We start from the raw sequence: 288,358 nt of genomic DNA, 5'->3' as shown, positions 1-288,358 counted from the left end.
AGAGAACAGAGCGTTTCTGACATAAAGAAATGTACATTGTTTTCTCAGTGAACCTGAGATCCTTCAGCTCCTTCCAAAATAAACTACGAACTCAACTCTAACAACAATGGCTGAAGATTAGCAAAATCCCCGGCCGCTCAGCGCTGGTTATACCTTTATTATTAGGAGCAGTCATTCTCTGGCGGGCGTTATGTATACAAATTATATAAAAAGAATTACATTACGGTTTGACGGATACATTATGTTTTCATGTGGCCGACACAAAACTCTGTATACACATGGGAACCATATTCATGCTTCTCATTTTAATAGCTCCCTGCTGGCAGTGCCCAGGTTATATACATATGGCATGTTTAAAATAATGTCCTAATGAATGACAGGTTCCCCGCAAACATATAGGTAGCATGTCTATTGTTTTTATTTTTTCCACATATCATGTCTGTTATTATGTCAATTAGACCAAAGCCTGATAATTGTATAATTAAAAGTTTTGCAACTTTCTAATATACTTTGTGTTTCAATACCTCAACATTATCAAGAACTCTGCTTGCTGTCACTCAAAGAGAATCCGTCTGTTTTGTCAAGGGCAGTAACTCCCAACCTTATTGCCATTACTGTGACAAAAAAAAAATGCAGCCCTATAATTACCCTATCCATACTGTAAAAGTGACATATCTGGCTGTTGCTGCCTTTTAGGGAAGCCATAACTAGGAACACATGGGTTTTTTACTGAACCCTGCTTGGGAAACACTGATTTAGAGAATCTACTATGAGCTAAATCAATCTCTGCCCTGATTTCTACAATGTATCAGTCTGGATTCTCTAGACTAGACACAATTATTTCCACTTGTCTGTGAGGAATAATATTAGTTCTGTGGTTCTTCATACTTTTTTTTTTTAGCCTTTGGAGAAAAACATTTTTTACATGTTATAAATGATCAAACAGTCATTAAATTTTATTTGCAATGAAACCATTTTAAAGATAGATCCAATTCTGAGCTCTTTCAACCATTAGGAACGAGAATATGTTACTTATAATGCTGTTTGCCTATACTTTGAATTACTATGCAATCACTATTATGCACAGAAAGCAATGATGCAATATAGCACATTAAATCAAACAATTAGGAGTCTTATTTCTACAACAGCTGTAATACTGCAGACTGGACATTACAGCGTATCGAAAGGATAGAAAATGAATTATTGCTTGTATTTTATGCTGCTGCATCTGATATTATGGTCTACGCGAGACCATAATATCAGATGCAGCAGCATAAAATACAAGCATTGCTTACTGGTTATTTGATGATGATAGATGGTATGAAGTGATTTTATGTAGTTTAAAAAAAAATATATTCAATTTGTTCAGTTGCTATGTAGATCAAAAAGATGTGGCAAACTATAAATGGGAGTCATTCTGTTCTCAAGTATTATAGTAATGAGATGTTAAAGATGTATTAATTGGAAAAAGCAGATAATAATAATAATAATAATAATAATAATAATAATAATAGAAAAACATAGCAGTAAATAATAATAATTCAATACGGATAACAAAACTGTATTTGTAATAAAATAATAGTTGTGTAATAATCTAAATAATATAGCACTGTAAAATATAACAATATGATGATAATAATAGTAGAATATATTATGTAATATATAACTATAATAACAATGGGCACAAAGGGGATTACACAGGAGTAATTTGTTTTACACAGACAAGAAGTGTCAGAAATGTTATGGGCACAGATGTAAACAAAGAAGTACAACACATATATACTGTGTGTGTGTATATATATATATATAAATATATATATATTACAGCTTACGTTTAACATCACAGAAGCATATATCTGATATTTCGTTACTTCTACAACGGTATTTGCATGATTTATTAAGCAATCTGATTGATTCGGTTCAGATTACACCACATTCCTAGCATCGAAAATCAGCAAGTGTGCATCACCACCACCACTCTCATCATCAGCACCACCACACTTATCATCAGCACCACCACCACTCTCATCATCAGCACCACCACCACTCTCATCATCAGCACCACCACCACCACTCTTATCATCAGCCCCACCACCACTCTCATCATCAGCACCACCACCACTCTCATCATCAGCACCACCACCACTCTCATCATCAGCACCACCACCACCACTCATCATCAGCACCACCATCACTCTCATCATCAGCACCACCACCACTCTCATCATCAGCACCACCACCACTCTCATCATCAGCACCACCACTCTCATCATCAGCACCACCACCACTCTCATCATCAGCACCAACACCACCACTCTTATCATCAGCACCACCACCACTCTCATCATCAGCACCACTACCATCACTCTCATCATCAGCACACCACCACTCTCATCATCAGCACCAACACCACCACTCTTATCATCAGCACCACCACCACTCTCATCATCAGCACCACTACCACCACTCTCATCATCAGCACCACCACCACTCTCATCATCAGCACCACCACCACTCTCATCATCAGCACCACTCTCATCATCATCAGCACCACCACCTCTCTCAGCACCACCACCACCACTCTTATCATCAGCACCACCACCACTCTCAGCACCACCACCACCTCTCTCATCATCAGCACCACCACCACCTCTCTCATCATCAGCACCACCACCACTCTCATCATCAGCACCACCACCACCTCTCTCATCATCAGCACCACCACCACTCTCATCATCAGCACCACCACCACCACTCATCATCAGCACCACCACCACTCATCATCAGCACCACCACCTCCACTCTCATCATCAGCACCACCACCACTCTCATCATCAGCACCACCACCACCACTCTCATCATCAGCACCACCACCACTCTCATTATCAGCACCACCACCACCACTCTCATCATCAGCACCACCACCACTCTCATTATCAGCACCACCACCACCACCACTCTCATCATCAGCACCACCACCACTCTCATCATCAGCACCACCACCACTCTTATCATCAGCACCACCACCACTCTTATCATCAGCACCACCACCACTCTCAGCACCACCACCACCTCTCTCATCATCAGCACCACCACCACTCTCATCATCAGCACCACCACCACTCTCATCATCAGCACCACCACCACTCTCATCATCAGCACCACCACTCTCATCATCAGCACCACCATCACTCTCCTAATAGAATTTCCTTCATTTCAGCTTTCAGAGATTGCAGTGAATACATTCGATGAGATCTGTGCAAACGTTTCACTTCCAGAACTGATCAGATAAATGTATAAATTGCAGATAAAAATAAAAATCATTCCAGCTGACTAGATCTGTAGGACTGCAGTGATGGACAGCAGACATTCACACCACTCCTTTCTCAGTATCGCCACACCTCGTGTGAGTGTCTGCTGTCCATCACTACAGTCCTACAGATCTAGATTAATGCCGTCGCTGTGCGACACGGGATAACAGCGATTAAACGGGGTGAGTTGTACATGATCATTGCTTGGCTTCAGGAGGGAGGACTGATAATAATAGTGATCGTCAAGGGTCAGATCCAGGGGCCACTCACCCGGGATGAGGCGGGCGCTGCACACATCGGGCTCTCCTGCGCTGACTGCGCCTCCGCTGCTCCACACTGCGCCCTGCTAGAGGCAGAGCCAGGCTCAAGTGCAGGAATCCTGAGACTGCAGCCCCAGATGAGGAGAAGAAGAGCGCTCCCCTGTGCACATCTGTGTACGGTGTGTGTGTCTGCAGTGTGTGTGGAGTTTAGATCAGGTGTCAGCTACATCTGTATTATGCTACTGTGTATGTATCATAGACACATGGAATATGTACTGTATTCTGAGTGAGTGGTGTATACCTAGTATGTGTGTAAGGAGTATGTGCTATGTGTGTAGTATATATGTGTGTATAGTGTTGAGTGTGCATATACAGTATGTGTCATGTGCACATGGAATATGTACTGTCTGGTTGCATAGCATCTATGTATTATGAGTGTATGGAATATGTAGTGTGTCAGTGTAATGTAGGTGTTATGGGTGTTAGTATTCTTTTATGGTTGTGTTTGTAAACTGTTTCACCATGCAGAATATGTTTCACATGCACAGTATAAACAGGTGTCTGTTATGAGAATGAGGATGATGACGATGATTATTATTATAGGAGTGAATGGGTGTAGATAAAGAAATGATTAGACATTCCCAGACAAAGTTATTTTTGCTTTATTGGTATAACTTACAAAAAATTTAGATGAATACTGTATATTTTGTCTTCTTAAAGTAATATTCCAACTATAACTTTTGTTCATCCTATCAGCTTACTTGTTGTAAAACACTAAAATCAGCTGTAACTCACTCTCCCCAAATCCGGAGCTGCATCTTTGCTGCTGCTCTGATCTATGTTGACAGGCTGCAGCAGTAATGTCATAAATACATCACTTGGATCCAAGGGGTAACTTTTCTCCTTGCGGAGAGTGACGTGTCAAATGTGCCAAGGTGAGGAGACTTTAAAGCCTCAATGCTCCTTTGGGAAATATGCAAATTATCTCTTCAGAGAGGAAGAGGACTAGAACTCTAGTGCCACCTAGAGGAAATAGGATTGCTATAGGTGACACTAGAGTTCTAGGCCTCTTCCTATGTGAATAGACAATTTGCAACTGCAGAACTTGTGACTGCTGCAATCAATCACTTGACTCATTGGTTTTGCTGTTGAAGACTTTATGAGAAAACTGAGCTCAGTGATTAGCTGCAGTAGTCAAAAGTTCTGTATTCCTAAAAGTCTCAGCCTCTCAAACTGTCAAAAATGACCAGAGAAGTGGCTGAGACAAAGTACTGGACCTGGGGAGGGTGAGTAACAGGTGATTTTGTTTCTAACACTGATAAATTGTTATGGGGAAAATAAGTTATAGCTAGACAACTGTTTTAACACTATGGCAGCAGTCAACTTGCCTTTACATGGCTAGGTGCTGTTGCTGTGAACTTTATGGATAGCACAGTGTTAAAATTCTCTTAGGCTAAATTCACATCTGCATTGGAGCATTTGATCAGAAGGCTTCCATGCAGTTTCCATCATTTTTACTAGATTACATTTTTTTTCCAAAAAATGATAGGTACCAAAATGGGTACCTCACAGACCCCTTTTTAAGGCAAAGGGGTATTTCTGGCACCAATGATCTTCTCCACATGAAAGACATATTTCAAAACACTAATATGATACTAGCTTTAAATGGTAGTATGTAATGTACATGCACTACTAGTTGATTTATCCCCTTAAAAAAATGTAACAATGTATATATATTCAAATTTGAAGCTAGTGTTGTCAAGTATATTAACCATTGTTTATCTCCCTCAGCAACAGTGTTTGTTTTCATTCCCAATTTGTTCTCACCTCTTGATTTCGGGCAACAGTTCTTTTGACTTTAACTCTTTTAACTTTAACCAGGTATCAATGTTAAAGGGAATCTGTAACCCCATTTTCGGCCTATAAGCTGCAGCCACCGCCATCGATGTAACCTGAAAGATAAGAAAAACAAGTCAGATTATACTCACCAGGGGGCAGGTGCAGTGGGTGTCGCAGTCTGGCCCGGCGCCTCCCATCTTCTAGAAATTATGTCTTCCTTCTTACTTCTGCTGCGGCTCTGGCACAGGTGTACTTTATCTGCCCTGTTGAGGGCAGAGCAGAGTACTGCAGTGCGCAGGCGCCGGGAGAGGTCAGAGAGGTCCTGTGCACTGCAATACTTTACTCTGCCCTCAACAGGGCAGAGAAAGTACACCTGTGCTGGAGCCACGGCTGAAGTAAGAAGGAGGACGTCATCTGTAGAAGGTGGGAGGAGCCGGACAGCGACACCCATCGGACCGGACCCCCGGGTGAGTATAATCTAACTTATTTATCTTTCAGGTTACATCGGGGGCTTATCTACAGCATTACAGAATGCTGTAGATAAACCCCTGATGGCGGTGGCTGCATCTTATAGGCCAAAAATGAGGTGACAGATTCGCTGTAAAGGCCTCATTCACACATACAGTAAGTATTTTTGATCAGTATTTGTATGCCAAAAACAGGAGGGTCTCCAAAACATAGAACATGTGTCAATCTTTCAATTATAGATTTTCTCTGTTTCTTCCACTCCTGGCTTTGATTTTGAGCGAGGAAAGTGGGTCACCCTCCCAGGGCCGTGGGGTACTCGGTACCGGGCCGGTGTCAGGGGAATGTGTCACAGCGGCGGTGACCCGGTCCGTGGCCCTGGGCGCCCAAATCAATGGTGGTTTGTAGTTAATGGTATGGATTACTTCGTGACGCCACCTGTGGTGTTTGGCAAGCAAGATGTTAAGCCAACGCTGTGTGCAGATCCTCTGGGGCTGATGGTGTGTTGCAGTATAGATGGTGTAGCTCCCCACAGGTGAAGCTGTAACCCCAGGGCAGTGTAATTGCAATAGATGAGGATAGGCGCAGGCGGTGTGAGGAATGCTGGTACCCAGATGTAGCGGTGCTGACGTTGTTGGCGCACAAATGAATGGAAGACACCAGGGCTTGCAGTTCCAAAGCTTTACTCACAGTTCGTGGTACAGACTGGTGCCTGCCTCCGTGCCGTGTCCTCCGGGGCAGAGACTCAATCAACCTCCCGGGCAAGTCAGGATTCTCGTCTCCAACACTCCGCCAACATGTACCTCTCCTGAACAACTCCTCCATTGCGTCTTTTAGTGGGAAGAGCTCCAGTACCATGGTACTCTGAAGTTCCTCCTGTCAGATGTTCCTAACAACTCTACTTGTATGACAGACAGCTGTAGCCTCTCTCGGGGACTCCCTTCTCCAGAGTCCTGGCTCTCTATTCAGTTGCTGTTGTGCCCCAAGTCTTAGATGGGAGTAGTGCATTTACAGCCAACTACTCCACCGGTGTCTGCTGCAGAACCATAAGTGTCCATACAACCTTGGGAACCGGGCCCCAGCCTTGCGCTGAGAACCTATAGGCAGGGTTCCTCTTCCAACCCACGTCTCCTCTCTGTTCTCTCTATTCCTCTTTCCTATGGAAGCTTAGGTTGCAGTTCTACGTCCTTCTCCTTCTGTTCCTTTCCCGTGCCAGCTGGCTCAGATCACTGAGGCAGCTGCAGCACTCCTTCCTCCATCCCTTCCTCCAGGGATCCCCACTCCTCCCGAGTGGCCTCCTTCCTCCCTGACCTTCCGTCAGACTGACTGCCAGACTGAACTGTAATTCTAAACCTTCCAAACCTTTTAAATGGATCTCCACTCCACCCACCTCCCAGCACATCAGTGTTCCATGCAGGGAACCACCAAGGCACTCCTAATGTCTAGGAGGAGAGAGACACCTCACGGTGGATGTGCTGAACTACCCTGCTGTGTGGGATGTGAGTGTTGGAGTGTGGAAAGGAGTTCCCAACTTACCTAGTTGGTGGGGCACTACACCTTAGGAGAAGGTGCAGTACCTCTGTGGCGACTGAGCCTCAGGGGCGCCACAAAGGCCTTCCAGCTGCCGACCTTCTCTATATCCTTTTTAGTCAGTGAACCGTTTTCCTCTCTCTCTAGATACAGGTCTTGGATCAGTTGCTGTTTCATTAGTCTCTCAACCATATATGAGGACAAACTAATATCATAAGTGCTGGAAGGCTGACGAGATGTGGTTCTGCTTTGTAAAGTGACATGGGCTCCATCCATCTCATATATGCCTGAATCTTCTACATTCCAATCCGACACAAGGACCTTCTGCATTTTTTCGCCGTCCCCTACAATGCCAGGCACATGTGTGAATTCAGAAATTAAATTATGCATTTTTTTCCCAAATGTTTTCAACCGCGAAGATGAGACCTTCATATCATAAGCGTGAAACAACTCATTTCTGCACTTTATTACCTCTCTGACCCTCAATATGTTTGATACTCTGAAATGATCACAATTATTTATCAAGTTGAGTAGAGCTGCTGCATCACACTCCTGGGGTCCATTGAAGTGGGCTTGTCCGCGTGGCATATAGACCTTAGCTACTTCCCAGTAATGCGTAGACCACAATGACGGATCGCTGTTTCCCCAGTGTATTTCTCCAGTTTTGTTGTTATGATGTGCTAGGATGATTTTTTTCCACTGAGCACAAACAGGACAAATTGGTACAAACTGCTTGCCTTTTGCCCTGCACTGGCACCTCCTTTGCTTTGATGCAGTGACTCTGTTGGCCAGCTGCTGGTGAAATGCCTGCATCTCCTTATCTATGTATCCCTGCAGGCGGCTCTGCAGCAGCAGCAGGCAGTGCCCGGCCTTCATCCAGTTCTTGTACTCCCTGCAGTTCAGCCTGGCATAAAAACATCAAGTGAATGTTCATTTGCAGAATGATAGTTACAGTGATGCAATGGTTCTCATTCTTGTCCATGTTGGTTACTACAGTTGTACAGTGGCTTATAAATGTTTGGGCACCCCTGGTCAAAATTACTGTTCCTGTGAACAGTTAATCAAGTTGAAGATTAAATGATCTCTGAAAGGCCTGAAGTTAAAGAGGACACATTCCCTTTGTATTTTAGGAAAAAAGTATAGGTATTGTAATTTTTTACATTTTAAAAATTGCAAAAAGGAAAATGGTCAGATACAAAAGTTTAGGCTCCCTTTCAGATTTCTGTGCTCAGATAACTTTGACCATGGTTTCAGACTTTAATTAGCCTGTTAGGGTTATGGCTTGTTCACTGTCATCATTTGGTAAGACCAGATGATGCAAAATTCCCAAGTTTATAAAAACCTAGCCTCCTCTAACCTTGTGCCAAAAAAAACAGCAGCCATGGGTTCTTCTAAGCAGCTGCTTAGCACTCTGAAAATGAAAATGGGGGAGGCCCACAAAGCAGGAGACGGCTATAAGAAGATAGCAAAGAGTTTTCAAGTTGCCTTTTCCTCCATTCAAAATATAATTAAGAAATGACAGTTAACAGGAACAGTGGAGGTCAAGATAAGGTCTGGAAGACCAAGCAAAATTTCAGTGAGAGCTGCTTGTAGGATTGCTAGAGAGGCAAATAAGAACCCCTGCTTGACTGCAAAAGACTTTCAGAAAGATTTAGCAGACTCTGGAGTTGTGGCACATTGTTCTATTCTTCAGAGACACCTGCACAAATATGGCTTTCATGGAAAAGTCATCAGAAGAAAACCTCTCCTGCATCCTCGCCATCCTGCAACATCTCAACAACCAGTAAGCATGGGGGTGGATCAATCATGCTTTGGGTTTGTGTTGCAGCCAATAGCATGGGGAAAATTTCACGGGTAAAGGAAAGAATAGATTCATTGAAATTTCAAGAATTTCTTGATGCAAACATAACACCACCTGTAAAAGCTGATGTTGAAAAGAGGATGGCTTCTACAAATGGATAATGATCCGAAACACACATCAAAATCCACAATAGAGGACCTCAAAAGGTGCAAGCTGAAGGTTTTACAATGGCCCTCACAGTTCCCTGATCTGAACACCATTGAAAATTTGTGGCTAGACCTCAAAATATCAGTGCATGCAAGACGACCCAGGAATCTCACAGAACTGGGAAAATTTTCCAAGGATGAAAATCTCTCAAATAAGAATTGAAAGACTCTTGTCTGGCTACAAAAAGCATTTACAAGCTGTGATACTTTCAAAGGGGGTGCTACTGAGTAATAACCATACAGGGTGACCAAACTTTTGCATTGGTCCATTATCATTTTAGTAATATTTAAAATGTAAAAGATGAAAATATGTACTTTTTTTTGCCTAAGAAAGCAAAGAAAATGTGTCATATTTAACTTTAGGCTGTTTAGAGATCATTTCATCTTCAACTTGTTTAACTGTACACAATAACAGTAATTTTGATGAGTGGTGCCCAAACTTTTACCTGCTACTGTATATGGCCATAAACGTTCAATAAAACTAGTGCAAATGGTGAAGATCAACACTAAATATGAATGCAAGTTTATACTCCTTTCATGAATGATCAATTCTGTAATAGCAAAGTTGACCTCTTTCTAGATGATAACCGTCTGCTATTCGTTGGCTAAAACCATTCCTTGTGAAATTGCACCCGATGATCATCCTTTATGGTTGCCCATTTTCATTAACGTGTGGTCACCTTTAATGCCTGCGGTAAGACTTCCCTTCTTGTTCAAGAGTCACAGTTTGAGAAACCTGGCAATAAAGTTCAGTATGTTGTATTGCTAAGACATTTAATACATGACCCCCATAAGTTAATACATGGAATAATTAGTTGATATAAATGACTTTGATCTTTAATCCAAAAAAAAAGGGGTGACATAAGCTTCTTGGTGGGTGGTAAAAAAAATCTTGTTAATGAGTAATGAGAAATAGGGTAAGAATAAATGTGGGGGCATTAATGGAATAGATCTGTGATATTCATGTCAAGTGACGCCGGGGCCTCTTCCATGCAGGGAGCTTAGTGAATTGTATTTTCTTATTAATGAAGTTCCTAACAAAGTCAAAATAGAGAAGGAGAGATTTCTAGCTCACCGTTATAGGTTCCTATTGAGTCTGAAGCAAGGAGGGCGGCTCTGCAACAGGGCCGGAGATGAGTACAAAAAAGGAAGCTACAGCCCGACGGTGCTACGCCACCTGACCTGCGTACATACTATAGCTAACACTGGCATGGAGGCCTCGGTTTACCATTTGTCCTCAGTTTTATACTTACCTAAATAAAGAAGATTGCTAGTCCATCAGGCTGGAGCATCCTTTCTTGTTCCTAAAACAGCACCAGTGGCTCATTCAGACCTGCATTTATTCCTAATTTAGGCTGTGTGCCCACGATGCGATTTTTAAGCGTTTTTGCCGCGATTTTCAGCGCGAAAACGCTGCGAAAACGTTTAAAAATCTTGTAAATGACGCCCCCCATGCATTCCTATGGCATTCTGCACATGCTGTGCTAATGCTGCGCTTTTTTCCGCGGCGGAATCGCATCGCGGAAAAAATCGCAGCATGCTCATTCTTTTGTGCGGAATCGCAAAGAATTGCCGCGATTCCGCACCCATAGGAATGCATGAGAATCGCTTACTTCCCGCATTTGGCTATGCCCACCATGCGCAAAGTTAAGCGTCTCATGTGCGGTTGGTACCCACGGTGTGGAGGAGAGGAGACTGTCCTCCAGGCCCTGGGTACCATACCCCTGTAAAAAAAAGAATAAAAAATAAAAAATCGGGGTATATTTACCTTCCGACGTCCCGCGCTGCATTCCTGGCCTAAGCGTTCCCAGTAATGCCTTGCGGCAAGGTCCTGTGATGACGTAGTCTCGCGTGACTCTAGCGGTCTTGTGAGATCGCTATAGCAACGCGAGACCAACGTCATCACAGGTCTCGCAAGGCATCGCTGGGAACGCTGAGGCCCGGGATGGCAGCGCGGGACGTCGGAAGGTAAATATACCCCGATTTTTTATTTTTTTATCATTTTTCCATTTTATCTTTTACTATTGATGCCGCATAGGCGGCTTCAATAGTAAAAAGCTGCTCACACTTGTCAAACACTATGTTTGACGAGTGTGACCAACCTGTCAATCACTTTCCAAGCGATGCTTCAAATCGCTTGGAAAGTGCTTGAGAAAATCGAGGCAAAATCGCGAACAGAATCGCGGTGAAATCGCGCTGAAAAAACGCGCGATTTCTGTGAAGGAGTCCGGTTTTCAGTGTGCGTTTTAACACGCAACATGGGCACATAGCCTTACTCCTTCACTGTTCTGATGCTGCAGAAACACAATTATTAATTCTTCATGGTTCTGATCTCTGTTTCTTTTTAGCCCTAATGATTTTCTGATTGAAGCTTGCTATTTAAAGAAGTTGTCCAGAATTAGAAAAACATGTCTGTTTTTTTTTTCCAGAAACAGCGCCACACCTGTCCAGGGGTTGTATTTGGTATTACAACTCAATCCTATTCACTTCAATATCAGACATAACCTATAGACAGCTATGGCAAAACGGGTCTGGAAAAAAAAAAGTAACCATGTTTTTCTGAACAACCCCTTTAGAGCCAGATTGTAATAAATATTTTTTTTTTTCTAATTTGGTTTTGTAATTGTGCATTTTTATTATATTTTTTTCTACATTTAGAGCAAAGCTTTATAGCTTCTAGACAGACCATAAAATAGTGCAGGTTCCAGGTATGTTTATTGACTGATTGTGGAAGATTGTTGTGGACATGCTCTTTGAATCGTGCAGGGATGATGAAGAGGAGAAGACCTGCATCCATTACCTATTGTAAATAGTGGATCCTGTGTTATCTCTCGTTATCTATATTCATTTGCTATAAAAACATATTTTACTCAGTAGAACTTTTTTTTTATTAAAGAGAACCTGTCAGCAGGATTTTGCTAAGTAAGCTACATGCATTGTAAGGTTGGCAGTAATAAACTGATTAAAATCATCAAAGGGGTGAAGAAATCCATCTTGTGGTTCTTGTGTAATCAGTGCTAGAAGTTTGCAGTTAATGATATGCCTGTTTTATGGGACGGGACTGTAGGCAGAGTCTTATCTTCCTGCTCTAGGCCAGAGAAACCAAGGAAGGACCTGCCCACAGGTCACCCCAAAACACAAACATGTTCCTCATCAGAGAGATAGACTGTGCTTCGGGGCAGCCTGTGGGCAGGTCTCTCCTTGGTCTTTCTTGGTTTCTCTACCTTGGAGCAGGAAAATACGACTCTGCCTACAGTCCCACCCTGGAGAACGGGCATCTCATTAACTGAAAATGTCTAACACTGATTACACAAGAACCACAAGACGGATTTCTACACCTCAGGTATCATTTTAATCAGTATAACAGGCCAACATGACAATGTCTGTAGTTTACTTAGCAAAATTCTGCTGAAAGGTTTCCTTTAAGTTGCCCAGTAGCCCTTTAAACCCAGCTAGGTCCATCAAGCATTTCCTAAGTGTCAGTGTGCAATTCACAGAGCAGATCTTGATACAGTTCCATACTATCTTGATTGTGAATGCTGCCTCATGCTGACTTGTTCTCTTTTTTTAAACTTCTGGTACTTGTAGTGCTTCATGCAGACCTTGACTTTTGGCTATTCTTTACAACATTTCTGCCTAGATATTACACCATGAACTGACTTCTTGGTTCTGATCTAGCTCTGTCTTATCCCATTTCTGTTCTGGCTCCAGGTTCCAGTCCTGTCACCACATTCCAGTCTGGTACCCTAGGCTCCATTTCTGATACTTTTTCTGTCTTCTCCTGGTTTGTTTGACACAGTCTGTCTCATCTTGTCCTATCATGCTCTGTCCAGTTGCCAGCTGGTAATTTCTATCTTGGGATCATCCTGAAGCACAGACCGCAGGGAGAAAAACAGTGTATTAAAAATTGCACCAAATAAATATTTTCTGCTTGTCTTTAAATCCTTTTAGAGTTTGCAACAAGAAATATTTAATGTTTTTGATAAACAATGTAGCCACTAGGGGCAGTGTTCTCCTGTGATTTTTATGCTGTGCTGGCCAGACAGGCAATATAGCATCTTTGGTAGAAGTTGTAATAAATCCCGGTCTGGGAATAAATAAACCTCTCTCTGTGCAGAACACATTAAGCCAAAATGTTTTACAGAATGTTTATAGAAAACTAAAAGTGAAAATAACCCTGTATAAATAGGAGCCATTTCCATGTAGCAACAATCCGGACACAGTTCCTTGAAAAGTGTTTGACTGTGACTCATTCTGAGGAAAGAACCAAAAATGTAAGAAGTAAATAAATAAACTCATGTTGATGCTGAGCACCTTCTTTTTCTAGAAAATCTTTTCCGAATCATTTTGTTTGTTGGTTTTATACATAGGGGCTTCTTATTTACTCGCTCCTTGGATCACATCCATATCTGCATGTAGCTGATACTATTGGTATATGTGAGACTCTTGGATTCTTACTTCTAAAAATATAGCGTTGTGTCCATGTACATAGCGGGTCCCCAGGTTTGAGCACACAATCCTGTCTGTTCTTGACATGGATGATACCTTTCAGCTAGTATTACTGTAATGTCACAGTGTAACCTTTGGCGAACCTACTTTAATTCTTTGGGAAGTTGCACAAGCAGTGATATCTAATATCCCCCTTGTAAGAAAAAGTTCAGAATAAACCCTGGGTTTAACAAACAACACGATGAAATACTCTTTCTGTGAATTCTGAGACCCTTTTCTACAAGTTATTAGAAAGAGCAGCTACAGTCAAGATCTTCTATTCTGGAGGACAAGGAGGATTGATTTGAAATGGGTATTATGTAAAGCTTCATTTTTCCTATAGGGGCACTGTTGCAAAATTAGACACTAGATGTTGGTTTCCCCACAAATTGCAGTTGAAACTCTTTGATTAGCATATACTTTGGGGCTCAATGTAGCAAAATAGGATTGATCAAAGTGGACAGCGGTTATTTGAACACCAAGGGGCATAACTTTTGTTTGGTGCAGGTGTTGCAGCTGCGCCTGGGCTCTGGAGCCTCGGAAGGGCCCATAAGTTACCTTTGGCCCATATGAGGATGTAAGGGAGGGACAGGACTGTAGTCGTAACCCGAATAGCAGCAATATCTAAGTCCAATCCTTCCCCTACAGAAAACTGTACTCTTCTTTCTGGCATACCTGCATCTCCAGATTCAGCTTCCTCTGGGCACTTCCAAGGCAACGACGGTCCCTCTTTCAGGCAACCCCCAGCACTGGAGACACAGTCCAAGTTAACTTTAACACTTTCTTTACTGAGTACTTCACACGTTACATCCACAGTTGGTACATTGTGACATTTACTTGTTTCCTCATCTTTCCCTTTCTGGCTGTCGCTACTGGCTGTCACTTCTGTGCAGTACCCGCCCAGACTGGATCGCCCTAGACTGCTCCCCAGTTCCTTCCTGGCCGACCTCACCATGATGACAATTCCTTCTGCCTGTTTCATCCCAGACTCGAAATCATCAGTCACCAGGTTTGGTTGCCTCTGGTAAAGCATCCGGCCCATCTGTACCGAACTCGTCGAAGCTCCAACTTCCTTCACCTCAGCTGTCCAGCCGACTCCTGCCCTAAAAACATTGCACAGGCGATAAGTTGCAACATCTTTCCGTTTCTGTACTTACCCACTGCTATGACACACAGTGGCCGTGGGTAACGTGGGCTGCAGCACTTGAATGTTGCGTGGCTGCCAAGCTGTCTGGGCCTATAGCCAATGTGGACACTAGGGCAACCTGTTAACTTCCTATGAGGTCCCCCTTAATACTCGGTAGCCCCTCCTACAATTAACCCTCTATGTACATCCTATCTGCTATACCTATAAGGCCCACTAGTATGCCCCCCCATTTAGTGGCCCACAACAGAACTAAACTGACCCATAGCTGTACATGCACAACAGGCACACTTTATTATGCAATAATATAATACAGAAACACAAGACAATATATGACAGCTTTCTACAAAATGGTAACACATACATGTGGCAATACCATTAAAGATGAGCGATGGCAATACCATTAAAGATGAGCGATAATACATATTTCTATGTAGCAGTACCTCAGACATTTATCAAAAACATTATAACATACGAAAGGGCAATCTGAGGAAGGGAAGCAAGAAAGACATTATATCTCACCCCCTTACAAGGAGACCAATGCTATTAAAGATCCATGATAGTTGATGGCCTTATTGGAGATTTTGCATTAGGGCTCGCAACCTTTTGAGTTACACCACTAATAAAATATCCTTTTATCTGAGAAAGGGCTGCCATCAAATGTTCTTAGAATGCTTCACCTTTGGGAAATAGATATGAAGGGCTTGTCTATTTTTAACAAAATTTTTTGGTTAATAGGACCATCTAAAAATCAGCTGAGAACAGGGATACCTGTAGCTAGGACCGCTAGCAAGTGTTAAACTCTCCAATAGCGCTATCGTAGGGGAAATTTAGCATTACATAGTATTCATTAAAGCAATAGGCCGCTGGGTCCTCCAGAGAAAGTGATAGTGTGTAGACATTGTCTGCCTGAGGCTGTTGTCTCAAAAAAGCAGTCTCAGACAGACTTGGTACTAGTCATCTAGAAGGACCCTGACATTCACACTTTAACTCTTATACAGATATCTGGACTTAAAATGGAGCCCCTTAGGATGTGTCCACAGAGTGGCTGCTGGGTAGAGAAGTGAGCCTGCGGCAAGGGAAGTTAAAATATTGGGGTCAGTAACTGGAGGGACAGCATCAGAAGACAAAACCATAGTCTGGGAAATAGCCAAAGTCAAGTAAGAGGAAGTCAATTAAAACAGGGTCAAACTACTCGATGATTGGGAAAAGAAAGCTACAAAAAGCGCACCAGCAGTATAGGGAACAAAATACAATAACTGTCAACTCCAGACTGCAAGGAGTTTAAATAGAATGTGGGGCTGCCTCATGGGCCACAGCAAGGGGCTGATTACACCTGCTAAGCAGATGGACAGCACACACCCATCCTCCATGGCTTTGCGGCATCGCAAATCCAAGCCACTCCAGTATTCCTGGTTGTATAGTCCCCTACACTGCCCAGAGGTAGCAGCAATGTTGCATGTTCCATCACCAGCGAAGAGGGAATGCATCAGCTATGGAGACAGAGATAGCTGTCACTGGATCAGCTGCAGATAGGGATATAACAGCCACGTGCAGGTCTTGTTGAGGGTCTTGATTAGGGTCAGCCCTAGATTGGCTCAGAATTTCCTACTGGAGTATTCAGAAATGTATAGCTTATGTCAGATGATCCCTTTATTGTACAGCCACTGTTAATACTGTACCTTTGCTAGCAGGTTTTATTCTATGCCACTACAACTGTATTTTAGATCATATTAACATACAAACAGAAAAGCAGAGACTCCATGTGCAGCCTGATTTACTGTATATTCTGCGGGGATTTGGCAATTATGTTTAGTGAACACATTGTGGTGAAGTGAGAACCAGTGTCCTTCTTATGACCTTAAAAAGGGAAATAGGTTGTTAGAGTCCTGCTTATACTCTATTTGCCAGCTGCTAAAAACAATATTTGTCCACCACTAACCACAAGAAAGTCACTGGCCATGCTCTTCGTACCGTATGTTGCTGAAATATATTAGAAATGTATAGTTATGTGATATACTGCCAGTTGTGGGTTACTTCACTCCCAAGGTTACTTGGATGGATATTTTATATCTTATTGATTTTACAGTTATTATCCAGGGCTCCATAATTTGTGGTCTGTTCTTTTGGTCACTCACGGCCTGATATTGGTGGCCTTTCCTAAGGAGGCCAATACTTGGCAATCAGAGCAAGAGTAAAGTTGGACATAGAGAATCAAGGGGAAGACTTCCCTAAATAGGACTGTGACCATTTAGTAGGCACTAAATACCAAGTATGCTGTCCAATTGCATAGCTATAATTCTATGAGGGCCATAGCAAAATCAAGAATGTGACTCAAACATCTTGTTTACTGCACCTGGGTTGTCATATTGAAGGTACTCTACACAAAGGAGAACCTACATGAAAGTCCAAGGTATTTACATTTTGTTTGTGCCTCAAAAAAGTACAATAGTGCAAATTTACGAATCCTGTCCAATATTCACATATGTGAAAATGCAACAAATTTATTCAATTGACTCATGCTGGATAATACATTTGGTGCATCTTTAGACACTTGTCAGGCTTTAACTACTTCTTGGTTGGCTTATTAGAATGAGCAATTAGATTTGTGCTGCCTTGGTTTGGCATTTAGTCCTCGCCTCCATGGCATTTAGTATCCTTGGCCAGGCATCCTGGACGCTCTTTGTGCTTATTAGGCCTTGCAACCACATGAGGCCTAGTGACTAGGTAACAGAGCCAGGTAAGCACTGAGAGTGCCAAGGATGCCTGGTGTGCCATGAAGGACCAGATTGGAAGTTGGACAAAGGTTGTGTGAATCAAATAGCTCATCTGTTGGCAGCAGATTATTCAGGATACTCTCCAATCGTGTGACAACAGAGCTTCTTTATTCAGGAACAATCCGGAACAATATATGATAAGCTTAATAGATCAGGAATAAATCATTTGTGTGTTTCTATCTGTGCAGCTTCTACAGCAGGCTGCTTCTCTCATACACAGACACAACAAAACAGGAAATACAGTCACATGCTCTCCCTGTGTGAGCCTCTGGGAGTTGTTTTTTTTTAACTTGATAAGCAGCATACAAATCTAGCAACTAAACACTCATAGACAGGAATGGAGTTGTTGCACCAAACATATTCCAACACCCGCACTCAACAACAAGTTATCCTGTTAGTCCCATTGTGGTTCTGAAGTCCACAAACTTGGCTCTTGATAATGGCTTTGTCATACCATCAGCTATCATCTTGCCAGACTGGAAATAAACAAACTCGAGTACACCACGTTCCACTAAGTCACGTAAATGCTGATGTTTTACATCAGTGTGCTCAGTCTTTGCACTAATCTTCTCAATGCTGGCAAGTTTAATGCATCCTACGTTGTCCTCATAGATAACTGTTGGTTGAGCTAATGTTTTGCCGAAATCTTCCAAAAGTTGTTTCAACCAAATTACTACTTGACTTGCATAAGCAGCAGACATATATTCTGCTTCTGTAGAAGATAATGTGACCGACACTTGTTTTCTGCTGGACCAAGAAATTGAATTTTCTTCTAACTTGAACAAGTAACCACTTGTTGATTTCTGATCACTTGAATCTCCAACCCAATCTGCATTCACATAACCTCTGAGAGTGAGATCTCCTGATGCAGATATCTTACGATTTAGCCTTTGAGTTTATTTAACCCCTTAAGCCCCAAGGGTGGTTTGCACCTTAATGACCAGGCCAATTTTTACAATTCTGACCACTGTCCCTAAATGAGGTAATAACTCTGAAACGCTTCCATGGATCCCGGTGATTCTGACATTGTTTTCTCGTGACATATTGTTAGTGGTAAAATTTCATTCAAATAACTTGCGTTTATTTGTGAAAAAAATGGAAATTTGGCGAAAATTTTGAAAATTTTGCAATTTTCCAACTTTGAATTTTTATGCCCTTAAATCACAGAGATACGGCACACAAAAAACTTGATAAGTAACATTTCCCACATGTTTACTTTACATCAGCACAATTTTGGAACCAAAATTTTTTTTTGGTAGGAAGTTATAAGGGTTAAAAACTGACCAGCGATTTCTCATTTTTGCAACACCATTTTATTTTTACGGACCACATCACATTTGAAGCCACTTTGAGGGGTCTATATGATAGAAAATACCCAAAAGTGACACCATTCTAAAAACTGCACCCCTTAAGGTGCTCAAAACCACATTCAAGAAGTTTATTAACCCTTTAGGAATTTTTTGAATATTTAAAAAAAAAAAATGAACATTTAACTTTTTTTCACTAAAAAAATACTTCAGGTTCAATTTTTTTTATTTTACCAAGGGTAACAGGAGAAATTGGACTGCAAAAGTTATTGTGCAGTTTGTCCTGAGTACGCTGATACCTGATATTTGGGGGGAACCACTGTTTCGGCGCATGGCAGAGCTCAGAAGGGAAGGAGCGCCGTTTGACTTTTACAATGCAAAATTGGCTGGAATTCAGATCGGACACCATGTCGCGTTTGGAGAGCCCCTGATGTACCTAAACAGTGGAAACCCCCCCAAGTGACCCCATTTTGGAAACTAGACCCCCCAAGGAACTTATCTAGATATGTGGTGAGAACTTTGAACTCACAAGGGCTTCACAGAAGTTTATAACGTACAGCGGTACAATTAAAAAAATCATATTTTTTCCACAAAAATGATCTTTTCACCCCCAATTTTTATTTTTCCAAGGGTAACAGGACCCTAAAAGTTATTGTGCAATTTGTCCTGAGTACGCTGATACCCCATATGTGGGTGTAAATGACTATTTGGGCGCATGGCAGAGCTCGGAAGGCAAGCAGCACGATTTGACGTTTTTGGCTGGAATTGAGATCGGACACCATGTCGCGATTGGAAAACCCCTGATGTACCAAAACAGTGGAAACCCCCCACAAATGACACCATTTTGGAAACTAGACCCCCCAAAGAACTTATCTAGATGTGTGGTGAGAACTTTGAACCCCCAAGGGCTTCACAGAAGTTTATAACATACAGCCGTACAATTAAAAAATCATATTTTTTCCACAAAAATGATCTTTTCACCCTCAATTCTTATTTTTCCAAGGGTAACAGGACCCTAAAAATTATTGTGCAATTTGTCCTGAGTGCGCTGACACCCCACATGTGGGGGTAAACCACTATTTGGGCACATGGCAGAGCTCGGAAGGCAAGCAGCGCCATTTGACGTTTTTGGCTGGAATTGAGATCGGACACCATGTCGCGTTTAGAAAGCCCCTGATGTACCAAAACAGTAGAAACCCCCCACAAATGACACCGTTTTGGAAACTAGACCCCCCCAAGGAACTTATCTAGATGTGTGTTGAGCGCTTTGAACCCCCCAGTGCTTCACAGAAGTTTATAACATACAGCCGTACAATTAAAAAATTGTATTTTTTCCACAAACATGATCTTTTAGTCACCAATTTTTTCATTTTCCCAAGGGTACAAGGAGAAATTGGACCCCAAAAGTTGTTGTCCAATTTGTCCTGAGTACGCTGATACCTCATATGTGGGAGAAAACTACTGTATGGGCACACATCGGGGCTTGGAAGGGAAGTAGTGACGTTTTGGAATGCAGACTTTGATGGATTGGTCTGCGGGTGTCATGTTGCCTTTGGAGAGCCCCTAATGTACCTAAACAGTGGAAACCCCCCCACAAATGACCCCATTTTGGAAACTAGACCCCCTAAGGAACTTATCTAGATGTGTGATGAGCACTTTGAACCCCCAAGGGCTTCACAGAAGTTTATAATGCCCAGGCATGAAAATAAAAAAATTGTATTTTTTCCACAAACATGATCAATTAGTCTCCATTTTTTTATTTTCCCAAGGGTAACAGGAGAAATTGGACCCCAAAAGTTGTTGTCCAATTTGTCCTGAGTACGCTGATACCTCATATTTGGGAGAAAACTACTGTATGGGCACACGTCGGTGCTCGGAAGGGAAGTAGTGACGTTTTGGAATGCAGACTTTGATGGATTGGTCTGCGGGTGTCATGTTGCCTTTGGAGAGCCCCTAATGTACCTAAACAGTGGAAACCCCCCCACACATGATGTACCTACACTATTGAAACACCACAAGTGACCCCATTTTGGAAACTAGACCCCCCACGGAACTTATCTAGATGTGTGGTGAACACTTTGAACCCCCAAGTGCTTCACAGAAGTTTATAACGCCTGGACGTGAAAATAAAAAAATCATTTTTTTCCACAAAAATGATATTTTTGCCCCAAATTTTTTATTTTCCTAAGGGTAGCAGGAGAAATTGGACCCCAAAAGTTGTTTTGCAATTTGTCCTGAGTATGCTGATACCCTATATGTGGGGGTAAAACACTGTTTGGGCGCATGGCAGAGCTTGGAAGGGAAGGAGCACTATTTGACTTTTTCAGCGCAGAATTGGCTGGAATTAAGATCGCCATGTTGCATTTGGAGAGCACCTGATGTGCCCAAACAGTGTAAACCCCCCAATTATAACTCCAACCCTAACCCCAACACACCCCTAACCCTAACCCTAGCCCTAACCCTAGCCCTAACCCTAACCCTAACCCTAGCCCTAATCCTAACCCTAGCCCTAACCCTAATGGGAAAATGGAAATAAATACATTTTTTTAATTTTATTATTTTTCCCTAACTAAGGGGGTGATAACGGGGGGTTTGATTTACTATTTATGGCGGTTTTTATGTTTGGCGGCTGTCGCACGCTAAAAGACGCTTTTTATTGTAAAAATAGTTTTTGCATCATCACATAATGAGAGCTATAATTTTTCCGTATTTTGACCCACCGAGTCATGTGAGATCTTATTCTTTGCGGGACGAGTTGACGTTTTTATTGGTACCATTTTCGGGCATGTGACATTTTTGGATCGCTTTTTATTCTGATTTTTGGGACGCAGAATGAACAAAAACCAGCGTTTCATGAATTTCTTTTGGGGTGGTGCGTTTACACCGTTCCGCGTGCGGTAAAATTGATAAAGTGGTTTTATTCTTCCGGTCGGTACGGTTACAGCGATACCTCATTTAGGTCGTTTTTTTATGTTTTGTCGGTTTTTTGCAATGAAAACAATTTTATATAAAAAATAATTATTTTTGCATCGCTTTATTCTGCGAGCTATAACTTTTTAATTTTTTTGTGGATGACGCTGTATGGTGGCTCATTTTTTGCGGGACAAGATGACGTTTTCAGCGGTACCATGGATATTTATATGCGTCTTTTTGATCGCGCGTTATTGCACTTTTTGTTCGGTGGTATGATAATAAATCATTATTTTTTGCTTCGTTTTTTATTTTTACTTTTTAAGGGGTTCGCTAAAGGGGTTAACTAATGGGACAGTTTTATAGGGCGGGTCGCTATGGACGCGGCGATACCAAATATGTGTACTTTTATTTATTTATTTATTTTCAAAAAATGAATTTATTGGGGAATATTTTTTTTTTTTTACTAATTTATTTAGCGATTTTTTTAAAATTATTTTTACACTTTTTTTTTTAACTTTATTACATAGTCCCAGGTGGGACATCACTGTCCTGTGACAGATCGCTGATCTGTCACATCACAGATCACTGTGACAGATCAGCAATCTGTCACAGGCAGTTCTGCAGACTTCCTCATGCCTGCGCTTTGCAGGCAGTGAGGAAGTCAGCTTCCTACAGGCCCCCGAAGGCCCCCTGTCACCATCTTGGATCAGAGATGCTGCACATTGCGCTGCCGTGGGGGACTCAGGGAAGCACGAAGGGAGCCCCCTCCCTGCCGATGCTTCCATTTAATCCCCAGTACACCGCGATCGTGTTTGATCACGGTGTACAAGGGGTTAACGTGTCGGGGTGGTCCGTGACCGCCCCTGACACATTGTGCCGGGTGTCAGCTGTGATAATCAGCTGACACCCGGCCGCGATCAGCGGCGCTCACCACGTGGGCGCTGCTGATCGCATTAGACGTACTATCCCGTCCTTGGGGATTAAGTCCCAGGGCACATGGACGGGATAGTACGTCTAATGGCAGAAAGGGGTTAAGATATTGAAGAATTCTATTAATTGCATTCCAGTCTCTTTGGCGTGGCTTGCTTACACGTCGGCAGAGAATTCCAACTGTGGCTGTGATACAAATTTTTCTTTATTGTGTACCTGTCTATTATCATGAAGTGTCAGGTGATTTAGTGGTAGTTCTCTTGTCGAGACATGACTGCTTTTTTATTTCCTTCACTGTGTTTTTAAAGATTATCAATAAATATTGAATTTTATTATGGATCTCTTCTTCTAGTCTGTTGATTATTATCATCAGATTACTCTATTTTGAAGATAGCAAGCTGTCATGATGGCTTCTCCCCAATACGTTGTAGGTAGATTCGCATCAAACAATATACTTCTTTCACTTTCACAGAGAGTACAGTTCTTTCTCTCTGAAATGCCATTTTGCTCTGGGTTTTATGGAATGGTAGTGTTATACCGTGATGACTCCGGACTGGACCCTCTGGGTCGTGGCATTCACCTTCCCTGGGCTAGCTGGCCTAGTGAGGACCACCCCCTATACAGAGAGTGTCAGGGGCAAGCCCAAGGGGGTAAGATACCACGACTGCTGGAACCAGGTGGCCGGCTCACAGGAGACAAGGATGAGTATGTTTGCAGGATGCAACGGAGAGTGCAAAGCATGGCCTCAGGAGTTCGCAGAGGATAGAACCGTACAGCGTGTGTACACGGGAGTGCACTAGATACTGAACCGTGCAAGGCGGGTGTACGAGAGCACGTGTGGTGCGTATGGGAGGGCACGCCCGAGAGGGGGCACAGCAGGATGCGTGCAAGGAAGCACACCAAAGTAAGGGACAGACAGAGCACAGAGCATAGCGTAAGTACGGAGCATGTGCCAGGAGGCATGGCAGGGCAAAGCACAGAGACAGGGCAAAACACAGAGATAGGGCAAAATGCAGAGGACCCGAGTACAGTGCGCAGCCAAGCAAGGACCGAACTGACCAAGCCAGGAAGCACAACAATAATCAGGCACCTCCCACAGGGGGAGTTAGCCTGATATAGCACATGATCAATGGGACTTGCGGGTCAGGTCCTCCAGGACATAGAGAGGACAAGATCAAAGACAGAGCAGAGAAGAGCGGGTGTGCATACAGGAGCGCAGCGCAACCATGGGACTAAGTGCAAGAGGTGCGCGTGTGCACCCAACGAGACCTCCGGAGTGGGTGCAGCCCTGGAAGAGGTGATGACAATATAGAATCACTGCACACGTACAAAATATACGGTTCCCTTTCACTAGCACCGTATATTCATCTTACTAGTCGAGTGCTAGCCATCTTCTATATCTACTGGAAGAGGTGATGTCAGACCCGAGGCCCCGCCCCTAGGTGAGAGCTGTGTGGCAGGTAGTCTGGAACACAAGTCCATCCTTTTTCAAAATGGCTTGCACCTTACCACTTGTATATTCGGTTCCATTACCTGCACACAGGGCTTTTGGCATTCTTCCAAATTTGTTAAACACTACAGCAAGATATTCTTCAAGTTTCTGTGGAACGTCATCCTTACAGTGAAGCAGGTAGATGACTGTATATCTGGAGTAGTCATCAATAAATGTGAGAGAATATCTCTTCTTGCTTGGAGTTTGAACACTCATTGGACCACATACATCTGTATGTATCAAATCCAGTGGCTGTGCAGATCTAGTGGTGCTTATTTTAAGAAAGGATTTTCTGGACATTTCCCTTTAAGACTGCTTGTACTTCATCATTTGACTACACTGGTTTATTTCAATACCATTTGCAAGTTGAGCTTCCTTCCTTTCTGCTTCTGGGTCTGTGTGGCCAAGACGTCTGTGCCATACATGGATACAGTTCTTGTGCACATCTTGTCTAGCACTGTTCACTGTTTCTTTGCATTTTAGCTGATAAAGTTCATCTTGGATTTTTCCTTCTGCAAGAGTGTGACCCTTCTTTGAGATGATGCAGCTGTTATCTCTTAAAGTAACTACATTCCCCTTTTGCATGAGCTTCTTTACTGACAGAAGATTGCTTTCAAGGCTGGGAACATAGAGAACTTCCTTTATTGGGATCTTTCTGCTTTGTGCTGAGGAAACTGGACAGTGGAGGTAGCCATCTCCTACTCCTTCTGAAGTCATATAGTGACCATTAGCTAAGATGACCTTTTCTGACTTGCTTTCATTAAGGTCAGTGAAGAAATCTTTGTTTTTTGTCTGCACCAGAATCTATACACCATATATGCTTTGCAGATGGGCCTCTACTGCCATTAAATGCAGCTTCAACACATTCAGAATCTTCCTTTACAGCTGATTTAACCCTTTGTTGACTGTTCTGCTTTTTAAGCTAACTCATTCTTGCTTTCCAAATTCTGCAGTCTGCTTTAAGGTGGCCAGGCTTTTTACAGACAAAACATTCACGAGTTTCTCTTAGATTGCTCTTGTATTTAAGGAAATCCTGTGTCTTCAATGCTGTTTCTGCCCTGGATTCATTACTGCTGTGTACATGCTGCGTTTTTCTCTTGAATTCATCCATAAGTTTGCCTTTAATATACTCTAGTGTCAGCTCATCATCTGGCCATGCATCTAGTGCAGACCACTTAATAGAAGTTTAGCAACATGTTAATCTTTAATTTCTTCTCCAATACCCCTGAGACGCTCCACAATCTCTAGGGTGTTTCTTATATAGTCTTGCATATTCTGTCCATCACTTAGCTTAGACTGATACAGCTTTCTCATGAGATAAAGCTTATTGCTGAGATTTGATCTTTCATGCACTTTCTGTAACTCATCCCACATCTCCTTTGCAGTTGCATACTTGCATATATGCACAATCTGATTATCATCTACACTGAGGGAGATTATGCTTTGTGCTTTCTGATCCTTCTCTAGCCAATCATCTGGTAATGGATGAGGCACTTATTCCTGAGTATATTTCCACGTACCTTCTCTTATGAGCAGCATCTTCACCTTGAATTTCCAGGACTGGTAGTTCTGGTTAGTGAGGCTTGGCACTGAGAACTTGACATGATTGCTGCTAGTGGACATCTTCTCTGTTGCTCTGTGCTGCTTTTGCTCTGGGCTTCTGTTGCTGTGTTACTCTGGGGTTCTGTGTCACTCTGGGCCCATAACCTGTTGGCAGCGGATTATTCAGGATACTCTCCAAGCGTGTAACAACAAAGCTTTATTCAGGAACAATCAGGAACAATATATGATAAGCTTAATAGATCAGGAATAAATCATTTGTGTGTCTCTATCTGTGCAGCATCTACAGCAAGCTGCTTCTCTCATACACAGACACAGGAAAAAAAGGAACCAGAGTCACATGCTCTCCCTGTGTGAGCCTCTGGGAGTTTTTTTTAACTTTATAAACAGCATACAAATCTAGCAACTAAACACTCATAGACAGGAATGGAGATGATGCACCAAACATTCTCCAACATCATCTCTTCTGACTTTTCCCTACTTGGCTTGCAATCTAGGCATGTAGGGAAAAGTCTGCTGCACAATTCCCTCTGGCTTCTACATACAGGGATTGCCTTTGTTGACAGTTCTCAATTTACTTGTATATATAGAGGAGGGGAAAAGCCAGAGGGAGCCACCCAGCAGAGGCTTGTCCTCTCACCTGGCACGTTGTTCAAACAACATACCATGGTTTTTTCTAAGAGAGGGTCCTGTCTGTATTTCATGATGCCCATGGTTCAGAAGAAACTAGTGATTGAGAAGGCAATATACTGTATTATGAGCAAGTATGGGATCAGTGAACTTCTACATGTTTGGAAGTTCTTCCAGCTGTGAACCTCCATCAATGTGCAAAATAAACAATGACTGAACTTGTGTTCTGTGGGCTTTGATAGTTTAATGTTGTATTTAAGCAAAGTCTGAGCTTTGTAATATGAATATTGCTCTGACACCTGCATTTTAGTGTTCTCATGGTAATAGAATTTGTACGTAACGACAGGTCAGACTTACATAATATCCTATACAGCTCACATTTGCATATTTCCTACCAAGGCTGTGAAATACTTCCCTTTAAGTCATCGGGAACATGTGCACTATAAAGATGTTCTGTAATTTACCAGGATTTAGAAGACCTTGAAAAAATAGCCTGCTGTTGGGTCGATATGACAGATTTGTGAGGCCTTCATGTAGTTCTTGAGCTGCTAAATGAATTTTTTTTTTCAATGGATGAAAACAATCTAGACCCAAGGTGGCTATAAACTTGCCAACTACAACATGAAAAACAGGGTTTCACCATGAATGAGTCAGCAACCGATATACCTACAGCAGCTCCACACACAAAACACGTATTCATACTCTAAGTTCATTATTCTAGAATATTGAGAAGGCTCCTTGTTTTATTAAAATATCTACATGCACATTAAAGTTTTACAGTATGTATTAGTATGGGAATAGTGATACTTTCAATCCCTACTGAATATATAATGTATAGCGAGTCTGTATGCAGCAGTCGCAGTGTCTCCTACATGATGTATGCAATAGTCACAGTGTCTCCTATGTGATGTATGCAGTAGTCACAGTGTCTCCCATGGGATGCATGCAACAGTCACAGTGTCTGCTACATGATGTATGAAATAGTCAGTGTCTCCTACATGATGCATGCAGCCATCACAGTGTCTCATACAGTATGTGATGTATATACAGTAGTCTCAGTGTATCCTATGTGATGTATACACAGCAGTCGCACTGTCTCATTTGTAGTTATACAGCAGCCTTAGTGTCTCCTAAGTGATGTATACAACAGTCTCTGTAACTTGTATGTTATGTAGACAGTGGTTACAGTGTAGCAGTGTAATTTAGCACTGCAATGTAGCGGTGTTAGTGAATCCTATGTGATGTATGTACAGCAGAGTCTCAGTGTCTCCTATGTGATGTATATAGCAGTCTTAATGTCTCCTTTGTGATATATACAGTGGTCTTAGTGTCTCCTATATGATATATACAGCAGTCTCAGTGTATCCTATGTCATGTATACAGCATAGTCTCAGTGTGTCATATGTGATATATGCAGCATAGTTTCAGTGTCTCCTATGTGATATATACAGCAGTCTCATTGTTTCCTATATGATGTATACAGCAGAGTCTCAGTGTGTCCTATGTGATGTATGCAGCAGAGTCTCAGTGTGTCCTATGTGAAATGTACACCAAAGTCTCAGTGTATCCTATGTGATGTATACAGCAGTCTTGATGTCTATTATGTGATATATTAAGCTGAGTCTCAAAGTATCCCATGTGATGTATACAACAGTCTCAGTGTATCCTATGTGATGTATACAGCAGTCTTGGTGTCTACCATGTGATATATACTGCAAACCTCCCATTGCTTGAGTTCTATAAACATTACATAAGCAATCATGAATTTCCCACTTTGAGGAGACATTCATTGAAATATGCATCTTTATTTGGAACAACTTACTGCTCTGAATAGCAGTTCTTCTTTGTTTGATGGCTTGTGACTATCCATCATCCTCTTGATTACATTCCAGAGGTTTTCAATGGTGTTCAGGTCTGGAGAATGGGCTGCCCATTACAGGGTTTTCATGTGGTGGTCTCTTAGTTTTTGCCAGAACTGTATGTTTAAATATATATATATATATATATATATATACTACCTGAACAGCCCGGCGCTGCCCAGGCATAGTAACTAACTGTGGTTAGTTATAACAAATTATAATGATCCTCCATCCCATAGTACCGTGCCCATATACCCATCATACATATCCACCATCCCATAGGCCCGTGCCCATATACCCATCATGCATATCCTCCATCCCATAGTCGAGTGCCCATATACCCATCACACATCCTCCATCCCATAGTCTCGTGCCCATATACCCGGCTTACATATCCTCCATCCCATAGTTCAGTGCCCATATACGCATCACACATCTTCTATCCCATAGTCAACCATTATGACATCATAATGAGCGGCGGGGCTTGCAACCTATGATGACATCAGCGTCGCCATGGCAACCATTATGACATCATAATGAGGGGCAGGGCTTGATACAAACACTTTTTCCCCATTATGTAGATAGGGGCAAAATTTCGCCTCACAACATAGCCTAGGACACTCTCGGGGTCCAGACGTGTGACTGTGCCAAATTTTGTGGCTGTAGCTGCGACGGTGCAGATGCCAATCCCGGACATACACACATACACACACACACATACATACATACATACATACATACATACACACACACACACACACACACACATACATACTGTACATACACACCCACACTGAGCTTTATATATTAGATATATCATGGTCTTCCCTCATTATGTTTGCTACTGTCCCTTAATACACAGTGCCCTCTCTTATTATGTCCAGCTCCGTACCTTACGTATCGGATTCTCGTTATTTTTGTTATTTATAGAGCCCTGTTCTTTATTACGTACCATCCGCTCTTGTTAGATATATAATACAATGACTGCTGATGGAGCATGGGAAAGCTTATATTCTAATGGAAGAGCTGATGGATTGGTCTTCTGGTCAGATGCTACTTCATTAGCAGTAATTTTATATCTAACAAGAGACGACTCTATATAATGAAGAGAGTGCGCTGTGATTAACAAAATAACAAGAATACACCATTGTAACGAACAGTACTCTATATAAGAAGACATAATACTATGTAATAATGGATCAGCACTGTAAATAACAACAGAGAATGCTATGTACTTAACTAAAGAGGATGGTAAGTAAAAAGGGAGGCCCTTTCCAGTTATATTGCCCCCTATACTGGGCCCATTCCTGGTATAATGTCACCTTTCTGGTATAATGTTCTCCCCCATCCTGATATAATACCCCTTTTGTGGTATAATGGTCCCCTTCCTGGTATAATGCCCACATCCTGGTATAATGGTCCACTTCCTGGTATAATGTGCTTCATCCTGGGGTCCTCTTCCTGGTATAATAACCCTTTCCTGATATAATGTGTCCCATCCTGGTCCCCTTCCTGGTATAACATCACCTTCCTGGTATGATGTGCCCTCATCCAGGGTCCCTTCTTATGATAATGTGCCCTGCTTTGTTCTCCAATAAATTAAAAAAAAGATACTACTCACCTTCCCCCCACACTCCTACGCTGCACAGAGTCCTCTCCTAAATCCATCGCAGGAGCCACCAATTGACTTCGGCATCCCTGCCTTGGCGCATAATGTCACTGCCATGCTCCACAGGTCACAAGCCCGCCAACATCAGGTACTGACCTCCGATTGGCCAACGGTGTATATTGCAGTGCAGGAACCCTCAGGGTCCCTGCTCTGCAATATATTTCAGCTGAATGTGAGGCAGAGGACACACATCCAGCTGAAACAGTCGCTGGTGTTGGCAGGGCTCCCTCCATTTCCCAGTGCAGGTGCACTGGCGATATGTTCACCCCAGGACTGGTCCACAGTCATCTTCTGCTGTGACTCCAGGGCACAGAAGACATTTACATATCATTACCTATCAGCCAATCACAGATGAACCTATAAAGCAAAGTCTATGGTTGGCTGACAGGATGTACAAATGTCACTGTGTGCAATTCTTATAACTTTTTAAGACTGTACCAGGGGGCACTGTGCAGATCCCCTCCCCCTATACTGTGCCAATTATGACTTCATTTCCCCCTGACTCTCAGCACCTCCCCCCTTCTCATACCTTCCCGCAGATCTAAAAAAAAATAGGCACAGGCAGCAATAGAGGGAATCACATGCTGAAGTTCGGCATGAGTCACTCCCTTTTCGCAATCCAGTGTGTCTCCATAACTTTGATCAGCGGTATCATCAATATTAGCAGGTGACGAAAGGGGCCTGTTTGAGCGTAATAAATTGCGTGCAGCAAAGTGGGCTCCTGTTACTACTGATGCTGCTGCTGGCACTGTGTTTCATCATGCCGATTTATTAGTTTCTCAGGGCAGCCTCCCCCTTTAGGCCCCGATACAGCTGCACTGGCTGCACCGGCAGTATGTCCACCCCTGCATCCATCCATCTAATCTGTCTATCTCTCTCTATCTCGAAATAAACAAAAAAAACCTGAAAATAGATTTTCATATACAGCTTGTAGATATAGGAGTGCATACAAGTCATGGTCTGTACAGCTTGTCCTGGGAGCCACATACACACATCCAAAATCCTCTCCTTTCAGCAAAGCAGAAAATCACTGATTTTGAGGCTGAACTCTTGTAATTATAATTAAAATAATAAACATAAAACATAAAATACCTTTTTTTCTGTAAGAGGCTAAGGAAACCAGTAATGAACTAGATTAAACTTACAAATTTTCTGTCTGGGAGAATCAGATGTAAAGTCATCTCTGAAGTTTTCAAAACTTAATTTCTCCATCTCATTCAGATGTCAAAATTAATTTACTTTAAAAAAGGAAAAAAAAAGGTTAAAACAACAGAGAACTGGTTTTCATGATCCGACCATGAACAGGGAAAATACCAAAGAAGATTACATCAGAAATGGTGCCGCTACGGACCCAGACTGTGCAGGTGTTGTCAATGTAAGATTTGTATAATTTCATGTAGAAATGTTATTATTGTTTTTCTAATGGAGGTTTGTTGTCAATATGACTTTTTATCAGCTCACTAATCTAGGTGAGAGGCAAAATATGGAGAGGGGAGGTAGGAGCATTGCCTCTAAGGTCTCCCTCCTTCCCTTTACATAAAATCTTACCAGTAGTACCAGTACCAGTAATAATGAAAAATCTGTCTCCGATTTTACCCAGGAATTGAAGTCTAAGGGGTAACGTTTCTCCTTGAGGAAAGTGACAAGCCAAGTATTGCATGCCATAGTGAAGAGACTTATAAGCCTTGCATGCTCCTCTGGGAAATTAAATATGCAAATTGTATCTCCAGCGAGGAAGAGGACTAGAACTCTAGTGCCACCTATTGGAAGCAGTGTTCCTTGGAATTGAGAATTTTGAGAATGAAACATCAGTCCAGGAGGAGAAAGAAGTAGATTTCTCTGATAAGATATATTACCATTTCCTTATTTTCATGTGTACTATTGATTTATGAAATAAAAATTTAAATGACGGTTACTCCTACACTTACTTAATTACTAGGCAAATTCCATTGATACTGACTAAAGTTTAGAATTGCTGTAAAAATTGATTTGCCATGTGGCAACTTCATAGCATGAACATTTTTTACAGCTATAATATCTTTCAGAAACTTTAGTGGGCCATGTTGAAAGCTGCAAGAAAAAACAAACAATATTGTTCTGACTTTAAACTGATGGCATAAAATTCACCTTAAAAGCTTTGTCTCACCTTCTTCAATGGGTAAAACTGCAAAGTTCAAAACGACTTTGCAATTTACCTTTTATTAAAAATCTTCTCCGTTCTCAAGAACGAAGGGATTTGTAATACTATACTTTACTGATATACATTTGCCATTCATCAGTAGTGGCTGCTTTCCTAAGAAAACAGTGCAGCACTTTCAAGCTCTTTGCTATAGAGCTTGCGAGCGCATCTCTGAAACTGGCTGCATCATTGGATCCACCCAGCTTCAGTGAATCCATTATTCTCCAATGCTGCAGAGACAAAGGTGCTTCTTGCAACATTAGGGTGTGCATATTTCAGACAAGCAGCACCCATTCATTTTAAAGAGGTTGTGCATTACAAGTTTTGGTAAAAAAAAAAAATGGGGCCATTTTCCAAGATCTCTAGGGTCTCCATTTTTCAGAATCTGAGGCTGGGTCAGGGCTTATTTACTGCATGACGAGCTTACGTTTTTATTGGTAACATTTTGGTGTAGATGCAATGTTTTGATCGCCTGTTATTGCATTTTATAGCAATGTTGCGGTGACCAAAAAAACATAATTCTGGCGTTTTGATTTTTTCTTCTTGTTACAGTGTTTACTGATCGGATTAATTCTTTTTTATATTTTGATAGATCGGGTGCTTCTGAATGCCATGATACCAAATATGTGTACTTTTTATTGTTTTATTGTGAATAGGGCAAAAAGGGGGTAATTTGAACTTTTATATATATTTTTTATATTTAAAAATATATTTTTTTTCTGCTTTTTACTTGCTTTAAATCAGGGGTGGGGAATCTTTTTTCTGTCAAGGGCCATTTGGATATTTATACCATCCATCGGGGGCCGTAAAGACTCCGCCCACAAAGTACATCTTGACTCTGGCACTGGTTTCATGACTTAATCTTTCATTGCATACCCTTCAGTGTTCAGTAGTGAACACTGCATGTGTGTGCTAACAGAGCAAGAAGAAATTAATGAGCTTGTGGCAATAAAAATACAGCTCCCTGCCCAAGAATGCGGTCCCTGAGAATCTTCTCGGGGGCCTGATAAAGGTCATCAAGGGCCGTAAATGGCCCTGGGGCCTGAGGTTCCCCACCCCTGCTTTAAATAGTATTCTTAGCAGACTTGAAATTGTGATCTTCTGATCGCTGCTGCTACACAAAGGAAAAATCATCATCTGCTATGAATGCCGACCACGGGCCGACGTCCACAGGAGATCAGCAATGGCAAGCACGTGGGTCTTCTGCCGACCCTTGGTTGTCTGCGCCCCGTGATCATGTTGCAGAGGCGCCGATGGGCAGGGTTTGTGACGCGCTTCCGGCATGATCATGGTTAATGCTGCTGTCAGAAATTGATCAAATCAGCTGTCATGTCCTGGAAAAGATCCATGCTCAGCATCATCAAAGGGGGATACACAGCCTATTATGTTCCAATACATGATAGGTCGTGAAGGGATAAGTGATCCGTGGCTTAGGCCATCCCAGATGCTTCTAATGACTCAATATTCAGATTTAAGCATTATCTCCAATTGCTTATATAATACTTTAGACCAAATGTAGGTAAAGAATGAACATATTTTGCTCATATTATGCAACAGCCAAACATTCCATAACTAGTCTGGAGCAAAATCTCATACTATTATTTCTATTCCAAATTGGAGAACCTGTAATTAAGTCATTTACTTGAAAAAATGTGGCAGTTAATGTTAAGCATGTGACACGTCTCTTTGAAAATACTGCCAAGTAAAACATGTATGGGAATACATACTTATTTATATAAAAACAGGTGATAAATCATATAAGCATTGCCCTTTGAGGAACTGATCACAAAAATATTGTGATTTCTGTACGTGATATGTATTTCTGCAGAGCGGGAACCTCGGATTTCACTTTATGAAGTGTAGTGTTTTCTACCATACTGACAATGTGGCTATAAATGTCATCCAAACAATAGCAAAAAAAGAGCTGCTCACCATATAGCTGGAGGGCAAGCCCAGTACGGGTTCCTTCATTCTTTTCTGTAATAGGTGGTAAGAACCTGTTTAGGGTTTCCATCTCCTTAGGCCTTACAGTGTTCTCAAGCAATGGTGGAAAAAGCCCAAGGATCATGCAAAGGAGATGGAAGCCAAGAAGCTCTGTGTCCTCCTGCTCCAGGTGGTTCGAAGTGTGACTGTGTTAATTTTTATTTATTTATTTTACTTATTTATATGGCGCCATTAATTCCACAAGGCTTTACAGGCATTATTGGCACTGTCCCCGATGGGGCTCACAATCTAAATTCCCTGTCAGTATGTCTTTGTTAATTATACTTGACGACTCACCTAGAACATTTGGGAGAGTCATGGAAAAAGGGAAGACCTTCTGGTCTCCCGCAAGACTTGGCAAGTCTCCCAGACACTGCACTCTCAGAAGGGAGCACTTTGCCGTGACACCGAAACATTGCATCCAGGCGGAAACATTCAGGGGACAGGAACTGGGCGTGGATTAACCCCTCTCTGACATTAGACGTACTCTTTCGTCCATGTGACCTGGGACTAAATGCACATGGATGGAATAGTACGTCATACGCGATCAGCCACGCTCATGGGGGAAACGCGGATGATCGCGGCCAGGTGTCAGCTGATTCTCACAGCTGACATTTGGCACTAAGTGCCAGGAGCAGTCACGGACCATTTCCTGCCCTTTTGTCCCCTGAAACACTGCGATCAAATATGATCGCAGCATTCTGGGAGCAGGCAGAGGGGCTGTAAGCTCTGACAGCCCCTCTGCCTTTGGATCAGAGACCCCGCGGCATGATGCGGGGTCCCGATCGCTCCCATGGTAACCCTATGTCTTCAAGATCTGCATGCCATATAAGCGATCAGCCTGCACAAAATGAGTGTCCCATAGTGGGACAGTGTAAAAGTAAGAATGAAATTGAAAAAATTTTTTTTTAAATAATTGCAAAAATATTAAAAAAGTCAAAAATCAATATTTCTTCTATCATTAAATCAATATTTTAATTAAAAAATCTAAACAATAAAAGTACACATACTTAGTATCGCGGCGTCCGTAACGACCCGACCTATAAAACTGTCCCACTAGTTAAACCTTTTAGTGAACACCATTAAAAAAAAAAAAAACAAGGCACAAAAAACAATGCTTTATCATACCCCCAAACAAAAAGTGGAATAACACGCGATCAAAAAGACAGATATAAATAAACATGGTACCGCTGAAAACGTCATCTTGTCCCGCAAATAAACAAGCCCCCATATAGCTCCATCACTGGAAAAATAAAAAAGTAAGAGCACTCAGAATAAAGCGATGCAAAAATAATTATTTTTCCATAAAATAGTTTTTATTGTATAAAAGTGCCAAAACGTAAAAAATGATAAAAATGAGGTTATGCTGTCATCGTACTGACCCGAAGAATAAAACTGCTTTATCACTTTTACCACACACGGAACGGTATAAACGCCCCCCCCAAAAGAAATTCATGAATTACTAGTTTTTGTTCATTCTGCCTCCCAAAAATCGGAATAAAAAGCAATAAAAAAAGTAATGTGCCTGAAAATGGTACCAATAAAAATGTCAACTCGTCCCGCAAAAAACAAGATTTTACATGACTCTGTGGGTCAAAATATGAAAAAAATTATAGCTCTCAAAATATGGTGATGCAAAAACTATTTTTTGCCATAAAAAACGTCTTTTAGTGTGTGACAGATGGTAAACATAAAAACCCGCTATAAATAGTAAATCAAACCCACCTTTATCACCCCCTTAGTTAGGAAAAAATAAAATAAAAAAATGTACCTGTTAGGGTAAGGGTTGGGGATAAAGTTAGTTAGGGTAGGGGCTAAAGTTAAGGTTAGGGTTGAGGCCAAACTTAGGTTTAGGGTTGGGGCTAAAGTTAGGGTTAGGGTTGGGGCTAAAAGTTGGGATTATGGTTGGGATTATGGTTATGAATGGGCACCGAGGAGGATAGCAGGCCCAAGCTAAGCCACAGAAAACCAGAGAGGTTGGTAACTAAGCAGATGCAGACCCCTGATCCTGTACACACAACTAGCAGTAGTCGTGGAGCATGCCTACAATGATCCTAGATGCCTCGGCACAGCTGGAGAACTAATTAAACCTAAAGCAAGAAAGGGGAAATCTAAACTGCCCCGGAGCAGACCCCAAAGGAGTAGATAGCCCCCAAACATATATTGTCGGTGAGACAAGATGAAAACACAAACGCAGGCAGAAAAATAGACTGAGCAAATGATGGGGCCCAAACTGACTAGACAGGACAGGAAAGGAAAGACACTGTCTGCAATCACGCAAAAAACCCTGCAAAAAGTCCAACACGTCTGATGCACAAAAACACTGAAGTCACACGACTTCACCCCCACTATATCAGCACTCTGGTATGTTCTGAAAGCAAAGCAAAAAGAGACCAATATAAAAGGGGACAAAACAAGCTGGCACATGCAGTAACATATGGGCGGTGATTCAGTACAGCCCCAGCCGGAGCTGGCTGACCCGCACAAAGCAGAGATAAACAAAACCAGATCAAATGCAAACAGAATAACAAATGAACCACTTAGCTGAACCATGCAGGGAAAGAGCAGGAGACATCAGACCTAGAAGGCAAAGGAAGAAAATGACCAGCAGGGATAGAGGGAGTCAGCTGTCTTAGATCCCAATCAGAAACCCCTGATCTCCAATCCTCTTCCTCATTATCAGGTGGCAAGCCACTGTCAATCAGATCAGCTCCACTACCTCCAGTAAACACCAGAGGGAGTCCAGAAAGAGAACTCGCAACCTCTCTGTCAATCTGACCAGCTCCATTACCTTCAGTAATCACCAGAGGGAAGCCAGAGAGAGTTCACAAGTTAGGGTTGGGATTAGAGTTAGAGGTGTGTTAGGGTTAAGTTTGTGGTTAGGGTTATGGTTAGGGTTGGGATTAGGGTTAGGGGTGTGTTGGGATAGGGTTGGAGTTAGAATTGGGGGGTTTCCACTGTTTAGGCACATCAGTAGCTCTCCAAATGTGACATGTGTCTGATCTCATTTCCAGCCAATTCTCTGTTGAAAAATTCAAACGCTGCTCATTCCTTTCTGAGCTCTGCCATGCGCTCAAACAGTGGTTGCACAACAACTTTTGGGGTCCAAATTTCTTCTGTTACCCTTGGGAAAATAAAAAATTGGGAGCAAAAAGATAATTTTTGGAAAAAAATAGGATTTTTTATTTTTACAGCTCTACATTATAAACTTCTGTGAAGCAATTGGGAGTTCAAAGTGCTCACACTAGCAACTGTAGTGTGCTATCAGCAACACCAAAAAGCACCCTCAGGGATATGTCTGGAGTATAGCTGTGAGAGTCTCCCAATGTCTAAATCTTACCTTTTAATCATGAAATTAAAATGGACAAAACATGACACAAATTAACATACATAAAGTGCTCATGCAATACCAGTGCTCAAATATAAAAATGGGTTTGGTCTCACCAATGGAAACGGACGAACGTCCACAACAGGTTACTCTTATGTTTTCACCCAGGCAGTGACATAACTAGTCACATTCATTAAGAGGGACCCTACCACTGCAAGGCTCCATGATGCATATTAATATATATTTTTACTTTTTGCCTTATTGGCTCTATACAACTCCAATGATGAATTCCCAAGACTGGGAAGGAAACGCGTAGGAAAATTTACTATCTCATTTACCTTGGTTGGTGGTAGTCCATAGCAGGGTTCACTTGGGGCCTGTCCATGTGAGGATGGAAGCACTGAAAGGGGCACGACAGGGAGCTTAGTAGGGAATTCATACCTCCTTCCGCTCTCCTGTTTTGTGGACCCAAGATTCTTGAGAAAACATAAGAGTAACCTGCTGTGGATGTTCGTCTGTTTCCATTGGTGAGACCAAACCAATTTTTATATTTGAGCGCTGGTATTGCATGAGCACTTTATGAATCTTAATTTGTGTCATGTTTTGTCCATTTTAATTTTATGATTAAAAGTTAAGTTTTATATATTGGGAGACTCTCACAGCTATACTTCAAAGTGCTCACCACACATCTAGATAAGTTCCTTAGGGGGTCTACTTTCCAAAATGGTGTCACTTGTGGGGGGTTGCCACTGTTTAGGTACATCAGGGGCTCTCCAAACGCGACATGGCATCGAAACTCAATTCCGGCCAATTTTGCATTGAAAAGTCAAACGGCGCTCCTTCCCTTCCGAGCTTTGCCATGCGCCCAAACAGTGGTTTACCTGCATATATGGGGTATCAGTGTACTCAGAACAAATTGTACAACAACTTTTGGGGTCCAAATTTCTCCTGTTACGCTTGGTAAAATAAAACAAATTGGATCTGAAGTAAATTTTTTGTGAATAAAGTTAGATGTTAATTTTTTTAATCATTCCAAAAATTCGTGTGAAGCACCTGAAGGGTTAATAAACATCTTAAATGTGGTTTTGAGCACCTTCAGGGGTGAAGTTTTTAGAATGTTGTCACTTTTGGGTATTTTCTATAATATAGACCCCTCAAAGTGACTTCAAATGTGAGGTGGTCCATAAAAGAAATATGGTGTTGTACAAATGAGAAATCACTGGTCAAATTTTAACCCTTATAGCTTCCTACAAAAAAAAATTTTGGTTCCAAAATTGTGCTGATGTAAAGTAGACATGTGGGAAATGTTATTTATTAACTATTTTGTGTGAAATATTACTCTGTTTTAAGGGCATGAAATTTCAAAGTTGGAAAATTGCAAAATTTTCAAAATTTTCGCCAAATTTTCATTTTTTTCACAAATAAATGCAAGTCATATCAAAGAAATTTTACCACTATCATTAAGTACAATATGACGCAAGAAAACATTGTCAGAATCACCGAGATCCATGGAAGCGTTCCAGAGTTATGACCTCATAAAGGGACAGTGGTCAGAATTTGAAAAAAATTTGCCTGGTCATTAACATGCAAACCACTCTTGGGGGTAAAGGGGTTAAAGGGGGTAAAGTCTTAAAGCAAGGCATATTTGTGCCCAAAAATATGGCAAACCTGATTTTTTTAGTGGATAATAACAATAATAATAACAAAAATATTACATTGAATTGGAAGAATTACCCAAAAGTAGCCACTAAAAAGTTTCATAGGATGCAGGAGATTAAATTACAATGCAAACTACTCCTGATGATCCATGTTGTATATGATGTATAAGTTAGAGCAGACTATGAAAACTAGTGGCATAAAACTAACTAATTTAAAAAACAAACGAACAAAACAGCTTAATGCTCTATAAAGGAGTAAGCTCCCTCTACCAGGTACCAAATAGTGAACATAAGTCATCTAGCACCGGAGATAAGGATCATTCTAGCAAAACACTCAAAGATGTAAAATAGTCGTCAGAATATCCATACACACTTTGCGGAGGTGGAATTATGCTGAATTTGATTATTTGCTAGTGTAGCACTCCCCATACAACTTAGATGGCTCTTTGCCGAGCAAACATTTCGACCGGCAGCTTTCTCGCCTGTCTCTGCCATACACAAGAACACTCGCCCGCTTGAACATTTCTGTGTTCTGTATGAGAGAGCTATTGTCAGACATCTCTCTTGGCAGCATATCTAAAAAAAAAGAGAGAAAACAAGGAGCAGCCATCTGAATTTGGACATGCTAGATACTTATCTCCTCCACAACATCTCCTTGCATGGGATGTTAGTTTAGGTGAAAGGCCATGTCTTTGCAGCTTTACGCCTTCCATTTTTGAATGATGGATTGAACAGTGATCTGAGAGATGTTTAAAGCTTGGGCTATTTTTTTTCCTAGCCTAAACCCTGCTTTACTCTTCTTCAAATCTTTATCCCTCACCTGTCTGGTGTGTTCCTTGGTTTTCATCATGCTGTTTGATCCTTAATGTTCTCACACAAGCCTCTGAGGCCTTCACAGAACAGTTGTAGTGATACTGAAAAGAAACTACACACAGGTGGACTCAATTTACTAATGGTATGACTTCTGGAGGCAATTGGTCACTCAGTATTTTATTTAGGGGTATATGACTACAAGGAGCAGAATACAAACACATGTCACAATTTCAGATTTATATTTTTAAAGTTATAGAAAACCATGTATCATTTTCATTAGACTTCACAAATACTTTCTACTTTTTATTAGTATATCACATAAAGTCCCAATTGTAGGGGTAAGGTGAAAAACTGTGGAAAAGTTCACGGGGTATGTATACTTTTTCAAGGTACTGTAAGTCCACGAGACAACTACAGATATTTTGTTAATGGCAAAAAAATAAAATAAAACTTTGTCATGACCTTATTGAGGAATGAAGTTTGGACTTAAATACAGTTCTTCAGCATGACATCTTATGCAAAGTTACTGTCATACTAGAAAATAGTTGTCTCTCTTATGCTTCTGATACATACCTGGTAAGAAACCACCTGTACCCAAACACAATTTCAGGTGGTGGGAAATGAGACTATGAGGTATATGTAATAAAAGGGGGCATGGTTACAGGGGGAAATTTTTTTAAATACCGTATATACTCGAATATAAGCCGAGATTTTCAGCCCGCTTTTTTGGGCTGAAAGCCCCCCTCTCGGCTTATATTCGAGTCATATACACCGGGGGGTCAGAGGGGGAGGGGGGTGGGGATGTCAGGTCATACTTACCCGTCCTGACGCTGTCTCTTGAGCCCCCAGCTTCTCCCCGTGCTCTCTCTTCCTGCCTTCAGCGGTCACGTGGTGCCGCTCATTAAAACTCATGAATATGCGCATATTCATGAGTTTTAATGAGCGGTATCACCTGACCACTGAATGCAGGAAGAGAGAGCGCGGAGAAGCTGGGGGCTCAAGACACAGCGTCAGGACAGGTAAGTATAGCGATACTCACCTGTCCTGCGTCCATGGCTGCTTGCTGCTGTCTGTCATTGGTCAGTGACTTCAGACAGCAGAGGACGCGGTGACGTGATTAGTGCGTGCCGCGCCCCCTGCAGTCTGAACGTCACTGACTGATGACGTGGCAGATAGCGGTGCGCAGCCATGGACGCAGGACAGGTGAGTATCTGACACCCAGCGACGGAGAGGTGAGTATGTAATTTTTTTTATTTTTACATGTTGCAGCAGCGGCAGCATATGGGGGAATAATCTTAAGGAGCTTCTAATGGGGGCAGCACATGGGGGAATAATCTATGGAGCTTCTAATGGGGGCAGTATATGGGGGAACAATATGGAGCTTCTTCTGGGGTCAGCATATGGGGGAACAATATGGAGCTTCTTATGGGGGCAGTATATGGGGGAACAATATGGAGCTTCTAATGGGGGCAGTATATGGGGGAACAATATGGAGCTTCTTATGGGGGCAGCATATGGGGGAACAATATGGAGCTTCTAATGGGGGCAGCATATAGGGGAACAATATGGAGCTTCTTATGGGGGCAGCATATGGGGCAACAATATGGAGCTTCTAATGGTGTCAGCATATGGGGGAACAATCTATGGAGCTTCTTATGGGGCAGTATATGGGGGAACAATATGGACCTTCTAATGGGGGCAGCATATGGGGGAACAATATGGAGCTTCTTATGGGGGGCAGCATATGGGGGAACAATATGGAGCTTCTAATGGTGTCAGCATATGGGGGAACAATCTATGGAGCTTCTTATGGGGGCAGTATATGGGGGAGTAATCTATGGAGCTTCTTATGGGGGCAGCATATGGGGGAATAATCTATGGAGCATTTCCCACCCTAGGCTTATACTCGAGTCAATAAGTTTTCCCAGTTTTTTGTGGCAAAATTAAGGGGGTCGGCTTATACTCGGGTCAGCTTATACTCGAGTATATACAGTACTCTTGGAAGATCAGCAGTAAAAGTTGTCAAGATTGTTATGATACTGTGCTGGGATTTCATTGTACAGAATGACCTTAGTGTCTTGTAGTGCTACAAGGTATTCTTATTCTTGTTGTACGCCGCTCCATTTCATGTCACTAATTTCATGAGGAGAACTGTACCTGAAATATATAGGTATAATTATTTTATTCGCTCTGTGTAGCATGTGGTAGAACTTATGTAAAAGTAAATCAGCACTTTTTTGTGGATGGAACTGCTTGGTTTGTGTAATGATCTCATAAACCTGCTCTTTTCAAGAATGGTAATAAAACATAGACTTTAGGAAAATAAAAATGTGTGGGACTCCAGTGGATGTATTCTGAGGGAATTCTGGTTTTCAAAGAGTAAGCATTTTTGTATATCATTTATTATAGTCTTGCGTTTGGGTATTTTACTTGGATTACTTTTTACGTGATATGGAAATTGTCTTTATTCACTGGTAAATCAAGAACTTGATGTCATAATTAATTTTAGGGAGTTTTGAAAATGGTGCAGTTTTATGGATCTGCAAAGTTTCAAAGTGAAACTATGGAGGATATACTGTAGTTCCTAACCCAGTAGCCCTCATTATGGCCTTTCTACAGTTAGACATATTTTGGCCAGATTTTGACCAGATTCAGATGTTGACTAAATTACTTTATCTCAAGCCATCTCGTTTGTCATGCAGATCTGGTGTTAAATCTGATTTGTGTTTAAAATCTATTGAATGTCATTGAATGGCATTGATCACTCTGCCCATAGTCACCAATTTACTATTGAAATTTATATACAGCGCCTTCAAAATGTATTCATACCCCGTGAAGTTTTCCAGTTTTTTCCATGTTATACCCACAAACTTAAATGTATTTTATTGGCATTTTATATGAAATACCAACACAAAGTAGCAAGTGTTTGTGAAGTGTAAAGGAAATGATACATGGTTTTCTAAATATTTTAAAAATCTAAATCAGAAAATTGTGACATGCATAGATATTCAGCCCCCCCCCCGGTAGTCTGACACCCCTAAATGTAAATCTTGAGTGACCAATTACCTCCAGAAGTCATATAATTAGTAAATTGAGTCCACCTGGGTGTAATTTATTCTCAGTATGCAGTATTGAGTAGAAGCACCCTTTTGAGCTAGTACAGCCATGAGTCTTCTTGGGAATGATGCAACAAGTTTTTCACACCTGGATTTGGGGGATCCTCTGCCATTCTTCCTTGCAGATCCTCTCACGTTCTGTCAGGTTGGATGGTGAACGTTGGTGGACAGCCATCTTCAGGTCTCTCCAGAGATGCTCAGTTGGGTTTAGGTCAGAGCTCTGGCTGGGCCAGTCAAGAATGGTCACAGAGTTGTTCTGAAGCCACGCCTTTGTTATTTTAGCTGTGTGCTTAGGGTCATTGTCTTGATGGAAGGTGAACCTTCGGCCAAGTCTGAGGTCCAGAGCACTCTGGAAGAGGTTTTCTTCCAGAATATCTCTGTACTTGGCCACATTCATGTTTCCTTCAATTGAAGCCAGTCGTCCTGTCCCTGCAGCTGAAAAACACCCCATAGTATGATGCTGCCACCACCATGTTTCATTGTTGGGATTGTATTGGGCAGGTGATGAGCAGTGCCTGGTTTTCTACACACATACCGCTTAAAATTATCACCAAAAAGTTCTATTTTTGTCTCATCATACCAGAGAATCTTATTTCTCATAGTCTAGGAGTCCTTCATGTGTTTTTTAGCAAACTCTTTGCGGGCTTTCATATGTCTGGCACTGAGGAGAGGCTTCTGTCAGGCCAGTCTGCCATAAAGGCCTGACTGGTGGAGGTCTTCATTGATAGTTGACTTTGTGGAACTTTCTCCCATCTCCCTACTGCATCTGTGGAGCTAAGCCACAGTGATCTTGGGGTTCTTCTTTACCTCTCTCACCAAGACTCTTCTCCCACGATTGCTCAGTTTGGCTGGATGGCCAGGTCGAGAAAGACTTCTGGTGGTGCCAAGCTTCTTCCATTTAAGGATTATGGAGGCCACTGTGCTGTTAGGAACCTTGAGTCCTGCAGAAATTCTTTTGTAACCTTGGCTAGATCTGTGCCTTGCCACAATTCTATCTCTGAACTCCTTGGCCAGTTCCTTTGACCTCATGATTCTCATTTGGTCTGACAAGCACTGTGAGCTGTGAGGTCTTATATAGACAGGTGTGCGCCTTTACAAATCAAGTCCTATCAGTTTAATTAAACACAGCTGGTCTCCAATGAAGGATTAGAACCATCTCAAGGAGGATTACAAGGAAATGGACAGCATGTGACTTAAAAATGATTGTCTGAGCAAAGGGTCTGAATACTTATGACCATGTGATATTTCAGTTTTTCTTTAATAAATTTGCAAAAATTTCTACATTTCTGGGGTTTTTTTTCAGTAAAGATGGGGTGCATAGTGTACATTAATGACAAAAAAATGAACTTTTTTGAATTTACCATATGGCTGCAAAGAAACAAAGTGAAAAATTTAAAGGGGTCGGAATACTTTCCATACCCACTGTACCTACAGCTGTTCTGTGAAGGCCTTAACCCCTTAATGTCCAATGACGGATATATCCGTCATAGGGTTCATATCACGTACGAGATAAAATCCCAATAAAAAAACCAATTTACTTTGTGGGTGTAATGTTTGAAAATGTGGAAAAGTTCACAAGGTATGAATACTTTTTCAAGGCTGTCTAGAATAACAACCCCCAGAAACTAAGAAACTGTCTTAAATTTCTGGAGTATGACCAGTTACAACCTTATTTCAATAAATTTTATGTAAATGACAACACTAGTGTGTGGCTCTCCAAGTCCAACGTACAAAAAGGGCTGTAGTTATAGTTGAAGCAGATACCCAGGAAAGGGGCAGGTGAGGGGGTCCAAAAGACTCTCAGGATTATGAATACGACATGATAGGTGAGGGGTCCAAAATCAGAGAATTTTCGCTGGTTACGCAGCTGCTGAGTCCATAACTAGTGAGATCTATATTCATAGACAAGGGGGGACTGGGTTGTTCCCTGAAAGGTCGCCTGGCTGTACAGGGCTCTAACCATGCAAATCTATGAAAAGAGGAGAGCAAGGGACCATAAATGTTTGAAATGGGAAAATCCATTATTTTAAAAATGTAGCTATCATTAGAAATTGATTAAACTATTGTGGAAATCATTTTTTCAGATGCACGCTCCTGCTCCCCATCAGTGCCCCTCTGCTGGAACCTCTAGTGCTGAGTCGCTGACTCCTGCTCTTCCAGACAAAAATCTTAGACAAAATACTGACAATCCATTATTCCTAAAGGATCACTTTCCCCAATGCTCAATGGCTGAGCAAAAAGGTTGTAAAGATCCTGTATTAGAAAAGGTTTATGTGTTGATTTGTTTTCATTGGTTATGACCTGGGTACATTTCTGACCACAATTCCTTGTCTTCAGCCTGACCTAAACAATCACCTGTTAGACTTCAAACTGGAAATAAGTTACGGTAGTTGTGAATTATTCCAAAGGAAATAGAGCCAGATGATGAGCCCAAAGCCAACTTCAAATGGGGCTGATGTTTACTGGTCTGACTATTGCATACATTGGTACCCTGGTGGGCTGTTTACTGGGCTGAATCCTGGATACATTGGTAACCTGGTGGGCTGTTTACTGGTCTGACTATTGCATATATTGGTACCTTGGTGGGCTGATGTTTACTGGTCTGACTACTGGATACATTGGTACCCTGGTGGGCTGTTTACTGGTCTGACTATTGGATACATTGGTACCTTTGTGGGCTGATGTTTACTGGTCTGACTACTGGATACATTGGTACCCTGGTGGGCTGATGTTTACTGGTCTGACTACTGTATACATTGGTACCCTGGTGGGCTGATGTTTACTGGTCTGACTACTGGATACATTGGTACTCTGGTGGGCTGATTTTTACTGGTGTATTGGATACATTGGTACCCTGGTGGGCTGATGTTTACTGGTCTGACTACTGGATACATTGGTACTCTGGTGGGCTGATTTTTACTGGTCTGACTATTGGATACATTGGTACCCTGGTGAGCTGATGTTTACTGGGCTGAATACTGGATACATTGGTACCCTTGTGGGCTGTTTACTGGTCTGACTACTGGATACATTGGTACCCTGGTGGGCTGTTTATTGGTCTGACTTTTGGATACATTGGTACCTTTGTGGGCTGATGTTTACTGGTCTGGCTATTGGATACATTGGTACCCTGGTGGACTGTTTACTGATCTGACTATTGGATACATTGGTACCCTGGTGGGCTGAGGTTTACTGGTCTGACTATTGGATACATTGGTACCCTGGTTGGCTGAGGTTTACTTGTCTGACTATTGGATACATTGGTACCCTGGTGGGCTGTTTACTGGTCTGACTATTGGATACATTGGTACCCTGGTGGGCTGAGGTTTACTTGTCTGACTATTGGTTACATTGGTACCCTGGTGGGCTGTTTACTGGTCTGACTATTGGATACATTGGTACCCTGGTGGGCTGAGGTTTACTTGTCTGACTATTGGTTACATTGGTACCCTGGTGGGCTGTTTACTGGTCTGACTATTGGATACATTGGTACCCTGGTGGGCTGTTTACTGGTCTGACTATTGGATACATTGGTAGCCTGGTGGGCTGAGGTTTACTTGTCTGACTATTGGATACATTGGTACCCTGATTGGCTGATGTTTACTGGTCTGACTATTGGATACATTGGTACCCTAGTGGGCAGAGGTTTACTTGTCTGACTATTGGATACATTGGTACCCTGGTGGGCTGTTTACTGGTCTGACTATTGGATACATTGGTACCCTGTTGGGCTGTTTACTTGTCTGACTATTGGATACATTGGTACCCTGTTGGGCTGTTTACTGGTCTGACTATTGGATACATTGGTACCCTGTTGGGCTGTTTACTGGTCTGACTATTGGATACATTGGTACCCTGTTGGGCTGTTTACTGGTCTGACTATTGGATACATTGGTACCCTGTTGGGCTGTTTACTGGTCTGACTATTGGATACATTGGTAGCCTGGTGGGCTGAGGTTTACTTGTCTGACTATTGGATATATTGGTACCCTGGTGGGCTGTTTAATGGTGTGACTATTAGATACATTGGTACCCTGGTGGGCTAGCCTTATCCTCGTCACATAACATACATTTCTGCAGCTTAAGGGTTCGTTTACACAAGCAGATAATCATTTAAATGATGAACAACACAAAACATAACTCACGACTAGCAAACAATAATTGAAACTGCAAGGAAAAAAAGCGCAATAGGGTCTTATCTGAGAAAACCAAGATATCAAATAGTAATTTATACTCACCGTATATAGGAGAGTAACAAGCATAAAGAAATGCGGTCAGCTTGCTGCACATCCAAATGACCACGCTGTGGCCATAAATCTTCAGATTCACTAGTAGGACTTTTATGGATTAAAACGTGCGCTGCCAGACCATCAATCCTCACAAGTTGTGTACTTAATATATTTATTTACCAACGCGTTTCGAGGTCATAAAACCTCTTCCTCAGGGGATGACATGTACATGTCATCCCCTGAGGAAGAGGTTTTATGACCTCGAAACGCGTTGGGAAATAAATATATTAAGTACACAACTTGTGAGGATTGATGGTCTGGCAGCGCACGTTTTAATCCATAAAAGTCCTACTAGTGAATCTGACTAGCAAACAATGTCAGACACGTGTTTATACAGGACAAAAATCATGGGTGAATTGGTTGAATAGCAAGATTGTTCCGCTCCTTCTTTTTGCCAGTCTAATCATTGAACGAGCAAACAATCTCCATTTACAAGTTTACCTAAATGTTTTTCGATTACCTAAATGTTTTTATTCACGATATGTAAGCATTTTCAAACACATTGTTTAGTCACTCAATCCATTTACATTAGACCAATATTGTGAACAATGGGTCTTTTTACTATTAAAATCTAAGGGACTAATAGCTGGTGTAAATAACCCTTAAAACTCTTTGGGGCCCTCATAACTTGGTGATCTCCAATACTCCTTCATTTTTAATGATTGAGTGTGAAAAATATGTCTTCAATGCAAACGTAAAAGACTAAAATGATGGCAAATTCAGTTTTCTGGTCTTTGAAACTTTGCCAAACTTTAACTAATTGTGATTGAAATTAAAATGCTGATGATTGTGGTCATCCATGAGTATAAAGCCAGGCTTGCAAATGTAAAGACGCAGAGGGAAAAATCCTGGATGGGAGGTATGTGTCATCAAGGTGGCTAGCCTTGGTGATGTAGGACCTGGAGACAAAGGTACCAGCAGCAGTAGGTTCCTGAGAGTTTTTTTCTGAGCCTGGATTTTGGGTCCAGGTTTAAGAAGTGGCCAGAAGAGCTGGGTGGGACTGGCCAATCTCAAACCTTCATTCCAGGTTTTGATAGGACTATTTGAGGCAGCTGAGCTGCCTCAGTGTTGTCTGTGAGTGGAGGTAGAAAGACCTCTGGTATGCTGGTTAGTCTGCCAGAAGCTGAGTAAGCGTGGAACTAGTGTGCAAACAGGTGAGCTTGTTTTTGTTTTGTTTATTTTATGCTATTTCAGTTTTTGTGCTATGATCATTTGTAGACTTTTTAATAAACTGTGCACTGTTTGACACCAGAACTAGATCCCTGTGTGTAAGCTACCGGCTGCCAAAGAGCCCGAACCCCTCACATAAGGTATAACATTTTAGATAGGTATACAGGACTGCTATACGTGTCCAGAAGGCATAACAAAGTTCTGCTCTGCAGCATATTTGTGGATTGTAATGGACGGACCAGGAGGAGTATATATTCGCTTATATTAGCTATCTTACCACAATTACATGTTATGTTGCTGCGGGAGGATGGTAACATTGTAAGACATGACAACACGATATTGGAATGATGTGGACATTCCAGCTGGTCACTTCTACTTTCTCAATGCCGCCAGCCATCAGTTCTAATCTATAGTTACTTTATTTTGTTTTTGTGCATCTCAGAATATGAGACGGAGCCCAATGACAGGTTTATAAGATCCAGGTTTGGAACACGCTGTGAAGCAGTCAACACTTTTTGACATAAGGACACGTAAGACTTCCAGAGTTGTACGAATTTTACTGGTGATTTCAGAATAATATCTACATGTTTTGCATAGTCAACATTTCAGACCAGACTTTCAACCAAATGTGTTATAAAAGTGGCATCGGCCTAAACCGAGGACAGAAAGCCAATTTGTCCACTGATCAGAATGAATATCCTTATTATAACAATTATTGAGTGACATTACTGAGAAGGCTGCAGTGATATCAGCTGGGTGTCAGACCACAAAATGTCCGTCTGCGCGGTGAGCACAGCCCCAGTGTAATCCAGGTAGTGATTTGTTTCTTTGTCCTAGGTTAGCCATATCTTGCTTTTTCATTGGCCAGAGCAAGTCGACGTATATTGGCTATACACCCGGCGGCAGCCTCCTGGAGAACAGCATCTGCGGAGCCAACCATGACTATGAGAAGCTAAAAACAAGAAAAAAAAGTGCGCAAACCATTAGTATAATAGATATTACATAAACGATACTGTCCTGAGCAACCTAAAGTCACCAGAATTCACAAATGAAACTGTATACATTACCAAATAATCATTTAAAACACGAACTGAACACAGCAATAGATATATATCCAATTATGCAAGGTGATCTATACAGTAGGGTCTATAGCGTGAATGATATACATCTGCTGGGTGCATGAATGGTGGACCATTCGGAAAAATTGTGAAAACCAAAGAAGAAAAGCCAAACATGTGATCAACAAGGAAAATTGGGGCAATTTTGGGGTATTTTATGTTTACACCAATTGTCCCAATTTTCCTTGTTGATCACATGTTCGGCTTTTCTTGTTTGGTTATTGCTAAATAATCGAAGTCCTGATGAGCCTGATGTACTTATTTTTAAAATTCATGTCAGAAAGGCTGTGTAATCCTTTGTGAAAGTTTAATCTCTCAATCTCTGCCCGTCCAGTTTGATTATATACAGTGCTAGTACTAGAGTACATAGTGCCATGCCAGGACTAGAGGACAATGATACAGTATATACAGCACAAGGTATACTAGTACTGGCACTGCACCATGTACACTAATACAGCACAAGGTATACTAGTACAGGCACAGTGTAAAGCACACCAGTACTAGCACAGCACAATACACACTAGTACTGGCACTGCACAATACAGTGGCATGTAAAAGTTTGGGCACCCCTGGTCAAAATTCCTGTTACTGTGAACAGTTAAGCAAGTTGAAGATGAAATGATCTCTAAAAGGGCTAAAATTAACTATGACGCATTTCCTTTGTATTTTAGACAAAATATATATTCATCTTTTACATTTTAAAAAGTACAAAAAGGAAAATTTTCATCAAGGGTGCCCAAACTTTTACATGCCACTGTATATACCAATACTAGAATAGAACAAGATATACTAGTAATACAATGTGCATTTAGTAACAGTTTTAACTGCATTATATGAAACTTTATTTACTAGAGTCCGGGCACAGAGCTATGAAATGGCGAATAATGATGTATCTGGCTCTGAGAATATTGTGCTGCTCTACCTTCTGTAGCTCCTCCACGGGCAATAATACTACAATAGTTCCTTTATGAATAGAAGCAGCCATAAGTACGGCTTAATGGTCTGTTTTAGCTCGCCGGCTATGTTATCATGTAAATATGCACTATGCACGCTTTTCTACCACAAAATTACTGAGCGCAGAGACTGTAAAAAAGCAACTAAAATGTAACTCAAGGCAAAGTGGTCTAATGAGATTAAGTATATGGGAGCGGAATTACTACTGGCATACTTCATCTCAGTATATGAAATCCATCTTCTTATATTTACAGCTTACACAATGATACTGTTATTGCTCATTGCATGCACTGCTTAATAAAATATCCTGTTTCTAGGATGTTATAATGATATTAAGGCACTACTAGAAAATCAGCATAACGCATATTCATCAGCATTCATCTATCTATCTATCTATCTATCTATCTATCTATCTATCTATCTATCTATTATCTATTATCTATCCCATATCTATCCATCTATCTATCTTGCATTAAAATATAAGAAATGCCTCTGTCCAGCACCAGAGAAGTTAGTTTGCCCCTTGGGCTGTGCCTACGTTTCCCCCTGGACAGTGCCAGTGATATTCCCTTAGGTCAAATTTTTCAGTTTTTCTCGTTTGTGAAAAAAAAAAAATGTTTTTCCACCTATCAATTTGTGAAAAACTGACAGCACTCAGATGGCATCTAATTTTTTCATGGACCCATAGACTTTCATTGCCGAGTTTGTTTGGATACTCAGATCAATATCGGAAAAAGTCACAACAGACCCATAGATCATAGCTATGAGGACTATCGATGAAAAACACGGCTCATACTCGTATGTGAAAAACTGATGCGTGAATGAGCCCTAACTGTGAAAGCTATACCCCTTTACCTTTACAGTACCAGCAATATCCTCTATTTATTGTCACAGCTGCCCCTTTACATTTCCAGAAAGGCTCTCATACAGGGCCAGGCTTGTGCCAGTGCAGAACCAGAGATGCTTCATTGCAGTGCCAGAGATTCTGCAATGCAGTGACACTCGCCCCTCCATGGCAGTGACTCTCGCCCTCTTTGACAGCGACTCCCACCCTCTGTCGCAGTGACTCTCACCCTCTGTGGCAATGACTCTCAACCTCTATGGCAGTGACTCTCATCCTCTATGGCAGAGACTCTCGCCCTCTGTGATAGCGACTCTCACACTCTGTGGCACTGACTCACCCTCTGTGGCAGTGACTCTCACCTTCTGTCGCAGTGACTCTCACCCTCTGCGGCAGTGACTCTCGCCCTCTGTGATAGCGACTCTCACCCTCTGTGGCAGTGACTCTCACCTTCTGTCGCAGTGACTCTAGCTCTCTCTCGCAGTGACTTTCGCCCTCTGTTACAGTGACTCCCACCCTCTGTCGCAGTGACTCTCGTCCTCTGCGACAGTGACTCTCACCCTCTGCGGCAGTGACTCTCACCCTCTGTGATAGCAACTCTCACCCTCTGTGGCAGTGACTCTCACCTTCTGTCGCAGTGACTCTCGCTCTCTCTCGCAGTGACTTTCGCCCTCTGTTACAGTGACTCCCACCCTCTGTCGCAGTGACTCTCGTCCTCTGCGACAGTGACTCTCACCCTCTGTGGCTGTGACTCTCACCCTCTGTCGCAGTGACTCTCACCCTCTGTGACAATGACTCTCAACCTCTATGGCAGTGACTCTCATCCTCTATGGCAGTGACTCTTATCCTCTGTGGCAGTGACTCTCGCCCTCTGTGACAGCGACTCTCACGCTCTGTGGCACTGACTCACCCTCTGTCACAGTGACTCTCACCCTCTGTGGCAGTGAATCTCACCCTCTGTGGCAGTGACTCTCACCCTCTGTGGCAGTGAATCTCACCCTCTGTGGCAGTGACTCTCACCCTCTGTGGCAGTGAATCTCACCCTCTGTGACAGCGACTCCCACCCTCTGTCGCAGTGACTCTCACCCTCTGTGGCAATGACTCTCAACCTCTATGGCAGTGACTCTCATCCTCTATGGCAGTGACTCTCATCCTCTGTGGCAGTGACTCTCGTCCTCTGTGATAGCGACTCTCACGCTCTGTGGCACTGACTCACCCTCTGTGGCAGTGACTCTCACCTTCTGCGGCAGTGACTCTCGCCCTCTGTGATAGCGACTCTCACCCTCTGTGGCAGTGACTCACCTTCTGTGGCAGTGACTCTCACCCTCTGTGGCAGTGAATCTCACCCTCTGTGAGAGCGACACTCTCACCCTCTGTCGCAGTGACTCTCACCCTCTGTGGCAATGACTCTCAACCTCTATGGTAGTGACTCTCATCCTCTATGACAGTGACTCTCGCCCTCTGTGATAGCGACTCTCACGCTCTGTGGCACTGACACCCTCTGTGGCAGTGACTCTCACCTTCTGTCACAGTGACTCTCACCCTCTGCGGCAGTGACTCTCGCCCTCTGTGATAGCGACTCTCACCCTCTGTGGCAGCGACTCACCTTCTGGGGCAGTGACTCTCGCCCTCTGTCGCAGTGACTTTTGCCCTCTGTCGCAGTGACTCCCACCCTCTGAGACAGTGACTCTCGCCCTCTGCGACAGTGACTCTCACCCTCTGCGACAGTGACTTTCACCCTCTTCGGCAGTGACTCTTGCTCTCTGTGGCAGTGAATTTCACTCTCTGTGGCAGTGACTCTCACCCTTTGTGCCAGTGACTCTCACCCTCTGTGCCAGTGACTCTCACCCTCTGTGGCAGTGACTCTCACCCTCTGTGGCAGTGACTCAAACCCTCTGTGGCAGTGAATCTCACCCCCTTTATCAGTGACTCTCACCCTCTGTGGCAGTGACTCTCACCCTCTGTGGGAGTGACTCTCACCCTCTGTGGCAATGACTCTCGCCCTCTGCGGCAGTGAATCTCACCCTCTGTGGCAGTGACTCTCACCCTTTGTGGCAGAGACTCTCACCCTCTGCGGCAGAGACTCTCACCCTCTGCGGCAGTGACTCTCGCCCTCTGCGGCAGTGACTCTCGCCCTCTGCGGCAGTGAATCTCACCCCCTGTATCAGTGACTCTCACCCTCTGTGGCAATGACTCTTGCCCTCTGCGGCAGTGACTCACCCTCTGTGGCAGTGACTCTCACCCTCTGCGGCAGTGACTCTCACCCTCTGCGGCAGTGACTCTCACCCTCTGTGCCAGTGACTCTCATCCTCTGTGGCAGTGACTCTCACCCTCTGTGGTAGAGACTCTCACCCTCTGTGGCAGTGACTCTCACCGTCTGTGGCAGGAACTCTCATCCTCCACGGCAGTGACTCTCACCCTCTGTGGTAGTGACTCACCGTCTGTGGCAGTGACTCTCATCCTCTGCGGCAGTGACTCTCACCCTCTGTGGCAGTGACTCTCACTCTCTGTGGTAGTGACTCTCACCCTCTGTGGCAGTGACTCACCTTCTGTCGCAGTGACTCTCGCCCTCTGTCGCAGTGACTCTCACCCTCTGTGACAGTGAATCTCACCCTCTGTGGCAGTGACTCTCACCCTCTGTGGTAGTGACTCACCTTCTGGGGCAGTGACTCTCGCCCTCTGTCGCAGTGACTTTTGCCCTCTGTCGCAGTGACTCCCACCCTCTGCGACAGTGACTCTCGCCCTCTGCGACAGTGACTCTCACCCTCTGCGACAGTGACTTTCACCCTCTTCGGCAGTGACTCTTGCTCTCTGTGGCAGTGAATTTCACTCTCTGTGGCAGTGACTCTCACCCTCTGTGCCAGTGACTCTCACCCTCTGTGCCAGTGACTCTCACCCTCTGTGGCAGTGACTCAAACCCTCTGTGGCAGTGAATCTCACCCCCTTTATCAGTGACTCTCACCCTCTGTGGCAGTGACTCTCACCCTCTGTGGGAGTGACTCTCACCCCCTGTATCAGTGACTCTCACCCTCTGTGGCAATGACTCTCGCCCTCTGCAGCAGTGAATCTCACCCTCTGTGGCAGTGACTCTCACCCTTTGTGGCAGAGACTCTCACCCTCTGCGGCAGAGACTCTCACCCTCTGCGGCAGTGACTCTCGCCCTCTGCGGCAGTGACTCTCGCCCTCTGCGGCAGTGACTCTCGCCCTCTGCGGCAGTGAATCTCACCCCCTGTATCAGTGACTCTCACCCTCTGTTGCAATGACTCTTGCCCTCTGCGGCAGTGACTCACCCCCTGTGGCAGTGACTCTCACCCTTTGCGGCAGTGACTCTCACCCTCTGCGGCAGTGACTCTCACCCTCTGTGCCAGTGACTCTCATCCTCTGTGGCAGTGACTCTCACCCTCTGTGGTAGAGACTCTCACCCTCTGTGGCAGTGACTCTCACCGTCTGTGGCAGGAACTCTCATCCTCCACGGCAGTGACTCTCACCCTCTGTGGTAGTGACTCACCGTCTGTGGCAGTGACTCTCATCCTCTGCGGCAGTGACTCTCACCCTCTGTGGCAGTGACTCTCACTCTCTGTGGTAGTGACTCTCACCCTCTGTGGCAGTGACTCACCTTCTGTCGCAGTGACTCTCGCCCTCTGTCGCAGTGACTCTCACCCTCTGTGACAGTGAATCTCACCCTCTGTGGCAGTGACTCTCACCCTCTGTGGTAGTGACTCTCACCCTCTGTGGCAGTGAATCTCACCCTCTGTAGCAGTGAATCTCACCCTCTGTGACAGCGACTCCCACCCTCTGTCGCAGTGACTCTCACCCTCTGTGGCAATGACTCTCAACCTCTATGGCAGTGACACTCATCCTCTATGGCAGTGACTCTTATCCTCTGTTGCAGTGACTCTCACCCTCTGTGATAGCGACTCTCGCGCTCTGTGGCACTGACTCACCCTCTGTCGCAGTGACTTTCTCCCTCTGTCGCAGTGACTCCCACCCTCTGCGACAGTGACTCTCGCCCTCTGCGACAGTGACTCTCACCCTCTGCGACAGTGACTCTCACCCTCTGCGACAGTGACTCTCACCCTCTGCGGCAGTGACTCTTACCCTCTGCGGCAGTGACTCTCACCCTCTGTGGCAGTGACTCTCGCCCTCTGAGGCAGTGACTCTCGCCCTCTGAGGCAGTGACTCTCGCCCTCTGTGGCAGTGACTCTCATCCTCTGTGGCAGTGACTCTCACCCTCTGTGGCAGTGACTCTCACTCTCTGTGGTAGTGACTCTCACCCTCTGTGGCAGTGACTTACCTTCTGTCGCAGTGACTCTCGCCCTCTGTCGCAGTGACTCTCGCCCTCTGTCGCAGTGACTCTCACCCTCTGTGACAGTGAATCTCACCCTCTGTGGCAGTGACTCTCACCCTCTGTGGTAGTGACTCTCACCCTCTGTGGCAGTGAATCTCACCCTCTGTAGCAGTGAATCTCACCCTCTGTGACAGCGACTCCCACCCTCTGTCGCAGTGAATCTCACCCTCTGTGGCAGTGACTCTCACCCTCTGTGGTAGTGACTCTCACCCTCTGTGGCAGTGAATCTCACCCTCTGTAGCAGTGAATCTCACCCTCTGTGACAGCGACTCCCACCCTCTGTCGCAGTGACTCTCACCCTCTGTCGCAGTGACTCTCACCCTCTGTGGCAATGACTCTCAACCTCTATGGCAGTGACTCTCATCCTCTATGGCAGTGACTCTTATCCTCTGTGGCAGTGACTCTCACCCTCTGTGATAGCGACTCTCGCGCTCTGTGGCAGTGACTCTCACCCTCTGTGGCAGTGACTCTCACCCTCTGCGGCAGTGACTCTCGCCCTGTGATAGCGACTCTCACCCTCTGTGGCAGTGACTCACCTTCTGTGGCAGTGACTCTCGCCCTCTGTCGCAGTGACTTTCTCCCTCTGTCGCAGTGACTCCCACCCTCTGCGACAGTGACTCTCGCCCTCTGCGACAGTGACTCTCACCCTCTGCGACAGTGACTCTCACCCTCTGCGACAGTGACTCTCACCCTCTGCGGCAGTGACTCTTACCCTCTGTGGCAGTGACTCTCGCCCTCTGAGGCAGTGACTCTCGCCCTCTGTGGCAGTGACTCTCGCCCTCTGTGGCAGTGACTCTCACCCTCTGTGGCAGTGACTCTCACCCTCTGTGGTAGTGACTCACCATCTGTGGCAGGCGACTCTCACCCTCTGTGGCAGTGACTCTCACAAACCACCCACACATACAAAACTTCACCATGCCTCTCAGCATCTGACATGTGGTGTTCACAAATTATACTGAAGTTGACTGACTGAGAAAAAAGTGAAATGGCACCACAAATTATGTCACCCTAGTCAATTAGGGTGCTTTATAAAAAAAACTTTACTATTGGAGGCTATGATAATCCCTGCCATATTTCTCACCAATTGTGGCGCAGTTCACAGTAGGGAGTCACATTTCAGTAAAGGTTATAATAATATACTGGAATATTCCATAAATATTTATATAAAAATATGGTAATGATTTGGCTATGGAAACTAATGGTATTACTGTATGTCCTAGTAAAATACTAAAAATAATATTGGTGTTCCATTAATCCGATGTGCTTGCTCTGAGAAATCAGGCTTTTAATCCACATGCAAATTAAGTGCATTGGAAGTGCATTGGGGCGTGTCGATGCATTCTGAGGACTTCAACATGTCCCCAATGCACTGGAAGGCTAATTTTTCATGTAGGTTCAAAGCTTGATTTCTTCGCAGTCGTACATTGCTGCAAAACGGGAATTAAACATTTGTATTGTTGTATAAGGATCTATACGGCAATAACTAGAGTTTCAGTAAGAAAATTGTCCTGACTTGTTTCTCTTTAATAGCTCGGCATAGACCTTTCTGGAATGGGTGGAAATTAGACAGCAAAATAATTACTACAAGCAACGGGAGGATAGTAGACTATGAGGATCTGGTTTGTACTTGGTACTCGGACAGCTGCTCTTCATCTTCCAGTACAACTCATGGCACAGAATCGCAGATAGTGGTTAGTCTTCTCACAAAGGCAGGATCCATTTGATTAGATCCCAGGTGGCACTCAGCACAGTAGGCAACCATAAAGTCAAGTCAGGAGATAAAAAAGTAATCTAGATAGTTCTCTATTGAGGGATTTAATGGAATGTTCTGAGACGGTCCAAAAAGGTAATATTTGGCCCGTGTCTGACAATGACAGCTCTGCTGAATGGTGCAGTAAACATTCTTTCATGTTAAGTGCTCCACTGAAATCCATCCCCTCCGATAAAATATAGCAGATCTTATACTCATACTGACAATGTGGCTGATAACCACAAGGAAATCTGTTATCACTCATCCCAGCTGCATAGTTTCCTTATGGCTAAAACGCAGCTCAAGGTTCTGAATTGCTGAATATAGGCATAAATTGAAGGCAGATGCTGACATCCAGTAACTTGTGAAGTGTAAGAGCAAACTGTAGTCGTCATTAACTAGTGAAGGCTCTACAGATAAGAGAGGCAGATCCATCATTTGTACATAATGACGTATTTATGGTATAGGCAGTAGGTGCTTGATGTTTAACAAGATATAAGAGATGAAGTCTGGTTGCTGTGGGTTGATACAGAAGAAAGAACAAGTCCATTTCAATGGGATCTGCTCATTTTCTAATGTACATGGAGGTCTCCTAACTCTCACCAGACAGCAGATGTCAAGGAAAAGAGGTGTCAGTGTCACAACTCTTGTCGGAATACTCAGGGTCAGGGGCTCCTTCGCTGCCCCTAACCCTAGGGGCAGCTTAGCTATCCCTGCTGCCCGGATTACTTCTGATGGTGAAGACGCCTGGGCCACCTGCCTTGCTGAACTCCTGAATCAGCCCTATATCTGTCCCCCTACCATGCCCAGGGAACTAGGGAGTAATAGTGTATGTATATACACAAACAAGGCTAACAAGGGAGGACGTACAAGGAATAAAAATAACAAATATGCACACGCAGACAACAAAGAGGAACACCAGGGAGAAAAGAGAGAAAAACGCAATAGGTGAGGATGAGGAATTGCACACAACCAAAACACCAAGCAACAGTCACAGATCAACACTCCAAATGCCTCTACCAACAACTGACATCTCCACACAACACCAGGCAGTACACAACAAACATTGGCAATCCAGATTGCCAGAGGTGAGTACAGTATATATAGGAGAGGGGAGTGACCAATATTGAAGAGCTGAGATAATCCAAGCAGGAAGGCTTCAGAGACTCTAAACTGAACAGTCCCTGCGCTCCTAACAAAAACCTACACTCTAATATGAAGGAGAAATGCTTGTAATCAGTGCAGGAGAACGTGAAATCAGATGGTGCGGTCTTCTAGCCCATCTCTGTCGCAGTAAACCCATGACAGTTGGCATGTTGAAATGCCATGGGATTGTGTTCAGGGTGATAAGGACTTCAAAGTAGAGTCTGACAGTGACATATTCTCCTCTTCCCATGATGCTCGGCAAAGCCACCAGACACAAAGTCTACTGAAGATGATGTGAGCCTTCCAGTGCTAATAGACTTCAACTAGAGTTGAACTGGGTAGTGAAAATTGAGATCTGTGGATTCTCTATTTATCCGCCAATTAAGTAGTTTAAGTCAGCAACGACTGGCATGTGGTTAGACTGGTGTCATCGAAATATGGTACCAAGGAAGTGGATAGAAATCGTTATCAGATAGGAATCGGTCAGAGTTGGAATTTTTTCGATAGATGAGGTCAGGAGACAAGCTGGGTCAATGCTAAAATATACAGAAATAACAGATTTGCACAATACAGGAACCAAATATACAGGTTTAGAGCAATAAGGGATGTCCCCTTCCTAAAATCCAGGGCACCTGGGCCCTGGCAGATACAAAATGAAAATTGATTGTGAGGAGGAGCAATGTAGCATACCAGGAGAAGGACAGTATTGGCCAGGAAGAGGAGAGCAGCAGCCAGGAATGGAATGGAGCCATGTGCAAAGAGAGCAGAAGTGGGATTGGGTTATATGCCCATTTTGTCCAAGCGTAAAAAAAAGTGTTCAAAATGTGAACAGTGTTTCTTCAACCTTGACAAAATGTGAACACTGCAGAGGATCAATGGCAGAGGATCAGATGTCCAATTTCATCTATCTTTTGCCCTCAGGCTAGTAAATCTTGACTAGTTTTATTTACCCTACCTGGGTCCAGCATTGACTTTATGCTGGCTCTGGTCTCTGGTAATGGGCTACATTGGTTAAGTAATGTCAATGGAGGTGCAATCACTGAAATTATCCAAAGTAGAGCTGAAAAACTCTGTGATTGACTGCAGCACTGCTGATGTGACATGACCACTGCAGTCGATCAGCCGAGACCAGGGCAGCAATGGAGAGTGAGCACTTTATCTGGGCAGGGTGCGTAAATCTCAGATAGTTTTACATATCACTACACCTCTGGACAAAAAAAAAATAGGTAAAAATAAAAAACACTTTTAAGATTAAATTGACTAAAGGAAAGGAACTGATGTAATGTAAAAAGAGGAATCCAAGATAGCGCGATGGACCTGATTTTCCTTATATGACCTTCATCCCAAAGACTGACAATAAAAAAGTAGAAAGAGAAGATAAAGTGAAGCTACCAAGCACAATCGCTTTCATAGTGCAGGAGACGGGAACATCGTGAGCACAGAAATAGGGTGGAACCACCACTGAGGATAACGGGTGAACCACACTACATTTCCCAGTTCCAGATGCTTTCTATATTTCACAGATAAGTACAGGCAGAATTACATGTGTCTGACCTCTAACCGAGAAATCCTGTCTGACATACGAAGGCAATCTGTATACATTGCTCATATATAGTTATTTACATGTCATATACATAAAAAAAGGAATATTTTCAATAAAGGCAGAATTAAAGTCTCCCTGTCAAAATCCACTTCTGGCTCCCGTATTTAGCCAGATATTGAGATATTGCAATGCTAAAGGCTATGATAATGTTTTTATTAACATAAGAAAAACTGAAAATCATCTGGATCCGAGCCCGAGAGTGAGGTCACCCAGAGTATGTGGATTTAAAACGGGGCAAAAGGAAAACATATATGTAAAGTCGGAGGTTTACCGTGATTTTATGGTATACAAGAACGAGTCTTAAGTAGCGCTTTATCTTTTATTTTATTGCTGTCAAATTAAATATACATTTGTTATTTAGCAGAGCCCGGGACATGTACTGTACACAGAGCTGAACAATTGCAAGACGTTGCTCCGAGTATTTCTGTGGTTTACGGCGAGAGCCAAGTCGGAAGGAAAAGACATTCTCGGAATTTTCTTGAAGCAAGATAAATACAGAAGAGAAATACAGATGAAAGATGGAGTTGCTAACCGAGGACAGTGCCAGATTCCTCTTTTCTGGCTCGCCGTCTAACTGGCAGACCTAGTCAAGTAGCAATCTTTTCCATTAAATTGAGCGGCATATACTTAACTTTGCTTGTTTAAACATTTTAAAATTTTTAATCTCGATTTGTCGATTTCAAAAAGATTTTCTTTTTTTTACAAAATGATCCATTGAAAGAAAATAATGCGGAATGGTTCACGTGCCCGTAAAAGAGGATACAAAGGAGCAACCTATTCTAGAAACAAGGCGAAGGTACAAACTTCTGCTTGTAAGCCTAAGCATCATCCTTGACCTTGACGTTTGCCAAGTGAACCATAGAGAATTCAAGCGATACTAGATTCACTGGGTTTGCGCAGTTAGGCAAAAGATAAGCCAGTCTCCTTTGCCGAATCTTTCCTCCAAGATGAGATCACACAGGCTATAAAGCAGCACTTGTTGTATAGCCCAAAAGTCAAGTAACGTGATAGCCTTACTCCAGGTTTAGTAAAAAAAAAAATAACTCCAGTCACATGGATTCTAAGCCTCCCTGACCTCAAAAGAAAAAAAAACAAAGCCTTAGAAAAACTTTTCTGGCTTTATAAAATAAGCTACTGCCACATGAAGGTAACCCTCAATCCAAACAGCGTGACGACAACAAACTGTGTAGATGCAGCGTTTTGCCATTTCAGGCAGCTTTTTAGAGATTTTCGGCACCTGACGACCCTTTTAAACACACTTAAAGGTTTTTTTTCAATGTGCGGCAGCCCCTTTCCTAAAATAAATAACGACTGATGGAGTCTAATGTGTTCGCCCGTCATTTTGAACCCTTTCTCGGAGTGATATGATTGATGCGGTTGTAGACTCCGGTGGCGTGAAAAGTTGGATTTCCATGTTTTTTCTGGAGATGATGGATTTGCCAGTGAGCTTGTTTTTGGCAGAGTAAAGACTAATTATTTTCAAGTGACAGGCATCACCTTAATCTGTGCCGTCTTTGCCACTGTGCCGTGGATGTCATCAACTTCAGAAATAGTAAAAAAATAAATAAATAAATTGCAGCTACTTAATTGGGTGCAATTACTCCATTTCTGGAAGACAAGACACAAATTCTTTCTCATTTCTAGGTCAATGGATGTTTTTTTTTCTGCAGCTTCTTCAGCATCTGGTAAATGGTCTATTCTACATCAGCGCCCTTACTACTGAATAGGGCTTTTATGGTATGCAATTAAGCTGTCCCTTTTTCATAAGACTGTACTTCCAATGAAAACAAATATTAATATTAAAAGGAACAGGAAAATAATATGTGCGCGACCAGGAAATAACGAAGCACTGAATTCGATACATGAAGAGGGTTCTTTGATGAAAAGAATGTGGGGTTTATAGATAGAGACTCATTTGCCAGATCCTCCTGAGGAGGATACATGACGGGAGCATGGGGCCATCTTTTAAGGAGAAGAGGATATATTTCTATAGGAACCCAGTGTAGTGAAACCTCCACCAGGGGGAGCTGGTGAGGGAAGAGAGGTTACACACTAAGAGCAGCAACCCTGAGCAACAGCACAGGTGCCACAGGTAACGAGAGAGAATAGTCAGACGAACCGAGTCAGAAACTAGCAGGAGCAGACGTACCAGAAGGAGCAGCAATACACGTAGTCAAAATACCAAGCCGAGAGTCAGAAAGCCAGAACATGAGCACGGGGTCCAAAACGTGAGACGAAATACGTGGTCGGGGTACAAGCCGGGGAGTCAGATGCCAGAGTGGGAACGTAACAGCAGAGACGAATACCAAGAGACGGGGTCAGAAATCAGTCCGGGTCATATACGTGAATATCAGTCAAAGGCAGGAGGATCACCAAGGTACAAGGGTCAGAGGCTCTAAACTGGAAGCTTGAGCTATCACTAACACTGGTCAGCAGGCTGTGAGAGACTGAAATAGCCCAGCTAGCTCCAGAACGAGGCTGAGGAGATTAACTCCCGCATGACCAGTCCGGAGTGAAGACAGCAGAAAATAAACTCCAGACTGGACCATGACACCCAGGTTCACATCTTTTTAAAAAAATCTGGGTTCACATCACAATAAAGGAGACCTGATTTGAGCATGCAAATATTAATAAAGAAGCATTCGGACAACATGATATTATTATAGTACGTAGTTAGGATAGGCAGTAACTTATCGATGGGGGGTTTAACCATTGGGAAGCATGTGATTCCTAACCTAAAGTGGTTTAAGCCCTTTGTTCGGTGCTGCTATAGAAAATAACCTGTTCTGCCCTATACAAGTAAATGGGGTGTTTTACAGCACCAGCATTCCAGAAATCTCTGCCCTACTAATCCCATTAAACAGCGATGGCAATAATAAATTGTTAGGAAAAAAAACTTTAAAAAGGACCCGATCAACTCTCCTGGCATGTCAGTTTTAGCAATTATGATCCCATGAAAAAGCAATTCTGTACTGTGTCACTTCCTCCAGGAAATGTATGAATAAATGAACAACTGGGTGTTACTCTTTCCCCTTGTCAAAGGGGTGTGTCACTGCATTGTCTGGCACTGCCAGCACTGATTGGACAGTATCAGACAGTGGCGGAGGGACACTCGCCCCAACTGGTAACACCAAGCTGTTATTTATTCATAAATTATCAGGGGGAATAATAGAGTGACGCCACAAAGAAAATGTATTTGACAGATGCGGAGGCCACCAGTTTCTTTCTTATTTGGATTTAGCACTGCGTATTACTCTGGATACATGAAGAATTAGAAATAATTGTGCTATCGAAAAATTTGATAAAATCTGGAGCCCCTGGCTTAACACCCCTGGTTTGCCATTCCAAATTTTACTGCTGGAGAATCTGTTCCCAATTGTCATGATCCATGCTGGATCAGGACTGATAAAAAGCACAGGTAACCTTTTTTTTTCTTAAGCTGTGCTTAAGTTTGGTTTTTGCCCCCGTTGGCCATTAGGATTATTGCACTGTGGTGTCATTTGTTCTAAGTTTGCCCCCGGTGGTGGTGAGCGTCACTGCACTCTGGTTTCTTTAGTTAAGTGCACATGATTATAATGCAGGGGTGATTGCGCTGGCTCTGCTATAAAAGAGTCACAGGTGTTGCAATCAGCATTGGTGATAGTGTTCATTTCAACCATCCTTGGTGGAGGAAGGAGCTGGAGAGCGTTCCTTGCAGCACTGTCTTAGGTGTGGAAGGAGTCATAAAGGATTTCCTTGTAGCTCTGACAGAGCTTGGTGGCAGCGAATCAGGAGGAGAGCTGCATTCTGGTGGTGGACTCTGTTGCCAGGAGCAAGTGCAACAGAGTAAAGCTAAGTGGTGTTTCCCTGTTTGTGTTTTTCCTTGGTGTGTATTAGTACAGCGGTGGGGCCTGTGCCTGCGCCACCCAGCTCCCTAGCAAGGGATCGGTGTAGGGTGTGCTAGGGCGACAGGTTCCTGATCAGCGCCTGGTGCGGAACCGGCATAGGGAATGTTAGGAGCGTTATGGACACTGACTCAGGGGAGTGCAGGAGGTCTCCACATCCCCTTTCCCTATCGCAGAGCCCATCGTTGTAACTGTTTCCCCTTTCCCCGTGTCTTGTTGTTTTAGTTACCGGCCTGCGGGCCGTGTCACACAGGACGGGTCATCGTGACATCATCACCAACCAATAACTTTTTTTTCTGCTGAGCCATGGACCCAGTTCAGACCTTTGCCCAAATGCTGCAGACCCTTACTGAGGAGGTTAGGGGGCTGCGCGGTGAGTTGGTGCAGCAACTGCAGCAGTTGGTGGGCTTTGGGGGCTTGGTTCAGAGACAGGCTCAGCCAGAACCCAAGATATCCCTCCCTGACAGATTTTCTGGAAGGAGAGATCAATTCTTGGTGTTTCAACAAGCCTGTAAATTATATTTCAGGCTGCGCCCTCGTTCATCAGGGAGTTAAGAGCAATGGGTGGGAATCATTATGTCCCTTCTTAAAGGGGATCCCCAATCCTGGGCCTTCTCCCTACTGGACGATTCTCCATCACTGGTGTCCGTGGATGAGTTTTTTGCGGCTCTGGCGCTTGTGTATGGGGATCCTGATGGCGTCGCCCTGGCGGAATCCCGGAGCTCGGGTTGCTGAGGAGTACAGCTCAGAGTTTAGGAGATGGGCCACTAACACTCAATGGAATGACCCTGCGCTTAGAAGTTAATTTGTGCAGGGTTTGTCTCCAAAGTTGCAGAATACTCTGGTGTAGTACGCTGCCCCCAGGTCGCTGGAGGCCGCCATGTCCCTTGCCATCCAGGTGGATAGACGCCTTAGGGAAAGACATATACAAAAAGTGACCCCTGATGTCCTCGCTAGGGAGGAGGACCCACCAGTGCGGACGGAGGAACCCAGACAGACCGGTATTGTTGATACAAAAAAGGGGGTGTCTGCGGCTCGTCGTGGTGGGGGTATGCTTTTCCTGTGGGAAGCCTGGCCATTTTATGAGAGCCTGCCCAGTTCATGCCAAGTCTACTGACGAACCTATGCAAGTAGGAGGAGCTAGTTTGGATTCGAAGCTGCCTACGGTTCGGGGAGTGGTGTCGGCATGTTTGTACTGTGGGCAGACTGGTCATGTCCTGAAGGCTTGCCCATTGCGTGGCAAATTATCTGTGCCATCTGAGAAGCTGCATTCCTCTGGTCGCTTGGAGGGAGGCAACCAGGGAGTATACATTTCCTCCATTTTGCCCTCCCATGATACCATGTCAGCAGAGGTCTTGGCTGGCAGGGTACCGGAGGTGATACCGGTGCTTGTGGACAGCGGAGCAGGAGTCAGTCTGGTGGATGCTCGCTTTGGACAGACTCATGGTCTGAGGTGTAGGACGCTAGCCCAGCCTATAAGCGTCCAGGCCATAAACTCTGTTCCACTGAGCCAGGGGAGCTTGACCCAAGTCGTAGAGAGTATCCATCTGCGTATAGGACATCATGAGGAGTCCTTGTCATGCTAAGTCTTGGAGGGAATGCCAATACCTATTGTTTTAGGCCTCCCTTGGCTGAAAAGACACAACCCGGTAATAGATTGGCGGGCGAGGGAAGTGGTCAATTGGGGGCACTCGTGTGAGGGCTGCTGCCTAGGAACTACTGTCTCTGCCGTCTCTCTTCAACAGACCCCTTCCTCTCCGGTGAGAGCAGCAGATGTGCTGCAGGAGAGTAGGGGCAAGTCTCAACCCTCGCTATTGGCCAACCCTGGGAGGCGCAGACCTCGTGGTGGAAGGGGTTAGAGGGTGGTGTACCCCTTGGTGAAGTGCGGGGGTGTGAGTGTGGTGACACAGGGGGACGCCTCTGTTGTCAATCCCAGAAAGAGTTCTCCAAATGGTGACAAACGAACGAGTGGCAATAAACGTTCAGGTCCGGACCTGTGTGTGAACGAGCGTGTATGGGTGGCCACCAAAAAACATCTAGTGGAAGTGTGTTGTGGTGTGTTACCAGCTCATACCAAACATACACATACACAACTCATTCCCCAGGTCAGCGCTTCGGAGATGTGTGGTACCTCCAGAAACGTTGCCAATACCAGCGGGCTCGTTTGTCATCAACCTGACTTGCAGGTAGTTGCTGGGGTGAACTTGGGTCTGGGCGTCCCCGCTGTAGGTGGTTCCCTGATGAGGAGCGGTCTTGAGGGTCCAGAGGCCCCTCATTAAGGGAAGGGTACTGTCATGATCCATGCTGGATCAGGACTGATAAAAAGCACAGGTAACCTTTTTTTTCTTAAGCTGTGCTTAAGTTTGGTTTTTGCCCCCGGTGGCCATTAGGATTATTGCACTGTGGTGTCGTTTGTTCTAAGTTTGCCCCCGATGGTGGTGGTGAGCCTCATTGTACTCTGGTTTCTTTAGTTAAGTGCACATGATTATAATGCAGGGGTGATTGCGCTGGCTCTGCTATAAAAGAGTCACAGGTATTGCAATCAGTGTTGGTGATAATGTTCATTTCAACCATCCTTGGTGGAGGAAGGAGTTGGAGAGAGTTCCTTGCAGCACTGTCTTAGCCCTGGTGTGGAAGGAGTCATACGGGATTTCCTTGTAGCTCTGACAGAGCTTGGTGGCAGCGATTCAGGAGGAGAGCTGCATTCTGGTGGTGGACTCTGTTGCCAGGAGCAAGTGAAGCTAAGTGGTGTTTCCCTGTTTGTGTTTTTCCTTGGTGTGTATTAGTACAGCGGTGGGCCCAGTGCCTGCGCCACCCAGCTCCCTAGCAAGGGATAGGTGTAGGGTGTGCTAGGGCGACAGGTTCCTCATCGGCGCCCGGTGCGGAACCGGCATAGGGAACGTTAAGAGCGTTATGGACACTGACTCAGGGGAGTGCAGGAGGTCTCCATGTCCCCTTTCCCTATCGCAGGGACCACCGTTGTAACTGTTTCCCCTTTCCCCGTGTCTTGTTGTTTTAGTTACCGGCCTGCGGGCCGTGTCACACAGGACAGTATCACGTGCCGCGTCTTGTTTTAGTCACCGGCCTGCGGGTCGCGTCACACAGGACGGGTCATCGTGACACCTATGCTTTGTTAATTATGGCACCCCTTATTCCCTCTTGGTTCCATATGATCTCTTGCTTTATGAATAGGTTTCATGAATATGTCTATTGCTCATTTTGTACTATGTGCCTGACTGTTCATAGTTCTATGCTGTACAAGTCTTATCTTGTTTCATATTGTCCCCCTTAAAACAGGGATTTTTGTGATAAACTCACAGTAAAATCATTTTCTCCGAGACGCTCATTGAGGGACACAGGTACTGTGGGTGTATGCTACTGCCGCCTGGAGGCCGACACTAAGTGACAAAAAGAGGTTAGCTCCTCCTCCGCCGTATACACCCTCGCCCCGATTGTGGGCGGAAACCAGTTTAGTGCAAAAGCAGTAGGAGAACAAAATCAGCCTTAATACAGGTAACAAAATGTCTAGAAAAGAACCACCCCAATATCAACGATAATGCACATTAATTAAATAAACAAGAGCCAACTGGCTATCAGGGTGGGTGCTGTGTCCCCCCAATGAGCGTCTCGGAGAAAAGGATTTTACGGTGAGTTTATCACAAAAATCCCTGTTTCTCCTTCGCCTCATTGGGTACACAGGTACTGTGGGATGCCCTAAAGCAGTCCCTGGGTGGGAAGTTGACTCACCGATCCAAGCTACATGCACCTCCTGTCTAAAGGTGCGCCACCGCTGCTTGGAGAATCCTACCTAGGCTCGCATCCGCTGAAGCCCTTACAAACGTGTGCAGGCTGGACCTGGTTGCTGCCTTGCAAACCTGTTCCGTCGAAGCCTGGTGCCGAAGCGCCCGAGAGGCTCCCACTGCCCGAGTAGAGTGTGCTCTGATCCCTGCTGGAACCAGCGCACCTCTGATGCGGTAGGACTCCTGAATAGTCAAACGAATCCATCTGGCTATGGTCGATTTTGAGGCAGCGAGTCCCTTCCTGCGCCCCTCGGGGAGCACGAACAGCGTGTCTGTCTGCTGAAAAGGTGCCATCCGTGACACGTACCTCCTGAAGGCTCTTACCAGGTCCAATGTGTGAAGAGCCTTTTCTACGCAGTGTACCAGTACTGGACAAAATGGAGGCAAGACAATATCCCTATTAATGTGAAAAGAGGAACCGACCTTCGGCAGAAAGGGGGGAGCTGGTCTGAGAACCACCTTATCCTTGTGGAAAGTGAGAAATGGGGCTCGGCAGGATAGAGCTGCCAGCTCCGAGACCCGACTGATTGATGCTATCGCCACAAGAAACACTACCATCCAGGAAAGGTATGACAAGGAGACATCCTGTAGCGGTTCAAATGAAGCTTCCTGACGAACACTTAGGACCAGGTTAAGGTCCCAGGCGTCCAGGGGCGCCCTATAGGGACGTACCAAGTGAGAGACTCCCTGGATGAAAGTCTTTACCTGTAAATTGGCAGTAATTCTACGCTGGAACAGGATGGATAAAGCAGATATCTGTCTCCTGAGAGTGCTCGGGGCCAACCCTGAGTCTAGGCCAGACTGTAGAAAGGCCAAGATGTTAGGAATAGAGAATCTCAGCGGAGGATAACCGCGGTCTCGGCACCAAGAAAAGAACACCTTCCAGGTGTGATGGTAAATTCGCGCCAAGGTAGGCTTCTGGACGCTAACCATTGTAGCCACGACCTCGCACCCAGACCCGTGGGTCAGAATCCAAGATTCAATGGCCATGCCGTCAAACACAGGGCTGTTGTGAATTCTCTCTCTGGCTTCTCTCTGATTACTGAAGGTAGTGGAGCTGGTCAGATTGACAGAGGGGTTGCGAGTTCTCTTTCTGGACTACCTCTGGTGGTTACTGGAGGTAGTGGAGCTGATCTGATTGACAGAGGCATGACACCTGATAATGAGGAAGACGATTGGAGATCAGGGGTTTCTGATTGGGATTTAAGACAGCTGACTACCTCTATCCCTGCTGGCGATTTTCTTCCTGTTCCTGCTGAGGTCTGATGTCTCCTGCTCTTTTCCTGCATGGTTCAGCTAAGTGGTTCATTTGTTATTCTGTTTGCATTTGATCTGGTTTTGTTTTCTCTGCTTTGTGCGGGTCAGCCAGCTCCGGCTGGGGCTGTGCTGAATCACCGCCCATATGTTACGGCATGTGCCAGTTTCTTTTGTCCCCTGTTATATTGGTCTCTTTTTGCTTTGCTTTCAGAATATACCAGAGTGCTGATATAGTGGGGGCGAAGTCGTGCGAATTCAGGGTTTTTGTGCATCAGACGTGTTGGACTTTTTGCAGGGTTTTTTGCGTGATTGCAGACAGTGTCTTTCCTTTCCTGTCTAGGCAGTGTGGGCCCCATCATTTGCTCAGTCTATTTTTCTGCCTGCGTTTGTGTTTTCATCTTGTCTCACCGACAATGTATGTTTGGGGGCTATCTATTCCTTTGGGGTCTGCTCCAGGGCAGTTTAGATTTCCCTTTTCTTGTTTTAGGCTTAGTTAGCTCTCCGGCTGTGCCGAGGTGTCTAGGTGTCCGGATGTGTCGAGGATCATCGTAGGCACGCTCCACGGCTACTGCTAGTTGTGTGGACAGGATCAGGGGTCTGCATCCGCTTAGTTACCAACCTCTCTGGTTTTCTGTGGCTTAGCTTGGGCCTCCTATCCTCCTCGGTGCCCATTCATAACAGAATCACCAGCCTAACTGTAGACTCTAGGGTACTCTAAAGAAGGAAAGAATTTAAAACAAAAAAAAGTGTCAGAATTTTTTTATATATATTTTTTCCTCTTTTTTTCTGGGGCTGTAGGAGGATATTTTTTGTATAAATGGAGACTAAGCAATTGTCTGATTGTGTTGAGCAGCTCGCTGCTGAAGTGCGGGGAATTTCTGCCTATCTCACTCAATCATCTGCTGTTGAACCAAAAATCCCTACTCCTGATGTGTTTTCTGGGGATTAGTCTAAATTTTTGAATTTTAAGAATAATTGTAAACTATTTTTTGCTTTGAAACCTAACTCATCGGGGAGCTCTGTGCAGGAGGTTAAAATTGTCATCTCCCTGCTACGCGGCGATCCCCAGGATTGGGCCTTTTCTTTGACACCCGGAGATCCTATTCTGGCTAATGTGGTCGCGTTTTTTCAAGCCTTGGGGTTGTTGTATGATGAACCTAATGCTATTGATCAAGCTGAGAAAACTTTATTGACATTGAATCAGGGTCAGGATTCTGCAGAGTTATATAGTCAAAAATTCCAAAAGTGGGCGGTCCTTACTAAATGGAATGAAGATGCCCTAGCAGCTCTCTTTTGGAAGGGTTTGGCAGAAAACGTAAAAGATGTTATGGTGGGATTTCCTGTTCCCTCTGGTCTTGACGACTCTATGTCATTGGCCATTCAAATTGATCAGCGTTTACGTAAATGTAAAACTACACAAGAGGCGTTGCCGCCTTTCGAACGAACTTCTGAAGCCATGCAATGTGATAGAGTTTTGTCTAGGGCGCAACATCAGGAGTTTAGAAGGTGTAATAAGCTGTGTTTTTTCTGCGGGGACGCCTCTCATACTATTGCTGTCTGTCCTAAACGAGAAAAGCGTTTTGCTCACAAATTTGCGGTGGGCAGTGTACAGCCTAAGTTCCTTTTGGCTTTTGTTGATTCAGGAGCAGCTTTGAATCTGATGGATTTGGACTTTGCTAAACGTTGTGGGTTTCCCATGATATCCCTGCGGACTCCTATCCCTTTGTGGGGTATTGATGCTACTCCTTTGGCAGAGAATAAACCCCAGTTTTGGACCCAGGTGATAATGCGAGTCGCCCCGGACCACCAAGAAAATTGTAAATTTTTGGTGTTGCACAATTTGCATGATACTATCGTTCTGGGTTTCCCTTGGTTGCAAACTCATAATCCTGTTTTGGATTGGAAATCTGTGTCTGTGGTGAGTTGGGGTTGTCAATGTGTTCTTAGTGACACTCCTGTTTTCTCCACCTCTCCCCAGTCTCATGATATTCTTGACTATTTGGCTGATTTTTCTGATGTATTCAGTGAGTAAGTCTGCGTCTTTGCCTCCTCATAGGAGTTATGATTGTGCAATTGAATTAATGCCCGGGTGTAAATTTCCCAAGGGTCGGCTTTTCAACTTATCGGTACCCGAACATGATGCTATGCGATCTTATATCAAGGAGTCGTTGGAGAAGGGTCATATCAGACCATCCTCTTCACCTTTAGGTGCTGGGGGTTTTTTTGTGGCCAAGAAAGATGGTTCATTAAGGCCATGTATTGACTATCGTTCCCTTAACAAAATCACTGTTAAATATCAGTACCCATTACCCCTGATTTCTGATTTATTTTCCAGAGTTAAAAGTGCCTGTTGGGTTACCAAGCTTGACCTCAGGGGGGGGGCGTATATTCTTATTCGCATCAAGCATGAGGATGAATGGAAGACGGCGTTTAATACTCCGGAGGGACATTTTGAGTACCTGGTGATGTCTTTTGGGCTCACTAATGCCCCTTCTGTCTTCCAGTCTTTTATGAACGATATTTTCCGGGACTTTGTGGATAAGTTTTTGATCATTTATCTGGATGATATTTTGATCTTTTCCAGTGATTGGGATTCTCATGTGGAACATGTCCGGACTGTGTTCCGGATTTTGAGGGAAAATTCTCTGTATGTTAAGGGATCGACGTGCCTCTTTGGTGTAAAGAGGATTTCATTTTTGGGATTCATTTTGTCCCCGTCTGCTATTGAAATGGACCCGGCCAAGATACAGGCCATTTATGATTGGGTTCAACCCACTTCTTTGAAGGCTCTCCAGAAGTTTTTGGGTTTTGCTAATTTCTACCGTAAATTTATAAGTAATTTTTCTGGTATTGTTAAACCACTGACTGATTTGACCAAAAAGGGCGCTGATGTGGTGAATTGGTCTCCAGAGGCAGTTTCGGCATTTCTGGAGCTTAAGCGGAGATTCACTTCTGCTCCGGTTCTACGGAAACCTGATGCCTCACTCCCATTTCAGGTGGAGGTAGATGTTTCTGAGATTGGTGCAGGAGCTGTATTGTCCAAAAGAGATCTGGTGACTTCTAAGATGAATCTCTGTGCCTTCTTTTCTCGAAAATTCTCCCCATCTGAACGTAACTATGACGTGGGGAATCGGGAATTGTTGGCCATGAAATGGGCATTTGAAGAGTGGAGACATTGGTTGGAGGGAGATAGACATCAAGTTGTAGTCCTCACCGACCACAAGAATTTGATTTATCTTGAATCAGCCAAACGCTTGAATCCTAGACAGGCTAGGTGGGCTATGTTTTTCACGCGTTTTAATTTTGTGCTCTCTTTTCTTCCGGGCACTAAGAATGTTAATGCGGACGCCCTTTCTAGGAGTTTCTTTGCGAATTCTCTTGATGTGACCGAGCCTACTACAATTCTAAATGAGGGTGTAGTTCTTTCTGCCATCTCACCCGATTTGAGACGTGCCCTGGAGGAATTTCAGGAGGACAAACCTGAACGTTGCCCTATGGGAAAATTGTATGTCCCTGACCAGTGGAGGAAAAGAGTAATGTCTGAAATTCATTGCTCCGCGTTGGCTGGTCATCCAGGTATTTTTGGTACCAGAGATTTGGTGAGTCGGTCTTTTTGGTGGCATGCCTTATCTCGTGATGTCAGGAATTTTTTTCAGTCCTGTGGGACTTGTTCTCAGTCAAAGCCCTGTTCTCGTTCTAGTGGGTTGTTGATGCTCCTGCCGGTGCCCAGGAGGCCATGGACTCATGTTGTGAGTTCATTTTCCCCCCCGTCACTGAGGCCTGGTGAACTCCCTATTCTAGTGACGGAAGGTAGTGAGCCTGATTATCAGTCACCTGGGACTAATGAAGACGATTGGCTGAGTGGAGTCACTGACTGGATTTAAGGCAGCCTACGCCCTTTCTGCCCTGCGGGTGATTTCTCTGTGGACTCTTGGACACCAGTCTGATTCCTGCTCTCCTAAAGCTAAGTTTTCTGTTTTGCCTTTTTGCATCTAAGATTTGTTTTTGTTTTTCTTGCTTTTTGGATTCTGCCACTCCCTGCTGCAGTGTGCAGTGTTCCTTGAGCTCTGTCTTCTGAAAGTACCTGAGTGCTGATTTAGTTTTTGAAGCTTAGTTACTTCAGGGCCATTTTTATATCAGCTTGTTGGTTTTTGTCTCTGATAGGGTTTTGGCAGATTGCAGACAGCAGCCTTCCTATCCGTTCCTATCTAGGTAGTTTTTGGGCCCCGTCTTTGCTCAGCCTGTCTTTCTGTCTGTGTAAGTGTTTTCATCTTGCTTCACCGTCATTATATGTGGGGGGCTGCCTATTGCTTTGGGGTCTGCTCTGGGGCAGTTAGATTTCCCCTTTCCTTCTTTAGGCCTATGTATCTCTCCGGCTGTGATCGAGGGGTCTAGGTCATCGTAGGAACCCCCCACGGCTACTGCTAGTTGTGTTGATAGGTTCAGGGGTCTGCAATCTGATAGTTGCCAACTTCTCTGGTTTTCAGGACTTAGCTAGCATTTCTGTTTTTGCCTCCTACGGTGACTCAATCATAACAGAATCACCCGCCCAAACCGCAGATCCTGGGGTACTCAATAGCAGGAAAGAATTGTGTTTAAAAAAAAAAAAAAAAAAGTGTGTATATTCTTTCCTCTTTATCTCTGAGGCCGTAGGGGGAATTTTTTTTCCTCTCAATGGAGATAAAGCAAGTGTCTGATCGTGTGGAGCAGCTCGCTGCTGAAGTGCGAGGAATTTTCGCCTATCTTGCTCATTCACATGCTGTTGAACCAAAGATCCCCACACCTGATGTATTTTTTGGGGATCGATCTAAATTTTTGAGCTTCAAAAATAATTGTAAATTATTTTTTGCTTTGAAGCCTAACTCGTCAGGGAGCCCCGCGCAGCAGGTTATAATTGTCATCTCTTTGCTGCGCGGCGATCCCCAGGATTGGGCGTTTTCTTTGAAACCAGATGACCCTATTCTGACTAATGTGAACGCATTTTTTCAAGCCTTGGGGTTGCTGTACGACGAACCTAATGCTATTGATCAGGCTGAAAAGACCCTGTTGGCATTGAACCAGGGTCGAGAATCTGCAGAGTTGTACTGTCAAAAGTTCCGAAAGTGGGCGGTCCTTACTACCTGGAATGATAGTGCCTTGGCTGCTCTCTTTCGGAAGGGTTTGTCAGAAGCCGTAAAAGATACTATGGTGGGATTTCCTGTTCCCTCTGGTCTGGGCGATTCTATGTCTTTAGCCATTCAGGTTGATCGGCGTTTACGTGAACGCAGGATTACACGAGAGGTGTTGCCACCGGTTGAACAGACGTCTGAACCTATGCAATGTGATAGAGTTTTGTCTAAGGCGCAACGTCAGGAATTCAGAAGGCATAATAAGCTGTGTTTTTTCTGTGGAGATGCCTCACATGTTATTTCTGTTTGTCCTAAACGTGAGAAACGCTTTGCACACAAGTTTTCTGTTGGTGGGGTTCAGCCTAAGTTTCTTTTGGCGATTACTCTGATCTGCTCCCTGTCCACATTTTCCGCCAAGGCTTTTGTGGATTCGGGAGCAGCGCTAAACCTAATGGACTTGGATTTTGCTAAACGTTGTGGATTTCCGTTGACACCTCTGCAGTCGCCTATCCCTTTGAGGGGGGATTGATGCTACCCCTCTGGCTAAAAATAAACCTCAGTTTTGGACCCAGTTGGTCATGCGGGTTGCCCCAGACCACCAAGAAAATTGCAGATTTTTGGTGTTGCATGGTCTGCATGATGCTGTTGTTCTGGGGTTTCCCTGGTTGCAGATTCATAATCCAGTTTTGGATTGGAAGTCTGTGTCTGTGGTGAGTTGGGGTTGCCGGTGTACCTTTAGTGAGGCTCCGTTTTTTTCCACTCAGTCGCATGAGGTTCCTGACTATTTGGCGGACTACTATGATGTATTTAGTGAGAATGAGTCTGCGTCCTTGCCTCCTCATAGGAGTTATGACTGTGCAATTGAACTAAACCCGGGGTGTAAATTTCCTAAGGGTCGGCTCTTCAATTTATCTGTACCCGAGCACGAGGCTATGCGGTCCTATATTAAGGAGGCGTTGGAGAAGGGTCATATTAGACCATCCTCTTCACCCTTAGGTGCCAGGTTTTTTTTTGTGGCCAAGAAGGATGGTTCTTTAAGGCCTTGTATTGATTATCGTGCCCTCAATAAAATTACTATTAAATATCAGTATCCGTTACCCCTGATTTCGGATCTATTCTCTAGAGTCAGAGGTGCTTGCTGGTTTACCAAGCTTGACCTCAGGGGGGCGTATAATCTTATCTGCACTAAGCATGGGGATGAATGGAAGACGGCATTTAATACTCCGGAGGGACATTTTGAGTACCTGGTGATGCCCCTTCTGTCTTCCAGTCTTTTATGAACGATATTTTCCGGGACTTTGTGGATAAGTTTTTGATCATTTATCTGGATGATATTTTGATCTTTTCCAGTGATTGGGATTCTCATGTGGAACATGTCCAGACTGTGTTCCGGATTTTGAGGGAAAATTCTCTGTATGTTAAGGGATCGACGTGCCTCTTTGGTGTAAAGAGGATTTCATTTTTGGGATTCATTTTGTCCCCGTCTGCTATTGAAATGGACCCGGCCAAGATACAGGCCATTTATGATTGGGTTCAACCCACTTCTTTGAAGGCTCTCCAGAAGTTTTTGGGTTTTGCTAATTTCTACCGTAAATTTATAAGTAATTTTTCTGGTATTGTTAAACCACTGACTGATTTGACCAAAAAGGGCGCTGATGTGGTGAATTGGTCTCCAGAGGCAGTTTCGGCATTTCTGGAGCTTAAGCGGAGATTCACTTCTGCTCCGGTTCTACGGAAACCTGATGCCTCACTCCCATTTCAGGTGGAGGTAGATGTTTCTGAGATTGGTGCAGGAGCTGTATTGTCCAAAAGAGATCTGGTGACTTCTAAGATGAATCTCTGTGCCTTCTTTTCTCGAAAATTCTCCCCATCTGAACGTAACTATGACGTGGGGAATCGGGAATTGTTGGCCATGAAATGGGCATTTGAAGAGTGGAGACATTGGTTGGAGGGAGATAGACATCAAGTTGTAGTCCTCACCGACCACAAAAATTTGATTTATCTTGAATCAGCCAAACGCTTGAATCCTAGACAGGCTAGGTGGGCATTGTTTTTCACGCGTTTTAATTTTGTGGTCTCTTTTCTTCCGGGCACTAAGAATGTTAATGCAGACGCCCTTTCTAGGAGTTTCTTTGCGGATTCTCTTGATGTGACCGAGCCTACTACAATTCTAAATGAGGGTGTAGTTCTTTCTGCCATCTCACCCGATTTGAAACGTGCCCTGGAGGAATTTCAGGAGGACAAACCTGAACGTTGCCCTATGGGAAAATTGTATGTCCCTGACCAGTGGAGGAAAAGAGTAATGTCTGAAATTCATTGCTCCGCGTTGGCTGGTCATCCAGGTATTTTTGGTACCAGAGATTTGGTGAGTCGGTCTTTTTGGTGGCATGCCTTATCTCGTGATGTCAGGAATTTTTTTCAGTCCTGTGGGACTTGTTCTCGGTCCAAGCCCTGTTCTCGTTCTAGTGGGTTGATGATGCTCCTGCCGGTGCCCAGGAGGCCATGGACTCATGTTGTGAGTTCATTTTCCCCTCCGTCACTGAGGCCTGGTGAACTCCCTATTCTAGTGAAGGAAGGTAGTGAGCCTGATTATCAGGCACCTGGGACTAATGAAGACGATTGGCTGAGTGGAGTCACTGACTGGATTTAAGGCAGCCTATGCCCTTTCTGCCCTGCGGGTGATTTCTTTGTGGACTCTTGGACACCAGTCTGATTCCTGCTCTCCTAAAGCTAAGTTTTCTGTTTTGCCTTTTTGCATCTAAGATTTGTTTTTGTTTTTCTTGCTTTTTGGATTCTGCCACTCCCTGCTGGAGTGTGCAGTGTTCCGTGAGCTCTGTCTTCTGAAAGTACCTGAGTGCTGATTTAGTTTTTGAAGCTTAGTTGCTTCAGGGCCATTTTTATATCAGCTTGTTGGTTTTTGTCTCTGATAGGGTTTTGGCAGATTGCAGACAGCAGCCTTCCTATCCGTTCCTATCTAGGTAGTTTTTGGGCCCCGTCTTTGCTCAGCCTGTCTTTCTGTCTGTGTAAGTGTTTTCATCTTGCTTCACCGTCATTATATGTGGGGGGCTGCCTATTGCTTTGGGGTCTGCTCTGGGGCAGTTGGATTTCCCCTTTCCTTCTTTAGGCCTATGTATCTCTCCGGCTGTGATCGAGGGGTCTAGGTCATCGTAGGAACCCCCCACGGCTACTGCTAGTTGTGTTGATAGGTTCAGGGGTCTGCAATCTGATAGTTGCCAACTTCTCTGGTTTTCAGGACTTAGCTAGCATTTCTGTTTTTGCCTCCTACGGTGACTCAATCATAACAGAATCACCCGCCCAAACCGCAGATCCTGGGGTACTCAATAGCAGGAAAGAATTGTGTTTAAAAAAAAAAAAAAAAAGTGTGTATATTCTTTCCTCTTTATCTCTGAGGCCGTAGGGGGAATTTTTTTTTCTCTCAATGGAGATAAAGCAAGTGTCTGATCGTGTGGAGCAGCTCGCTGCTGAAGTGCGAGGAGTTTTCGCCTATCTTGCTCATTCACATGCTGTTGAACCAAAGATCCCCACACCTGATGTATTTTTTGGGGATCGATCTAAATTTTTGAGCTTCAAAAATAATTGTAAATTATCTTTTGCTTTGAAGCCTAACTTGTCAGGGAGCCCCGCGCAGCAGGTTAAAATTGTCACCTCTTTGCTGCACGGCGATCCCCAGGAATGGGCGTTTTCTTTGAAACCAGATGACCCTATTCTGACTAATGTGAACGCATTTTTTCAAGCCTTGGGGTTGCTGTACGACGAACCTAATGCTATTGATCAGGCTGAAAAGACCCTGTTGGCATTGAACCAGGGTCGAGAATCTGCAGAGTTGTACTGTCAAAAGTTCCAAAAGTGGGCGGTCCTTACTACCTGGAATGATAGTGCCTTGGCTGCTCTCTTTCGGAAGGGTTTGTCAGAAGCCATAAAAGATACTATGGTGGGATTTCTTGTTCCCTCTGGTCTGGGTGATTCTATGTCTTTAGCCATTCAGGTTGATCGGCGTTTACGTGAACGCAGGATTACACGAGAGGTGTTGCCACCGGTTGAACAGACGTCTGAACCTATGCAATGTGATAGAGTTTTGTCTAAGGCGCAACGTCAAGAATTCAGAAGGCGTAATAAGCTGTGTTTTTTCTGTGGAGATGCCTCACATGTTATTTCTGTTTGTCCTAAACGTGAGAAACGCTTTGCACACAAGTTTTCTGTTGGTGGGGTTCAGCCTAAGTTTCTTTTGGCGATTACTCTGATCTGCTCCCTGTCCACATTTTCCGCCAAGGCTTTTATGGATTCGGGAGTAGCGCTAAACCTAATGGACTTGGATTTTGCTAAACGTTGTGGATTTCCATTGACACCTCTGCAGACGCCTATCCCTTTGAGGGGGATTGATGCTACCCCTCTGGCTAAAAATAAACCTCAGTTTTGGACCCAGTTGGTCATGCGGGTCGCCCCAGACCACCAAGAAAATTGCAGATTTTTGGTGTTGCATGGTCTGCATGATGCTGTTGTTCTGGGGTTTCCCTGGTTGCAGATTCATAATCCAGTTTTGGATTGGAAGTCTGTGTCTGTGGTGAGTTGGGGTTGCCGGTGTACCTTTAGTGAGGCTCCGGTTTTTTCCACCTCTCCTCAGTCGCATGAGGTTCCTGACTATTTGGCGGACTACTATGATGTATTTAGTGAGAATGAGTCTGCGTCCTTGCCTCCTCATAGGAGTTATGACTGTGCAATTGAACTAAACCCGGGGTGTAAATTTCCTAAGGGTCGGCTCTTCAATTTATCTGTACCCGAGCACGAGGCTATGCGGTCCTATATTAAGGAGGCGTTGGAGAAGGGTCATATTAGACCATCCTCTTCACCCTTAGGTGCCGGGGGGTTTTTTGTGGCCAAGAAGGATGGTTCTTTAAGGCCTTGTATTGATTATCGTGCCCTCAGTAAAATTACTATTAAATATCAGTATCCGTTACCCCTGATTTCGGATCTATTCTCTAGAGTCAGAGGTGCTTGCTGGTTTACCAAGCTTGACCTCAGGGGGGCGTATAATCTTATCCGCATTAAGCAGGGGGATGAATGGAAGACGGCGTTTAATACTCCGGAGGGACATTTTGAGTACCTGGTGATGCCTTTTGGGCTGACTAATGCCCCTTCTGTCTTCCAGTGCTTCATGAACGATATTTTCTGAGACTTTGTCGATACATTTTTGATTATCTATCTGGATGATATTTTGATCTTCTCCAAGGATTGGGATTCTCATGTGGAACATATTCGGACTGTGTTCCGGACCTTGAGAGAGAATTCTCTGTATGTCAAAGGATCAAAATGCCTTTTTGGAGTACAGAGAATTTCTTTTTTGGGATTTATTTTGTCTCCGTCAACTATTGAAATGGACCCGGCCAAGGTACAGGCCATTTATGATTTGAAGGCCCTCCAGAAGTTTTTGGGTTTTGATAATTTTTATCGGAAATTTATAGCAAAATTTTCTAGTATTGCCAAACCATTGACTGACCTGACCAGGAAGGGTGCGGATGTGTTGAATTGGTCTCCGGAGGCGGTTACTTCCTTTCAGGAGCTGAAGCGTAGATTTACCTCCGCCCCGGTTCTGCGGCAACCTGATGTCTCACTCCCGTTCCAGGTAGAGGTGGATGCTTCTGAGATTGGTGCAGGAGCGGTGTTGTCCCAAAAGGATCCAGTAACATCTAAAATGAATCCCTGTGCTTTCTTTTCCCGTAAGTTCTCTTCATCTGAACGTAACTATGATGTGGGGAATCGGGAACTGTTGGCCATGAAATGGGCATTTGAGGAGTGGAGACATTGGTTGGAGGGAGCCAAACATCAAGTTGTGGTCCTCACTGACCACAAAAATTTGATTTACCTAGAGTCGGCTAAATGCTTGAACCCTAGACAGGCTAGGTGGGCCTTGTTTTTTACACGTTTTGATTTTGTGGTCTCTTTCCTTCCTGGAACTAAGAATGTCAAGGCAGACGCCCTCTCTAGGAGTTTCTTTGCTGATTCTCCTGTGGTGACCAAGCCTGCCACCATCTTAGGTGAAGGGGTAGTTCTTTCTGCCATCTCGCCCGATTTGAGACTTGCTCTGCAAGAGTTCCAGGAGGACAAACCTGAGCGTTGCCCCAGTGGAAAGTTGTATGTTCCTGACCAGTGGAAGAAGAGAGTGATGTCTGAAGTTCATTGCTCTGCATTGGCTGGTCATCCAGGTATTTTTGGTACTAGAGATCTGGTGAGTCGCTCTTTTTGGTGGCCCACCTTGTCTCATGATGTCAGGAATTTTGTGCAGTCCTGTGGGACTTGCTCCCGGTCTAAATCTTGTTCTCGCTCTAGTGGGTTGTTGATGCCTTTGCCGGTCCCCAGGAGGCCATGGACCCATATTTCAATGGATTTCATCTCTGATATGCCGGTCTCTCAAAGAATGACTGTTATTTGGGTGATTTGTGATAGGTTCTCTAAGATGGTTCATCTTGTACCACTCCCTAAGTTGCCATCTTCCTCTGAGTTGGTGCCTCTGTTTTTGCAACAGGTAGTTCGCTTGCACGGGATTCCTGAGAACATTGTATCTGACAGAGGAGTTCAATTTGTGTCTAAATTTTGGAGGACGTTCTGTTCCAAGTTGGGAATTCAGTTGTCCTTCTCCTCTGCTTTTCACCCTCAGACCAATGGGCAGACAGAGAGAACAAACCAGACCTTGGAGTCGTATTTGAGATGTTTTATTTCCGCTGATCAGGATGATTGGGTTTCATTTTTGCCCTTGGCCGAATTTGCTTTAAATAATAGAGCTAGTTCTGCCACTTTGATGTCACCTTTTTTTTGTAACTTTGGTTTTCACCCTCGATTTTCTTCAGGGCAGGTGGAGCCTTCTGCCTGCCCAGGTGTTGACACTGTGGTGGAGAGAATGCACCAGATCTGGGACCAAGTGGTGGATAAGTTATCTCTCTCCCAGGAAAAGGCCCAGCGGTTTTCCAATCGACATAGGACCATTGGTCCCCAGTTTAAGATTGGTGACATGGTGTGGTTATCATCAAAAAATATTGCTATGAAGGTGGCTTCTCCTAAGTTTAAGCCTAGATTTATTGGACCTTACAAGATTTTGGAGATTATTAATCCGGTCTCTTTTCGTTTGGCTCTCCCTGTCACATTTAAGATCCATAATGTGTTCCATAAGTCCTTGTTGAAGAGGTTTGTTGAGCCAGTTGTGCCTGAGGTTGCACCTCCGGACCCTGTATTGGTTGAAGGTAACTTGGAATATGAGGTAGAGAAAATTCTGGATTCCCGTCTGGCTAGACGGAGACTCCAGTATTTGGTTAAGTGGAAGAGTTATGGTCAGGAGGATAATTCCTGGGTCTCTGCCTCTGATATTCATGCCAAAAGATTGGTGCGTGCCTTTCATCGGGCTCACCCTGATCGCCCTGGTATCGTTGTTGAGGGTTCGGTGACCCCTCCTCAAGGGGGGGGTACTGTTGTGAGTTCATTTTCCCCTCCGTCACTGAGGCCTGGTGAACTCCCTATTCTAGCGAAGGAAGGTAGTGAGCCTGATTATCAGTCACCTGGGACTAATGAAGACGATTGGCTGAGTGGAGTCACTGACTGGATTTAAGGCAGCCTACGCCCTTTCTGCCCTGCGGGTGATTTCTCTGTGGACTCTTGGACACCAGTCTGATTCCTGCTCTCCTAAAGATAAGTTTTCTGTTTTGCCTTTTTGCATCTAAGATTTGTTTTTGTTTTTCTTGCTTTTTGGATTCTGCCACTCCCTGCTGGAGTGTGCAGTGTTCCTTGAGCTCTGTCTTCTGAAAGTACCTGAGTGCTGATTTAGTTTTTGAAGCTTAGTTGCTTCAGGGCCATTTTTATATCAGCTTGTTGGTTTTTGTCTCTGATAGGGTTTTGGCAGATTGCAGACAGCAGCCTTCCTATCCGTTCCTATCTAGGTAGTTTTTGGGCCCCGTCTTTGCTCAGCCTGTCTTTCTGTCTGTGTAAGTGTTTTCATCTTGCTTCACCGTCATTATATGTGGGGGGCTGCCTATTGCTTTGGGGTCTGCTCTGGGGCAGTTAGATTTCCCCTTTCCTTCTTTAGGCCTATGTATCTCTCCGGCTGTGATCGAGGGGTCTAGGTCATCGTAGGAACCCCCCACGGCTACTGCTAGTTGTGTTGATAGGTTCAGGGGTCTGCAATCTGATAGTTGCCAACTTCTCTGGTTTTCAGGACTTAGCTAGCATTTCTGTTTTTGCCTCCTATGGTGACTCAATCATAACAGACTCATATCTCATTGGATTTTATTTCTGATCTTCCTGTCTCTCAGAGAATGACTGTTATCTGGGTGATCTGTGATAGATTTTCTAAGATGGTCCATCTTGTACCACTCCCAAAGTTGCCATCTTCTTCTGAGTTGGTGCCCTTGTTTTTTTTTTTAAATCCTTTTTATTGAGTTTTCAAAGAAAGACACATATAAGTACAAAAGTCAAACATAAGTAGTACATCTCAAAAGTGCCTTTACAAATACCCGTTTAATATGAAAAATCCAGAATTGCTGATAGAAATTGCCAAATAACACAACAGTGTAACCCCCCCTCTTCCCCCCTACCCTCCAATGTACTCATGTGATGCTTTCATAATCATAAATGAACTTTACACCTCTCCACCTGGTTCTCCCTCTACTTTCCTGCCACCTGTTTCATGACCGTGGGTCTACCCCTAATCTCAAGCCACCCCACGTGCCCTGCAAGTCTTCTAGGTTGTACCAGGATGCATTCCGGAAGGGTGAGACCAGAGCAATGATGTCCTCTCTGGAAAACTGTTGCAAAATAAAATCCTTCCATTTTGAGAAAAATTTTGTCATCTTACTGTCTTTGTCGCTTTCTGCTTCTATTTTCTCTAGTCATCACCCTCTTTAGTTCCACCAGCAGCTGGCGGAGACCCTGTATACTCCCATCCAACCATTGTCTTAAAATAAGTCTTCTGTACAGGAATGCAATTGTGTTCAATAGCTGAGTGTTTGACTTGGTCAGCCTTAAATCAGTGCTCTTATGAAAAATCCATAGCATTTTGTCTAGTGGGAAGTGTATGTTCATCAGGCCTCCCGCCCAATTTTTAATTTCCTCCCACTGAGTGTGTACGAGACCACATTCCCATATACCGTGGAACATGTCTGTCTTGGAGGTGTCACATTTTGGGCAAGCCTGCCGCGTCTCCTTGTGAGTTTGTGTGACCGGTAAATTGAAGCCTAGTATGGCTCTATGTATCATTTGGAAGTGAGTATCCCTCCATCTTTCATTACCTACATGCTTGTGCAGCTCATTCCACCCAGACAGAATCAATTCCCCTACCCCCGTTTCTTGCAGTCTAGTTTCCCAGCCCTTGAACAGCTCTTGTGGACCCGAAGGCAATAGGGTTCCCCCCATGGTCCATTAAATAGTTGAGATATTCACTTCAGATGTGAGTCTTGAAAGAAGATTGTCGAGTTCAGAAGAATAACACTCTTTATGTATGTCTCGTAATTTGGAGAATAAATGGTGTCGCAGCTGAGCATATTGCAAGATATGAGAAGGGTCAAGTCCCCACCTGAGAAAAATCTCATCTGCCGTCATCCATCTATTTTCTTAAATCTGCATCAGGTCACCCATAGTTCTAACTCCTTTTTCCCTCCAGATTTGAAACAGAGCATTATCTTTTCCCTGACTAAAGTCGGGGTGTCCCCAAGGTGTCAAATATTTAGATATCCTCCATGACATGCCTAGTTTGCATCTTATGGCCTTCCAAGCCACCCTAGTGTCCCGAAAGATCACTGAGTTTCTCACCTTCGGGTCTAATGTCGTGCTTGAGGACTGCAAGATTGCTGTGAGGTCCCAGGGCTTACACCAGTCCGACTCCAATGTGTAGTCTGAGTGTCTGCTAGTGTGTCTTAGCCAGTCAAGAATGTCTGGCAATGCAGGCCATATTGTACCCTCTGATGCTGGGCAGTGCTATCCCCCCTCACCCCTTGATAGCATCAATATACGTTTGCTGATTCTACTTTTTCTTTCTCTCCATAGAAAATCAGAAAAGGCTTTGTGAAGCTTATTTATATCTACATGTCTTAAAAGGAGGGGCAATGTTTGCAGGGGATACAGTAGACGGGAAAAGTTGATCATCTTGATTAGATAGTTCCTTCCCAAGAGCAACAGTGGCAGGTCTTTCCACCTTTTTAGTTCCTGTATTATTTTATTTATAATGGGGGCATAGTTAAGTCTATAGATATCTCTTGAGTCTTTCCCCAAAAAGATCCCCAAACATTTTATCGCCTTGCTTGCTATTGGTATGCCATGTATGGAAGCCTGTCCCCGTTCTAATTGGTCAATTCCTTGAGGCCTATGAGTAAGAAACATAGCCTCGCACTTAGTTTCATTAAGTCTAAACCCCGATATCTCTCCGAAGGTATCCAACTCCCTCATTAAGCCAGGAAGGTCTCTACTTGGGTCTGCCATATAAAGAATATCGTCCGCAAAGAAACTAGATTTTATCTCTCTTTCGCCCACTTTAATCCCTTGGAAGCTTGGGCCCGCATTGATAAACCTGGCAAGCGGCTCAATGGCTAGATTAAACAATAGCGGCGAAAGGGGGCAGCCCTGTCTCGTACCTCTCCCTATTGATATTATGTCTGACAAAAACCCCGGTGTATGAACTCTGGCTTTGGGATTAGAATATATCGAGGACAGGAGGTTTCTGAATCCTCCCTGCACACCAAACTTATCCAGCACCTGCTCCAGCCATGGCCACCCCACACTATCAAACGTTTTTTCTGCATCTAGCATGACCATGGCTGGAGCTCCTCCCCGATGGTCTCCCAGCCTGCCTCTAGAACCATCATTGAACGTCTTATGTTTCCTACCGCCGATTTCCCCCTCTCAAATCCCGCTTGTTCAGGTCCCAATAGTTTAGGAAGAATCCCTGCCAGTCTGCCATAATTTTTGCCACAATTTTTAAATCCTGGTTGATCAAAGAGATAGGACGAAAGTTGGCTGGGTTATCAGTGGGTTTATCGCCCTTTGGGATGAGTTTAACATAGGCTGTGTTCATGTGATCAGAAATGGCTTGGCCTCTCAGGAAATGATTGTATAGATTTTTCAAATGCGGGGCGATCTGGTCCTTCAAAATTATATAGATGCTGGCGTCAAACCCGTCCGGCCCAGGGGCTTTATGAATATTTAGATCCCCAATAACTCTAGAAATCTCTTCCTACGTTATTTCCCTGTTTAACTCTAATAAATCAGTTTCAGAGATCAACGGGAGTTCTACACCCTCCAGCCATCTCCTTCCCTGCGCCTTATAAGACCGTCGGGGTTCGTATAGAGAAGCGTAGAACCTCCCCAAAATGCTGTTTATTTCTCGCGGGTCAGTCGTTATGGAGCTTTCTTGTCTTTTGAGTGCTGCTATTTGAGTCCCTGGACGTCTACCTTTGGCTAGGTTAGCCATCATGCATCCAGCTTTGTCACCAAACCTGTGGAGCTCGGCATCCCTCAATGACTTCCAACATCTCCTTCTTTCTGGCCCACGTGTCAAATTCTGACTTCACTTCCAAACAAGCTCTTTTATTGACCACAACGGGGTGCCCTTGAAACTTATTGTACGCTTGTCTAACAGAGTTACTTGTCTTTAAATATTTGTCGGTCACTCTCCTCTTTATCACTAAAGTGTGTGCTATTATTTTACCTCTGAGAACGGCTTTAGCCGGGTGCCCTTGTTTTTACAACAGGTGGTTCGGTTGCACGGGATTCCTGAGAATATTGTGTCTGACAGAGGAGTCCAGTTTGTTTCCAGATTTTGGAGAGCTTTTGGTTCAAAACTGGGAATTCAGTTATTTTTCTCCTCTGCATTTCATCCTCAGACCAATGGGCAGACTGAGAGAACAAACCAGACTTTGGAATCCTATTTGAGATGTTTCATATCTGCTGATCAGGATGTCTGGGTCTCATATTTGCCCTTGGCCGAATTTGCGCTAAACAATAGGGCTAGTTCAGCCACTTTGATTGTCGTCCTCTTTCTGTCACTTTGGGTTTCATCCTCGATTTTCTTCAGGGCAGGTGGAATCTTTGGCCTGCCCAAGTGTGGATTCTGTGGTAGAGAGAATGCAGCAGATTTGGGACCAAGTGGTGGATAAGTTGTCCCACTCTCAGGAAAAAGCCCAACGGTTTTCCAACCGGCATAGGACCATTGGTCCCCGGTTTAAAGTGGGTGATATGGTTTGGTTGTCTTCAAAGAATATTCCTATGAAGCATCTCCAAAATTCAAGCCAAGATTCATTGGACCTTATAAGATTTTGGAAATCCTTAATCCCGTTTCTTTCCATTTGGCTCTTCCAGTTACGTTTAAGATTCATAACGTGTTCCATAAATCCTTGTTGAAGAGGTTTGTAGAGCCAGTAGTTCCCATGGCCGCGCCTCCCGACCCTGTATTGGTTAAAGGTAATTTGGAGTATGAGGTAGAGAAAATATTGGATTCTCGTTTGGCTAGACGGAGACTCCAGTACTTGGTCAAATGGAAGGGTTATGGCCAGGAGGATAATTCTTGGGTCTCTGCTTCTGACATTCATGCCGAAAGATTGGTTTGTGCTTTTCACCAGGCCCATCCTGACCGGTCTGGTGGCGTGGATGAGTGTTCGGTGACCCCTCCTAAAGGGGGGGTACTGCTGTGAATTCTTTCTCTGGCTTCCCTCTGGTGATTACTGAAGGTAGTGGAGCTGGTTAGATTGACAGAGGGGTTGCAAGTTCTCTTTCTGGACTCCCTCTGGTAGTTACTGGAGGTAGTGGAGCTGATCTGATTGACAGAGGCATGCCACCTGATAATGAGGAAGACCACTGGAGATCTGCGGTGTCTGATTGGGATTTAAGACAGCTGACTCCCTCTATCCCTGCTGATTTTCTTCCTGTTCCTGCTGAGGTCTGATGTCTCCTGCTCTTTCCCTGCATGTTCAGCTAAGTGGTTCATTTGTTATTCTGTTTGCATTTGATCTGGTTTTGTTTATCTCTGCTTTGTGTGGGTCAGCCAGCTCCGGCTGGGGCTGTGCTGAATCACCGCCCATATGTTACTGCATGTGCCAGTTTGTTTTGTCCCCTGTTATACTGGTCTGTTGTGAGTTCATTTTCCCCTTCATTACTGAGGCCCGAGGAACTCCCTCTTCTGGTAAAGAAAGGTAGTGAGCCTGATTGTCAAACACCTGAGGCTGATGATTGTGACTGGCTGAGTGGAGTTACGGACTGGATATAATGCTGCCGACGCCCTTCTGCCCTGCGGGTGATTTCTCTGTGGGATCCTTGGAGACCAGTCTGAATTCCTGCTCCTCCAAAGCTAAGTTTTCTGCTCGGCCTTTTGCTTTTGTGCTTTGACTTTGTTTTTGCTTTGTTTTTCTGGATTTCTGCCATTCCCTGCTGGGGTGTGCTGAATTCATTTAGCTCTGTCTTCTGAAAATACCTGAGTGCTGATTCAGTTTTTGAAGCCTAGCTGCTTCAGGGCCTTTTTCATATCAGCTGGTTGGCTTATGTCTTTGATAGGGTTTTGGCAGATTGCAGACAGCAGCCTTAATGTCCTTGCCTATCTAGGTAGTTTCGGGGCCCCGTCTTTGCTCAGTCTATCTTTCTGTCTGTGTTAGTATTTTCATCTTGCTTCACCGTCATTATATGTTGGGGGCTGCCTATTGCTTTGGGGTCTGCTCTGGGGCAGTTTAGATTTCCCCTTTCTTTCTTTAGGCCTATGTATTTCTCCAGCTGTGATCGAGGGGTCTAGGGCATCGTAGGAACCCCCCACGGCTACTGCTAGTTGTGTTGATAGGTTCAGGGGTCTGCAATCTGATAGTTGCCAACTTCTCTGGTTTTCTGGACTTAGCTTGTATTTCTGCTTTTACCTCCTACGGTGACTCATTCATAACACTGGTCTCTTTTTGCTTTGCTTTCAGAATATACCAGAGTGCTGATATAGTGGGGGCGAAGTCGTGCGACTTCAGGGTTTTTGTGCATCAGACGTGTTGGACTTTTTGCAGGGTTTTTTGCGTGAGCGACAAACATGGGCACCTTGGCATTCACCCTGGAGGCCATCAGGTCCACATCCGGTGTTCTCCACCTTTGGCAAATCTGCTGGAAGACCTCGGGGTGCAGTGACCATTCCCCGGATGTAAGACCCTGCCGGCTGAGGAAGTCCGCCGCCCAGTTCTCCATGTCCGGCATGTTGACCGCCGATATCACCAAGTGGTTCCTCTCGGCCCAGTGAAGAATGTGCCCTACCTTGCGCATGGTTGCTCTGCTGCGGGTGCCCCTTGATGATTTATGTAAGCCACTGCCGTGGCGTTGTCCGATGGAATCTGGACGGGGCGGCCTGCTAGAAGGTGCTGAAAATGTTGCCGAGCCAGCCACATTGTCCGTATTTCCAACAAGTTGATCGGGAGGTGTGCCTCCTGTGGCGACCACTGTCCCTGGGTCGTGTGGTGGTGAAAAATCGCTCCACAGCCGAGGAGGCTGGCATCTGTTGTGACTACCAACCAATGGTCTGGAGGAAAAGGTTTCCCCTAAAGCAGTGAGGAACTGACTGTCCACCACTCGAGTGACTGTCTGACCTGAGAGGACAACCGGCACTGGTGATCGAGCGTGAATGGGTTCTTGTCCCAAGATGACAAGAGGGCGTGCTGCAGGGGGCGAAGATGAAACTGGGCGAATGGGATCGCTTCCATCGCTGCCACCATTTTTCCTAGTATCCTCATCCCGAAACGGATGGTGTGAGGGACCAGTTGGCGAAGCGTCCGGACTCCCTGCCGGAGTGCTAGGGCTTTGTCTCAAGGGAGAATTACCAACCCTCGGAAGGTGTCGAAGATCATCCCTAAAAAGGAAATCCTCTGACCTGGGACAAGGGATGATTTCTTCATGTTGACCAATCATCCTAAGCGGGAAAGAGCATCTAGTGTGATGTTGACACTTTCCTCGCATGCCCGAATCGAAGGGCCCTTGACCAACAGGTCGTCTAAGTAAGGCAAGACGACTATACCCCGAGAGTGCTGGATGGCCATGACGACTGCCATGATCTTTGTGAACACTCTGGGGGTGGTGGCTAGCCCGAAGGGCAACGCTGTGAACTGGAAATGTAAACCGTTGATGGCGAAGCGTAGAAATCTTTGATGCGGAGGGAAACTGGGGATGTGCAGATAGGCGTCCTGGATGTCGATAGAGGCCAAGTATTCTCCCTGCCCCATGGCCGATATAACTGAATGGAGAGACTCCATCCGGAAATGACTGATCCTGATAAAATTGTTCAGGAGCTTTAGGTCCACAACAGGCCTGACCATCCCATCCTTCTTGCGGACCGCAAATAGGTTGGAATAGAAGCCCTGAGCTTTCTCGTGCTCTGGCACAGGAATAATGACTCCGTTGTGCTGGAGTGGATCGATGGCTCCTAGCAAAGCCCTTGCCCGGGTCTCCCCTTTGGGAAGACGGGAAAGAAAGAACCATTTTGGGGGGGTACCTGACAAACTATCTTGTACCCTGAGAACACCAGCTCTCTCACCCATGAGTCGTGTGCAACGGTGACCCAGACGTGGCGAAACCAGAATAGGCAGCCGCCTGCTTTGCTGATGTCACCCTAAAAAAATGCCTCGAGTCATTTGGCTGAGGATCTTTGGGACCTGGTTCCCCTCGACCTGTGCTGGCGAGCACACATTCTCCCCAACGGGTTGGCTCTATATGAGACTTGTCGATCTCTATCCTGGTTGGGGGCGACCTGAAACGGCAGAATTGGCCGCTGTAGTCCACACGGGGTTGCGAAAGGCCCGAAACCGTGCCTGAAACTGGTGGCAAAAACGGCGGTTTGACCTTTTGTTGAGGGAGAAAACTGCTCTTCCCTCCTGTGGCGTCAGAGATAAGCTGGTCTAACTTCTTTCCAAATAGGCGGCCGCACTGATAAGGTAGAGAAGTCAAGGACTTCTTGGAGGCTGAATCAGCCTGCCATGTCCTTAACTATAAAGCTGTCCTAATGGAAATTGCGTTTGCGGCAGCAAGTGCTGGGCAATTGGCCGCATCCAAAGAAGCATTGATTAAGTAGTCCCCAGCCATAGCGATCTGACTCGCAATCTCTGATACCTCTGCAGGTAGGTCCCTATCCTGCAAGGCTCTGTTCAAGGATTCTGACCAAGAAATCATGGCCTTGGCTACCCACGAGGGAGAGAGTGCTGTTCCTGATGCTTCAAAAACTGAGCGAGCCAAGCTCTCTATGAGACGATCAGTGGGATCCTTAATAGAAGAACCACTAGGTAAAGATAACAGGGTTTTAGAGGCCAAGCGTGATACGGGTGGATCCACCGTTGGGGATTCCGTCCATTCTTTACAGAGATCCGGGGCAAACGGATACCTTGCTTCCAGCACCTTCTGGCCTGAGAAACGCCTGTCTGGCCGTTCCCTGTGTCATTGCACAGGGAACGGCCAGACATTGTGACATTGTCATTGTCCTGTATCTGCCAGGCATCAGTACTGCAGCCTGCTGGGGGGGAGGAGCACTCCTCGTTTACCCGTAGCGTGGCCTCTCGGGTTGGGGTGCAGCACTACCCCAGTCCTGTACCCCCCACGTGTCCTGGAAGTGCTGGGCGTTGCTCCACTCAAAGAAGCATGTGCCTCAGTTGCGGGCGGGCCGTCGGAAGAAGAGTCGTCCTGGGCGGTACTTCCGGTTGAGGCCTAGCGCTGGTCCGAAGCCGGGGCCTCAATTTCTTCAGCGCCCACCCAGGTCACGGGGGGTGGGCCGCCAGAAGTGACGCGAAGAAGGGAGGCGGGACTTCTGCCCACGGCCTAGCACCGGCCGAAGCCGCGGGATGGATTTTCAGTGTCTGCCCATGACGGGGGCGCCACCGACCGCCAGCCGAGGATACGTGGCCGGACGTCAGGACATGCCGCCGTGAGTGACGGGGGGGGAAATTACCTTCGCCTGACAAGACAAGGCTAAGGGCTCCAGCCCTGTGGACGCTGCTGCGGAAGCCCTCCCAGGCCATCCCCTCCATGACGATGCTCTTCCAGCTCAGGTAGAGGGGAGGGGGCCACACATAGGACGGTGCAGGCACCCTAGCTCCATCTAACCCAAAAGTGAGGAGAGGGAACGTCCACCGCCTTGCAGCACCGCAGTCTAGCATTGGTGGAGCAGTGGGGGCCGCACGGACTATGCTTGTGCCTCTGTACAGCCTAGGGTTTCAATACCTTAGGGTAGTCAGGGCTAAGTCCGGCATCATGTCCCACACTGCGGGAGAGGATACGTGGATGCGACACTCGCACGTGCTTGCCCATTGTTGGTTTGGGGAAATCGGACCCTTTCAACAGGGTCTGTTGCCCCTATCTCATCTTCATGGAAAGTAAAAAGAAAAAAGTCTGGGAAAAATGACCAGACGTGTGTCCCACTTAGCGGGAGAGGATACGTGGAGGCGACACTCGCACGTGCTCCCCCGTTGTTGGTTTGGGGAGATCGGACCCTTTCAATAGGGTCTGTCGCCCCTGTCTCATCTTCATAGAAAAAGGGGAAAAAAAAGAAGACTGGAGGAAAAAACAGACGTGCGCCTCCAATGGACACTAAGCATGAACTGGTTTCCGCCCGCAATCGGGGCAAGGGTGTATAGGGCGGAGGAGGAGTTAACCTCTTTTTTTCACTTAGTGTCAGCCTCCAGGCGGCAGTAGCATACACCCACAGTACCTGTGTCCCCCAATGAGGCGAAGGAGAAAATTGTTCGTTTGTTGTTTTTTTTGTGTGTTTCTCCCTTTTTTCTACTATACATTTATAGGTCACATTCTAAGGGACCCACGGTTATATTAGTCATAATTTGATAATGGGGGGTTGGGTTGTGTATAAGAGGTATGTCTCAAATCTGTATGTTAAAGCTGTGTGTGCCTTGTCTCGATTTTGTAAGTTAAAACTGTTTAATAAAAAATAATCTGATTTAAAAAAAAGAAATAATTGAGGATGTAAGCAGAGTTTTCCGTTTATAGCTGGTTGACCTATTAGGCACATGCCCCGATCCGTTTGATTTTCTTGTGCTCCACGTCAGGCTTTGTGAGTAGCCTCGCCAACAAAATGGAAGAATTAGAATTAATTTTGTTGGAACATAACTATGACATGGTGGGGATATCTGAGACATGTCTGGACGAGAGCCATGACTGGGCAGTTAATTTACAGGGCTATAAGTCTGTTCAGAAATGACCGTACAAATAAGTGAGGGGGAGGTGTGTGTGTATATGTAAAATCATCCTTAAATCCCATCCTGCATGATAATATATGTGAAACTAATGAAAATGTAGAGTCTCTATGGGTGGAGATAAGGGTAGGGGAAAAATAATAAATTACTGATAGGGGTTTGTTATAAGTGTCCAAAAATAATGGAAGCAACAGAGAATATCCTCATCAAGCAAATAGATGAAGCAGCAACTCAAGGAGAAGTCATTATTATGGGGGACTTCAACTACCCTGAAATACATTGGGGAACCGAAACCTGCAGTTCCGGCAAAAGTAATAGGTTTTTGACAACTATGAGAGACAATTACCTTTCACAACTAGTTCAGGACCCAACAAGAGGGGGGGCACTGCTAGACCGAATATTAACCAACAGGCCAGACCGCATATCAAATGTAAGGGTTGGGGGTCACTTGGGTAATAGTGATCACAAGATAATAAGTTTTCATGTATACTTTAATAAGATGTGTAGTAGAGGGGTTACAAGGACAGTAAACTTCAGGAAAGCAAATTTCCAACGGATGAGAGATGATCTTGGTGCAATTAACTGGGACGATATCCTGAGACATAAAAATACACAAAGAAAATGGGAGACGTTTATTAGCATCCTGTATAGGACCTGTGCACAATATATACCATATGGGAATAAACATGCTAAAAATAGGAGGAGACCACTATGGCTAAATAGAGCTGTAAGGGGTGCAATAAGTGACAAAAATAAAGCATTTAGAGAATTAAAGGAAGTAGGTAGTGATGAGACATTAAAAAAATACAGAAGACTAAATAAATTCTGTGAAAAGCAAATCAAGAAAGCAAAGATTGAGACAGAGAGACTCATTGCCAGAGAGAGTAAAAATAATCCCAAAATATTCTTTAACTACATAAATAGTAAGAAACTAAAAAATGATAGTGTTGGTCCCCTTATAAATAGTCTGGGTGAAATGGTGGATGAGGATGAGGAAAAAGCCAATATGCTTAATGACTTTTTTTCTACAGTATTCACACAAGAAAATCCCATGACGGATAACATGATCAGTGATAACAAAAATTCACCATTAAATGTCACCTGCTTAACCCAGCAGGAAGTACGTCGGCATCTAAAACTCACTAAAATTGACAAATCCCCGGGCCCGGATGGGATACACCCTCGAGTACTGCAGGAATTAAGTACAGTCATTGATAGACCATTATTTTTTATCTTTAAAGATTCCATAATAACAGGGTCTGTACCACAGGACTGGCGTATGGCAAATGTGGTGCCAATATTCAAAAATGGGACAAAAATTGAATGTGGAAATTATAGGCCAGTAAGTTTAACCTCAACTGTGGGTAAAATCCTGGAGGGTTTTCTAAGAGATGCTATACTGGAGTATCTGAAGAAGAATAACCTCATGACCCAATATCGACATGGGTTTACGAGGGACCGTTCCTGTCAGACTAGTCTGATAAGCTTCTATGAAGACGTAAGTTCCAGACTGGACTAAGGGAATGCAGTGGACATGGTGAATATGGACTTTTCAAAAGCTTTTGATACGGCGCCACACAAAAGGTTGATGCATAAAATGAGAACAATGGGAATAGGGGAAAATATGTGTAAGTGGGTTAAGAGCTGGCTCAGGGATAGGAAACAAAGGGTGGTTATTAATGGAGCACACTCGGACTGGGTCACGGTTAGCAGTGGGGTACCACAGGGGTCAGTATTGGGCCCGCTTCTTTTTAACATATTTATTAATAACCTTGTAGGGGGCATAGAGAGTAGAATTTCAATATTTGCAGATGACACTGAACTCTGTAGGGTAATCAATACAGAGGAGGACAATTTTATATTACAGGAGGATTTATGTAAACTAGAAGTTTGGGCTGATAAATGGCAAATGAGCTTTAATGGGGATAAATGTAAGGTCATGCACTTGGGTAGAACAAACAAGATGTATAATTATGTGCTTAATTGTAAAACACTGGGCGAAACTGTCACTGAAAAAGACCTGGGTGTATGGGTGGACGACAAACTCACATTTAGTGGCCAGAGTCAGGCAGCTGCTGCAAAGGCAAATAAAATAATGGGATACATTAAAAGAGGCATAGATGCTCATGAGGAGAACATAATTTTACCCCTATATAAGTCACTAGTGCGACGACACTTAGAATACTGCATACAGTTCTAGTCTCCGGTGTATAAGAAAGACATAGCTGAACTGGAGCGGGTACAGAGAAGAGCGACCAAGGTTATTAGAGTACTGGGGGGTCTGCAATACCAAGACAGGTTATTACACTTGGGGTTATTTAGTTTGGAAAAACGAAGGCTTAGGGGTGATCTTATTACAATGTATAAATATATGCGGGGACAATACAAAGACCTTTCTAATGATCTTTTTACTCTTAGACCTGTGACGGGGACAAGGGGGCATCCTCTACGTCTGGAGAAAAGAAGGTTTAAGCATACTTACTTACAGACGCGGATTCTTTACTGTAAGAGCAGTGAGACTATGGAACTCTCTGCCATATGATGTTGTAATGAGTGATTCCCTACTAAAATTTAAGAAGGGACTGGATGCCTTTCTTGAAAAGTATAATATTACAGGGTATATGCACTAGTTTCCTTAATATTGCGTTGATCAAGGGAGCTAGTCTGATTGCCGTATATGGAGTCGGGAAGGAATTTTTTTTCCTAATGTGAAGCTTACTGTTTGTCTCATGGGTTTTTTTTGCCTTCCTCTGGATCAACATGTTAGGGCAAGTTAGGAAAGGATATGGGTTGAACTAGATGGACTTAAAGTCTTCCTTCAACCTTAATAACTATGTTACTATGTTACTATGTAAAGACATACTGATAGGGAATTTAAATTGTGATCCCCATCGAGGACATCGATGATAATGTGTGCAAAACTGTACAGCGCTGCGGAATATGTTAGCGCTATATAAAAATAAAGAAAAAAAAGAATAAAGAATGTCCACTTGCGGTTTTCATGACGTCTTCCTGGCTGTGTTTGGCTTCCATTGTATTATGTCTTGTTACTCCTGAGTTTTGTCGCCTACCTGTCTGTGATCTCCTAGACGTTCCCTGCTTGCCGGCGGGTTCCAGCATCCCACCTGCATGCTTTTGGTCTCCTGGACGTATCCTGCCTGCCAGCGTTTTTCAACATCCCACCTGCTTACTTGTGGCTTCCTGGATGTCTCGCGCTTGTCAGTATTTTCCGCATCCCGCCTGCCTGCCTTCCTGTAGTCTCCAGGATGTCTCCCACCTGCCAGCGGTCTCCAGCATCCCACCTGTTTGCCTGCAGTCTCCTGGATGTTTCTTGCATGCCTGCAGTTTACAGTTTTTCTGTGGTTTCCAGGACTTTATTGAAACTTTTAGTTTGCCTGTATATGTCTGCCAGTGGCTTCTAGTGGTTCTGCTTTTTGTTTCCATGTGGTAGACCCGTCTGCTGCACCGACCCCAGTGACCCGTGTGCCCATCCGGACCTTAAGCTTAAAGTATCCACCCCCCACGTCTGCGTCAGCTATATTTAACATGAACAATATACAGTAATAAGATATGTAGTCATAATAATTATCTGGATATTATATCTGCTGGAATCTGTCGAGTGTCACTTACTTTAACAACTCCATTTTCATGCATTGTTATGCAGTTGTTAGCGTCCTCCGAGAGCTGATACAGAGCTTGGGCCGTAGCACGGTGCACAGCAGGGTCGATTGATTTCAGGTACTGTACCAGAGGAGCCACAGCGTTAGCCTCTCCGAATGCCACCCTATTATGCCCCCACGTACAGCACTGTGAGATGGCATCGGCCAAGTGGCGCCGCAATTTATCATCCGTCTAAAGAAAACAATGAAGATAATGTATTTTTTTTTGTTAGCAAGGTTTGAAACTATACAAGTCATTTTTTAAATTTCACATTCAAAAGTCATAATTTTCTTAAAAGGTCCCTTGTTGGAGTAGGATAATGTGTAAAAAACATGGAGAGGTTTTCGCGCTGTAGTAAAGAAGGTATTCCCGTTATTGGCTTTCCATGACTAAGAAGAGAGGTTGTCAAAGGCTTAGGTGCCATCAAAATCTTATGAGTGAAACGTTATCTCAGGTTTTATTGCTGCTTTTCCGCACAGAGAGGGAGACATTGACTTGCTAAAAAAATGTTAACAGCCAGGTGTCATGGGAGCGATAGGAGAGAGACATGGGGCTAGCAGCTTGTGGCCGCCGTCTTACAAGCAGATCCTTTTTCAATTATAGACTCGCATATTAACTTTTCATATTATGTAACAGCCTACTAAAATATGATACAAACTCAGGACATTTTAGGAATTCATTTCTGCATTGTAATGTGCCAAAAATGACAATGGTGTACCAAGTCAGGAATGACTGGTAGATTAGACACAATGAAATGGTTAATAATTGAATGGGAGTGGGAGGAAGTAGATTTTCCATAGCAAGTTTCCAAAAATTCATATATGGGAACAGCATTTTTTAATTATTAAAAATCATGCTAATATACTATATAATATAGAATACAAAAAAATCTAAAGGGAATCTGTCACCATGTTGTTGTCGCCTAATCTGAGAGCAGTATACTGTAGAGACGGAGACCCTGATTCCAGCGATGTGTCACTTACTGGGCTCCTTGCTGCAATTTTGATCGTTTTATCAGTAGGAGATTGGAATCTCGCTTTAATTTAAACTGAGTAAAAGTGCACAAAAATATTATATTATGAAATTATATAAAATTCACTTGGTGAAATTAATTGAAATCAATTGGGTACAGTACTCCAAAATTCAATAGCTGAAAAAATGCTGAAACGAATCATGTGAATCCATGGAGCTAATGTCAATACATGGACATTATAGAAGCACTCCTCCTCCCATCAAAGTTTTTATCCTATTAATATATTTCAATCATCATATAACAGTTGAAACCACAAGTTTCCATACACTATATAAAAATACATATCTGCATGTTTTTCTCAATATCTGACATGAAATCAGAAAAATCCTTTCCCGTTTTAGGTCAATTAGGATTACCATAATTAGTAATATTTGACAAATGCCAGAATAATGAGAGAGAGAATGTTTTAAGGCATTTTTATAACCTACTGCAAAGTCGAAAGTTTACATACACTAAGATTACTATGCCATTAAACAATTCTGGACTGCCCATATGATGATATCAGGTGTTTGGAAGCTTCTGTCTGATAGGTTTTTTTCAACATCTGAGTTAATTAGAGACACACCTGTGGATGTATTTTAATGCACACATGAAACACACTGCTTCTTTGTGTAGCATTATGGGAAAATCTAAAGAAATCAGTCAAGATATCAGGAAGTGAATTGTGGACTTACACTAGTCTGGCTCATTCTTGGGTACAACTTCAAGATACCTGAAGGTGCCTCGTTCATCTGTACAAACAATTATACATAAGTACAAACAAGATGCGAATGTCCAGCCATCATACTGCTCAGGAAGGTGACGGGTTCTGTATCCCAGAGATGAACGTGCTTTGGTTATGATGGCAGAAGTTGGTAAGATTGTGTCAATATCCAAAGTGAAACGAGTACTGTATCAACATGGGCTGAAAGGCCACCCTGCCAGGAAGAAGCCATTATTCCAAAAGAAACATAAAAAGCCAGATTGATGTTTGCAAACTAAAATTGAGCTTTTTGGGCATAATGACCATCGCTACAGTTAGAGAAAACAGGGAGAAGATTGGAAGCCTAAGAACATCATCCCAACTGTGAAACATGGTAGGAGCATCATGTTGTGGGATTGTTTTCCTGCAGGATGGACTCGTGTACTTCACAAAATAGATAATCTTCTTTTCTCATTGTGCTATGTGGTAATACTGAAGCAACATCTCAAGACATCAGCCAAGAAGTTAAAGCTTGGGCATAAATGGGTCTTCCAAATGGACAATGACCCAAAGAATACTGCCAAAATGGTAATAAAGTGGCCTAAGGGTAACAAAGTCAATGTTTTTGAGTGGCTACCACAAAGCCCTGATTTTAATCCTATTGAAAATGTATGGGCAAAGCTGAAAAGTCAGGTGCGAGCAAACGTGGATCAGATACACCAGTATTGTCAGGAGGAATGGACCTAAATTCCAACCAACTAATATGAGAAGCTTGTGGAAGGATATCCCAAACGTGTGACCCAAGTCATTACGTTTAAGAGCAATGGTACCAAATACAGGTGCATCTCACAAAATTAGAATATCATCAAAAAGTTAATTTATTTCAGTTCTTCAATACGAAAAGTGACACTCATATTATACAGAGTCATTACAAACAGTGTGATGTATTTCAAGTGTTTATTTCTGTTAATGTTGATTATGGCTTACAGCCAATGAAAACTCAAACAGCATTATCTCAGTAAATTAGAATACTTTATAACACCAGCTTGAAAAATGATTTTGAAATCCGAAATGTTGGCCTACTGAAATGTATGTTCAGTAAATGCACTCAGTTCTTGGTTGGGGCTCCTTTGCCATCAATTACTGCATCAATGCGGCATGCCATGGAGGCGATCAGCCTGTGGCGCTGCTGAGGTGTTATGGAAGCCCAGGTTGCTTTGATAGCAGCCTTCAGCTCATCTGCATTGTTGGGTCTGGTGTCTCTCATCTTCCTCTTGACAATACTCCATAGATCCTCTATGGGGTTAAGGTCAGGCGAGTTTGCTGGCCAATCAAGTACAGTGATACTGTTGTCTGTAAACCATGTATTGGTACTTTTGGCAGTGTGGACAGGTGCCAAGTCCTGCTGGAGAATGAAACTTCCATCTCCAGTAAGCTTGTCGGTAGAGGGAAACATGAAGAGCTCTAAAATGTCCTGGAAGACGGCTGCGCTGACTTTGGTCTTGATCAAACAAAGTGGACCTACACCAGCAGATGACATGGCTCCTGAAACCATCATTGATTGTGGATACTTCACCCTAAACCTTGGAAATCAAGGTCGCAGAATCTGGAGGTAGAGTGGAGAGACATACAATCCAAGCTGCTTAAGGTCTAGTGTGAAGTTTCCACAGTCAGTGATGGTTTGGGTAGCCATGTCATCTTCTGGTGTAGGTACACTGTGTTTTATTAAGACCAAAGTCAGTGTGGCCGTCTACCAGGAAATTTTAGAGCACTTCATGCTTCCCTCTGCCGGCAAGCTTTTTGGAGTTGGAAATTTAATTCTCCATCAGGACTTGGCACCTGTCCACACTGCCAAAAGTACCAATACCTGGATTAAAAATAACAGTATCACTGTGCTTGATTGGCCAGCAAACTCGCCTGACCTTAACCCCATAGAGAATCTACAGAGTATTGTCAAGAGGAAGATGAGAGACACCAGACACCACAAGGCAGACAAGCTGAAGGCTGCTATCAAAGCAACCTGGGCTTCCATAACCCCTCAGCAATGCCACAGGCTGATCGCCTCCATGCCACGCCGCACTGATGCAGTAATTGATGGCAAAGGAGCCCTGATCAAGTATTGAGTGCATTTACTGAACATACATTTCAGTAGGCCAACATTTCGGATTCTAAAATAATTTTTTCAAGCTGGTGTTATAACGTATTCTAATTTACTGAGATAATGACTTTTGGGTTTTCATTGGCTGTAAGCCATAATCATCAACATTAACAGAAATAAACACTTGAAATCAGATCACCCTGTTTGTAATTACTCTTGTACAGTATATGTTTTTCACTTTTTGTATTGAAGAAATGAAATAAATTAACTTTTTGATGATATTCTAATTTTGTGAGAAGCACCTGGTTGTAAACTTTTGACTTTGCAGTAAGTAATAAAAATGTCCTAAAACATTGTCTCTTGCTCTCATTATTCTGGCATTTGGCAAATAATAAATAATTATGGTAATCCTAATTGACCTAAAACAGGAAAGGTTTATTCTGATTTCATGTCAGATATTGAGAAAAACGTGCAGATGTGTCTTTTTATAAAGTGTATGTAAACTTCTGAATTCAATGGTGTATAACACTGTGTACTTACAATTGCTCATTTTGCCTTTCTACCCAGCTACAGTTGTGGCCAAAAGTATTGACACCCCTGCAATTATGTCAGATAATACTCAGTTTCTTCCTGAAAATGATTGCAAACACAAATTCTTTGGTATTATTATCTTCATTTAATTTGTCTTAAATGAAAAAACACAAAAAGAATTGTCCTAAAGCCAAATTGGATATAAATCCACACCAAACATAAAAAAGAGGGTGAACAAAATTATTGGCACTGTTCAAAAAATCATGTGATGCTTCTCTAATTTGTGTAAATAACAGCACCTGTAACTTACTTGTGGCACCTAACAGGTGTTGGCATTAACTAAATCACACTTGCAGCCAGTTAACATGGATTAAAGTTGACTCAACCTCTGTCCTGTGTCCTTGTGTGTACCACATTGAGCATGGAGAAAAGAAAAAAGACCAAAGAACTGTCTGAGGACTTGAGAAACCAAATTGTGAGGAAGCATGAGCAATCTCAAGGCTACAAGTCCATCTCCAAAGACCTGAATGTTCCTGTGTCTACCGTGCGCAGTGTCATCAAGAAGTTTAAAGCCCAGGGCACTGTGGCTAACCTCCCTAGATGTGGACGGAAAAGAAAAATTGACAAGAGATTTCAACGCAAGATTGTGCGGATGTTGGATAAAGAACCTCGACTAACATCCAAACAAGTTCAAGCTGCCCTGCAGGCCGAGGGTACAACAGTGTCAATCCGTACTATCCGTCGGCATCTGAATGAAAAGGGACTGTATGGTAGGAGACCCAATGCAAATAAACTAAAGGAACAAGAAGCGCAATAGGGTCTTATCCGGGTTATTGTTAAAAAAATATATAAGGATTCACTCACCCTTTCCAGGAGAGGTTCAAGCATGTAAGATCCGTAGTCAGCGTGCTGCACATCTAAAGGTCAACTCCGTGACTGCCAGAACTTCAGATTTTTTTGGAATAAATTTATGGACTTCAGTGCGCTGCTTGACAAATTCACGAATCCAGATTATGAGAAAGATTAACTGTTTATTTCCCTACGCGTTTCGAAGTGTATCCCCTGAGGAAGAAGTGGTATACACTTCGAAACGCGTAGGGAAATAAACAGTTAATCTTTCTCATAATCTGGATTCGTGAATTTGTCAAGCAGCGCACTGAAGTTCTTAAATTTATTCCAAAAAAATCTGTGGTAGGAGACCCAGGAAGACCCCACTTCTTACCCCGAGACATAAAAAAGCCAGGCTGGAGTTTGCCAAAACTTACCTGAAAAAGCCTAAAACGTTTTGCAAGAATGTTCTCTGGTCAGATGAGACAAAAGTAGAGCTTTTTGGGCAAAGGCATCAACACAGAGTTTACAGGAGAAAAAAAGAGGCATTCAAAGAAAAGAACACGGTCCCTACAGTCACACATGGCGGAGGTTCCCTGATGTTTTGGGGTTGCTTTGCTGCCACTGGCACTGGGCTGCTTGACCGTGTGCATGGCATAATGAAGTCAGAAGACTACCAACAAATTTTGCAGCAAAATGTAGGGCCCAGTGTGAGAAAGCTGGGTCTCCCTCAGAGGTCATGGGTCTTCCAGCAGGACAATGACCCAAAACACACTTCAAAAAGCACTAGAAAATGGTTTGAGAGAAAGCACTGGAGACTTCTAAGGTGGCCAGCAATGAGTTCAGACCTGAATCCCATAGAACACCTGTGGAGAGATCTAAAAATGGCAGTTTGGAGAAGGCACCCTTCAAATATCAGGGACCTGGAGCAGTTTGTGAAAGAAGAATGGTCTAAAATTCCAGCAGAGCATTGTAAGAAACTCATTGATGGTTACCGGAAGAGGTTGGTCGCAGTTATTTTGGCTAAAGGTTGTGCAACCAAGTATTAGGCTGAGGGTGCCAATACTTTTGTCTGGCCCATTTTTGGAGTTTTGTGTGAAATGATCAATGTTTTGCTTTATTTTCTTTTGTGTTTTTTCATTTAAGACAAATTAAATGAAGATAATAATACCAAAGAATTTGTGTTTGCAATCATTTTCAGGAAGAAACTGAGTATTATCTGACAGAATTGCAGGGGTGTCAATACTTTTGGCCACAACTGTAATTCTTCTCTTTTTCATTTGGTCTATGACATCACGTTATTAAAAACTGACTAGCTGAATCTTTCTACGCTCTATGTAGAGACAGGAGGTCAATTTTCCCTGTATGAGTCATAAGTCAATGCAAAAGTCAATGACAGGTGGAGGAGGGAGCAGCTGGGTCAAGAGTTGAAGAGGGGAATGATAAGTCCTGGGACAAGAGATTTACTCTTTCTACATAGAGCATGGAAAAGATTAGTATTAACAGGGTAGAAAGGCAAAATGAGCAATTGTAAGTACACAGTGCTATATAATATGGATACAAACTTAGATGGGAGGAGTGCTTCTTTAATAAGACTTTTCACAAAGTAATTAAAAGAAGTTGGGAGCAGTATTCACATTTCTCACCTCTCAATATCTGTTAGTTCTCCCTACTCAAGTCATTACTTTCCTACTTCAGTTCAAAGTGACGACTGGAATAAGAAAGACTAGTTTTAGTAACAAAAATCATGGAGGAGTAAGAGATCTGAAAATTGATCACAACATTGCTGTTACTCGCCTATACTGGCTCAAGAATCACCTCTTGGTTCTTTCGCCTGGGTACAGTTCCCTTTGTGCAAGTCCATGCCAGGATTCTGCTGTTACTCAGCAATTACCTTTAATATCATGATCCAAAGCTGTCCGAAGCCTTGGCTGACTCAAACGGCTATGTGCTGCCTGAGTATTTAGTAAGCTTTGCATTTAGTTTACACACATATTTCTGGAGACTGCCTCACCTTCCATTGTCCTCACCTGACCATCTCTTCTTACTTATTTTTAAGTGATCTGTATTTACTTCCTAGCTTAAACCTGCAGTTTAGTATTTGTCTGCTGCAAGGAAAAACAAACTTGTCTCTGTTATTATTGGTGCTGTTCACACTACAATTCTGCTACAACAGTGTTATCTTCTCTGCTATCAAGTATCTAGTTTTTCTGTTCATCACTGCTGCTTTATGGTTAACCATTTGTTTGTCGTTTGCATATATCCTTGCCATTGACCATCTGTCTGCTGATAGCCTACAACTCTGCCATTGGCCATTCATCTACTGGAAGTACTGGATTGACTATATCTATAGTTTATGTATTTATCCACACACTCCTAACTCTGTTTTGTGCTCTGCATGTCTGGTTATCATCCCACATACCCTGCTACCTGGTCATCACCGATTCATGTGCTGTATAGCAAGTCAGGTCCAGCTGCTCTACTGCCTTCGTACCATGTTGCTCAACCTGAGAATCCAGCTCGCCTCACCAGGTGAGCCCTCCCTAACAGTTGCTTTTATAACGGTGTGAAAAATCCTTTTATTAGCGCCAAGATTAAGTTTTAACCCTTTATTGAGTCATCAGAGGCCTGATGGAGAGATGGTTCTTCTTCAGGAATAAATAGGTCTTTCTGATAAGTAGTTTGGTTGATAGGTAGTTTGTTGTAATTATGTAATGTCTTATATTTGTATACCTCTGGCTATAAATTGCTCAGCCATAACACTGCACTACATTCATGGAAAAAAAAATAGTGGTTTGGAGAGGTAACAGAATTAAAATTTCTGATTTATCAGCAATTCTTTAGAATATACAGTATTTTTTTTATATTTTATGAGCTGTAGTCTCAAAGATTTAAAATCACTCTTTCAAGTATTAAAATTGGTGCCCAGGACACGTCAATCTCGGGATTCCTTATTTTCACTGCAAATGTAGCCTAATTACAGCAAATTGTGTTAGAGATTTTCTACATTTCTGGATATTTCATAGAGTTGACTAGTGTCTTCCTGATACAATTATCCAGGAACCTTCCTTCTATAATACTATACGTAGATTTGGAGAAATTCCAATTGGTTTCAAGAGAACGTTACTGATTGATCTAGTTTTCTTGTTACACATACCGTGTTTGCCAGAGCAGACAGCAATAGAACCACGCCGTGATCTGTTATAACCGCCAAATTCTCCTCGTCTTTGCCTATGTTGGTGATGGCCGCGCAAACACTCGCCAGCACTTCTTTATTTTCAGACTTCAGTAAGTTCACAATCAGTTCCAAGCCACCCACAAATGAACGAACCATTTCACCAGCGTCCTAAAATAAGAGTACAGTTTATCATCATTGCAACATTATATGAATGTAATTAGGCTACATAAAAGGGGGACTCTAAGTGTCTCTGGTCATAGAACCTCATAGAGTCATTAGTGAAAGTGTTTTGAAAGAAATGACATTACGAGTCCAAGCAGAAAAAAAATCAATTAGGATTTCAATCATATCTGGACTTTTTAGCCCCCCAAAAATCGTTTAATAGCGTTATCAAGCTAGACAGATCTAACCCTATATTCATATAAATTCAGTTTTTTTTTTTATTTATTGTATATTGACTTTCATTGTGATCACTGATACTTGAAGGTGGGTCTATAGTTTAGAAACCTGGCCAAGGTGACAGGCCCTTGTAAAAAAAAGAAGCATGCATGCCATATTGAGTTTCAATGCAATGAAGCCTTCCTCAAACTCGAGTTCAGGAGGGGTGATGTTAAAATGCTAATTGCAGTGCCTCATGGCCACAATGGCCTACAGCACCAAATGGTCACACAAACCATGGTAGTGAAGATGTGATGGCCTTTGGGTATTGTTTTGGGATGTGGTTCAAAGCCCCAAAGCATATAATAATAGTAGCACTTTCGGGCCCGATTGGCTAAGAGCAATCCCCAACGCCACATGTCTGTGGCATTGACTGCTTTTGGCACATATGAGCCAAGACTTTATGCCCTTGACCAAAAGTTGCATCTATTAGTGTCTGATGTTGGTTTGTATTTTTTTTTAAACAGTGGAACGTTTGCCCATGAACTGTGCCCATTATTTCAGCTTATCCCCTTTCATTGGATTAAGTCTGAGTTGCAAAACCATGTGCAATTCATGGATAAGAGCGGGTCTGTTCCTAACAAAATGAACAAAACCTTTTTCCGTTAAAGGGAATCAATCACCAGATTTATGCTTCCCGAACCATGGACAGCGTGAATCAGATATTGGCTGCACAATTGTAGCCAGGTATTTTTCAAAGAAAACATACAAAGAAAAGCCGACTGGGGGCTACACGTCTCAGATAAAAAGCACGAGCAGGGCAGGAAGAAGCCAGCCAAGGAGCTGCGTCAGACTAGTAAGCTGATAATCCCCGGTTGGCTGTTCAAAGTATGCTTCCTCTGAAGCACGGGAGCTGTTCAGATTAAACATGCCTGGCTGTTCAGTATGTGATTCATGATGCCCGTGGTTGGGGCAGCATGAATCTGATCACAAGTTCCTTTTAGTAAGACTTTGTCAGCGCAAGGTGACTATTAAAACCAAGCACAGGTGATCGGTGCACCCATGGCATGGACGAACAATTCAGTGCACCTTCCCACCTGCTTGTTTTCCATCTATCTCTGCCTTTTTCTGGCTTCTGTAAAGCCAGAGGTGTCATTAAGGGGTTATCCAGGACTAAATTCTTTTTTTATTTGGGGTTGAAGTGGAGCATCTGAATCGCTGGCAGGAGAGGTCAGAGACCACTCTGAGCCGGCACCAGATAGAACAGGCAGGTAGTTGCTAACTAGTTATCAACTAGCTACATGGTATTTTTTTACTATTTGCGAAAAAACTAAATTAATCCTGGATAAATCCTTTACGGTAGAGGGGGTGGAGATAGATGGAAAACTAGCAGGTGGAAAGGTGCACTGAACTGCTTGTCCATGCCATGGGTGTACTGGGAGTCTGCGTTAGGTTTGAACAGTTATTTCATGCTGATAGACTTCTTTTTTTAATCCAGCTTTGGCAATCCCTCACTAAACGTCTGGAAAGACTACATCTTGTACTTGTATTATTGTACTGTATGTACTGTGAGCATTTTCCCTATGGAGAGCAACAAAATCAAATCCAAACAGCACTGATGTTTGCATAAACCATGTGCTTCTGGGAACATAAAAACTATACACACACAACCTAATGATATTCTGGAGAATAATAATGTGGTAATATCAAAGCATATTTAGAATTGTGCAGAAATAAATGGCTTGTTTCACATTCCATTTAGACATAACAAAGGCCATTTACAGTATTCTTGGTTGGGAACACTCATTTATTACTATAAACGAGCTGGTTTTATTTCTGAATGGCAATAATCTAAGACAGGTCTTCAAATGTCTTAAACAGATTAGAGGGTTTACATTTTCCAAATTAGATTTTGTTTGTAATGGCTAATTTTGCCACAGACTTGGTACAGAAATCTACTTAAGAACTTGCCCTAATTGGGTTATTATCAGCATATTTTTCCAATAAACTTACATGTGGGATTCTTAAACATTGTTTTATTTAGAGTGTTATCACCACCATCTAGAATTACATTTTTTTGGGTCTGGATCTGAGGAGCATTTCAAAACGAATCATGTTCTCTTGGGTGTTGTGTTCCAGAACGTTCATGTTTCTGAGTGAATTAAGGCTCCCGGTCATTGGTTTTTATTTTCAACAACTGCATATTCTGAAAAAAAAAAACCAACCTTGTGTAATTGATAATGTGCCCGACGGGTCTGCTATGTACAACGCTGTGCTGCGGATTGTATATTTTTACGTTACTTCTTTTCAGTGAAATGTCTACGATTTTTTTCTTCTATTGGTCACAGAATGTATTAAGGTGTTCACCAATACACATGGGACAACCATGTCATTCCATCTGGCCATATTTGATAAGATGAGATTGCCAGTTCCGGGTATCACATAAAAAGTGAAAACATTCAGAAGATTTTTCCTTGTAAATCCAAGTTCACTGTCCTTATGTGGCGTCCTGACCTACCATTTATTCATGGAAAAAGATGTCATTTTTGATCAAAGAAACAACCAAAAACAAATAGGTTAAGTATATTATGTGCAATTTTGAGGTCTCTGACCGATAAAAATATTTTGGTTTAAGGGTACCATACCTGTGCCCTGACAAAAAAATGAGAACAAACTGTGTGTGAGGAGTAACGCTATTTCTGGCCATTATTTTACTTATATCCTGCATTTTTCACCAGCTTCCCCCTGTATACTTTCTCTTAAATGTTCAGTTGTCTCTGAGCTAAGAGGGTGGACGCTAGCTGCTATGATGTCTCCCGTACTCAGCGTACTCAGCACACACAGACATGAGGGATTCCCATTTTCCTGTTTCTATGTAGTACATCTTCAGAAGAAGCACCATGGAGGACCATTATTCAGCTGTACTGAGCTGTGTGGCAGTGAATCCAGCTCCGTGGGAAGCAATCATATCCCTTAGATGGGAGTCTTTCTTTTTTTTGGCCAAAACAGATTTTAGCACTTTTTAAAGACTAAATGACGTGTTCACGTTGATCGAAGAAGTGGCTTATAAGTGGAGAGAGAGTCATATTCTTACAATCCCTTGTATTAACAATGAGCTTAAAAATGGTTAAATAGACAACCCGAGAGTATATACCCATTAAAAAAATCATTTTTATTTAATGTAACATATTTAAGAACAGAATATAAACAAACAAACTACTGGAAAAACAAACTTACATAGGATTTATCTTATAAAAGCATCCCCACCACCCCAACGCACGTTTCTTCTCAGTACATCATCAGGAGGTGCTCTAGTTGCACTATTTAGCGTCTCAATATTTACTGTCCAGTAGTTTGTTTGTTTCTATTATTTTTTACATTTGTTACATTAAATAAAAATGATTTTTTAATGGGTATCTATTTAACAGTTTTTTTTTGTGCTCAGTGTCAATCTATATGAGTTTAAACTACCCAAGATTTATTTCAAGAGGGTCTTTTGTGTTGCTTAATATTCCCCTGTATTAGCGATTAATGCAGTTTGTTCAAACGACAGTGACAGTTTAAGGATAAAATAGAATATGATCTATTTTTGCATCCAATTTTGTAGTTTGAAAATGAATGTTCATCTTCACGGTGTTTCACAGGACTATAATTTTCTAGTACAGAAAAATGAATGACAGCCCGAAAAAAGCATTCAATTTCAATAGCCCTCTTCTTCTTGCTTTGTGGACTCAATGAGGTCTGTTTCATATCCACTTTTGGTGTGGATCTATGGGTCCCAGAATTGATAGTGTACCATGTAACCAGAACATGCATAGAACAGGGAATGAAGACCAAATTGCAAAAAGCTGTTCTCTGATCAATGGGAACCAATTTGCTCCTGCTGGGAGACATATGAGAAAGGATAGTGCTGAGACTATCTAGTATTTTTTAGCATATAGTCCAATGGTCGATAAGGCCCAAAGGAAACTAACAGCATTTTAGAATGATATTATATATGTCTACATTCACTTGATTTTATATATCCGAATGTTTTATGTAAATCATGCGGCTAAATTATTCTGTAGCTATAATATGCCTTGTGGACCAGTTTCGCGCAAAAATGACAAGTGTTACATACACAATTGGGTAGACTACAGTTGTAAAAGTCACGAGTCGCATAATCATCGACCATTGTAGAGTAGATCCGTAAGATGTAACTTTTTTTTTTTTTTTACAAATAAAGTATCTTTAATTATCTGGTTATAATTTCAGGGCTATAAATCAAGATTTGTTAAAAAAAATATCAAAAATACATTTTTAGAGAAACGGTCAGTTGAAAATAATCACTGCTGACAAGCAGAATTCTGTCTTCTTCCATGCCAAATTCACTTCATATCCAAAACCAGACTGAAAAAATTATAACATAAAAACTGTTTGTCCCGGCAGTCCAAGATTTACATGTTCTGATACAAAACCCGTAATTTAATTCCATCGAGCTTCCAAAATTTCTCCTTCATTTATAGAACACCAGAAGGGATTATTCTGATGTTATCGTTATGAAATATGTCTTTATTGTCATTGTGAGCTCTGCTTACTCCACCAACTCAAAGTTTAATATTTTTTTTTTGCCCCCATTATTATTTGTGCATACTCATCGATAAACATCATGTCAATTGGTGTAATTGTACAACTATTAATTGGAATCTGTCAGCAGGTTTTGCTATGGAATCTGAGAGCAGCATGATGTAGGGGGCCAGAGACCTTGACTCCAGTGATGTGTCAATTATTAGGCTGCGTGTTGTAGTTTCAATATAATCAGTGTTTTATGAGCAGGAGATTATTACCGTAGGACTAGATCTCAAATGCAGGGCAGTCAGGCTAATCTGTGTAACACCGCCCCACCATTGATTGGCAGCTTGCTGACAATGCACAGTGTATGCAGAATGCCAATCAGTGGTGTGGGCGGGGTTATACACAGCTCAGCATTCTGAGCACTGCTGAATCTACAGCAGAGAATACAGGGATTCTATTAAAATTGCACTAAGCAGTCCAGTAAGGGACACCTCACTGGAATCTGGGTCTCTACCCCTACATCAAGCTGCTGTCAGATTCCATAGCTAAAAAAAAATGCTGACACGATTCCCTTCAAATAGGTACTTTGCTTTGGACAAAATTAAAAGGGACATGAAAAAATGAAAGCCCATCATTGGTTATGTGGCTGCTTGGACTAGCGATCAGTTAAGATTTTCTCTATAGCACTTCCACAGGACAAATTAAGTATTACAAGATGTCATTTACAATCAGTTGTCCAAGTAATGCACACGCACGCCATCTTAGTGTGATGGGAATGTACATTTTTTCTAGATCAGTTAGGCTACAATGAGGGATTCTTTCTGTTTCAAAGGCTAAGAATGCCCTAATAGGGTATGTGACAATAGTTTAAATAAAGTGCTCAAACATTTACTACATGCTTAAGATCCTCTAAAGTACCTTCTATATGTCTAAAATATCGTCTTCAAGGGACTATTCTTATTGGCGTCTGTATGACCTGCTTTGTGCTCTACTTATTGGTCTTGGTTCTTGTTTTTTTGACTACGGTACTTTGTTTTTCTTTGGGTCTCAGGGCTTCTATCCAGCTGCCATGGAATATTGACTTGGCCGCTGGACCAAGGTCGAGCCAATCAATTTGCTAACACCAACTGTGATCCAACAGATTTACTATAATTTAAGTCAGATGTAGATTTCAAATTCTGGTTCATGAACAGCCAAAAATGCAGCAGCTTATTAAATTTCAAGCTTCCATTTCTACAGCACATTGGTGTTAGACTGGGGTATAAAAAGTCATTCTAATGCTTCTCCAATGATTGCACTTCAGGACCAGACTAAACATTGGTGGAGGCCAGTAGCCAAAAAATTTGGTGGGAGCCTTATTTCATAACTCCAACCAAACCCAATTTGCAGACGCATATAGGAGCTGCAGCCATGAAAGTTTTACATTGCAATGAGCCCTCTGAATAACTTCTGTCACTAGGCCTAATGAGTAAGCCATCAATGACTTAAAGGGAATCTGTCACCCCATTTTTTGCCTATCAGCTGCTGGCACCGCCATCAGGGAGGCTTATCTACAGCATTCTGTAATGCTGTAGATAAGCCCCCGATGTAACCTGAAAGAGAAGAAAAAAGAGTTAGATTATACTCACCGGGGGGCGGTCTGGGTCCAGTCTTGGTCCGATGGGTGTCGCGGTCTGGGTCCGGCACCTCCCATCTTCTAACGGTGACGTCCTCTTCTTTGGTGCCTCACCGCCCTCCGGTGAGTATAATATAACTCCTTTTTCTTCTCTTTCAGGTTACATCAGGGGCTTATCTACAGCATTACAGAATGCTGTAGAAAAGCCCCTGATGGCGGTGCCGGCAGCTCATAGTCGAAAAATGGGGTGACAGATTCCCTTTAATCGGTAGAAGAAGTCCTCCTCTACTATTCACTGCAAATAAGAACTTACTTTTAGGAGCAATTACCCTTTACCAGCATCATGTTCCATCTAAGTTCAATGCTTTATTTTTTTTTTTCTGGGAGATGTAGAATCAGGTATAATATAATAACTCAGGAATTTATCCCTTGGAATAACTTGCCAGACTCTGGTACATCTTCAAATGAAGAGGTCTTAGATTTCTTGCTCGTAAATTTCTCAAGGCTTTAGATATAACAATTCCTTCATCCTCTTCAATTCATAATGTGCTCATCCTCTTTATGTCTTCCTTTTAAAGGCATGAACAAGGGATCGGCATGGCATGATTTTATTTTCCCAGGGGATCAAGCAATAGATTTCTTTATTTGGGACTGTCATATATTCTTTCACAAAGGCTTGAAGGTGTTCACAGTCACAACGTAAATTTTGGTCAGGCTTCTCCCGTTTCTCTGTTTATTACTTCGGCTAATTCAAGGTACATTTTTAGTTCATTCTTTTCGCTGGTGTTACATGACAATTTTATACAGCTCATTTTTCCTTGTACGTTATTTTAACTTCCATTACATTACAAACTTTTACCATGTAAAATTGTTTCTTAAGAAAACATCTTACAAAGCCTGACAATGTCACTGCTCAAAATCAAAGTCACAATCGTATTCTATGAGCATGCCATAAACGTGGAGTGCCCAACAGCTGTTCTTTGTGGGTGGCAATATCTTTAAACCAAAGATTTTGGAAACTTCTTCTTAAATTTCTACTCTAAGTTGCTTGTGCAGGATAAATACAACTTGTATGCCTATACTAGTCAAAAATATAAAAAGTTCAATGCAAAGTCCAAAAACCTTTCATAACTTTGTTAGGTTTTTATTAGAATTCGTTGGAACTCATTAAATACAGAGGAAAACAATTCACCAGAAAGACAGCAAAGAAAAACGTTCCACAACTTGCATATGCGGCGAGAGTTGCAGAGAAAATCCCACCAAGCTTTTTAGCTGCAGGTGTTGTGTGAGCGTGAGCAGGGCCGGCTCCAGGTTTTCGTGGGGCCTGGGCGAAAAAATCTCAATGGGCCACTTTAACACGTATCACGATTCATAATGCACAGATAAGAAATATAGGTATAGTACAATGCCAATGATTTCACTTACTGCCTACATTACATGAGTGATAACTATTGTAAATTTTACAAAGCTCAGAAACCAGTGAATCCTAGCACAGCACAATGCATGCGCTGGGGGATTCAAAAGTCTGCAGTGACATTAAATAACTGCAGACTTTCATTTTAGACCTTACTGTATAGTCCTTCATACAGTATTATGGGACCACATAGTCCTCCATACAGTATTATGTGCACCACATAGTCCTCCATACAGTGTTATGGGCACCATATAACCATCCATACAGTATTATGGGCACCACATATTCCTCCATACAGTATAATGGGCCCACATAACGCTCCATACAGTATAATGGGCACCACATATTCCTCCATACAGTATAATGGGCCCACATAATGCTCCATACAGTATAATGGGCCCTTTCTAATGATCTTTTTACTCTTAAACTTGTGACAGGGACAAGGGGGCATCCTCTACGTCTAGAGGAAAGAAGGTTTAAGCATACTCAGAGACGCAGATTCTTTACTGTAAGAGCAGTGAGACTATGGAACTCTCTGCCATATGATGTTGTAATGAGTGATTCCCTACTAAAATTTAAGAAGGGACTGGATGCCTTTCTTGAAAAGTATAATATTACAGGGTATATACACTAGTTTCCTTAATATTGCGTTGATCCAGGGAGCTAGTCTAATTGTCGTATGTGGAGTCGGGAAGGAATTTTTTTCCCCAATGTGAAGCTTACTGTTTGCCACATGGGTTTTTTTTGCCTTCTTCTGGATCAACATGTAAGGGCAGGTTAGGATAGGATATGGGTTGAACCAGATGGACTTAAAGTGTTCCTTCAACCTTAATAACTATGTTACTATGTTACTATATATTGCTCCATACAGTATAATCGGCCCCATATATTGCTCCATACAGTATTATGGGACCACATAGTCTTCCATACAGTATTATGGGCACCACATAGTCCTCCATACAGTATTTTGGGCACCACAGTCCTCCATGCAGTATTATGGGCACCACATAGTCCTCCACACAGTATTATGGGCACCATATAGTCCTCCATACAGTATTATGGGACCACATAGTCCTCCATACAGTATTATGGACACCACATAGTCTTCCATACAGTATTATGGGCACCACAGTCCTCCATGCAGTATTATGGGCACCACATAGTCCTCCATACAGTATTATGGGCACCACATAGTCCTCCATACAGTATTATGGACACCACATAGTCCTCCATACAGTATTGTGGACACCACATAGTCCTCCACACAGTATTATGGGCACCACATAGTCCTCCATACAGTATTATGAGCACCACAGTCCTCCATGCAGTATTATGGGCACCTCATAGTCCTCCATACAGTATTATGGACAACACATAGTCCTCCATACAGTATTATGGACACCACATTGTCCTCCACACAGTATTATGGGCACCACATAGTCCTCCATACAGTATTATGGGCACCACAGTCCTCCATGCAGTATTATGGGCAACACATAGTCCTCCATACAGTATTATGGACACCACATAGTCCTCCATACAGTATTATGGGCACCACAGAGTCCTCCATACAGTATTATGGGCACCACATGGTAGGGCAGCCAGCGATTAGCAGAGCTAGAATTTTCATCCATTTCCATTCTGTCAGGGAAGGGACTAGGAATTAGAGGTCAGCACTAGGAAAGAATATGTACAGGACATTTGGGGGATCACTGATGGTGAATATACACTCACTGGCCACTTTATTAGGTACACCTGTCCAACTGTGTGTTAAGACTTAATTTCTAATCAGCCAATCACATGGCGGCAACTCAGTGCATTTAGGCATGTAGACATGGTCAAGACAATCTCCTGCAGTTCAAACCGAGCATCAGTATGGGGAAGAAAGGTGATTTGAGTGCCTTTGAACTTGGCATGATTGTTGGTGCCAGAAGGGCTGGTCTGAGTATTTCAGAAACTGCTGATCTACTGGGATTTTCACGCACAACCATCTCTAGGGTTTACAGAGAATGGTCCGAAAAAGAAAAAATATCCAGTGAGCGGCAGTTCTGTGGCCGGAAATGCCATGTTGATGCCAGAGGTCAGAGGAGAATGGGCAGACTGGTTCGAGCTGATAGAAAGGCAACAGTGACTCAAATTGCCACCCGTTACAACCAAGGTAGGCAGAAGAGCATCTCTGAACGCACAGTGCGTCGAACTTTGAGGCAGATGGGCTACAGCAGCAGAAGACCACACTGGGTACCACTCCTCTCAGCTAAGAACAGGAAACTGAGGCTACAATTTGCACAAGCTCATCGAAATTGGACAGTAGAAGATTGGAAAAACGTTGCCTGGTCTGATGAGTCTCGATTTCTGCTGCGACATTCGGATGGTAGGGTCAGAATTTGGCGTACACAACATGAAAGCATGGATCCATCCTGCCTTGTATCAACGGTTCAGGCTGGTGGTGGTGGTGTCATGGTGTGGGGAATTTTTTCTGGGCACTCTTTGGGCCCCTTGGTACCAATTGAGCATCGTTGCAACGCCACAGCCTACCTGAGTATTGTTGCTGACCATGTCCATCCCTTTATGACCACAATGTACCCAACATCTGATGGCTACTTTCAGCAGGATAATGCGCCATGTCATAAAGCTCGAATCATCTCAGATTGGTTTCTTGAACATGACAATGAGTTTACTGTACTCAAATGGCCTCCTCAGTCACCAGATCTCAATCCAATAGAGCATCTTTGGGATGTGGTGGAACGGGAGATTCGCATCAGGGATGTGCAGCCGACAAATCTGCGCCAACTGTGTGATGCCATCATGTCAATATGGTCCAAAATCTTTGAGGAATGCTTCCAGCACCTTGTTGAATCTCTGCCACGAAGAATTGAGGCAGTTCTGAAGGCAAAAGGGGGTCCAACCCCTTACTAGCATGGTGTACCTAATAAAGTGACCAGTGAGTGTATATCCTTTTATCATTTTTACCTATCTGAGACATTTTAACAATAAATATAAATACCTAGAAAACACTTTTATTGCACAAGATTAAAAAAAATCAGAATTGCTTTCTTCTGAAACACTGTCTGCCACACTTGTCCACAGTTTGTATGTGATAATTAACTCCATTTACAACACAGAACGTCGTGGTGTGATCTATTTTGGGTTCCTCTGAATGGAACTGTCTCAGAAACTGAGCCTGTACTATACTTAGCAGATGCTAGCAGTGTTAAACAACAACAGCGGTCAGCGCTATGCTCTCATAATTGCTGCTAACGCCTTAAAAAAAAAACAAAAAAAAGCCTTGATATGGCTATGTTAATGGAAAATCAAAAAATATGGCTCCTGGACGTAAGGGAGGAAAAAAAAATGAACAAAAATGGAACGCCGCCCGATCATGAAGGAGTAAGGGTCTCCTGATAAACAGTAATTTATCTCAAATCACTTAATATGTTTCTCTTTATTATGCCGATACCATAACTCAGGTGCGACTGCCACCTGTGTCCCCCAAAATTTATGCCCCTGTGTAATAGAGTACTATACTGACAGAGTGTGATGTAGACATTACAATATACCTATATTGATGAGCTGCAATACCTGACACAACAGTTTGTTGGGGGTGGCGCTGTATCAGTGCTACATAAATGTATAGACCCTATAGTAAACGGTCATAAAACTAGATATTATGTGAATAATTGCCTTAGACTCAAATGTCTGCCGACTACTTGGCTGAAACTGGGAAAAGTCAGTGATGTACTGCCTATTCTTTAGCCTCGGTTGCAATAGTACAAAAGCATCTCACATGGAAATGGTTTACAGATAAAATATCGATTTTGCTGTACACAATCTATGTTGTCATTGGCTTTATATTCTCTATGATCATCTATAACTCTAACTATTTTATGATTTTTTTATGTCTTTAGTACGTCTCAAATCTGAGATGTTCCGGCATCTGGAACAGGTTGAAAATGGACTGTATGTGGCATAGGGATAAGCAAAGAGACTTTATTTTGCATTAAAAAGTAAATTAAATTTAGCGAGATCTATTTTCCAGAAAGTAAAACCCTCTAGCTCTCTCTCCACAGAAAATCAGAGTTCATCAACTTAAGTAAAAAAAAAAAAAAGTAGCAAACAGAATTCAGCCAGGAAAAAATAATCTCAAAGCTAAATCAGGTTCCAAAACCAAGTCTTTTTCTTATTTCATAGATTACAACTAAATAAACACGGGGACAGTAAGCGCCGATAAGTGCTGTTCAGACATTGCAGCTTTTGCTGGACACATGACTGTGTGACGTCAGAAACAATCAATTGGTAAAACAAACGTGTGCCTAAAATATAATGAATGTGCACATGGATGCTAATTATTAACCAAGACCATCCTCAGGCCTTCTACATTTTTGAATCAAGACAATTATATTGCAGTTGACAGTAGCTACCATTGGGTTCTGCTATCAATCATGTCATGTATGTCACAGTAAAGCGTCCCATATATTTTAGATAGCTGTCAAACAAACAATGGTTCGGCCAGCAGCTATCTCCCCAAACGCCTCCATACACAGGGACACTCGGCCGAGTGCTCCTGAGTTCTCCATGAGAGACCTCCTGCCAGACATCTCTGCTGGTAGTTTATTTCTCAGAGAACAAAATGATCAGCAGTCAGAGATCAAATAAGCCGGGAACTTGTCTTTCTCGAAAATAATCTGTTGGGAGACAGTAGGTTTCTCTCGTAAATAATATGTTGGGTGAGAGTAGGTCTCTCTCGAAAATAGTCTGTTGGGTGAGAGTAGGGCGCCTCCATACACATTAGACTGTCTGCCAAATGTTTGATATCGGCCGTTTTAGCTGACATAAGTCTAATGTACACTGCTAAAAAATAATGGGAACACTTAAACAACACATTATATGTCACGTGGACCCGTCCTGTGTGACACGACCCGCAGGCCGGTAACTAAGACAACAAGACACGACACGTGTAACTGTCCTGTGTGACACGACCTGAAGGCCGGTAACTAAGACAACAAGACACGGGGAAGGGGAAACAGTTACAACGGTGGGCCCTGCGATAGGTTATGGGGATGTGGAGACCTCCTGCACTCCCCTGAGTCAGTGTCCCTCACACTCCTAACGTTCCCTATACAGGCTCCTCACCTGTCGCCGAGCCGGAACCTGTCACCCTAGCACACCCTACACCTATCCTTGCTAGGGAGCTGGGTGGTGCAGGCACTGGCCCCACCGCTGTACATTAATAAACACCAGGAAAAAATACAAACAGGGAAACACCACTTAGCTTTGCTCTGTTGCTATTGCTCCCAGCAAGAGTCCACCACCAGAATGCAGCTTTCCTCCAGAATAACTGCTACTTCTCTAAGCTTTGTCAGAGCTGCAAGGAACACACCTCTCTGTAATTCCTTCCTTTACCAGACTTTACACCAGTGCGCTGCCTGAGCTGCAAGGAACTCCTCTCAGTTGTTCCTTCCTCCACCAGACTAGGTTGGATATGAGCAATATCACCAACAGTGTTTGCAACCACCTGACACTCTTTTATAGGTAAGAGCCAGCAATCACACCTGCTTCATAATCATATGCAATAACACTAACCACCACCGGGGGCAAACTAGAACAAAAGACACCACTGAGTAATAACCCTAATGGCCACCGGGGGCAAAACCAACCCTGAGCAAACAGCTCAAAGGAAAAAAAGGTTACTTATGCAAAACCTGTCATAATCCAGCATGGATCATGACAGTACCCTCCCTTTAATGAGGGGCCTCTGGACCCTCAAGACCGCTCCTCATCAGAGAATCATCTACAGAGGGGACGCTGTTATGATTGAGTCACCGTAGGAGGCAAAAACAGAAATGCTAGCTAAGTCCAGAAAACCAGAGAGGTTGGCAGCTATCGGATTGCAGACCCCTGATCCTATCCACAACAACTAACAGTAGCCGTGCGGGGTTCCTACGATGCCCTAGACCCCTCGATCACAGCCGGAGAATTAAATAAGCCTAAAGGAAGAAAGGGGAAATCTAAACTGCCCCAGAGCAAACCCCAAAGCAATAGGCAGCCCCCAACATATAATGACGGTGAAGCAAGATGAAAACACTAACACAGACAGAAAGATAGACTGAGCAAAGACGGGGCCCAAGCTAACTAGATAGGAAAGGACAGGAAGGCTGCTGTCTGCAATCCGTGAAAAACCCTATGAAAATAAGAGCCAACAGACTGACAGTGAAAAAGGCCCTGAAGACGCTAGGCTTCAAAAAGCTATGTCAGTACTCAGGAATATTCTGAAGACAGAGCAACCGGCAAAAGGAGATTCAGCTCACCCCAGCAGGGAATGGCAGAATCCAGAAAAGCAAGGAAAACAAAAACAAAACACAAATGCTAACAGGCAAAGCAGAAAACTTAGCTTTAGAGGAGCAGGAATCAGACTGGTGTCCTAGAAGTCCACAGAGAAATCACCCGCAGGGCAGAAGGGCGTCGGCAGCCTTATATCCAGTCCGTGACTCCACTCAGCCAGTCATCCTCATTAGGCTCAGGTGCCTGATAATCAGGCTCATTACCTTCCTTTACCAGAATAGGGAGTTCACCAGACCTCAGTGACGAAGGGGAAAATGAACTCACAACAGGACGCCCAGATGCAGAGTTCACCTCTGCAACTACCTGTACCTCAGGTTAATGACAAACGAGCACCGCTGGTATTGGCAATGTATGTTCTGGAGGCACTACCTATCTCCAAAGCGCCGATCTGGGGAACGAGAGGTGTATGGGCAAGTATGTGGGTAAGTTCAGCTGGTAAGTCTCCGGGCCCTGGACAGCCGACACCAGATACGGCCCGATCACCTGAGAATTCCAGACCCCCACAACACACTTCCACTGGATGCTTTTGGTGGCCACCCATACATGCTCATTCACACACAGGTCCGGACCTGAACGTTTATTGCCACACATTCGTTTGTCAAAATTCAGTGAACTCATTCTGGAACTGACAACAGAGGCGTCCCCCTGTGTCACCACACTCACACCCCCGCAATTCACCAAGGGAAACACCACCCTCCAACCCCTCCTACTACGAGGTCTGCACCTCTCAGGGTTGGCTAATGGCGAGGGTTGAGCCTTGCCCCTACTCTCCTGCAGCACCTCCACTGCTCTCACTGGAGAGGAAGGGGACGATTGTAGAGAGACAGCAGGGACAGTAGCCCCTAGGCAGCAGCCCTCACACGCCTGCTCCCAGCTGACTACTTCCCTAGTCCCCAATCTAAGACCGGGTTGTGTTTTTTAGACCAAGGGGGTCCAAAACGATAGGTGCTACCTTTCCCTCCAAGGCGAAGTATGACTGGGACTCATGTTGATGTCCACTATGCCACACAATGTCTTCTACGACTTGGTTTAACCCCCCTGGCTCAGTGGGACAGAGTTAATGGCCTGGACACTTATGGGTTTGTCCGGCGTCTCACACCTCAGACCATGAGTCTGGGCAAACTGAGAATCCACCAGACTGACTTCTGCTCCACTGTTAACAAGCACCGGTATGCCCTCAGGTATCTCTCCAACCATCACCTCTGCTGACATAGTACCTTCTGAGGGCGAGGAAGAAATATGCACTCCCAGGTTGTCTTCCTCCACACGACCAGGGGGACATGGCTTCTCTGATATAACCGAAGTTTCAGCGTGAGTACCAAGGACTAACTCAGTCTGCTCACTACAGGGACGTACCCCTTCACCTTGGGAAACACCAGGCAGCACCATGGGGACACCAACTCCACCCACCTGCCTGGGTACGTCCGCCTGTATAAGCAAGTCCTGCTCCCCAGCAGGGACTCCACGGCACATCCTGGCCAAAGCTGAATATCGACCCTCTCGTTGAGGCAGAGGGTAGGCCTCAAACCCATAATTCCGCTGCAGGTGCTGCTGAACCGCATCATTCAGCTCCTCACTAATCTCAGTGAGGGCCATCAACAACTGCTCACCGGTCTGCCCTTGGCCCATGGCCCACCAGAGAAAAATGTTATGGTTGGTGACAATATCACGTGGACCCGTCCTGTGTGACATGACCCGCAGGCCGGTACCTAAGACAACAAGACACGGCACGTATAACTGTCCTGTGTGACACGACCTGCAGGCCGGTAACTAACACAACAAGACATGGGAAAGGGGAAACAGTTACAGTGGTGGGACCTGTGATAGGGAACGGGGACATGGAGACCTCCTGCACGCCCCTGAGTCAGTGTCCCTCACACTCCTAACATTCCCTATACAGGCTCCTCACCTGTCACCGAGCCTGAACCTGTCACCCTAGCACACCCTACACCTATCCCTTGCTAGGGAGCTGGGTGGTGCAAGCACTGGCCCCACCGCTGTACTAATACACACAAGGGAAAAATACAAACAGGGAAACACCACTTAGCTTTGCTATGTTGCTATTGCTCCCAGCAACAGAGTCCACCACCAGAATGCAGCTTTCCTCAAGAATAGCTGCTACTTCTCCAAGCTTTGTCAAAGCTGCAAGGAACACCTCTCTGTAATTCCTTCCTTCACCAGACTTTACACCAGAGCTCTGCCTGAGCTGCAAGGAATTCCTCTCAGTTGTTCCTTCCTCCACCAGACTAGGTTGGATATGAGCAATATCACCAACAGTGATTGCAACCACCTGACACTCTTTTATAGGTAAAAGCCAGCAATCACACCTGCTTCATAATCATGTACAATAACACTAACCACCACCGAGGGCAAACTAGAACAAAAGACACCACTGAGTAATAACCCTAATGGCCACCGGGGGCAAAACCAACCCTGAGCAAACAGCTCAAAGGAAAAAAAGGTTACTTCTTCAAAACCTGTCATAATCCAGCATGGATCATGACAATATAACTCCAAGTAAATCAAACTTCTATGAAATCAAACTGTCCACTTAGGAAGCAACACTGATTGACAATCAATTTCACATGCTGTTGAGCAAATAGATGAAAATTATTGGCAATTATGAAAACACCCTCAATAAATGGGTGGTTCGGCAGGTGAGGACCACATCTCAGTACCAATGCTTTCTGGATGATGTTTTGGTCACTTTTGAATGTTGGATGTGCTTTCACACTCATGGTAGCATGAGATGGACTCTACAACTCACACAAGTGGCTCATCCAGGATGGCACATCAATGCGAGCTGTGGCAAGGTTTGCTGTGTCTGTCAGCGTAGTGTACAAAGGCTGGAGGCGCTACCAGGAGACAGGCCTGTATACCAGGAGCTGTGGAGGGGGCCGTAGGAGGGCAAGAACCCAGAAGCATGACCGCTACCTCAGCCTTTGTGCAAGGAGGAACAGGAGGAGCACTGCCAGATCCCTGCAAAATGACCTCCAGCAGGCCACAAATGTGCATGCGTCTGCACAAATGGTCAGAAACCGATACCATGAGGATGGTCTGAGCGCACAACGTCCACAGATGGGAGTTTTGCTCACAGCCTAACACCATGCAGGACACTTGACATTTGCCACAGAAAACCAGGATTGGCAAATTCGCCACTGGCACCCTGTGCTCTTCACAGATGGAAGCAGGTTCACACTGAGCACATGTAACAGATGTGACAAGAGTCTGGAGACACCATGGAGAGCGATCTGCTGCCTGCAACATCCTTCAGCATGACCGGTTTGGCAGTGGGTCAGTAATGGTGTGGGGTGGCATTTCTTTGGAGGGCCGCACAGCCCTCCATGTGCTCGCCAGAGGTAGCCTGACTGCCATTAGGTACCGAGATGAGATCCTCAGACCCCTTGTGAGACCATATGCTGGTGTGGTTGGCCCTGGGTTCCTCCAAATGCAGGACAATGCCAGACCTCATTTGCCTGGAGTGTGTCAGCAGTTCCTGCAAGATGAAGGCATTGAAGCTATGGACTGGCCTGCCCGTTCTCCAGACCTGAATCCGATTGAACACATCTGGGACATCATGTCTCGCACCATCCACCAACATCACTTTGGACCACAGACTGTCCAGGAGTTGGCGGATGCTTTAGTCCAGGTCTGGGAGGACATCCCTCAGGAGACCATCCGCCACCTCATCAGGAGCATGCCCAGGCGTTGTAGGAAGGTCATACAGGCATGTAGAGGCCACACAGGCACGTGGAAACAACACACAATACTGAGCATCATTTTGACTTGTTTTAAGGACATTACATTCCACTTTAATTTTGTGTGTGACTCCAAATCCAGGCCTCCATTGTTTAATAAATTTGATTTCCATTGATGATTTTTGTGTGATTTTGTTGTCAGCACATTCAACTTTGTACAGAACAAAGTATTCAATGAGAATATTTCATTCATTCAGATCTAGGATGTGTTATTTGAGTGTTCCCTTTTTTTTTTTTGAGCAGTGTATATGGGGACTGTGAAAGTTTAGATTTATGGATATATCATAAATGTCTTATATATTAGCCACGATAGTGGCTTCATCAGGGGATGACATCATCAGGGGATTCAAGCAAAAGTCCCATCCCCTGATGACACCGCTAACACAGTGAAACAAGTTGGGGGGACAAGTGTGATAAAATACATTGTCCTATTCTGTCAGATAAGTGGTAGCATCCTGGGGTGCTACGTACTACATCAATATAGAGAGCAGCGAGCACTATAATATAAATTAATCAGGCAGACTAGGGACTGGATTTCATACTGTAAGTTATTTATATTTTAGATAAAAAATTAATGTGAATTTTTAAAGATTTCTAGTGAGGGTTTATCTGGGGTTCTCCATTATTTGTTAATAACATTGTACATGTCTGCGCAATTTTGCACGGACCACTCAATTAGTTCAGACTTAATAATTGCATCTTTGGGATCTGTGTCTCCAGCTCTTTACATTTTATATGTTCCTTTTTCGTTGTTACACAGCCTCTATTATAATAATGCAGCGATTAAAAATATTGCTTGAAAAATATTCTTTAATAAATCTTTTCGTCATCACAAACACCATTCCAGTTAAACAATAGAAGCTGCGACTGCCTCTTTAAGGCAATTGGCCTGACTAATGAATATGGAAGTGATCCACTTTGAAAACTAGGAAATGTTATTATTCATTACAGAAATTTGTGGAAGAAAGTACTGCTGGAATTTGAGCACAATGAACAGTACTGGTATATAAAAGTTATTATGTCTAGATATGTGTCTACCAGCTGTTTTATGTTAAATCTGTTTTGTAAATGCTCAGAACATTGAACCATTAAATTAGACTGTTTTGGTAAAAGACTGGAAAAAAAAAAAAGAAAAAAATTTGGAAGAGGCTACTATTTTTTTTTTACCTTTAGACACGTGTTAGGGTGAAAGGGTATGTAAAGAACACTGAGATTCCTCTTAATTAGCAGGCTTGGTGAACCTTAATGTGAAAAACACTTCAATCTAAGACTGAATTTGAGGAACTGCAAAGACTGACACAGAGACCCGCTAAAAGAATTGGAGACAAAGCCTCGAAGTACCGGAATATCTAGGAAACCAAAGCAGGTGCCAACTGGAAATTCTACTATATTCTAGAGTTTAACAACATCAAATCCCTCGTATAAAAGGCAGAGGACCATTATTTTCATGCTGAAGATGCAATAAATACAATAATCCTGGAAAAAAGGAATCCCTTTACCTTTCTATTTTCTATTAGAAAGATGATCTGCTATTTACTGAATAAATGTGGGTTATGAAAGGGGTAACTTAAATCTCCAAAGTTCCATGTAGGACCCATCACAATGACCACATTTGGGACCTCCTGGGCCCTATCAGGTTCAGTGGCACAATTGAAATTGCAAACTCTGTGGTCCGTGGAAAATATTGGCGACATATCCAATTTTGATCAGAGGATCAGATCAAAATCAGCAATGCAAGTCAATGGATCTGTGAAAAAAAATCGGTCCGCGCTTGGACGACATCCAAGTGCAGTCCAATTTTCAAGGACTCTCAGAACGGAGAAGGTGGAGATATTTTGTTTTCCTGCAGTGCGCAGGTGCTGGACCTCTTCCGGCACCTGCGCATTGCAGTAATCTGCTCTCCCCTCAACAGGGCAGAGCAGTGCGCCTGCGCCAGAGCCGCGATGGGCAGGAATGAAGAGGACGTCATCGCTGCAAGATGGGAGGCGCCGGACCGGACCGCGACTCCCTCCAGACCCGAACCGGACCCGGAACGCCCCTGGGTGAGTATAATATAACTCTTTTTTCTTATCTTTCAGGTTACATTGGGGGCTTATCTACAGCATTACAGAATGCTGTAGGTAAGCCCCTGATGGCAGTGGCCACAGCTTATAGGCCGAAAATGGGGTGAAAGATTTCCCTTTAAAACTTTTTCCTTTAAGCAATCAGTTCCCCATATTAGTAAAGAGAAAGTCAAAAGTCAAAAAAATTGATGACAGATTCCCTTTAATTTCTTCACATATAAGAAAATCACATGATACTCGCACCACACTCTGATCAAACTCTGATCAGTCTGATAAGAATAATTGGTCCGTACGTGGAAAAAATCAGATGTCTGAATGCGCCCTAATAGGGAATGCGGCCGTTCAAACATCAGTGATTTTTCGCACACCTGGTGGTCCGTGCCAAATTGAAGAGACATGTCCAGTATTGATCCGAGTGCCAGATCAAAAACAGCAATGCAAATCTATGGATCTGTGAAAAAAAAAAATCGGATGTCGTTGGTCACGGACTGCAAATTAGCAAAATATAGAAACTTTTTTTTTCTGTTTATTTTTTGAGAAAAACTAATGAAACTTGGCCCAAACTCTGATGGAAAAAAGTGATAAATTGACCAAACTTTGATTAAACACTGATTAAAAAACACTGGTGAAACTCGGAAGAGAAAATCACTGATGTCTGAATGAGCCCATGCACAGTAATTTTTGCTCCCTCCAACATATTTTGTGCCCACAAAACTAGTGCCAACCCGGTATGGGGAAAGGTAAGGTAACAGAGATGGCAGTGCCCGCTTCAGTTTTACTAATGAGTGTCTATAACACTATAAAAGTAAACCTAAGGCTATGTGCACACGTGTGGAATTCCCGCGGAAATTTCCACGGGAATTCCATTCCACGGGAAATAGGTGAGAAAACCACATTTTAAATTCCCGCCTATTTCCCGCAGAAAAACTAGCAATTTGCAAGCGTAATTAGCTTGCAGAATGCTAGCGTTTTCCAAGCGATCTGTAGCATCGCTTGGAAAACTGATTGACAGGTTGGTCACACTCGTCAAACATAGTGTTTGACTAGTGTGACCAACTTTTTACTATTGAGGCTGCCTATGCGGCATCACTAGTACAAAGATCTAATGTTAAAAATAATTAAAAAAAATAAAAAAATCGTGATATTCTCACCTTCCGGCATCCCGCGCAGCGTTCCCGATCATCGCGATGCTCCCGGCAGGTCCCGTTCCCAGCGATGCCTTGCAACAATGACCTTTGAAGACGTCGTCTCGCAAGACCGCTACGGTATCGCGAGACCGCAACGTCATCAAAGGTCATTGCCGCAAGGCATCCCTGGGAACAGGACTTGCCGGGAGCATCGCTGAGGCCTGGTGACGCTGCGAGGGACATCGGAAGGTGAGAATATGACGATTTTTTTGTTTTAATTCTATTTTTTACATTAGCACAGCATGTGCGGAATGCCATAGGAATGCATGGGATGCTTTTTTTTGCGTTTTCGCTGCAAAATCGCGCGTTTAAAATGATAAAATGTAGCATCTCTCTACATTATTCAAAGCACAAAGGAAGAATAACACAAGAAGTATAGATTTGGCATCAGCAGGAAATCTTGGCAGTTGGCAACAATGTGGCATTTTTAATGAATCTATTAACGTGCATATATTTCACATGTGTTATGCGGTCAATCAGCTTAATTGGTTTTATCAAAATTACCAATTTTTTTTTCATTTCTATTTTAGATTTTATGTCAGTCCTAATGTCTAATTTTATACATAATAAGCTGGATACACAGCAATAAAGAAATAAAAGGATCCATATTGTTTTATGTATTGGAAATTATGTGACTTTTCAGCAATAATGCCGCCAGCTTTTTTCAATTTACATATGCCAATAAAAGATTTTCTTCTCTTTGTAATTATTGGCAATGGAATAGGAAAATAGAAGATCTAAATCTACTATAGAATGGTCTTAAAGGGAATCTAACAGTGCGATTAACCCTCCTAAGCCATCTATATGGGCATACAAGATATAGGAAGCTGAATAAAATTATACCTTGATATCTGTGATCCAATATCTTTTTCCATAGAAATCCACTTTTTTTTAATATGTAAATGACCGGCTAAGATCTATGGGCCGGACACAGATCTCTCTGAGAATCTGCCTCCAGAGCTTATGTTAAATGAAAGGGGGCATTACTATTGTGAGACATGTAATTACTGACAATCTGCTCTCCTGATCTACATGTTTCACACTGGTAACTCCACTGTTCATTTAACATAAGCTCTGGAGACAGATTCTCGTGGAGATATATGTCCAGCCCATAGATCTTAACAGTTCATTTACATATAACGAAAATGTGGAGTTCTCAGGAATAAGACATCAGATCACAAATATCAATAAATCATTTTATATTGTATGCAACTTTCTATGACGTGAATGCTCCTATATACGACTTTGGAAGGTTGATCCCACTGACAGTAGCATGTAAAAGTTATATATAGATATGTATATCTATATATATAAAGCTGAGTGTATGTACACTACCTTTCAAAAGTTTAGGGTCACTTAGAAATGTCCTTATTTTTGAAAGAAATGCACAGTCTTTTCCAATGAAGATGAAGCTAACATTAAATGATTCAGAAATACACTCTATACATTGTTAATGTGGTAAATGACTATTCTAGCTGCAAACGTCTGGTTTGTAATGCAATATTTTCATAGGTGTATAGCGGCCCATTTCCAACAACCATCACTCCAGTGTTCTTATGGTACTTTCTGTTTGGTACTTTCTGCTTGCTAACTGTGTAAGAAGGCTAATGGATGGTTAGAATACCCTTGAAAATCCTTGTGCAATTATGTTAACACAGCTGAAAACAGTTTGGCTGAATAGAGAAGCTATAAACCTGACCTTCCTTTGAGCTAGTTGAGAATATGGAGCATTACATTTGTTGGTTCCATTAAACTCTCAAAATGGCCAGAAAAAAAGAACTTTCATGTGAAACTTGACAGTCTATTCTTGTTCTTAGAAATGAAGGCTATTCCATGCGAGAAATTGCCAAGAAACTGAAGATTTCCTACAACGGTGTGTACCATTTGTACTATTCCCTTCAGAGGAGAGCACAAACAGGCTCTAACCAAAGTAGAAAGAGAAGTGGGAGGCCCCGCTGCACAACTGAGCAACAAAACAAGTACCTTAGAGTCTGTAGTTTGAGAAATCGACGCCTCACAGGTCCTCAACTGGCAGCTTCATTGAATAGTACATGCAAAACGCCAGTGTCAACGTCTACAGTGAAGAGGCGACTCCGGGATGCTGGCCTTCAGGGCAGAGTGGCAAAGAGAAAGCCAAATCTGAGACTGGCTAATAAAAGGGAAAGATTAATATGGGTAAAAGAACACAGACATTGGACAGAGGAAGATTGGAAAAAAGTGTTATGGACAGACGAATCCAAGTTTGAGGTGTTTGGATCACACAGAAGAACATTTGTGAGACACAGAACTGAAAAGATGCTGGAAGAGTGCCTGATGCCATCTGTCAAGCATGGTGGAGGTAATATGATGGTCTGGGGTTGCTTTGGTGTTGGTAAAGTGGGAGAGTTGTACAAAGTCAAAAGGATTTTGAATAAAGAAGGCTATCACTCCATTTTGCAACATCATGCCATACCCTGTGGACAGCGCTTGATTGGAGCCAATTTCATCCTACAACAGGAAAATGACCCAAAGCACACCTCCAAATTATGCAAGAACTATTTAAGGAAGAAGCAGGCAGCTGGTATTCTATCTGTAATGGAGTGGCCAGTGCAGTCACCAGATCTCAACCCCATTGAGCTGTTGTGGGAGTAGCTTGACGGTATGGTACGCAAAAAGTGCCCATCAAGCCAAACCAACTTGTGGGAGGGGCTTCTGGAAGCATGAGGTGAAATTCCTCCAGATTACCTCAGCAAATTAACTGCTAGAATGCCAAAGGTCTGCAATGCTGTAATTGCTGCAAAGGGAGCATTCTTTGACGAAAGCAAAGGTTTTCAAATAAAAACCTTTTTTCGAACCTTGTCAATCTCTGGACTAGATTTTAAATTCATTTGGCAACTCATTTGATTAATAAAAGTATGAGTTTTCATGGAAAACACAAAATTGTCTTGGTGACCTGTATGTAGTATATGTGTGTGTGTGTGTGTGTGTGTGTGTGTGTATCAAGCCACGCCCAATCCACAGAGCCCCGTCCACTCCGCATAGCCACAGGGAAAGAGCCCCTGCTCCAGGGACACCCGACAATAGTTGTGACACACAACTTGACCTCACATACATTGCACACACAGCTCTTCTGCAGGGACCCTCTGATCCCATGTATATGGGGTTCCTATACTTCCCCCAGTGATGTGATATAAGACCTTGCTCTGTGACATGAGCTGATACTTCTACTCCAGCAGCAGCACAGCCCTGCGTCTGACTCCTCCTCCCAAGCACGTGACTGGTCACATGTTCATGACATCATCACAGGTCCTTTAGCTTCCCAGGATCTCGCATCTACCAACAGTTCAGCCAGGGAAAAGAGGAAAAAAGCAGCAGCAGGTAGCGTGGGGGCATCTTCTCCAGCAGTAGTGACAGCCCCTCTCCAGAATTTCACTCTGTCTGCACTGCTCATCACCGCCAATGTGCTGATTGGGACATAAAGCCCAGAAACTCTCCGGACCCGGGATTTGATCTGTGCACCAGCTGCTAGCCTGGCAGGAAGTAAAGAAGAAACCCACCACACACAGGCATTGCCCCCGCTGTCAGTCTGCGCTGGAGAAGAGCAGCGACATGAACACCAACATCATGTACGCCAGCAGGAAGAGGCGCAAACCCATGTAGAAGGCGTAAGTCACACCCGTGATCTGCTACGGGTCTCCGCAGGCCTAATAGGGGTTAACGGGAACGACCTGAGAGCGGTGGAGGCCCACTGCTGGCATGGAGGGGACGGAGCAGTGCTGGCATGGAGAGGACGGGGCAGTGCTGGCACTGAGAGGATGGGGCAGTAGTGCTGTTATGGAAGGGACGGGGCAGTGCTGGCATGGAGGGGACAGGGCAGTGCTGGCATGGAGGGGACAGGGCAGCGCTGTCTGCCCAGTGACACTGCCTGCCACTGTGTGTATATAAAAGCTGTGCTGCAGAAAAATGCTGTGTATAAAGGAGGAGCGTGAGGTGCAGGAGGAGGCTGTGTAAAAAGAAGGAACATGAGGTGCAGGAAAAATAAGGCCTCTTTACTTCCGCCATTATTTGTTATAACTAACCACAGTTAGTTACTATGCCAGGGCAACGCCCGGCTCTTCAGCTAGTAATATATATATATATATATATATATCTCTTATATAGAAGGAACAGAGGTGGCACTCATCGGTCTCAGAAGTCCACACATTATTGACGGCAATTAAAACATGCTAGCGGAAAGAATGGGAACAGGAGTCTGCGAGCGATGACGGCCGTTTCTCGCTTCTACGGACCTGTAGTAATGTAGTAATTTGTAATTTTGTGTGTGTAATTTTTGCCAGAGCTGTGTATGTGTATATATATATGTGTATGTGTGCGTATATATATATATATATATATATATATCCATGCAAAGAAAAGAGGTCGCACTCATCGAGATGGAAGTTTCACTGATTTATTGACATATCATGAACATGTCAAGTCGGGGGAGTGACATAAGGAGTGCAAGAAAGGCTGACAACGGCCGTTTCACGCTGCTCGAGCGCTCGAGCAGCGCGAAACGGCCGTTGTCAGCCTTTCTTGCACTCCTTATGTCACTCCCCCGACTTGACATGTTCATGATATGTCAATAAATCAGTGAAACTTCCATCTCGATGAGTGCGACCTCTTTTCTTTGCATGGATTCCCAGGATTGACTGTTTCCAGGTCTGGCACCCGAGATTCCCAGCTGCTGAGCTTCTGCATGCCGCACATCATTTGAAGTCACACGGTAACAGCGGTGCCGTCCGCTTTTTATCTTGAATTTTATGATATATATATATGTCTCTTTCATTTTAAAGATTACAAAAAGAGAAACAGGTCGATGCAAAAGTTTGCGTATCCTTGGAGAATTGTGTGCTCAGATACCTTTGAACAAGATTTCAGACCTTAATTAGACTGTTAGGGTTATGATTTGTTCACTATCATTGTTAGGAAAGTTCAGGTAATGCAAATTTCTCAGCTTTATAGAAACCCAACCTCCTCTAGGTTCTTCTAAGCAGCTGCCTAGCACTCTGAATATGATGGAGGCTCACAAAACAGGGGAAAACTATAAGAAAGCAAAGCGTTTTCAATTTCAATTAGCAGGAACAGTGGAGGGCAAGACAAGGTCTGGAAGACCAAGCAAAATTTCAGTGAGAGCTGCTCGTAGGATTGCTAGATCTGCAAATCAGAACCCTGGATGACATTCATCCGCTCAATGCCGACTTTTATTCCCCATTGACTTGCATTGGGGTTGGGTTTCGGACAAAACTCCAACTTTTGTTGCCCTAGTCGGACCAGTTTCATCTGAAACAAATTTTGTTTCATGAAACCCGATCCGACTAAAGTCGCTCAACTCTAGTGAGGACCCCAGCTTGCCGTCAAAGCCTGATACATTTTTGGAAAAAAGTCCTGTGGACCAATGAGGTTAAAATAGAACTTTTTGGCCATAAGGATCAAAAGGTATGTGTGGAGAAAAAAGGTCACAGAATTTCTGGAAAAGAACATCTCGCCAACCATTAGGCATGGGGGTGGATCAATCATACTTTGGGGTTGTGTTGTACCCAATGGCACAGAGAACATTTCACAGGTAGAGAGAAGGATGGATGGATGCAATAAAATTACAACAAATTCTTGATACAAACATAACACCATCTGTAAAAAAAGCTGATGTTGAAAAGAGGATGTCTTCTACAAATGGACAATGATTAGGGTTGAGCGAATATGTTCGGGTTCTCTCTTATTCGGCAAGCTATAGCGCTTAGCGAATACGCTAGAGAGGAAACACAGGTTCCTGGATCGCGCTGCACCGCAGCTGCATGTGTTGCGGCTGTGTCAATATCACAGCACATGCATAGAGAGCCCAACACACAGGCTCTCCATGATTGTGGTGTGACAGTGACACAGCCGCGACACATGCAGCTGTGGCGGCGATCAGCTGGCCCGATCCAGGAAGCCAGGTTCCCTCTGCAGCTTATTCGGTAAACGCTATAGTTTGCCGAATAAGAAGGAACCGTAACATATTTGCTCAACTGTAATAATGATCCTAAACACATGTCAAAATCCACAATAGAGGACCTCAAATTGCGCAAGCTGAAGGTTTCATAATGGCCCTCACAGTCCCCTGATCTGTCCCCTGATCTGAACATCATTGAAAGTCTATGACTAGACCTCAAAATAGCAGAGGATGCAACACGACCCAGGAATCTCACAGTACTGGAAGAATTTTCCAAGAAAGAATGGATGAAAATCCTTCAAATCAGAATTGAAAGACTCTTGTCTGGTTACAAAAAGTGTTTACAAGCTTTGAAACTTGCAAAAGTTTTATTTTTTTGCAACTTTTAAAATATAAAAACTGACTATATATATATATATATATATATATATATATATATACACACATACTGTATATATATATATATATATATATATATATATATATATATATATATATTTTATTATTTTTTTTTTTTGCCCAAAATACAAAGGAAATGTGTCCTTTTTAACTTTAGGCCTTTTAGAGATCATTTCATCTTCAACTTGCTTAACTGCTCACAATAACAGTAATTTTGATCAGGGGTGCCCAAACTTTTACATGTCACTGTAGATATATGTAATGTGGCCTAACAGGGCACCATAAATAAAAGCTGCGCACATTTAGCAGACAATCTGAGATTATAACTAGTCATAATCCCCATTACAAACTGAGAATCTATTCCTACAAGCCCCATATTGGTCTCCAGAGGATGCAGATTGCAGAATAAGAACTACTCAACTAACAATTGCCCAAAAAAGAGAGTTCTGATAATAACACACAGGGCTGAGGGAGACATCACATAACCCATGGTTTCCCAACAACCATTAACCAGAGGACAGGCTGTTATTATGCCCCCCTGCTACCTGGATCCTATTCACAGACTACAGGCTGTAATCTACAGTATAGACTATAGCCTGCTAAAGGGTTCTTTGGGAAATCCCAGCTCTGGCTCTTTTTTTATTATTCAAACACTTGTGCTGCCATGGAAAGCAGGGTTTTATAATGTAAATTCAAGTGAAACGTCCACTTAGGGCTCATGCAAATGAATTGATTTTCGGCCTAGGTGATGTTCGTGAGAAAACAATGCACTGCACTTGGACCAATGTTATTCAATGGGACAGTGCAGATGAGTGATTTTTTTTTTCACTGACCAAATTTTCATGTGAAAAAAATTGCAGCGTGCAGTAGTTTCTTCTAGGTGTCGGATGAGAGTCGACCATTCAAGTCTATGGGTGCGTGAAAAAAAATCGGATACCGTATGGAGCCACAATATAGCATCCGATTTTTTCAGCAATGCAATGTTGTAACATAGGAAACTGTAAATGGTTTTGTAAATTATTAAGAGCTGTTGCTGTAAAAAACAAAAAAAAAAAAGATTGTACTTTATATGGATGACAAGTGAGAAAAAAATTGTGCCACATTTCTGGATAAAAGTCTGAATAATGTTTTATACACTCATGTGAACCTACACTCACAGGGATTGCACTTAGAAGCTCCCGGAGAGTTGCTGCACATGGGTGACACATGCCGTCCTGCAGCAGCCCTCTTACAAAGACTCAGCATTTAGGAAGAGGATTGAGTGGATAAGACCAAACCATTTAATGCTGGTTTCAAACACCACGTTTATGTTGCAAAAATGCTGCTGTTAACCACATTACAAACAGCGGTGTTTTTTTAATACAAGCCCAAAAAAATCAGTTATCTACAATCACCATACCAATTACTGTATTTTTCGGATTATAAGACAAACTTTTTCCCCCCAAAATTTGGGGGTAAAATGTGGGTGAGTCTTATAATGCGGATATACCTTTCCGGCCACAGTGGAGCAGGGTCGCTGCTGGAGGAGTGGTGCGTTGCTACAGACCGCAGGCTGGAATGAGTGTTCCGATGTGCGCCGCTGTGGGTGAAAATGGCTGTCGTGCTCTGTGGTGCAGGGGGCTCCGCCGACATTTTGTGAAAGCCCGAAGCCCCCCGCATATCAATTATTGCGATGCAGTGGCCTCCATGAAAATGGCCGCCGGAGGCGGCTCGTGCTCAGATTGAGAGCTTGGTAACGAGATCTCGTCACGAGATCTCGGTAGACGAGATCTCGGCCCTGGAGATCTCATTACTGAGATCTCAATCTGAGCATGCGCCGCCCATGGCAGCCATTTCCCCGGAGCCCCCCGGACATCCATTACTGCGATATGGTAGCCTTCGCATCGCAGAGCCCCCCGCACCACAGAGCACCGCAGCCATTTTCACCCGCAGCGGCGCACATTGGATCACCCCCTCATCCCAGCCTGCGGCCTACAGCAACGTGCCATTCTTGCCTCCTCCAGCAGCGACCCTGGTCCACTGCAGCCATCACTACCGGTAAGCAATAAGACGCATGGATTATGAGAGGCACCACCATTTTATTAAAAAAAAGGTTTTTTTCCTATTTTTCTCCTCAAAATTTGGGGTCCGTCTTATAATCCGCAAAATACGGTATTTACAAATATAATTAGAATAAAATGTTAACTTTTAAATTCAACAATATTTAAAATCGATTTATAAAAAAAGTTAACATATAATAACTACCGTATATACTCGTGTATAAGCTGAGTTTTTCAGCACATTTTTTTGTGCTGAAAATGCCCCCCTCGGCTTATACACAAGTCAATTGTCTCAGAGGGCCGGTGGGGGAGGGGGAGTGGCGGAGCAGCGGATCACAGGAGGCAGGAGCTGGTGGCTGCAGCTGTCACTGTGCCTGCTGCTAAAGAGAAATGAATATTCATTTCTCCTATAGCGCGCACATTGACACTCGCAGCCGCCGGCTTCCAGAAGACATCCTACTCACCTTCCTGCGCATCCTCGTGAAGTCCCTGCATCTTGTTGGTTCTGGCGCCAGCAGCTCCTCCTGCCGAGCAATCACGTGGCGCCACTCATTAAGGTAATGAATATGCACGCCTCTCCGCTCCCATAGGCGTAGAGTGAATATTCATTACCTTAATGAGCGGCGCCATGTGATCGCTCGACAGGAAGAGCTGCTGGCGCCGGAACGAGATGCATCCAGGGCGCGCAGGAAGGTGAGTAGGATGTTTGGGTTTTTTTATATGAAATATGCATACAAGGACAGGGACCGGGGAGCCATGCATACAAGGATAGGGGATGAGGGGACAATGCATACCCGGCTTATACTCGAGTCAATAAGCTGACCAAGGTTTTCGTGGCAAAATTAGATGCCTCGGCTTATATTCGGGTCGGCTTATACTCGAGTATATGTGGTAAATGCATGATTTAAAAAAAAAAAACACAATGGCATCAACTACATACATCTTCATTTTAGGTCCTTACATTACAGCTAGGAATATAAGCAATATGTACATGCTTTATAATTTTTTTGTCCATGCATCTTTAAAGATCTATCTGTCCTTAATCTATCAATGTACCTACCGTATTTTTCGCTTTATAAGACGCTCCGGATTATAAGACGCACCACAATTTTTGAGGAGAAAAATAAGAAAAAAATATTTTTTAATAAAATGGTGGTGCCTCTTATAATCCTTGCATCTTATTGCTTACCGGGGTTGGTGGCTGCGGTGTAGAGGGATCCCAGGCTCGCTGCTGGAGGAGGCAGGCGTGGAGTGATGCTGCAGGCCGCATTCATGGATGAGGGGGGGCTCCGATGTGTGCTGTTGCTGCTGCAGAGTCCTGTGCTGGTGTCAGGTTTCTCCACTTGTCCGGCGGTTGGAAGCCGGTGCTGCGGGTGCTCCGGTGCGGCGTTGTGTGCCCATCGATGCCCGGGGCTCTGCCGACATTGTTCGACAGACCAGAGCCCCAGCATTTCCTCGGTTCCCTGTATATGTGCGCTGAAGTGCCGGTAAAAAAAAAATGGCCGCCGGCGCGTGCGCAGATGGGATCTCGGGACCAGTTCTCGAGAGATGAGATCTGAAATCTCATCTCTCGAGAGCTGGATCCCGAGATCCCATCTGCGCACGCGCGGCGGCCATTTTTTTGCAGGCACCACCGCGCGCACACAGGGAACCCAGGGAAAATGGCCGCCGGCGCGTACGCAGATGGGATCTCGGGACCCACCTCTCGAGAGATGAGATTTCAAATCTCATCTCTCGAGAACTGGGTCCCGAGATCCCATCTGCGCACGCGCCGGCGGCCATCTTTTTACCGGCACACAGGGAACTGAGGAAATGCCGGGGCTCTGGCCTGTCGCTCAATGTTGGCAGAGCCCCGGGCATCGACGGGCACACAACGCGGCACCGGACACACCCGCAGCAGCGGCCAGCAACCGCCGGACGCCCCCGATCACAGCCTAGGTAAGGCATGTCCGCTTTGTAAGACGCACCCCTGTTTTCCCCCCAAATTTTGGGGGGAAAAAAGTGCGTCTTACAAAGCGGAAAATACGGTATTTTTTATCTAATATCTAGCTTGTATCGATGTTTTATCTATCTTTAATCTATCTGTATTCTATCTTCTATTTATGTTGCATGTATGTATGTATGTATGTATGTATCTATCTATCTATAGATAAAAAGCAGGCAGCACTTCGAAAAGTATAGGTGAAAAAATGGACTTTATTAGCTCATATGGTGTGGCAATGTTTCAGGCTTGAGAAATGTTCACAAACAAAAAGTTGCCACATCATATGGGCTAATAAAGTCCACTTTTTCACCTTTACTTTTTGGAGCGCTGCCTGCTTTTTTATCTTTATCTACGAAACAAACTGGATACTTGTTTGGGAGGCTTTGCATCCACAGCTATTTTTTACGGTACTGTTCCAATGTTCCTTATATCTATCTACAGTGGTGAAAATAAGTATTTGATACACTGATAATTTTGCACTTCTGTAATTTTTTATTATAGGTACACTTCAACTATGATAGTCAGAATCTTAAAAGAAAATCCAGAAAATCACTTTGTATGATTTTTACATAATTAATTTGCATTTTACTGCATGAAATAAGTATTTGATACAATAGGAAAAAAAACAATATTTGATACAGAAACATTTGTTTGAAATTACAGAGGTCAGACGTTTCCTCTAGTTCTTGGCAAAGATTGCACACACTGCAGCAGGGATTTTGGCCCACTTCTCCATACAGATCTTCTCCAGATCTTTCAGGTTTCGGAACCCTCGGAACCTGGAGCGGTGCTCCAGGTGCGCCGAACGTCTGTGGAGAAAATCCAATCTACACGAAGATTTCATCCACTTTAAGTTTATGCTTAGAACATACAACACTGCCCTTCACCTCTCCAAACAAACCTATTTCAACACCCTCATCATCTCACTGTCCAATAACCCGAAACGTCTCTTTGACACTTTTCATTCTCTACTCAATCCAAGAGTACAGGCCCCAACCACGGAGCTCCGAGCTGACGATCTGGCCAATTACTTCAAAGAAAAAATTGACCAGATCCGACAGGAAATTATCTCCAAATCCCCTCATACCATGCACTGTCCTCCCTCCCCCACTGCATCTAACTCACTCTCTGATTTTGAACCAGTCACAGAAGAAGAAGTAAGCAGGCTCCTTGCATCTTCTCGCCCAACTACTTGCACCAGTGACCCATTTCCGTCACATCTCCTCCAGTCCCTTTCCCCTGCTGTCACCCCTCACCTAACTAAAATATTTAACCTCTCTCTCTCTTCTGGTATTTTTCCTTCCTCATTTAAGCATGCCATCATACATCCACTACTTAAAAAACCATCCCTCGACCAAAACTGTGCCGCTAACTATAGACCTGTCTCTAATCTTCCCTTCATCTCTAAACTCCTGGAACGCCTGGTCCACTCCCGTCTTATCCGCTATCTCTCAGAAAACTCTGTTCTCGACCCTCTCCAATCCGGTTTCCGCTCTTTACACTCCACTGAAACTGCCCTCACTAAAGTCTCTAATGATCTGCTAACAGCTAAATCAAATGGTCATTACTCCATGCTAATTCTCTTGGATCTCTCTGCAGCATTCGACACTGTGGATCATCAGCTCCTCCTCACTATGCTCCATTCCATTGGCCTCAAGGACACCGTTCTCTCCTGGTTCTCCTCCTATCTCTCCGACCGCTCCTTTACTGTTTCTTTTGCCGGTTCCTCCTCCTCTCACCTTCCCCTTACTGTTGGGGTTCCTCAAGGATCGGTTCTAGGCCCCCTCCTCTTCTCCTTGTACACTGCCCCTATTGGTCAAACAATCAGTAGATTTGGTTTCCAGTACCATCTCTATGCTGATGACACCCAATTATACGCTTCTTCTCCTGACATCACGACAGCCTTTCTAGAAAACACTGGCGATTGTCTAAACGCTGTGTCTAATATCATGTCCTCACTATATCTGAAACTGAACCTGTCAAAGACTGAACTCCTTGTGTTTCCTCCCGCTACTAATGTACCTACACCCGACATTGCCATTTCCGTGTGTGGTTCCACTATTACTCCCCAGCAACATGCCCGCTGTCTTGGGGTCATACTTGATTCCGAGCTTTCCTTTGCCCCCCACATTCGATCACTGGCTCGCTCTTGTCATCTGCACCTCAAAAACATTTCTAGAATTCGACCTTTTCTTACTTTTGACTCTGCAAAAACTCTTACTGTTTCTCTTATTCATTCTCGTCTCGACTATTGTAACTCTCTTCTAATCGGTCTCCCTCTTACCAAACTCTCCCCTCTCCAATCTGTCTTGAATGCTGCAGCCAGGATCATATTCCTCACCAATCGTTACACCGATGCCTCTACCTTGTGCCAGTCATTACACTGGCTACCCATCCACTCCAGAATTCAGTATAAACTTATTACCCTCACCCACAAAGCCCTCAATGGCTCAGCACCACCCTACATCTCCTCCCTTGTTTCAGTATACCACCCTACCCGCGCCCTCCGTTCTGCTGATGACCTGAGGTTGGTATCCTCAATAGTCAGAACCTCCCACTCCCGTCTCCAAGACTTTACACGTGCCGCGCCAATTCTTTGGAATGCACTTCCCAGGTCAATACGATTAGTCCCCAATCCCCACAATTTTAAGCGTGTCCTGAAAACACATTTATTCAGACTGGCCTATCGCCTCAACACATTAACCTAACCTATCCCTGTGTGGCAGAGCCAAAAGTTTTACCATAACCAGGTTCCCAGCATCATGTTCCCACATGCTTTATGCATCCATTAGCCCTCTGTGTCTGTACTGTTACACACTTAACATTATGGCTGGTCCATACAATCAGGGCAACTGTTACCACCCACCTTTCGTGTCTACCTCTTTCCTCATAGACTGTAAGCTTGCGAGCAGGGCCCCTACTCCTCTTGGTATTTGTTATAATCTACTGTATGTGATTATTTTTATGCTGTAATGTCTATTGTCTGTACAAATCCCCTCTGAAATGTAAAGTGCTGCGGAATATGTCGGCGCTATAAAAATAAAATTTATTATTATTATTATAACCCTCGCTGGGCCACATTGAGATTCAGCTCCCTCTAAAGATTTTCTATTGGGTTCAGGTCTGGAGACTGGCTAGGCCACTCCAGGACCTTGAAATGTTTCAACGGAGCCACTCCTTAATTGCCCTGGCTGTGTGATTCAGGTCACTGTCATGCTGTAAGGCTCACCCACGACCCATCTTCAATGCTTTTAATGAGTGAAGGAGGTTGCTGGCCAAAATCTCTCGATACATGACCCCATCCATCCTCCCTTCAATATGGTAGAGTTGTCCTGTCCTTTTTGAACAAAACCACCCCCAAAGTATGACGTTTCTCCCACCATGCTTCATGGTTGGGATAGTGTTCTTGGGGTTCTGCTCATCCTTCATCTTCCTCTAAACACGGCGAGCGGAGTTGTTACCAAAATGTTCTAATTTGGTCTCATCTGACCACATGACCTTTTCGCATGCCCCTTTTGGATCATCCAGATAGTCATTGGCGAATTTCAAATGGGCCTGGACATGTACTGGCGTGAGCAGGGGGAACTTGAATGCCCTACAGGATTTTAATCCATGATGGCGTAGCGTGTTACTAATGGTAATGTTTGAGACTGTGATCCCAGCTCTCTTCAGGTTATTGACCATGTCCTCCCATGTAGTTCTGGGATGATTCCTGACCTTTCTCAGAATCTTCGCTACCCCACCAGGCGAGATCTTGTACTGAGCCCCAGACCAAGGAAAATCGACAGTCATCTTGTGTATCTTACATTGTGCCAAGAGTTGTTGCCTTCTCACCAAGCTGCTTGCCTATTGTCATGCAGCCCATTCCAGCATTGTGCAAATCTACAATTTTGTCCCTGGTGTCTTTAGACAGCTCTTTGGTCTTGGCCATGGTGTCGAGATTGGAGTGTGATAGATTGAGGCTGCGGCCAGGTGTCTTTTATACAGGTAATTAGAACAAACAGGTGCAATTAATACAGGTAATGAGTGCAGAGTCGGAGGGCTTCTTAAAGAAAAACGAACAGGTCTGTGAGAACCAGAATTCTTGCTGGTTGGTAGGTGATCAAATACATACATAATACAATGTGATTTCCTGTTTTTAATTTTTAGATTGTGTTTCACACAGTTGAAGTGTACCTATGATAAAAATTACAGATCTTTCCATTCTTCGTAGGTGGGAAAACTTGCAAAATTGTCAGCGCATCAAATACTTATTTTCCCCACTGTACCTCCTATCTATCTATCTATGCATTATCTATATAATCTAGGTTATAGCTATATGTTTTATCTACCTATACATTACACAGTATATATAAATATATGATAAAAAATGATGTTTAAGTGTGTATGTGTGTGTGTAATTCTTTACTAGTTTGCATAAAATCACCCATAAAAAATGATTTTCCACAGACCTCAGAGAACCCCGAGCACGGCAGTGTTTGTGGCCGTAGGACATGGCCCAGACACTTGTCCTTTATACCCACCTTTGCGTTCTCGATGCAGGGACAGATGGCCCACGCCGCACTTGCCTGTACATCTGGATGAGGATTTTTAAGCAACGACCACAGCAAACGAACTCCGTCTAATCGGTCAATTACCCTGTCGTGCGGCCAGGCAATGAAGAAATAAACATCAATTATAGCAGCAGAAATATAAGATCCCGACTGCGAAGAATCCTATTTGACCAAGAAATGACAGTAAAATCATCCTAGACCCTTGTGAATGTAACATGTCATTCTAAAAAATGTGAATTTCTTAGGATATAACTATTCTCCATTGCTTTTTCTTGTACAAACAAGTTTTTTTTCCCCCTTAAAATCCAAATACAGCCAAATGTAAGAACCTAGACACACTGCAAAATGCAAGTATCTTTCTGAAACAAATATTCATTGCAGAACCTCATTACTTAAGGAGGATGTGTGTGTTTTTGAAATAACCTTTCTTTTTTTTTTAAGCAGCTTCCTATTCTGCCCCGTAGACTGTCCGTGAAAGGAAAAGCATCTGTAATCCCGATACAGGTTTATACTTCTATACCACAGTGCATCCTTTGTTGGGGACGTATAAAGTTTAACTTGTTTTCCATGTGCAGCCAACTAAACATGACCGACATTAAATCCCGCTGTCTAATTACTTAAACATACTCTAATCAAACTATCTTTACGGCGATCTGAAGAATGAATTATCATCAGAAACATCACGGCACCATCTGTCCAGTGTTTATACATCAATCAGAAGGAGAATCATAACTTTGCATCAGGGTCCGTAGAGGACGTTAAACCGCGCCGCGGGCCAGACTAAACCTAATATCTCCTTACAATCCTATCTTTGTACGGAGACACTGTAAACCTAAATCTCGTGAAAAGATAGAAAGCGAAATACAACCGCTTCCAACGTACGAGGCGATGTTATTATCTCCTGAGAACACAGAACTAAGTTCTGCAAAAACATATCATAATGACATGAAGATATCCATGTGCTTTTACAATCCCGGGTCAACTCAACGTTTAAAGCCCTCGACCAGATTTGTTTTTTTATGATGATTAAATAAGATTTATCTATTATTTATCTTCCTAATCTATACTAATTTGTAGCGGTTGATTCTCCTGTGACCTACTGATTCTAAGTAAGTGGTATAATATTCAATAAAACTAAAATTAGACAAAATAAAGAAATAAAATAATTCTATAAAAAAAAATAGCATATTTAAATATAAAATTTTAACAACTGGTATATCCAATAAAAAAAAATAAAATTATAGTATATAAAATAAAGAAATAAAATAATTATGTGCGGTAGATATAAAAAATAATATAAATTATGCAAATTATAATTAATTAAAATTATTCTTTAAGTAATTTTAATTTTAAATAATTGGTATTATATTCAATACAAATTAAATAATACAAAATAAAGAAATAAAATAGTTCCATTAAAAAATAATAATATAAATCATTAAATAATATTACATTTAAATACGGTAACTGGTATTATATTCAATAAAAAAATTAATAAAAAATTAAGAAATAAAAATTATATATATATACATATATATATATATACACACACATATATATACATTATGCAAAATAGAATTAATTAATTATTATAATAATAATAAATATAATAATATTAATAATAATAATAATAATTATAATTATTATTTAATTAATTTAAATTTAAACAACTGGTATTAGAATCAATAAAAAATAAACTGATACAAAATAAAGAAATACAATTATATAAAAAATAAAGAATATACATTATACAAAATTGAATTAACTATAATAATTATTGAAATAAGATTACATTTAAACAACTGGTATTATAATCAATAAAAATAAAATGGTATAAAATAATTATAAAGAAATAAATAATATAAATTATGCAGAATATAACTAATTTTATGGATTATTTAAATAATATTACATTTAAGCAACTGGTACTATATTCAATAAAAATAAAGAATAGAAATTATGCTACATTTAATTACGGTAATTGTAATTATATAAATAACATTACATTTAAACAACTGGTGTTAAATTTATTAAAAATGACACAAAATAAGAAATTAAATAATTATAGAAAAATGAATAAATACATAATATGAATTATGCAAAATATAATTTATTATTATTATTATTATTATTATTATTATTATTATTATTATTATTATTATTATGCCGTGATTCATTACTTGCGACTTTCTTGAAGTCATTAACTTTTTTGTCTTGTGGTATTTGCTGCCGGTATTTTTTCATGCTAAATTCTTCATAATAGCCCGAGCGCAAGTTCATGAATTTTGCGCAAAGTCTTTTTTCTGTCTTTAACTGGTTGCCTTCAAAAAGGTACACATGTCACACAATGGTGCAAAAGTTGTACCAAAAATAACTGTCGCACGTAAAATCACCCGGGGGAAAGGGGGAACTGGAGCACATTTGAACCAAAGTTTGTGACTCTTTAAAAAGTCACAAAAGATGAATCAGGCAAGAACAGCTGGAAATCCCAACCACTGCTCACAATGGCGAACATGAAAAAAAAAAAACAGGCGAACACGTACAAAACAGGATTTTAAAAAGTCCCAACTACAAGAAGAATAAGGTGGAAATGAAAAACAGGTGAAAAATACCAAAAACTAGACAAAAGCTGCAAATACAACAGTGAATCAGGGCCTGAGTGTTTTAAAGATGCAGCAATACTATTGTGATATCAGTGTTAGAACAAAGCTGCACTTTTTTTTATTTTGCTTAAAAGCATCTTTTTTGAAGAATTGACTATTTTGACCATTTGTCTTCTGCAGCCTCTACGTATGACAGCACTGAAATAGTAGATTCCACGCCCATTTATGTCAAAATGAAAATCCTTAGATGATCATTCAGGACAACAGGTATAAGAGCTGCAGACCCTGTAATCGGGAAGGGTTGACGGATTTGACATTTAACTCCTTCTACAATCTGTCATGTACTGCAATCCATAGAGGATGTAGAAGCCAAATGGTTCAAAAAGTTGTAATAAAATCCTAGGCCAAAATACATTGATTTAAATGAAAAGAATTCCCTGAATGGTGTTCATATACCTCGAATATTTTCACCTAGAGAAATTATTACTGAAAAATTTGATACTTACGCCATATTTTCAGGCTCTGATGCGCAGGCACCCACAGCTTTGGTAACGTTCACCAGCAATGCTTGATTAGTGCTGGTTAGTAAATTGACTAGTGGATTGATGCCTCCACATTTACGGATAATGGCCCTATTGGCAGGCTCCTTGCCACATTCTCCCAGTGCTCCTACAACATTAACGAGAACCTCTTCTGGCTGGTCAGTCAGGAAGGTAACAAGGGTTTCTATAACTTTGTATTCTTGAAACCTTTGAGAATGAAGCAAAAAAAAAAAACAGTTACCTGATAAATTCCTGCTTATAAGTCCTTTAAATAAATGAAATTCTTTGTATTAGCTTTGGACACGACAAGGCATCCTGACTTTATAATTTACCTATTCTACTAACTGGAATGATAGAAAAAAGAAAAACCTGCCCAACAATTATACACAGGAACATTGTTGCACGTTTTATTGGATTCACTGTTTCGGATAGCAGGACAACATCTCAATTCAATTAATCTTTTTTTTAAATAAATGTCACTAAGGTAAAAATTAAACAAGTCTAAAACAAGCAGGGGAAATTATTAACGGCTTTAAATAAAAAAAAAAACGGTGTAAAGAACAGTCACAAATTTTCTGAAAAAAAGTAAAACAATTTTGAACTTTTCATAACTTTTAAAAAGTGAATTGACACTCAACAGATTTAAAGGGGTTGTCCACTACTTAGCTATATCCCCCCCCAATAAAAATAATAATACCCATACTCTGGTGTCAGCGCCATTCCAGTGGTGATGTCATTGGCTCTCCCGCGACTTGCGTGAGTTGTTATGCCACACAAGCCCTGCCACCAATCAACAGCCGTTTCACCCTCACTTCCTTTGGATGAAAATGAGATGCGGAAGAAATTACTGCTGCTGTTTCTGCTCTCTGACTTTCTTAGAATGTCAGCTACATCCAAAGAAGTGAATGGGAAGTGGCCGTTGATTGGCTGCAGGGTTTTCGAGTGACATAACAACTCATGGGAGAGTCAGTGCGGTTACCGCTGGAATGGCGTCGGCACTGGAGGTGAGTATAGGCTGTTGTTATTTTATAAGGGGAACAACAGCAATTGAGAAGGATTTATCTGAGTAGTGGACAACCCCTTAATCTGTTGAGCGTCAAGAGACCCCATCCGTCACGAGAAAAGTTCAAAATTGTGTAAAGTTTTTTTACAACACAAGCCTTGTGCCAAAATTTGTGACTTTTTTGGACAAAAGCAAACCTCTGGGAATTCCAAAACATCGGTCTCTGCGTTTTCCGATGGGCACGGTTGGAAAAAGAAAATCATAAACAAGAGTCCATTTGAACCCCATTTGTGTCATTGCAGTCTATTGATCTATCGGAGAATTCATCTGAATTCTGCACTGTGTGAACAGGGTGTTACTAAGGGTGAAGTAAAAAATGGAAGACTATGTCTCCACTAATGTAGCTTTGACAAGTCGCTGCCAGAAATCTACTCTGCTGAGTAGCTCTCCTAAAAGAGGTAATCTTGTTTAATCAAAAGAAAAAAAAGGTAATTATTGTATAATGAAAGCTTGAACATTTTCCAAATATACTTTCTATATAACTTCATCACTTTTAAAGGGAACCTGTCACCATAAAAATGCTATTTAATCTGCAAGCACGATGTTATAGAGAAAAAGGAGAGGATCAGATTGATACATAGATTTTGGAGAAAGGGTACAGTATAACCTGTGTTTCAGTCATTTAATCCTCTGCTCTTTTGGGGATTTTCAGTCCAGTGGGCGTTCCTATCAGCTTTCTTTGTATAAGCGTACATATAGAAACAACTGTCAGTCGTTGATGGGATCACCCACAGGACCAAAAATCTCAGAAAGAGGAGAGGATTAAATGATTAAAACACAGGTCGTACTGAATCTTTTGTCACAAAATTAGATATCAATCTACTCATCTCCCCATGCTCTATAACATGGTGTCTGCAGATTGGAGTGTATTTTCGTGGTGACACATTCCATTTAAGTTATGTTATGTAATAACCACTGAACTTCTGGAATTGGGTGCTGACCCATAATTGAATGAAAAATAAATTCGGAACTCCAAAAAAATGATAAAAATGGTGAGATTTATTGAGAATAGGCAATCCAGAGAGGTGAAATGTTTCAGTCCATAGTTAAGACCTTCATAAGTCAACAGATTGCCTAGGAGTATATTGTCAGGAACAAGCACACAAGTATGTAAGCCGCAGCCACTCTCCAAAGAGAGTGAGATCGCACCGAAAAAGACGAAGGGTGGAAGTTCTTGCTGCAAAAAGTGAATTTTATTTTGATCCGGCAAGAAGTAGAAATGGTCCAACGTTTCGACTGACAATGGCCTGTACTTAGCCGCATCTTTCCTACTTCTGAGTCTTTCAACATACTGGTGTCCTTGAAAAAAAGAGCGTTTTCGGGCAAACGTTGGATCATTTCTACTTCTTTCCAGATCAAAATAAAATTCACTTATTGCAGCAAATACTTCCTACTTTCGTCTTTTTCGGTGCTAAGGTTTTCGTCAATACTGTTCACGTGATGGACATGCAGCTGCATGGCATGTTAAAGCTATCCTAGCTCAGGCTTGTAACGAGACGTGCACCTGTTTGGTTATCACAGGGCCAGAACAAGGACAAACATTTTTTTAAAACCAGAATACCCCTTTAATTGCCTTTAACTCTAAATAAATGCATTATTTCCAGTGAACCTGTTGGCCTGAATTCTTCCAGTTCTCAAAGATATCTAGTGACTCAGAAACCTCCTTGAGGCGGTAGTCATAAAACACTATTATTAAGTCTTAAGGGGGATAGCTCCGATGAATTTTTCCAACACCCAGAATGAAAAAGCGTAAAAGCAAGCATGGAACAATGCCATAAATCTTTGGGGTGTAAACTGATTTGTCTAAGTACGGATTACCTTTTTTTTCCTTATCTGCAATATATCACACTACAGATCACCACCGGGCTGATTATGTGACATCTTGGCTAAATCGTGCAGCAGATGAAGCACGTGAGCTGTATATTTTTCTCAGCTAACGTGTAGTCTAGCAAGAAGTTATGGGCAGATTTCAGGATATATGAAGATATGTGTTGTCCTCACTCTTTAGCCAGCAGCTGCTTATCACTGAGACTGATCTCTAAGTGATCCCCTTCTAGACAGCTTGGTGTATATAACTGCTCCAGAGAGGTGCTCATTGTGTCAATCTATCCGATATTTGCAGTCTAGGCACTTGTTAACTAAAGCCAAAGAACTCGTTTAGGTTTCCTGCTACTTTCATTACTCATTGATCTTGGCCTCTTCATCTGCAAGAAATCCCTCGCCCCTGCCTATGACCTTCCTTCAACTCTACCACCTGGCTGGTTAGTGCCGAGAACCACTTTCAAATTGAACGTTATCGCTGTCTGGGATTGAGATCATTCGAAACACACATCAATGACAACAAAATAATGGCTGAACTCGTTACTTTGTCACATTATCCCGGCTGATGGAACATTTCCAGATGGCTCCAGTCACCGCCGCCAAGAGTTCCTTATTGTCGGACTTGCCGAGGAGCATGGCTAAGGGTTGCAGTCCTCCATACTGTCGGACCAGATCTCGGGTCTCTTCGTCCTCGGCACACTTTTACATGACAAAACGGAGAGAAATTTTAAAAACATCCGACGCAAAACATTATATATTTTCCAGGAGCCAAACATTATTGTTTTTTTGTGTTTGCGAATCAACTGCCTAAGTAATAAGATTCACAGGCTTGGCGAATGGGAATTGCCTTACGAGGTGGGAATTGGTGATTATGGTTTGCATGTGGCTGCTGTAACTCTGCCAAAACATCTCTGCGCATGTTATCCATTTCATAATACTTGGACATTCAATATGACATCAATTACAAAAAAAAACACTGCTGCCACTTGAATTATTATTTTTTTCTTAGTCTAGTAATAGAGACAAAGTGGATGACTTAAACAGAGAAGAATGCTGGCAGTGGGCTTAATCATAAAACCTGATGTCATAAACAATACCCAGGCAGCACAAATGGTAAGTACTAAGAAGCACAGCAATAAAATACAAACAAAAAAAGACAGACAAACAAGGGATCTTGCAGAAAAGCCTTGAGGAAAAAAAAAAAGAAAAAAAAAAAAAAGAGTGAAACGCCTGTCGTCGCTTAAACCACAACATGTGCGCGCTGAAGAATCAAATCAGAGCATAATGCGAGGAAATCATTACCGGAATGATCTGAAAAGAGAGGATGAGCCGAGGCTGTCCAAATGAAGAATAGAAAAAAAAATGTGAAGAATGCTTTGGTTTAGACCCAAAGTGCTGGTAAAAAGTAGAAACAGAGTAGAAGTGCGGGGGTGTTCTTTTTTGTCTTTTTTTTCTTCCATTTCAATAAAATATGTTAAACAGGTTAAAGGTTCCCTTCGATGTGTACTATACGGCACCTATAGGCCATAAAATATTATCCAGGGTTCACACGACATTGTAATGTGCTTAAAAATAGAAAAGAAAATCCCCCCCAAAAATACACTTGAACAGCTTCAGTTTGTTACTTTTACCATATATATTTTTATGCTTTTATGATGCGGATATTTTTATGGTCATATTTTCCTATAATTAAAATAAGCCTAAAAGTGCCCACTCTGGAAAGATAAAGTATTTCTGGATAGAGCAGTTAAAGAATAGAAAGACCTATTAAAATATATTTTTTTTCAATCACAGAAACTGAGAGAAAGAGCGGAAAAATAACTATTTGGGACACGCCAATCTGCAAGTAAAAATTTCCAAAGATTACATTTATAAGCTATTCAGCAAGGAGACTGGAATGAACCAAGCATACTAAGTATTTTAAAGGAAATCAGTCAGAAGTTTGTTTTTTTATTTAAATGTAATTTGAGAGCAGCACAATGAGAGCCTGCTTCCAGAGATGTGTCACTTACTAGGCTGTGTTTTGCTGTTTCAATAAAATCAGTGTTTTATCACCAGGAGATTATCACAATAGGACTAGGTGTCTCGTGCCTCCTAGTCCACTGTTCTGTGTAACTCCGCCCACACCACTGATTGGCAACTTTCTGCCTTTGTACAGTGTACACGGAAAGCTGCCAATGAATCACGTGGGTTATACACAGCTTAGCATTCTGAGCACTGATACATCTGCAGCAAAGAAAAAAGTGACTGTGTCAAAATGACAGCAAGCAGCCCAGCAAGTGACACATCGTTGGAATCAATGTTTCAACCCCTACATCATGCTTCTCAAAGATTACATAGCAAAAACCTGCTGACAGATTCACTATTAAATGGAGAGCTGAGACAATGACAAAATCATTTAATAAATCAACGTCCTAGACACCGCTGTCCTATTTTCCAGTAAAGGGTCAAACATTAGAATGTCACCACAGAAACAGACGATAAGGAATTTCTTGATGTGAATCCAGGAGTGGATTTCCACCAGTCAGTGCAATGTCTGCTTTTTCACTGGACACAATAGTATACTCTACATTTACAACAGTGTCCGCAAAAAAAAATATGGACACTGCAATAAAGGAGATTAAAAAGAATCTAAAGTTTGGGAATTTGGCTCATTTTTGTCAATAGCTCCATAAAGTGAAGCCCCCTACAGATGTTGATTGTGGTCCAAGATGTTGAGTGAACCGTATACTGGAACCATGCAGTCACAGTCCTCGTTGAAGACTATAGTCCTGGTTTTGTCATTCAGAAGAGGTTCAGATGTCTATCTCTTTGGTGACTTAAGCCTAAGCCAAACACTGGGAAAACTGGAATGGCCTATTAGGGCTAATTCTAATCACAGCATGGCAGGCTCTGATTGTCAGGATTAAGCTCCACAACCTTTTCCGGCTTTTATACTTACAGACTTTTCTGCACTGAAATCAGTGACTTTTATAGCTAAACACCAATTTAGCCTCAAACATGGAACTGCATTTTTCTCATCATGCTTTCTGATGTAGGTAAGGTTATCGAAGCTCACAATGCACCATCCTGATCAGAGAAGAAGTGGCGTACTGCTAATAGTGGCAAACCGTGCGGCTGCTATGGGGCTTGGGAGTCAGGCGGCTAGTGCCATGCCATACTCTTCCGGCATCACACTTTCAACTGTATCGGGATCCTGAATACCAATACCGTTGATAGTAATGATGGAAGAGGGAGCTGACAGCTCCCTCCTCCGTTATTCTCCCCGTGCGTCTGACGTCTCAGTGCAGCAGGCACGATTACTACATCACGCCCGCTGCACTGAGAAGGGCAGAGCTTCAGACTACACCCTACAGAGACAGAAGCAGCAGGAGGATGGGGAGCATATTTTATTTACGTATTTATTTTTTTAGCAATGAGAACTTTTGTGGGGTTCATCATATCATTTAGAGCAGTGGTGGGGAACCTCAGGCCCGAGGCCTCGATGACCTTTTCTCCGGCCCTCGGGCAGATTCCTAGGGACCTCAGTGTTCATGTTGGCATCTGCATTTTGAGGGTAGCCGGCCTTTGAATTTCTCCTTGCTCTGCGAGCTACTGAATGCTACAGTACATACAATTAAAGATTATGTCCTGACCAGTGCTAGCATCAAATTGAACTTTGTGGGTGAAGTTAGAGTGATGCGCTCTCCCGTCCCACAGCCGCAGTCTCCGTGACATCAACTGTGATGTTTAATCCGCAGCCCCATAACTCTTCCTATGATGTATAATCTGCAGCCCTTTGTTTCCTCCTGTGTTGTATAATCCGCAGCACCATGTCTTCTCCTGTGATGTATAATCTGCAGCACCATGCCTTCTCCTGTGATCTACAGTATATACCTCAGCCCCATGGTCTCCGTGTCACATGCTGTGATGCATACACTGCAGCCCCATGGCTCCTGTGATGTATATGTGTATATGTCCCAGTATCATGCCTACTATGATGTATATACTGCATCCCCATGTCTCCTGTGATATATATATATATATATATATATACTTCAGCCCCAGTGTATTCTATGTGACGTACATACTACAGCCCCAGTGAATCGTACATGATGTACATATTCCAGCCCAGGTGTCTCCTATGTGATGTATACAGCAGTCTCAGTATTTTCTATGTGATGTATACACAGTAGTTTCAGTGTCTTCTATGTGATGTATGTATAGAGGTATTGGTGTCTCCTATGTGTTGTATGTCAGCAGTTTCTGTGTCTCCTATGTGTTGTATATACAGCAGTCTCGGTGTCTCCTATGTGATGTGGATACGGCAGTCTTGGCGTCTACTATGGTATGTACATATAGCGGAGTGGGTGTTTCATGTGCTGTATACGGCAGTCTCTGTGTCTCCTATTTAATGTATAGATAGTCTCAGTGTTTCCTATGTGATTTATACAGTAGTATTGGTGTGTCCTATGTGATATACTTAGTCCATAAAGTAGAAATTTACTGCTCACTCTGTCGTTTTAGGATGATGCAAGAAAATAATGTTTAATTCTTGAAAAAAAAAGTAAATGGGCAAAGTGTAGGAAAAAATTCTAGAGCGACTATGTTCAATAGTGATGTTTTGACCTGTACTGTTGTTGAGATTCCCTTAGTCATGAAGATAGATGCAGTCTGTATGGGGCTAATTCCCAGGTTATGGTAATGTGCAAAGTGGGCTTTATAGTCCTCAGAATACAAGGGATGTGGCCATATGCTTTAAGTTGTGTTAGCGGTGGCGCTCCTGCGCCTTGCCTTGCCTACTGCTGCCGGCGCATCAGGAGAATGAGGCCGGAGGTTTTTCTATCAGTGTTCGGCGTCCAGGCCGTAACTGCATCACCGGAAGTGACATGCAGTACAGGCAGATATTTAGTAGTAAAGTACATATAGCACAGATAGTAAGCAGCACTGTACATGTAGTACAGGTGGAGAGAATTATGGTACTTGCAATAAAGGTAAATAGGTGTACAGTGCATGTAGCACAGGTAGAGTGTAGTGCTATACATGTAGCACAGGTAGAATGCAGTGCAGTACATGTTGTAGAGGTAGAGAGCAGTGCAGTGCATGTAGCACAGGTAGAGAGCAGTGCAGTACATATAGCACAGGTAGAGAGCAGTGCAGTACATGTAGTACAGGGAGAGAGCAGTACAGTACATGTAGTACAGGTAGAGTGCAATACAGTACATGTAGCACAGGTAGAGAGTAGTGTAGCACATGTAGTAGAGGTAGAAAGGGGTGCAGTACATGTAGTACAGGTAGAGAGCAGTGTAGTACATGTAGTAGAGATAGCGATTACATATGGTACAGGTAGGAAACAGCAACATGGCTAGCATTGTACTCCAAGAAGACACTATTAGACAACAATCAGCAAATGCGGTTTCCTGATTGGCCATTCACTGTGAACAATCAAAAGTGTGATACCATTGCACATGCCTATTGTATAATCACTGTTTTTCGTTTTAATGTAACTTTTTGGGTACTGATAGACTAGACCGGGCTGTTATAGGCTGAAAATATTGTCACCTGAGGGACCAAGTTGTATGGGTGCATTATTTGTGGATGGAGCAAACATCGTTCTTATGGAGTCTATTGAACATTTCCCCTGCTCAGCTTTATCTGCCATTAATACATATACGGCACACAGAACCTGCGGAATGACGGACGCACTGCATTCTCTGTATCTACCTTGAATATGGCACTAGCGCAGTGCATTTGCAGCTCTTGATTTTCACTGTTTAGATTTTTTACAAGATCCTCAATCATCTTTTCCGTTTTAATTGCAACTTGGTAACTCGGCTGAAAAAAATGAGAAGAAAAAGAAATTATAAAATAGTTGCAATTGGTGGATTACCTTTTCTTTATTAACCTGCCATGACTTTGTGAAACATGACACATATTTTATCGCTATTTTTATTATTATCTTTCTCATTCTTGGATACAATGATGAATACGGAAGTTCTGATACACAGTATGTTGTGTCTATGGGTCCTAAAGATCTACAGCCGTGTCTGAATGGCACAGCTACGGAAGAAAGGAATGGATGGTGGTCTGTAAAATCACTAGGAAGTAGTCTCAACACGCAAGTAGCAAAGTTTTTTTTACAGAAATTGCTATTTTCTGTGCTTTTTTTTCTTCCAAGAGCCATAACTTCCATTTTTCCATTGACATAACCGTGCATGGACTTATTTTTGGGGGTCGAGTTGTACTTTTGAATGGCTCCATTCATTTTACAATTTGAAAAAAATTGAAATGCAGTTTTTTGGGGGCTTTCTTCTTACAGTATTAATTGTTTGGTAAAATTGACTTGCGAAGCTGATTCTCCAGGTCAGTATAATTAGAGCCATATCAAACTTGTAAACGTAGTGAAAAAAAAAAAAATCGGGAAACCTAAAAAAATGTTAAAAATTTGCTACCGAGACACTGAATATTTTCAATTTTGGTCATTGGAGATTTTTGAGAGCTTGTTTTTTTGTGGTGCGATCTGGTGTTTTTATTGATACCATTTTAGTGTAGATATGATATTTTGATTGATTCCTATTACAATTTTTCAAAGAGTTGCTGCTACCAAAAAAACATAATTTTGGGGTTTCAATTTTTTTTTCTCATTTTGGTGTTTACTAATTGGGATGATTAATAATTTTACGTTTCGATAGTTCGGAAATTTACAGGCACAGCAATGGCATGTTTAATTTTAATTTTTCGCAACTTTCATCAGCTCAGTTTCTGAGTTTGCACCGAAGACTGGTACCTGATATATGACGTAATGGTAAATGGGTTAGATAGGAAAAAATTGCAAAGTGCTTGCGAAAAGTATCAACTTTAGAATTTACCTCTTTTGAAAAATTCTCTTTGTTCTCAAGAACAGAGAGCATTTTTTTTAAATTTTTTAGTCTACTGTTCATTGATTAGGTTTCCGTCTGCCTCTGCAGACTCAGAAGTGGCCGGTTTCCTAGCAAAGGATCATGTGCTTGCAAGCCTTTGGTTTAAGTGCTCGTCCAATGCTTGCAGCTTGGGAGAAGGTGCAGTTTGGAGCAGCAGTGTGATGATGCCGCTAGTCTGAATTGTCAATCATCAGTAGTGCACCGCCCCTGGCGAGTAGAAGGCTGGGAGGCAGGGTGTGGTGCCCTTCTGAAGACAGGAGATGAGCACACTCATTTCCATTTAATTACTTCAATTTGTACAATAAGAAAAAAGTGATAATAACACATAAAAAAGCTTCTAGCACACAACTTAAAAAAAAAGAATAAAATTAAGAATAGTAGAGTACATAGAAGTCCTTATAGACACATCTCCACTACAGCTCATCCAGGGATTGTCATCCAACTCTCCTCGATTCCTGAATGGCAAATCGGGTCAATTAATAACTCCCTTACCGGCCTTGATGCTATTTTACAATTTGCATCGCCACATACAAATAAAATTAAAAAGCATGATGCATCATTTAAAAATGTAATGATTTTTAAATGATGTCCACGAGTGGCATTGATTAAAAACAATATATATATAATACATTTATATATTTTTTTTTTTTTATTTGTCACAGCTTTTTTTTACTTGGGCATACACAAATTATTATTTTGTTTTAACAAAAAAATAATAAAAAAAACCTAAATAGGGCAAAACAGAAAGGACAAACGATGAGAAATGTAATTAATGAGCTTATATCAGAAATGAAGAGGAACACAATCTTAAAATGAAAGAATAAAAATAGGTGCCTGTAAATAAGCAACAAAGGTTCACCACAAACCCATGAAATCTGATCAATTGCTTGGTACATTTTTACATTTTTCTTGGTGGTCTTCTCTACTTTAACTCAAATAAACAATGCAAGACGATGACAAATTTAAAATGTACAGTAAAGGAAGGAAATAGTCCTAAACATACACATACCTGTTGGTTTTTTTCTGTTTTTGTTGCGGGTTTTATTTGGTCAGAGTCATTTGTTTCACAATGCAGAAAGCTTTGACATTTTTCCTCTAAGGGCTCGTTGACACTGGCGTATAAGATGACTGAGTACTATGCAATGTTTTAACTTGAGAGGAAAAGCCAGCCCACCATATGCATCAAATCCCTAACCATGGCAAACAAACCATCCACAACCGATGTCCTCCTCGATTCTCCCGGTACTTACCTGCACGCAAACTCCGATCCTCACAAGATCTCCTTCTCTACTCCCCTCTTATCTCCTCTTCCCACAATCGCATACAAGCTGTCTCCCGTGCTTCATCCCTACTCTGGAACTCTCTACCCCAACATATCAGACTCTCACCTACCATGGAAACCTTCAAAAGGAACCTGAAGACCCACCTCTTCCGACAAGCCCACAACCTGCCGTAACCACCAAACCGCTGCACGACCAGCTCTACCCTCACCTACTGTATCCTCACTCATCCGTTGTAGACTCTGAGCCCTAGTGGGCAGGGTCCTCTCTCCTCCTGTACCAGTCGGTGACTTGTATTGTTCACGATCATTGTACTTGCTTTTTATTATGTATACCCCTTTTTACATGTAAAGCGCCATGTAATAAATGGCGCTATAATAATAGATAATATATGTACACATATCCGATTTTGTTTGTCAGACTGAGTGGTCAGAGTAAAATTGCAGAGATTTATCTGCCAACACAAGTCTATGGGTTCATGAAAAAAAATTAGAAAGTATTCGGATGCCATCTGTGTGCTATCTATTTTTCGCAGACTGATAGATAGTAGAACCTTTTTTTTGTCCCCCCCCCCCCATCAAAAGTGATAAAGCTTGGAACAAATTGCTGCTGAAACTCAGATGAATAAAAATACTGATCGATTTCAGTCTATTTTTCCCATATGGGAAAAAAATGGATGTCTGAATAAGCCCTAACTGCTTATATAAGATGGTGGTGGCACAGGGGCCCACCAGAGGATTCTCCTGTTCCCTTTGGGGCCAGTCCAAACCTGGAAGTCTGAATGAGCCCTAGCTGCTCATTTTAACAGCTAAGCTGGCTAATGCATAGACAGAGGAGAGGGGCCACCAAAATGGGCTCGTAAGCCAGTCACCTCTCTCGCCATGACACCTCTCCCCTGTGTAGACCACAAACCAAAAGTGGAGCTGCCGACACAGGAGGTTGTTAATGGGAGATCAAGGCACGTTTGGAAATAAAAGTATATGAGTAACTTCTACTTACCTGCTTTAGGACACATCAAAAGTTCATTCTTTAACTTTAAAAAAGTTTGAAAACCTCTTTAATTAATTTATCACCCTTCTCAACCCTGCTCGACCACAATTTTCTTTCAGAATCAGCAAATGCCAGATTAAAGGAATTGCACAGATATTTTGTATTCTTATTTACTTCTTTTGTTCGTTTTACTCTTTTTTTTTTCTGTAAATACCGTAATTATAATTAAAAGTGCAGCAGAACTGCATTTATCCCTGCCCGTGGCTGTGTAATATGTCATATATATTTAATAAAGGTGACACATCTTTTTAGAACTAATTTAATATTTAATATGACAAAAATTATTATTCGAACACATTTGGTAGCGTTTAATAATAAGCTTATAAGAAAAATTGCTATAGCAGCTTAAGATAGAGTTTCCAAAGCATAATATATTATGTATTTATTTGGGGGGAGGTCGGATGATTTATCTATGGTTTACCCCATCATGCGGATTTAACTATGAAACTACCAAACAAAATATTAATAACACGACTATCGAAAACCTAGACAGAAACATTATAACTAGCTATTCTGTAATAAAAACTAATGGAGGTCTTTAACAGAAGACGTTTCAATTAGTTCACGCGCAGATGTTTTAGTCTCACGTTTCCGGGGACATTAATTTTCTGATGGACATATAGTATTTATATGAAAAAAAACAGAATAATAGCTCTTCCTGATATAAAGGCACTATTTTTATTCTATATTCTTGTGGGAGGAAAGAAATTCAACAACATTAAAAAGTATAAAACCGCAATTATACTTGTAAACTCGTGCCAAGACAGAACGACTGACGGGTCAGATTTTCACTAGATATTATACTGAAACAATATTATGAGTATAAACTGCAGGAGCCTTATAGTATCGGCGCTCCCATCTGACTCCTCTAATCAAATTTACCTTCTTGCATGTGCAAAATATTTGAAACTTTCTTTCTAGCCCACAAAAAAAAGGCATATATCCACAGTAATAATATGACTACATAATTTATTTTGCTTTCCTACACATCGCAGGCATACTATCAGAGTATGCCCCAATGTAAACCTCTGATGTGTCACTGCACGTAAAAGAGTGCACCTTGGCATACACTAGGATAGTATGTGTTGGCAAGCTTTTATATATTTTCCTATGGAGAAGGACATAGTAAAAAATGTATACCAAGTTTTATACAGATGTGCCCTTACCTAACTTTCTTCCTGACTGGAGATTTCTTACCCTAGGCTTTAGATATCCTGATGAGTGGCGCAAGTTTACCAGATTTAAAAATAAAAAAAGAAATGCATTACTTGCAACGGCCTACAGAGTAACACAAATCTTTTTTTTTTCAAAGCTGATCTTTTCACACCACTCATTTCACAAGATCTTGAGTCAAATGTAAGGAAGAACACATGTCGAACAAAGAGGAAAAGGTAAGGAATAACAAGTGTCAGAACAAAAGAGTAAAGGTAAGGAGAACAAATATCAGAATAAAAGGAAATGTAAGGAGAACAAATATCGGACCAAGAGGAAAGGTAAGGAAGAACAAATGTTGGACAAAGAGGAAATGTAAGGAGAACAAATGTCAGACCAGGTGGAAAGGTAAGAAAGAACAAATGTCAGACCAATAGGAAAAGTAAGAAAAACAAATATTGGACCAAAAGGAACGGTAAGGAGAACAAATGTCACACCAAGAGGAAAGGTAAGGAGAAATGTCAGACCAGGCAGAAAAGTAAGAAGAACAAATGTCAGACCAAGAGGAAAGGAAAGGAGAACAAATGTCAGACCAAGAGGAAAGGTAAAGAAAACAAATGTCAGACGAAGAGGAAAGGTAAAGATAACAAATATCAGACCAAGAGGAAAGGTAAAGAAAACACATGTCGGTCCAGGAGGAAAGGTAAAGAGAACAAATGTCAGACCAAGAGGAAAGGTAAAGAAGACACATGTCGGACCAGGAGGAAAGATAAAGAGAACAAATGTTGGACCAAGGGGAAAGGTAAGGAAGAACAAATGATGATCCAAGAAAAAAGGAAAGGAAGAACAAATGTCAGACCAGGAGGAAAGGAAAGGAGAACAAATGTCAGACCATGAGGAAAGGTAAAGAGCAGGCCCGGATTGGTAATATGCCCAACCGGGCATTTTCCCGCTAGGCCACTGTCATGTGGGCCGCGGGCGGCAGCGCCCGCTCATCTGGCCGCTTGCCAGCTGATGCTGCCACTGGCCTGGCTGATGTTCCTGCCGCCGGCCCTCTGCGCGCACTGCAGGGAGATAAGCCCCCACGCATCCCATCCTCGCCCTAGCTTGTACACAGGACCTGTTATGAGGTCACAGGAGGGGAGGAGTCAGGGGTCACATGATCAGGAGCCTTTGTCCAGACCCCTGATCATGTGACCCCTGACTCCGCCCCTCCTGTGACCTCATCACAGGTCCTGTGCGCACAGCCCTGCCTCTTGGTGTCTGACGGACTCTGTTGTGCTGGTTGTCATGGTGCTGCATGAGGTAAGTATGTGTGGGGTCAGGAGGGGTTTACAGGATAGATGTAGCGGAGCTGTGTGTGTATGAGGTGTACGAAGTGGAGCCGTGTGTGTATGAGGTTTACGGAGTGGAGCCGTGTGTGTACGAGGCGTACGGAGCAGAGCCGTGTGTGTATGAGGTGTACGGAGAGGAGCCGCGTGTACGAGGTGTACGGAGCGGAGCCGTGTGTGTATGAGGTGTACGGAGGGGAGCCGTGTGTATACGAGGTGTACGGAGCGAAGCCGTGTGTGTACGAGGTGTACGGAGCGGAGCCGTGTGTGCACGAGGTGTACGGAGCGGAGCCATGTGTGCACGAGGTGTACGGAGCGGAGCCACGTGTGCACGAGGTGTACGGAGCAGAGCCGCGTGTGTACGAGGTGTACGGAGCGGAGCTGGATGTGTACGAGGTGTACGGAGAGGAGCTGTGTGTGTATGAGGTGTACGGAGCGGAGCCGTGTGTGTATGAGGTGTATGGAGCGGAGCTGGATGTGTACGAGGTGTACGGAGAGGAGCTGTGTGTGTATGAGGTATACAGACCAGAGCCGCGTGTACGAGGTGTACGGAGTGGAGCCGTGTGTGTACGAGCTGAACGGAGCGGAGCCACGTGTGTACGAGGTGTATGGAGCGGAGCCGCGTGTGTACGAGGTGTACGGAGAGGAGCCGCGTGTACGAGGTGCACGGAGAGGAGTCGCTTGTGTACGAGGTGTACGGAGAGGAGCCGCGTGTGTACGAGGTGTACGGAGAGGAGCCGCGTGTGTACGAGGTGTACGGAGAGGAGCCGCGTGTGTACGAGGTGTACGGCGAGGAGCCGCGTGTGTACGAGGTGGACGGAGAGGAGTCGCGTGTGTACGAGGTGTACGGAGAGGAGCCGTGTGTGTATGAGGTGTACAGAACGGAGCCACGTGTACGAAGTGTACAGAGAGGAGCCGCGTGTGTACGAGGTGTACGGAGAGGAGCCACATGTGCACGAGGTGTACGGACTGGAGCCGTGAGTGTACTTGGTGTACGGAGCGGAGCCGCGTGTGTGGGGTATACGGAGCAGAGCCGTGTGTGTACGGAGTGGAGCCATATGTGTACGGGATGTACGGAGAGGAGCCAAGTGTGTACAAAGCATACAAAGCGGGCTTTTCCCACGGACACAGGAGTACACGGCGTACCCCCGAGGAGCATTTTAAAACTCACACATGACGTTCCACCGGAAGTGATATGCTGGAAGCTGACCGGAAATGAGATAATTTCATGAGGAGATTGTGACGGAACTAGGAATGCTTCAGTTCCATCACCATGTCCTCCTCCGACAGCGCAGACAGCAGGATCGCCTTGGAATCGGGGATGCCAGCCATGTGAGCGGATCATGATATGTCCTGCATCGGGAGGCTCAGGTGGGCACTACAATGGGAGCCGGGCTGCTATAGTATCTTTATAGAATCTTTCTTTATTTCTTTCTCTCTTTTTCTTCTTTCTCTGTTCTTCTTTCTCATTCTCTGTTCTGTCTTTCCCTCATTTTCTTTCTCTCTCTCTGTTCTTTCTTTCTCTCTCTAATCTTTCTTTTTTCTTTCTCTCTCTCTCTGTTCTTTCTTTCCCCTTTCTTTCTTTTTCTTTCCTCTCTTCCTTTCTCTCTTTTCTTTACTTCTTTCTTTCTTTCTTTCTCCGGTCTTTCTCTGTCTCTCTCTGTTCTTTCTCTCTCGCTCTCCTTTCTTTCTCTCTGTTTTCTTTTTTCTCTCTCTCTCTCTGTTTTCTCTCTTCCTTAGTGCCAGTCAGTGTGCCCATAATGCCAGCCACTGTGCCCTCAGTACCAGTCAGTGTGATCAGCAGTACTAAATGGGTGCGGTTGGGTGTGGACATGGGTGTGACTAGTTGCAAAATGGATGTGACTGGGGCGTGGCCTAAAATTTGCAGCTGCGCGCACCACTGCCTTTCTCCCTCTTTCCCTTCTTCAAAAGTTGGGAGGTATGATAGGGGCAGCTATGACCAGGGGGTCTGGTTGCCCAATGGAAAGCAGTTCTGCCAGGAATTCTGTCACCGTGCGTACAAAAGGGGACAGAGCTTTGGGAGGAGTACTGTACCTAAAAGCAATAAATACGACTGAGCTGAAATACTGGGCACAGCTGTGACTACATGTTATATAGTCGTGTTAATCTCCTCTCACTTCTTGTAACCTACAAGTGTACAAAGATATTATATAGTCACCATGTGACTAGTGGGCCTGTGTAACTTCAAATGCCAGGGCTGAATTTTAGTCCCAGTCCGGCCCTGGTAAAGACAACAAATGCCAGACCAAGAGGAAAGGTAAGGAAAAACAAATGATGATCCAAGAAAAAAAGGAAAGGAATAACAAATGTCAGACCAAGAGGAAAGGTAAAGAGAACAAATGTCAGACCAGGAGGAAAGGTAAAGAAAACACATGTCGGACCAGGAGGAAAGGTAAAGAAAACACATGTCGGACCAGGAGGAAAGGTAAAGAAAACAAATGTCAGACCAAGAGGAAAGGTAAAGAAAACACATGTCGGACTAGGAGGAAAGGTAAAGAGAAGAAATGTTGGACCAAGAGGAAAGGTAAGGAAAACAAATACCAGACCAAGAGGAAAGGTAAGGAAGAACAAATGATGATCCAAGAAAAAAGGAAAGGAAGAACAAATGTCAGACCAGGAGGAAAGATAAGGAGAACAAACGATGAATCAAGAAGAAAGATACAAACGTTGGACCAAGAGGGAAGGTAAGTATGTGTTGTTTTTTTTCTTAATTTTTCCTAAGGCTCTTTAGCATTTAGGAAGGAGTTATAAAGTATTGGACAATCCCTTTAATAATGACCAAGAGCTGATGAAAACTAAAGGATCACTTTCTATGTTGACGATAGGAGAGTTTTCAGGGTCCTGTACATTGCAGACTGTGCTATTGAAAAATAAAATGTACCATAGTCACTCTCTCCTGGTTCACAAAGGAGATGTTGATTCCGGCACAGAGAAATAACTGCACAGAACATGTAAATAAATAAATATATATATATATATATATATATATATATATATATATACACACATACATACATATTATATATATATACATACATACTGTACATATATTGTAGAGGCCAGTCAATATATGTAATTCCATAATACAGGTGCTTTACCAGCTGTTATAGGCACAAGTACAGCTTAAGACTGTCTGATATTGTGTCAAAGAAACTTGTGTCACAATGGTGTATAATGAGCTATTACTATACAGCGTGTGTGGATGCACCCCTGCCCTGCACAGACTGATTCTGATACCCACCTCTGAGGCACACTCCTGCAGGGTACCCACCACTGGTATGAGCATGTTTGAATGTGGAGATTTTAGCAGTCTTGCCAGTAACGGGATGCCACCTGCTCTACGAATCGCTTCCTTATTTCTTGTGCTCTTGGAACAGCTCCACAGTGCTAATGCTCCGCAGCGAGCAACCTCAATGTCCTTCTCTTGTTCGGCGCTCAGGTTGGTGGCTGTCATGGGAACACAGTCCAACAATCCAACCTAAAAGACAATGCATGTGGATGAATTATACGTCAGGACACACAATACATGAAAAAGGAGGAATCATTTATACCGATTACATTTATAAAACATGACTGGTGTCGGAACACCTGTATGTTTTTGTATGACACCTTGGGGGCCTCAGAAAGACCTTTTTGGATCAGGGCTACCATCCAGGAACAATTGAAAACCCGATTGCAACAGCCACCAGAATATCAAGGTATTATCTCCTACATTATAAAACTAAAGAAGAAAGTACTTGGGTCCTCAAAGTAGTCAACTACAATCTAGATCTAGAAGTAAAAAACGGGAGCTATACAGAAACTACAAAATTTATTCTAAAAGATGCCCGAAAAAAATCTATAATTCCAGATCCCCACTACGGTGTTTTAGGCAGTCCCAAAATCTAAGAAACATCATTGTTAGAAGCTCTCTGTCCTCTCCAACAACAACAGGAACCTTTCCCTGCAATCAAAAAAAAGTGTAAAACCTGTCCATTTATAATGACCATGGACAAGATCAGGACTACAAGATCTCAGGTATTTTCAGTTGTACTGCAACTAATGTAGTGTACTTAATTATACATACCAAATGTCCAACTTTGGGCCTGTATGTGGAGGAAAGAGCACAAAAACTTAGATCAAGGATGAATTCTCGTCACCACACAATGAAAGAAAAAATAAAAGATCTCCGTGTGGTCAAACATTTTTGTATCACTGATTACAGCACCATGGACATGACATTGATGGTATTGAAAGGTAAGTTAACATCCCACAGAGACAGAAGATTGTGGGAGTGAAAACTTATGATGACCTTTGATACAGTCAGAGCAGGAATGACTGTGTCACATGGATATATGTCTTTTTACATTAATTAAGAAATGTGCTCCTCAGACCTGTTGGGGCATCACAACCCTGGACCAGACCTCACAGAAGGCAATAGAAGTTTCACACTCCTTATCTATGAATCCTCCAATACTCCTCAGACCTGTTGGGGCATCACAACCCTGGACCAGACCTCACAGAAGGCAACAGAAGTTTCACACTCCTTATCTATGAATCCTCCAATATATACTGCCATAACTGTCTCTCCCCTGGCACATTGATGGTTCAGTATTAGTAGTGAGTAGTGATGAGCGAGTATACTCGTTGCTCGGGTTTTCCCGAGCATGCTCGGACGGTCTGAGTATTTTGGCGTGCTCGGAGATTTAGTTTTCGTTGTCTTATCTGCATGATTTGCGACTGCTACACAGCTTGAACTCATGTGTAGAATGCCTGTTTGTTAGGGAATTCCCACGTGTATTCAGCCTGTCTACATGTCGCAAATCATGCAGCTGAGATGACGAAATCTAAATCTCCGAGCACGCCAAAATACTCGGAGATCAGCGCAACGATGCTGCTCGCCCATCACTAGTAGTGAGCAAAAATGCTTGGATAAGGCGTTATATGAGCGTGCCCGGGTGCTAACCGAGTGTCTTTGGCATGCTCGAATAATATGTTCGAGTCCCCATGGCTGCATGTCTCGTGGCTGTTCAACAGCAGCAATATATGCAGGGATTGCCTAACAAACAGTAAATCCCTGCATGTGTTGGGGCTGTCAAACAGTCGGGAGACATGCAGCTGCAGGGATTTCAACTTATTATTCGAGCACACCAAAGTGACTCGGTTAGCACCCGAGCAAGCTTGGCTAATACCTTATCCAAGCATTTATTCTCATCACTATTCAGTATGTCTTTGGAGTGTGAGAAGAAGCCAGAGGAAACCCACAAATACAAGGGGAGAACATAGACTTCTTGCAGATGTTGTTCTTGGTGAGATTTGAACCTCAGATCCCATCACTCCAATTCTGCAGTGCTAACAACTGAGCCACCGTCAGTGTGAACATGCAGTAAAGTCACACTGATCCCATGGGTTTAGTAATGTACTAATATGTTCCTATGTGAAAAAGTATAACTGGTTGCACGTACAATTCCTATAAAAAGTTAATAGCCTCCAGTGATTGCAGTTGTGACTCGTACATGTGGCCACTTTTTCCCGTTCTTCGGCATGAAGACTGTTTTTGTTTATTTTCCATACCATTGTCATCTCATCAGGCATCTATTAATTTTTTATTAACTGTCTTTGAAAACAAGTGGTATTATCCAGATGTGGAACATTCACAGGATACTTGCATTCCAATCTCTTCCCCAATATTTTCTAAAAGATTCAAAATGGAATATTTTTCTTTTTTTATTTCTCCAAAAAGCATTTCAGATTGAGTCAGTTTTAGAACTGGAAAATTACTTATTGAAGAGCGAGGCAGCCGAGCCAAGTGAGGAGGAGTCATCGCTAATGCACTATACTGCCCTGCTGTCAATGATTAATTAATTCTGCTCATAAACTTTACAAGTTATAAATCTGCCTGCTATAAATCCCGGTATAATGAAATTCCCAGCAATTTTCAAAATTGGCAAAACATAATTATAAGACTGGACATGTAGAGGTATTGTCAATTTTATGACTGCACACATAGGGGTGGTTTTGGGATATCAGGTTCCACCCCAAAAATATCAATGTTTTATCTTCCATAGAATTTAGAAAAATAAATATTCTTTTGAGGTTGTGGCAGATTTCGTTTTACTGCTTTTGATAAAGTAAAAATAACCAAGCCGTTTTCACAGCTTGACAAATGTTTTGCCAGAGAAAATCTGGTTCTGCTAACGAAGCGAAAATGTTCTCCTATGTTCTTAGCCACAACCCAAGTATGTACATGAGAGCGCGGATTGCCAAGCCGGGGCCCGGGACTCATTTTCTGGTTGCTTATGGGAAGCTCTCTAAGGAGTATTTCATCCATGTGTGGGTTATCCATTTTTTCCCGATCCTTTTGATGCTTGGAGGGGATAGATGAACTCACCTGAGGACTGTAGTCGAGGAATTTTAATAAAAAATTCACATGCTGCAAATTTTGTTGCAGAAATTTCTGAATCTTGTGCATCGATCCATAAGGGTATGTGCACACGATCAGTAATTGCTGCCGGATTGATGCTGGGTATTTCTTTTTATTTATGTTACATCATAGTGGATGGGGTTTCTAGAAATCCAATGTCCACTATGTGTCCATAGTTGCCTGCGGATCACTGACATGCAAAGTGTGAGATCTGGTTTGGAATCTCCGAAAGGAGAAATCTTACCCCTTGGATCCATATCAGACGCCTCTCATCCAGCCAAACCAGATCTCACACTTTGCACTGATGAGGGGCAATACCCCGAAACACAGTGTCTACAAATTAAGATTTTGGTTTTGGCTCTTATCCTAAGTCATGTGACAGAGAGTTGATATTGACTTTCAGGATTCCTACAGGTGGCGCTAGAGTTCTAGTCCTCTTTCTCTCTGAAGTGACAATATGCACTGTCCTGGCAATGTAAAATACAGATATTCTGCAACTTAAAATCTGCTGTGTATTCTCAATGTGGGATATCCCTTCCTAAAGAGTGAAATCTGCAATGAATTCTGCACAAAGAATGAACACACTTGAGACTTTAAAATGTGTACTGCATCTCATCTCTCATCTACTTAGCTGGCATTGTACTATGCTTTGGATTGTCTACAAGCACTTCTGCTTGGAAAATCGGCAACATATTCACAATGTATAAATATACTGTAGGAGAAGTCCTTCAGTGGGTAATCCATAGGTAAAAACCTGCACTGGTAAAATACGCTGCGGATTTTGTTGCAGAAATATTACGGATGTGCCACAAATTTCAATCTCCGCTTTTCAAGAGATAGCATCCATGCAAAGATTGTTTTGCTGTGCCAATTTATATTGCAAATTCTTTCTGTAGCCAAAACATGAGACTTGATAAAATCTCATACACAATTCTGGTATTGTAAAAGGATTTACTTACCCAAAAAATCTGGACGTAAAATCTACTGCATGTATAGAACGTGGGAACATACTATAAATTGTCTGCTAACAGGTAATTGTTGTCAGCGTCCACCTGACCAAATGTATTATAAATTTGATCCCGATCGCTCACCCACACTTAACAGACATTACAAGGCACTTGGTTTGCAGGAACACAGGTGTATATGACATGCTGTTCTGCTGTAAGAACCTTCGGGGTGAAATACGTTCCGGTCTGAGGTGGTGGCTTGTAATCAGGTAAAAACTTGGCCACATGAGTTATTCTGTAGCCACCAGACGGAAGCCTGTTGCTGTTAATCGCCTCTTACCTGCTGGCATCCCCTGTTCCTCTTTTGATTAGTCATCCTAGCGCAATGTCATCATTGCAGCATGAGGCACACACAACGCCGGCTAGTTAATAGAGGAAACAGGGATGCCGGCTGTTAGAACTTCCAGCCGGTGGCCACAGAAGACTGACCTCGGTCCTGTTAGTCGATTTGCTCATCTGCAGTAGTTTGCATAGCTGCCAATTGTTCCAGATTTCCTCGGACATCTGGGCTAAAAAGAGATGGGACATCATTCCTCTGCACGGTAGATCGATATCTTGAGAATTATATGCTGCTTTGTTTTTTATTTCCTAATGCATTTTTACAAGGGGACATCAGAGGACTTGATGCCTTCATATATTTCAGGAGGTGCAATGTGAAAATAGAGATGTGTGATTTATAACTATCACAAGGACAAGGTACTCACCAGCCTCTTGATGCCACCATGCTGTCTCACTGTGCGCCTGGCTCGCCGGAACTTGGCAACATTTGCAATAGTTTCTGCTGCCAGGCATTTCAGATCCTTGTCCCGGCAGTCAAGTATCTTGACCATGGTCTGAAGCCCGCCAAGATCGGCAATACAACTTCTGATTTGTGAATTGTGGCTAATTTCCTTTAAAATCTTCAAAGCACCAATCTAGTAAAAAAACAAGATATATCATAAAAAGTTGCATTCTTGTCAACTGCCCCACCACACCGCATAGCACTTTATAAGAAACAGAACTCAGTGTTATTCCCATCTTTTGTAGTGATGTGTGAATCTGCAGACATTCGAATGAGAAGATTCGCCTTAATTTGGATAGGAAATTCATTTTACAATAAAGTTATTCAATGTGAGTGAAATGTTCCTCATCATGCTCGGGGTTCTCTTCAGATCCTGGACCATAAAAAACGTAGGGAAACAGGAAAACGACCCTCTTGTCTAGCTGCCACAGCTCTCTACCTCCCTATCGGTCCTCCACACAGCTCCCGCTGGCCTCTTCTTTCCTTCGGCACTGTGCGTGTAATGTTATTTTCAGCTCTTCCGGCATCTAGACTCTGCACTGGGGCTTCTGGTGCTCCAGGGAAGAGTGAAGATGTCAGAAGAGCCAAAAAAGACATTGTATGTGAGGTCCTGAAAGAAATAAGAGTTGGAGGCAGCTGCGCCGAGAACCAGATATTGGGCCTTTGAGCAGCAAGGAGAGTATGTTTTTTTTCACCACTTTCCAAGCCCTCGCGATATCAGCATTCAGATGCCATTTGGAGCTAATAACAAAAAAATTCTGATTCATGAGAGTCCAAATTTTTTTTTGTAATATCCAAATCTTTTACATTTATGGCAAATCCAAGCAGTCGCAGCTCTCTCCTTTCATTTCTATCAGAGTTCCGAGGATTGTGAAGAGTGATAGATCAATTTGCATCATTGGCCCTATAGCATGTGTCACGTATGACAGTCTCCATAGAGTGCTACAGAATATGTGCAAAACTATAGGCAAAATAATAAGGTAATGAATGATTTCATAATTTACCCTAGCAAAACCTTAGAGGTGAATTCAGGACAATCCAATATTTTGTGTGGTTATGTTTTTATAAGCTTGTATGAGTTTTATGAAATATTTTATAATACTCCTGCACATTTATTAACCTTCCATACCTTACACTTGATTTCTTCTGTGTCCAACAGATTAATGAGCACTTCAAGCCCTCCGACGTCTCTTATAGCCAGCTGACATGTTTCTTGCGCAAGATTGAAATCTCTCATTGAGCAGAGAGCAATAACAGTAGCAGTCTGGTTACCTCCCTGCAACACACATGGAAGAGGTACCATCATGAAATAATGTCTCCAGAATGTGTCCTACTGGGAGCGTTATTACCAATGGCCATAGTTCAAATACAACAACAGTCTGTCCGTCACTAAAAGAGGTCAATGCATTTGGACTGGTTTGTCCCCTAATGTGTTTCCAGCCTGATTTGTATTTGGCCTCTATAGTAGATTTCTCATGATTGGATCTTTTGGGAGACAGACGCCTATACAGGCATTTCACTACTTCCATATGCACACAAATAAGTATATGAATACACATATGTAAAATTAGGACCACATAAGGTACAGTATGGGACCATTTGCATGACGACGAAAGGATAAAATATTTCTTCATTATTTTTATTATCAGAACACTTGGTAGGAATAGTAAGCAATTTTAAGGGGTTCTATAGTTTGTAACTGGCTCTTTTCAAATAAATACCCTTTAAGGCCATGTTCAGTTATAATTGTCCTCCCCAGTAGTTTGGATAAGAAATGGCAAGAGGGTTTTATTTTGCCTAAGGTATCAGCGGTACAGTGCCTAGGGCAGCGCTCAAGGAGAAAGAGCAAGAAGCCATAAAAAATATATATATTTTTTAGTGCAAGCCCTAAAGTCAGAGGGTCCTGGCACAGAAAGATCAGCTTTCGAAAAATGTGTATAGCATTGCATTCAAATTCAGGATACTGGTCAGCTTTTCTCTAAATTGCCGACTGTGCTGCATCCCGCTTTGCTGGAAAAGGTATGATAATGTGAATGGCCGTGACCAGTTGCACAGCCACTCCGAGGAAAATGAGCACCACCTTCCTTCCTTCAGGGTAACAGAGCGAAGACAGATGAAGAGGAGGTTAAAGAAGTGAGCGGAGTCACTAATCCCGTAGGGATTAGTGATAAGTGATTGTAGAACATCCCACAGCACACTACTCATATACAGTGGTTGATGGTATGTAAGAGGGCGTTTCCAATATTTCCCTAAGGAAGTCCTGGGGAACACAATCCGCACCACTGAACACCAGGACCAGGCTTAACACAAATGTTCCAACAAGCCGCATATATAGATGTGACGCTAGTTACTACTCAAAGTTATGCTAATCATTAATCATGTAATTACCGTGAGGAATAATAGTCGAGAGGGCCCATAATAGAGAAAGGAAAAAGACAAAAAGCGTAGTCAGATCACAGTCCGAGGTCAGAGAATCAGGAAAGTAGCAGATCAAGAAAAGGGGGTAAGTCAGGTGGATGGTCAAAAAGGTAAATCCAAAGTTGGCAACAGAGATCAGAATACAACTTAGAGAACAGAGCAAGAACACACACACCTAGAGCAAAGCTACAATTGGCAAAGGTCTGACAATAGACAGAGTGCTAAATAGCCATGTAATCACCCAGAATAGATGACACCTGCAGGAGATCCCACAGGCCCAACCAGATAGGACAGCTGAGCTGTCAACCACAATACACCTTTTGCCTCAGATTGAGTGGTAGAGCTGTCACTCACAATCCTGACAGCTCAGCCAGCCCCTGATCCCATAGGATGGCACAGCAGTCATTCACAGCGTCCCTAGGACACCCTGAGAGATGGATTTGTGACAATACATTTATTAATCGAGATACCCCCAAAAAATGTTTGTTTTTTATGGAATCTCACTATAAATGTTCATTTCATGATTGATCTTTTTATTATTACCATTGCTCAAAAACAAGAGAATCATGATAATAATTGGTGAGTGTTAATGGACTTTTAATGGGGTGAATTCACACTTGTTGTCCCTGTCAGCGAGAAGTGTAAGTACTGACATGGATGGGCATGTACTCCAGATGTTTGTAAAGAGTAGCTAATAATGTTATAATTTCATAAAATCCAGGATACTGTACATACGTATTGGCTGCAGACTGATTTTGCTAAGTGGAAGAGAGGTTGATACTATATTATGGGCATTCCACTGTCAAGAAAAAAACTATGATTGAAATTATTTTATTATACTGATCATTGTATCCTGTAACTTAAGTAATTCCCCAATTCATCAAGCAGAAAAAAGAAGCTGATGGGTGGTTATTGTGGCCCCCAGAAGACATAATGTGTTACATAATGTTATCCCAAGGTATCTGGATAATGCTGCCATTAAACAATTTCTAAGCAGCTTTTGTAAACTATGGTGGAGCCATCCAGATAGAGCAATCAGGAAAACAAGCATAAAAAAAGAAACAATCAAACCCTCCACTGCTTCTACATGGTTCTTCCTTTCCGTAAACTCTAGGCGACCTCAGGCCGTCTGAAATGGTAAAGTAAATTATTCTGCTCCTTCAGCGTTCCCTGTCACAGAGGCTTCTGACCTCAACCCAATCAGACAGGTTATTTTCACCAGGTTGAGTGTAAATACTCTGGAGGTTGACCCCGACAAATTGTAACATTGGGAGTTCAACTGCTAAACTCATCTGGTTTAATGAAAAGCAATCACTATTGAGACTAAATACGTAATGCTTTAAATTACTTGCTCCGTCAGTGCAGCTACATAAATACCTACCGGAAGCTCAGAGTACGGCCGATCACTTCAGAATTGGAGAACTGACACTGAATTATACATTGAGAAATGATGGAGAAAGTTTTCATTAAACTACCCCACTTTCCAGATATGTGGGAACGCTCGGACTGGTCCACAGCAGAACTGGAGAATCCCCAGGTGGGCCTCTATGCAGTAGTTTGATCCCAATCCCCTTTTATGAGCAGTTTTTGGCACAAAACACTTGACTCACCATGTATTGATAAAACTAACATCTCATCATTGATTTAGCAAACTATTTAGTTTATTATTATATCAAAGCAGAAGTAAAAATGTGAATGAGGGTAATGTAAGATTTTCATTTAGATGAACAGTGGGCCTCAGAGTCAATATTACTGGTTAGTCTGATGCTGCCCGCAGGTGTATTAATAAAGAGGATGTCAAAAACAGAGTTGTGACCAGTGCAGCCAATCACTGGGCGAGCTCGGTCACAGCTAGTGAGTGGCTGAGCTGATATTTTTTGTAGGGCCAAGAAGTACAGGGTGGGCCATCTATATGGATACACCTAAATAAAATGGGACTGGTTGGTGATAAAGTGGATTGGTCGTCGTGGGCCAGTTGAATGGCGACCAAGGTCTCCCGATCTGACCCCCTTAGACTTTTATCTTTGGGGTCATCTGAAGGCAATTGTCTATGCTGTGAGGATATGAGATGTGCAGCATCTGAAACATCGGATACTGGAAGCCTGTGCTAGCATTTCTTCTGCGGTGTTGCTATCAGTGTGTCAAGAGTGGGAGAAGAGGGTTGCATTGACAATCCAACTCATTGGGCAGCACTTTGAACACATTTTATAAGTGGTCATAAACTTGTAAATAACTCATGAAAGAATAAAGTTATGTTAAAACCAAGCACACCATTGTTTTTCTTGTGAAATTCTCAATAAGTTTGATGTGTCACATGACCCTCTTCCCATTGGAAAATATGAAGCTGGATCCAAAATGTACGACTTCAAAAATGGCCGCCATGGTCACCACCCATCTTGAAAAGTTTCCCCCTCCCATAAACTAATGTGCCACAAACAGGAAGTTGATGACACCAACCATTCCCATTTTATTTAGGTGGATCCATATAGATGGGCCACCCCGTAGATACCAGCTGGGGATTCAGCAAACAGGGAGGATACCTTCCCACGAACAGGAAATAGCAGCCCTTTGGATGCAGCGTTTTTTCACATGTGTTCATTGAACAATGTGGATTTACTGCATCCAATACATTTCTATTGTGGAAATTGACATGCTGCGGCTCGTAAACCCACCCTGCTGGTGAGGTTACACAGCATCAAATAGAAGCACAATGGACATGGGATTTCTCTCATTCCCATCCACTGTGCTTGTAAACTTATTGAGAATTTCACAAGAAAAACAATGGTGTGCTTGGTTATAACATAACTTTATTCTTTCATGAGTTATTTACAATTTTATGACCACTTATAAAATGTGTTCAAAGTGCTGCCCAATGAGTTGGATTGTCAATGCAACCCTCTTCTCCCACTCTTGACACACTGATGGCAACACCGCAGAAGAAATGCTAGCACAGGCTTCCAGTATCCGTTGTTTCAGATGCTGCTCATCTCGTATCCTCACAGCATAGACAATTGCCTTCAGATGACCCCAAAGATAAAAGTCTAAGGGGGTCAGACCCGGAGACCTTGATGGCCATTCAACTGGCCCACGACGACCAATCCACTTTATCACCAACCAGTCCCAGTCCCTTTGTAGATCGAAGCGTTTTGGTTGCAGCCCAGGTGAGCTGCGTCCAAACCTCTGCTATTTCAGAATGTAGGCACATACCCGACGGGATTGTGAGATGGAGATGACTCACACTTTGTTTTTTTAATGCAATCCCGTTCCTCTATTTAAAAAAAAAAAAATAAAAAAATAAAGTCTATAATTCTTAATGATTCAATTTTATCTAGGGTTAGAAAAAAGGTTGTCTTTTTTATTCCAAAGTGTCCACTCTTTCATATGGTAGTGTCCGGTATTGCAGTTCAGCTATATTCAGCTGACTGAAGACTGTGAAGATTGAATGCAGTACCAAACACATGCAAGAGGATCAGCGCACAGAGAACTGACACTCGGATCACGCTCGCAGCAGAGCTGGAGCCGAAAATCATTACCACAGCGGCATCCGATGCTCTCGCATCAGATGCGATTCGCTACTGGGATCCCGGCCTAAAGTGTGTATTCAAGGAAGACAGATTTGCCCAGTACTGAGACAGGATATGGCAGTTGGTGCTTTTAAAATTCTATGGAGGAGGGAGGAGCAAGAGGCAGACGCTGACATTCTACTGCAAGTTCTCCTGAAATGACAGTTACATTTCTCCATAAAACTTTATGAGCACCAACTGTGGGAAAGTCTGTATTCATTGAAAAATTGACAATTTTGAGACTGAATGATCAGTTCAGGAGGAGAAAGAAGTCAATTTCTCTCATAGGGTACATATATCAAGTTTCTTATTATCGTGTGTTGTATTGATTTCTGATCTAAAAATTAAAACGACAGTGACACTTTAACCTCATTGTGTGAATGCTCCCCAAGGCGAGAATGGCTTAGGTCAGTGCTAGTTTGGCTTTGAGATGCCATTCACAATTCTGCTAGTCAACACAACCACAACCGCTAGTAATTTAGCTAAGAACTTATAAAGTGAGGATACGTTCACATGTTACAGTACCAGCTAAGTATTTGAACATATTTCATCTACACCTTACAAATTGTCCTGTAGCTCAGATTCAGTGCAACAGAAAAGGGTTAATATGCACCAAATCTGCAGAAAAATTTGCAGCGAAATCAGCATTCAATACGCGCATTTTTATTGTAGGTTTTGTTACAGATAAGGCTAGTTTCACACTAGCGTTTATGAGCGCAGCGACGGCCTGCGCACGGCCGCCGCTAAGCCCCGCCCCCTGCCGCGCCCCCACCGGTAACTCTGCCCACCGGCGCATGACGTTGCATGCGCCCTGCGTCCCCTATCTTTATCACTGGGGGCGCAGGCCGTGCGCAGTATGCGTTTGGCGGCGCATGCGTCCCTTTGACGGTGCGCCGACCTGCGCCAAACGCAACCTGCTGCAGTTTGGTTGCGTCGGCGCACCGTCAAAAAGGCGCATGCGCCGCCAAACGCATACTGTGCACGGCCTGCGCCCCCTGTGATAAAGATAGGGGACGCAGGGCGCATGCAGCGTCATGCGCCGGTGGGCGGAGCTACCGGCGGAGGCACGGCAGGGGGCGGGGCTTAGCGGCGGCCGTGCGCAGGCCGTCGCTGCGCTCATAAACGCTAGTGTGAAACTAGCCTAAGCGGTTTACACACTGCCGAAAAATAAGCAATAAATATGCAGCATATAAAGACAGCCTAAAGCGTTAGCTCCCAGGTGGCATAAATGGCGCATAGATTCCCACAGCGATTTCTATACTAAAATTTGCAGTATTTTCGCATCAAAATCTGTGCATATCTTCGGGACTTATTCATGAATATTTGAGTGCCTTTTTTTTCCAGAAATGTTCTTACAAAATGCAACAAAATGAATGCCAGGTAAGTGATTAAGGGTATGTGCACACGTTGCGGATTTGTGTGCGGATTTTTCCGCGCGGAATCTGCAGAATCTGCAGGTCAAAATGCCTGCGTTTTACCTGCGGATTTACTGCGGATTTAGTGTGGATTTCGCCTGCGTTTTTACACCTGCGGATTCCTAGAATGGAATAGGTGTAAAAACGCTGCGGAATCCGTACAAAGAATTGACGTTTCTGCGCGGAATTTTCTGCAGTATGTGCACAGCGGTTTTTATTTTCCATAGGATAACATGGTACTGTACATCGCATGGAAAGCTGCTGCAGATCCGCACGATCAAATCCGCTGCGGATCCGCAGACGAATCCGCAACATGTGCACAGACCCTTAACCTTCAGATTTTAGGGTCCCCATTGAACTATATGGGAAAAATCAGCACAAAAAAGTCAGTTTTCTGCAAAGGTTAATGACATGCTGAGGACAGGCAAAGTTGAGCAAGAAGATTTGTAGCAGGATCTTGGTCCACCAGCTACTTCGGGACACTGTGGTTTCCGGACCAGAGTCCTGCAAACCTTTCCCCACCTGTGAGCATCCCCGGCGCCTGCTCTGATTAGTAGGTACGGTGCAACATAAGGTGCGTTTCGAGTTGCAACGATAACATTGTACTGGGGCTACTAATCAGAAGAGGCACCGAAGATGACAGCATGTAGGAGGTTTGTAGGGCTACGGTCTGGTGGCCATAGACTATCGACATAGGTCCTGAGAACACGTAGTGCTCTTCTTTAGGCAAACTCATCCATTTTGCAGGTACTTTAAAAATATAGCAGATTCTAGATGCAGAAAACATAGCCGTGGTAGAAATGAATGCTGGAACTTTTCTACTCTGAAATCACACATCAAAAAAAAAAAAAAAAGAAAAATGCTACCGAACCTCTTAAATATGGAAAAATGTCAAAAATACTTTATAAAAAAAAAACACACATCGGTAGAAGAAACAACAATAAAATGGCAACAAAAACCGCACTTCCTATAGGTGTGCACTCTACAGGGCTTTGTCAGCGAGTTCTTTTAATTTACCAATCAGCAGAATCGTGAATACAGCTCCGGGCTATAATGCAGGATCAGTAGAAGATAATTCATGAAATGTATCTACAAAGTACATGATATATAGTAAATGAATAAATATTACACATAAAATATATAGTATAATTTGCTACCATTATTCCTTATTATAGTGATTGCGAGACATATATCAGGCTTGTCAGTGGGTAGGTAGCGGCAATGTGCATGTGATTTCTTCCTTTTTTGGTCAAATCATTAAAATTTCCAGCATGTCAGATTTTTTTTGTTATTTTTCTACATAAATGGCATGAGCTATGGATCTTGGAGAAACATTGGTTTTAATTACCCATCGTATCAATGCTGCTAATGAGGCCTAACGCAAAGGAGATTACATGCTTGAGTGTTATTATATTAAAACATTTATAGTGTTACATTCAAACACAGTCAGTTTATGTTATTGGACCTTAGAGAGAAACCTACTTGCTGAGGCTTGGACGCAAGCCGAGTGCTAGATCTGTAGCCGGGTCATGTGGTAAGAAAAGATTTACGAGGTAAGAGAAAGAGGAAAACTGTTGTTTCGCAGTGCTGTGTTTGGGATGGCATTTAGGTCTGAAATATGCCCGTCTCCGAATAACAAACAATTTAAGTCATGAAAACATTTGTGGGGAAGTCTAAACTGCGCGAGCCTACCTAAACAGAACATGCTGTGCCCACAGCGTGTCATGAGCTCATTCAGCAAATTCAATTACATGTGTACAGGAGGTTTTATTTCACGTTTGTTGGGGATAGATGCAGACGTTCAGGTTACTAAGGTAAAGCGAAAAAGCATAAAACTTTATGGCAGGACATATGAATCCAGATGAGAACGATGACAGAGCCAGAATTAAACAAGGACGTGTCAAATGCTAACCAAAAGGGAAGGTAGAAATGTACAAAAAAAAGAGAGAAGGCCTCAATTCTGTCAAGTTTCTTACTCCACTATCGGCTAGAAAAGGAAACTATCACTAGTAAATGTCCAAATGTTTAACTCAAGGTAAATCACCCGTAATTGAATGCACCAATTTTGACCTTAAAGAGTTTCTTCATGTATCAGAATGGGCTGAAGATTTGAACAAACACAACTCCCGAGACCTGTGTCTCAACTGTCAGGAGTTGTATCATAAGCACACATCAGTAAACTTGACGAAGAATGACTGTGGAAAAAAAAATTAAATTTCTCCTTGGATGTCTGCACACAGAGGACTGAGTCTAGAAAAAAAAAAATCATTTGTGCTCAGTCAGCAGAGAAGAAGATGCATTTTTTCTCCTGTTATATCTCTTCTCTGACAGTTCCCTGATATGTGTGCTTATGATACAGCTGCTCTTTCAATTGAAATACAGGTACCAGTAGCTGTGTTTCTTCAGATTGCAACCCATCCAGACACGTGACTAGGGTGGACTACTGTTAGAATTATGTGACAGGATCCATTATATTACATTTTTGGAGAACCCCTTCAATGACCAAACCCCATTTTTCATATCTGACATGTAACCATATGTGGTAATAACTCTGAAATGCTTCTCCCAATGATTTCGAGATTGGTTTTATTTTATGACACATTGTACTTTATATTAGCAGTAAATTTGGGTTGATACATTTTGTTTTTTGTTTTTTTAATGAAAACATCTGAAATTTGATGAAAATTTTGCAATATTCAAACTATGGATACATATAAGCTTAAACCAGATAGTCCTAACAAACAAAATAGATAATAAATTACAATAACATTTCAAATATGTCTACTTTATGCAATCATCATTTTTTTAAACATCCTTTTAATTTGTTAGGAAATTAGACGGGTTTAAATTTAGCAGCAATTTTTCAATTTTTTTTCAAGGAAATTTACAAATCCTATTTTTTATGGACCTATTCATTATTGAAGTGACTATGAGTGGCCTATATATTGGAAAACCGCCAGAAGTGGTACCATTTTAAAAGCTACATCCCTAATATTATTCTAAACTGCTATCAGAAACAATGCTAATTCCTGTGTAGCACCTGAATGCACAGGGGAATTATAAAATTATATTTTTCCCTACAAAAAAATTGCTTTATCTGCAAATTTTTCATTTTTACAAGGAGTAATATGAGAAAATGGAACCTAAAACTTAATGCGCAATTTTTCCCAAATGTTGCAATATCCCAGAAGCAGTATTTGATTTTTTGGAGCATAAATTTGGCTGCAATAAATTGTCAAGATGTTGCATTTGCAGAGCTCCTGAGGTACCAAAACAGCAGAAATCCCCACAAATTACCCCATTTTGGAAACTAGACCACTCAAGGAATTCATTTCAGTGTGTGTTGACAATTTTTGTACCTATAGGCATTTCACAGAACTCTGCAACATCTGGACAAGAAAATGAAAAATTAGTTTTTTTTCCCAGATAAATGTTTTAGCACCAAATTTATAATTTTCATAAGGGGCAACAGGAAATAACAGACCCCATAATTTGTTACGCAATTTTTCCCCAATGCAATGATGCCTTATACTTGGTTAAAAAGTAATGTTTGGGCACATGGCAGGGCTTAAATAGGAAACAGAACCATTTAATTTTTGGAGCGCAGATTTGACTTAAAAAGATTGTCGTCCTAAATTAAATGCAAAAACTGCAGAAACCCCCCAACAAGTGACCCCATTTTATAAATTAGACCTGACAAGAATTTCAAGTAGGGGTGTGCTGAGCATCTCTAACCCACAGGTTCTTCACAGAACTTTATAACATTTAAATGAGAAAATGAAAAATTGTGTTTTTTTTCCCAGTAAAATAAAGATTTAGCCCAAAATTAGTAATTTTCACAAGGGGTAAAAGGAGAAAATGGACCCAATAATTTGTTATGCAATTTCTTCTGAAAGCAGTGATATGGTCACAAACAAATATCTGGGTACATGGCAGAGCTTGAAAATCAAAGAACATTATTTAATTTTTGAAGTGTAAATTTGGACTCCATGTTGATTTTTCAGAGCCCCTTAGCTGCCAAAAAAGCATAAACAAACACAACTGAACCCATTTTGGAACTAAACCCCACACATAATTTAACGAGTGGTGTGATGAGCATTTTTAACCCACAATCAACATTTAATTTTTTTGTTTTTTTTATGGCCCAATCTGATAACATTCTTATAAGATTAGATCGTGAACCCAACAAATTTAAATTTTTGTGCTGAAATTTTACCTTTGCCTCAAAGTTTTAATTCACATAAGGGGTAATATGAGAAACGCACACGGGGGATAAGATGGGAAGGAAAGCTATTTTGGCTTCTGGAAAACAGATTTTCTTTGAATAGACTGTGGTCTCAATTAACCGAGCCCCTGAGGTGCCAGTACAACAAAAATCCCCAACAAGTGACCACATCTTAGAAACTTTCAGAATTCAGCTATGGGTGTAGTGATCTTTTTGAACCCACAGGTGCCTCACAGAATTTTACAATATTGGACTGTGGAAAGATAACATTTTAGTGGTAAAAATGTAATTTTTTATCAGCGGCAATTTTTTTCATTTATATAAGGTTAATAGCTGAAACTGGATATCACAATTTGCTGTGCAATTTCTTCTCCCATCTTGTAGCGATGACGCCTTCCTTCTTACTTCTGCTGCGGCTCCTGCTCAGGCGTTCTTTATCTGCCCTGCAGAGGGCAGAGTAAAGTGCTGCACTGCGCAGGCGCCGGACCTCTCTGACCTTTCCCGGTGCCTGCGCACTGCAGTACTCTGCTCTTCCCTCAATAGCGCAAATATAGTACGCCTGCGTAGAAGCCGCTGCAGAATTAAAGAGGACATCATCGCTAGAAGTTGAGGCGCCGGACCAGACCCGCGACACCCATCAGACCAGACCGGACCCCCGGGTGAGTATAATCTAACTCGTTTTTCTTATCTTTTAGGCTGGTTTCACGCTTGCGTTTTTTTTGCGCTGTATTTTAGCGCTAAAAAACGCATGCTCTTTTTTTTCCCTACATTTTGCATGGGATGCGCTTATGTGCGCATACACATGCGTTTGTATGCGTTTTTACGCGCATGCGTTTTTTTTGTGGTGTGCGCTCGGGCGCACAAAATGCATCCTGTTGCATTTTTTGGGCGTCCGACTTGCCTCAAAAAAACGCATGCACGCGCAATGCGTTTTTCTACAGCAAGACACCCATTGTAAGTCTATGGGTGCGCATTGGCATGCTCATGTATGCTTTTTTGCGCATGCGTTTTTTGTTGACCATTGGTTACACAATGGAAATTAGGGGTTTAGGTTAGAGGTAGGGTTAGTTAAGGGGGTTTAGGGTTAGGGTTAGTATGGTTTGGTTAAGGGTTAGGGTTTAGGGTTAGTTAGGGTTTAGGGTTAGGGTTTGGGTTAGTAGGGTTTGGTTAAGGGTTAGGGTTGGTATGGTTTGGTTAAGGGTTAGGGTTAGGGTTAGTAAAGTCATGGTTTGGGTTAGTGTTAATCCTAACCCTATCTTGATTTCTTTGGTGAGGCCAACTAATGTAGGAAAAAACACAAACGCGGTAAAAACGCACTAAAAACGCATACAAACGCATAAAAACGCTGCTTTTTTTTTCATGCATGCGCATAAAAATGCTTGAAAAAAACGCATTTGTATGCGGTTTTTCCATGCGTTTTTTTTGCGGGAAAAACGCGCTGCAAAAAAAAGCAAGTGTGAAAGTAGCCTTAGGTTACATCGGGGGCTTGCCTACAGCATTACAGGATGCTGTAGATAAGCCCCTGATGGCGGTGGCCGCATCTCATAGGGCAAAAATGAGGTGACAGATTCCCTTTAACATTGGGCTGAGTGCAATCAGATTTTTTGTCAGATTGCACTCGTCCGATTACATCGCAAGCGTGAACGAGCCCTTAGAGAAGCCACACCATGGCACACAACCCTATACACAAGAAACTGCAACTCTTCTCCCTAATGAAACCAGTCTTGCTCATAACAGTATTTTTGGAAAAGACTTAGTATACCCGCAGGTTAGTAATTTACTTGCTTACTTATATTACCTATGGTGAGCATATAACTTGGTTGGCAGATTTATTTGCAAAAGCGTCAGTGCACGGATCATGAATAATCACAGATCGGACCACCTGCTGGACTCAGAAGTCTAAAGCATGTAATGATTTATATGACGCAATTATACTGAATCTTTTCCTAAAAATCTATCAATCACGCTGGCCACCATGCATAATTTGACAAGTTAATTTTATGTCGGTTTTAAACGTCCAATATTTCTGACTCACACTCAACAGCCTCATAAAAGGTGAAAAAAAAAAAAATTCTCTAAATATTTTTAAAAACGTTTCCTCCTTCCTTCAATACATGGGCCTTAATTTTTCTGCCATTTTTCTGTTCACATATTTTTAAACGACAACAAACAAATTTTAATTTAGTTCCCCTTTTAGTAGAAATTATTTTTATATAGTAAACATATTTTTTGCCAAAGGGGCAGAGCTTCAAACAGCGATTTGTATTGGCATTGGCTGTGTTTTTCTCTCTCTCTCTTTTTTTTTTTTTAGTTTGGTTTTATTTTTTCTTGCTTTTATATAGCTATTTATTTCAGACAGTGTGCCCCCCTCAAGGACTTAAAACACCGTTGGATGGGCATTTTAACATATTAGTACATTCTTTTTATTACTAATATTCCAGCTCCATTTACAGGGGAAATTTGGACTCCTCCCAGCTCAACAGACTGGAACTCCTAGGACCCAGCAGTTCCTGTTTTCTCCCTACACCCAGCAATAACATAAAGGTACAAAGGATGAAGCGTTGTCAGGGTGTCATGATCCAGGCCAGGTTTTGTATCCTGTCTTTCTTTCCCGGTCTGATCATGTCAAGGGTTAACTTTTCTCTGCCTCGTTCTGGCTTCAGGCCAGCTATTTCTCTCCACTGCATCCTGCAGGCGGTGTCAGTTATAGTTTCTGCCTACGGCGTGTGTAGCTGACTCTGCTTGCCCTGATTTGTCCTGCTGCTTTTGCTGAATGTACCCGTGTCTGTTTATTCCCCTCTTTCCATCCCGACTCTGTGTTCCCCTTTCGTGTTTAGACTCCCTGGTATTTGAATTAGCTTGGACCCTGACCTGCTGTTTGTCTCTTGTCTTTGGCGTATCTGCTCCTGACTGGTATTGACCCATTTGGCTTGTTTCTGACTCTGTGTTTGTTTGTTCCTTTAGTACCACGCTACAGACTAATATCGACACGGCTTGTTTGACTATTCGGCTGCCACCAATAAACATGCGTTTTCTTCTCTACTGGCAGTCAGGTTGTGTCTGACATATCCTGCACCTGTACAATCACGTGCAAGCAGCTTGCTCTGCAATAATGTTTTAGTACTTTTTGCTGCCAGGCTTGAGTATAGCAAAATTATTATCTATCTTATGGATTTCTTCCAACCTTTGCCCTCTGACATGACTTAACCAAGAAGTCCTGATTTCTTTCTGCAATGGTCACTTACTTAACTGTTGTTACTTCTACTTGTCTATGCATCAGCTACTGCCCTCATTCCTCTTGGTATCTATTATGATCTATGTGATTATTGTTATGCTGTAATGTCTATTGTCTGTACAAGTCCCCTCTGAAATGTAAAGTGCTGCGGAATATGTCGGCGCTATAGAAATAAAATTTATTATTATTATATTATTATTACTGCATTGGCTACAAAACTCAATGGACTGATGACCAACAAAAAATCTGAATTCTAAAAAAGGCCTTCTATGATACAAAAAACAGTATTTTTCTAATCAAGCTCAATGTATTAATTATATGAAGATTAAGTGTTTTATATAGCAGCGAACATTGTCGCGTCGTGCACAAACTAACAGTCTCATTAATTTGGGGCGCAGGGTTTAGTTAGAAAGGCAAATTAATTGAATCATTTTATATATTAACATACATACACAAGATACACATATGTATCTTCTTAGGAGACCTTCTATAACACTCTATAATAGATATATACAGTGGGGCAAAAAAGTATTTAGTCAGTCAGCAATAGTGCAAGTTCCACCACTTAAAAAGATGAGAGGCGTCTGTAATTTACATCATAGGTAGACCTCAACTATGGGAGACAAACTGAGAAAAAAAAATCCAGAAAATCACATTGTCTGTTTTTTTTTCATTTTATTTGCATATTATGGTGGAAAATAAGTATTTGGTCAGAAACAAAATTTCATCTCAATACTTTGTGATATATCCTTTGTTGGCAATGACAGAGGTCAAACGTTTTCTGTAAGTCTTCACAAGGTTGCCACACACTGTTGTTGGTACAGTGGGGCAAAAAAGTATTTAGTCAGTCAGCAATAGTGCAAGTTCCACCACTTAAAAAGATGAGAGGCGTCTGTAATTTACATCATAGGTAGACCTCAACTATGGGAGACAAACTGAGAAAAAAAAATCCAGAAAATCACATTGTCTGTTTTTTTTTTCATTTTATTTGCATATTATGGTGGAAAATAAGTATTTGGTCAGAAACAAGCAATCAAGATTTCTGGCTCTCACAGACCTGTAACTTCTTCTTTAAGAGTCTCCTCTTTCCTCCACTCATTACCTGTAGTATTGGCACCTGTTTAAACTTGTTATCAGTATAAAAAGACACCTGTGCACACCCTCAAACAGTCTGACTCCAAACTCCACTATGGTGAAGACCAAAGAGCTGTCAAAGGACACCAGAAACAAAATTGTAGCCCTGCACCAGGCTGGGAAGACTGAATCTGCAATAGCCAACCAGCTTGGAGTGAAGAAATCAACTGTGGGAGCAATAATTAGAAAATGGAAGACATACAAGACCACTGATAATCTCCCTCAATCTGGTGCTCCACGCAAAATCCCACCCCGTGGGGTCAGAATGATCACAAGAACGGTGAGCAAAAATCCCAGAACCACGCGGGGGGACCTAGTGAATGAACTGCAGAGAGCTGGGACCAATGTAACAAGGCCTACCATAAGTAACACACTACGCCACCATGGACTCAGATCCTGCAGTGCCAGACGTGTCCCACTGCTTAAGCCTGTACATGTCCGGGCCCGTCTGAAGTTTGCTAGAGAGCATTTGGATGATCCAGAGGAGTTTTGGGAGAATGTCCTATGGTCTGATGAAACCAAACTGGAACTGTTTGGTAGAAACACAACTTGTTGTGTTTGGAGGAAAAAGAATACTGAGTTGCATCCATCAAACACCATACCTACTGTAAAGCATGGTGGTGGAAACATCATGCTTTGGGGCTGTTTCTCTGCAAAGGGGCCAGGACGACTGATCCGGGTACATGAAAGAATGAATGGGGCCATGTATCGTGAGATTTTGAGTGCAAACCTCCTTCCATCAGCAAGGGCATTGATGATTAAACGTGGCTGGGTCTTTCAACATGACAATGATCCAAAGCACACCGCCAGGGCAACGAAGGAGTGGCTTCGTAAGAAGCATTTCAAGGTCCTGGAGTGGCCTAGCCAGTCTCCAGATCTCAACCCTATAGAAAACCTTTGGAGGGAGTTGAAAGTCCGTGTTGCCAAGCGAAAAGCCAAAAACATCACTGCTCTAGAGGAGATCTGCATGGAGGAATGGGCCAACATACCAACAATAGTGTGTGGCAACCTTGTGAAGACTTACAGAAAACGTTTGACCTCTGTCATTGCCAACAAAGGATATATCACAAAGTATTGAGATGAAATTTTGTTTCAGACCAAATACTTATTTTCCACCATAATATGCAAATAAAATGAAAAAAAAACAGACAATGTGATTTTCTGGATTTTTTTTCTCAGTTTGTCTCCCATAGTTGAGGTCTACCTATGATGTAAATTACAGACGCCTCTCATCTTTTTAAGTGGTGGAACTTGCACTATTGCTGACTGACTAAATACTTTTTTGCCCCACTGTATGTTGGCCCATTCCTCCATGCAGATCTCCTCTAGAGCAGTGATGTTTTTGGCTTTTCGCTTGGCAACACGGACTTTCAACTCCCTCCAAAGGTTTTCTATAGGGTTGAGATCTGGAGACTGGCTAGGCCACTCCAGGACCTTGAAATGCTTATTACGAAGCCACTCCTTCGTTGCCCTGGTGGTGTGCTTTGGATCATTGTCATGTTGAAAGACCCAGCCACGTTTCTTCTTTAATGCCCTTGCTGATGGTGGAAGGAAGCTTGCACTCAAAATCTCACGATACATGGCCCCATTCATTCTTTCATGTACCCGGATCAGTCGTCCTGGCCCCTTTGCAGAGAAACAGCCCCAAAGCATGATGTTTCCACCACCATGCTTTACAGTAGGTATGGTGTTTGATGGATGCAACTCAGTATTCTTTTTCCTCCAAACACGACAAGTTGTGTTTCTACCAAACAGTTCCAGTTTGGTTTCATCAGACCATAGGACATTCTCCCAAAACTCCTCTGGATCATCCAAATGCTCTCTAGCAAACTTCAGACGGGCCCGGACATGTACAGGCTTAAGCAGTGGGACACGTCTGGCACTGCAGGATCTGAGTCCATGGTGGCGTAGTGTGTTACTTATGGTAGGCCTTGTTACATTGGTCCCAGCTCTCTGCAGTTCATTCACTAGGTCCCCCCGCGTGGTTCTGGGATTTTTGCTCACCGTTCTTGTGATCATTCTGACCCCACGGGGTGGGATTTTGCGTGGAGCACCAGATCGAGGGAGATTATCAGTGGTCTTGTATGTCTTCCATTTTCTAATTATTGCTCCCACAGTTGATTTCTTCACTCCAAGCTGGTTGGCTATTGCAGATTCAGTCTTCCCAGCCTGGTGCAGGGCTACAATTTTGTTTCTGGTGTCCTTTGACAGCTCTTTGGTCTTCACCATAGTGGAGTTTGGAGTCAGACTGTTTGAGGGTGTGCACAGGTGTCTTTTTATACTGATAACAAGTTTAAACAGGTGCCATTACTACAGGTAATGAGTGGAGGAAAGAGGAGACTCTTAAAGAAGAAGTTACAGGTCTGTGAGAGCCAGAAATCTTGATTGCTTGTTTCTGACCAAATACTTATTTTCCACCATAATATGCAAATAAAATGAAAAAAAACAGACAATGTGATTTTCTGGATTTTTTTTTCTCAGTTTGTCTCCCATAGTTGAGGTCTACCTATGATGTAAATTACTGACGCCTCTCATCTTTTTAAGTGGTGGAACTTGCACTATTGCTGACTGACTAAATACTTTTTTGCCCCACTGTATGTGTTGATATATATATATATATATATATATATATATATATATATATATAAATCCAACAATGCAGACCAGCTCACTCCTGTGAACCACCTGGAACCTCGGCTGACCTGGTTAACTCCGTTGTGCCCGGATCTGGACGTAGGAGTCCATCCATACAAATGTGAACAACGACAAAACAAAGTCCAGCAATAACGTGAGCAATCCAGGATGTTGTTAAAAAAATTTTTCTTTTTATTCATAAATCCATTAAAATGCAATGGTCCAAGCAGTTCAAAACAGCAATAACGCAGGAAAGTCGTGTAGATAGGACTACGCGTTTCAGCGGTAGAACCCGCCTTCTTCACGGTCTAGATTCTGGATCTCTAAAAGGCCTAAAGGTAAAGATGACACATTTGTTTTGTATTTTAGGTTAAAAAGTTATACACATTGTCATTTTTTCACATTTTAAAAATTACAAAAAGAAAAATGGTCCGATGCTAAAGTTTGGGCACCCTTGGAGATTTGTGTGCTCAGATAACTTTGACCAAGGTTTCAGACCTTAATTAGCCTGTAAGGGATATGGCTTGTTCACCCTCAATGTTAGGAAAGGCCAGCTGATGCAGATTCCACAGGTTTAGAAACACATAGCCTCCTCTAGCCTTGTGCGAAAAAACAGCCACCATGGGTTCTTTTAGGCAGCTGCCTAGCACTCTGAAAATGAAAATGGTGGAGGCCCACAAAGCAGGAGAAGGCTATAAGAAGATAGCAAAGCGTTTTCAAGTTGTCCTTTCCTCAGTTCAATATGTAATTCAGAAATAGCAGTTTACAGGAACAGTGGAGGTCAAGATAAGGTCTGGAAGGCCAAGCAAAATTTCAGAGAGAGCTGCTTGTAGGATTGCTAGAAAGGCATATCAGAACCCCCACTTGACTGCAAAAGACCTTCAGAAAGATTTAGCAGATTCTGGAGTTGTGGTAATTGTTCTACTGTTCAGAGACACCTTATCAAATATGGCCTTCGTGGAAGAGTCATCAGAAGAAAACCTCTCCTGCACCCTCACCATAAAATTTAGCATCAGAGGTATGCAAAAGAACATCTAAACAAGCCCAATGCATTTTAGAAACAAGTCCTGTGAATCGTTGAAGTTAAAATAAAACTCTTTGGTCGCAATGATCAAAGGTATGTGCAGAGAAAAAATTGCATAGAATTTCAGGAAATGAACATCTCTCCAACTATTAAACATGGGGATGGATCAATCATGCTTTGGAGTTGTGTTGCAGACAATGGCACAGGGAACATTTCACAGGTAGAGGGAAGAATGGAGTCAATGAAATTTCAACAAATTCTTGATGCAAACATAACACCATGTGTAAAAAAGCTGAATTTGAAAACAGGATGGCTTCTACAAATGGATAATGATCACACACATCAAAATCCACAATAGACTACCTCAAAAGGCGATAGCTAGAGGTTTTTCAATGGCCCTCACAGTCCCCGATTCGATCATCATTGAAAATCTGTGGCTAGTCCTCAAAATAGCAGTGCATGCAAGACGACCCAGGAATCTCACATAAATGGAAGAATTTTCCAAGGAAGAATGGATGAAAATCCATCAAACAAGAATTCAAAGACTCTTGGCTGGCTACTAAAAGCGTTTAAAAGCTGTGATATTTCAAAAGGGAGTGCTACTAGGTACCAACTATGCAGGGTGCCCGAACTTTTGCATTGGCCTATTTTCCAAATTGTAATTTTTAAAATGTACAAAATGACAATATATAATAATTTTTGGGGCCTAAAATACAGAGAAAATGTGTCATCTTTAACTGTAGCCCTTTTAGAGATCATTCCATCTTCAACTTGCTTAACTGGTCACGATAACAGTAATTTTGACCAGGGGTGCCCAAACTTTTAAATGCCACTGTATATATACATAAGGTATATATAATTATATAAACACATATATATCTATAATAGAGTGTTATAGAAGGTCTCATAAGATACTGATTGGCAGATATAATACACGTCGTAGAGTGTCAACATAGAAAAAGAAGAGTAACGAGCCAGGAAAAGTATCTGGAGATACGCCGACTAATAGATCCCCAAGAGATAATTGGAAAGGGAAAGTTGATCATTCTTTGTCTGGACAACAAATTACTGGAACATTTAAAGTATTTAAGTAATTTTGAGCTTCAGAAAATGGAAAGTCATGGGGTCACAGTGTAATTCTGAGACTTGGTGGATGAAGAATACCTTTTTGATAGCTGTTTTCATTAAGAGTATTCATCTTCTAAACCCTTGAGAACGCCCAGTCTACAGATATAATGGGGTGGACTACAGCAGATTGCAGGAATTATGGAAGATCTTCTATTGTTAATCATATTTCCAGAGTGGTACTTCCCGCCAGCTGACTAAAATTTACGCAATGGAGCCACAAGATTTGCCTAATTGCATAGTGATAGAATGCGGGGTGGAAACAAATACTATTGTGGATCATCACCCTAAGGCCGGGGTCACACTGGCAAGGAATACGGCCGAGTGAGAGGCGCTAAAAGCACGCATTAGACACGGACCAATGATTCTCTATGGGGTCCCTCGCACCAGCCGTATATTTCTCATCCGTATTCTACGGTCCGTGCCAATCGCAGCATGTAGTACGCCAATGCAAGTCTATGGGTGCGCAAAAAATACGGATTACACACGGACCACACATGTGACTTGCGAGAAATACGCACCAGGTGTCTTTTAGCAAAGCCGGCAATTCAGTGCACTATACAGTAAACTCATACTGACAGGTTTAATAAAGAATAAGATATAGACACATAGAATACATATATATATATATATATATGCATTCTATGTGTCTATATCTATTCTTTCATTTCTGTTAGAAACCCTGTCATAGGGCTCCATTATATGTCCATTTTGCAAGCCTGCGAGAAAATCTCGCCATACGGATTACATACGGATGCTTACATGCGCAAAATACGCGACCACACCTTGATTACGGATGACATACGGAGCACTGTTTAGGGGCCATTCATCCGTATTACGCATGTAAAATACTGACCGTATTTTGCGTCGGTTAGTGTGACCCCGGCCTAAATGTAATAATGGAGTCACATACATTTTGGAAATTGTCTCTTTTCTAACTAAACCCAAAATCAATTTTATCTCTAGTTTCTGTGCGATATAATATCACCTAAGCCAGGAAGAATATGAATGTAATGTTGTTTTAATGGGATACAGTCTGTGAGATAAGAAGCAAACATCAGTAGTTGAAAACCTCTGCATTTCTCATAAAGTATCACAGCAGAAAATACTCTATAAATTGACATAACTAGGAGGCGACACACAGTAAAATGTAAAACGAAAGACTTACTGATAAAGAGTTTAGATTGTGAGCCCTGATGGGGACAGGGATAGTAACATAGGAACATAGTTAGTAAGGCCGAAAAAAGGCATTAGTCCATCCAGTTCAGCCTATAAAATTCTGTCAGAATAAATCCCCAGATCTACGTCCTTCTAAAGAACCTATCAATAACTGTAAGATACAATATTGTTACGCTCCAGGAAAACATCCGGGCCTCTCTTGAACCCTTCGGCTGAGTTCGCCATCACCACCTCCTCAGGCAGGGAATTCCAGATTCTCACTGCCCTAACTGTAAAGAATCCTCTTCTATGTTGGTGGAAAAACCTTTTCTCCTCCAGACGCAGAGAATACCCCCTTGTGACCGTCACCTTCCTTGGTATAAACAGATCCTCGGAGAGATATTTGTATTGTCCCCTTATATACTTATACATGGTTATCAGATCGCCCCTCAGTCGTCTTTCTTCTAGACTAAATAATCCTAATTTTGCTAATCTCTCTGGGTATTGTAGTTCCCCCATCCCCTTTATTAATTTTGTTGCCCTACTTTGTACCCGCTCTAGTTCCATTATATCCTTCCTGAGCACCGGTGCCCAATACTGTACAAAGTACTCCATGTGCGGTCTAACCAGAGATTTGTACAGAGGCAGTATAATGCTCTCATCATGTGTATCTAGACCTCTTTTAATGCACCCCATGATCCTGTTTGCCTTGGCAGCCGCTGCCTGGCACTGGCTGCTCCAGGTAAGTTTATCATTAACTAGGATCCCCAAGTCCTTCTCCATGTCAGATTTACCCAGTGGTTTCCCGTTCAGTGTGTAATGGTGATAGTGATTCCTTCTTCCCATGTGTATAACCTTACATTTATCATTGTTAAACTGCATCTGCCACCTTTCGCCCCAAGTTCGCAACTTATCCAGATCCATCTCTAGCAGAATACTATCTTCTCTTGTATTGACTGCTTTACATTGTTTTGTATCATCTGCAAATATCGATATTTTACTGTGTAAACCTTCTACCAGATCGTTAATAAATATGTTGAAGAGAATAGGTCCCAACACCGACCCCTGCGGTCCCCACTGGTCACAGCGACCCAGTTAGAGAATGTACCATTTATAACCATCCTCTGCTTTCTATCACTAAGCCAGTTACTTACCCACTTACACACATTTTCCCCCAGACCCAGCATTCTCATTTTGTGTACCAACGTCTTGTGTGGCACGGTATCAAACGCTTGGGAAAAATCAAGATATACCACATCCAATGACTCACCTTGGTCCAGTCTATAACTTACCTCTTCATAAAAACTGATTAGATTGGTTTGACAGGAGCGATTCCTCATAAACCCATGCTGATATGGCGTTAAACAATAACATCCCTCAGAAACCCTTCAAATATTTTACCAACAATAGAGGTTAGACTTACTGGCCTATAATTTCCAGGTTCACTTTTAGAGCCCTTTTTGAATATTGGTACCACATTTGCTATGCGCCAGTCCTGTGGAACAGACCCCGTCACTATAGAGTCTCTAAATATAAGAAATAATGGTTTGTTTATTACATTACTTAGTTCTCTTAGCACTCGTGGGTGTATGCCATCCGGACCTGGAGATTTATGTATTTTAATCTTATTTAGCCAGTTTTGCACCTCTTCTTGGGTTAGATTGGTGACCCTTAATATAGGGTTTTCTTTGTCTCTGGGCATTTCACCTAGCATTTCATTTTCCACCGTGAATACCGTGGAGAAGAAGGTGTTTAATATATTAGCTTTTTCCTCATCATCTACAACCATACTTTCCTCACAATTTTTTAATGGGTCTACACTTTCACTTTTGATTCTTTTACTATTGATATAGTTGAAGAACAGCTTGGGATTAGTATTACTCTCCTTAGCAATGTGCTTCTCTGTTTCCTTTTTGGCAGCTTTAATTATTTTTTTAGATAAAGAATTTTTCTCCTTATAGTTTTTTAGAGCTTCACCGGTGCCATCCTGCTTTAGTAGATCTTTTTACTGTTAATTGCCCCTCTTACTTCTTTGTTTAGCCACATTGGGTTTTTCCTATTTCTTGTCCTTTTATTCCCACAAGGTATAAACCGCTTACAGTGCCTATTAAGGATGTTCTTAAACATTTCCCATTTATTTTCTGTATTCTTATTTCTGAGGACATTGTCCCAGTCAACCAGATAAAGGGCATCTCTAAGCTGGTCAAACTTTGACTTCCTAAAGTTTAGTGTTTTTGTGACTCCCTGACATGTCCTCCTAGCGAAAGACAAGTGAAACTGTACAATATTGTGGTCGCTATTTCCTAGATGCCCAACAACCTGCAGATTTGTTATTCTGTCAGGTCTGTTAGATAGTATTATGTCTAAAAGTGCTGCTCCTCTGGTTGGATTCTGCACCAATTGTGAAAGATAATTATTCTTGGCTATTAGCAGAAACCTGCTGCCTTTATGGGTTTCGCAGGTCTCTGTTTCCCAGTTAATATCCGGGTAGTTAAAGTCCCCCATAACAAGGACCTCATTATGGGTTGCAGCTTCATCTATCTATGATAATGTCAGTAAGGCGCGGTGGAATTAATGGCCCCATATAAATGAGTAAAATAAATAAATAAAACGATGCATGATAGGAAATCAGCAGAACTTTGAATGGAGAGGAAAACATGATGCGACTCAAGATCAGGCTCCCATCCCACAGCTGGGCAGGGAACTGCAACCACCCCATTCACTTGCCTTGCTACTGGAGGTTTCTGATAACTCCCCTCTGCAGCTGTCACGGGGACCAGTCCAGTGTGACACGGCCCGCAGGCCGGTACTAAAACAACAAGACACGGGGAAATAGGAAACAGTTACAACGGTGGGCCCTGCAATAGGGAGCGGGGACGTGGAGACCTCCTGCACTCCCCTGAGTCAGTGTCCCTCACACTCCTAACGTCCCCTAGGCCGGTTCCGCACCGGGCGCCGATCAGGATACCTGTCACCCTAGCACACCCTACACCTATCCCTTGCTAGGGAGCTGGGTGATGCAGGCACTGGCCTCACCGCTGTACTAATACACACCAGGGAAAAATACAGACAAGGAAACACCACTTAGCTTTGCTCTGTTGCTCTTGCTCCAACCAACAGAGTCCACCACCAGAATGCAGCTTTCCTCCTGAATAGCTTCCACCAAGCTCTGTCAGAGCTGCAAGGAAATCCCCTCTGACTCCTTCCACAACAGGGCTCTGACTGAGCTGCCAGGACCTCTCTCTAGATCCTTCCTTCACCAAGGATGGTTGAAATGAACACTATGACCAACCGTGATTGCAACCATCTGACACTCTTTTATAGGTAAGAGCCAGCAATCACACCTGCTTAATCACATGCACTAAAGAAACCAGAGTGCAATGACGCTCACCACCACCGGGGGCAAACTAGAACAAAAGACACCACTGTGTAATAATCCTAATGGCCACCGGGGGCAAAACCAAACTTAAGCACACAGCTTAAGGAAAAAAAAAGGTTACATGTGCTTTTTATCTGTCATGATCCAGCATGGATCATGACAGCAGCAGCCTCTTTATTCTCAAAATCTTAAGGGTCCCAGTGGTCAGACCTCCATTATTTAGAGGTTGGAACCTCAATAATTATAGGGTGAACTCTCAGCAAATTTGCAGGACCTTGGTCCAGTAGTCACGTCGGCATTCTGTGGCACTGTGAACTTCTTTCTACCCGCCAGCTTCTTGGGCTCCTCTTCTGATTCGTAAGTTGTTGTGACATCAAAACTATATCATGATGTGTGTCACTTTATGACAGCATGATGTTTAAGGGCCTAATAATCAGAAGAGGTGCCCAGAATGCCTGCAGGTAGTAGGAAGTTTGCAATGTTCTGGTCCGGCTGCAACATACTACTGACACTGGACCACAGTCCTGCAAATCATTTTATTCAACTGTACCATAAATTATGTCATATCTTACCTATATGCTGCTATCACTTGCTGAGATCGAACTATCCCTTTAAATCAAGTATTGGCAGGGTCAAACTGGTTCATCAGAGTATGAAGGACTTTCCTATACATCCAATCTTTAATGCAACAACCAGCCCCCAAAAGCTCCAGCAGAAGACAACCCCTTTTGAAACTGACTTTGTAGCCAATCATTTGCCACTGAGGTTTATTTCCTATAGAAAGAACTACAAATATTCTATATTTGATAGCATAGTCCATAAGAGGACAAAGCTTATATTGCAGTGCCTTAGAGTAAATAATGCCTGAAAGACCATCAAGCACTTCACATACCTCCTAAAGAACCAGAGGGCAGAGCAGAGTGCAAATTACCTACAGAAGGGAGAGTGTCCTGGAAAGAAAAGATCCCAGAGTGAGTAAAACAAACCAAGAAATATAAAGGGATTAAATACGTACTGTTGGAAAGTAAGCCGCCTACTTCCCAAGGAAACAGAAGATAGAAGATAGGTACAGGGTAAAGAACATAAATATCAAAGATATAAACCCTAGTTGATGTTTCACAGCAGTGTGGTTGGACATCAAAAAGAGACTATCACCAGCAAGAAATACCAGGAAGGCGAAAGTATATGAAGCCACACCCGAAAGATGATAGGGCAGACAAATGAGTAAATGAAAACACCTGTTACTCTATAAAGACTTCAGCAAGGATAACAGAAACTAAGCACTCAGAGAAAAGGTGTATATGCTATGACTCGGCAGACAGATGCCGACCACAAAGCACAGGCTTAAGTGTTCGATTTCAGACGCATGACACATGCCTGTCCTACAACTATATCTTCAGGACTCAAGACAGGCATTTTTTTAAGAAGCCCTTATCTGATTGACATTTTTACTTCTGGCAAATAAATTCATCTATTAAAACTGAGCCATTAATTCTGAAAATATCATATTGCTTTCATTAAGTTCAACAAGTAGCTACTTTGTACGACAATCCTAATTTATTATAAAATCAGTGACATCAGAGCGAACTTTTAACCAGCGCGCCAAGTGGAAAAAGTTAAGCATTGCGTTGGCACGGTATTACAAAACAAAAAAAAAAAAAGAAGAAGCCTTTCGAACTCCCGCTCTGATAATTTCTTCCTATTCACTGTAAAGGCTGCGCTGATTTCTTATCCAAAATTGAATGAAGCCCTTGAAAACAGCAGGCAAACTGCAGGCCAAAATGCTGTCATTAACTCTTCATTAAGGCATTAGAACAAAAATATTATTTGGGCAGGTATCCATAGTTTATGCAAGCGATCTTGTTTTCTAATGTTGTTCTCAGTTCCTACGGTGAATTTGCTATTAAGGGAAAGACGGACATTGGGAGATGTGTTAACAAAACCTAAGCGTGAACGCATGGTTCAAATTTCCTATGAACGAAACTAGAGGAGGGGAGGGGGCGAGAGAAATGCATAATGGGAAAATGTCATTTTGAATGGGTATTTGCATCCGAACACCACAATAGATGTAAACCAGGTGGCCATCCTGTATTTTTACTGCGACGGTCCAATAAGTCTTTTACAGCGGAGGAAAATCTGTTCTCAGCTGCGGTTAGATGTTTGGTTCTGTTTTTATCTATTAAAAGCTAATGCCTGTCACATAGGATTAAAAAAAAAAAAAAAATAGTATCACAAGCCGTTCCCAACAAAGCATCCCTTATTTGTACCACGTTTTAATATCCGAATTACAAATATAAAAGGCTAATTCTGTTTTTCCTTTGTTGCAAATTGCTTGCACAGCTTAATATTCGATATTCCAGCAGACCACAATAAAATAGTTTCATGTGTTCTCGAACATGAGGTCTACAGCGACGGCTCTAATACAAGAGGTTTCTGGTGGTGGGGCGCACATATTACTCAACATGGAAACCCTTCTGCTGTCAGTTCCCTTCACACAAAACCAGCATGTTGATGCTATTAAATACTTTGAAACGCGATCTTTGGAACATACGATTTTTGGAACGGGATAGTGGAATCAGGTTTATATTCAGTAGAAATTTTGTGGGTCGTGGTAGCTTGGTAAAGACCATGGACCGCTGCCATGGCATATGTATGCTGTGAAATACCGCAGGGAACAAAGTATTTTCTGCTGCTTCTTAAAAAGATAGAAACTGCCATGTGTTGAGTTGAATGCATATAATGTCGAAAAAGCTTATACCTATTAAACGTCACATATAAGTCCTTCAGATGCCTTCTGTCAGGCTGCTTGCATTGTATTTCCTATGCAAGAGGTCTGTCCGACCACTTAGGCCTCATACTCACTTGTGAGAGACTCGCACGATTGTCGTGCGAGTCTCTCGCATGAAAACCTGGCACTGCCGCCGGCACTGGAGCGTGCGGCTACATGTATTTCTATGCAGCCACACGCTCTGGTCCCAGTGCCGGCAGCAGTGCCAGGTTTTCATGTGAGAGACTCGCACGACAATCGTGCAAGTCTCTCGCAAGTGAGTATGAGCCCTAAGGGCTCATACTCACATGCGAGAAACTCAGATGAGTCTCGCATGTCAATACCCGGCACTGACGCCGACACTCGCATCGGAGCATTCAGCTGCATAGAAATACATGCAGCTGAACGCTCCGCTCCCGAGTGCCACGGCAGTGCTGGGTATTGATGTGCGAGACTCGTCCGAGATTCTCGCATGTGAGTATGAGCCCTTAGGCTTATGTGCATCTGACGACCTTTTGAGGTGGATTGCGCTGACAATCTACTGGAAATAGTGCAGCAAAACCAATGCAAAAAAATGGACATAATGCACATCAATGTCAAAACAACATTGCTGTGCCCATGTTCCGGCTTAAGTCACATAACCGATTCAGGCTTCGGAAACCTTGGAGCTGTTAAAACAAGTAACAAGTTCATTCTTTGAAAGCCGCCTGCGCTCTATACAGAAAGAATTTAGTGACCAACGCCGGCAAAGCCGCTCCAGGAAAACGACCAACAGCGTAAGCCAGAAGCATCTTCACCTGGGAAAACTAGGCTGCTGTGCCAGCGACTAATGGACCCTGCGTGCTCATGCCCTTAATATTTTTGGGAGGAGTGGAAAAATCTGACAGATTTTTCAAGAAGAATCAATTTCAGGAAACGCTGCTTTTTATTTTTAGCATTATTTTTCTTTCTAGAAGTGGTTTTTGAAGCATCCTCAATATGTTTTTGAAAGGTTTGTGTCTAAGCCTTTTGACTTACTCGAGGAATCCACCTCAAACAAGTGAGGTTACTTCTTTTTTTTTTCAGCACTGAGGTTTCCGGTTTTCAAAACTTAATAGCAAAAAAAAAACTATACAAAAAATCCACGTATAAAGAGCAAAGTGGATTTTCCAGTAAATCAATAGGAAGAGTGTTAAAATTGTATTTGAAGTCGTTTTTGATGTGGCTTTTGGACTGATTTTGCTCAAAATCCTCTTCGAAATACTTTGTGCAAACATACCTTTTTTTAAAAAAAAGCGGTAAGAATTGTGCAAAATAAGAAAAGTAGTAATACCTTTCCAATCCCTGCTGATCCTGTTCCGACTGTCCCTGCAATCGCTGCAAATCCTCTATACTTTATGCTTTGCCTTTACGAATATGTGACCACTGCAACCAATCATTAGGTGCAGTGTTGACCAACACACCATACAGTACATACATCCAGTGATTAAGAAACATAGCAATAAGTACAGAGATTGGCGGGGTCTTGGAAGCATTTAAAATGGAAATAGAAGGGGGTAAGTATTATTCCTTTTATTATAGTACAGTAGTCTGTTTTAAGTGACTAGACAACCCCTTTAAGGCACAATGTTTGTCAGTCCCTGATGTTTTTATTCATTTTTCTTATAGTTCTTAATGACAAACCTGGTTAGCTTTGGAGTGATACGGCTCCAATATCCCTAAATAACTAGTCAAATTTACTTTTTAGGCTGTAGGAAGAACAGGTAAGAATTCCTTTAGGTGCCCTAATGATAATGACTTTGCACAAAAACATAAGTTCTTGGGTTGTTTTGCAAATATAAATAAAAACGCAATAAATGCACTTAAATTCTGAAATCTGCACCCACTGCTCTCCACTCCTGACTCCAGAAGTATGGCTTCTACTGTTGACAGGGACATTCCTTCCTGTCTCCGTGTTGCTGACTTGTTCACTACCTGATCCAGTCCTCCTCTCTGTCTCTGAATCCAATGTGACAGAAAATGGTTAAAAAACCGTCCAAGAAAGACAACCCCCCTTTAAGTACATTAGCAACAGAGAGGGTAAAGAAAGCTCTCTGTTAGGAATACCTGCGTGGAGTGGATGCAATCGTCCTCCCCTCCTCCGGGGTTTCCAGACTGCTCCGCCGGTCTGTCCGCGCTGGGAGCAGAGGTAGCGCACACTTTGGTGGTAGGACTACACACAGTGGTACCTTATGTGTGGAAGTGGTCCTTCCCATTAGTTTTGTGGCCTGAGAGACATGGGACGCTGTGTCTCCCAATTGCCAAACAACACAGAAGGCTGCCTTGCCTGATGGTGGGAATGTGTGGAACCTTAAAGTACAGGTGAGCAGGGAGCCGCTCTCTGGTCATGACTGGGAGGAACACATCACCTGATTATTATCCTTAGATTTGGGCTGGCTATTTAAGGCCTGCTACTAATCCAATTCAGTGCTGTGTATTTAGCTCCTTTGCGTAGTGGTATGGTGAGTGCTTCCCGGTTGGGTTATGGTTCCTTCTCAGTAGTTGCTAATGGTCATTATTGGTTCTTATTTATTAGGCTAGTTTCACATTAGCGTTTTTTTGCGCAGCGCATCGGGCGCATAAAAAACGCAAAGAAAAACGCAAAACAAACGCGCGTTTTTTTAACGTCATGCGCACGCTGATGCGTCAAAAAAACGCAGCGTTGCTTGCGTTTTACATGCGTTTTTGCATGCGTTTGCGTTTTTTTATGCACATGCGTTTTTAGGTGTGACATTTTTTCCATTGTCTAGAGAACATTCTAGACTTGTTTCACTCAAAAACGCATGCGCAAAAAAACGCAACCGTGCGCAAGACCATGCGCACGCATGCGTTACCATAGATTTCAATGTGTCGTTTTTGCGCATTCCGTGCGCAAGCGTGCGCATGCGTTTTTTTGCCGAGACAGGGCGCACCAAAAAATCCAAAATGTTGCGTCTGGCGAGCCTGGCGCAAAAGACAAAAAAACGCATGCTCACGAAAACGCAAGTGTGCGCAAGACCATGCGCACGTCATGTTAAACATAGGTGCGCAGTGCGCATGCGCACGGGTGCGCACGATGCGCAGCGCACAAAAGCGCAAATGTGAAACCAGCCTTAGCTATTGTCCAGGGGTTTCCCTTCAGTTTTCCTTCGGGTTATATGCTGCTAGCTTTAGATTTACTTTTGTACTGGACTCCACATTGTTCGCATCACCAGACGCCAGCTACCCTGCGACAGCAGTTTGGGAATGGCTGTGTGAAGTCCCCCTCCCCTTCGGGAGTGGGTGTAGAATATCCCGGGCCTTAAGGACTTGCCTAGCAGTGGAGGCTTGCGTAAAGTGAGTCTGTGACTGCACTTTTGCTGGTCCAATGTGAGTCGCAACAGAGTAGTTATTCCTGCGCATAACAGTCTCATCGAACAACCCTTAAACCCCTTTCCAACATTGGGTGTAATAGTACCCCCATGTCAGACTCCCCCTGTTTGGGGCGAGCTTCGGCGCTGAGTCCACACCTTTCCGGGCACATGACAGCTGATCTATAGAGTTGACATGTGCCTGCAATAGCCATGGGTGAAATCGCGATCCACGCGCAGCTGTTAACCAGTTATTGCTATGAGCCCCGTGGTCGGCATTCACAGCAAGTGAGCATTCTGCTACACATAGGCGATCTGATAATCGTCTGTGTGTAGTAGAGGTTATCAGAGTACTGCAGATTATAGTCTACCATGGAGAATATTGAAGCATGCGAAAAGTAAAACAAAAATGTTTCTAAAAATATTAAAAAAATAAAAAAAAGTAAAAGTTCAAATCACTCCCCTTTTGCCCCATTCAAAATAAAATAAAAAAATCAAATATACACATATTTGGTATCACCGCGCTCAGAATCACCCGATCAATCAATATAAAAAAAAATTAACCTGATCACTAAACAGCGTAACAAGAAAAAAATTAAAAACTCCAGAATTAGGTTTTTTTGGCCGCTGCTACATTGCAATAAAATGCAATAACGGGCGATCAAAAGATTGAATCTGCACCAAAATGGTATAAATAAAAACGTCAGATCGACGCACAAAAAATAAGCCCTCACCCAGTTCGAGATCACGAAAAATGGAGGTGCATTTTTTTTTTCTTTAACAAATTTTGGAATTTTTTGTCACCACTTAAATAAAAAAGAACCTAGACATGTTTGGTGTCTGTGAACTAGCAATGACCTGGAGACTCATAATGGCCGGTCAGTTTTAGCATTTAATGAATATGGTAAAAAAAAACAAACAAACTGTGGAATTGCACTTTTTTTTCCAGTTTCACTGCACTTGGAATTTTTTACCGTTCTCCAGTTCACGAGATGTTAAAACCAATGGTGTTTTTCAATTTGTCCCGCAAAAAACAAGCCCTCATACCACCGAAAAATAAAAAATGTTATGGCTCTGGGAAGAAGGGGAGCAAAAAACAGAAATTCAAAAAGTAAAATACCCCTGGTCTTTAGAACGTGTTCACATTTACTTCAATAATAAAATAATAGGCAATGTAATAATAACAAAAATAATAAAATCAGCACATCATTTTGGACCTAAAAATGACATTAATCAAAACGTGTTTACACAATAACCCCGGATCACTCAAAAAGGAGTGTGGTTTAGTGGAAAAGGGGTGTAATTCGGGAAAAATAGGGAGTGGCAGCTGATGCAACACAATTATGCAAAAATTGGTTTTAAATAAGCCAACCAATAGGTGGTATAAATATACAAGTGACTAAAGAAAAGCCTGAAGAAACTATGTAAATTTAAAACAATATTTAAGGCGTTTCCATTACTTTAATTCTTATTAAATAAATGAATAGTGCACGTTAAAATAGAAAACTTTATAATATATCTAATCAGAAAAATGGCTTTTTCTGCCTGGACTGGTTATTAATTTTCAAAATTCTCAGTTCTTGGGTAAAATCTGAATTCAATGAAAAAACCCAAGATAAAAACATGATAAGCAACTATCCTGCAGTAAAGAAGCAAAAGTGCATTAAAATAACATTGGGTGTTTAGTTTACATAATTTTGATCAAATAAATGTAAAAGCCTTCCCACCACGTCACGGTGACCCTATTCAGCACGGTTCTAACCTCTAGTATTAAAATATGACCATTTGTCAAGTGACGTGCATTTGGATAAGAGCTGAGAAGGACGGAACCAGGCTAATGTCCACCCAGCCATGTGGAACTACAATGAATGTAATGTCCAGTTCAAAGAAAAGGCAGACCAAACCTTCATATGCACAAGGTGCAAATAAACTGAAAAAAATAAACTAAAGATGAAAACATAATAAGCACATACCCTGCAGTAAATAAACAGCAAAAGTGTATGAAAATAATAGTATGAAAATAATATAGAGTGCTTAGTTGACATAATTTGTCTGTTTAGCGGCCAGTGTGAACATGCACTTACATGCTGCATACCCATCAACTCATTCCAGCCCATCTCTTTAGGTTTTTTTTCAGTTTGTTTGCACCCTGTGCATAATATAGATATTTTTTATCAAAATTATGTTAATTTTATCGCATCCTCTATTTTTTTCATGCACTTTTGCTATTTACTGCAGGGTAAATGCTTATTATGTTTTTGTCTGTTTAGTGGCCAGTGTTAACATGCACTTACATGCTGCATGCACACCAACTCGTTCCAGATCATCTCTTTGTTTTTTGCTTTTTTCTGTATTCAGTGAGCACAGATCATTACATTACTGGGAAAGACAATGACAGTTGGTGCTGATAAAATTCCATGTAGATGGGAGAGGAGGAGGGAGGAGCTCCTGGCAGTGAGAGCCAGGTGTTAGCTGTGATATAAGCTGATCACCCAGTGCTTCTGTGTGCGCAAAATCGCCAGGACGCACCCACTACGTCCATGGTTCGGAAGCACTTCTCGACCATGACATACTGGGTATGTCTAAGGTCGGGAAGGGGTTAAGCATACCTGCAGTTCAGGTGACTTTTCAGGATAAGCTGTAATGTGTATACATGAGGAATAAGGCCGGGATCACACGTGCGAGAAATACGGCTGAGTCTCGCATGTTAATACCTGGCACTGCCGCCGGCACTTGAATTGGAGGGTGCGGCCGCATAGCAATACATGCAGCCGGATGCTCCGCTACCGAGTGCTGACGGCAGTGCCAGGTATTAACATGTGAGATTCGGCCGTATTTCTTGCATGTGTGATCCCGGCCTAACACTATTTATGGCCTTTAAATGGTTTGCATCTCACCTGCTATAATGTCTCCCTCACGCAGCACGCAGAGACATGACAGATTCCTTCTCCTTGTCTCTATGTATCACATAAACAAAATCAGCGTATTGTACAGCACTACTGATCAGTGTAGTTGTGAATCCAGCTCTGAGTTAAGATAACACGCTTACTAGAAAGCAACAGCACCATCTGTGCGTGTCTCTCGAACCTCTTTCTCACACTCTGCTCCTCTTTCCTTCTAGCTCACCTCTTCAATAAATGTCAATAGGCAGCTGTAATCTAAACCCTCAGTGAGATGGAAGTTTATCTTGTTTTAACCAAGACAGATATTAGCAGTTTTTTCAGAGTGAATGATGAGATCAGGGGGCAGGTGGGGGAGGAGAAGTGAACTCTATCACTACGTAGCACTTTGTTTAATCTTAGCCATTTTTTTTAGAAAAACCAAGGAAGGTGATCTTTCCCATTAAATAACTATTTAATACTCCTACTCCTGTGCTTGTCTCCATTGTAAGCATCAACTATAGCCACACTTTAGCTTTGGCTCGTGAGCGCTGCTCTCCGCGAGTCTGCTCTTAGGTAGGTCTTTGCAGACTTGAATTTTAACTTCATATATCATGAATACTTTTTTTTTTTTCTTTTCCAGCATCTAGCAAGCCAAACCTTTTTGTTAGCTTGGGCAAAGTGTGCGTTACTTATTCTTCAGCGAATAATTAAAAGCATGTGCGAGCTGATATAACAGTTCATCCATACGGCGGGCCTGATTGCCTGTGGTATGGCACTATCTCTTTCCAGCTACATATGACACTTGTTAGGTATACTGGCTTCTATTTGTTCCGAACGGGGCCAAACGCTTAAGTTATGTTTTCACTCTGGAAATTTTGGAAGCCACGATATTTAAAGCAGCTTATCACAACATTACACAAGTGGACAGCTTGATTTTCAATTAATCTGTCAATGTAAGAACAGTAAAAGAAAATACTGGAAGTTAACAAACACGTCTGAATCTGCTCTTTTGTTCCAGGCCCCGGCAGACGCCTATCTGTAAGTCTAGGTGAGATTCATGTGTCTGCGCTCTGCACCTGGCTGGGAAATATTTATATACTGAGAATTTACTGATCATCATCGGGATTTTACTGACGCATGGTAAATCAAAAACTGTCCAGGATGAGAAGGCCGGGGTAATGATATGTGAGCCATACTGGGCCACCACTATCTCATACACACCAGTATGAATTGCTACATGTCAGAAGGATAACCTATTTTTACAGCGTTCTGCTATATTAGAAATCAGTGCATTTTTGATACACGCAAAAAAGGTTGCCTAGCACAGACAGTCATGGCCGAAAGTGTTCAGACAAGGTAAGACGGTCACAGGAGAGTGCCAGCCAAGCGCAGCTTTACAGTTGTGGCCAAAAGTATTGACACCCCTGCAATTCTGTCAGATAATACTCAGTTTCTTCCTGAAAATGATTGCAAACACAAATTCTTTGGTATTATTATCTTCATTTAATTTGTCTTAAATGAAAAAACACAAAAAGAATTGTCCTAAAGCCAAATTGGATATAATTCCACACCAAACATAAAAAAGAGGGTGGACAAAAGTATTGGCACTGTTCGAAAAATCATGTGATGCTTCTCTAATTTGTGTAATTAACAGCACCTGTAACTTACCTGTGGCACCTAACAGGTGTTGGCAATAACTAAATCACACTTGCAGCCAGTTGACATGGATGAAAGTTGACTCAACCTCTGTCCTGTGTCCTTTTGTGTACCACATTGAGCATGGAGAAAAGAAAGAAGACCAAAGAACTGTCTGAGGCCTTGAGAAACCAAATTGTGAGGAAGCATGAGCAATCTCAAGGGTACAAGTCCATCTGCAAAGACCTGAATGTTCCTGTGTCTACCGTGCGCTGTGTCATCAAGAAGTTTAAAGCCCATGGCACTGTGGCTAACCTCCCTAGATGTGGACGGAAAAGAAAAATTGACAAGAGATTTCAACGCAAGATTGTGCGGATGTTGGATAAAGAACCTTGACGAACATCCAAACAAGTTCAAGCTGCCCTGCAGTCTGAGGGTACAACAGTGTCAACCCGTACTATCCGTCGGCTTCTGAATGAAAAGGGACTGTATGGTAGGAGACCCAGGAAGACCTCACTTCTTACCCCGAGACATAAAAAAGCCAGGCTGGGGTTTGCCAAAACTTACCTGAAAAAGCCTAAAGAATGTTCTCTGGTCAGATGAGACAAAAGTAGAGCTTTTTGGGCAAAGGCATCAACATAGAGTTTACAGGAGAAAAAAAGAGGCATTCAAAGAAAAGAACATGGTCCCTACAGTCAAACATGGCGGAGGTTCCCTGATGTTTTGGGGTTGCTTTGCTGCCTCTGGCACTGGACTGCTTGACCGTGTGCATGGCATTATGAAGTCTGAAGACTACCAACAAATTTTGCAGCATAATGTAGGGCCCAGTGTGAGAAAGCTGGGTCTCCCTCAGAGGTCATGGGTCTTCCAGCAGGACAATGACCCAAAACACACTTCAAAAAGCACTAGAAAATGGTTTGAGAGAAAGCACTGGAGACTTCTAAAGTGGCCAGCAATGAGTCCAGACCTGAATTCCATAGAACACCTGTGGAGAGATCTAAAAATGGCAGTTTGGAGAAGGCACCCTTCAAATATCAGCGACCTGGAGCAGTTTGCCAAAGAAGAATGGTCTAAAATTCCAGCAGAGCATTGTAAGAAACTCATTGATGGTTACCGGAAGCGGTTAGTCGCAGTTATTTTGGCTAAAGGTTGTGCAACCAAGTATTAGGCTGAGGATGCCAATACTTTGGTCTGGCCCATTTTTGGAGTTTTGTGTGAAATGATCAATGTTTTGCTTTTTGCTTCATTCTCTTTTGTATTTTTTCATTTAAGACAAATTAAATGAAGATAATAATACCAAAGAATTTGTGTTTGTAATCATTTTCAGGAAGAAACTGAGTATTATCTGACAGAATTGCAGGGGTGTCAATACTTTTGGCCACAACTGTAGGTGATGAAATGCAGCTCCAGCCGGGTGCCTCAGACGAGGAAAGGAGGTGCAAAGTTGGATGAAACCTGGTCAGCAGGAGCGCAAAATCAGGGGCTAAATTAGTAATCAGTCTTCTTTTATTAAATCCACAGCGCGTTTCAACAGGTTCTGTCTTCCTCAGGTAGCAATGGCCGAAAGTGTCGACACCCTTGAAATTGTTCCCGAAAATTAAGTAATTTTTCCCACAAAAATTATTGCGATTACACATCTTTTCTTACACTCGTTTATTTCCTTTGTGTGTATTGGAGCAGCACAAAAAAAAAACTGAGAAGAAAAAGGCAAACTGGACATAATTTTGCACAAAATCCCAAACATGGGCCAGACAAAATTGTTGATAACGTTCCAAAATTGTGAGTAAACATCTTACTTTGCTTCAAGCATGTGATGCTCGTTCAAGCTCACCTGTGGCAAGTAACAGGTGTGAGCAAAATGAAAATCACACCTGAAACCAGGTAAAAAGGGGAGAAGTGGGCTCAGTTTTTGCATTGTTTGTCTATGTGTGCCACACTAAGGCCGGGGTCAGACATGCGAGAAACTCATGTATTTCTATGCAGCCGCACGCTCCGGTCCCGAGTGTTAGGCGTCGGGTTCCTGCAACTGCACAGAAGGGATCCAGAGCCTTGCATTCAGCGGTCTCGCATTCTCCATCGACCGCAGAGGAGCCTGCTCAGCAGTTCCGTCGTTACCGACGCTCTGCTCAGACCAGCTCTGTGGGTCAGGCTGTTACTGCCACCTCTGGGCCAGCAATAGCAATGCAGGCTGCTCAGCAGCAAGCCACTCCAGAGGCTAAGTTCTTCCGTCGCTCCACTGAGCATGCTCACGAGACGATCTCCCATTGGAGATCTGGAGTCACATGCACAGGTCCTTCTCCAGATCTGATTGGTCCATCTCAAGGATCTGGAAGCTTCTGGAAGGTCCCGGCTATAAAAGGTTCGCATGGCCGCTTGGCCATGCACTAATATAGACTCTAGTTGCTACCTGTGTGAATGATGACGGATGCATGGACTTGCAAATGACTCATTAAGATTCCCCTCCCTCTAATATTATGTGTGTGGATAGGGAACTAGTGATAGCCAGCGCCAGTCAGTGGCAAGCTACAGGCCACAGTGCATATCATCCACGGTACTAGCGTCTGACAGTATACCTGCTATCTTCCCTTCATCTCTAAACTCCTGGAATGCCTGGTCCACTCCCGTCTTATCCGCTGTCTCTTTGATAACTCTCTTCTCGACCCTCTCCAATCCGGTTTCCGCTCTCTACACTCTACTGAAACCGCCCTCACTAAAGTCTCTAATTATCTACTAACAGCTAAATCAAATTGTCTTTACTCCATGCTAATTCTCTTGGATCTCTCTGCAGCATTCGACACTGTGGATCATCAGCTCCTCCTCACTATGCTCCGTTCCATTGGCCTCAAGGACACCGTTCTCTCATGGTTCTCCTCCTATCTCTCTGACCGCTCCTTTACTGTATCTTTTGCCGGTTCCTCCTCCTCTCACCTTCCCCTTACTGTTGGGGTCCCCCAAGGATCGGTTCTAGGCCCCCTCCTCTTCTCCTTGTACACTGCCACTATCGGTCAAACAATCAGTAGATTTGGTTTCCAGTACCATCTCTATGCTGATGACACCCAATTATACGCTTCTTCTCCTGACATCACGCCAGCCTTTCTAGAAAACACCGGTGATTGTCTAAACGCTGTGTCTAATATCATGTCCTCACTATATCTGAAACTGAACCTGTCAAAGACTGAACTCGTGGTGCTTCCTCCCGCTACTAATGTACCTATACCCGACATTGCCACTTCTGTGTGTGGTTCCACTATTACTCCCCAGCAACAGGCCCGCTGTCTTGGGGTTATACTTGATTCCGAGCTTTCCTTTGCCCCCCACATTCGATCACTGGCTCGCTCTTGTCATCTGCACCTCAAAAACATTTCTAGAATTCGACCTTTTCTTACTTTTGACTCTGCAAAAACTCTTACTGTTTCTCTTATTCATTCTCGTCTCGACTATTGTAACTCTCTTCTAATCGGTCTCCCTCTTACCAAACTCTCCCCTCTCCAATCTGTCTTGAATGCTGTAGCCAGTATCATATTCCTCACCAATCGTTACACCGATGCCTCTACCTTGTGCCAGTCATTACACTGGCTACCCATCCACTCCAGAATTCAGTATAAACTTATTATCCTCACCCACAAAGCCCTCCATGGCTCAGCACCACCCTACATCTCCTCCCTTGTTTCAGTATACCACCCTACCCGCGCCCTCCGTTCTGCTGATGACCTGAGGTTAGCATCCTCAATAATCAGAACCTCCCACTCCCGTCTCTAAGACTATACACGTGCTGCGCCAATTCTTTGGAATGCACTTCCCAGGTCAATACGATTAGTCCCCAATCCCCACAATTTTAAGCGTGCCCTGAAAACACATTTATTCAGACTGGCCTATCGCCTCAACACATTAACCTAATCTATCCCTGTGTGGCACAGCCAAAAGTTTTACAATAACCAGGTTCCCCGATCATGTTCCCACATGCTTTATGCATCCATTAGCCCTCTGTGTTTGTACTGTTACACACTTAACATTATGGCTGGTCCATACAATCAGGGCAACTGTTACCACCCACCTTTCGTGTCTACCTCTTTCCTCATAGACTGTAAGCTTGCGAGCAGCTCCCTCATTCCTCTTGGTATGTGTTATAATCTATGTGATTATTGTTATGCTGTAATGTCTATTGTCTGTGCAAATCCCCTCTGAAATGTAAAGTGCTGCGGAATATGTCGGCGCTATAGAAATAAAATTTATTATATTATTATTATTATTGTCGTCCTGCGGCAGTGTCTGTCGCCGCACTGCAGTCAGCAATACTTATTGGCGTCCGTGGTTGCGACGCCGCACGCACGGTAGGTCTCCAGAAGGACGTTGACCCTGTGTCTTGGAGCCCAGTCCTGTGACCATATACCGTGCGTGCATTCCGCTGAGACCTGTGAGTTCAACAGGCTCAGCATTTGTGTTTAACGCCTTGGCGTCTCTGTGAATTAACAGAGTCCGCCCCGCGCACACCGGGTGACGTTCAACCCGCGTGCGCTATACCGCCATACCGAGCACCTGCCATTACATAGCAGCAGTGTAACACCTCTTCATGGTGGACCCCGGGCGGCAAACGCACTTTCTATTATTTATTATTTAGTGCGTTCCGCCGTCCCTAACACCGAGTGCTGGGTGGCAGTGCTGGGTATTGACATGCGAGACTTGTGCGAGTTTCTCACATATCTGACCCCGGCCTAAGCAGGAAGAAGAGAAAGAGGAGAACTTGAACTATCTGAGGACTTGAGAACCAAAATTGGTAATCAATATCAACAATCTCCAGAGATCTTGATGTTCCTTTGGCGGCCATGTCTGTATATATTTGTAACATATCTGGAGGACTGGTCATCAACGTCAGATCAGTACAAGTCCGACACTCCCATCCATCAGCTTCTTGAGCACCCAGTGTCCAGATGTATGGGACATGCTGGGACTCCACAGCGCCATACACTGTGTAGTGGCTGTTCTCCAGTACTGCAGCTCAGATCTTATTCACTTAAATAGGAACTGAGCTGCAGTACCAGAGAGAGGCCACTACACAGTGTATAGATGCCCCAGATCTGTACATCATCTACATCCAGCAGGAGCTGCAAACAGCTGATCAGTGGGGGTGTTGGACCTCATCGATCCGATACTGATCTATCTATATACAGCCCTGGACATCCCTTTAAACTCATGTCCATAATACCTATATGAGAGTATGGATTTCAATAAAATAGCGGGGACTGGGGACTTCCTCCAGAGAAATAGTTCCAGCTCTGGAGGACTGAGCACCATCAATTATTTAAATGTAATCTATTGCCAGGATTTTGCTACCCCATCTGAAAGTCAAATGATGTATGGCCAGAGACCCTGATTCCAGAAATGTATCACTTACTGCTGTATTTAAAAAAAAAAAATCTATGTTTTATGTGCTGCAGTTCTCTGAATGCTAAGCTGTGTATCACCGAGCCAACACACCACTGATTGGCAGTTTTCTGTGTACACTGTGCATAGGCAGAAAGCTCCCAATCTGTGGTAGGGGAGGGGTTATAGAGCTCATGAATATGGCAGCAATTTATTAGTCAGCTAGTGATAATCTCTTGATGATAAAACAGTGATTTTATTAAAACTACAGCAAGCAGCCCAGTAAATGATACATCGTTGGAATCGGGATATTTGTCTCTATATTATGCTGCTTTCAGATTAGCTGGCAAAAACTTGGGAGACGGATTCCCTTTAAATTGGCACCATATATAACCATATTTCTAAAGAAGCAGGAGGAATGTGCAGCCGCTCGTAATCTCCCACGTCATTGCCAGTGATTAACAGGGGTTTCAGCTGCCAGATGGACAGTGGTCAACTACGGTAATTGCCAGCACATCCTTAGTTAGAAAGGAATTGTCCAGCTATGATAAGGGCTTAACTTACCAATAACAATCCAATCCTAAATTAGGAGGGAGGATTTGAATCCAGAGACGTGGAACAGTAATCGCAAATGTGCGATCCTAATTAATTAAAATGATGGACACATGTCCTCTCTTCTGGTGGAGGTCTTAGGTATTGGACCTCGTCCCATCAAGTAGTCATTATCTAACCTACTGATAGGTGATAACAGGGTATTACCAGAATACTTCCTTAAAGGGTTTGTTTGACTCCACTCACTTCTGCATCGATAAGTGAGCAGCGTATTTGGCCTAACATCTATTCTTCTCGGTTTCTTCTAGGATGTGTGCATGGTTGGAAGGTATTGTGCATTTTCCCTTTCTAATGAATGGGCCTAACCCTCTAAATAATTATGACTACACTAGAGGGGCGCCAATTTTACTCTGTCAACCTGCAGAAACAGTAGATATTTTCAATCTCATAATACAGTGAGTTTTCCACTTTCAAAAATGTGCCCCCCAAATCACTGAGGTCGTGCAAAATAACAAAGACCGATAGTACTCACCCTACCTGGGCCCAACGATGCAGCATCTTGTCTACAACGGTGATGCCACACTTGCAGCACATATCACCGCTGCAGCCAATCACTGAGTTCAGCAGCCATTCCAGTATAGATGGCACCTAGCCACTGAGCTCAGTGATTGAGCCGTTGCTGTACCCAAAGAGCGTGAGTACTGTCTGTCTATCATTTGGGGACCACTTTTTTGAAAGTGAACAACCCCCTTAAATACAAACTTGGGTTGGCTAGATCTCACAAACTCCGCACAGGTACAGACTTCATGTAAAGGCGTGTTCACACTGAAACACTATACTCGTGCTAGTGAATAACGACGGTCGGGAATGAGTACCACTCACATCATGTATTGTGATAGGGGACAGTATTTTGCTTTTTTTTTTTCTAATGTGACCTGTAATGACGCCTGTCCTGCACGATACTGAAAAAAAAAAAAAAAAAAATGACTAAACTAAAGTCTACTCCAACAGTAGCTCATTCACTTGCATTCTTTTTTATTATAGTCCTGCCTACATCTCTGAACAGCAATATTCCTGTGGAAATGTTCTTCTTAGTTTCCCAAAGTTTCATCTCAACCTCCCAGATCCAGATCATTAATTTCCTATAACTTCATGTGCAGTGTGAGAGTCGCCTCCTGCACCCAGACCAAAAACAATATTGCAGAAGTGTTTCTGATATTTCCCTCCATATTGAACGTAATTACAAATGGCAAACAGAGCTCCGCAATAATTAGTTCCAGAAGCTCCTTGGCCTGTCTCGGATGACTCTACAAGAATATTTAGATTGATTTTATGTCAATGTTCGTCTCGTCTCAGAGTCTTATGTTGCGTCTGAATCAGTGTGCACTGAACACATTAATCTCTCGCGCTTCTGTGGAACACCACACTATGCCCGATAGAGATCTATTCGCATTTGCCACACTGGCCATTTTGGCATTTCTGAAGGTGACAATAGCTCAGACTACTAATCTACTCCAGCCATCAATATCAGAACACCATAAAGAGTAAAGAAACACGTGTGAAACAAACCAGAATATGTGTTGAACCTTAGATTCCTCATAGTACCGCTCTTACGCTCTCATAACCTCGTCATCCCCTCTTGGCATTCTTTTCAGAGGCTTCATCAGGTCGTCACCGGGAATGGCTTCCCAGCAGTCTTGAAATTAGTTCACAGAGGTGCTGGGCACTTGTTGCTGCTTTTCCTTCACTTTGCATCCAACTCATCCCAAACTATCTCAATTGGGTTGAGGCGGCCATGACATCCAACGCAGCCTCCGTCCCTCATTCTTGGTCACATAGCCCTTACATACCCTCGAGATGTGTTTTGGGTCATTGTCCTGTTGTAACACAAAGGACAGTGCCACTAAGTGCAAACCAAATGGGATTGCATGTCACTGCAGATTGCTGTGGTAGCCATGCTGGGTAACTGTGCCTTGAATTTGGAATAAATCACCAACAGTGTCACCAGCAACCACTCCCACACCATCACACCTTCCTCCATGCTTCATTGTGGGCTCCAAACCTTTAGAAACCATTTATTCACATTTTCGGGGTCTCCCAAAGACATGGTGGATGGTACCATACATTTCGAATTTTAACAATTCAGACGACAGTGGAGATATCCACTGATCTAATGTCCAGTCCTTGTATTGCTTGGCCCAAACAAGTCTTTCATTGTTTACTGTCCTCAACAGTGTCTTCTTTGCATCAATGCCATATACCATAAAGACTGCGTCTCGCATTCACCTATCAAAAGCATATACAGTATTGAGATGTGTCTGCTACCTGATCTCAGTGCATAATTTATTAGGGCTGTTATCTGAGGTGCTGACAAATTGTGCTTTTTGAGACTGGTAACTCTGATGAGCTTATCCTCTGCAGCAGAGGCAATTCTTGGTCTTCCTTTCCTGGGGCAGTTCTTATGAGAGATTCATGGTTTTCATGACTGCACAAGAGGATACCCTTAATGTTCTGTTGTTTCCCTTTCCTTAATTGAGTGGTTCTTACCATATTTTTGCTTATAAAAGTTGTTCCACAGAGCTCAGCACTTTGTGGAACTGTGTACCAACACTGCCACGGTTAAATACACCTGATGGTCGCAAACGCTTTCTGAAGGCCGGTGATTCCACCTGATGAAGCTGTTTGAGAGAATTCCAAGGTGGTGTAAAGCTGCCATTAGAGTAAAATGGTGTGTACTTTGAGGAATCTAAGGTTTAATATACATTCCGGTTTGTTTCACTTGTGTCTCTATACCCCTTGTTTCCATTTTGCTGCCTTCAGCCAGAATCTATAATGTACATATTCCAATGAGAACAAGGAAAACTATAGCATGAATTGGTGTGTCCAAAATTTTGACTGATACTATATGTATACCCTCCTCTGGACCCTATATAGTCAGAGCTGTCAATCAAGGAAGAAGTTGGCAGAAGTGGATGAATAAATTAAGTGTTTGGATAAGTGCACACGTAGTTTTAGGGTGTGTGCACACGCTGCGGATTTTGCTGCGGTTCCGCAGCGGTTTTGGCCGCTGCGGACCCGCAGCAGTTTCTGCTGCGGTGTACAGTACAATGATTCCCTATGGGAATCAAAAACCGCAGTGCAGACGGTGCGGAATTTTCCGCGCGGATTATCTGCGGTTTTCAATCCGCAGAAAGAATTGACATGTCAATTCTTTCTGCGGATTCTCCTGCGGTTTGCCATCTCCTCCATTGAGGAGATGAAAAACCGCAGGGCAAAACCGCAGAGCAATCCGCAGGTAAAACCGCAGGTCTTTTGACCTGCGGTTTCACCTGCGGATTGTACAAAATCTGCGCGGATGAATCCGCACCTTTTCCGCAGCGTGTGCACACAGCCTTAAGGTTGTGCAGATTTTGTTGAAAAATCTGCAGGTAAATCCACAGGACAAAAGTCCTGCGATTTATCTGTGGATTAGCCTGCGGTTTTGCCCTGCGGTTTCACACTTCATAATGGATAAGGTGTGAAACCGCAGCGGAATTCGCACAAAGAATTGACATGCAGCGGATTGTAACACGCGGAAAAAACCGCAGCATGTCTACTGCGTTTTTTTATTTCCATAGGAAATAAAGGTACTGTACAACGCAGCAGAATCTGCTGCGGACCCGCAGGGCCAAATCTGCTGCGGAATCGCAGCATGTGCACATACCCAGAAGGTGCACTGGACTGTTTGGCCACGGGCCCACGCCAAGGATGCAAAGACGACTAGTGCTTGTTTAAACATTTATTTTGGGCTGAGAGAGTCCCTTAGGCTGGAGTCACACTAACCTGTGCAAAATACGATCCGTAGTTTACATGCGTAATACGGATGAATGACCCCTAAATAGTGCTCCGTAGGCCATCCGTAAGCAAGGTGAGGTCGCGTATTTTGCGCATGTCTGCATCCGTATGCAATCCGTATGGCGAGATTTTCTCGCAGCCTTGCAAAATGGACATTTAACGGTTTTGAGGCCTGCAAACAATTTAAATCATTAGCCTGCACCCTATTTATACACTCAGAAACAGGTGGCTGCCTCCATTCTGTCCATTTGTCACCTTGCTTTCACGAGGTGTGTTGGTGTTCTTTGTACAGCATGGCAGAGGGTCTGAGATTCAATACAACTGAGCAGGTTCTCTTTACCTGGCTTTTGTCACGGCGCTTTGGGCAACCATACCCAGTGATAGTGGATCCGCGGAGGAGGAGACGCATGTGGGTACATCCACTTTTGAGGCAACGACTCACAAGAGGTCATTTTCACCGCCTCTATTCTTCTTTGCGGGAGCATCCGGAGAAATTTTACCAGTACTGTCGCTTGAGCATTTCCACATTTGATCGACTCTTGGAGACGCCCTGGGATAACCTTTCAGGACACAAGGATGCGCAAAGCGATATCTGCAGAGGAGCGACTTCTACTCACAATACGGTATGTACTACACAACCACATTCTCTATGTTCATAATGTGTGTGCATAATTATGTTTTTTGGCCTTCTTGGACAAAGTTTAATGCCCTCATCTTACTCCAAAAATGTTTCAACTTACACACCAGAATGTTAGATCTAATATGTCCTGCATATCACTTAGTCATTGTGCCACCAAATATGTGTGTGTTATTCTCTCTCAATTCCTACCAAGTATGGTCGGCATGTAACTGATTTTTTTTTACTTTAGGCATTCTAAACTTAACAATTTCTGTTGTTCTACAGATTCCTGTCCACTGGCCTGTCTTATGCCGCCCTCCACCATGAGTTTCTCATTGGAAAGTCAACCATTTCAGGCATAGTGAGGTCTACATGTACAGAAATCTGGACAAGACTCCATCAAGTGAAGACTTGATGCCCGAGCCCAGGATGGAAGACTGGTTAAGGATTTCAAGGGACTTTGAGGAGGAATGCCAGTTTCCAAATTGTATTGGGGCCCTGGATGGCAAACATATCAGGGTGCGTAAGCCGCCGAACTCTGTCTCCCAATTCTTCAATTATAAACAATACTTTTCTGTTGTATTGTTGGCTCTCGTAGACCCTCAATACAAGTTTATAATTGTTGACATTGGGGCCTATGGAAGGACGGGAGACTCTAGAATCTTCAATACTTCCATAATGGGTCGGCGGCTACGCACCAACCAGTTGGATCTACCACCACCACGCCAGCTACCAGGCTCCCCCGAAGAGGCCTTTCAGTTATCGCGCAATGTCATGAGGCCATATCCCCGGTGCAACCTTGACCACAGGCGCAGAATTTTTAACTTGCGCCTATAACGTGCTAGGCGACTGGTGGAGTGTTCCTTTGGCATTCTTTGTGCCAAATGGCGGGTACTCCAGTCTGCCATTCAGTTGAGTGAGCAAAATGTGAATGAAGTTGTGAAAGCCTGTGTTGTTCTGCATAACTTCACCAGGATACATGATTGTTCCTCCTCTGATGGTGTTGTGCGTAGGCCGGACAATGTGCGCAGGGTGAGACCACCTATGAACCCTCAACGTAGACCGCTCTCTGGCCTAAAAGTGCGTGATATTTTCACTAATTACTTTATCTCACCTGAGTGGGCAACTTCTTGGCAAGAGCATGCTGTGTCTATGTTATAATTTTTTTCTTTAATTGTGTCTGAATATATATTACTCAAGCCTTTATGATTCTATGAGTGTTTCATTGCATTGGTTTGTGTCTGTTAGTATGTTGTGAGGGATTGTGAAAAATCACACAGAGACGTTAACTAGAGTAGACAAATTTTTAGTTTTGCCTTTTTTTTTTTGGTTGCTTAAAGGCAAACATAATATTGCCATAAGAACATTTTGGCAATGGGCAAAATTACCCTTTGTGCCTTCTTTAACTTTTTTGTAAAATTAACATTACATAACAAAACACAAAAAAAGATTAGGCAATAACAACATTGCTGCATGACAAGATTAAACTAGATTTGCCAACAAAAGGTGAGCTCCATCACCAAAATAAAGGCAACAAGATAACACTCACATTTCCTCATAATGATTCCTCATAATGATTTCCAATCATAGAAAGATTCCACCATGACAGGCAAGGCTACCTCACAGCTTTCAGACAGATATTACCTGTCTGTAGAACAGAGAATATTTAACCATGCTATACTGGAAAGGAAGAAAAAACAAAACTCACTTGTTAAGACATAGAGAGAGCGTGATATTCTGAATGCTGGTTGCCTTGAATTTTTTGTCTAGAGATTGCTAGCAAAAAAGGTGACTACTTCACTAAGGCCAGCACGCCTTTCCTAGGCATTAGCAAGTGAGTAGTGTCTTTTTATCCTTTCATTTTACAGTATAACGCGTTGAAATATTCTCTTTTTTACACACATGTAATATCTGTCTGAAAGGCGTGAGGTAGCGTTGCCTGTCATGATGGATTGTTTCATATGCTTGGAAAACATTGTTTAAAAATGTGAATGTTAAATTATGTTCAAAATGTTGGTGATGGAGAACACCTGTTTTTTCCTTTCTATTTGGAGCACCAGTTAAAACGCACTGGACATCTCCTGCCATCAGAATCATAAATCCTCATAGGTTGGGGAAGGGGAACGTGGAAGAACAGGCTGTGGGTGCTGCTGGACACTGTGGCCAACATCGCCCTGTGTGGGGCCATACTGTTGCCAATGATGCTGGAATTGTCCTGCCTCCTGGGACTGTTGGGGATACTGGCCAGAGTAATGATGATGGTGAGGGGCTTCTTGTTGGCTGTGGTAGGCACGTGGCTCATACCCACCAAGATAGCCAGATCGTCCCCAACCAGGTTGGGACCAGCCTCCAACACTGGGTGGGTACAAGTGGCCATATTGGTGGGGTTGGCTTGAGGCTGACATTTGGGCCTGCGGAATAGAAGGTTGGGTAGGGGGAGGAAGGGGTTGAGGTGTTGGCCCACGTATTAGGGGCTGTTCGGACCCTGCTTGAGCAAGCATCTGTGTGGATGGTCTCATGCGCATTAGATTTCGTGGTGAGAGCTGCCACCTCTCCAGAAATTCAAAAACCTCATATGGGGTATTGGGGGGGGTGCTTGCATCAAGCAGGATCTGAATACTTCCCCTAATACGGAGCCGGACCTCACGGGTAAGGGCACGGAGATAAAGGGTGAGGCTACGTGCATAGGCCTCCTCCCCATCATCTGTAGTTACTCTAGACAAATAATTGAGAACCCCTGTGTCCACATTGGTCCTGCTCTCTTGAATAGTGACCTGGCGCCTTCTTCTTGTTCGCCGTGATGTAAGAGCAGCCTGTGGGGAGGACCTGATCTGGGCAGTTGGCCTGCTGCTCAAGTTGCCCGGCTCTTCCAGGATGGGTGATGTGGCAGCAGCAGACCGTCCTGGTGGTGTTGTGTGTAGGCCAGCCATTGTGTTGTCCTGTGATGCCTCATCTTCAGCCATCCTTCTTGTAGGGGGAGAAGATGGGCCAGCCACCTCATCCCCTACAGGATCTATAATGGGCTCTGCCTCCGAGGCCGTTCCTCGATCCGTAAGGTTGGATTGAGTTCTGTTATGAAATAGAACAGAGGCAAAAATACATCAATATTTTTGTCCCTGTAAAGTATTTGTGTAATGTATTTGTGTAATGTGGTGTGAGGTATGTACTTACGGTCTCAGATCCAGAATTGGGGCGAGGAAGGACAGCCGGTCATAGTATACAGTATGTACTTTCTTTTTACATATCCAGCTTCCCCACTCCTGGAGCGCTGCTGGCGTTCCCGGCGGAACTGGTCCCGGATGCTTCGCCAGCGTTTCATCACATCTTCCACTGCAATGTGACAGGAAATATTGTCAAATTCACATATTTGAGAGGTCACATTTTCTAATAGTAGTCTAGGCATGGGGCCTTCTGGGGTGTGCGTTCTACCCATGGTGGCATATGTAATTGGGCAGATACACAGGGTCTCACTAGCTACAAATAAAATAATTTTTTGGGCTAAGAGGATGAGGAGCTTGTGGCCTAACCCCAAATTATGGCTGTGTGAAGCCACGTGTCACATCCAAATGTAACGGCCTCATGAGGCTAAAAGTACATGCACAGGAAGGGGGGTGCTGATTCTATATTCCTTTTTTTTTGCGCGCTAAGGTTAATGATGTTTAGCGTTGCACTTACGAATTTTATGCTGCTCATCACGTGGTCGGTCACCAAAGTCATGGTACATCTGGCGACAGATGCGCCTCCATGACGCCTCCTTTCTTTTCTGGTTAGCATAATTTGCATCGCGTGGGTCCCAGATTTCTGGACGCTCCTGCACCAGGACAATGAGCATCTCCACATTAATGTACGTGGACGCCATGCTGCTGCTGTACTCCGTGGAGGCGTACTTCCTGGATGTCTGGAGCGCATTTTGAGCTAATTTGCATGTCTAGGCTTCCTGATGATGGATTGGCCCATTTCCTGTCACCAGCCAAAAGACCTGCGTATTGCTCGCTGGTCACACGTGTGGTCCGTGTGTAATCCGTATTTTTTGCGCACCCATAGACTTGCATTGGCGTACTATGGGCGTAGTACGCTGACAATCGCAGCATGCTGCGAGTGGCACGGAGCGTAAGATACGGATGAGAAATATACGCCTGGTGCGAGTGACCCCATAGAGAATCATTGGTCCGTGTCTAATGCGTGCTTTTAGCGCCTCTCACTCGCCCGTATTCCTCGCCAGTGTGACTCCGGCCTTAAGGAAATATTTGACAGTAGTGTGAACAGAGCTGAAAACTGTTTTCTTAAAGGGGTGGTAAACTCTTTTCTTAACGGGGTTGTAAAGATTTTTTTTGAAAAGGCAGGAAATGTGATAAAGCTATCAAATGAGAAAACTGCACCCCTCGAATCAACATATCGCGAGTGCCACTATTGCTCAGGTTCCCTTTGGTCTCCGTTTACTTCTGGACAGCTCATCATGTGCTAACTAAGCCCTTACACTTGTCATCCATGTCTCGCTGTTTACCATCAGCGTATAATCAATATGACAACGTTTCTCCTGTTCTTTGCAAAATCATATACATACAGCACTTGCATTGCCTCTTTTCATTTGTGGCACCACAAAGAAAACCTGACATGTCTAAGTGAGTTTTGCACCAATACGCAGACATGTGAATAACACTATAAATTATAAATGTTTTTGTATCCGTAAAAAAAAAAAAAAACCAGATACAACACTGACATCTGAATAAGGCCTTATTTATTTAATACTTTGTTATTGATTTGGACGTTATATTTAGTCCCCCTAGGGGACTTGTACCTATGCTCTTCAGTATTGCAGTACATAGCAAAATTACTGGTTTTCTATGAGGTCCCACCACAGCCTGCTGGGGGATTGGGGGTGATGGGCAGCATAACACGCAGGAACCGGCAAAGGAAATGGTGAAACGACCTTGGTGCCATTACATGAAATTGCCAGCTACATATGGCTGCCAGCAGACTGACACTGATGTTCAGTTATGGGGCAAGTAAATAAGACTTTTTTCATGTTATTTTTTTACAAGTCACACAATGACTATTACAATCTGTGTAATTTATGATTGATACAGGTCCTAAAGAAGGAAAAATAATAATTTTATTGCCTTACACCACTGGCTAATAAAGGGGTACCCCGTTTACTACGTCCATGATTGAACAGGTTGTCAAAGGCTATGATCACACTGAATAGAGAAATATGCAGCGAATGCTCCACACATTTTTTTAACAAGAATTTGCAATACGCTTGTGCAGATTTTGACGCAGATTTGAGTGTTTATATCCTTTTGCATGGCAAGGGTAAAATCCTCAGCAATATCAATTACCTTCACACACTAGAATAAAGCAAAGCGAGACCTAAATAAAAAAGTTTTGAAAACTCCCTTACTTGAGTTGCATTACAGTTACTGCATATTTTTTAGTATTGGAAATCCACATAAGATCCACCTAATGGATAAGCAGACAACCCTGGACAGCACTGGTGCATCACAAGAAATGTAGTTTGTTAGAAGGTATTCACTGAAATCCATGGCATTTTATTTGCAGAGTACAGGATACAACTTCAATATTCCATACTTACCTTTAAAAATTTGACCAATTTCTGTATCTGCCAATACTCCGAGGGCAGATCAGTGTTACCCTCCTGACGTCGCTCCGGCTGCTCCTCGTCATCTTCACTCTCCATGGAACTTTCACTAAATTCTTCAGATTTTGTTCCAGGAGTTTTACTGTTCGTAAAAGATACGAAAAATCAGTATCAAGTAGAACATGTCGAGTATATTATAACGCGTAGCTGAAAAGACTCTAGTAAAATGATTTTCTAAATTGTTCTACGAACGTTCCAAAGAAATATGCCGGACGATTTACATGGAAGTAAAAGAAAAGTCATGTCGTGTTGTATCCGCGCACTTGACTAGACATAAGCATTTAGTGGGGGGGGTCAAGTTATTAGTCTGCTGTCAAGATAATAAGTATAGCCACAAAAAAAGAGAGAGGCCCCCACACGTCCTAAAAACAGAAACAGATGTAGCTGTGCAAAATGTGTCTTTGACGAGTTCTTCACATGATCTTCACGACAAATGACCTTATGTAACCATCGAAGACATTGTGTTTTATTATTCTAAAGGTTGATTATGGCTAAAAAAAACCCAGGACAGGGCAGAAATATCGAAAATGTGTTCTAGATCTAAAAAATTAGTCATCTGCGTGAATGGTTCATGCTCACTGGTTTTTCCCCTCTACAAGCGCTATCACTAATGGAACACTCACACATCCAATTTTCACGTACGGATGCTATCCTTGTTTTTCTCGGATACCACTCATACCTGTGATACTACAGGGTTAGTCAAATGACTGTAATTTTTTGCGGATCAAGAGGTCTGCGGAAAATTGAGAAGACATGACAGATTTGGCTCCGAAGATTTGATCAAATTCGGCAATGCAAGTCAATGGGTCCGTGAAAAAAATCGGACTGCATTTGAATATCATCTGAATGCGATCCGATTTTCATGGACTGTCAGAATGGAGAAACTTTTTTTTAAAAGTAAAGTGGATGACATTCAAATCACAGTAGGACCAAACTCTGATCAAACTCTGATCATGATAATCGGTCGTTTTTTCTCGCAAGTAGAAAAAGATTAAAAGTGTGAGCGATCTTTCATTGTCTGTTGTCTCTGAGCTAGTGGGTGAAGACTAGATGCTATGATGACTTTCCAGACACGTGAACCCCAAAAATACAATATAAATCAATTAAAATATATCCCAAAACTACAGTGCAAAGAATAAGCCTTCACACAGGTCCATCAATGGTAAAATGAATAAAGTATGGGTCTCAGAAAATGGCGACACAAACCAAATTTTCCTAATAATGCTCAGCCACTAAAATAGTAAAAAGAAAAATGCAGTAAATCTGAAACACAAAAAAAACAAAAAGATGAAACTGCACTTTTCTTCCCCTTGGAATTTTTTTTTGCTATTTTCCAGTCTACTATACGGTAAAAAAGAAAGTTGTCATTCAACGCTGCCACTTGTTCTGCAATAAACAAGCTTTCAATGGAAAAATAAAAAAGTTTTGACTCTTGTAAAAAAACACAAAAGCACAAAAATAAAAATACAAAGTTAAAACAGATGACCGAAGCTTGTGCCGATAGTTGGACATCCACCGACCTAATGTTGATGGCTAAGGCGTCAATTATTAATGGCTGAGTAACTCCATTAATTATAGGGCTGAATTTAGAGACACATTATGGATCCAGTGGGTGTCTGAATGTTATTTTATTACACAATTTGGGAAAATAAGGAACAGATGACCTCATTACTGCTTGTAAGACACTCAACAATGTATTATATATGCTAACAAGTAACATAATGGTTGAAAAATATAGTCTTTGAAATAAAGCAAAAATGTTTTTAAAGTCTTTTTTTTTCCGAAGTAAATGAAGTACGGTAACTAATAAAAATTCAGCTTTTGTAAGGATTCAGTTTCCATAAACAATTATTTCCATTGTTGGATTTCCACATCTGAGAGAAATCTCTGAGCATCTCTGCGCTTTTAAAGGTGAAATTAGATAGAAAAATAATTACGCGAATACCTAATGTGGGAGGTGTATCTTCCCGGATGGGACATCTGTTTAGTATTACCTCGCAACAAGAGTGAATCTTTGTTCGAAAATAAAAGAAAAAATAAGCTTCAGTTTTACTCATTTTCTATCTTTTCCATCTCAAAAATTCCAAATTTACATTAGAGGGAATGAGAAGTCCGCTTGTAGGAATTAAACAAAATCGCTGGCTGCCACTCATTATCTATACAATTTATTAACATCTGCTTTTGTTTGACATCAATCAAAGATAATCTTTCAGCAATGATCACACAATTCTTTTTGTCTGGTCCTGAGTGCGAGACGTATTACAGTTCATCAGGACAAGTGAAGTCGATCTTGATGTCCAACGCCTATGAAATATCACATCCAGATGGTTGATTCTCATTTATTGGGAAACTGAATGCTTTTTTTTTTTAATGGGTAAATGTTAAAAAAAAAAAAAAAGTTATCCGGTGATCATCCAACACCAATCAGCCCGATTCACAAAAGTCTGAATTTGGCAGATGATTGGATGATTTTTTTAAAGAGTTGTTCCCAAAATAAGTTAAAGAAATTGCTGATCGATGAGGTTCCGCTTCCTGGGATCTGCAGAGATCGCCAGAACAGGGCTTTTCGGTCCCATCTTGACGTGTGCATGCTTGACCTCCATTCCATTCATGGTCTATTGGGCTGCAAGAAGTAGCTGAGGAAAGGGTAGGACTTGGCATTTTGGAAATAATTCTTAAAGTGCTTCTGGACCACCCATAGACTTTAAATGTCCGGGTTGGTCCTGCTCCGACTCTGCAGTGCTGTTCTAAAATGTATATGAGTACAGCTACATGCAATCGTGTAGCTGCAGAAGAGGGCATCCGGATGTCACAAATAGCCGGAGTCACCATCTTACCATCTGTGCCTTCTCGATTGCTGTATACAAAGTGCTTTAAGAGCTTAAAAAGCGCTATGTATACAGTACTGGGAAGCGCTGCCAGCGTTTCCTCCTCTATACACAACGGTCATGCCATCATAATGTATAGGGAGGGAGCAGGAGGCATTTCCCTTGTAACTGGGGCTCATGCACCAGCTCCAGTTACAAGGGGAAAAATAAAAATATTTCAGTACTTAAATACCACTGCAAAGGTGTTTTTATGACTTTATGAGGGAGAGCAAGGTGTAAAATAAATGTGTAAAGGACCATAATGCAAGTATAAAACAAAAGTCCAGCGCCAACCTGATAAAATGGAGTCCATAAAGCTTCACATAGATGAAAAGACCCCATGACAGCTGCTGGTATTCCTTTCCTCCCCGCAGTGCTGCCATAAATGAAGCAGTGAAGAGAAATGATCATTACTTACCGGTAATTTGATTTTCCAGAGCCATGACAGCACCGCAGACATGAGAGATGGTATCCGCCCCCAGGAAACAAGAAACCTGTAGCAGAGACATAAGAAGGGGGCGGAACCTCTTTTCCTCAGTTTGTTTCAGAGTATGCAAAGGTAACCGCCTTATTAGTTTACACACATGTTATATAACAGTGTCGCTAATATTCACCTTCTTTTTCCATTATTATTTATTTATTTATTTTTTTCACATAGATTTACATATCAAGATACAACTTTAAATTTTCTGGTGCACCACACAACCATCACCAAGGTAGGGCGGGAACAATGCGGTGCTGTCATGGCTCTGGAAAATCAAATTACCGGTAAATAATTATCATTTTTTCCCTTCCCCATGACAGCACCGCAGACATGAGAGGAAAGATAGAATAGACTCCTAGGGTGGGACAACAGCAGACAATACTTTTCTCCCAAAGACCAGATTTGAGGGCCCTAGGTCTAGTCTATAGTGTCGGAAGAAAGTGGATGGTGAGGACCATACTGCTGCTTTACAGATCTGCTCAACCGAAGCATTTGCCCTTTCAGCCCAGGACGTGGCTATGGCTCTCGTAGAGTGAGCTGTTACACCCAGTGGGGGAGTCTGATCTAAAGAAGAATAAGCCAGTGCAATATCCATACGTAGCCATCGTGCAATTGTTGATTTTGAAGCTTTCTTACCCCTGTTTGTCCCCTGAAAGGAGACAAAAAGGGCTGAAGACTGTCGCCATGATTTTGAGGCTTCTATATATTGAAGCAGGCAACGTCTGACATCTAGGCAATGGAAGGTTTTCTCTCCCTGGGATTTGGGGTTTGGACAAAACGAGGGTAAAATTATCTCCTGCTCCCTGTGGAATTTGGAATTTACCTTCGGTAGGAAGGCCGGATCAGTTTTTATGATCACTCTATCATCCAAAAAGGTGGTATATGGTGGATTTACAGATATTGCCTGCAGCTCGCAGACACGACGAGCTGAGGTTAGGGCCACCAGGAGTACTGTTTTTGGCGTTAGCGACTTTATTGAGATGGAAGCAATAGGCTCAAATGGAGACGCTGTCCGTTCCCTTAATACTACATTTAGATCCCAGGGAGCTACTTTAGATGTTAATTTTGTGGGTCTGGATGTAAAAGCGGCCCGAATGAATCTATAGATCCATGGGTGATCAGACAGTTTTTGATCAAAACACCCAGGGCCGATACCTGCACTTTTAGGGTGCTTGTGCACAGTCCTTTTTCCAGTCCTTTCTGGAGGAACTCTAGGATCTCTTTTATTGGTATTTTCTGGGCTGTCCCAGTCCATTGTCAGCCCGTGAACTGCAAGAATTTTTCCCAAATTTTTTGGTATTTACGTGAAGTTACCTCCTTTCTGCTACCGAGCAGGGTGGTTACTAACGGGACTGAGAACCCTAGAAGGAGTCACCTCTCAAGTTGCACGCAGTAAGGTGCAGCCTGTGAACCCTGGGGTGCTCTACTGGGCTCTGGTATAGCAGATTCAGGGTATCTGGGAGGATCCATGGGTCCGAGATAGACATGCGTCTGAGCCATGTGAACCATGCGCTTTTCGTCCAACCAGGATTATTCGAGCTTTGTCCTGTCGGATCTTTTTCAAGACTACTGGAATCAATGGAAACGGGGGGAACGCATAGGCCAGACGAAATTTCCACCGGTGTAGTAGCGAATCCACCCACTCTGGTTGCTCTCTTGGATTTAGGGAGTAGAACCTGTCCACTTTTCGATTTTCCCTGGTAGCAAACAGGTCTACTTCTGGTGTGCCCCAGGCAGCACAGATTTCCCCAAATATTTTTTGACCTAGGGACCATTCTCCCTGGTGTTGTACATGACGGCTTAAATAATCGGCCAGATAATTGTCTGCCCCCTTTAAATGTGTACCCGATAAGGACAGAAGATTGTTTTCCGCCCATGCGAATAATTCCCTGGCCTCTGCCATTAGGGTTTCCGACCTTGTACCCCCTTGTCTGTTTATGTATGCTATGACCCTGTTGGTGTCGGATAATATGGTGACATGTCTCCCTTGCACTTCTCGCTTTACTAGAGGAAGGGCTCGCCTCACAGCCGCCAGTTCTTTTAGATTTGAGGATGCATCCCTCATTCCGGGTTCCCACTGGCCCTGTAGGGTTTGTTTCTCTATGTGTGCCCCCCAACCACGCGGACTTGCGTCCATGGTTAGTATCACCGAGTTTTGAGTAGTCCAGGGCACTGATCTGTTTAAGTTTTTGGTGCTCAGCCACCATTTTAATGACTCCTGCACTTGAGGTGAGAGAATGATCTCCCGATTTAAATTGGAAGGACCCTTCTCCTGTTCGGATAGGATCTGCCACTGTAGTTCTCTCGCATGGGCTTGTGCCCACCGGACAGCTGGGATTGTTGCTGTTAACGTGCCCAGGAGCAACATTGCCTCTCTTACTGATATGGCTCGACCGGATTGTATCCGTTGTATTTTTTGTTGGATAGCCCCAACTTTCCTTTCTGGAAGAATGAACTCCTGTTTTAATGAGTCCAATTGAATTCCAAGGAATTCTTGTGACTGCACTGGAGTTAATTTGGATTTTTTTAGATTGATCATCCAGCCTAACCTGGTTAATATTTCCAGGACCTTTGTAACTGCATTTTCGCAATTTTGCTTGTCGTTTGCTATGACGAGGAAATCGTCTAAATAGGGTACCAACAGGATATTTTCCCTTCTTATAAAGGACGCTACTTCCCCGATGATTTTTGTAAATATACGAGGGGCCACTGATACCCCGAAGGGTAGGCACTGGTACTGTAGATGAGTGGGGACTTAAGCAATCTCTACTACCAATCTTGGATATTGTCGGTGTTCCCCCCATATTGGGACATGGTAAAAGGCGTCGGTAAGATCTATTACTGCCATGTAGCAACCCGGGTCGAGTAGCTTCACTGCTGACCCCAAGGTCTCCATTTTGAATTTCTCTGTTCTGATGTATTGGTTCAGGGCTTTGAGATTGAATATTGTTCTTAGTGACCCATCTGGTTTTGGCGTGAGGAACAGAGTGCTGTAAAATCCTTTCCCTACTTGATGACACGGTACTTTTATTAGTACCTCCTTTTGCATGAGGAGTTGAATCTCCTTTTCTAGCGTGGCCTGATTCTTTTTGGCTACCCGGGTCACTTTTACTCTTTGAGGTGGAAGGCTTAGAAAACTTAGTCGTAGGCCCTCGGCTAACAGGTCGGTTACCCACTTTGAGGCGGGCAATGCTACCCATTGATGGACAAAGAACTGAAGCCTTCCCCCAACCGCCCTGGCATCATTGCTTAGTATCGAGTCTCGGGGCGGTTTTACTAAAGAGGAATCCTTTCTCTTTTCCCCTCCAGGGTCTGCCCCGCGTGGTTCTATCGTCTGGCCGCCCTCGGCTCCCTCTGTTCCCTGCTCCACGAAAGGACGAGCGAGCTTCAGTCCACCGACGCCTAGGGAAGGGGGATGGAAACCGTTTTTTTCTTATCTGACGCTTTTTCTAAAATTTCGTCCAATGCTTTCCCACACAGGTATTGACCCTCACACGGGACGGCGCAGAGTTTAATCTTTGACTAGAACTCTGCCGACCAGTTTTTTAACCAAAGTGCTCTGCGGCCTGAATTTGAAAGGGCGTATGCACGGGCGGCACCTCGGACGGAATCTACTGCGGCGTCAGCCAGGAATCCTGATGCCTTCTGTAGGGAAGGTATTGCCTCCAGCAGTGTCTACCTTGGGCATTTATTCTTAATTTGGTCACTTAATTCGTCTAACCACTTGACCATAGCACGCGCTGTACAAGTGGTGGCCACCCCCGGCTTAAATGACCAAGGGGATCTTTTAAGGAGTCCATGTCCTCAAATGGCAATGCTATTCCTCTGGATGTACTAGCAATGGCGGCATCTAGTCTGGGAGCTTTTTCCCATTTATCGCATACCTCCTCATCAAAACGGGTATTTACGTTTGAGCGCCTGCGGTATGGACATTTTTTTGTTGGGTTTCTTCCATTCCCTCTTGATCAAATTTAACAGGTTATCATGGAAGGGAAAAACCCTTTGTTTTTTCCCCTCCAGGTCCGAGTCCGAGGGCCCTATCTCCCCTTGTTCTTCCTCAGACTCTATGTCAGTAGTTATTTCTGTGGGAGGGAGAAGAGGAGGTGGGGGCGGGGGTGAAGCAGGAGTTATATCGGAGCCAAGTGTAGTCTGCTCCTTTAATTCATCTTTTACTGTCGACTTTACTTGATCACGGATCATAGTTTTAATGCTCTGGAGCAGGGATGGTGACTCTTCGGCCACTGTTTTTTTAATGCACGAATGAGAAAGTCGCTTCTCATAAGATTTAGCTAGGTCCTTTTTGCATAGTGCACATTCCTTGTTCTTTTGCTTTGATGTGGCCTTCCCCTACAGAAGACATACATAGGGCAGTTGTTAATATATTGTGCTGCCTTACAAAGGCACTCACCCGGCCCTCTGGGTACCCCGGTAGCCGGTGGCTCTTCCTCCTGCGCACGCATCTCGCCTTCAGGATCCATCTGCGCTCCGCTGCTGATCTGGTTCTACAACTCCGGAGCCTGTGTGCAGCCTCTCAGGGACCAGTGGCACCTGCCTTGCCTCCCTTTTTATGGAGGAGCGGTGTGCGCTTCTGGGACCGCTCCCACCCGGAAGTGCCCAGAACACCGCTCCCCCAGCATGTGACGTCACTTCCGGAAGCCGTCGCCACTCAGTCGGCGCCAGCGTCGTGGTGGCCACGCCTCCCCCAGCCCAGCCTCCCACTGGAGCGGCCGCCGGGGAATCTCACGAGGAGGACACCGCTCACAGCGCCCACCGAGCTGGGCTGATAGGCGCGCGCCACCGCGCCTCGCTGCCATCCTCTCCCCGCAGACCTCGGCCTCCAGACCGGACGGCATCAGAGGGGGATCCCTCCGGAGGTACGGACTCTGCCCCAGGCATCCGCCTGTGGGAAACAGGAAACCAAACTGAGGAAGAGAGGTGTCGCCCCTTCTTATGTCTCTGCTACAGGTTTCCTGTTTTCTGGGAGCGGAAACAGGAAGGGAAGGGGAAGGGAAAAAAGGGTAGCTTCCCATGAAAATTTCTACGGAAATCTGCGGCAATAGTGTGGACTGTTTCCCCTACAATTGGCCTTCAGCAATGAAGTGTCGGCTGAAGAGACCACGTTTCGACACAATGTCACAGCTAGTAGCCAAGTGTGCAGAGACAGGGAAATGTTGTACGGAAGGCCCAGGGGAGGAGTATTGTGGACAGACGGACTCTACCCAGAAAATTGCCAGCATTTCTGATACAAAAAAATGCTAGCAGTTTCTTCAATACCCAATGGAACTTAAATTACTTTGAAAATTAGAATGTTATCATATGATTAGCAGCCTATCAACATTCACAATGTGTCAGCTACCTGGTGTGTGGACCTCTCCTTACACTTACCATACTAACTATGTAAGTGGACCACATGTGTTCATTGTAAAGGTTGATAGGATGGTAATCATATGATAATATTCTCTTCAGGTAATAACTTTTGATTACATTAGCACTTGCACTTTAGCCTGACCTTGAATTGAGGACCCAGTCTCTAAGTTTTTTCAACATTATATATGAATATATATTGTTCATATAATTAATTATGCTTCCTCACTGTGAATATTGATAGGCTGGTAATTATATGTAAATAATAATTGGAAGGCGATTATACTAAACATTTTTTCTTACTATCCCAGCACTGGCACTTAGCCTGGACTGAACTGAGAACATGATTTGCACATTTTTTTAGCCATCTATATGAATTTATGTACATTGCTCCACATAGCCTTCATAGCTGTAGGTTTACCTGTTTATTTTAATTGTCCCTTGTATATGCATTTATCAATAATAAAAAAAATGTTTTTAATTCTTGAAGCATATGTCCCTTCATAAACCCAAGATATAAAAATCTTTCTTTGGGTTGTGTTTTGGTAATAAGCTCTGGAGGCAGATTTGCAGGGAGATCTATGTTCAGTCCATAGATCTTTTACAGTTTATTTTATTCAGCTTCCTATGACCTATATACCCATATAAACGGTTTACCAGGGTTGATTCTACTGACAGATTCCCTTTAAAGGGGTATTGAAGTGAAAATAAATTATATGGGATACCTACAGAATTGGTAATAACTAGTGATGAGTGAACGTGCTCGGATAATGTGTTATCCGAGCATGCTCCGGTGCTAACAGAGTGTCTTTGGCGTGCTCGAAAAATATGTTCTAGTCCCCGTGGCTGCATGTCTTGCAGCTGTTCGTTGGCTGCATGTCTTGTGGCTGTTCGCCAGTGGCATGTCTCGCGGCTGTTCGACAGTCGCAACACATGCAGGGGTTGTCTGGTTAACACCAGAGTGTGCTCGGATGACATCTTATCCAAGCACATTTGCTTATCTCTATTAATAACTTGAATCATAGAATGTTAGAGTTGGAAGGGACCTCCAAGGTCAGTGTCCAACCCCCTGCTCAATGCAGGACTCACTAAATCATCTTGGACAGATGTCTGTCTAGCCTGTTTGACGACTTCCATTGAAGGAGAACTCACCACCTCTCGTGGCAGCCTGTTCTACTCATTGATCACCCTCACTGTCAAAAAGTTTTCTCTAATATCTACTCTGTATCTTGTCTCTTTCAACTTAATTCCATTGCTTCTCATGTGTCATGTGCAAATGAGACTAAGGATGATCCCTCTACACTGTGACAGCCCTTCAGATATTTGTAGACAGCTATTAAGTCTCCTCTTAGCCTTCTTTGTTGCAAGCTAAACATTCCCACATCCTTTAACCTTTCCTTGTAGGACATAGTTTGTAGTCCGCTCATCATCCTGGTAGCTCTTCTCTAAACTTGCTCCAATTCTACTATTACAGTGGTAGGGGTAAAAACCCTGAGACCCTCATTAATCACCAACACAAGAGATGTGTGCCACTGCTGTAATCAATCCCTGTGGACTGCCAGGGATTATCACGTACCCAGTTGTCAGTGGCATTTTCCCCCCATTTCTGCTGTGTCGAGATGGGACCAGAAAGTAAACACCAGCAGGGCCTGAGTAAGAAACAGACTGTGAGCTGTGTGCGATCATTGACTGTGTTTTTTCTTACCAGCCTGAACCTATAGAAAATAACCTTTATCCATTGGACAACCCTATAGGTGGAGAAGTAGGCAAAGCGATCTGCCATTAAGGTAAATCTGGTTTATTTGCACATTACCTTTTGGCAGATATATACCCATGGTAGTTTTCTATGGGTGATAAGAAATGAATCATAAGAATTCCTACCTTTTTAAGGCAGATTGCCTCCTGAACCCAGGGATGACAATGAAGGACCTTTTTTTACTTTCAGAGCTTACTGGCTTTACAGTTTTCTGCTCTTTGGACGCATCCTTCTTGTCTGCAGACCTCCCGTCCTTGCTTGTAATTGTGGCTCTGGAAAAATAAATGAACTGTTCAGAAGCTGGCAAAAGACTATAAATAAAAAAAGTTATTCTCATTTTCAATGAAATCTTAATGTCTTCATTTTCCTTTCCCATGTGCAGTTACTAGATTTGTAACTTGCAGTGTTTTATTGCAAGTTGGGTTGTAAATGCTTTATAGGACAATTTTGCATTGGAGGGGGTCAATTGTAGACAAAACACACAAACAACGGGTTCATTATAATGAAACGTCTGCAGATACATATTGTACTTTCAGGGTACGAGGGCACAATGAAAATAACAGATCTGCCCCTCGCGGCATATTGTATCTAATGTGTTATTCCAGCTTTTTCTTTGCCTTAGACATTTTAAAGGGAGAATATATAAAACTTTTCAGGTTAAAAAAAATGAAGTTGGTGAGGGCACAGAGCCACTCCTGGGCTCACAGATGTCACAGATATTATAGCTGCACACAGGGTTCAGGGCTACGTGGCTGGGAAACAAATTATTCGATGTAATTGGCCTATTAGCAGAGTAAAAAAAAAACAGATTCTATGGCAGAAAGTGGAAAGAATCTGTGCAGGAGGTCACCGGCTTTGAAATGCTAAAGCTGAGTCTCTATTATCGAAATCTATAAACGTGCAGCTGGTGTGACCGGATTATGCTTCCCTTTGATGCGTAGCGGGAGCCGTTCAGGCCCATGTCTAAGTATTGGGGTACACGTCAGATTACTTTTTTCTCAGACCGTTGCTGACTTCTGGGTTCGATACAGGGAATCCTGCAAAAAAGTATTTACCGCTCGGCATTCGTCTTATAGCAATAGCAGTCAATGGCTGAAAAATTCAAAGGAGTTATGTTTGGATCAAACATTGAAAGTTATTTCGGTTTATAGGCAGAGTGCAGTGTAAGAAATAGGTGTGAACACAGCTCTAGGGCTCAATAACACGTCAGTGTTTCCAGTACGTGTGGCGACAGTTTTCACATGTACCGGAGACACTGACACACGTAGACGCATTCAAGTGAATGGGTCTGCGCACGTCAGTGTGTTTCCACAGACCATGTGTCTCCGTGGGCAAAACGCGCTGACATGTTCATTTTTTAACAGCAGCACGTGCTGCAAAACGTTCCGAACACGTGCGCACTGATGACACAGATGACATCCGTGTGTCGTCAGTGTGACACGTAATGGCACCTGGGAACCAGCGACATTGTTTGCGCTGTTCCCTGGCACCGGGTGCTAAAGACCGCTCTTATCATTCTCCCCTACTCTGCCTGAGATCAGCTCTAGCAGGGGACAAGGTAGAGAATTGTATTCACCTGTTAACAGCGATATAATAAATACACTTAAAATTACGTTGGGTTCCCCTGTATTTCTGATAACCAGCCAGGCAAAACTGACAGCTGCGGGCTGCAACCCTCAGCTTTCAGCTTTATCATGGCTGGATATCAAGAATAGAGGGGTCCCCATACCATATTTTTTAATTATTTAATTAAATTAAAAAAAAAAATGGTGTAGGGCCCCCCCCCCATTGTTGATGACCAACCAAACTAAAGCAGACGGCTGGGGGCTGGTGTTCTCAGGCTGGTAAGGGGTCATAGATATTGCCCCCCCAGCCTAAAAATAGCAACCCGCAGCTGCCCACAAAAGGTGCATCTATTAGATGCACCAATTCTGGCTCCTTGCCTGGCTATACCCACTCACCCTGTGGCAGTAGTAAGTGGGGTTCATACTTGTGAGGTTGATGTCACCTTTGTATTGTCCAGTGACATCAAACCCACGGATTAGTAATGTAGAAGCATCTATAAGATACCTATCCATTACTAATCCTATAGTTATATGGTAAATAAACACACAGCCAGAATAAAGTCTTTTATTTGAAATAAAAAGACAATTTTGCTTTTTTATTTAAAAATAAAAACCACAGTTATACTTATATAATGCCCATTCCATTGAAGCCATGATCTCTTGTAATAAAACAAATATAAAAACAACCATATCCCTCACCTGTCCGTCGTTCCGAAATTTCTCATGGTGACCTGTCGTGAACTCAGTGAGCTGAACTACGGTGGAGTCACTGAGCTTTAACTGTGGTGAACACACTGACTTTTTCTCACGGTGCTGAGGTCACCGCAGTTCAGAGGTCCGGCTAGGAACACAGCCTCAGTGACTCACAGTAACCTCGATGATGTCACCGCTGGTCACTGATGCTGCGTTTGCAGCAGCTCATTCCTCAGTGGTTCTTAGCCTGGACGGTTGCATCTTGGCTCTGTCCAGGTTGGAAACTATTTATCCCAGACATGGATTACGGTGTGGGACAGAAAGACGGACAGGTGAGGGATATGGTTGTTTTTTATTTTTGTTTTATTACCGGAGATGAGTGCCTCAGTGGAATGGGCGTCAGGTGAGTATAACTGTGTTTGGTGTGTGCACACATTGTGGATTTTCCTGCGGATCCGCTGCAGTTTTGGTGTTGCGGATCCGGAGCAGTTTCCATGCAGTTTACAGTACCATGTAAACCTATGGAAAACTAAATTCGCTGCTGCAGTGTGCCTTCCGGGACATAAAATCTCCCTCTACTAGAATCTACAAATTCCACTGGACAAAGTATAGGAATCCACAGGGAAAACTGCATGCGTTTTACCCTGTGGTTTCTGCCAAGCGATGCAGAATTTTTTTCTGCATAAAAATCCACAACGTGTGCACACACCGTAAAATCTATTTTGTTTTTATTTCAAATAATGGATTTTATACTTGCTGTGTGTTTATTTACAATATAGGATTAATATTGGATAGGCATTTTATAACCAGTTTTTAAAATTATTTGTTTAAATAATTAAAAATACAGCAAGGGGACCCTACTATTCTTGACAACCAGTCTTGCTAAATCTGACAGCTGAGGGTTGCCGCACGAGGCTGTCAGTTTTGCCTGGCTGATTCTCAAAAATACAGGAGAACAACATGTAATTTTTTATTATTATCTATTTATTTATAGTGCAGACTGCGGCAGATGAATACTCCCATCAGTCGCTGCCTGCTCTTGCTGTTAACAGTTGAATACAGTTCTCTACATTGTCCCCTGCAGGTGCTGATCACAGCACAAGCAGGCGACAATGATGTGAGCTTTCTTCAGCACCCGGCATCTGGGAACAGCGCGAACAGTACCGCTGGTTCCCAGGCGCCGGTATGTGTGATACTGATGTGGCACACGGTTGCAACACGTATGCCACACGTATTAAACACATGGACACGGATATCACCCGTACTGTTTTTTCCAGTACCGGAAATATCAGGTTGTGTGAAAGTGCCTCCTTCACACGTCCGTATAAAACAGATGCGTAATAAAAAACGTAACCGTGTCATCAATGTGCCATCTGTGTGTGATCAGTGTGTCAGAAGCGTGCCATCCATGTGTCATCAGCGTGCCATTCATGTGTCCTCAGGATAGATCATCAATGTCTGATCAGTCAGGGTCCAACACCCGTCACCCCCGCAGATCAGCTGTCACAGTTGTCGTCGGCCGCTGGCTGGCATTACTCAATTGCCGAGCTGGCCATCTTCTGGTTGTGGCTATGGCAGGGTAGTGCACGTCCAGCTCTTATTCAAATCAATAGAAGATGTTTAGTACCCTGTGACGGCCACTATCAGAAGATGGAGCAGCTCTGCAAGCGAGTACTTTCAGCTGGCGGCAGCTACCGGCACTGATAACAGTTGATTGGTGGGGGCGCCGGGTGTCAGACCCTGACTGATCAGACATTGAAGACCATCAATGAAAAAGTAGTGGACAACCTCTTTAAGTATTGACTCACTCAAAGCCCAGGTTCAAATGACTATAAAAAATGGTTCAGAGTTGCATCCAGAAAAGTGTGCAGGCATCCATATGCAATTTGTTTTACAGTTTCCTATGTTACAGAATTGCAATGTATGCGTAAAAATCAGATAACGTATGGCATCCCATGGCACATCGTGCATACTGAGATATAACCCACATGCAGATTCATTCAGTGGAATAAAATCACTCATCTGCACTGCCCCATTGAATAACATTGGTCCGAGTGCAATCCGTTTTCTAACGGATAGCACTTGGACGAAAAATACAGTGGCATGCACGAGACCAAAAGCTGGGAAAGGGAAAGAGGGGTCGGTAAAGTGAATGCACACAACAGAAATTCTGAGGATTTGTGCCTGGAAAATCTGAAGCGGTTTCTATTATTGCCCATGTGGATGAAATTTGAACAAATCTCCTCCACACGCTGCAGAACTGATCTGCGTTTTGGTATTTTTAATTCTGCAGCATGTCAATTTCTTTTGTAGATTTCACATTTTTGCATACGAACGAGTAACATCTTTGGCGAAATTCACAGCAACATTTGCCTGTTCACAGACTCTCTGCATCCTATGTGATGAGTTATGGAATCATCTGTCTGGGAAGTGACGACAATGGAGGATGTCACATTTTTGTTATGCTTCATTATAGACAAATCAAGGAGCAAAAACTTCCATAAATGTCTACAATAACTCGAAGCCGTACGGAGGTACAGTAAGGCTCTATTTTTTTCTATAGCCCTACAGCAGCTGCAAATAACAAGGAGATCTGATAGAGTAGTAATATAGATTTGTACATAAAGACCAATAACACTCATGAAAGCACAACCACAAATTAGGCTGGTTTCACACGTCCAACAATCACGATCCCATGCCAGACCAAGTGTTATGATAGTGTAGCAACTCACTCAGGAAAATAGGTAACACATTAAAAACTGCAAATGACCCTGGCAGTTCCTGTACCAACTAGAGATTGTTGGTCCTTAATGGTTCCTGCGTGAGCTGAGATAGCCCTGACCACAGAACAGACAATGGCAACTCGGACCTAAACTGTCTGAAAAGTAGCGCATCACGTTGAGCACATCACGTTACTCCTAAAATACCGGAGGGCAGAGCAGAGTGCAAATTACCAACAGAAGGGAAAGTGTGCTGAAATAGAAAGCGATCCCAGAGAGAGTAAAACAAACCACAAAATAAAACTTGAAGTATGTACTGTTCTTCCTAAAAAACAGAATATAGGTGCAGGGTAAAGAACATAAACAACAGAAATATAAACCCTAGCTGGTCTTTCACTGACTGGCTATCAACTATTGCAGTATGGCTGGACATACAAATGAGACTATCACAACTCTGCCGCACTCGAAAGGTGATAGGGCAGAAAAATGATTAAATGAAAACACCTGCTACCCTAAATAGACTGAAGCAAGGATAACAGAAACTAAACATCCGGAGAAAAGGTGTATCTGGTGTGGCTCATCGGACAGTGAAGCCAGCCACAAAGCACAGGCTCGTGGGTTTGAACCCAGACGCATGACGCCATGATGTCTGAATTGGTCCAGCTGCGGTCCCCTGACTCAAGTATATGCAGGGCTGTTAAGTTTTTGTCAGTAGACTCAGTGCGGGCATTCCAGCCTGCACCCAGATCATGAATGTTGGACGTGTTAAACCAGTCGTATTCACTACAGTAAATCTACAGGTCTTGTGATTACAGAAATCATTTCCACATGGCATATCATTTGCAAGGCAATTCTCTTACCATCCACACATATAAAGGTGGCTGCACAGAAGTAACCTAAAATATGCACAATTATCCGGCAATGAAACATCTAACTACAGCAGCATGTTATGCTAAACTCCAGCCCTTCCTAATGTCTCATCTTTATTAAATTAGTGAATTATGACGTCCACGTAAATCAGGACAGAATTTAATAACGTTTTATGTCTGTCATCTTCTACAACTAGTACGTACGAAGGCACGCAATCTCCAAATTTCCTGAGGTTTTCAGAGAATTTTTTCCACCTCCAAAAATCACTGCTGCTAACTAAAATAATTTGGCCCTTTGTGTGTGTATCTGGCTAATTTAAAACGTCCATATACGACAGGAATTGCAAGGTATTAGGACTGAAAAGACTACATACTCCTGGTGATCATAAAGGGTTAGGTTCTTCCATTTCAGAGACGGCTCTAATTTGGCCTTGTTAGTCTTGCTTTTTACAAGTGGATTCCTTGTCTTCTCCTGTGCTTTCTTTTCTGGATACTCATTAGACCAATGGTTTTGGCTTGGTTCCTCCGTTTCAACTACATCCACATGTTGGATGGTTTGAGCCACTGGTGTGTCTTCAAAATATTTAAAATCCTATGAATAGACAATACAAGTGTATGAATCATGTGCTCGTTCTGAACAAAGTAAATCAGTATAATGGGAAAAGATAGTGATAGACAGGGTAAAAGCACAAAGTAACTGCTTTATATAGTGTGCACAGAGAAAATCATGCTCCAAATGGAATTACCTATGTTTCCGATATAGTTTTCATAGGCTGGGGCGACATGGCGACTTTGGACAGACTGCGCAGTCAAAGATCGTTATGTGCTGCTGCTACATGGCAACATAATGGGGTCTCACTGCGATCCCTATGGTACCACGCGGCGGCACAACAAGCAAGTTGTAAAAAAGATTTTTTGCACCTTCTTGTTGCGATTGTGGTACCAAAGAGGTCACAATGAGACCCCATTATGTTGCAATGTAGCAGCGGCACATAGCTATCTTTGGCTGCGTAGTCTGTTCAAAGTCAGTGTGTCGCCATTCATCTGTATTGAGCTGCGATGTAAAAGCCGTGTGACGCTTCAGGGGTATGGACTGCGTCCGAGAGTGGACCCTCTGGGTCGCGGAACTGAGGCCCCCGGGACGAGCGCACCAGGTGAAGCCGACCCCTATACAGGGACCGTTAGGGGCAGGCCCGCGGGGGATCAGACACCGCGACAGCTGGAACCAAGAGGGGCGGCTCGAAGGACTGGAATGACTACAGGCTTCAGAGGTTGACAAAGGGACGGAACTCCGTGCAGGAGGAGAGAGGAGAAGGCACGGACGACAGACCGACAGTGGCAGGAGTACAGGACAGGGAACTGAGCAGACACGGGAGGACGGAACAGAGACAGGATACCGGGGAATGTAGGCAGAGGCACCCGGACAGACAAGACAGAGGACGGGCAGGGAGACAGGAAAACGACAGTGGCAGGGACGGCAAGACTGAGACTAGGAAGTGCACGAGACAAGGAAGACCTATAGGCAAGCTATAGGCGGCCAAATTAGAGCAGGTAGGCACACAATAATCAGGCGTCCTCCCCTTATGGGAGACGCCTGATATATCCCCTGCTGGCGGGCGATTGGCTGACCGCTAATCGGTCGCCGCCCACCGCAGGGTTAAACCCGACGGCCGCGCGCCCGCGACCTAGTGCGCATGTGCGGGCCAGCAGCCGTCGGGAGACCAGGGAGGTGAGGCGCGCGTGAGCAGGAGGAGAGGGGAGGCGCGCGTGAGCTGAAGAGAGGAGGAGGCGGCAGCACGCGACGGACTGGGTAAGTAGCAGCCGCGGGGGGGACTCGGTGCTGGGGGAACGGCAGCGGGCACGACCGCCGCCGTTACAAGCCGCACATAGCGATCTTTGGCTGCATGATCCGAGTTGTGGCCAAAGTTGCCATGTTACCCCTGCTTTCACATCCTAGCTTTAGCATATTGTTTAAATTATGGGTACCTACTAGTGATGAGTGAGTATACTCGTTGCTCGGGAATTCCCGAGCATGCTCGGGTGTCCTCTGAGTATTTTGGCGTGCTCAGAGATTTAGTTTCTGTCGCTGTAGGTGCATAATTTGCGGCTGCTAGACAGCCTGAATACTGGTGGGGGTTGCCTGTTTGTTAGGGAATCCCCATATGTATTCAGTCTGTCTAGCAGCCGCAAATCATGCAGCTGCGTCGATAAAAACTAAATCTCCGAGCACGCCAAAATACTGAGAAGACACCCGAGCATGCTCGGGAAAACCCAAGCAACGAGTATACTCACTCGCTTGCTCATCACTAGTCAATACCAGGTCAGTACAACTGGATTCCTACCATGAATCCTGAAAGGCTAAAAGTTATATTGTGGGCACCTAATCGCCACAAATCCCATTCCTGGCACCCAAGAGAAACAGCAATTAGCTCCATAGCACCACATAGTGCATGTGGATTTTGCTGCTTATTTTGTTGAGAGTTTGCTGTAGATTTCAACACTTCCATTGCAAAGAGTAACATCCGTGCTCAATACGGCACAAAGAATTGGCCGGTAGATATTAAAATCTGCACTTCATGTCAGTGTCAGAAATTTTCAGCTACGTTAAAATAAAGTTTATTGGAATTTTATCTACATAACTAATACTGAATTGTGCTGCAAGTTTTTTGTACACAAATTGGCTGGAGTCACACTTAACGTATAAAAATACGGACCGTATTGTACGGTCGTAATACACAGAAATGTAACCTGAATAGTGATCCGTATGTCATTCGTTGTCAAGGTGTGGCTGCGCATTTTGCGCATGTAAGCATCTGTATGTAATCCGTATGGCATCCGTATGCCGAGATTTTCTTGCAGGCTTGCAAAATGGACATATAATGGACCCCAATGACAGGTTAAAACCCAAACGAAAGAATAGATATAGACACATAAAATGCATATATATATATATGTGTATATATATATATATATATACACACACACACGTCATAGAGACACATATATACATATATATATATTTATTTATATTTCATAGAGTTCTACATAGCAGAATAGCCATTAAGTCAATTGCCGGCTTCAGTGAAATCAATACATCAATACAAAACCGGACATGAAATGACATAGCTTACATACAGTAAACCATTTCATTTCATTATTTTTTTATGTCCCTGACTAATAGTTAGATTAGGGTTTGGGTGCAAAATTTGGTACATCTAGGTGTTAAATTAAGGGGTTAATTCGTTGTAAAAAATGCGTGGGCTCCCACGGTAAAATTGCAACCAGAGAGGTAAAGCAGGTGAGTGAGGGCAGATTTTAATAGCATTGATAGGGACTATTGCTTCCCCCCCCCGGTTACAAAAATCTGCCCCCAGACACCCCAGAAAAGGCACATCTATAAGATGCGCTTTTTCTCGCACTTATCTTCTCTATTCCCATTGCCCTGTAGCAGTGGCTAATGGGTTAATAAGAAGGGGTTAATGTCACCTTGCTATTGGAAGGTGACATTAAGCCGATTAATAATGGAGAGGTGTCAATTAGACACTTATCCATTATTAACCCTAGACTATTAAACAGTTAAAAAACACACAGACATTAATGAAAAATTATTTTAATGAAATAAAGACACCAAGTTTTGACAAGATTTATTGCTCTGTTAATCCAAAAGTAAACCATTGACCTGTAACAGAAATAAAATAAAAAAAGCCAAAATATCTTTACCTCTCCACTGCTCAGTCACATCCCTCGCTGCAATCCATCAGAAGGGGTTAACTAGCTTACAAAGGGACCGGTGCTAATGCGACCAGCCCCTCTGTAAACCACTGCCAGAATGAATTATTTCATCTCTGCACAGCCTCCCCGGCTGCCCAGAGATGAACTAATGAGCGTGGGAAAGTTTCTGCATTTTTTTCACCTCAGGTCAGCCAGCAACGTCAGTGAGGCTGCGCCTTTTCTGGGGTGTCTAGGGGCAGATTTTTGTAGCCGGGGGGGTCCAAAAACAATGGTCTCTCTCAAGGCTATCAATATCTGCCCTCACTCACTGGCTTTACCTCTCTGGTTGCGATTTTGCAGCGGGAGCCCACGCATTTTTTACAACGAATTAACCCCTTAATTTAACACCTAGATATACCAAATTTTACACGCAAACCCTAATCTAATTATTAGTCAGGGACATTGTCATTTCATGTCGGGTTTTGTATTGATTTTACAGATGCTGGCAATCGATTTAGCAGCTATTCTGCTATGTAGAACACTATGAAATGTAAATATATATGTATATATATATATGTGTATTCTATGTACAAGTTGGGTCGCCCTCCCAGTGCTGTGGGGTACTCGGTACCGGGCCTGTGTCAGCGGGATGTGTCACAGTAGCAGTGACCCGGTTCGTGCCCCTGGGTGCCCAATCAACAGGGGAAGTTAAATGGTGGAATGTAGTTAATGGAATAGTTTGTGACACCACCTGTGGTGTTCGGCAAGTGAGATGTTAAGCCGACGCTGTGTGCAGATCCACTGGGACTGATGGTATGGTGCGGCAAAGATGTAAAAGCTCCCCACAGGTGAAGCTGTAGTCCCAGGGCAGTGTAGATGTGGTTGGCACGGGGATGTAGCAGTGCCGGAAGGGTAGGAAGCCGATAAAGACACAGTGGGGTGCAATTTCTGTACCTTTACTTGATAAATGCAGTCCAGGGTCCTGATTACAGATGGTACTGGAGCAGGCTAGCCTGGAAGCAGCTCAGGGATTCTCTCTCAGCAGATGGGCTGTGCAGTCTCCTTCTTAGCGCTTATTTGAGTGAAGTACTCCTAGTACTGAGTTACACTGAAGTTCCTCCTAATTCTCTTCTACTAGCACTCCTCGTATGGCAGACAGCTGTAGCCGCTATTCCTCTCTTGGCTCACTCCGTGCTGTTGTGCCTCCGAGTCTTAGATGGGAGTAGGGCATTTACAGCTTCCTACTCCTCTGGTGTCTGTTGCAGGACCATTAGTATCCGTACAACCGTGGAGACCAGGCTCCAGTTCATGTGCTCTCGCTGTGAGGGAGCTCTCTTTTCTCAGCTCAACCTCCAGCTTCTCTCCACACGTCTGCACACGTGGACCTCCTCACACTAACTGACCACTCCTTCCTCTTGGCCCTCAGAGAGCACTCCTCCCTTCAATTCCGGTTCAGAGTTCCCCCTGCTGGCCTGGAGTGGAACTGTGCTGCATGTATAGGTTAACTGTGAGAGAGACCCTTCACTGCTTCCAAGCCTGGCATTACCCTCCCTGGAGGAAGGCAAAGCCACTGTGGCGGCCATACTCCTGGGAGCGCCACATTCCCTCCTAGTGCAAGTCAGCACTCCTGGGCTGAACAAAACATGAAAACATATGAACATATAACAAATATAATTGTACAAGATTTTGAAAAATGTACAAAAACCACATGCTCCAAAAACAGTCCTATGATGACAAGTCCAAGCATCAATGTCCATGGTCCATTCCTCGGCAAATGGTGAACTATATACAAGTTGGTGACCACACAAGTCCTGTGGTACAATGTCCATAAAACAAAACTGGCAAATTCCAAAGGCAACTCTTACAGATTACCTGTAGGCACAAAACTTGAAAACAGTTACATATATACACAATTTCAACATTTACATTAACTTTAGCTACATACGATATCTGATGGGTGGTATACCTTGTGTAGTACAGGTAGACCTGTGTAATACTGGTGTAGTGTGTAATGTACTGGATACACTACTGGTGGTTTTGCATGGCACAGGGATACTAGATTGTCTGCGAACTCTTAGACTCACCATGGGTATAACAAATTCACCATTGGCAGGGCGAGGGTTCTCTGGCTCCACTGCTGGTATGGCATCTGCTACCTGAACTCCTTGATTTTCAGAGTTCTCAGGAGTCACTTCTTCCTGTGCTACCAATTGGGGAAATGTCAACACTGGCACCACTATTGCATCATTTACTTTAGTCCAATTTGCAGGGAATTTTCCAAGTATGGTGCTGACCTTTTCTTCTTCTGTGGGTTGGATATTATCTTGTTCTTCCATTCTTTCTTTTAACTGATCAGGGCATAATTTCAAATGATCTCTTGATATTGCTGTTGAGGTTTCTCCTCCATCTTTACTAATAAGGCACACCTTGGTACTGTCAAAATTTGAGGGTAGAATGGTGTAGGGTTCAGCTTTCCATTGGTCATCCAGCTTATGCAATCTTCTTTTCCTCTTGAGAACTTGTTCTCCTGGTGACAAGGGAACTGCAGGTGCATGCTGATTGTAGTTCCTTTCTTGCTTTTGTCTTGCCTGAGCTAAACTCTTTTCCACACATTCTTGTACCCTTCTGTACTGTTACTGTCTCTCTGTATCGCAGTCAGCATCTGGTGAGGTTACTTCAGGTGTCAGGACTCCCATGTCCAAATCAATAGGCAGTTTACCAGGCCTTGCTCTCATTAGGTATGCTGGAGTGCAGTTGGTGGAATTCACAGGAATGTGGTTGTAGAGGTCTACCAGATCTGGCAACTTTTCTGGCCACAGATTCCTCTCCTCCAAAGGCAAGGTTTTCAACAGGTCGATCACTACCTGGTTCATCTTCTCACACATGCCATTGGTCTGTGGTTGATACGGTGTTGTCCGGATCTTCTTACAACCATACAAGTTACTGAATTCCTGGAACATTTCTGCCTCAAAGGCGGGACCTTGATCTGTAAGCACTTGCTCAGGATATCCATGTGGTCTACAGAAGTGCTGTTGGAATGCTCTGGCTGCTGTCCTGGCTGTTTGATCTTTGACAGGCACAACTACCAGGAATCTTGAGTAGTGGTCCACAATGGTGAGCATAGATGTAGCCTGACCGGCTTGGAACCAGCTTCACATGGTCCAGGGCTACCAACTCAAGTGGCTGTTTGGTGATGATTGGCTGTAGAGGAGCTCTCTGGCTGTTTCGATCCTTTCTGCGCAGGTTACATTGTCCACACTCCCGGCACCACCTCTCAATGGCTTTCCTCATACCAGCCCAGTAGAACCTCTCCCGGAGCAATGCTTCCAACTTCTTCCATCCAAACTGTCCAGCTCCATTGTGGTATGCTTCCAGAACCATTGATGCCTCTCTCTTTTGGGACTATCACCTGCCAAACCAGCTCATGAGTGCGGGCATTGATACTCCTCTGACACAGCTTTCCTGCATAGATGAACAGCCGGCCTCTCTCCTTCCACAACTGCTGGGTTTCTTCAGGAGCATTCGACTCTGGGCGTGAGTCAGCTTGTGACAGTAGCTCCTTCACCAGGCGGACTGCTAGGTCATTATCCTGTGTTTCTGCCCAGTCATGATAGGGCAACGGATTTAGGGTGACTTCTTTCAAGCCAGACCTTCTGTTTCTCACTCCCTGGGCACGTTGAGCCGCAAGTGGCCGGTGGAAGGGAGGTAACTCTATTTCTTCAAGAGCCTCAGGGTCTTCTCCTGCATCTGGCAGATTAGGCATCCTGGACAGCGCATCAGCATTGGCATTCTTGTGCCCCGCCCGGTACTTGATAGTAAACTCATAGTTAGATAGCCGAGCCATCCATCGCTGTTCCAGTGGACCTAGTTTTGCAGTGCCCAAGTGAGTCAACGGGTTGTTGTCCATGAAGATGGTAAACTTGGCTGAAGCTAGGTAATGCTTGAATCTTTCAGTCACAGCCCAGACTATGGCGAGGAACTCCAGCTTGAAGGAACTGTAGTTGTCAGGGTTCCTTTCAGTGGGACGAAGCTTCCTGTTGGCGTAGGAGATCACTCTTTCTCTGCCATTCTGTACCTGTGACAGTACTGCTCTGTTGCGAGTTCATTCTCTGGTTCACCAGTTGTGAGTTCTCCTTCCAGACTCCCTCTGGTGGTAACAGGAAGTAGAGAGGCTGATTTGATCGGTGGAGATCTGCCACCTGAGAATGAGGATGACGATTGGATCTCAGGAGTCTCAGATTGGATTTAAGACAGCCGACGCCCTATTCAGTTGCTGGTGATTCCTTCTGGCTTGTCAGCTCTTGGTTTTCAGCTCTGTTCCAGCCATCTAAAGCTAAGTTTTTCTGCTAATGTTCACACTTGATTTTGTTGGTCTATTCAGTTTTTTTGTGTGGGGCTGTGCTGAATTTCCACTCTTAATTATCAGTATTTTGCCAATTGGCTTTTTGTGCCTTACTAGTTCGGTCTCTTTTTGCTCTGTCTCAGAATATTTCAGAGTGCTGATATAGTGGGAGAAGTCTAGTGACTTCAGGGTTAATTTTGCTATCAGAAGTGTTGGACATGATTTTTGTAGGGTTTTTTGCAGGTTGCAGACAGTGTCTTTCCTTTCCTTTCCTGTCTAGTTAGTTTTGGCCCCATCATTTGCTCAGCCTATTTTCCTGCCTATGTTTATGCCTTCAACTTGTTTCACCGTCAATACATGTGTGGGGGCTATCTATTCCTTTGGGGTCTGCTCTGGGGCAGTTAGTTTTCCCTTTTCTTGCTTTAGGCTTATGTAGTCCTCTGGCTGTGACGAGGTGTCTAGGAACATCGTAGGCACGCTTCACGGCTACTGCTAGTTGTGTGGTAAGATCAGGGATCTGCAATCTGGATAGTTACCAACCTCTGGTTTTCTGTGACTTAGCTTGTTTTGTTTTTTTCTCCTCGGTGACCCATTCATAACACTGCTCCAAGTCCCACGTTGCTGGCATCAGTATAAAACACAAAGGGTTTGTCATAATCTGTGTAGGCCAGAACTTCATCTCCCGTGAGAGCCATCTTCAGCTGGGTGAAGGACCTCTCCAACTCCTCAGTCCATTCAAATGTGGAATTCTTCTGTTTGGCTTTCTTGGACTGCCCCACCAGAAGATTTTGCATAGGAGTGGCTATTTCAGTGAACCCTTTGATGAACCTTCGGTAGTAGCCTACCAACCCGAGGAATTGGCGTACTTCATGGAGGTTGCTGGGCTTCGGCAAGTCCCGGATGACTGTGACTTTGTCAGGATCTGGTGCCACAGGGATCTGTATTGGGCCTCCTACTCTTTAATTTATTTACTAATGATCTAGTGGATGGCTTACACAGTAAAATATCAGTACTTGCAGATGATACAAAACTATGTAAGGTAGTTAACACAAAGGAGGACAGTTTGCAACTACAGACAGATTTGAGTAAATTGGAGAATTGGGCTGAAAAATGGCAAATGAGGTTTAACACAGATAAGTGTAAGGTTATGCACATGGGAAGGATAAACAGATGATACAATTACTTACTAAATGGGAAACTGCTGGGGAAATCAGACATGGAAAAAGACTTAGGCATCTTAGTCAATAAGAAGCTAAATTGGAGTGCCCAGTGTCAGGCAGCTGCCACCAAAGCAAATAGGGTCATGGGATGCATTAGAAGAGGTCTGGGGACACGAGATGAAAACATAATTCTCCCTCTGTACAAATTACTCGTCAGACCACACTTGGAGTATTGTGCAATTTTGGACGCCGGTGCTCAAGAAAGACATTACTGAACTTGAAAGGGTTCAAAGGCGGGCTACTAAAATGATAAATGGAGTTGGTTCACTACAGTACCCAGAAAGGTTATCAAAATTAGGTCTATTTACTCTAGAAAAGAGAAGACTTAGGGGAGACCTAATATATATGTACAAGTATATCAGAGGGCAATACAGAGATCTCTCCAATGAACTGTTTGTACCAAGGACTGTGACAAGAACAAGGGGGCATTCTCTTCGTTTGGAGAAAAGACAATTTCTGCACCAGCATAGAAGAGGGTTCTTCACGGTAAGAGCAGTGAGACTCTGGAATTCTCTTCCTGAGGAAGTGGTGGTGGCCAACTCACTGAATGAATTTAAGAAAGGAATGGATGTTTTTCTTGTGAGTAATAGTATAGAAGGTTACGAATAACATAATATTAGAGGTAGATGGTTGACCCAGCTTTGGGAAAGGAACTTTTTTCCCTATGTAGAGAATTGGCTGCTACTCTGTGGGTTTTTTGCCTTCCCCAGGATCAACAATGCAGAACAGCTGCACTAGAAATAGGCTGAACTAGATTTACATAAGGTCTTCCTTCAGCCTTCAAAACTATGTAACTATGTAGCAACACCTTCTGCACTTACTACATGACCGAGGTACTGTACCTTGGGCTTCAGGAGGTGGCATTTGGAAGGCTTCACCTTTAGGCCAAAATTGGACAAGGCTTCAAACACCTCAGCCAGGTGCTCCAGATGATCTTCATAAGTCTTGGAGAAAACAATGACATCATCAAGGTACAACAGGACTGTCTCAAAGTTCATGTGTCCCAGGTAGCACTTCCTCAGCCGTTGAAATGTTCCTGGGGCAATGCAGAGCCCAAATGGCATATAATTGAACTCATAGAGACCCATTGGAGTGGTAAATGCTGTTTTCTCCTTGTCTGCCTCTGCCACGGGAACCTGCCAATACCCACTAGTGAGATCTAAGGTGGAAAAGTAGTTAGCAGTTTTATGTGCAGCTAATGACTCTTCAATTCTGGGTAATGGGTAGGCATCTTTATGTGTAATGCTGTTAATTTTCCTGTAATCAACACACATTCTCATGGTACCATCCTTTTTCTTTACAAAAACTATTGGAGCTGCCCATGGGCCACAACTGTCCCTGATAACCCCAGCTTCCTTCATCTCTCTCAACATCCCTTTTGCACATTGATATTGTGTTGGGGGTATAGGCCGGTACCTTTCTTTTATGGGTGGATGATCTCCAGTGGGGATATGATGTTGAACTCCTTTTGCCTACCCAAAATCTAGTGGGTGTTTACTGAATACCCGCTCATATTCTTGTGTCACTCTGTAAACCCCATTTTTCTGGTATGAAGGTGTAGAGTCAGTCCCCACCTGCAGTTGCTGGCACCACTCCTCCATCTGCTTCACAGAGCCATTGTCCTCCACCTGATCGGATGAGACCAAGGGATCTGCTGCCTGCAAAGAGTTGTTATTAACAGTGAGCAGCTTAGCAACTGTGGCGTACCGAGGTATTGTGGCCTCCTCCTCCCCACAATTCAAAAGGCGTACAGGTACTCTCCCTTTACGTACATCAACCACCCCTCTGGCTGTCAGGACAGTGGACCTGCTATCAGAATATACTGGTTCTACCAATGCCTGGCAATCCATCCCTCTGAGGCCTATGGCTGCCCGACACCAAATCAACATTTCACATCTGGGGGGTATTACAATGGGGAAAGCATCACTCACTCTGACACTACCAATTTCTCTGCCAGAGTTCTACCTGTTGTCTTTGCATCAGGGCCTTGATCTCCTTCTGCAGGACTCGTTGTTCACTGGAACCAGCAATCTCAGCCACCTATTGCAACAAGACAATAACCTCGGAAAGACAATTTTCAATTACATTTGTACCAAGAGTCATCATGGGATTACATTCTCATCAATCAATATCCACAACTATCAGACCTTGAGATTTTATCTCCACCCTCCCCATTTTAACAGTAATTTCTTTACATCCCACTTGTGGTAAAGACTGACCATTACTGGCAACTACTGTCAGTTCATCAGTTGGGCCAGGGGTGAGTTCAGAGTCAGCCCAATACCGCTTGTAGAGGATATAGGGCATAGTGGTCACCTGGGAGCCAGTGTCCAGCAAAGCGTTCATGGGGATGCCGTCAATCGCCACAGGAAGGACTGGATGCCTAGGGGGCGCTGGAGGGCTGTCAGATGATTCCTGCAGGACCCGAATAGCCCTGTCCTTAAAATCAGCAAAGTCTAGATCAGGGTTTTGCAGGGTTATGATGCGCAACTGTCCCCTGTGGGTACTGGATAGGAGTCCTTCAATGAACTGCTCCTTTAACAGTTTATCTTCCTCCTTCACACTGTCAGGATCAACTTGCTTAACTGCTCGCAGTGCCTCCTGCAGGTTAAGAGCATAGTCCCTTATACTGACCTGCGCTTTCTGTTTACATCCAAAGAATCGCATCTTGATTTCAGCTGCAGTGCGAGTGTCAAATGTGCTTCTCAGCTTGGCTAGAATCTTTTTAACAGTCTCTTTGTCAGTGTCCTGCCAAGCTTTCACCTCTCTCTGTGCTGCACCCGTTAGCTGTCCAATGAGGATGTTCACTTTCTGGCTTTCAGACAGAGGGTATACCTTAAACAAACTGCACAGTCTCTCTTTAAATTCACTCAGGGTATGTGACTCACCCGAGCATTGCGGTAGCCAGGCCGCTCCTGGGAGGTAGGGCATAGACAGCGGCATTATGGGGACCGCTGCGGCGGGCGCTACTCCTTGCGGCGCTGAGGGGTTGGCGGCGGCGTCCGCCACTGCATAGCTGCTTGGCACAGACATTCTTTTCCCCCCTAGTTAACGTTAGCCAGGGACGGGGGTTGTGTGAGCTTACCGACGGCCGCTTCACAGGTCCGATGCTCCGGGCTGTAGGCCTCAGCTCCTCCCCTTCTCGCGCGCTGTCCCCTCTTCCCGTGCGGCACTTCACTTCTTCGTGCTCTGCGGCAGGATCCGCCCACGAAGACCTGCCCTTTTTTCGTCCCGCGTGCCCACTCGGCGATGGCGCCAATTTCGCACACAGTCTATAGCACACAACAGTCTCTGGCACACAGGACCCGGGGATACCGGGCTCCGTAATCCTGTTCGTGACGCCAAGTTGGGTCGCCCTCCCAGGGCCGTGGGGTACTCGGTACCGGGCCGGTGTCAGCGGGATGTGTCACAGTAGCAGTGACCCGGTTTGTGGCCCTGGGCGCCCAATCAACAGGGGAGGTTAAATGGTGGAATGTAGTTAATGGAATAGTTCGTGACGCCACCTGTGGTGTTCGGCAAGTGAGATGTTAAGCCGACGCTGCGTGCAGATCCACTGGGACTGATGGTATGGTGCGGCAAAGATGTAAAAGCTCCCCACAGGTGAAGCTGTAGTCCCAGGGCAGTGTAGATGTGGTTGGCACAGGGATGTAGCAGTGCTGGAAGGGTAGGAAGCAGACAAAGACACAGCGGGGTGCAATTTCTGTACACCTTTACTTGATAAATGCAGTCCAGGGTCCTGATTACAGATGGTACTGGAGCAGGCTAGCCTGGAAGCAGCTCATGGATTCTCTCTCAGCAGATGGGCTGTGCAGTCTCCTTCTTAGCACTTATTTGAGTGAAGTACTCCTAGTACTGAGTTACACTGAAGTTCCTCCTAATTCTCTTCTACTAGCACTCCTCATATGGCAGACAGCTGTAGCCGCTATTCCTCTCTTGGCTCACTCCGTGCTGTTGTGCCTCCGAGTCTTAGATGGGAGTAGGGCATTTACAGCCTCCTACTCCTCTGGTGTCTGTTGCAGGACCATTAGTATCCGTACAACCGTGGAGACCAGGCTCCAGTTAATGCGCTCTCGCTGTGAGGGAGCTCTCTTTTCTCAGCTCAACTTCCAGCTTCTCTCCACACGTCGACCTCCTCACACTTACTGACCACTCCTTCCTCTTGGCCCTCAGAGAGCACTCCTCCCTTCAATTCCGGTTCAGAGTCCCCCCTGCTGGCCTGGAGTGGAACTGTGTTGCATGTATAGGTTAACTGCGAGAGAGACCCTTCACTGATTCCAAGCTTGGCATTACCCTCCCTGGAGGAAGGCAACGCCACTGTGGCGGCCATACTCCTGGGGGCGCCACATGTATATATCTATTCTTTTGTTTCTTTATTAAACCTGTCAGTGTGAGTTTACCGTATCGCAAAATGAATTGCCGGCTTTTGTTAAAGGACACTGGGTGCGTATTTCTCGCAAGTCACACGTCTGGTCCGTGTGTAATCCGTATTTTTCTCGCGACCATAGACTTGCATTGGCGTATTTGCCCGTAATACGCTGACAATCACAGCATGCTGCGATTGTCTCAGCCGGTAAAATACGGCCGAGAAATATACGCCTGTTGGGAGCTGCTCCATAGAGAATCATTGGTCCGTGTGTAATGCGTAGTTTTTAAGCCTCTCACTCGTCCGTATTTCTCTCTAGTGTGACCCCGGCCTAAGGCTCGGCTTGCAAGATGCATATAGGGTGGCGATTCTACACGTGTAAACACGCATCATGTTACATTACCAGCAATATGGATGAGTTTTAACTTTTTTTTGTGCTGAATCCGTTGAATCTGTAAGGAAATAGTTTGCTGTTGCATTTTTTTAACTCTGCAAGCAAGTCAATTCTTAGGGCAGAATTAGAGTAGAATTTACCTTTTGCAAAGAAAAGGTTTAAATCTGGACAGATGTGCATCAAAATCTGCAGTCAAATCTACATGCAACAGGCCCAGATTCTGCTGCAAATTCTGATGCCGAAAAACTGCGAAAAAAAATCTGCATCTCTGACCGGAATAAGATTTCTGGCGTAAGGAACACCACAGCTCGTCATGAATTAGATGACACCCCTGTCCTGCTCTTTTTTACAGACCTGAGAGAAACTGGTGTGAAAAATGCCAAAAGCTACAAAATTTATGCACTCAAATTTTGCGACTTTTCAAAATTATTTAAGTCAGAATTCTGGAAAAATTGTTTTGATGAATTTGGGTCCTAGACCCTATAATAGTCAATGGAACAATTCACATGCATAGTTTTCCATAGGCATTACATGTTCAGATAGAAAAGAAGAAACACAGAATGCACCATAGAACTCCATGCAGCAAAAGAATTGGATGCCAAGTTCTCATGCAAATACCACTTTTGCAAAGTTCTGCAACTTTTTGATACCTGAAACTCAAACTGGAGCAGAGGAAAAAATAAATTCCCTCTATAACCATTGATATGTCTTTAGGAATAAGAACTGTCCAGGCGATTTCAACGTAAAGATACCTAATAATTAGGGAACATGATATTAGGAGTACGGGGTACCTGCTTAGTGATGTTTTCTGCAAATTTTGGAGACTTGTCCTTCAGTAATGTCATGAGATCTTTATAAACTTGACTTTGCCGGTCATAGTTAATTTCATCCTTATCATTCATTTTACCCTGAGGAATGTATTAGAATGTATCAGTGGAGTGAGTCAAAACTAAAAAAAAACAAGATTCAAGTGTCAAAACCAAAAAAAATGTTCTTACCGAGTTTATAAAGGCGCCCGATGTGCTGTACGTCACACAGAAAGGCTGACTGTCCTGTGGTGTAACCATCAAATAGCAGATTTCCCCATGAACCTGTCTCCATGGTGGAGAGCGGCAACCATTGGAAAATTCATAATCTATAAAGAAATTGAAAAAAATAAAGTTCATTATAGAGACGTGTATTGTATGCAGATCCGAATCTGGGGATTGCCAGTAGATCCAACCAAAATCTGTCAGTAAGTGCGGAAAATATGTTCAGATCTTAGATACAGAATTGATTGGGATTTTAGGTAAGAGATATGAATGTAAAATCTGCATCAAATACTCCATAAGCTAAGGCTCACTTTAGGTATGGGAGGTTTTTCCTGTAGCCCAACTACAGCAGATTTCAGCAAAATTCAAGCTTGAAATGACTGAAATTTGCAGCGGATTTTTTGAGGATTTGGTGCAGGTTTCAGCCTTTCCATTGCAAAAGGGTGAAATCCAGAATTAATTGACCTGTGTGCTGTGGATTTACAAATCCAAACTGCAGAACAAAATAAGCACTGAAAATATCTGCAGAATGTAGATGAGATTTGATGAAATATCATCTACTTAGCCGATACTGTATTACATTGAAAAAACACAAAAATTGAGCTTGGTTTGAGTTGGTACACATGCAGCATATAAATGTATGTTCACATGGCCAAAAAGCATACAAAACCTAGAAAAGACAAAATGAAAAAACCCTGCTGTAATTAAATAAGTAAAAAGCAAAAGTGCATTTAAATCATACAGAGTTCTTAGTAATACTGTATTTGATCAAACATAGCATAAAAGTCGTCCCACCATCGACAAGGTGACTCTGTGGTCGGGGCGGTCCTACACTGTCTAATATTAAAAACCTTATCATGTGTCAAAGTTGACGTCTGTGTGAATAAGGGCAGGCAAGGACCGGGTCCCAACCACTGGACACCGGTCAGGGGAAGCCTTGTAAATACAATTTCCAGCTCAGGAGAGGGAGGCCACACCCCAGGTTGCACAGAATGCAAAAATACAAAGAAAAAACACAAAAATTGAGCTTGGTTTGAGTTGGTACACATGCAGCATATACATGCATGTTCACATGGCCAAAAAGCATACAAAAGAGAAAATGAAAAAATCAAATACAGTATTACTAAGAACTCTGTATGATTTAAATGCACTTTTGCTTTTTACTTATTTAATAACAGCAGGGTTTTTTTCATTTTCATTTTACATTGTAGATTTTCTGTGTACAAATTCAGATGGAAAGATCACAGGATCACGTGGATTTAACATAAAAATCTGCAGCAAAGTGTAAATGGCATACCGTACGTATAATATCACCAATTTGCTGCAGGCAAGAGGCAAAATATCCAAATTTATGCCCCAGATCATAGCTCTTATAGCAGCATGTAAAAGTTTGGGCATCTTTGGTCAAAATCCCTAGTACTGTGAACAGTTAAGCAAGTTGAAGATATGATCTCTAAAAAGGCCTAAAGTTAAAGATGACACATTTAATTTGTGATTTAGGCAAAAATAAATAAATATACAGTATATATATAGTGGGGAAAAAAAGTATTTAGTCAGTAACCACTTTTTAACTGTGAGAACTCGCACAATTGGTGGCTGACTGAATACTTTCTTTCCCCACTGTGTATTCATCTTTTTCCTTCTTTGCTTATCCTAACAATTAGGCCGGGGTCACACTGGCGAGGAATACGGGCGAGTGAGAGGCGCTAAAAGCACGCATTAGACACGGACAAATGATTCTCTATGGGGTCCCTCGCACCAGGCGTATATTTCTCATCCGTATCCTACGCTCCGTGCCAATCGCAGCATGCTGCGATTGTCAGCGTACTACGCCCATAGTACGCCAATGCAAGTCTATGGGCGCGCAAAAAATACGGATTACACACGGTCCAGACGTGTGACCTGCGAGCAATGCGCAGGTCTTTTGGCTGGTGACAGGAAATGGGCCAATCCATCATCAGGAAGCCTAGACATGCAAATGAGCTCAAAAAGCGCTCCAGACATCCAGGAAGTACGCCTCCACGGAGTACAGCAGCAGCATGGCGTCCACGTACATAAATGTGGAGATGCTCATTGTCCTGGTGCAGGAGCGTCCCGAAATCTGGGACCAATGCAATGCAAATTATGCAAACCGGGCAAGAAAGGAGGCGTCATGGAGGCGCATCTGTCGCCAGATGTACCATGACTTTTGTGACCGACCACGTGAGGAGCAGCATAAAATTCGTAAGTACAACGCAAAACATGAGTAACCTAACGCGCAACAAAAAAGGAATATAGAATCAGCACCCCCCCTTCCTGTGCATGTACTTTTTGCCTCATGAGGCTGTTAGATTTGGATGTGACACGTGGCTTCAGACAGCCATAATTTGGGGTTAGGCCACAAGCTCCTCATCCTCCTAGACAAAACAATTATTAAGTGTAGCTAAAGAGACCCTGTGTATCTGCCCAATTACATATGCCACCATGGGTAGAAAGCATACCCCAGAAGGCCCCATGCTGTCATGTCGGACGCTGTTCACACCACAGCGTCCGGCAGGCAGAGGTAGTTCCACCTCCAGCCACTATAGCCTCAGTGGCGCCGGCTTGATCTTCAGGCTCTCGGGGGTTAATCCTGCTGGAGACCAGGTTGGAAGGTTAGTCACGCCCACGGTCTTTAAATAGTCATGCTGGCATATGGGCGTCGCCGATTATAGCTTGTGTTTCATACCAAGTGGTTCCGGTCAGGAGTGGAGGTGCTGAAGAGAGAGAGATTCGTATCTGGTGGCGTATGATCCGTCGTTATCCTTTCTCCTTCCCATATTTGTGTTTAGTGGTGCCCTGTTCACATTACTGTATAATCCTGTGTGTGTGCGGCGCAGTGCAGTTTAAGTTCTCCCTGTCTGTCTTAATTTGTGTGGGGGCTTTGGTGGTGTGACTCCTCACTGGGTGGAGGGTGGAGGGTTAAGTGCAGGGCTGAGAAGGAGACAAGGAAAGGTTGGAGGCTCAGGCATTTGCACCATCAGCAAAAACCCTGGGTTGAGGGTCAGACAGGGTTTCCCCTAGTTACAGGGACATCACAGGGGCCCCGGGAATTACAGCCTTAGTTGAACTAAGCCCCACGTGACATTATAATCGGCCCACATTGTTTTTTTTCAGGAGTCCATGGATCCATTTGATTCCATAACCCGCCAGTTGGCGGCGCTGTCCTTACAGGTCTCCGAGTTGAAAGGGGCAGTTCAGCAGCAGGGCCTGGTAGTAGCGAAGGTGCAAACGGCATCTGCAGGTATCGGTGCAGAGCCGAAGTTTCCGCTGCCAGAACGATTTTCAGGCGATCGCAGCAAATTTGTCGTATTTCCGGAGGCCTGCAAGTTATACTTCCGCATGCGGCCAATCTCCTCAGGTAATGAGGCCCAGCGAGTAGGGCTGGTGTTGTCATTACTGAGTGTGACCCCCAAGCGTGGGCATTTTCCTTACCAGCTGACTCTGCTACATTTCATTCTGTCGATAATGTTTTTTCTGCCCTCGGGCTCATTTACGTTGACCCTGACCGACTGGCTCTAGCGGAATCTAAAATCCGCGCCCTCCGCCAGGGGGAGCGCTTGGCAGAGGACTACTGTTCAGAATTTCGCCGCTGGGCTGTAGACACACAGTGGAATGACCAAGCACTGCGAAGCCAGTTTATTCAAGCCCTCCTGATGTATGAGACTCCGGCATCGTTGGAGTCTGCCATGAGTTTGGTGATACGTATTGATCGCCGTTTTCGTCAGGGGGCACAGGAGACGCTACCTCTGGGGGAAAGCAGAGGTGCAGGTGTGGTTGAAGTAGATGAGTCCCCTGAACCTATGCAGATTGCTGGCGTGGCACAGGTTAAGCGTCGCGCTCCGGGATACCGGAAGCCCGGAGCATGTTTCTACTGTGGTAAAAGAGGTCATTATGTTAACGTTTGCCCGGTACTAGCTAAGAGGGTCACATCGGCGGAAAACTGTTAAGCTCAGAGGGTATGGAGGAGACTCAACTGAGCGTATGCATATCCTCCATGATGGTATCTCAATGTATGCTCCCTGCCAAGGTTATTATCGCGGGCAGAGAGCTACCTATATCAGTGTTTGTGGATAGCGGTTCCGTCACCAATCTCATAGATGAGGAGTTTGCACACACCGCCGGGTTTAAGATCGAAAAACTTCCTCACCCCATACAGGTGGTGACCATTAATGCTGTTCCCCTCCCTCAAGGGGAGATTACGGAGTTTGTGGCAGAGGTGAAACTCCACATTGGGGTCCTACATTCTGAGTCGGTTACATGTAGGGTCCTCCGTAATCTCCCAGCTCAAATGGTCCTGGGTTTTCCATGGTTGTCCAGGCACAACCCGGTAATTGATTGGAAAACTCAGGACATAGTACAATGGAGTGGTTTCTGCCAAGACAATTGCTTGGCCACATGTGTGTCCGCCGTGACGCCCAGCCTGCCGGAGGCTTTGCAGGATTTCGCGGATGTTTTCTCTGAGAAGGGTTGCTCAGAACTGCCTCCACATAGAGCCTATGACTGTGCGATTAGGTTAAAACCCGGGGCCAAATTACCTAAGGCCAGGATGTTTAATATTTCTGGTCCTGAGAGACAAGCTCTGAAAGACTACATCGCGGAGAGTCTGAGCAAAGGACACATCCGGCCTTCGTCCTCGCCTGTAGCCGCGGGGTTTTTCTTCATTAAGAAGAAAGATGGGGGGGTTATGTCCGTGTCTGGATTTCCGAGAGTTAAACCAGATTACTATCCATGATCCCTACCCAATGCCGTTGATCCCGGATTTGTTCAACCAGGTAGCGGGGGCGAAATGGTTTTCCAAGCTGGACCTCAGGGGGGCGTATAACCTCATAAGGGTCCGTCAGGGGGATTAGTGGAAGACGGCGTTTAACACTCCTGAGGGTCATTTTGAGAGTCTGGTTATGCCGTTTGGGTTGACCACCGCGCCTGCCGTTTTCCAACATTTTATTAATGATGTATTTGCTCATGTCCTGGGGAGATTTGTGATTGTATACCTGGATGATATCCTCATTTATTCTAGCGATCGGGACACTCATTTGGAGCATGTTAGGCAGGTGTTACAGTTGCTCCGGGAGAACCAGCTCTATGCTAAGCTGGAAAAATGTTTATTTTTTGTCCAGGAGTTGCCCTTTTTGGGATATATTGTGTCCGCAGCCGGGTTTAAAATGGACACCGCTAAGGTGCAAGCGGTGCTGCAATGGGAGAGGCCGGAGAGTCTGAAAGCACTCCAGCGGTTCCTTGGGTTTGCGAATTATTATAGGAAATTTATAAAACACTTTTCGACTATCGCCAAACCGCTCACGGACATGACAAAAAAGGGTGCCGATCTGGCGAACTGGCCTGAGGTGGCTATACGTGCATTTGAGCGTCTGAAGAATAGTTTTGCTTCAGCCCCCATTCTGGTGCAACCAGACGTGTCTAAACCTTTTGTGGTAGAGGTTGATGCGTCGGAGGTGGGAGTGTCTCAAGGCTCGTCCTTGAGCGAGATGCATCCATGCGCCTACTTCTCCAAGAAGCTGTCGCCGGCCGAACGGAATTATGATATCGGCAACAGGGAGTTGTTGGCCATCAAACTGGCTTTTGAGGAATGGCGACACTTCTTGGAGGGGGCGGCTCACCAGGTCACAGTTATCACCGACCATAAGAATCTGCTCTATCTGGAGTCGGCCAAGCGTCTGTCTCCTAGGCAGGCTCGCTGGGCATTGTTTTTTACTCGTTTCAATTTTCTTGTGACGTACCGTCCCGGGGCTAAAAACACCAAGGCGGATGCTTTGTCTAGGTGTTTTCCGGAGGGAGAACCTCGGGAAGAGCCGGTACCCATCCTCCAGAAAGGGGTAGTGGTCTCGGCTCTCACGACGGAGGTAGAGGCGGAGATTGCCGAGGCCCAAGAGGAGGTACCACCAGGACTTCCCGCCAACAAATCATTTGTACCCCTGCATCTTCGGCTTAAGGTGTTGAAGGAACACCTCGATTCGGTACTGGCTGGTCATCCAGGGGTGAGGGGCACCTTAGAGCTGGTATCGCGTCGTTTCTGGTGGCCCAAAATCCGTCAGGACGTGGTCTCTTACGTGGCAGCTTGCATCACATGCGCTAGGGCTAAGTCACCCCGAACCCGTCCTGCTGGCACGCTACAGCCTCTGGGGGTACCCAATAGGCCATGGACAGAAATCTCCATGGATTTCATAACTGACTTGCCTGCCTTGGCAGGGAACACGGTCATCCTGGTGGTGGTTGACCGTTTTTCAAAGATGGCGCATTTTGTGGCGTTGTCTTCTTTGCCCAATGCTAAGACGTTGGCTCAGGTATTTGTGAAGGAGGTGGTCAGACTCCACGGAGTACCGTCTGACATAGTATCTGATAGGGGTACGCAATTTGTGGCGAGGATTTGGAAACCTTTTTGCTCACGTTTGGGGATCAAGTTGTCACATTCATCGGCGTTTCATCCACAGTCTAATGGACAAACTGAGCGCATGAACCAAAATCTAGAACAGTATTTACGATGCTTTGTGTCCGACAACCAGGAGGAGTGGTCTACTTTCCTTCCTCTGGCCGAATTCGCGTTAAATAATCACCGCCAAGAGTCATCAGGAGAGTCTCCATTCTTTTGTGTGTACGGTCAACATCCTCAGTTTTGTACCTCACGTCAGGGTGACTCGGGGGGTGTCCCGGAGGAGGATCAGCTAGGAGCCCAATTGTCATCAGTCTGGAGGCGGGTGAAACAGCGTTTGTTGAGCATGAGTGCCAGGTACAAACGGGTGGCTGACAGTAGACGAGTTCCAGGTCCGGACCTGTGTGTGGGTGAATGGGTGTGGTTAGCTACGAAGAACATAAAACTCAAAATTCCATCTTTAAAACTGGGTCCAAGGTTTATTGGGCCTTTTAGGATTTCTGCCATTATTAACCCAGTGGCTTATCGGTTGGAACTTCCTGCGGTGTACAAAATACACAACGTTTTTCACAGGGCTTTATTGAAAAAGGTGGTAGGCTTGGTGGACACGACGCCGATGCCACCTCCAGTCATGGTGGATGGCGATTTAGAGTTTGAGGTCGCCAAGGTAGTGGACTCTCGAGTAGTACGCCGTACTCTTCAGTATTTGGTGCACTGGCGGGGGTATGGTCCGGAAGAGAGGTCTTGGGTTCCAGCCTCAGACATACATGCGGATCGGCTGGTCAGTTCTTTTCACCATCGTCATCCGGACAAGCCGGGTCCTATGAGTCTTGAGGGCCCTGGGGTCCCTCGTAGAAGATGGGGTACTGTCATGTCGGACGCTGTTCACACCACAGCGTCCGGCAGGCAGAGGTAGTTCCACCTCCAGCCACTATAGCCTCAGTGGCTCCGGCTTGATCTTCAGGCTCTCGGGGGTTAATCCTGCTGGAGACCAGGTTGGAAGGTTAGTCACGCCCACGGTCTTTAAATAGTCATGCTGGCATATGGGCGTCGCCGATTATAGCTTGTGTTTCATACCAAGTGGTTCCGGTCAGGAGTGGAGGTGCTGAAGAGAGAGAGATTCGTATCTGGTGGCGTATGATCCGTCGTTATCCTTTCTCCTTCCCATATTTGTGTTTAGTGGTGCCCTGTTCACATTACTGTATAATCCTGTGTGTGTGCGGCGCAGTGCAGTTTAAGTTCTCCCTGTCTGTCTTAATTTGTGTGGGGGCTTTGGTGGTGTGACTCTTCACTGGGTGGAGGGTGGAGGGTTAAGTGCAGGGCTGAGCAGGAGACAAGGAAAGGTTGGAGGCTCAGGCATTTGCACCATCAGCAAAAACCCTGGGTTGAGGGTCAGACAGGGTTTCCCCTAGTTACAGGGACATCACAGGGGCCCCGGGAATTACAGCCTTAGTTGAACTAAGCCCCACGTGACACATGCCTAGACTACTGGTAGAAAATGTGACCTCTCAAATATGTGAATTTGACAATATTTCCTGTCACATTGCAGTGGAGGATGTGATGAAACACTGGCGAAGCATCCGGGACCAGTACCGCCAGGAACGCCAGCAGCGGTCCAGGAGTGGGGATGCTGGATATGTTAAAAGGAAGTACCGTACATCTATTATGACCGGCTCTCCTTCCTCGCCCCAATTCTGGATCTGAGACCGTAAGTAGATACCTCACACCACATTACACAAATACTTTACAGGGCCAAAAATATTGATGTATTTTTGCCTCTGTTCTATTTCATAACAGAACTCAATCCAACCTTACGGATCGAGGAACGGCCTCAGAGGCAGAGCCCATAATAGATCCTGTAGGGAATGAGGTGGCTGGCCCATCTTCTCCCCCTACAAGAAGGATGGCAGAAGATGAGGCATTACAGGACAACCCAATGGCTGCCTAACACACAAAACCACCAGGACGGTCTGCTGCTGCCCCATCACCCATCCTGGAAGAGCCGGGCAACTTGAGCAGCAGCCCAAATGGCCAGATCAGGGCATCCCCACAGGCTGCTATTACATCACGACGAACACAAAGAAGGCGCCAGGTCACTATTCAAGAGAGCAGGACCAATGTGGACACAGGGGTGCTCAATTATTTATCAAGAGTAACTACAGATGATGGGGAGGAGGCCTACTCACGTAGCCTCACCCTTTATCTCTGTGCCCTTACCTGTGAGGTCAGGCTCCATATTAGGGGATGTTTTCAGATCCTGCTTGATGCAAGCACCCCCCCCCCAAATCCCCATATGAGCTATTCGAATATCTGGAGAGGTGGCAACTCTCCCCCCGAAATCTAATGCGCATGAGACCATCCACACAGATGCTTGCTCAAGCAGGGTCCGAACATCCCCTAATACGTGGGCCTACACCTCAACCCCTTCCTCCCACTACCCAACCTTCTATTCAGCAGCCACACATGTCAGCCTCTAGCCAACCCCACCAATATGGCCACTTGTACCCACCCAGTGTTGGAGGTTGGTCCCAACCTCGTTGGGGACGATCTGGCTATCTTGGTGGGTATGAGCCACGTGCCTACCACAGCCAACAAGATGCCCCTCACCATCATCATTACTCTGGCCAGTATCCCCAACAGTCCCAGGAGGCAGGACAATTCCAGCATCATGGGCAACAGTATGGCCCCACACAGGGCGATGTTGGCCACAGTGTCCAGCAGCACCCACAGGCTGCTCTTCCATGTTCTCCTTCCCCAACCTATGAGGATTTATAAGTCTGATGGCCGTAGATGTCCAGTGCGGTTTAACTGGTGCTCCAAATACAAAGGCAAGGGTGTTCTCCATCACCAAACTTTGCTACCTAATTTAACATTCTAATTTTTTCACAATGTTTTCCAATCATATTAAAGAATCCATCATGACAGGCAAGGCAACCTCATGCCTTTCAGACAGATATTTTACATGTGTGTACAAAACAGAATATTTCAACGCGCTATACTGTAAAGTCAAAGGATGAAAAGACACTACTCACTTGCTAATGCCTAGGAAAGGCGTGCTGGCCTTAGTGAAGTACTCACCTTTTTTGCTAGCAATCTATAGTAAAACAAATCAAGGCGACCAGCCTTCAGAATATCACGCTCTCTCTATGTCTTAACAAGTGAGTTTTGTTTTTTCATCCTTTCCTCATCCTTTCCAGTATAGCATGGTTAAATATTCTCTGTTCTACAGACAGGTAATATCTGTCTGAAAGCCATGAGGTAGCCTTGCCTGTCATGGTGGAATATTTCTATGATTGGAAAACATTCTGAAGAAATGTGTTATCTTTTAGCATTAATTTTGTTGATGGAGCTCACCTATTTTTTTCCTTTCTAGTTTAATATTCTCATGCAGCAATGTTGTTATTGCCTAATGTTTTTTTGGGTTATGTTATGTAATGTTACTTTTCAAAAAAGTTTAAGAAGGCACAGAGGGTCATTTTGGCCATTGCCAAAATGTTCTTATGGCAATATTATGTTTGCCTTTAAGCAACCAAAAAAAAAGGCAAAACTGAAAATTTGTCTACTATAGTTAACGTCTCTGTGTGATTTTTCAAAAACCCTGTCAACATACTAACATACACTAACCAATGCAATGAAACAGTCATAGAATCATAAGGGCTTGAGTAATATATATTTAGACACACTTAAAGAAACAAATTTTAACAAAGACACAGCATGCTCTTGCCAAGAAGTTGCCCCCTCAGGTGAGATAAAGTAATTAGTGAAAATATCACGCACTTTGAGGCCAGAGAGCGGTCTACGTTGAGGGTTCATAGGTGGTCTCACCCTGCGCACATTGTCCGGCCTACGCACAACACCAGCAGAGGAGGAACAATCATGTATCCTGGTGAAGTTATGAAGAACCACACAGGCTTTCACAACTTCATTCACATTTTGTTCACTCAACTGAATGGCAGACTGGAGTACCCGCCATTTGGCACAAAGAATCCCAAAGGAACACTCCACCAGTCGCCTAGCACGTGATAGGCGCAAGTTAAAAATTCTGCGCCTGTGGTCAAGATTGCGCTGGGGAAATGGCCTCATGACATTGCGCGATAACTGAAATGCCTCATCTGCCACAAGGACATAAGGGACTGATTCTTCAGGGGAGCCTGGTAGCTGGCGTGGTGGTAGATCCAACTGGTTGGTGCGTAGCCGCCGAGCCATTATGGAAGTATTGAAGACTCTAGAGTCTCCCGTCCTTCCATAGGCCCCAATGTCAACAATTATAAACTTGTATTGAAGGTCTACCAGAGCCAACAATACAACAGAAAAGTATTGTTTATAATTGAAGAATTGGGAGACAGAGTTCGGCGGCTTACGCACCCGGATATGTTTGCCATCCAGGGCCCCAATACAATTTGGAAACTGGCAGTCCTCCTCAAAGTCCCTTGATATCCTCAACCAGTCTTCCATCCTGGGCTCGGGCATGACCACTTGATGGAGTCTTGTCCAGATTTCTGTACATGTAGACCTCACTATGCCTGAAATGGTTGATCTTCCAATGAGAAACTCATGGTGGAGGGCGGAATAAGACAGGCCAGTGGACAGGAAGCTGTAGAACAACATAAATTGATAAGTTTAGAATGCATAAAGTCCAAAAACATCAGTTACATGCCGACCAAACTTGGTAGGAATTGAGATAGAATAACACACACATATTTGGTTGCACAATGACTAAGTGATATGCAGGACATATTAGAGCTAACATTCTGGTGTGTAAGTTGAAACATATTTGGAGTAAGTTGAGGACATAAAAATTTGTCCAAGATGGCAAAAAAACATACTTTAGCCCACACATTATGAACATAGAGAATGTGGTTGTGTAGTACATACCGTATTGTGAGTAGAAGTCGCTCCTCTGCAGATATCGCTTTGCGCATCCTTGTGTCCTGAAAGGTTATCCCAGGGCGCACTGTCTCCAAGAGTAGATCAAATGTTGCAAGGCTCATGCGACAGTACTGGTAAAATTTCTCAGGATGCTCCCGCACAGAAGAATAGAGGCGGTGAAAATGACCTCTTGTGAGTCGTTGCCTCAAAAGTGGATGGACCCACATGCGTCTCCTCCTCCGCGGATCCACTATCACTGGGTATGGTTGCCCAAAGCGCCGTGACAAAAGCCAGTTAAAGAGAACCTGCTCAGTTGTATTGAATCTCAGACCCTCTGCCATGTTGCACAAAGAACACCAACACACCTCGTGAAAGCAAGGTGACAAATGGACAGAATAGAGGCAGCCACCTGTTTCTGAGTGTATAAATAGGGTGCAGGCTAATGATTTAAATTGTTTGCAGGCCTCAAAACCGTTAAATGTCCATTTTGCAAGGCTGCGAGAAAATCTCGCCATACGGATTGCATACGGATGCCATACGGATTACATACGGATGCAGACATGCGCAAAATACGCGACCGCACCTGGCTTACGGATGACCTACGGAGCACTATTTAAGGGTCATTCATCCGTATTACGCATGTAAACTACGGACCGTATTTTGCGCTGGTTAGTGTGACTCCAGCCTAATAGTGAACAAGCCATAACCCTAACAGGCTAATTAAGTTATCTGAAAACCCAAATCTCCAAGGGTGCCCAAACTTTAGCATTGGCCTATTTCCATTTTTGTAATTTTTAAAATGTAAAAAAATTACTATATGTTTTTTTCTTTGTCTAAAATACAAAGGAAATGTATCATCATTAACTTTATCCCTTTTAGAGATCATTTCATCTTCAGCTTGCTTAACTGTTCACAATAACAGTAATTTTGACCAGGGGTGCCCAAACTTTTACATGCCACTGTATCTTACAAGTGTGTTTTACGAAACACAAGATGTGATCCTTTGCATACGGACATGGCGCTTCAGGATTGTGTTTCAATTGTATTTTTTTCAGCTTTTTTGTCTTTTTAACAAATCTGCTAGTGTTCAAATAAAGCGTACTGTAGTGAAAAAGAATCTGATCTTTACGATACAAACCAACGGATCTGATTATATAGACGCTCGCAGAGAACCTGTGGTATAAAGTCAAATAAAATATATTAGCACAAAGTGATAAAAACAGCGCAGGACACCGACCTGAAGTGTATTTGATTGATTTCAGCACAGATTTTTCTTCATCTTTGCAGAAACGTCTGATTAAATTAATTTCATTCTTCGCTGCGGTGGGAGAAACCCGGACTTCTCTGAAATTAGAAGCAAAAAGAGACTATTACCTTGACCCAGAACATCTGTCTTTACTGTAAATGGACGGCCTCGTGTGTTTTAGTAATAGTGTCTCAAATAAAAAATCCTGGCTGAGTCACACGAGGTAACGTTCCCTCATCTGCGACAGTGATCTGCTGCGAGCGATGGTTCTTCCACTTACAATAAAACTGTAGTTATAGGGCAATGAATGAATGATCAGATAGTAAGGATTATTATCGGACAGATATAAGTATAACCTGCGGCCCCGGATGTCATTCTGTGCAGTCCACATCCATCTCTGGAGCTTCCAAATCTTGGAAATGTTTGGGAGTCTTAAGTGCAGGGAAATCCTACTCTCCAAATAATAAGTGGAAGTTCTAGAAATGGAAGCCCCATGTAGCGTAATGTACGGCAAATACAATATTGTGAGATTGGAATATACCCCTTTTGTTACACACTTGTCCTGCATATCCCAGGCTCCGCTCCATTCTCTTGGGTCCGCTGCCCTCTGTTATGCTCCACGCCCTGAATGGATCAATTAAATCAGCTCCTTAGGCTGGAATCACACATGCGAGAAACACGGCCGAGTCTCGCATGTTAATACCCGGCACTGCCGTCGGCACTCGGGAGCGGAGCGTGCGGCTCCATGTATTTCTATGCGGCAGCATGCTCCGATCCGAGTGCCGGCGGCAGTGTTGGGTAATAACATGCGAGACTCGGCCGTGTTTCTTGGAATTGAGACTCTAGTCCTATGTTTGGTATGCTCAATTATTTGTACTACTGTGTTTCAACTCACATCCGTCCCAGTCTGCTTCTTAGGCCGGGTCAGACTTGCGAGAAACTCGCACGGGACTGGCACGTCAATACCCGGCACTGCCGCCGGCACTCAGATCGGAGCGTTCAGTTGCATGTATTTCTATGCAGCTGAACACTCCGGTCCGAGTGCCGGCGGCAGTGCCGGGTATTGACGTGCAAGTCCTGTGTGAGTTTCTCGCACATCTGATCCCGGCCTCAGTTTCAAGTTAATTCTATTCCTCACAATTCCACTTGTCTTCTGGAGGCTACACCGTCACCTGAGGTCTGTGTCCCTACCCGAACCAGAGGCTTAGCAGAACCACGTCACCTGGTGAGCCCTTACACTGTTAAATTAATTTGGTGGTTGTGCAATCTAACAATGTAGCCCTATGACCAAAACAGTTCTACTCTGCAATAATTAAAGGTGTAGTTCCATCTCAAAGATCCTTTCCCAATATGTAGTGAGTATAATATTAATAATATTAGCAAATACCTCCAATTAGAAATTTAGTATAATTCGTCAGATTCGCCCATGTTGGCCATTGCAGTAGTTTAGGTATCCATGGTTAGGACCACTCATATAGCGATAGTTAGTTAGGCAGCTCTTAGTAGTTGTAAGCATGGATACTGCAATGCCCTACAGCGACACAGCGAATCTGAAGAACTATACCCAATTTCTAAGTGAAGGTATTTGCTAATATTGGTATTACACCTACTCTTTTAAGGGTTTGCCTACCTTTTACACGCCAACATCTGGGTGCCGCCTCCACCAGTGCATCAAACACATGAAGTGGCGTATATATATATATACAGTATATATACACATACGCACACACGCACGGATCCAATCTAAATAAATTTAAACTTACACAATATTTTATTCTTACAATGCTACTCCTGGTTCTAAAAAAACACAAGCCCTCATGCAGAAATGTAAAAATGCTATGGCTCTTGAAAGGCAAGAAGGAAAAAAAACAAAAGCACATAAACAAACAAACATGAAAAATGACTGTCTCAAAGGGGTTAAATTCATGTTTTTGGGGCCATTATGATGGCTATTTTGTAGTGTCAGATCTACATAGCAGTAAGATGCCGTCTGTACATGAGGGTTAGCTACCAGACAAAAATTCCAGGGACTATAATCATCATTTTACAGCTCACAGTGGAAGCTGCGAATGCCTTCATATCGGGGATCACGCATCACATAAAATCATAATCATGTTTTATGGTTTTCCAAGGTGTTCATAAAAAACACCTTGGCTTTCCATGATGTTTGGAATAAGATATCCAGAAAAAAAATACGAAAGTGTGCATGAGGTATTATGGGAGCATTAGGGCTTGTTCACATGCAGCGGTTTTTTACAGCACCAGAATGAGAGTTCTGAAATCTCAGGCACATGTTGCTTACTTTTCCATTGTAGATTTGAACTATCACAGAGTTTTTTCACATCTGCAGTATTTTAAGCCTTTCAGCATTTTTACAATGCTTTTCACCCATTCAAACAAATGGTTAAAAAAGTACATATAAAAAAGCATATTAAAGGGTATGCGCACACGGTGCAGATTCTGCTGCGGATCCGCAGCGTTTCAGGCTCTGCGGGTCCGCAGCAGATTTAGGTATGTTGTACAGTACCATTGTTTTCAATGGTAAACTGGAAAACGCTGTGCACATGCTGCGGATTTTTCCGTGCGGTTTACAATCTGCAGCATGTCAATTCTTTTGTGCAGAAACGCTGCGGTTTCACACCTCATCCATTATGAGGTGTGAAACCGCAGGGCAAAATCGCAGGCAAATCCGCAGATAAACCGCAGGACTTTAGTCCTGCGGATTTTACTACAAACTCCGCACCACCAAAAAACTCCGTGTGCACATACCCTAAAGCAGCGTTTTTCCTGCTGACGCTCTGCTTTTTTACTGCAAATACTTTCAGTTAGGCTAGGATCACACAACAGTATTTTCTAAGATGAGAAGATGAAAAAAACAAAACGTCTCCATCTTCTCCGTTCGTCAGTCCGTGAAAATCGGACTGCACTCAGATGTTATCCGAGTGTAGTCCCGACGTTTTCCATAGTCTCGTTAACTTGCATGGCAGAATGCAATCTGATAATGGGATCCAACTCGGGCATGCGGCATTTTTTTTGTTCTTGAAAGCTGTCGGATCGCACTTGGACTGAAAATACGGTCATGTGCACGAAGTCTTATTTAGGTGTTGTATGACGGTATTATTTGGAAAATGAATGGTAGTTTTATCTGGCCATTGCACTGCGGCATTGTGCAGTCTGTATCTACTATATAATCGTCTAATTCTGTCTGTCTGTTTGTAACGGAAATCCCGCATCGCTGATTGGTCGCGCCCGGCTGGCCGCGACCAATCAGCGACAGGCGCAGTCCGGCCGTGAATTGGCGCGGCATTTGAATGACGCACGCCACCGATACCATCGGGAGATCTGCAGCACTAGCCTCTGATCTCCCGACGGTTGCCGCGGGTCATCTCCTGCCGCACGGAGGTCAGCGGCGACGCAGCCGGGAGATGACCGGCGCAGCGCTCAATGTGCGGATAGTACCCAGGGTCCGGAAGAGAGGAGACTCTCCTCCAGGCCCTGGGTACCATAAACCTGTAAAAAATAGAATTAAAATAAAAAATAGTGATATACTCACCTTCGAATCCGATAGCCCCCCGGACTCTTTCCCTCCTCTCACCACGTGCCCGGCATCTTCCTGTCCCAGAAATGCTTTGTGCGAAAGACCACTGATGATGTGGCGCTCTCGCGAGAGTGACGTCATCTCCGGTCCTTCGAGCTAAGCTTTACTGGGACCGGAAGATGTCGGGAACGTGGAGAGGAGATCGGGGGCCGTCAGAAGGTGAGAATAACGTTTTTTAAAAATTTTTTTATTATTTTTTACATTCTATCTTTTACTATTGATGCATAGGCAGCATCAACAGTAAAAAGTTGATCACAATTGTCAAACACTATGCTTGATAAGTGTGACCAACCTGTCAATCACATTTTAAGCGATGCTTCAAATCGCTTGGAATGTGCTTGAATTCCGCACGCGAAAATCGCGTGAAAAACGCAAGTGTTTTTCCCGCGGCGAGAGTTGCGGAAATTGCCGCATTTCTGCAACGTGGGTATTTAGCCTCAGTGTGACACGCAGCAGCGACCAGGCCCCCCGCTGTGAGATCGCCGATCGTGGTGGATCGTCCTGGACCATCTTTTGAACGCCGGTCTCTTGCTGGCCATATTCTAGAATACCCGATGCGTTAGAATCGGGCCACCATCTAGTATGGAATATAAATGTCTTGAAATAATAGCCATAAAAAAATAAATCTACAAACAGGCCCTATCTCACTTGCTATTTGTTATAAAACCGGGCAACATTTCTGCTCGAGATTTCCGCGTATTTACGCACATAAAAATGGATTAATAGTTAGTCGTGTAGCTTGCTGACTTGAAAGAAAATAGTCAAGCGTTTTATTATTTGATTAAGTGGATATAAACCTAAACTGCTGAGGACAGGAGGTCTTTTTTTTTTTTACCAGTGGAAAGTGATCTCCCGTCCTTGGCTCCAGCCCGAGTGCAGCTCTCCGGAGTGACGCCGTAGCCAAACCAATGTGGGAATGGTGCAGGGGTTACGAGCAGACGCTGATAGCTACCAGGGATCTGACTGCTCCATCAGAGATGTTCTAATGTTCTATTACCAAGCCACGAACCACAAGATGTCCCAATAAACGACGCTGCCGCTCTAGGTCCTGGGTGGCGCACACTTAGTAAGTCAACTTGGTGGTGTTGATTTAACAACTGGAAATAGATTCCTTTTTTTAGCAACTGGTAATTGAATGGACGTCAACTAACGTATTTTATATCATACCCAGAAATGTAAAACATATGTACACGCTTTGCATCCCACGGATGAGTTGGAAAACAATTTTTTTTTCTTTTCTTTCCACATCCATTAAGTTTTGCCCGGTGCTATGTCTTTAAATCAATAAATGTAATGATTCTCATATCTTTCACCTTCCCCTTCATTATTTTTTTCCTAGCACATAAAAAGCAGATGTTGCTGCTGCTCATTAAAATAAAAAAAACTATATATATATATATATATATATATATATATATATATATATATATATATATATATAATATATATATATTAAAAAAATAAATAGAAAAAAACCAGGCAGCACTCCAGTTAAAGGGAAAATTGTGGACTTTAATCCAAGTGGTGCGACGTTTCGACCTCACAGCACGGTCTTTATCAAGACCGTGCTGTGAGGTCGAAACGTCGCACCACTTGGCTCTGGATTAAAGTCCACAATTTTCCCTTTAACTGGAGTGCTGCCTGTTATTTTTCTATTTATATTTTTGCATTTGGACAAGCGCATTATTCAGGTCTATTGCACCCATGATCTGCTCAAGTTTGTGCTGCTGTTTTTTCTATTTTTGTTATATATATATATATATATATATATATATATATATATATATAGCTAAAGGTCTGAAATCATAGAGTGGAAATATCGTAGTTTGTTAATGTACTTACTGTGAGACTTGTTTTAAAGAGCTGTCGAGCAGCTGCATGTCGAGTTGCTGGAGCAGCAGAAAGATTTTCATCTTGATTTCTGCCTCTTGATCCTCTTTTTGTCGCATTTTGTCCAAAAGCCGCAGCATAGAGGTGTCCTCTCCCTGCACGGTAGCGAAGCCTGCGCCGAGGATTTTTGATATCGGGTCTCTGTTTGCTGAAAACACGAAACAACAAATGGACTGGGATGCTAATGATCAATCTCTTACTGAGGTGGGAAATAGTAAGGGTATGTTAACCTGGCGACTGAAAATCCAGTCCGTTCCGTAAGTGAGGACGATTTTGTAGCATGTGCATACATTTTACAGAATATATTTTTTACAAGCAATGCTTTTCGGCTGTACCATCCTTGCTCCCATTTGGCTTTAGGCCGGGGTCTCGCACATCAATACCCGACACTGCTGCTGACACTCAGGACCGGAGCGGTCAGCTGCATAGAAATACATGCAGCCGCACACTCCGATCCCGAGTGCCTGTGGCAGTGGCGGGTATTGACGTGCGAGACTCATGCGAGTTTCTCACACCTCTGACCCCGGCCTTACCCTCAGAGTAAGGCCGGAGTCACACTACCGTAGAATACGACTGAGTGCTATGCGATAAAACATAAAACATTGCATCACACTCAGCCCAGTGTTAATCTATGGGGCAGCTCACATCTGTGATTATTCTCTTACTAGATGTGGGCCCGATGCTATAGCATCGGGAGGACAGTGTGTGTGGGGTGTGTGCCCAGCCGCTGCCTGCCCACCCAGCTCCGTGCAGTCACAGCGGACAGGAAAGACTGCGGTTTACAGCCTGCGCTGGAGATGGGGTGCGGCGCCACCAGAAAGCGCCCGCACCCCATCTCCGGCACAGGCCGCAGTCTTTCCTGCCGGCTGTGACTGCACGGAGGTGGGTGGGCAGGCAGTGGCAGGATCCGGCGCGTGTATTCAGGCGGCGGCGGATCCTGGTGGGGGTCCAGTGGTGGCGGTGGGTTCAGTGTGGGTGTCCTGGTGGTGTCCCGCTGGTGGTACTGTGGAAGGGCCTGGTACCACCAGTGGGTGCCATATTGGAATACCCATCACTTGGGTATTCCAATATGGCGGTCGGCATACTTCCGGTGCGGCGGGGTGGATTGTGGGATTCGAGGACGCCTGGACTGAAGTGGATGATGGACAATTTTAGGTAAGTATATAACAGATGGCGAACCGGTATGCATGAACAATCGCAGAATGCTGCGATTGGCTCCGAGACTATGCCGAATCTCGGCTCACTCACACCCATATAAGTCGATGGGTGCGAGTGACACAACGCACATCACTTGGATATCACCTGATGGAGAAATTACTTCCTCTGCCTCCTCCGCAACTGGGCGAGAGACTTAGAGCACAGTAGAATGACACTCGGCTCCCGCTGGCAGCAGAGCAGGAGCCGAGGGTCATCATTAGAATATCGAATCCGATGCTCTTGAATCAGATGCCATAAGCTAATGTGACTCCGGCCCAAGTCCACATGTACCGGACTTGTTACCTTGATTTATGTGACCGATATATATGTCTGGATCACAGGGCGACTTGCTGGGGGTCCTTCCTCTCTAGATGAGGAGGAGGAGGAGGAATAGAAATGGAGGAATGTGGGATCTTTCTCACTGCCTGAATCCATGTCGGAGGCAAGGAATGCGTATGCCTCCTCCGGTGAATAGCGTTTTCTTGACGTATTGGCCATTTTTATCTTGTTCTTCAAAACACTGGGGATGTGTGTAAGTGGTGCTTTTACACATGTATTGTGTGGGGCTTGTGGAAAAGGAACTATTTATCATAAAAAGAAAAAAAATTAGAAGAAACCCTGAAAAGAAAAAAATGAAAAGAAAAATGAGTAGATGTGAAAAGAAAAAAAAGTGACCTGCGATCACAGATCAGTCACACAGCAGCCAGCACACAGCACAGGAGAGAGATCGCAGGAGACAAGAAGCTGGAGAGCGGATCGCACTGGCCACCAATGAATTTCTCTATCTCAGGGTAACACATGGGGTATATAACCACTCTGCATGACAACTCTAACGTAAAGATGGTGTGCAGAGTGGTGATCACTATTTTAGATTAACCCCTTTGGCGCTGTATCTATTGTTCAGCAAGTCAGCACCAAAGGGGTTAATCAAGAGAGGTGACATCGTGATCACCTCATCCATTGTGACTGCTGTGATTGGTGCGGTCTCAGACAGCACCAATCGCAGCAAGGCACATGGCTTTTTTCTTTATAACTTTATTGTCAAATCGCGGTGATTGACTGGTCGGAATTGATCAGCAAATCACAGCGATTGGCGACGAGGATCGGCAGTACAGCCTTCAGAGGCGACGTGCAGGGACGGCCTGCTGTCAGAGACAGCAGCCATCTTAACCCGGTCACTGTGTGATGCAGCGCTATATATAGTTGTGCTCAAAAGTTTACATACCCCTGTAGAATTTTTGCTTTCTTGGCCTTTCTTCAGAGAATATGAATGATAACACCAAAACTTTTTCTCCACTCATGGTTAGCGGTTGGGTGAAGCCATTTATTGTTAAACTATTGTGTTTTCTCTTTTTAAATCATAATGACAACTCAAAACATCCAAATGACCCTGATCAAAAGTTCACATATCCTGGTGATTTTGGTCTGATAACATGCACAGAAGTTGACACAAATGGGTTTGAATGGCTACTAAAGGTAACATCCTCACCTGTGACCTGATTGCTTGTAATCAGTGTGTGTGTATAAAGCTGAGTGAGTTTCTGGGATCCAGACAGACTCTGGCACCTTTCATCCAGCCATTGACGTTTACCTAAAAATAACATATACTCACCTACCCTGTTTCCCCGAAAATAGGGCGCCCCCCGAAAGTAAGGCATGCTAGGGGGAGCACTGTGCCTGCTAATATAAGGCACCCCCCGAAAATAAGGCATAGCTTGTTCTGTGCATGGGGCATGCAGTTGTCTCGCTCCCGCTGTCCGGTGCCCGCCACTGCAGCCGCGCTATTCGCAGGAGTTAATCACAGCCTCGGAGCTGTGTGCCGATCTCCGCCCATGAGCCCTGCGCCATTCACAGCGCAGGAACCATGGGCCAGCTGACGTCATCCATAGCCTCTGATTGTTCCTGGGCTGTGATTGGCCCAGGGCTCCTGCGCTCTGATTGGCCCAGGGCTCCTGCGCTCTGATTGGCCCAGGGCTCCTGCACCACCAAAGCACTGAAAGCAGCACCACAGAGGAAACCAGTAAGAAAGTGAAAGTGTGTGTGTGTGTGTCTGTGTATGGGTGTGTGCGTGTGTACGGTACACACATGGGAGGCTACAGTGGGATACCGGGATGATGGGAGGCTGCAATACTGTACTGTAGAATGATGGGGGCTGTAATAGAATGATGGGGGTGCTGTATTGGGGACTGTAAAGGGATGATGGGGCTGCTACGGTAAAGGAACTGCTGTGGGTGATTGTTACGGTAGCGGTACAGTGTCCAGAAAGTGTGTGTGGGAGCCATTTTAGAGCCCTTATGTTTTGTGGCCCTGTGTGGGAGTCAGGCAATTACAGTACCGTACCGTAGTGTGTTACTTTGATTTGTTGTCTGCTTTTCTGCTGAACGGTCTATATGTCTGACTACTGGTTTTACGCTACAGAATGCTCCTTATGTAAGGGTAGAGCGCGCTGGAATGTTTCTCATGAAAATAAGATACCCCCCCCCCCCCCCCGAAAATAAGACATGGTGCAACTTTCGGAGCAAAAATTAATATAAGACGGTATCTTATTTTCGGGGAAACAGGGTAGCAATCCTTTTCCACTTGTCTCAAAATGTTGTCTGGGCCCCCCACCAATATATTTGCTTCCTGCTTTTGACATGTGACAGCTGCAGCCAGTGATTGGCTGAAGAAGTTACATGCCCATATGACCTGAAATAGATCCTATTCAGTGACCATAACCTCAGGTCAGTTCATGTTGATAAAAGTCCTTAGACATGAAGCCAGGTTTTTCTTAGTAAATCACTTTTATTCTGCCTCTGTCTGGAGTACGGGCACTGACCTTCCAAGCACGCCTGTGTTTCTTTCAACTTTTTATCCTGTGTAATCTGGAGAAAGCGGGATAAGTGTTTGAAGCTCCTGATTTTCACTTTTGATGAAGACATGACGAATAATGGGTTTCCGTCTTGGTCTGCATCTTCAGACTTCACTGAAGAATCACTGAAACGACACCATGCCAAGCTGTAGTCATAGGAAATCCATCACAGCTGAGAGTCTATATTGTACAGTGAATATATCCCACTGCTAGACAAATATGTAACACGTCCTACGTGCCAAAGTGTCTATACTGCCCCCAAATGACCCACGTATGCTCAATACCAAGTAATGCGCCAACGTTCCCTTATTATAGACATTGTGCATTGTCTGGGGGCCAAATGTTGCATAATAAAATCTGGGTGACATAGAAAACCGGAATCCAGACTGAACACAGTAATGACTGCAACCATTCTGTAGCCAGGACGCCTGTGAGACACATATAAGATAAAGCATTTGTATGTTATATATGTACAGTATATATGTACTTACACACACATACTGTATGTATGCAATCGGGGGCAAAAGTTTTGACACTGACGAAAATTTGGGATCCATGGACATGCCACAATTAAGGGAGACATCCAACCCCAGATTACCGTAATCAATTTAGGACCCGAATGAGAAAAATAAAAATGGTGTATACTCACCGGTGTTCCCGGCAGTGATGTGACTGTCGTGTCATGGGCCGGATGCAGCCAATCTGCGTCTACTCGTCATCCTGCCTTTACTATTTCGGCAGAATGGATGTACGCCCAGATGGAATATTGATGAGCTGCATCCTAAGAGTGGCCGCTCATCACTGGAACGGTGCGGCTTCAGGAGGGGAATATATACTGTTTTTATTTTAATTATGGTCCCGAACTGATTGAACTGTCATTGCCTAATAGTGGACAACCTCATTACGTTACCCGATTCTTGAATTATAAGGCTGTGTGCACACGCTGCGGATTTTGCTGCGGTTCCGCAGCGGTTTTGGCCGCTGCGGACCCGCAGCAGATTTTGCTGCGGTGTACAGTACCATGATTCCCTATGGGAATCAAAAACCGCAGTGCAGACGGTGCGGATTTTTCCGCGCGGATTATCTGCGGTTTCAATCCGCAGAAAGAATTGACATGTCAATTCTTTCTGCGGATTCCCCTGCGGTTTGCCATCTCCTCCATTGAGGAGATGAAAAACCGCAGGGCAAAACCGCAGAGCAATCCGCAGGTAAAACCGCAGGTCTTTTGACCTGCGGTTTCACCTGCGGATTTTACAGAATCCGCACATAATCCGCAGCGTGTGCACACAGCCTTATACAAGGTGCTCCAGAAGATCTATGAGTGTCAACCAACAGAGTTAATCAGCTAGTGCAAAATCAGTACGAGGAGCAAAACCAAGACCCCCCCCCAAAACAAGGGTGGGTGCTGTGCCTCCCAATGAAGGATACGAGTACCAAAAAATCCTTATTTTTAAGGCGCTTCATTGAGAGACACAGGATCCATTGTACATCCTAAATCAGTCCCTGGGGGGGGGGGGAAACTAACACCAATTTTGCAGAAAGAAGAATCATAACAGGACAACGCTGAACTGAATAGGTGGATGTTGGTTGGCCAAGTGTAGATTACCTTTTTTCTAAGATGTACTCTTAGTGTCAGCCTCCAGGTGGCAACATATTACCTTTGTCCCCCAATGAGGCGCCTGAGAATTTATTTTTTTTTTTTTTTAAATCATTGCCAATTTTTTTCTTTCATATCACGGTTTGCATTTATAAAAAAAAAAAACAAGCTTAAAAATCTTGAAATATTTACACTGGCCAGTAGGCATTGTTTTTAGATTCATACTTCCTGTCCTAACAGGAAGGCTTTTCAGCAGACTCATTATCATCACAGGCAGGATTACAAAGACATGTAACATTTCTTTACAGAGCCGATAACACAGGCCATATCACAGCTCCTCCCTCCCTTAATAATGATCTTAGCACACACAAATTAGATGCTTCAAGATGGGATCGGTGATTTTACAACATGGCTAATGTACAGGTGTTGTTTCCTGAAACAAAAAGAAGCTTTAGTGTAAAATAGCTCCAGTGGCCAATGTGAATATTGCAAGATTTCTAATTTTTAATATTGATTGTGACATGTAAAAATAATGTACTGTATGTATATATATATATATATATTTAAAAAAGAAACACAATTAGAAATCTTACATTTTAAAATGCAAATCTTAATACGGATTTCTGATGACACATTCCCTTTAAGCTGGACAGAATGTCAGACATTTAATTCACAAAAAAGTCCTCTTGGCTCGTTTATTGAGCTTTTTATGTATTGCAACTCTCTTTTTTTCTCGGTCTGGCCTCACCTAATATCATAACCAGATCCAAATGCCGATGGCTCCAAATTGGTTTTCCATTCCAGAGGTTCTCTGAAGACAAACTCTGCCTCTTCTGGATGCCGGGAGCTGAAAGGCTCCACATACTTTATGATGTCGTTTAGCAGAGCTTCATTCAGAGGTGTGATCTCCAGCGTGCCAGTTCCAGAACCAGCACTTGTCCACTGAGCCGCTCTCGTCAGCGCCACGCCCATCGGATCTGCTGCTTTTTACGGGGATGTCACCTTTTAAAGGACGTGTAAAGACCCGCGGCGAGATGGGCTGCCGAGCGTTCTACAGAGATAAAGCAGCGCAATTACTCCTCACTGGAAAATAGGCAGAAAATGATTCTAATGCAGGAGCTGCCCAGAAATGATAAGGTGTCGCCTTCCTCTGGGCCCAAAAATGCTATTTTTCAGGCTATTTCTCTTTTTTACAACATTGATATAATTTACATAAAAAGAGCAATTTGTAAAAACGTGATGTTATTTGTCACGTACTGCACTTGTCGGGTGAAAACAAGTTATCCGCTATCCACAGCATAGGTGATAACTTATTGATCTGTGGGGGTCCGACCACTGGAACCCGCACCCGCCAGCAGAATGGGGAAGTTTTCTAGACTTTTTTCTCTCCTATTTTTGCTGGTCGTTTTTGCGGCCCCAATAGATTTCTATGGGGCCGCAAAATCGTCCCGCAAAAATTAGGAGCGCCGTACGCCGTATGGCCGTGAGGGCCGTATTTGCGGCCGTGAAAAAATATTGCGCTTGCTCGATATTTTCACGGCTTACGGACACAGCCGCAATGCATTTCAATGATACCACAAAAACAACGTTACCTTGTTTTTGCAGTACACCGTATCTGGGGATCGCCCTTTTTTTCCCTGCTATTTGTTATAACGGTGAAAAACGGCGATCCGAGAAGGTTTTTTGCGACCCGTTTTTGCGGGAGACAGCAAAAATCACAGCAATACGGCCGCAAATAACACAGCAAGTTTAAAACCAGCCTTACAGAATGGAGTATTCATTCTCTATGGGGCTATAGGGCTTATAACAAATGTAAGTGCAGCACTCGGCAGCCACGTAGGCTATGAAAGGAGTGGCGGTCGAGTAAGGGATAAAAGTTCTCTGCTCCCGGTGGTCCTACCACCAATCAATAAGTTATCACCTATCTTATGGATGGGCGATAACTTGTTTTCACCAGACAACTCCTTTATGGAGTATTATACTTCAGAGCTGTATTTCCAGTTCTACTGGTAATTAGTGGAAATAATCAATGAGCGTGTAATTATATGCTTAAAGTGAGCTCTTCAAATGCAGGGAAAGTTTGTCCAGAATCGCATTATCAGACATGGTCCGGTGTAGAGATGTCATAACCCAGAATGCACACAGTTCAGAATTTTACAGTCATTCAGATTTGGATTTTCTAAATAGGTATAACAGCCTCATCTGGTCTAAGACATCCATTTATTAATGTATACAGTTTACATTGTGAAAACTGACCAGTCTGACCCATAGCAATCCCAAGAAGAGCCCTGTTTAAATGAAGTGGTGGCCCATATGCTCGCCCTCCGCTCCATTCATTGTCATTGGGATTGCTGGAAATAGTGGAGCGCTGTGCTCTCCTTTCTGACAACCTCATAAACAATGACTGGGCTGGAGCGCGAGGATGGGCACCTCTACTCCATTCAGACAGGGCTCTGCAGAGCCACATTTCAGGATCTTTGGAAGTCCCACCAGTCGGATATCCGGCAATCAACAAGTTGTCCTCAAGCCAGTGGCATAGCGCCAAAGGAAGCAGGCAAGGTAGATGCTATGGGGCCCGGAAGCAGAGAGGGCCCGGTGTCAGCACTGGCGCCCCCCTCACCTGTTCAACTGTATCGTCATCCTGGATGCCAATACAGTTGACAGTAATGATGAAAGAGGGAGCTGTCAGCCGACACTTTCTCCTCCGTCCTTCTTCTTTGGCGTCTGATGTATCACCACAGTAGGCACAATGACGTCACTACATGGCGTCCGCTGCGCTGAGGTGTTCTGCGTTTCAGAGTTCTTAGTACAGAGACCGGAGCAGCGGAAGAACGAGGAGGACAAGGGAGTATTGTGGGGTTTTTTAAATTGTGGTGACTATAATACTGTAAGGGGGACTATGTGGAGTATAATATTGTATGGAGGACTATGGACTGTGCATTATACTACATGGAGGACTATGAGGGGTGCATTATAGTATATGGTGGGCTATGGGGTACATTAAACTATGTGCAGGACTATGGGGAGTGCATTATACTATTTGGAGGGTTGTGTGGGTGCCATTATAATATATGGAATTCTATGTGGAGGCCATAACAATATTTGGAGTGCTATATGGGGCCATTATTAATTTGGAGGTGTATGTGGGAACCTTTATACTTTATAGAGTGCTATATGGGAGCCATTAAGGTTTATGCAAGCAATTATATAGTGTGTGGGAGCCAATATACAGTGTGGTGAGGTTTGGGGCCATTACACTGCATTCTCTTCTGTGATCCCATCGAATATTAGTTATTTATTTATTTTGGGGGGGGGGGGGGCATGAGAACTTCTGCCATGGGGCACCATGATTTCTATGTACTCCCATATGCGACCTGCGTCTGAAAACTTGGAGTTGTTTCACTTTGTCGCCTGTCGAGACCTGACCTACAGATGCCAGGCTGTAACACGGTGTTCACATCACGACAGGTCACCGTGCAGCCCCGGCGTAAAACGTGCTGGTGCCAGCTGACATCTGCAATATGTGACCCCGGCCCTCCCGAAGGGGGCAGGAGGAGCCCCGGGGCCATCACATTGGGGGCGAAAGTTGCAATAGGCGTCACTAGTGCTGGAGACCTGATGGGAAAACCTGGGGCTCAGATTAGGAGAGTTTATACTTTCTTTTTTGGGACCGGAGATGGTGCAAAGGTGACAGTATCCTCGTTAGAGGGAGAATGAGGGCATTATTTATTTAAAGGGGCCCTCAGAAGATATTATTTGTTTAAAAGGGCACCCAGGGGGGCATTATTATTAATTCAGGGGGATAAAACTTTTTTTTTTTTACCCAGCTCACACTATGCCGATGACAACTTCTGTCTCGATTTGGTGCCTAAAAGGACAATTATACGACCACAGGGTTGTCACAACCGCTTTACAACTCAAAATAGCGACCAGAGAAATAAATGTAGCCAAAATTCCAATAAAGCAGATGACAAGCCGCCATGCTGGCTGCCCGGGCACTGCCCCAGGTGCCCTGTTACATGCCGGTGCCGTAGTGACAGGCCCGGACCCTGTACATACCTGGATATCACAGCAGCGCCGCACACACTGCACCACCAAAGAGTAAGAAAGCGGCAGTTGTTACCAGTTACCATGGAGATGATTTCGCGCCTGCGCGCTGAGTGTACCCAGCTGCCTAGCAACGGCAGTAAACAGCTGTAGGCGGAGCTATAGGTACGGCAGGTGAATGAAATAACAGACGTCGTGCGCGTTCCTGAGCGTGCTCGTCCACGGCTTCGCTCTGTACTATCAACCCGGAAAATCAGGTCACTGAATGGTGACTGTACACGACGACTGCAAGCAGTGATCGTGACGACCAATCAGGTTCCAGCTCACATACTCTAAAAGCCTGTTGATAAATGAAAGAAGCAATGTGATTGGATTTTTTTTGCTTTTGCTGTAGTTTGGTAGTTTATTTACGGCAGTGTCCATTAGCTTATCCATAGCTATCCCTAGAAGCATTCCTGAGAGCAGCAGGGGGCGTCAGTACACTGTGGGGTCAATATTAAGTGATCATTTTGGACTTGAAATCTAAAACAGAACCAGGCAGTGCAGCTATAATTGCAGTGTGAGCTGACGCCCCTGATTATATATATAATGGTCTGAGCTAGGTTAAATAATATCAGTGTTACCAAGGCCCCAAGCCCAGGTGGGCTGCATACAGGAAGTCCCTTCCCTCAGCCATCGTCTGTCTGTAACATCCGTGGCTTCTGGCCATGGTGGATAACCATTAAAATGCTGCTATCAATCTCTTACAGAGGCATTTACATGAAACGCGCGTCGGTGCCAGCGTTTCCCGGCTCCCATCAGCCCACTGCAAAACTCTAGATGGGGAAGGGGGATACGGATGGGTTATATGCCTGTTACGTTTTGCCATTCAATGACCTAGCAAGGTGAGTGTATTCTCTCCTTTATCTGACGCCCCTTTGTCATCAGATAATACCCTATTGCGCTTTTTCTTTCCCAGTGTCTTCTTTCTGCAATTATCCACCCGATAGGTTTACTGTGACAGTTGGCTGCTGAAGACGCCAACTACCATCTGCTATCATCTTGGTTACCAGTGTGAGACATGTAGATCAGGGGAGCAGACTGTCAGTTATTACATGTCTCACACTGGTATCTCCTTCATGTAAAATAATGTCTAGAGGCAGATTCTCAGGGAAATCTATGTCCGACTCATAGATCTTAACAGCTCATTTACATAACGTGGTTTTCTCTGAAATAAGACATCAGATATCATGTTATTTAGTTTCCTATGGCCTACATTGACATATAGATGTCTTAGGAGGGTTGATCCTCCTGCTCTTTAAATTGTACAATGTGTTATGTAGTACAGGTTGCACACTGTAGTGCTAAAGCATGTAAATATGAATAGAATTACTGCTCTAGATAATAAGAAAAATGGAGATACTTAGCACAACATTTGGTCAATTCATGCAACCAACGACAAGGTGATGGCCAGTTTTCCTGGGAACCTATCTAGTGTGAACACCTCTCTAAGGCTAGAACCTTAGGTTTCTGATTTGGAAATGCCAGTCAGTCTTTTGTTATTTCTACATTAGCTCTCTGACCGAGTACTCCGCCCTCCAGCCTTTGGCAATTTTAAATGCAGCAGGATCCTTCCTACCAATAAATGTAGGCTTTAGTCTTATAGAGTTGATCACACTAGGTAGATTCCCAGCAAAACCAGACATCGCCATGTCGTTGGCTGCTGGGAATGCATGAATTGGCCAAATTATGTGCTAAGTATCTCCGTTTTTCCTTATTCTCTAGATCAGTCTGTGGCACCCCAGGAGTCAGGTTGCCACAGTGGCATTGCCTCCCTCACAGGGAGTAATGTCATGCCTGGAAGCAAGGAGGGGTCCCCTTACCAGGTGTCAGTAGGAGAGAAGTCAAGCAGAACCAGGGGAGTGGAGCTGTGATTAAACTCACCCCAGAGCTGAGCGCTACGATCCGGAGTCCGTGGTTGTGTGGGTACGGAAGTCCTGGCAGCTAAATCTAGAGGGCAGGGGCATGCAAGTCTCCTGGCCCAATCTAATACCCGGTGGCACAGCAGCATACTAGAGCCTGGAGCCGACACAAAGGAGCGGCACCTGTGATAAGCTCGAGCTGCCTGCCATGCGGGCAACCGTTTGTTTTTAAAACAGAGAGAGACAGCAGCAGGAGGATGAGCTGTTAGGCAGCAAGGAAAAAGGGAGGACAGCGCAGAAAGAAGGCCTCCGTATCTACCTGGCCAGGTGTATCCAAAATTGCTTCCAGGCTGCCCGGCTCTCCATCATGGTCTGTTACCAGTGCCACGGTCTGTACTATCAACCATCAAGTAAAGGAAAAGAAAACTACAGTCCTTGTGTCCTCCAGTGATCTCTTGCTCCCTGAGTCCTGCATCACAAGGTACACGAAGCCTGACATAAATGGAACCGGTAGCCCTGGGGCCCCGCTCCACCTGTGGGGAGCAGAACCATCACAGCTGCATCACCATCAACCCCAGCGGTCTCCTTTAGCAGCGTCATCCATCCGTTGCCGAACACCACAGGTGGTGTCACGTTAAATCCCATATACAGTACATATTCCCCATTTTACGGCAGAGCCAAGGCCACGGAGTCGGGTCACGGCCCCGTGACTTCCCCAAAGAACTGTCCAGGCCAGTTCTGAGTAACCCACGGCCCTGGTGGGCGTGTCAAGTCATGCTATTCATATTTCATATTTACATGCTTTAGCACTACAGAGTGAAACTGTATTTGATTGTTATGTATAGAGATGGCTACTCCTAGTTCACACCTGTTCACACCAGTTTCCTGATTTCGAAGTGCCAGTCAGTCTTTTGTTATTTATGTTGTACAAATACATAAATTGTCAATAAGAAAAATTATAGTCAAAAGCTGTTCAATGTAAAATCTCCATAGTTATTTTTCGCCATCTGGAGAAAAAAACGGTTCAATTTACAGGGGTCTACCTCGGGAGTTGGTAACCTCAAACTGTTGATGGTTTCAAAAAAGCTTAGGTTTTTTTAAGAGAATAACATTTACATATGTAAATGTATACAATTTGTGTAATTAATGTTGATCCTGTTGATTGACACTGAGGATCGGGAGAGAAAGATTTCCTCTTTTAGGGCAGATTAGTTCATGCGTTATGGTTGTACCTTATACCCCTTCCCTTTATCATCTCCCATCCCTCAGTTGAACTATCAAAACCTACAAGAAACAAAATGAACATAAACCCTGTTGTAACTAAATAAGTAAAAAGCAAAAATGCATCTAAATAACATAAGGGTTCTTAGTAAACACTGTTTTTGATGTAAAAAAGAAGCGTAAAAGCCATCCCACCGTCGACAAGGTGACTCTATTCAGGACAGTCCTATATTATCTATGTAACTATGTAAAAAAGAAGAAGTTAATGCGAAACGTGTGTTGGGGCAGATATTTTCCCACTACTATTTTTTGGGGCTGTTTTTTCTTTTTTTATGCCTATATACTTCATTTGAAATGTAAAGGATGGAGGAAATGCAAGGTCAGCTCACCTGGTTCAGCATAAATCCAGAGACTGTCCACGCAAGGAGCGGTCTTGATCACAGGCGATGTCCAAGGCAAAAAGTTAAGAAAAAAAGTGATCTCCAGTGTGAAAACTTCTTGAGATAAAATCACAATTTTTATTTGAAAAACTTTAAAACTGATAATTGTTTAGGTACATGGTAGATATGGGGTCCCTGGTGGTCCAATGTGTTTCGACCATTCAGGTCTTATTCACGGTATCAATTGATCATGAATAAGACCTGTTGTGAACTCTCTTAATCTGACTTTTGAGGCAAGGCTCCCTCTGGTGGATACTGCTGGTAGTGGAGCTGGTCAACATGGTGTTAACCCAACAGCTACAGAAGATAATTGGAGGAGTGGGGGCAGTGACTGGGACTACATAAGCAAGCAGACTTCTCTCAGTGGCTGCTGGTGATACTCCTTTCTTTGCTTATTGAGGATTTCTGTCTCCTGCCTGATCCTGCATTTTTCAGTTAAGTGTCATTTGCTAAACCCTTTGCATCTGATTTTCCCTTTCTGTCAGGGGTCAGCTTTCTTCCCCAGGGGCTGCTGGCTCCTGCCCTGTATTTTTGTATCTTGTTTGTTTGCTCAGTCCCATGCTGTATTAGCCTGTTGCTAGCCGCCAGTTCACACCTGAGTGCTGATATAGTGGGGGCGAGGTTTGTGCAAACCTCAGTATTTTTGTACATCAGTCGTGTTGGAATTGTTAGGGTTTTTGCGTGATCGCAGACAGTGCCTTTTCTGTCCTGTCCTATCTAGTCAGTGTGGGCCCCATCATTTGCTCAGTCTATTTTCTGTCTGTGTTTGTGCTTCATCTTGTCTCACCGACAATATATGTTTGGGGGCTGTCTATTCCTTTGGGGATCTGCTCCGGGGCAGTTTAGATTTCACCTTTCTGTCTTTAGGCTTAGGCTACTTCCACACTAGCGTCGTGCAACGGCCGTCGCCCTGTGTCGGGGCGATGTACCGTCGCACGTTGTGAAAGTTGTGCAAAACGGGGGCAGTTTTACAATGCATCCGCTGCCCCATTGTAATGTCCAGGGAGGAGGGGGCGGAGTTTCAGCCGCACATGCGCGGTCGAAAATGGCGGAGACGACGTACAAAAAAAGTTACATGTAACGTTTTTGTGTGCATCGCGGCCGCCAAAACACGACGCATCCGTCGCACGACGGATGTGACGTGTGGGCAATGCGTTGCTAATGTAAGTCTATGGAGAAAAAACGCATCCTGCGGGCAACTTTGCAGGATGCGTTTTTTCTTCAAAACGATGCATTGCGACGTGCAACGCACGACGCTAGTGTGAAAGTAGCCTTAGTTAGTCTTCCGGCTGTGACGAAGCATCTAGAGCAGCATAGGAACGCTCCACGGCTACTGCTAGTTGTGTTGTTAAGATCAGGGGTCTGGAATCCGCTGAGCGACCAACCTCTGGTGTTCTGGTGGCATAGCCTATTGCGCTCTCCTCCTCGGTGACCCATTCATAACAAAGACCTGAATGGTCGAAACGCGTCAGTTGGACCACCAGAGACCCCATATCTACCATGTACCTAAACAATTACCAGTTTTAATGTTTTTCAAATAAAAATTATGATTTTATCTCAAGAAGTTTTCACGCTGGAGATCACTTTTTTTCTTACCTATTTACTTCATTTGTGGTCTTTATTGACACATACCAAATTGAATTATTTATTTTTGCTCTTGTTGTATTTGGTCACAGCTTTATTTGTACAACAATAGTATAATTCTATTGTCTACCTTCATAATTCTTTTTTCTAGGATATCATGTCACTGTTCAGATTGTCACTGTTGTGTTACTTTTTTAAAACTCAGCGCTTATTTTTTTATCACGTTTGTGTATGATTCATAATTAAAAATTCTTACTTTACTGTATTTATTCTTTAGGTCTTGTTGGAAGTGCCCTATATCCCTCTTGTGACTGGCCGTATATAGGGCATGTTGGGCAATAAAGAAATAATAGGATAAATACTGTTTTAATGAAATAATGGTCAAATAAATACATGCTTGGTTTCCTTGTAATGTCTAATTTTATTTTACATGCTATCTAATAATATGACTAGGAAATGCCATTAATGCAATTTTGCCATTTTTATGCATTTCCTCATTTTAATAAATGTGTATAAATGAAATGTTAACATGGATGTATGCAAAAATAATGGCCAAAAATGTACAACTTGTCTAACAATAATACAATACATCAAATACATAACCTTAAGGGTACATCATCATATTCGTATAAACAGTGATTTGCTTGGAAAGTCATCTGCATATTACAGTAGTAGCGCTGTGAATGTGAATTTCACTAAATCTCATTTATATGTGGCAAAGAAAAAGGTAAAATCTACTGAAATGTCACTACGTTTCCAAATTGAAATCTTCAGCGTTGCAGATTGCAAGCTGTACTTACCCCCTGAATCCACCCTAAGATCCAGCCATGCCTCTATGGTAATCTCCGTTGGACTGGAAGAGATGACGTCATATCAACCAGTCACCTGACCACTAAGACCAACGAGGGTCAAGTTGCCGAGGGTCAGGGGACTGGTCGTCGGGAAATCACGTCTTCTGGGGTCCAATGGAGACAGAGAAGTGAAAGAAAAGGTGGATTCCAGGGCTATGTATGCCTTTTTTTTTCGTCCTGTAATAATGGACTTCCTACTGCTAACATTTAACGTAATAATGCTCAATGACGCATATATCCATCATGAGCACTTGTTAATTAGTGCTCCATGATGTGTATACATATGCCACGGTGATCTCACAGGTACTGCCTATGTACTTGCACGATCAGTTGCTTCTGCAGCCAGTTGCCAGCAGGGATCCATAGCCGAGTTCCTGCTGAAACTGATAGGATCTATGAGAAGACAGATGTCAGCAGTTTTACCCCTCATATGCCGCAGTAAATTCGACCACTGCACTAAAGGAGTTTGACAAAAGGAGTATGCTCCCTCTGTCAAAAAAGTAGTAAACCATGAAAAGTGCAATGTGAATTGAGAATCCCCGTAAACTTATTGACCTGCAGATTAAATAAAAATCTGATTAAATGATAGTTACCCTTTTAAATTTATGGCTCTCCGAATATGGCTACAAAGTCAAATTCCTTTTTTCCAAACTGTGAATTTATAGGAAAGTAAAAAAAATCTAAAAACAGTTACCAATTTATTTGTGCCGCAAGTGAAAAAAGTTAAAATTTAAAACAAGTAATATAGGTAAAACGTTAGGTAGTAGGTTGTATGCACAGGTAGCCCTCAACTTACTAATATCTACCTAATGTATGACTTCTAGTTACAAAAGTAAAATATTAACAAAATTAAAAAATAATACTCATGTAAATGCTCACCTCTCCGGCTGCTCCCTACCCCCTGCCTGGTCCTCTTCCACCTTTGAGTGCCGCATCTCTGGCCTCCTCACTATAGGCCTCAGAGGTCACTACGTGTTGAATGTTTGTGACAAGACTTGTGCTACTATTTAATGACCCACAGTGACCTCTGAGGCTTGGTAGTCTCGGCCTATAGTGAAGAGGCTGGACATGAGGACTAGACAGGAAGCAGCGGGGTGGCCAGAAAGGTCAACAATGGGGAAGAGTCCTGAGGAGATAATTTGCATATTCCCAGTGCCTTCTGGGATAAGTGAAGAGTCTCCGCGAGGTCAACAATCACCGGATTTTGGCCGTTACAGCTGAAAAGAGGAAATCGGTAAACCGCGTGCCGATCGGCGCACAAATTTTGGCTCATTTTTCATCGCTTTGAAATCTCTTTACAGTAACAATATGGAAGAGGCCAGGAGCCATTTGGTGAGCTGCATTTCTTGCTACATGTTCACAGACTTACCAATGGAAAAGCCAAACTTCACATGCCACAAATGCAAGCTTGTGTCCCTGTTGGAGGAAAAGTTGCAAAATCTTGAAGAGAGGGTTAGCTACATTGAAGATCATTGAGGAAGGTGAAGAGTTCTTAGACAGAGCAGAATTATCTCTTCATGTTACAGAAAGAGAAGAAATTCGAAATGCACCTGAAGAAACAGAGGAATGGAGACATGTGACCCAGAGAAGCAGGAGGATCAGGAGGCAGCCAGCACCCATACTGCTCAGAAACCAGTACCAGGCTCTCACGCAGGAAAACGATGAAGAAATACATCAGGATAAGACTTTGGCCACAGACAGCAACCTTGTACGCCTTCAGAATCCTCCTGGATGGAGAAAGAAAAATGTTGTGAAGAAGAAACGGAGAGTGGTGGTCATGGGGGATTCCCTGTTGAGAGGAACAGAGGCCGCTATCTGCAGACCAGATATAACCTCAAGAGAAATGTGCTGTCTTCCAGGTGCAAAAATTAAAGATGTGTCTGACAGGATATCAGGACTCTTCAGACCTACAGATGACTACCCATTCCTGCTAATACATGTGGGGACAAATGACACAGCAAGAAACGACCTGGAAACCATCTGTAGGGAGTATGAAAACTTAGGTAAGAAAGTGAAAGAACTGGGAGCGCAGGTGGTCTTCTCTTCCATCCTCCCAGTGGATGGCCTTGGAACAAGGAGGTGGAATAAGATTCTGCAGGTGAACAACTGGCTAAGTCGATGGTGCCGTCAGCAAGGATTTGGATTTCTGGATCACGGAGTGAATTACCTATACGATGCTATAGATGAGGTGCACCTTACGAAGACCGGAAAGCATGTATTTGGAAGCCACCTTGCTACACTCATCAGGAGAGCTTTAAACTAGAACAATGTGGGAAGTGAAGCAAAAGGCCAGAAAAAGCCATACACCTCACAAATACTATTGAGAACTCTGCTACTAGAAGTGGAAAGGAAGAACAAAGACAAAATAATCTAAATAATAAAAATATTGGAGAAAGAGAAACCAATCACAAACTAAAATGTTTCTATACTAATGCACAAAGCGTGGGCAACAAACAAGGAGAATTGGAACTACTAACGCAGGAAAAGAAATATGATGTCATTGGAATCACTGAAACTTGGTGGGACAATACACATGATTGGAATACAAGGCTAGAAGGATGCAACTTATTTGCTAGAAACAGACTTGTTAAACGAGGAGGAGTCGCATTGTATGTTAGAAACGCGTATATCTGCACAGAGATTGAAGCTTCAGAGACTGGGAGTTCTGTGGAAACTGTTTGGGTAAGAATACAAGGACAGAACAATGGAAAGGACACCATTGTAGGCATTTACTACAGGCCGCCTGTGCAAGATGAAGATATGGATGAACTCTTTATGCATCAAATGGCCAAGTTCTCCAAAAAATATGACATAGTTGTCATGGGAGATTTCAACTATCCTGACATTTGTTGGGAATCTCTCTCAGGCAAAACTAAAAGGTCAAGGAAATTCTTTTCCTCTCTTGCTGACAACTTTATCTTCCAAAAGGTAGAGGAGAAAACAAGGGGAACTGCTACCTTGGATCTAATCCTTATAAACAGGGAGGAAATGGTTGAGGAGGTAAAAGTGGCTGGGACCCTAGGAGGTAGCGACCATGCTATTTTAGAATTTTGGATAACTAGAGTTGGAAGACCTGTGAAAACTCAGACGTCAAGGTTAGATTTCAGAAAGGCAGATTTAAAGGGATTCAGAAAGAGAATTGGAGGGATCCAATGGCTGGATATCCTTAAGGACAAAAATGTCCAGGAAGGATGGGAAATCTTGAAAAATGAAATTCTCAAAGCACAATTGTTATCAATTCTGAAAAGAGGGAAGAATAGGAAGCATTTAAGGAAACCAGGATGGATGAACACAGAACTTAAGCACATGCTAAAAAGGAAGAAAGAAATGTTTATCAAATGGAAAGAGGGAGGCATATCTAAAGAAGAATATAATGCTGTCTGCAGAACTTGCAGGGCACAAATCAGATTATCTAAAGCTGACAATGAATTGAGGCTTGCAAGAGACGTAAGAAGCAATAATAAAGGATTTTGGGTATATGTCAAAAGTAGAAGAAAAGTCAAAGATGCTACAGGATTTTTACAGGATGAAAATGATGAAATGGTAAGACAGGATGTTGAGAAGGCTGAACTTTTAAATTCCCATTTTGCATCTGTTTTCTCTGAGAAAGGAAATGTAACATTGACTATTCTTCGCTGTCCTATTAAGGGAATAGAAGAATCTAGGATATCTATAAACAGAAATATAGTGAGGAAACACTTAGCTAACCTAAATGAATTCAAGTCTCCAGGTCCAGATGAATTACACCCCAGAGTACTGAAGGAGATAGCAGAAGAATTTGTTGAACCCCTCTCCATAATCTTTGAAAATTCTTGGAGAACAGGAGAAGTCCCAGAAGACTGGAGAAGAGCAAATGTTGTTCCTATCTTCAAAAAGGGGAAGAAGGTGGACCCAGGCAACTATAGGCCGGTGAGTTTGACTTCTATACCAGGAAAGATCTTTGAGCAAACTATTAAACAACATGTATGTAAGTACCTGGATAAGAATGAAGTGATTAAACAGAGTCAGCATGGGTTTGTAACTAATAGGTCATGTCAGACTAACTTAATTTCCTTCTATGACAGAATCACTGATAGGGTGGATCAGGGAAATGCTGTAGATATAGTATATCTTGACTTCAGCAAAGCATTTGACAAAGTATCTCACACAATCCTTATTGAAAAAATGACTAAGTATGGAATGGACAAGGCAACTGTTAGGTGGATTCATAACTGGCTTAGTGATCGAACCCAAAGAGTGGTCGTAAATGGCTGCACATCCAGTTGGAAGAATGTCTCAAGTGGGGTAGCACAGGGCTCTGTCCTGTGCCCTGTATTGTTGAACATATTTATCAACGATTTAGTTGAAGGAATTGAGGGTAAACTGATTAAATTTGCTGATGACACAAAGCTAGGAGGGA

The 288,358-nt window shown here is 43.4% G+C and overlaps 1 protein-coding gene, 1 long non-coding RNA gene and 1 pseudogene across 3 annotated transcripts; 1 reads left to right on the top strand and 2 right to left on the bottom strand.

Moving 5' to 3' along the window:
* Positions 1 to 7,426: 7,426 nt before the first annotated feature.
* On the bottom strand, positions 7,427 to 8,317 carry LOC141095882 (uncharacterized protein CXorf38 homolog pseudogene; annotated as a pseudogene).
* Positions 8,318 to 49,254: 40,937 nt separating this feature from the next.
* Positions 49,255 to 278,075, bottom strand: ODAD2 (outer dynein arm docking complex subunit 2). 2 transcript variants are annotated; one of them, XM_073581730.1, is made up of 20 exons: positions 277,975 to 278,075; positions 274,664 to 274,966; positions 272,286 to 272,443; positions 268,223 to 268,418; positions 262,774 to 262,880; positions 250,229 to 250,365; positions 250,022 to 250,138; positions 235,575 to 235,792; positions 229,479 to 229,625; positions 218,817 to 218,964; positions 168,046 to 168,192; positions 166,840 to 167,049; positions 161,967 to 162,203; positions 152,696 to 152,806; positions 147,537 to 147,691; positions 144,073 to 144,315; positions 140,934 to 141,048; positions 104,710 to 104,898; positions 96,351 to 96,572; positions 49,255 to 49,669 (listed from the first exon to the last, which is right to left on the bottom strand). In XM_073581730.1, the coding sequence occupies exons 2-20, from the start codon at positions 274,885 to 274,887 to the stop codon at positions 49,556 to 49,558; spliced, it is 3,195 nt and encodes a 1,064-aa protein (XP_073437831.1). In that variant the 5' UTR covers positions 274,888 to 274,966; positions 277,975 to 278,075; the 3' UTR covers positions 49,255 to 49,555. The 2 variants fall into 2 exon arrangements, with proteins under 2 accessions (XP_073437831.1, XP_073437832.1); XM_073581731.1 differs by lacking the exon at positions 274,664 to 274,966 and having other exon boundaries at positions 277,975 to 278,060.
* Positions 278,076 to 278,123: 48 nt separating this feature from the next.
* On the top strand, positions 278,124 to 283,520 carry LOC141095617 (uncharacterized). Its single transcript, XR_012233439.1, has 3 exons — positions 278,124 to 278,277; positions 278,712 to 278,846; positions 283,386 to 283,520. It is a non-coding gene; the product is annotated as an uncharacterized lncRNA (long non-coding RNA).
* Positions 283,521 to 288,358: the final 4,838 nt, after the last annotated feature.

The sequence above is a fragment of the Dendrobates tinctorius genome, unplaced genomic scaffold, assembly GCF_039654945.1.
Source record: "Dendrobates tinctorius isolate UK_male_01 unplaced genomic scaffold, ASM3965494v1 ptg000070l, whole genome shotgun sequence".
Classification (NCBI taxonomy): Eukaryota; Metazoa; Chordata; class Amphibia; order Anura; family Dendrobatidae; genus Dendrobates; species Dendrobates tinctorius.
This window is presented reverse-complemented; position numbering and strand designations above follow the sequence as displayed.

What these genes read in the sequence shown, in the direction of transcription:
- ODAD2 (XM_073581730.1), bottom strand. Translation starts at nt 274,887, where the DNA reads ATGGGCGTGGCGCTGACGAGAGCGGCTCAGTGGACAAGTGCTGGTTCT. An exon ending in AGGCAATCTGCCTTAAAAAG is followed by an intron (nt 218,965 to 229,478) that starts GTAGGAATTCTT and finishes TTTTACGAACAG; the next exon opens with TAAAACTCCTGGAACAAAAT. An exon ending in CCTGCATCGAGAACGCAAAG is followed by an intron (nt 104,899 to 140,933) that starts GTGGGTATAAAG and finishes CTCTTATTTTAG; the next exon opens with GACGCTGGTGAAATGGTTCG.